Source organism: Narcine bancroftii, chromosome 3, assembly GCF_036971445.1.
Source record: "Narcine bancroftii isolate sNarBan1 chromosome 3, sNarBan1.hap1, whole genome shotgun sequence".
Lineage (NCBI taxonomy): Eukaryota > Metazoa > Chordata > Chondrichthyes > Torpediniformes > Narcinidae > Narcine > Narcine bancroftii.
This window is the reverse complement of record NC_091471.1, coordinates 205,215,039-205,458,831: the sequence shown is the minus strand read 5'-3', so window position 1 is coordinate 205,458,831 and position 243,793 is coordinate 205,215,039. Positions and strand designations below refer to the sequence as shown.

Genomic DNA, 243,793 nt, shown 5'->3' with positions numbered 1-243,793 from the left:
TCCAATCAGCTGGTCTTTGAGGGTGGTGTACTTGCCCGTAGCCGGCGGGTGGAGGATGATGTCATCCATGCTCGTTGTCGTATCTTGTTCCAGAGCGCTCACGACATGATAGAACATCGTGGCGTCTGAGAAGATGTTGCGGAGTTGAAATTGTGCTTCTGCCTGCCAGAACCACGTTCTCGGTTGGTGGGTCCAAAAGGTGGGGGAGGCTTGATGGAGACAGTGTTAACCTCTGCTGAATCCATGGTGTTTTGAGCCCAGAAAAATGTCTGGGTTCGTCGGGGTCACCATTGTGGCTGTGTGAGTAGTGGAAGAAACACAGCCACCACGCTGAGGGTCGTTAACGACTGTTTTTATTCAGATTCAGCCCGGCCCTTTAAGGGCAACATGAGCTCAGTCACCTGGTGCATTGTGACATCATAATTGATGCCCAGGGTGGGCGCTGGAAGGGATGCTGGGGTCAAACCTCTGACGATGCCATTTCCCCATGGCTGCCCCGCCACAGTGGATAGAAGTCCTGGCAAAAACATGAACAGGTGAACTTATTTCTGTCTACAATCTCTGAAATGAAATAATCAGTTTATTAATTCATTTTAGCTATCTTGGTTCTTATTTTCGAATTTCATGGCTCTATTGACAGATTAACTGAAAAATCCTCAAACTGTCAATCCTGTTCAGAGATCTTTAACCACCAGAGGGATAGGGTGAAGTACATGGAAATAGCTGTGCCTTGGATTTTAGATAGAGAGAGAGAGCATTCAGAGGACCACACACAAACCTGCACATTTAATTCCAAAACCTGACTTTAATCACAGTTAGAGAAAAGGAAGTCAGCACAGAGGCATAATTTCTTGAGCCATTCTCACACCACTATTTAGATCTATTAATTTAGAAGTCAGTATCACACTCTTGTACTGACACTTGGCTTTAGTATTTGTCAAGATTTGCTGCAACTAATAACTCTTTTTCTTCCTTTCTGATCTTCACTGCATTGCAGTGTCAGTTCAGTCTTTTTGTTCAAGTCACTGGGATGGGATTGGAAACCACAACCTTTTGGCGCCAGAAACTAGACTGCTACCAATTAAGTTCACAGTGACCTAATGGTTTGGATAGTGTGGGTTCACAGAGTATGTTTCCATTTGGAGGAGAATCTAACCAATGGTCAGATTTTCCCAATAGTCACTCATAAATCCAACAAGGAATTAAGAAATTGTTTTTACTCGGAGTAGTTAGAATGCTGATCTTGATTCCACAGGAAATGGTTGATGTAAATAGTTTAGATGTTAGAGAAACGAAGATTAGATAAATAGATGAGACAAAAGAATGAAGAGCTGTAAAGCTCAGATGAAGCAAGTACAGGGTTAATGGTTGGTTGTTTAAGAGCGTGGATGAACAGAGGGATCTTGGGGTTCAAGTCCATACACCCCTCAAGGTTGTGTCTCAGGTTGATAGGATAGTTAAAAAAGCCTGTGGGATTCTGGGCTTCATTAACAGGGGGATTGTGTATAAGAGTAGAGAAGTCATTTTGCAGCTTTATTAGTCTCTGGTGAGACCACATTTGGAGTATTGTGTCCAGTTCTGGCCGCCTCATTATCGGAAGGATGTGGAGGCTATGGAAAGGGTGCAGAGGAGATTTAATAGGATGTTGCCTGGATTGGAGGGTATGTCTTATGAGGAAAAGCTGGGACTATTCTCTTTGGAGCATAGAAGGATGATAATGGATTTGATCGAGGTCTACAAAATTATAAGAGGCATAGATAAGTTGGCCAGCCAATACCCGTTTCCTAGGATGGGAACAACACTGACTAGAGGACATATGTATAAGATTAAGCGAGGGAAGTATAGGGGAGACATCAGGGGTAAGTATTTTTTTAAACAGATTTGTGGAGGCCTGGAATGCCTTGCCAGGAGTGGCGGTAGAACCTGGAACATTAGGAGCTTTTAAAAGACTATTAGATAGGCACATGGACGAAAGGAAAGTAGAGGGTTATAGGGTAAGGAGGGTTTAGCACTTTTATACATTTGGCACAACATGGAGGGCCAAAGGGCCTGTACAGTGCTTTAATGTTTAAATGGGAGCAGATGTATGGCACACTGGTTGGTCCCAAAGGCCAATCTTAATGAAAAATAGATCATGCAAGGCAGTTCCAGATATAAAGTGATAACAGTGCAAACCAGAGGGAAATTACCCAAACAGTGCAGGTATCAGTTACACATCCTCTTGTGGAGGACAAGATGATGCAGAATTAGATTATCAATCATCTTGTGGGTAATAAGCATGGTCACATGTAGGGGACAATGCTGGCCATCAGTGAGGTGCCTTGTAATAGCTCTGATTAGCAGTGGGTATTGTTATTCAAAGATGATAGTAAATGTTTCAACTCACTTGCAACTCTGTTCTTGCTCAGATCTAACTCTTCTCTAACTCACACTCTCTGATTTACAAACTGCAAATGATAGAAACATGCACCACTTACTTCCACCTTCTCTGCAGTACAAACCATCCTTCTCCATTTCATGTTTCAGATGCCAAAAACTCCACTAGGGCCAGTCAGTGGAGGATATTTGGAAGACAGTTGTGGTAAAGACATATTCTGGTCAAGCTCATGTTCAGCCACCCACTCATGTACTCCACATATGCTGACATAGAACCCAGAGCCGTAGTTAGGTTTGAGCAATGAACTCGAAGGAGAATATGTTTGATAAAGTGGGTGGCAAATATGACAAGTTACATTTCGGTACAAAGAATGAGAAGAGGCAGCATAAACCTGAGGGCACAGTTAGGAAAAGCATACAAGACAAAGACAACTGGGGCATTCAGTATTTGCAGAGAGAGTATTTATCAGAAAAATTTCTGGGTGATCTCTTTTGAACAAGAGATTACAAAGGGATTCAATAAAGAGATTTAAAAGAATGAAAGCTACAACCAAAGAGAGAAACATTGGTGAAGGTGGGATGGGATTTACCCAAATTGTCATGTGGAAAATGTTTCTGCAGCGGGAGATTATGGTCCATTTTGAACTATTGGGATTGTGCTGGAGATAGATTCTGTGCCAAATTGGCATTGGACTCCATGCTCTGATCATATCTGCAGGATTATTTCTTTGTCAAGTAATTAGAATCTGTAGAACTTGTATGATCTCACCCCCTGCAAGCTAGTATCTGTGCTGTTTTTTTTCCCCAGCCCTGGCTATGGAATCCAGTGTCTTCAACATCTAATTTAACCAGTTTGTTGTCATAATTACAATAAGTAATTCAGCTCACAAACATATACTGACTTCATGTGCGAACAACACATCTCCTTCCACTCCCTCCCTTCCCCTTCATACATCTTTTCAGGTGCAGCCAATTCCCTGTTCAGTGCTACAATTGGATTATCGTAGTGTGAAAAGGATGGATAACTTGTGAAATGCATCTTCCCATGTCACAGCTTCTACTGCTATACAGGCAGCAAAGTGATGCAAAGGAAGCCCAGTCAGCTGCTGTACCACATCAGACCGTGGTGCTGGTTATTGTGAGCAGCAAACACTCCAGTAATGTGGAAAACTGCAGAGTGAGTGTCTTGATAGGGCATAACATGCTCTATCCTTGCCCCTGATGTTGCCACCTCGGCTGGATGGTGCAACTCACTGCCAGAGTGAGAATGAGGCGAGCTGCAGTCTTCCACAGAGCACTCAGCTTGCCCCATGGCTCCCTTTGGTTTCCTATAATTGGGCATATCTTCCACCGTGATGTAAAAAATATTTTCTAAACAGGCATTTCTAATATTCTAAGGTAAAGAGCAGAATAACATAGTGAGCTGGCTGACAAAGAATATGTTCCAAGTAAGTTGAAGGAGAGGAATGAAATTGGAATACTGGTATAACTGAACCTTTGCTGATCCTTGACCAATCATTTTATTCCTTTACCCGTCTCCCACTATCTACCACCTTACCTGATGGAGTTGGATCTGGTGATGCAGTCATGGGTCAGTAGCATGAATAAGAGCAAGCTGAGGACACATCTCTGAGGTGTGCTTGGACTCAGCGTGATGATGCTTGACGTTCTGCTTACCAACCTGAACAGACTGTGGTCTTTCCATTAGGATCTCCAGAATCCTGTTACTGAGAGGGGTATTGATTCCCAGCAAGGTCAGCTTCTCCACCAGGCTCTGAGGAATGATGGTATTAAACACCAAGCTGAAATCGATGAACAGCAGTCTGGTGTACGAGGTGTCTTTCTCAGTTGGGTCAGGACAGAGTGGAGGGACAAGGTTAAGGCATCAACAGTGGAACAGTTCCATCTGTAGTTGAATTGAAAAAGGTCGTGTCTCTGGAAGTTGCACTTTAATGTGTTCCATCATTAGACACTTGAAGAATTTCATAATGGTGGAGGTCAGTACCATGGGACAGTAGACATTGAGGCCTGTTACTGTTACCCTCTTTAGTAGTGGGACAATGAAACCTGTGGGGATGATGGACTGGTGCAGAGATGTGTTGAAGATCTCCATAAACACCTCCACCAGTTGGTCTGCAAAGTCCATCAGTACCTGACCAGGTATGTTGTCTGCTCCCTCTGCCTTGTGTGGTTCACCTTGGAAAGGGCTCTCTTCACCTATGCTGCAGCTATATAAGGAGCCCATTCATCAGGGGGAGGTGGAGCCTTCTTCGTTATTAGCCTTTTCTTCTCATCAAACCATGCATAGAAGCTATTCAGTATATCTAGAAGGGAGACATAGTTACCTTCAACTTGCAAAGTTGCCACACACACCTCATGTAACTGGTGTCACACAGCTATCTATGGATCTTCTGTGTGTACCCACACTTTGCCTTCGGATTGAACAGGAGAGTTCAATCCTGGCTTCAATCTTAGTGCCATCTTGTGTCCTGTCCTGAGGCAACATTACAAGGTCTGAGAAGTGCACAGATTAGCCCTGGATGTGTAGTATTTTATCTCTGTGACATTCACGATGCATTTGTTAATATATCCAATTTCTGAGCCTGTGTACTCCTCTAGGTTTACATGGCCATTGTAGGTATCCACCTCCCTGAAACAGCTGCAGTCCATGGTCTCAAAGCAGTCTTGTAGTGCCTACCCTTCCCTGGCTATGTCCTGATTTCCCTGTGAACTAGCTTTGTTCGTTTGCCAGTGATCTGAATGCTGGACAGATGTGTGATTCAAATAACAAAGGTGGGGGGGGGGGGGGGGGGTGGTGAGGTGCAGCCTTTTATACACCAGGAATGTTGGTGTACACATGATCTAGGGTGTTCTTTCCTCTGGTGGCCAAGTGGACATGCAATTGAAACTAGTAGAACAGTTTTCAGGTTGGCATGGTTTAAGCCACCAACTACAATCATGGCACGTCAGGGTAAGATGGCAGCATAAAGCTCCTTCATTGCTTCCCCCTCACTTACTGAAGGCAGAATGTAAACAGTGGCAATCAGCATTGTACTCTATCTCTGCTGAGCAGGTGTTTACAACAAAGACATTTATTCACTAGTTTTAACTGATGTAAATGCACAATTTTACCCCCTCCCCCACAAGTTTTGCCAGAAGCCGCAATGTCTCTATCTACCCTTGTGACAGGTCCAGAGGACCCCAAAACTCAGCAGCAATAGAAATTCACCAAGACAAATGGTTACTTAAACAAAAGTTGCTTTTAATTTTCTTTAAACATAAAACAGGATCAAACTTTAACTTATTGCTATTAACTTAATCCCCTTCTAATTCTAAGCTCGTGTATGTAATGTGTGTGTAAGTTCAGAAAATTTTTTTGATTCACAGTCCAATCTCACTTCTCACTCCTCCAAGTTCACCGGTATCAGGCAATTCTTAAACTGTGCACAGAGTTTAACATTTGTGAATCTTCACCAGGCTTTGGAAGTTGAAAGGTAAATGGTTACCACTCAGGAAGGTTCTTGTTGGTTTTCAGAGAGAGATTTGTTGCTCATTGGACATATATAAACTGATTCCTTTTGATCAGACACTTCAGTGTCTTGCCGAAGAAACTTGACCCATCAGGATTTTCCAGGTGATAACCTCTTTCTTTCAGGTCACCACAGAATACCTTTTCTATTTCCCTTCTCTCAGGTGAAACATTATACATTAACAGTATTGGCCACAAGGGCTTTGAACAGACTGAAGTCAGAGCTCACAATCCGTCTTCAAAATTGGGTTTCAAACAAGCTTCCAAAAGCCACTGCAGAAAGCCAGTAGTCTCTCCCTCTCTCTTCGAGAAAATCTGTTTGGTGTTCTCCCTCTCTCCCTCCTTGCAAAACTACCTGACCTTCCTAAAACAGCAAACTACCCTCAGACAGATTGGTGCACTGGACCCAATCTTCTGAGTTTGTTCATCTGTTGCTTTCCAAAACAATAATCCATTACTCCCCAGCGCGTCCAATTAACACCAACTTCTGAAGTCCTTATAGGCATTTTTCAAAGGCACTGGGGACCTAGACTGTCTGGCTTGAGCAGAGCTCTGGCATTTTAAATGAGATCAGTTTTTAAGTGTTTTTATGTGTGTGACCTAACTAACCCCACAATCTATCTTCCAAAAACATATCTATACATACTATCAAATATAACATAATCTTCACACCCTGATAAGGCCATAAAATTGGATCGCTGAATCTGGAATGGAGTCCTGGAATCACATTTCTGTAATCACCAGAGCACAGCAGCCCTGCAGTTCTCTCTCTTTCAGATGCATCTTCAGGCAACCCATTTTCTTCAGCGATATTACATTTGTGAGTAAGATCATCAGGATTGCAGGTCTGAATGGGTTAACTCTCAGTCTAACCTGATACCAGTCCATTTGCCCCACTTCAAAATTCTTGCACAGCACTTCCAACGGCCTCCTACACATCTCCAGTGATCCACTTCGTGGTTTGTGGCAGTCTGGCTCCCTTCCTGCAGTAGGTTAAAACTGCTCAGTAACTTGCCAATCTGATCCTCCAGTTTGTATTCCTTAATTTTCTAGGTTTACATGATAATACACAAAATGTAATTGGTTGGGGATTTTACCATCATACAGAGCTAAAGTGGCCGCAGAAGCCCTCGTGCGCTGCCATTTTTTTTCTTCAAAGTTACCCATCGCACTTTAACATTAATAACCACTGTAAGGGTCCCAGGACCAACTATATCTATACGTCAAATAGGATCTCCCCTCATGAAACCATGAATAATCCCCACCTTTCTAGCTGTTCCTTCACTGATGTTCGACTGACATATTTCTGTTCACCTTCTTGAATAAATAAATGGTACTGAAGTGCCAGTTGATGAAGTAGACAAAGACGATGTGGTCAAACAATAATCATGGCTTTTATGAGCAGAAACTCATGGTACAATAATCAAAGACAATAGGTGCATACACAGTTATACCCAAGGGGAGTGTCCTTAACAGTAGAGATAATGCACAGCCAATGTTAGTACAGCAAGGCTCGCCAGAGTGGAGACAGGCAGCTTGGCAGACATGCACCACAGGTACCAAGCTTGCTCAGATGAACTCAGTACATTCATGAAACACTTCAAATATTTTCCCTATTTGACCAGCAGTAACTTTCAATTTCCTTTTTTTTTTAAAACAAAAGCACATGAATATTTCTATTTAATAACCATTAAACCATTTCAAGGACAGGAATGTTTCTTTAAACACTTCTCTCTTGCTTCACAAACTCTATTACCAAGCAGATAGGAGTGATTCAAGCAAATACAAACCATTACTCATCCAGCTTGTACAATCAGCTGCAGCAATATTCACACCTCCCTCTTCAAAGATCAGTAAGTTTTCCAACACGCGTGCTCTGCAAAGACAAACGAGAATGCAGAAAAAAAAAAGCAGGAAAAACAAAGATTTTGCAGCAAAATCAAGCAGCTTCCTTAAGAAATGGAGCCAAACCTCAGGATGTCAAACTTTCATGAGAGTTGAAAAAAATGGAAAACAAGCAGATCTCAGAACTAACAGCAAAAGGCAGAAGAAAACAAATAGAATGTCTATGAAAGGCAGAGGAGACTGAAGGCTCGTAGGCTACAAGTGAAAAGTAAATACAGCCATAAACTGCAAATTGGTGAGCAGATTTATTTTTAAAATTTTATTTATAACATGGAAGAAGCCAATTCCACTTATTTAAGGCAATTACACCTAATGAACCTTCAACTGCCTAAGTTTTGGATGGTGGGAGGAAACTGGCACACCCAATGAAAACCGACGCAGGTCATGAGGAGAACGTACAAACTTGGGGCCACATTTGAACCCAAATCACTAATGATGCATTAACATCATTGTTAAGTGTGCCACTTGACAGCTGTTGATGATGCCTTCCAACACGTGCTTACGATTGAGAGTGGATTATTTGAGTAGTGATTTATTTGATTGGATTTGCCATATTTTTTGTAATCAGGACAAAACTGGGCATTTTTTTAATATTGAAAGGTAGGTTCCAGAATCATGAATATACTGGAACAACATCACTGAGGTTCTGTTCTGAAGCCTCCATGTTGATGCAATCACAAAGAAGGCTCGCCAGTGGCTACATTTTGTGAAGTGTCTGAGGAGATTCTATACATCACCAAAAACCTCTCGAAAACTTCTACAGGTGAACCATGGAGAGCATTCTGGCTGGTTGCATCTCTGTCTGGTGTGGAAGAGCCAACTCTCAGGACAAGAATAAACTGAGGATTGTTAACTAAGCCTGCAACATCACAGGCACCAGACTTCACTCCATCGAGGACAACTGCAAGAGGCAGTGTCTAAAAAAGCAGCTTCTATCCTCAAAGACCCCTACCATCTAAGCCATGCCCTCTTCACTCTGCTACCATCAGAAAAAAGGTTCAGGAGAATAAAAATGAGCACTCAGCGGCACAAGGACAGCTTCTTCCCCACTGCCATCAGATTCCTGAATGATCAATGACCCAAAGACACTGCCTTACTTTTTTGTGCATTTTTTAATAGTAATGTGGTAAGATGAATTTTTGCACTGAATTTCATGGCAATAAATTCTGATTCCTTGGGTAAATGCAGTTAACTTCAGTCTGAGATCCTCAGCATCACAGCCCGGATGTTGTTTTATTCTATAGCTTTTACTGGCCAGTGCTCAGCATTTCTTAGAATCACATGGAATGAACAGATTTACCCAAACCCACACTTCTATGAGGTGAGAGATCTCAGGAGAGAGCAGAGAAGGCTCATCCACTCCGCATTTAAAGATGAACAGGTTTCTGATTTAGCCCTTTTTAGCATTCAGATGTTGTGAATGGGAAATTTCTTGGTTAGTTGCTTAATTGTCCACCATCAATCACAATTGGATATGCCAAACCATGGAATTTTGATCTGATCATTTATGAGATTGCTTATCTGTCTATTGCATATGGTTTAGCACATAAACAATCATGTGTTGAAGCTTCATTGGATTAATGACTTTAATGTACTCCTCGTTGAACTAAGATGGATCCCCTGGCTTGATGATAGTAAGGGTGAAGGATGCCTCAGGCCTTGAAGTTACAGATTGCAAACATTTCTGCTGCTACTGCTAATCAAGTTCTAAGCTGCCAGATCTGTTGCCTCCATCTCAAGTCATATTTTAGTTGTGGGATTGGAAGAGCTGCCCTTTTCTGCCCATACAATCGCTGTCTCAACCAAATGATGCTCTCTCCCATCAGTGGAATGGTTCTAGTTTCCAGTACAGGATGACATATCAAAGGGAATGTGAAATATTTGATAAGTTGTAGAAACTTCCTGATGAAACCACATTTGGGACACTGTATATCTGAAGTTATGATTAGCGATCAGTAATTCCAGACTCAGATATTTACATTTTTCTCAAGAGCCAAAACACATTTGGCAAAATGCGACCTTTATGGATCTAGATGGGGAATATTCTCTCTAAAATTCTAACTCCTCATTCATAAGCATTTCATTCACGGAAACCTATTTCTTTCAGCAATCTTTTGGAAACCCTCTGCATATCCCTTCTGGTATAAATTTCAGTTTACATTTTTGTAAAGTGACAAGAAACTTACTCAAGGCATCAAATAGAAATGCTAATTTCTTCATGTTAACTTTAATGTCGCACATTTCATTTACTTTGGTTATTTCTGTTCTGCAAGATATAAGCTTGCTCAATGTAGAATCCAGGATCCATTGTGGATCCATTTCACACTCTACCTCAGCTAGTTTAATGGCCCCCGCCTTCCTAGGTGAAATGCTTGTGTAGCCTTGTCTTTCAAAACACGTTAAAAAAAATCATGTTCCTTATGAGATTAGTTGGCTAGTGTGTCATGCTTTGCTGTCCCCACCCTGTATTTACCCATACAAGAATTTTAGAGAGAGCATGGAAAGCCATTTAAGAAATGACAATCCTCAAATTTGACTAATTTGAAAATGTTTTAATTATATGAGAAAATAAGTATCAGACATTTAATTGTCATCAACTGGAAGATTTCTATTTGAATGTTAACAAAAACATTTACCAAAAAAACAAGTTCTCGTAAAACTTTATGAAACATAGGCTTCAATAATAAAATCTCAAAACTATTAGTGGCAGTGATTTTTATTTTTTCATCATAACAGAACATTCTTCGGACTTTTTAAACCTTTACGTCTGTGACAAGGCTGACTATTCATGGCTACAACTATTAAAGCTGGAACAATCTCAAGTATAACAAAATCTTAAACAAAATATAGTTCACGTTTTCTCAAGATTTACAGAAATATACAAACAAGGTATTTGTAACTACTTGTTATAATTTGATGGAATTATCTCATTAATAAAAGCTCAAATGACATCCACTAACATCTTGCACGCAGATGTCAGCAGATCTGTTGGTTTTGAAGATTCCTATTTATCTAATTACTTTAAAAGCTTCACAAATATACATCAATATATTAAAAATACATTTTCACTGTTTCGTAAAATTGAAACATTCTAACGTTAGACATGATTGGCAAGGCAAAATCCAAAGTGCATAGAAATAATTTCCCTGCCTCCTCGCCCAACTTTTGTTGCAAGTTCTTTTATTTATATGCACAAAGCATAATGAAAATATGAAGTATGTAGAATCAAATTATGACAGCAAAATAGATATTAGAACTAGTGTCTGCAAAGATATCACATGTTATTTCATTTTATTACTATACCACTTCTAAATGCTGCTCTTGGCTGTTGAATCCGATGATTAAAAAAGTCTACGATAATTAAAATAGCTTGCCAAAGTAGCACTTCAGCCAATATTTAATTTAAAAACACAAACGTTACTGATGCTCAAGGATACCTATATCAATATGCAAATCAGTTTTTGTCTTTGTTCCAATTCTGAGGTGTCCGGTGTGGAACTGCAGAAGGACCAATGGTGATTCAGTCTTATCAAGGTTGGCCATGGATACCATGAAAAAAAATTTCTTACAAATTTCAAACGCTCGGTGCTACAGGAATTCAACATAATTTTGTGGAATGAGTCCTGTCTTGCCATTGAGGGTTCCTTCCAACCAGCCGGGTTCCCGTGAAGAGTGAACTAGGAAATAGACAAACAAAACACAATGTATTTTCCACCATAAGCTCACCTTTTTTTTCCAGCATACTGCCAGATCTAAACAAAAGATATGATCTCAGTTTTTAGATTGTGAATTTAGCAGTTGTGACCCCACAGTGGGCTACCACAGATAGGAGGAAGGGTTTGTATTTAAATGCATGCAGCATAAGAAATAAAGTGGATGACCCTGTAGTACAGCTACAGATTGAAGTAGTGGCCATCACTGAGTTGTGGCCAAAGGATGGATGATATCAAGAGCTGAATATCCAAGGACGCACAGTCCATGAAAAGGATATGCAGGTAAGCAGAGGAGCAGTGTGGCTCTGTTGGGAAGAAACAATATTAAATCATTAGAAAGAAATGACATATAAGATATAGAATCATTGTTTGATTGAGTTAAGAAACGGCAAGGGTAAAAAGACACTGCAGGTTGTTATATTCAGACCTCCAAACAGTAGCCGCGATGTGAATAACAAATTGGAACAGCAGATAGAAAAGGCGCAGCAGAATGGCAATGTTATTATGGTAGTCAGGATTTTAACATGCAAGTAGATTGTGAAAACAAGGTTGGGAATGGTTCTCAAGAGAGATTTTGTGGAAAATTTACGAGATTAGCTTTTAGAGCAGCTTGTTGATGACCCCACGATGGGAATTGGCTGTACTGGATTTGGTGCTGTGTTGGAGATTAGAGCACTTAGAGAAAACAATTAGGGGGCAGTGATCACACTATGATTAATTTCAATTTGAGATTTAACAAGGAGAAAATAAAGTCAGATGTGTTGCTATTTCAGTGGAGTAAAGGGAATTACAGTGGTTTGAGAGAGGAAATGGCCAAAGTAGACTGGAAGGAGGTATTGCAGGTGCCCATCCTTTTAATAGACAGTTTCTGGAAGAAATGGGGAGGGGGAATGATAAGTACATACCAAAAGAAGAGAAAATATTTGAATGGAAAAATGTCACAACTGTGGCTGACAAGGGAAGTCAAAGACAGCGTGAAAGCAAAAAAGGCATTCAAGGAAGGAAATATTAGTGGGACATAGAAGGTAGAAGTTTTTAAAACTTACAGAAGGAAACTAAAAATATGAAGTATGAATATAGGTTAGCAAACAATATCAAAGAAATCCTGAAGTGGTGCCCTCTTATCCTAACAACCTTTTTAAATCTACTCTGTCCATGTCTTTCAACATTTGAAATGTTTCAATGAGATTCTCCAAAATTCCAATGAGAGTTGTCAGGAAACATATTGGCGTGGTAGTGCATTGGCTGATTGGCAGGAAGCAGAGAGTTGGAAAACGAGGATCATATTCTGATTGGCTGCTAGTTGCTGGTGTTCCACAGGGGTCGGTGTATGTTGTACATTAATGATTTGGATTATGGAATGAATGACTTTGTGGCCAAGTCTGCAAATGATACAAAGGTAGGTGGAGGAGCAAGGAGTATCGAGGAAACAGGGAGGCTGCAGGAGGACTTAAACAGATTAAGAGAATGGGCAGAAAAGTGGCAAATTAAATGTAATGTTGGAAAGCGCACAGTCATCCAATTTTATCCAAAAAAAAAATGGGAAAACTATTTTTAAATGGGGAGAAAATTGAAAATACCCAGATGCAAAGGGACGTGGGAGTCCTTGTGCAGGATAGTGTGAAGGTAAACTTCATGTTGGATCAAGGCAAATGCAATGCTGGCATTAATTTCAGGAGGAATGGAATATATGAGCAGGGATGTGATGTTGAGGCTTTATAAGGCACTGGTGAGGCCTCACTTGGAGTATCATGAGCAGTTTTGGGCCCCTCATTTATGAAAGGATCTGTTGACGTTGGAGAGTGTTCAGAGGAGGTTCACAAGGATGATTCTGGGAATGAAAGAGTTATCATATGAGGAGCATTTGACAACTCTCATTGGAATTTTGAAGAATCTCATTGAAACATTTCAAATGTTGAAAGACATGGACAGAGTAGATTTAAAAAGGTTGTTAGGATAAGAGGGCACCACTTCAGGATTGAATAACATCTGCTTAGAACAGAAATGTGTTTGAATTTCTACAGCCAGAAGGTGGTAACTCTGTGCAATTTATTGCCACAAATAGTTGTGGAGGCTGGGTCATTGAGTGTACTTAAGATAGGGATTGATAGGTTCTTGATTAGCCAAGGCATCATTGGTTATGGGGAGAAGGCCGGGGAGTGGGGCTGAGTAGGAATATGGATTAGCTCATGATTAGATGGTGAGGCAGTCTCGATGGGCTGAATAGCCTATTTCTGCTCCTATAACTTATGACTACATTGCCACCAGCAATCAATGGAGACAGTTCTATGTATTAAGTACATGATTAATCCATGTCACCATCAGACCACTGTGAAATGGAGCCCAGGATTAAACCATGGAACAGGTATGATTACTTCAATTGAATCTTTGGCTTTCTTCTGTAAATTGATGGTAGTAGGTAATTAATGCAGATTCACTAGACTAATCTTTAATTGTTATATGAATGCTTGTACAATAAAAAGGGAATTGTGTTCAGAAAACCTAACTATCTGAATCTAAACACCATACATCACTTAAATGAGCTAAAACCAGACTAGAATTGAAATTACTACAAAGTAAAGCAGAATAGACAGACTCCAATCTACACCAATTTTAAACAAATACTACAATTTGAGCGACCCCAAAGCAACCCCAGCAAAAAAAAAGTGTGTTCCATTGTTAAAGGTCTTATTATTGTACAAATTTGCTCAAAATTTATAGCAAGAAACCACAAGCTATGCTCTCACGTCACATTCACCATTTTCAAATATTATTCACACTTTGAAAATACCACACTGATGACTGATTGATTAGCTAATATGTTTCAATATTGGTGAGTGAATTGGAATACTGCGATAAGATGCAATACTGAATACACCCAGTCCCGACTAAATACATCAAAGATAAAGTCTAAGATGGAGTTGCATTTGGATGACCAAATGCTTGGTTTACAAAATCAATTAAGGGCTTTTTGCAGATAATTACCGCAGTTCATTAGTGGGACCAGCCTCTAAGTGGAAATGACCTCCATACCATACCTATGTGAGCCATGGACTATCAAAAGAGCTCAAAATCTACTGCCCTGAATATCGAAATAATTCTGAATATACAGTAAAATCCCCAGCATCTGGCACTCAATCAACCGGCAACTCAAATGACTGGCAAAAATAAAAAGGGAGAGTAAATAAATACATTAAAAAATAGGAATAAATAAGGTGTTACGGTGCCAATGATCGGGGTTCGAATTTAAAGAAAGGTGCAGCATGGGACACTTGCATGGAGGTGAGTTGAGATGTGCTGAGGGTCTGACCAAGACACTGGCATGGAGGTGAGTCAGGCTGTCAGAACGAAGAAGCTGCCCCGAGGGCCTGACTGGGACCCTTTGTGTGGAGGTGAGTTGGGTTGTCAGCATGAGGGAAGGGTGTTAATTATGATGGTGGCACGATTAGCATAGAGTCTAACGCAACGCTGTTACTGCACTAGCAAGTGTGGTTCAAATTTAAATTTTGTAAGTTACAAGAATTAGCTGATTAAAGTGAACTCTACATAATTAAAGACTACAATATTCATTTTATTTTCAAATAACTTTACATTTTGCCCCATCTTTTGATTTTTAAACAGTGTATTCTTAATGGAGGTGTATTAGTTGGGCAATGTAAGAGTGAGTCTCAGTCAACCAGAAAATCTGCATATCCAACACCCGTGATCCTGGTAGGTGCTAGATAATGGGGATTTTACTGTACCCAGAATTATCAAAAGATAGGTTGTACAGTAATTGAGTTAAACAAGAAAGTCTGCAGATGCTGGGGTCAAGTGCAATTAGGGTGGTCATTCCAAAGCAGGACATGGTCATAGGTTACTATATATATAGGTATTATATACATACAACGCTGCTGAAGATCCAGCTGCGCTGGATGGGTCACGTCTCCAGAATGGAGGACCATCGCCTTCCCAAGATCCTGTTATATGGCGAGCTCTCCACTGGCCACCGTGACAGAGGTGCACCAAAGAAAAGGTACAAGGACTGCCTAAAGAAATCTCTTGGTGCCTGCCACATTGACCACTGCCAGTGGGCTGATAACGCCTCAAACCGTGCAACTTGGCGCCTCACAGTTTGGCGGGCAGCAACCTCCTTTGAAGAAGACCGCAGAGCCCACCTCACGAACAAAAGGCAAAGGAGGAAAAACCCAACACCCAACCCCAACCCCAACCAACCAATTTTCCCTTGCAACCGCTGCAATCGTGTCTGCCTGTCCCGCATCGGACTTGTCAGCCACAAACGAGCCTGCAGCTGACGTGGACTTTTTACCCCCTCCATAAATCTTCGTCCGCGAAGCCAAGCCAAAGAAGAGATATACATACACACACATACATACAGTGTGTTTGCATTTGTTGTTTTTGCAATACCATTAAAATGGAATGGCCACCCTAAGTGCAATACACAAACGTGCTGGAGAAACTCAGCAGGTTGCACAGAATCCTTAGGAAGTGAAGGGTAACCAAACTTTTGAACCTGGGCCTTTCATCAGGTAAAAGCAGAAACAGACAGGTGCCTGAATGACAAGGTGGGGGAGGAGGAGAGGAGGGACAGTTTTCCAGAGCTGTGACATCAAGAGAGTAAGGCTCCACTGATATCTGCTGGAGCTGTGGTAGCTATATTTTTTATTACATAATTTATGTTGCTCATCAAGGAAAGCATTGTAGGCAGCTGTTGCTATGGCTGTTCTACTCCTGCTGCAATCGTCCTGCAGCCTCCGTATTTACAGTGGTGTTCTGCACATGTACGGGGTACCTAGTTAATTAGTAAGGAGTATATGGAAGGCTGTGGATGCAAGCTCTTCTCTCCCCCCCCCCCCCCCCCCCCCGCCCCCAGTAATGTGAATGCGCTTATCTCGTTAGTAAAGTATTTGTTTTGGTTCACTGCATCTGCCAACTCGACTCATCATTTAAAGCACAATAAATGTACAGGCATTACATCTCAGTGATGCATTAACCAATGGTGCTCCTGTACCCAGCATGAATACTTAAGAAGAAAATGTGGCCGGTCAAAACTTACCAATAACCAAATAAAACTATTTAAGTTCATCGACATTGAGGGGAGGCCAAATATTCTTCAACAACATAAATGAGAGAGCCAAGATCTTAATTTGGTTGGGAAAAGAAGAGTCTATAATATTCCAACTATAATATCCCTTCTATAATATCACAACAGTTTACGTGTGTGCTAAAGGTGTAGGTTCCTCGGGACCTCTTACAATAGGCTTGTCTTTTAGTGTGAAAGATGTTTAACCAAGAAAATAATTGTAAGTCCATTGAATAAGGAATACATTGTGATTTACTGCAAGAATTCACAAGCCAAGGTCTAAGATCACACTCACCATTTTCAAATATTTCTCCCACTTTGAAGGATAACTCAGAGAAATGTTCAGCTTCACAAGAATAAACAGCCTTAGCTTTAAGGTTTGGAACTCTGAAAACAAAATAAATTAGGTCATAGCTGCGCTATAGAGAATTCTAGCATAAAACTATTAGATGACCTATGAATAATAAAATGCAAAAATGCCAATTCAGATCTAATCACTGAGGTTAAAAGCAAACAAAAAAGCAGAGTAAATTCAAAACAAGTTATTATCATGAATTTTGACTGCCAGCTAGAAACATTTATCAGATCTAATTTATCGGCACTAAATACAGTACAAAGACTTATTACATGGGTTAAGTTACTCGGCAGAGCCTTGTTCATGATCAGAAATTGATCAACATGCTATATTCCCTTGGTTGCATGATTCAACCTTTGCACAATGTAAGACTAACAATCATCCAATAAATGCACTTCCCTAAAAGAAAGGTGATGTTAATAGAATAAATCTAAAAGTCAAATACTGGAACCATTTGACAAATCAGACAGCAATTGCTGTGAGAAACAGATTCGAATTGGATAATTCTGAAGCATGGAAATTCAAAAGTTAAATGCCTTACAATATCAATGGACTTTCCTTTTAAAAAAAAATCAAAGAAATGGTACAAATCTTGCCCTGTGTAAGAAGTTCTGAGCTTTGATCAAAACTCCCATTTCTTGCCCTTCAATATATTCTGAGAAATAAGAACCAATCCATTGAGCTATGATCAGGGGTGAAGAGCAGCTTCAATATTAACACTGGTCTGCAAAGGACTGCAAAAATCTTTGAATTCCTACATGCCATTCTCACCTACCACACTCCAACCTCAACTGAGGAATCTGCATTTCCATCCTGAACTCTACTTGGGGAACTGAGCACAAAGCATACCCGTGGGATGGAGGCTTAATGACCACCAAGAACTCTGACACAGAGACAGGGTCTTCTTCAGGTGACGAATGAACTAATACTAAGATTAGACAAAATGACCAATAACCATGCTATTAGCATGAATAATCACAGTCTTAGTGGATGTAACTTCACATTGAGTGTAGTGAGTTACTACTACTGTGTTAACACATGGATTGGGACAGATTTAATTTTCTAAAGAGGCACCATCAATAATTATAACAAACAGTTTGGAAAACACCTCCATTTTTGATGATTTGAAGTCAAGAGATTATAGCTATATGTGAGATGCATAAAGATATGCTGCAGATGATACCAGGGAATCTTTTTTCCTGAGTTAATGAAAAGACACTGGTGATTCTGTTGCAAATCCTATAGTGTACAAGAACAATTTAAAAAAAACTAGTGTACAAGAACAATTTTAAAAAAACTAGTGTACAAGAACAATTTTACACAAAATTAATTAGCTCAGTTCTGAAACACAACAACTCACAAACATACCAATTTTTAAAAAGTTGAGTATCAAATGCATCCCCATGCCTTTGGTTCTTCGATAAATAGACTTCAGATTTGAGAACGACAAGTTGTACCCAGGTTCTACACTCTATCAATATTGTTTCAATGATCCTGCCTTTTCTGGTGCAAAGGACCAAGTGCTATAGAAAAACTTGTAGCATGTGTAACCAAAGAAATTTGATGCATTCAGCAGTGTAATTTTCTAATTTGGTTTTAATTATTCTTGAACTGTCTTAACAAAACGAGTAAACCAAAATCATTGGGCTCGATCCACTGAATTCAATGTAATCTGGTTCATTAACCCCAAAGAGCTTGTAAATTCAACTTGTCATTTATACAAGTGACAGCAAGCAATCGTTTTCCCCCACCACCAATCACTTTACAAAAAAACAGTGCTTTTCATACCCATGTGGAGATTCTTCACTTGTGGGAGTCACACTTGTAGTTTGAAAAGATGGCATTGATTGTGATGTTGATGAGTGATTAAACCAGGAAACCATTGGCGTAGACGAGCTGGTGAGACAAAACATAGAATCAGCATATTAATTTGGTCAAACAAATTGATAAAGCATTGTTAACGTTCACATTAATCTCCACATATACTTCAGAATTTAATAACTGCAGCTAGTGCTACTTGAGAAGGTTGATATTAGATTGCTAGGGGCTTGGCGCAGAGCAGAGATAAGGAAGATGGTAAGTTGGGGCCATATACAATACTTTTAGAAGGCAAGTTTAATAGACAGGACAGGCAGGAATGCAGCAGAGAGAGGAAAGAACCATTGACACAACAGGAGTAGCAATGTGAAAAGGTCAAAATTGTCAGCATAATGTTCTAAAGTATAGATGTTCCTGAGGAGCAGGGGAGGGGATTTGTCTTTTGGATGAAGGAAGACACAACAACAGCAATTTGAGAGGATATTGTTTAGGGATTGTCCAGTGAAGCTATATGGGTTAGAACTTGGAAAGGACTTTGATGGAGGTGCAATATCGGTCCCCCAGTAGTCAACGGGAATCAGAGAAACAGATGTACTGGGAAATTAGACAGCAGTAAGAATAATAGGGTAGTATTACTGGGAGATTTTAACTTCCCTAACATTGACTGGGATATCATAGAACAAAGAGCTTGAAAAGGATGGCCTTTGTTAACGAAGTCCACGACAATTTCCTCGGTTGATTATTGAGGACAAGACACAAAAGTGCTGAAGAAACTCAGCAGGTCACCCAACATCAATAGGATGTAGAGGACAATCAAAGTTTTGGGCCTGAATCCTTCACCAGATTCAAATAATTGGTAACCATTTGGGTATTGCACTTGACTCCAGCATCTGCAGACTTCCCTGTTTAACAGATATATTGAGGGTCCTACTTGAGATATTTGCAATACTGGTCCTTCCCTTGGGAAAAAGCAAGGTAAGTGATTGAAGTGATGGGGGGAGCACTTTGAGACCAGTGATCATAATTCAATTTGTTTTAAAATAGTTATGGGAAAAGACACAACTGGGCCACATTAAAATCCCCAAACTGGGACAAGGACGATTGTGGAGCAATCAGGCAGGAATTTGTAAAAGTTGATTTTGAGAGGATGTTTGCAGGTGTGGGGATGGCTGGGAAGTGGAATGCGTTAAAAGGTAAGGTAGCAAGATTTCAGGCATTGCATGTTACTGCTTGGGTGAAGGGCAAGGCTGATAAATTTAAAGAATATTGTTTGACAAGAGATATTGAAGCTCTGGTCAGCAAAAAGGACGCACATGTTAGATTTAAGTAGTCTGGATCAAACAAATCCCTTGATCAGTACAAGAAGTGTAGGGGTAGGCTTGAGAGGGAAATCAGAAGGACAGGAGGAGGGTATGTGATAGAGCCAGGATGCATTAAGAATAAAAGAGTGGCTACAGAGAGAATTGGTCCCATTAAATATCAACATGGTTGTCTTTGTGTGGAGCTATAGGAGAAGGGTGAGATTTTAAATGAATATTTCTCATCGATCTCTACTGTGGAGAAGATCATGGAAACAAAGAAATGAAGGAAACAAGATACAAGGTCTAGGCCATACAAAAAGTACCAGGGACCAGGTATTGGGCGCAGAGTGTATTAGACAAATCTTTAGGAAATGCATCTTGCACCTTGTGGAAAGCTGGAGAAGAAATTGTAGAGCCCTTTCTGAGACATTTAGATTATCTTTGGCTTTGGGTGATGGCTAATGTGCTGCTATTTAAAAAGGACAGCAAGGACAAGCCAAGGAACTATAGGGCAGAGAGCTTGATGTCAGTGGTTAGAAAACTGCTGGAGGAGATTCTTAGGGACAGGATCTAGCAGCACTTGGATGGGCAGGGACTTATTGGAGGTAGTCAACATGGCCTCGGGCTCAGCAGATCAAGTCTCACAAATCTGATCTTTTTTTAAAAAAGATGACCAAGATGATTGATGAGGCAGGACTGTGGACATTATATATGTGAACTTTGACGAGGTCCCATATGGCAAATTACTCTGGAAGGTTAGATCGTGGAATCCAAGAGGGCTGGTCCATTAGATTCAAAAGTTGCTTAGTGGAAAGTGTCAGAGCATTGGAATGGAGGGATGCTTTTCAGGTTAGAGGCCTGGGAACACTGGTGGGCCGCATAACCAGTCCACTGTTGCTCGTGATCTATTTTAACAACTTGAATGGAAATGTTGTTAATGTGATTAGTACATTTTCAGATGACACCAACTTTGGTTGTGCAGTGGACAATGAGGAAGGAGATCTACATTTACAAAAGGATTGAAAATAGCTGGGAAGGAGAGCCAAGAAGTGGCAATTGGAATTTACCTGACCAGTGTCAGGTGTTGCACTTTTGTAAATCAAACCAGGGTTGGACTATCACAGGGGCCTGGAGAGTGTTGTTGAACAGAGAGGCCTAGGGATACAGATGCATAGTTCCCTGAAAGTGGCAATCCAGGTGGATAAGGTGGTGAAGGCAGCTTTTGAGCAGAGTAGTGAGAAAAGAAGTTGAGACCTCATGATTCATCTGTACAAGGAATTGGTGAAACCCCTCTTAGAATACTGTATGCAGTACTGGACACCCAGCTATAGGAAGGACATCAATAAATTGGAGCAGGCCCAGAGGAGATCCACCAGGATGTTCCTGGAACTCGAAGGCTAGGTTTTTATTTCTAAGAGCATAGGGAGCTGAAGGATAATCTTATATAGGTTTATAAATTCATGAGAGGCATGGATAAAGTGAATGCTCAGTTTTTCAAGTTCAAGTTTATTTAGCATTCAATTGTAATCAGTACAACCTGACAAAACAGTGTACTCCGATCCACAATGCAAAACACCACAAACACACATACTGACATAACAGACAAATATAGTAGAAAGTTGACAGGATAGCAGCCAGTAGCCATGCTGGCCTCAGCCTTCTAAGAAAGTTCACCTCAGGGTAGATGAATCTAGAACTAGAGGTCATACAATACTCCAGGGGTGGCCTCACCACAATTGCACCTCTCAGCTCTGAAATTCAATCTCTCTATCAATGAAGGCCAATATTACATTTGTCTTCTTGATTACCTGTAATTAAGGATCTGCACAGCAACCTCAAACAGATCCAAGTCCCTTTGCACAATAACACATTGCAATCTTTCACCATTTAAATAATAATCTCATCTACTTTTTTTCTACCAAAAGTGGATGGTGTCACACTTACCAATGTTACACACCGTCAGTCAGACCCTTGCGCACTCACTTAACTTATCTATACCTCACTGCAGACTCTAGATCAGTGGTTCTCAACTTTTTTCTTTCCACTTTTTTCCTTTCCGCTTCAAGTAATCCCTATGCCATCTGTGCCATCTTGTTTTTATATTTCATAATCTAGCTTCCCTTTCTTTATTTCTTGTTTATTGCTTTTTTTTCTTTGTCCTTTTCCTCACAGACTTTGTACAGTACACATAAGCTTTTAGTTAAAGTACTGCCATTATTTCCTTAGTTTGCCAAGGTGGTTCTTCTCCCTTCCCTTTCTAGTTCTCCTCCCTCCCTTCACCCAGCCATCCCTCCTCCCCTTGAATGCCGCTGTCCCCTCCCTCCCTTCTCCACCTATCACCTCCTGCCTTTGCGACCACACTTCCCCTCCTTACTTTTTTGCTCAGATGCCTGCCGACATTTTTCCATACCTTGATGAAGGGCTCAAGCCCAAACATTGGTTATTATTTTAACCTTTCCTATATAAGGGGCACTGAGCTGCTGAGTTATTCCAGCAATGTATGTGTTTTACTTCAACCACAGTCTCTTCAGATTTTCGTGTTTTACTTCTGGCCCTCGCAACTCTCGCTGTCCTTGTTTTTATCTGGAATATACTTTTGTTGAGCACTGTGCAAAATCGCTTTGAAAGTCTTCCACTGTTGCTCAACTGTCCCACCATTTAGCCTGTGTTTCCAGTCTATGTTCCTTATCCCATGTACTCTCCTTGTTTAAGCATAATACTTTGGCTTTAGATCAAACTATTGCACCCTCCATTTGTCTGAGAAATTCAATCATACAGTATTCATTCTTTCTGAGAAGATCTCTAACTACAAGATCATTAATTTTACCTGTCTTATTGCACATCTAAGATAGCAGGTCCCTCTAGAAGGTTTGGCTTGATGACTTGATTCAACAATTTATGTGTAAGTTAAACTTTCCCATGACAACTGCCATTCTATGTTACAAGCATTCATCCAATATTTGGCTTATTGTCTGCACTAGTGTATTATCATTATTTGGGGCCCTAAAGACCACTCCCGCCAGTGATATTTTCCCCTTACTATTTTTAATCTCTACCTAGGTGGATTCAACATTCTGCTCTTTAAACTTAAATTATCTATCACTATTGCCCAGTCCAAAATGTATCATGGAGACAGATCAACTGGATGGGAGTAGCTTATGATGAGGGCTTAGGTTAATATGGGGATGTTAAAGAGCCTGACAACTATTGGAAAAATTTGTTCTTGAATTTAAAGGTGCTGGACTTCAGGCTTCTATACCTTCTGTCTAAAGTTAGTGGCAAGAAGAGGTTGTGTCCAAGATAATGAGGATCCTTTATGATGTTGACAGAGGCAGTCTCATGTAGAGATCTTCAATAGACAGGAAGGCAGTGCCCCTCCTGCATTTTGCTAGGTTTGCCACTTCCTGCAGCCTTCTGCATTTCTGAACACTCGAGTTTTCAAACCAGGCCATAGTGCAATTAGTCAGTATTCTTTCACAATGCACCTGTACAAGACATGCCAAATCTTGTACAAAACTCCGAGAAATTAAAGCCATTGGTGTGTCCCCCGCTGGCTCCAGGAGAGGTCTTCTGTCAAGTAGACTCCCGGGAACGGGAGGCTACTAACCCTCTTCACTGCTGTCCCACCAATAAAGATGTAGTCCCTTCACTTCCCCTGCCTTAAGTCCACAATTAGTTCTTAAGATTTGTAGACGTTGAGAGCAAGATTGTTGTGATACCACACAAACAGATTCTTAATCTCCACCCTCTATTCTGACTCTATTATTCAAAAAATGTTGACATTCAAAAGAAATCTGGGCTGATATATGGATATATGAATAGCTTGGAAGAAGCAAATGCAGGCAAATGGAACTTTCCCAGAATACCAACTTGTTCAGCATGGGTAAGAGCCTGTTCTGTGTGGTATGTCTCTATAATACTAAAATCAGATCCATCTACATTGCCTAGGGTGTTTTGGAAGCTGGTATACACGAAGTGTTGCATGGTAACCTGATGCCCATTGGATGAAAGGGGCAGTGGCAGTACAAATATTAAATTGCTTTGGAAATGGATAATTGTGGGAAATGATTGTTTTTCAAGATGGAGACTAATTTACAGTGTTGGCACTTTGTATCTTTCATAGTACAGTCATAGAATGAACCTGGATGTACAAACAATTTCAAAATTTTCAAATCTGCAAGTGTAGTCAGAATTTGAAAATAATCATAGACTTCAGGAGGGCATAATGTAAACTGGTAGAATGGGCAGATACGTGATCAAATGAAATTTAATATAAAATAAACTAGTGCTACATTTTAGTAGAAAGAATAAAAGACGTTACAAAACAGAGACAAAGTGTACAGATGCATGAAGATGGCAGAGAAGGATAAGGAACTAGTGAATAAAGCAAACACACTAAATTCTGGGCTTTTTAAATAGAAGTACAGGAGTTTTATATCGAGAAGGCCTTGTTGAAACCTGCACAAAACATTGGTCATGCCACAATTGAAGTAATGAAACTAATTGAGGGCACTACATTTCAGGGAGATGAAAACCCTGGAAAAGGAGTAGAAAAGATTTAAGTTTAAATTTAGACATACAGCAGGGTAACAGGCCATTTCGGCCCACAAGCCCATGCCACCCAATTAACATGCAATTAACCTACACCCCCAGTACATTTTGAACAATGGGAGGAAACCGGAGCCCCTAGGTTAAACCCATGCAGACACGGGGAGAACATACAAACTCCTTACAGACAGCACAGGATTCGAACCCAAGTCCTGATTGATGGTGTTATAACAGTGTTTCGCTAACCGTGCCACCTGGAGGACTGGGGAAAAAACTATCAATATTTCCTAAAGGCAGTGAAAACCAATAGAAAATTTGGTGAAACCATTCAATAGTCACACAGTATCATAATGAAGAGAATAGAGAGAAATATTTTGCATGGTGACAGTCAACAGAAATGACCACTCTGATCTTCACGAGATCTTAATATATCTGGAGAAGCCCTTGGGATTTTCCTTCACTTTTTTTGCCAGAGCAATCTCATGCCTTCCTAATTTCCTTCTTAATTGTTTTCCTGCATTTCTTATGGTCAAGTATCTTGCTAGGCACCACAGAGAACGTGACTTGGCAAAAAAAACCTGAAAGAACACTTGTCTGCAGACACCGTGATTGAAGTAAATACACAATGCTGGAGAAACACAGCAGGTCAAACAATGTACTTTAGAGAGCAAAGATAAAGATAAATAACCAACATTTTAGGCTTGAGCCCATCATCAAGGTACAGGTACACAATCCTTTATCTGGACATCTAAAATCCGGAAAGCTCCAAAATCCAGCAAGTGGGGAGAGAGGTGGCAGTGCAACTCAGGCGGGCGAGGGGCAGAGACCGGCAGCGCAAGTCGGGCGGGCGGGAGACCGGTAGTGCGAGTCAGGTGGGCTTAAATCTGGCTTTCCAAAATCCAAAATTCAGAACACACTGTCCCCCAAGGGTTCCGGATAAAGGATCCTGTACCTGTATATGCAAAATGTTGGCAGGCACCTGAACAAAATGATGGGGGAGGAGCGGAGTCCCAAAGGCAGGAGATAACAGGTAGGGAAGGCACACCAGCAACCAGAGGGTGAGAGGGGTTGGCTCTGTGAATGGAGAGGGAAGGGGATGGAGAGTTGAAGGAGAATGAGGTGTAGACTAGCAAATCCTGAGGAGTCTCTTTTTCAATGACTATTTGTGACCTGGTAAGTAGCTCTGAATCGGAGGTGAAACTAAATTGAATCGTTGCTTTCATAGTTGGAAAAGTATTAAAAAGAATTATTTTGCAGGTCTAAAGGGATGGGAGAACTACAGCGCTTTTTCTAAAAGGTGATATGGCTCAATGAGCCTCCTTTTGTTCTGTCACAATCTAATGATTGAAGATTTTTCTAGTTACATTGAACATTCAAGAGACAGAGAACTCTCTCAGAAGTTATGCTCAGGAACATCAGAGTAAGAAATAACAAACAGCAGCATGAACAGATCACTGGAAGAAACAGATCTTTATTGTTCCAAACCTGAATCCGACTTCATTAAAATAACTGAAACAATGTTCCAAAAATCCCAACTAAATCTGGTTTAAATAAAAGTGCACATTACTGTGACACCAGCAATTACCAGAAGATATTACCACTCAAAACTTCATCGATAACAGTTGAATCAATTACTTTATCATTCATTCTTTTCTCCTCACCTTCCCTGCTAACACCTTCTCTGCCTCTTAAATTTGTTTAATCTCCCACTGCCCAGAAATGGGCAGCAAGAGTCTGAGACTTCCATGCTGTAACAGGGCTGAATGGGTTAGAGTTTGTCAAATGTGTTCAGGAAAGTTTCTTTAATCAATATTTAGCTCCTGCATCTTTATTAGGGAACAAGATAGGGCAGATAAGTGAAGTGTGTGTAAGGGGACCTCTTTAGATCTAATGACCATAATGCCGTTAGTTTGAAGATAATTAAGGAAATCCTTGGGTTGAGATATTAAATTGGTGAAAGGCCAATTTTGATGGAATCAGAAAGGATCTGGCAAGTGTAAATTGGAACAGACTGTTTTCTGGGAAATGTGTGTTTGGTAAGTGGGAGTCTTCAAACGTGGTATTTTGAGAGTACAAAGTTTGTACGTTCTTGTCAGAATCAAAGTCAAGACTAACAGCTGTAAGAAACCTTTGTTTTCTAGACATATTGAGGTCCTGTTTAAGAGATAAAGGAGGTGCCTAGCAAGATACTTGACCATAAGAAATGCAGGAAAACAATTAGGAAGGAAATTAAGAAGGCATGAGATTGCTCTGGCAAAAAAAGTGAAGGAAAATCCCAAGGGCTTCTCCAGATATATTAAGATCTCGTGAAGATCAGAGTGGTCATCTCTGTGTGGAGCCAAAAGAGTTGAAGCAGATCTTATTTTGCATCTGTATTTACTCATGAGATAGATAAAAAAGTATATAGGTAAAACTGCAAAGAGGTCATGGATTACAGAGGAGAAGGTGCTTGTCATTTGAGGTAAGTAAAAGTGGATAAATCCCCAAGGCCTGACAAGATATCCCCTTGGTTCTTGAGGCAGAAATTGTAAGGACTCTAGTAAAGGAATATCTTAGCCATGCGTGAGGTGCCAGAAGACTGGAGGATAACTTATGTTGTTCCTTTATTTAAGGAAGTCTCTAAGAATTATGTGGACTATTTTTGGTCAGTAAGCTCAACTTCAGTAGTGTGTAAGCCATTGGAAGATATTCCAAGAGACTGGGTATAAATATACTGGGCTAGACAGAGGCTGATCAACATGGCTTTGTACATGGTAGATCATTTAACAATCTTATGGAGTTTTTCCAAGGTTACCAGGAAAATTGAAGAAGGAAAGGCAGTGGATGTTGCCTTCATAGTGAGGCTTTTGACAAGGTCCAGTAAGGGAGGTTGGTCAAGGTTCAGTCATTTGGTATCCAGGATCAAGTAAATTGGATTAGACATGGAGGTAGAGGACTGCCGCTTTGACTGGAGGCTTATGTCTAGTGATACACCTCTGGGATTGATGCTGGATCTGCTGTCAATTATATCAGCCATCTGGATAATAATGTGGTAAATTTGATTTGCAAATTTGCAGATGAGGGTACAGAGGACTCCCAAAGCTTGCAGCGGGATCTAGACCAGCAGGAAAAATGGGCTGCAAAATGGCAGATTGAATTTAATGCAGATAATTGTGAGGTGTTGCACTTAGGGACGACAAACCAAGGTAGGAGATACATGGTAAACAGTAAGGAACTGCAGAGTTACGCAGAACAGAAGGATCTGGGATTAAGATACATAATTCCTTGAAAGTGGTGACACAGGTAGATTAGGTCCTAAAGAAAGCTTTTGGCACATTGGGCTTCATAAAACAAAGTAGTAAGGACAGGATTTGGATGTTATGTTAAAGTTGAATAAAACATTAGTGAGATCACATCTGAAATATTTTTTGCAGGTTTGGTCACATACATACAGGAAAAATATCAATAAGATTGAAAGAATGCAGGGAAAATTTACAAGGATACTTTTGGGACTTGAAGAGCTGAGTTATAGAGGAAAGGCTGGATAGGTTATGACTTTATTCCCTGGAATGTCTGAGAATGAGAGTAGATTTGATAGAGGTATACAAATAGATAGAGCTAATGAAAACAGGCTTTTTCCACTGAGGTTTGATTAGACAAGAACCAGAGGGAAAGGATTAAGGATAAAAATTGAAATACTTCAGAGGATCATAAGGGAGAGACAGAGAGTGGTGAGAGGGTGGATGCAGGTTCAATTCGACCTTAAAAGAAGATTGGATAGGTACAGGGAGGACTATGGTCTTGATGCAAGACATTGGGACAAGGTGGAATAAAAAAATTGGCATGGATAGATGGGCCAAAGAGCCTCTTTCAGTGCTATAGCATTCTATGGTTCTGATGAAAGGTTTTCATCTTAAAAAGGTTACTCTATTTCTCTCATTGCTCTAATGAGTATTTCCTGCATTTTGTTTTTTAAATTCCAGAACTTGTGACATTTACTGAAGATTACATTGTTCAAATCCGTTTGTAATATTTCCACCTGTAATAATGGCAGAACTACATTCAAGCATGAGCCCTTAGGTGGCAGATAATATTCATGTCACAGAATTTCTATTTCAATCAGTAAAATTGATCATTGTATCAACTTTCATTTGACAAAATTAAAATGCAACTTACTGAGGTGTGCTATCTGTGGTATTGACATTGCCTGCATGAACATGATTCCTGGCTTGCTCTGGAGGGCTGTTGGAGTTGGAGGACGTTGTGGTTATTGAGGAATGGGAAGAAATAGATTCCATGCTACCACTTGGAGTGTCATCTGCTGCACTGATGGGATTTTCACCTAAGGAAAACAGATTTATGAAAACAGTGATGAGCCTCACAAAAAATTGGAAGAATCATAAAGCCCTTTGATCCTGTTCTGGCATTTAACAAGACCAGCGTTGTTCCTGAATCTCAGCACAATTTTCCTGAACTATCCCCTTTTCCATTAACTTCCTTAAAATCCTGAAATCTATCAGTCTCTGCTTTGAATTAACACAAAGGCTGAGCGTCCAGTCCTTTAGGGAAGAGAATTCAAAGGATTCACTATCATCTAACTGAAGACATATCTCCTCATCTCGGACCTACATGTTCTATCTTGCATTCTGAGACTCTAACCTGTTTTCAATTCCTCACCCAGGGAAAATGTCCACTTGGATTCTGGAGCCCTTTAAGAATTGTGAATTTTCAATGTTCTCCTATTAATATACTCAATGTCATACTGGCCCTAGTCTATCCACTCAGTCCTTACTTTATGCTGATTTCCCATAAAAGAAGGGATTGGGTATCTGTCCTCATTGACAAATGTAGCTTTATTTAATACAAAAAGGAAAGGTTGAAATTCTGAGCATAATATTCTAAGTGCAGTCTTGCCATCGTGCTTAAAAATTGCATCAGGGTATTTTTACTCCTACAGTCAAAATTTTTTATTATAAAGGCCAGCTTAATATTTGACTTCCTAACTGAACTTCAACTTGATCAACCTCTCACCTTAAAAAAAAAGATTTTTTTTCCTCTTTGGCAAAGTTTATAACTTCACATCTTTCCACATTATATTCAAGCTGCAATGCTCTTATTCTTAATTCAGCTTGAACGTACACCTTTGAAGGTCCTTTGCATTATCCCCTCATTACTTCCCATCCCACCTTGTTTTGTCTGGTCACCAAACTTGGAAATGATACATGTGATACCCTCAGACAAGCCATGGTTAAAGACCATGAAGAACTGGACAGTCACAGCCAAAATGAGAAAGGTCTATTTTTTCCCCATGTTTTGCTTTCTGCTCAAAAACCAATTCTCTGTGCATGTCAATATAATAGCCCCAGTCCATGTGCTCTAACTTTGTCTTTATCTAAACAGAGACATGACACTGCAGATGTTGAAATCTTGAGAAAAAAACTGGACAAACTCATGGGTTAGGCAATGCCCATGGCGGGAAGTGGACAGATGACATTTCAGGTTAAAACCCTCTCTCTCTCCTTTTTATCCACTGAGGCCTTTTCACCCACCCTCTGTTCTATCCTGTTCTCTAGTTACCCAGTTCCTTTCCCCATCTCAACCTGCAATGGAATTTCAAGTTCTTTATTTACATAGCACATTTTTTTCAACTTACATTGACTAAAGTGCTGTACAAATAAAGGCAATCGATCAAAACTAATACAACTATTTACAGAACAATGAATTAAGATTTCATTTTACAAAAGAATTTGGTCAGGACAAGCAGGTTACTTTCAGTACAACAGGAAATTATAAAAAGCAAGAAACAACAAAAAAAAATTAGGCTGCCCCGAGAGCTTCATTTAATTCCATGCACCAAAGTAAATGAATTGATTACAAAGCTTTATCCAAAACTTTGTCCTTAAGTGGGCATTTAGAATTACTCTTCTGGGATTTCATTTCAAATTAAGGAATGCAATTTAACATCCATGAATTCCATGGCTATCCATAACTCCAGATGCATCTAAATGTTCTTCCCCTCTTCCTGTCATATTTCTCCCATGAACTCCCAAAAACCAAACGTTTCTGGCTCAGTGACCACTGAACACACTATAGAATCTAATTTGATTGATTAAATTGAGGCTCATTAAGTTTCACAGAGTTCGGAGGTCACGTGATGGTGAGTGTCTAGGAGGTTGCAGATCCTAAGAGCTCCCAGACCTAGACCAAAAACTGCATTAAAAATCCAAAACCCAAAGAGAAAAAATCCTGTCTGAACACAAGCTGAGGATGAGGAAGCTTTAATCAACAAAAAAAGGAAAAATACAGCGAGGAAATGGGTGACCCGACAAGGATCCGAGGCAAGTGGAGGTGCCTTGTGTTGGGAGTAATGGCGGTGCTGACCCAAGAGCCATCGAGGTGGACAGAACCCCCCAGACCTCAGCTCCGAGGGGAGTCCCACAAACAGGCTGTGCCCGGAGCGGAGGAACAGTTCCGAGTGGCAGAAAAGGAGGAAAGAGCCTTGCAGCAGGTGAATAGGAGCGAGGGAGGTCAGCTGCCTCTCCCTCGCAGCTCGCAAGTTCACACGCCATGCAGTGGTGTCCCCGATAGCCGGGGTCCGCTAGCAGCACGTCGAGTCAGGGAGCAGCAGGCTCTAGTGGAGCCAGCATGAGCTCGAGACTAACGAGCTCTGACAAGGATGCGGAGGAAGTTGAACAGGACAACAATCACGGCAATCGTGAGGGCTGTCGAGTCAGAGACGAGGGTCAGCGGGGTGATAGTAATGGCAGCAGTCGAGTGTGCGAGGGACCTAGCCACGAGGCCAGGAGAAGTTGGAAGGCCGGGCTGCTACAGAAAGGGAGGAGGAGGGCCTAGAGGCCTCCTTAAGAGACATTTTACAGATTCTCGCCCAAATGCAAGGCAGGTTGGAGATGGTAGTAGATAGAAGGGCCAGAGACTTGTCAGAAAAATTAGACAGGATGGAGTGGATCCTAGTGAATATAACAGGCAGGGTGACAGAGGTAGAGGAGAGATTGGGGGCAGGGGAGGATCGAATTGCCACCATGTAACAAGAAATTAAAGGTCTCCTTAAAGAAAGAGATGAGGTATGGGGGAAGTTGGATTTCCTGGAGAACTTCACAAAATACTGCAACATTAAAATAGTTGGACTGAAAGAAGACTCCGGTGGGGGAGGGGAGGGGGGGAAATCTTCGAGTTCCTAACTAAATGGATCCTCGAAGTACTTGGAAAGGAGGTACTGGGAACCCCCATTAAAATAGAAGGAGCCTTTAGACCCCAATACCTAAGCCAGGACTGGGACAAAGGCCTCGGTCAATCCTTAAAAAATATTTTCAAGATCGTGAAAAAAATTAGGGGTGGCAGCAAAAGGGACAATTCTGAGGGGAGCTCCCTTGGAGTACAGGGGGTAGAAAATGTTCTTTTTTCCAGATATTAATGCAGTTCTGTTCAAGAAGCAGAAAGATTTTGAACCAGTCAAGTGATCGGCAAACAAAAGAGCTATGATTGTGTTCTGCGCCATCCCACTACCTTGAAAATTATGTTGCTGGGTGGGGGGGGGGGAGGAAATTTTTTACAGAAAAAGAGAAAGCGTGTCAATTTATAAATACTCTGCCGGCAGTAAACGGAGGACCAAGTGGAAAATAAAAAGAGCAATAAGATTTATAATTATTAAAACTGGTTGATTGGGAGGACTTGGATTTCTGTGTTATATAAAGAATTGGCTTTTGGCTGTTTTCTGATTTTAAAAAAATTATGATAAAAGATGTTTTATGTAAGGGTCTGGGGGGTTCTGGGACTGGATGGGTGGAGTGTGCTGAGGGTGAGAATGGAGAGTCATGGTGACTGCATGGTAAGAGTTAATGGCAGTGAGAGGAGGAGAGTGACCGCCAGAGATGTGAGCGGGGGGCAGCTGAGACTTATGTATGGTGTGTGTGTGTGGGGGGTATGCGTTCCCTTTTATTATTTGGAGGGGTATGGTTGTGAGTGAGTATGTATGTTATGGTGTTGTGGGAGAATGGATGTGTTGTGTTTTTTTTAAACCCCGGGCCTGTCACGGCTTGGATGGAGTGGAGCAACAGGCAGATGGTAAGAGATTGGGTCTGCGGGGGGTGGGGAGATGGAGATGTAGGGAAAACATTTAGGGAGGATGCCCTGGTGTAATGGCTAAAAGTGTAAAGTATGCTACTTTCAATGTTAACGGCTTAAATGGACGGGTGAAATTAAAAAAGGGTCTTGGCACACATTAAAGAGATGGGGATAGATTAGGCCTTCCTCCAAGAGATGCATTTAACAGAGCAGCAACATCAGAAGCTAAAAAGGGGATGGGTGAGTCAAGTCATATCCTCCTCGTTTGGCACAAAGGCAAGGGGGGGAGGGGTAGCAATTCTAGTAGGGACGAGTATTCTAGTGCAAGTGCAGGTGATTACAGGCAAAATGGAAAATTCATTATGGTGCTCTGTCAGATATATTCAGAACCCTGGACCCTAGTGAATGTGTACACCCCCAATTATGATGAAAAATTTATACAGGATATTTCCCCATGATTGGCATACGCAATTTAAAATATCCTAATGGGGGGTGACTTTAATCTATGTCTGGATCTGGTGCTGGATAAATCCACAAAATGATTAACTAGGACTAGAGTGGCCACCATTGACTGCATGAGAGAGTTGAATTTGATAGATGTGTGGCGGAAAAAGCATCCAAGAGAGAGAAGGGATTGGCTGTTTACCTGGATGCAGAGAAGGCTTTTGATAGACTGAAGTGGGAATTTTTATTTAAAGTGCCGGAGAAGGTGGGGGTAGGGCCAACTTCTAAAAATTGGATTAGGACGCTATACCATGCGCCCAAGGCAAAGGTTACGACCAATGGATAAATCTCTTTAGCTTTCCCACTTTCCAGATCTAGTAGACAAGGGTGCCTGCTATCACCGGCTCTCTTTGTGCTAGCGATGGAACCACTGGCTGAGGCCATTCGCCAGGATCAGACATTAAAGGCTCCAGGAGGAGCACAAAGTCAAATTATTTGCTATATGCGATAATCCTTTTAGCCAATATCCAACTCCCTTTTGAACATAGCCAATAAACTGCCCTCAACTGTCCATGGTAAGGAATCCCACAACTTTGTAAGTAAAAGGTTTCTCCTCTTCTCAGCCTGATACAGCTTACCTCTTTATCCTTAGACTGTGAAAAGTTTTTTTCTGAGCATTGCAGGCTAAGGGTAGATCTGATAGAAGATTATAACATAATGAGGGACCTTGATAGGGTAATCTTTTTGCCAGGGTAAAAAATATCATGTTCCAGAGCATATGTATTTAATGTGAGTGGGTATGGGGCTAGGGTTTAGCAGAAACGTGTGGGGAAATCGACATGCAATCAATTAGTAGACTTCATCCAATGAATCCAGAGAGAACAATTACTTTACCATTCATTCCCTGGAGAACATTAGAAATGAGATTCTAAAAAGGAACACTTTGTTCCTGACTAGGATGTTCCCATTAAGTGGTTTAGAATACATTTTGAACAGCTCTAAAAAAACACTCCAGTTTTAGGAACACACAAAGTCAACCTCACAAGTACAATTATTATTGCCTTGGACAAAAGTTTGGAATTTGACAAATAAATATGATTTATTTTAATTGTTGAGTTTAGACCAGTGTGTGTACCTCATGACCGAACAATAACAAAAATTGCTGTTTTGCCATTTTTTGTTTAATGGCTGTTTTGCATCTTTAATAGGTTTTAATGGATCATAAATCAAGGTCTCATTTACAATAACCTTTAGGTTAATTCAGTAATCTTCAGGTTAAGGCTTCAATCCCAAAACTTCCCAACTATTGGTCTTCTTGTTGCCAAGGGCTACAACTTTATTGAGGACAAAGAAACTGTAAAACTGCAGGGTGATGCATGAAACATTAACATAACACCACCTTGCTGATAAAACAAAGAAAAATATTCTCACAAACAGGCCAACTCATAAATAATTTTAGCTCATTGCTGTCCATGTAGAATTTGTGGGCAAAATGCCTGCTATGCCTTCTTAGTTGCAATCCAGAAACAAGGCTGAGATAGTATTAAAATAGAATAGTATCCACAGGCATTGACAAATAATCCAGAAAACACAAGTTCCAATTTCACTCTCAGATTGATTAAAAATCTGGAACCACAAAGCTCGGCCCTGTAAAGGCAACCATGACTTTTATTAAAATCCAACTCATCAATATTGTACTTAATTGAAATAAATTCTTATTGGGACTGACCTATCGATTCCACCCGCAGTGATGGTAACTTTTAATTACCCTCTGAAATAATTCATTATCCTATTTTATTGGCTGCAAGGTATAGCATAGGAACTGTAGTGGTTGAAGATGAACCACTGCTATCTCTGAGAAGAACTAAAGATGGACCAAAAAAAATGCCTACTAGAATTCTAAATTACCAAGAATATCTTACAAAATCAATGGCTATTAAGTAAATCTTTATTTTTTTTAAATTGAGACATTGACTGTCTATTGCATGGCCCGCTAAGTACCTCCAGCACTCTTGTGTATTGTCAAAGGTTGAAAGATCCTTATGAATTGATTCCTACCTTTTTCCAAGTTCGCAGAAAAATGATATACAGCTATGGGCCTTGAATGACGTGGGCCATGTGTTTGCCTTCTGCTCAGTCTATTTGAGGAAGGCGTTGAAGAAGAGTCTGCCTGTCCCACACTGTCATCTGGAATTGTCCCAAATATCTGAAATTAACAAGATGCAGATTTTGCTTTAAAGCCCTCTTCAAAATCAGCATCAAACCATTATCAGGATAATAAAACTAAAATTACCCACAAAAATAATGTATAAATGAATAATAACATTGATGTTTCTGAGTAAATCAAGACTGAAATTCTGGAGCTACAAAAATAATGTATCCACGTGTCAGAATAAGGAAGAGTAATGTGTGGTATAATCTGAAACAGATCTTGCACATTTAAGCTTCTGCACCTAGCACTGTTGGCTCACTGTGTTATTTTGCATATTAAATCTTGAAAGATTTAAACTGAACATTGATAAATCCAAAAAATTATTGTTTTTAAATAGACTTCCTTCTGAATGATATTCTAACTTGAACTATAAATCTGAATACAGTCAGTTTTAATACTTAATATCATTAGGACTTCCTAATCCTATTTTAATACAAGTTGATAATTCAAGTCAACTATGATTCAACATACTTAAATATTCACACAAATAAAAAAAATACTAAATAAACTCCTCTGGTCATGCTTCTTGTGACCTCAATCCTCCGTACAAAACAATGCCATGTAAATGCATAACAGATATAAACCAAATGAGGGGCTATAATCATAAAGTTATTAAGCTTATTATTTTGCATTAACTGAAAGTACATGTTTGGATTTCTGAAATTGTTATTAATTTAAACCCTGAGGAGTCAGAGTAGGGAAAAAAATGCAATTTACTAAGCATAACAGACTAAGATTTTACATGACTGCATTTAAACTCAAAGACAATTCACTGTGAATTACTAAGATAAGCTGCTGGTATTCAATCACATATGCTATGGGGATCAACGTGCTCTGATGATGGATCTACTTAGAATGCTTACATCAACATGCATTGAAAGAAATCAAAAGGATGATTAACTATAATTCATTTACTAACGTTTCAGTTTTGACTCACGTGGAAATAAAGCAGTCCTGTCATTGTTATAATAAGCAGTTCATTCTATAAAGTTAAAAATTCAGTCAACTTCCCAATATTTAATTTTACTTAAGGGAGACACCTACTGGTATAAAGATGAAACTACATAAAGCTGAATGAAAGCATTTATGCCCAAAAGACATTAAAAACATCAACCATTATTTTTCTGCCACTGATGCCGTTTGATCTGCTCCAAATTCCGGCATCTGCAGACTCCCGTATGTCTCTATTATTAATTTGTGACCCACCAAATTTACTGTATGAGCATACTTCACTACCAAAAGTTTAGTGCTTTTGTTTTTACTTTTCTTGATCATTTACGCACGTTACTAAAACGCAGTGCAGATTTTGTTTCCCCCCCCACAGCTGCACTTGCACTTGTGTGCATCACACAGATATCATAAAGGAGGTGGATGGACTTAGCAGGTGAAGCAGCATCCTTAGAGGGAAATGGGCAGTCAATATTTCAGGTGAGGGCCTCCTTTTAAGATTGAGGTGGGAAATAGAGATAGCAAACTTAAAAAGGGGGCAGGGAGGAGGGCAAACCAGGGAGGGGTGAAGAAGTAAAAGGATACAGGACAAAGATGGATTGGGGAGTAGAATGCCTGGGGTGGGGTGAGGGGGAGGGTTATATGAAAAGTAAGTACTGGAATGGGCCGACAAGCCAGGAACAGGAAAAGGATATGTGGTCGAGCGGAAACAGGCCATGTTGGTCTTTCGAGTCCGCACCGGTTCACTGATTTTGTGCGCCCTCTTCAGGCATTGGTCCCGGTAGATCTTCATTCAATAACGATGAGCGAATTCAATACAGGTGGAATCAGTTGTAGAAATGTTTGTGTGCATAATAAAATTCTATGGTTATATGGTTATGCAACCAGACTGAGCAAAACATAATATGTTAAGCATTGCTCTTGTGAGTGGAGGATTAAAAATGAGATCCAATTGAGAACCATGATTTACATAAAACCGTAAATGTTATCATGTTATCATAGCATGTTGCTCACAAGCCTATGAGCAAGAAAAATGATGCTTGGTTTCAAAATTAGGTAATTACTCTAATTAGAGCAACACAGGCATTTGGGTTCATATTTTAAATGATAAATTCTACAAATTTAATGTAATGCTATTTCTTCCTCAATGAGCATTTACTATTTTAAAAACTTTTCTCGATTAGAGGAATAAATGGAATAACTAACTGCTTTGAACAACATTACTATTTCCCAAAAATTAAGGCTTGATAATGCCGTGTTATATTTTTCCATAACTGTGTTGGAGTTTACTGCGTAAATGCTAGAACAGAGTTTATTGATCTGGAAGAAATATGATTTTTTCCTAAACTAATAAAAATAGAGGGTATTGCAATAAGGAAATTGTTACAGAAGGTTATTAGGTCAGCACAATGCTGTGGGTTGAAGGGCCTGTATTGTGCTTTAGATTTCTTTGCTCTTGGTCCAAAAGCACTGCTCTGAATGTATTTAGCTGTTATATTCAAGCCTTATTCTTGTATAAAAATTAAATTAAAAATAAAGCAAAGGCAGGTAACCTCATATACAAAAGAACTTTGCATCCTACACTTTTGTCTCACCCTCTAAACAAAACGAGAGTAGACATAAGGAGGTAAACAAGGAGTCTGCAGATGCTGGGAATCAAGCACATTACTCAAAAGTTCTGGAGGAATTCAACAGGTCATTGCAGCATCCAGGGAAAGCAATCGGCAGTCAACATTCTCCCAGTGGCCAGCATTTCAATTCCACACCCAATTCTCACCGCCTCATGCACTGATGGGCAGAAAATTTGACTCCTCACTGACCAGCGATCGGTGACATTCATGTTCAACAATATAAAACGGGGTAAAATAAAAAATTATAAAATCGCTCGGTGGAGAATCGAACTCTCCACCTACAACTATGAAGATACACACAAATTGAAGGAACAACACATTATGTTTCTTCTTGGCAGTCTGCAACCAGATGTCATCAATATCAACTTCTCCAATTTCTAGGACATTACATTTTGATGTTGTATGTGAACCTTAATCTATTTATAATCAAATTCTTAAAAGAGAAAACGAGCACCAAAGAAGTGTTTCTGACAAACTTTTAATCACCAAATCAATATGAATCTAGAACCAATTCATGTCTCATGGAATATTTTAAAGCCAAGGGAGCTATTCGTAAGTGAAGTCTTAAGCAAGGCTGAAAATCACTTGTGAAATTGCGAGGTTTGATTAAATCACTGACGAGGGGAATGACAACATGTTAATTTCATGTTGTCAACAATGAAATTGCACTTGCACATTCAATTTGAACAAAGATCAACAAATTATAACACACAGACTTTACAACTGTGACACTACTAAAGAGGATATTGGAACAGTGCCACAGTACTCAACGATGCTGTTTCACAGTCCTAGGCATCCAGTTCGATCCTGACCTCGGATGCTATCTACATGGAATTTGCACATTCTCCGAGATCACATGGATTTTCACATGGTGCTCTAGTTTCCCTCCAAATCCAAAAACATGCTGTTGGGTGGATTAATTGTTTACTATAAATTACCTTAACTCGGTGGCAGGGGAACCAGCAGGGAGTTGATGAATATGTAAGAGAAAAGAATAACAGAGAAATGAAGGAGTGGAACTGAAGGGAGAGCTCTGAGGGGGTCAAATGGCTTCCTTCACGACAGGAGATCCTGTGAGAAATGAGAGCTCACCTTTTTGTAGTTTTCAATTAGAATTTCCATAACGATGTTCTGAAACTTGAGATCCATGATGGCGGCAACACTTTCTTGTCGAGCTCTCATCAAAGTCGGGCCAAAAACAACTCCAAGGTTTGCAATGGTCATCAGGTTCTGTTTTGCATTATTAGATACACTACAGAAAAGGAAACAACCACCAACCCAATTTTTCCATCTGATGTAAATTAAGACACAAATTACTGATCATTTTGCCCATTTTCAATTGTTCTGCTTTAACAGCATTAACCAAGTAACAGCACCAAATGATACAATTTTGTGAAGCAAAATTTGCAGGGAATTCCTAAAACAGATAATGAACCACAGACCTCACATTCTCTTCTTTTGCACTAATTAATTTATTTTTAAATGTAATTTATAGCAATACCCTGTATTTGACTTGTAACGCTGTCGCAGAACAATGGATTTCTGATTCATCACTCATCTCACCCTGGGAGTGAGGGCAGTGGAAGAAGAGAACACAGGAATATTAGTTAAATGGTGGCAGTGGGGGAGGGGGGAGAAGAAGGTTCACAAAAGCACAAGGAGTGGAGGAACACGAAGACAACGGAAGGGAGGACAAGAGCACAAGGAGAGGAAGAAGAGAGCACAAGAGTGAGAGTAATAAAGAAAATATGGAGGGGAACAACTGATCATACAAGAGCAAGGGGAAGGGAGAAAGGGAGCACGTGAAAGGACGGGAGAGGAGATGGAAGACTGAGAATTTTAAATATTATTCAGAGGTTACTGAGGCAATCATCCCTTTGGATCATTGGAGATTTTATTTTGGTAAAGACTGCTGTTCTATTTTTGCTCAACAAATTTAAATACACAATTAACATGCATTTCATAAATCATGAAATTCATTAAACAAATAATTCTACAGGCCTATTTGCAAAATTCAGCTGTTTACAAAGAAATTAACTGAACACATCCATTAGAGAATTATGTAGTTTTCTTTCCCAATTATCTTTGATAATCAGCTTTTTGTTTTTAAACTATTCCCTGTTCATGTTATTTTTCTTTAATATTTTATTTAATTTTTTTTTGTTCCATACATGTAGTTAATAAATGACTGATATATAACAATATATTTTTTAAAGTTGCAATCACTACATGATAGTTACAGTCTCTTCCTCTATACCCTCCTCTAACCCCCCCCCACCCCCAAATAAATTAATATACAAGAAAAATATAATATATTAATATAAAGAAAAAGAAAAAAACTTCAAGGATTGCTTGGAGAATTATCCAACATACAGGATTACAACAGAATTTCTATATAATTAATTTGGAGAAGATTGACACAGGTCTTAAGGAACAGGAATAACACTGCTATCGATTTATCCCTAAAATTTGCATATATGAGTGCTAAATTTACAAAGATAATTTATCAAATTACATGTAAAATTCTCCAAGGGAATACAACTTTGAATTTCTGCATTCCATCTTCCCATACCCAAATGTGAATCTGATTTCCAAGTGACTACAATACAATTCCTTGCCACCTCTAATGTAATTTTAACAAATTCCATTTGGTATGTTCATAACTTTAACTTGGGTTTTGTTCCTTTCATGTATTCCAATAAAAATAAATCTTGATTTTGTGGAAACACAACACCTGTAACCTGTTCTAAAATCATCCCCAAATCCACCCAAAAGTCTTACCTTGGGACATGACCAAGTTGAATGTAAGTAAGTTCCCATTTTCTCACCACACCTAAAACATTAATCTGAAAGAACTGATATCATTCTATTCGATTTTTTTTTGTGCTGCAAGGTATAATTGATGTAAAAAATTATATTGAACTAGTCTATATCATACATTAATAGTATTGGTCATACAATCTCGACAGAGATCTAGCCATCTTTGCTCATCAATTATATTATTCAAATCTAACACCCACCTCCATCTAGATTTATGAACTCAGTGCTTAGGAGTTCCTCATTGTAATAAAATATACATTGCAGAAGTAAATTTCTTAATATTTCCCCTCCTAATGAGAGTTTCCACCTCACTAGCTGGACTTAACTTTTCACTTAAATATCTCTCAATTGAAAATAACAAAAAAAGTGTTACTAATTATTCCATATTTATTCCTTAATTTTTCAAATGATATCAATTGGCCCCATTCATAACAGTCTTCAATATTTAAAAAATTGGTTATCCTTTAAAAAAGGTATAAGGTAATTTTGAATCAGATGCTTCTTAGATGATATACCTCCTCTTGTTCCAATTTTGTCATTTATCTTATTTCAAACATTAATCATGTGGTGTTTTCTTTAACACCAGCTATTAATTTTGAATCCCATATATCTCTGAATTCCTCTCCTAATCTCTCACCTATTTTATCCAATTCTATTTTAACCCATTCTGGCTTTTCTTACCCATCAAAAAAATTAAAAAATCTTGTTTGGGTTGCTTGATAGTAATTATTAAAATTAGGAAGCTGCAGGCCTCCCAACTCATATTTCCACATTAACCTTTCTATAGAGACTCTTGACATCTTACCTTTTTAAAGGAATTTCCTCACATTTATTTAATTCCTGAAAAAAAACTTTTGAAGCAGTAATATAGGTAAAGTTTGAAAAAGATATTGTATTCTTGGGAATATATTAATCTTAATACAGTTAACCTTTCCTAGTAATGTTATAGGTGAAATCATCCATTTTTAAAAAATCTTCTTCAAACTTTTTAAATACTGGTATATAATTCAATTTATAGAAGTTATTTAAATTATTGTCTATATGAATCCCTGGACATTTAATCCAATTTTTTTTTGCCATTTGTATTGGGTGTTTCTTTGACATTGGCATAAGGGGCATTATTTCAGTTTTGTCCCATCTTATATTATAACTGAAATCCTTCCATATTCTTCCAATTTAAAATGTAATTTTTGCAAGGGTCTCAGGTTCTGTCAAACATATTAAAACATTGCCTGCAAATAAACTAATTTTGTGCTCTTCTAACCAACGCCAAGTCCCTTAATTTCCAAATCACTCCCAATTGCATCTGCAATGGCTCCACTGCTGATATAAACAGAGCTGGAGATGGGGGATATCCTTGTTTACTAGATCTTGTCAGTTGGAATGGAGCATATATCTGTCCAATAGTCACTACTTTTGTATTAGGATCATTATATAATGCCTTAATCCAGTTTATAAAGTTTGTCCAAATCCAAATTTATCCAACAACTTAAACAAAAAGTCCCACTCAAATCTATCAAATGTTTTTTCTGCATTTAAAGCCACTGCAACACTTGTGTCTTCTTTTTTTGAGCTAAATATATAATATTAAATAGTCTAATCACATTGTCAGCTGATTGTCTCTTTTATACAAATCCTATCTGATCGATATTTATTAGTTTAAGTAATAATTTAGTCATCTTATAACCTGCATTTAATAATGAAATAGGTCTATAGAATTAAGGTTTTAAAGGACCTCTATCTTTTTTTGGTATTCCAGTAATTATTCTTATTGAAAATTATTCTGGGAGAGTGCAATCTATATATGCCTGATCTAACATTTCCATAAAAATAGGAATAAATCTTTATAAAATTTATGCAGAAACCCATCTTCTTCCAGAGATTCATTACTTTGTAATTATCTCATTACTTCCCTCACCTCTACCTGTTTGAGGTGGGCACTGAATTCTGTCTATATTTCCATACTCAATATTTGTAAACTTATCTGAGATAAATACCCATCTCTTTTACTATCATCCTTTAAAGAATATGAAGTGGCAGGGCACTCTCTCATGGCGAACCGGCCCAACGTGTAATGCCATGTAACGGGGTAGCCATGGGAAGATGGTGCCATCAGGGTTTATCCCTGCCTCAAGTTTCCTGCCCAGTGCACTCCTGGGGCAGCAACTGTGATGTCACCACGCACGTGGTGACTGAGCTAATGCTGCCCTTAAAGGGGCGTGCGCTGAATTTGAATAAAACAGTCTAATGACATTCAATGTGGTGGCTGTGTCCAGCTCCACATTGGTGACTCCGACAAGCCCAAACACCTCTCTGGTCTCAAGAACATAGATCCAGCTAAGATCAATGCCGATGCCATCAAACTGACCCCCTTCTGGTCCCATTGCCCGCGTATGTGGTTTGGGCAGGTGGAGGCACAGTTTCAACTGAGGAACATTTCAGCAGATGCCACAATGTTCTACCACGTTGTGAGCGTGCTGGACGAAGAAACGGCAGCCAGGGTGGACAATCTAATACACAATCCACCAGCCGAGGGTATATATCCTGCCCGCAAGATCCCACTTCTAGGCACTTTTGGGCTCTTCCCTCAGCAGTGTGCCTCAAGACTCCTGCACTTGGACGGGCTGGGGGACCGCACACCATCGGCCCTAATGGACGAGATTCTGGCGCTGGCGGAGGATCACAAGCCTTATTTCCTATTCTATCAGATCTTCCTCGAGCAGATGCCCGAGAACATCCAACTACTCCTGAAGGATGAGGACTTCATGGAGCCACGTCAAGTCACAGCCCGACCGGACACCCTCTGGCTCACCAAAAGGGAGAATGAAGCAGCCCTCAGTCAGGTTACATGACCAGGAGCCAGTCGGCCGCAACATTTCCCCAGGCACAAGCTGGAGGAGCACCATCCCACCTGGTGCTTTTTTCATCAGTGCTGAGGAGCGGCTCATAAGTGCCGACAACCGTGTAACTACCAGGGAAATGACCCGGTCAGCTGCCATTGATGGCTGTGACGGCTGACCACGTGAACAGCCTCCTTCGCGTTACTGACAAGTCCACCGGCCGGCGTTTCCTGGTGGACACAGGAGCAGAGCTGAGCGTCCTGTCCCCCACCGCCCTCGAGACACCCCCCCCCCGATCTCATGCTCCCACCCTGCGGGCAGCCAACTGTTCCGCCATCAAGACCTTCGGTATCCGCAGGGTGCAGATCCAAATCGGGAAAGAGAAATTCCGCTGGAAGTTCGTGTTAGCCTCAGTGGGTACTGAGTTGTTGGGGGCTGACTTCCTGAGGGCTCATGGCCTGTTGGTCGACATGAAGGGCAAGAGTCTGGTCAATGCTCACACTTTCAATTTGGTGTACCTGGACGCCACGGATGCCTACAAGCCCGAGATCGCCGCCATCACCACTTCAAGCATACTCCACGAGTTCCCCGCCATCCTACAAAAACAATTCAGCACCACCTTACCCCAGCACGGGGTATACCACCATAACTCCACCCAGGGCCCCCCACTGCACACCAAGCCCAGACGACTTTTGCCCGAAAAGCTGCAGCTGGAAAAGGAGGAGTTTTCCCAACTGCAGGAATTGGGAATTGTCCATTTCCTGGGCATCCCCCCTCCACATGGTCCCCAAACCCTCCAGGGGCTGGAGACCCTGTGGGCATTACCAGCGTTTGAACGATGCAACCACACCGGACAGGTATCCGGTTCCCCACATTCAAGACTTCTTGGCCAGTCTCCACGGCACGCAAGTCTTCTCCAAAATCGATCTGGTGCAGGGCTATCATCAGATTCTGGTCCACCCCGAGGACATCAGCAAGATGGCGATCATCACCAACTTTGGCCTCTTTGAATTCCTGCGTATGCACTTCAGGCTCAAGAACGTGGCCCAGACTTTTCAGCGCCTCATGGATGCAGTGGGTAGGGACTTCGACTTTGTGTTTATTTATCTGGACGATATCCTTATCGCCAGCCGCAAACACGCAGAGCACAAGGCCCACCTCTGTACCCTGTTTAACCGACTGGCGGTGTTCGGCTTTACGGTCAACGTGGCCAAGTGCCAGTTCGGCAAGCAGACGCTGCAATTCCTAGGGCACAACATCTCGGCAGCAGATTCTGCCCTGGCGCCAGAGAAGGTCGCAGCCGTCCAGTGGTTCCCCAAGCCAACCACCCTCAAAGGCCTGCAGAAGTTTGTGGGGATGGTGAATTTTTATCATCGGTTCATCCCTGGTGCCGCCCGCACCATACGACCGCTGATCGCATTGATCGCCATAAGGAGAAAGTCCTGGGCTGGTCAGAGGAGGCAGAGACCGCTTTTGCTGCAACAAAGGAGGCCTTCGCCAACGCAACTCTATTAGTGTACCCACGCCCGGAGGCACATACGGCGTTCGCGGTGGACGCCTCAGTCATGGTGGTATGGAGCGTACTCAAGCAGTGGCTCAATGGACAGTGGCGCCTGCTGGCCTTCAAGAGCAAACAGCTGTGCCCACCAGAGCTCAAGTACAGTGCTTTCGACCGGGAGTTCCTGGCGCTGTACCTGGCCATCCAGCACTTTCGATACTTTCTAGAGGGCAGGCCCTTCACAGTGTTCACGGACCACAAGCCCCTCACACAGGCACTCGCGATGGCCAAAGATCCGAGGTCGGCTCGTCAGCAACGCCACCTCTCCTATGTTTCGGAGTTCACCGCCGACATCTGGCAGAGGGCAGGTAAAGACAACATCGTGGCGGATGCGCTCTCTCGTCCGGCGATCAATGCCCTCATCCCCGGCCTTGACGACACACAATTGGCACAGGCCCAGAAGCAGGAGACGAGACGCAGGCTCTCTGGACCACCATCTCTGGCCTCGATCTCCAGGATATTCAGTTTCCCAACAGGATGGACACGCTGCTCTGCAACGTCTCCACCAGCTCGCTGCACCCAGTAGTCTGACCGCACTGTTGGTTGATGGTTTTCAACTTAGTCCATGAACTAGCCCACCCCTCAGTGAAGACTTCAGTACAAATGGTGGCAGAGTGGTTTGTGTGGCACGGGCTCAAAAAGGAGGTGGCTGAGATGGCAAGGAACTGTACCAGGTGCCAGGCCTCCAAGGTCCACCGACATATGCAGGCCCCAATCCAGCAATTCGACCCGACGGTGTGGAGATTTCAGCACATCCACGTTGATGGCGTAGGCCCCCTGCCGGTGTCCAGAGAAGCGCGTTACCTTCTCACAATAGTCGACCGAACCACGAGATGGCCGGAGGCCATTCGCATCAAAGAAGCTTCCACAGAGACGTGTGCCAAGAACCTAGTCAGTCATTGGATCGCCAGGTTCAGGGTTCCGGCGCAAGCCACCAGTGACAGAGGCGCCAAGTTCACCTCCGCGTTCTGGGCTCAGCTGGTGAATCTCCCAGGGGTTAAACTCCACCACACCACAACCTACCACCTGCAAGAAAATGGTTTGGTGGAGAGATTTCATCATCATCTGAAATCCACCCTCATGGCTCGCCTCACCAGCCCAGGCTGGGTAGATGAACTGCCCTGGGTCCTCCTCAGCATCAGAACAGGACCCAAGGAGGACCTACAGGGGTCTTCTGTGGAACTGGTATACGGCGCGCCACTCTCACTGCCCAGTGAGTTCTTTGGCCCAGAGCTAAATGCCACGCCCAAGCATGCGAACCTGTTGGTGGATCTCCGTAAGAAGCTGTCCTCGCTATCCCCCCGCCTCCCTCGCATCCTGGTGCCCACCCGACACATCATCCCAAAGAGCTGACTCGGCAGAATTCGTGTTTGTTCAGCGCTGCCCACATACGGCACCTTTGCAACGCGCGTATGAAGGTCTGTACAAAGTCCTCCAGCGGTCCAGCAGGACTTTCACTTTGGACATAGGAGGGAAAAAATGAACTTTTCACCATGGACTGTTTGAAGGCGGTGCACTTGGACCTATCACAGCCGATGCAAACGGCCATGCCCAAACTCTGGGGCCGCCCACCTAAGCAGCAGGACGTGTAGCTGGTTCTGGAGGGGGTGACAGCACACTATCTCATGGCGAACCGGCTGTGCATGTAATGCCACATGGTAGGGCAGCCATGGGAAGATTGTGCCATCACGGTTTCTCCCTGCCTCAAGTCTCCTGCCCAGCGTGCACCTGGGGCAGTGATTATGATGTCACCATGCATGAGATGACTGAGATCACATTGCCCTTAATGGATTTCGCGCTGAATTTGAATAAAACAGTCGTTAACGACATTCAACGTGGTGGCTGTGTCTTTCTTGGCTGTGGCCAGCTCCACACTGACCTATATAATTTAGAATAACACTCTTAAAAGATTCTTTTTTTTAAATTTTTCACACTATGAACCATATTGACCAAAATACACATAAACATTTTCCTTTTCTTGATGTTTAGAATAACATTATAGTCATTCTTAATTACATTAATCATTCTCGAAACCTGCTCCACTTTTAATTGCCATTCAAGTACTCTGTGATCGTTTGCCTAATTCATAATATCTCTTGTGATTCCTTTCTCTATTCTTTTTAATGTATTTATACTAAAGACTGTTATTAATTAGTTGTCTACATTTATCTACAAAACTTCTCTTTTGAAGATCCTTTTCCAAACCATTATTTCTTTTTCTAAATGATCTCTTTCATATACTCCTTTTTGATTTTAGAATTAAAACATAATTTGCCTTCTCAGATAGGCTTTCAAAGTATCCCATATTACAAACTTATCATTCACAGAGATCAAGTTTGTTTCACAAAATGTCTGAATTTGTTTTCTAATAAAAATAAATCATAAAAATCCATTCTTTTTAGAAATAATGGATTCAGTCTCCATCTACAAACTGATTTCTCTTTATCAGGGATTGCAATTGTCATAAATCAAACAATCAGACAAAATTCTCATTTATATTTTGCTTCAAGAATCCTACCGTGCATCTGTGCTGAAATTAGAAGTAAATCAAATCTAGAATAAGAATCATGCCTACTCTAATAAAAAGAGTAATCCTTTTCTCTAGGATGAATTCTCTTCCATGCATCTATTTAATTCAAATCTCTCATTAATACCAATGTAACGTTTGCTGCTTTAGCTCTCGTCCCTCCTCTAATAGATCTATCTAAAAATGGATCCAAACAAAAATTAAAATATCCTCCTATTAAAATATTTTCATGTGCATCTGCTAGATTAAGAAATGTTTTTTGAATAAATTTCTCATCTTCAACATTAGGGGCATACAAATTCAAAAGAGTCCATAATTCCAAACATATTTGACAGTGTACCATCATATCTCTCTCTGCAGGGTCAGTCACACATTTTGACTTTTAATTGGAAGATTCTTTTTTATCAAAATCACCACACCTCTTGCCTTAGAATTGAATGAAGAAGCCACTACATTCCCAATCCAATCTCTTTTTAATTTCAAATGTTCCTTTTCAATTAAATGGGTTCTTGCAGAAAAGCCAAGTCAACTCCCAGTTTCTTAATATATGTTAATACTCTCTCTTCACCGGCCTGTTTAACCCATTAACACTAAAATTTACAAATTTTACTGTACTATTCATCTTAATAAACCATATTCAGTCCCTTTAGTATTAATTCCTGCACCTTCACCTGCGAATCTCCTCCCCTTAACTCCATTACTCAATGTCCAATGTGTCGATTCGCACTTCCTCCAGCAATCCAAATAAAGAAGACAGGTATACAATTAAATGATATATATTCCAACATTTATAACTCTAACACACACACGCACACATTATATGCGTCGTGGCGTACCAGCCCCGCTTGTACCGCTGCGCCGGCGGGGCAGCCGCGAGAAGATGGCACCGTCGGGGAACCTCCATGCCATGTGGGTTTGAACAAAGCATGCGCCTCGGGCGAGCATGGTGATGTCACCGATGACGCGGGACGGAGCTTACACCGCCCTTAAAGTGGCGCACATGAAGTTTCAAATAAACAGTTCGTTGAAACCCCCGTGGTGGTAGTGAGTTTCAATTCGTGTAGCAGCCGCTATATATATATATCTATATAAATAAATATCTCTATCTCTATATATCTATCTCTATCTCTAGAGATAGATATATATATATAACTATATCTATCTCTAGAGATATAGATATATATATCTATATATAAATAGATATATATCTATATATATCTATATATATATAGATATATATATATAAATAAACTATATCTCTAGATATATATATTTATATATAGATATATATATATATATATATATAGAGAGAGAGAGAGAGATATATAGAGATATAGATATAGAAAGACAAAGTAAGAACCCCTCCGCCACCCAACAAGTATTGTTTAAGTAATACACAATACTACCTCCCTCAATTTTCAGGCTGCAACTAGGGTCACAAAAACACACATGATCCAGTAGCAGTTAGTACCTCATCTCCATCTCCCCTCTCCTCCAACCCCACTGGCACATTTATCATAAGATCTTTAATCATTTAATACATAAATGAAAAACTTTCCAAAAATCAGCAAAGAGAGAATAACTATTCTGAATGATTTAGTCTTACAGAGCTGTTATAAAAAGATTAGTACATCAAGGACACAGTAGCAACAACAGAGTTTTTATTTCTTCATTCCACCTGTGCTCTTGGAAGACCTTGCTCAAATTCTTCTTCTGCTTGTACAAAATTCAAAGAGAATTTATTTTGACCTGCAGGCAGGAAAATCTTCAAGGCTGCAGGATGACACAGCACAATTCAACATCCTTTTTCCCAAAGAGCCTTCTTGACTGGATTAAATTCTCTTCTTCTCTTTAATAGCTCTGCACTTAAATCAGGGTAGAACAAAACCCTTAATACTCAAGTGGGCCTTTCCTTGCTCTTGCCCCTTCTGCCCTTCTCTCTATCTTGATATCGAAGGAAGTTAATTAACACAGAACGCGGGTCCTAATTTGGAAATGGCTTTCCTCTCAGAGCTCTATGGGCTTTTTCAATCTCAATCGGGTATTCAAAATTCTGTGCTCCCAAAACATCAGGAATCCATTTTTTGAAAATAAAACAGTTGGGTCTCGCTCTGCTTCCCCTTCTTTAAGGCCCACTATTTTAAATATTATTTCTTACTCTGAAATTTTCCAATACGTCTACTTTCCGTTGAAGCTTTTGATTTTCCATAATCAAAGCAGTATAATGTCTTTCACTCTTGTCACTCTATCATGCTTGCATTTCTTCCTGCACCTTCTTTATTTTCCCATCCAATTTATCTAACTTTCTCTTCATTTTATTCACTGCATCCAAAACAGTTTGTTTCCCCTTTCATTCCTTGAAGGTCTCTTAATAATTCAACGTTGGCTACAACATCTACTTTTACTTTTTAAAATCTTAGCTTCTTTCAATACCTCATCATCATGTTGCTGTTCTTCATCTTCTTCTTCACTACCAGACGCTTGTGAGCCTGATTTCTCTTCTTCCAATGCTGTAGCTGAAGGCCCGACTTTTTGTGCATGCGCAGTTTTTCCTTGACACCATCTCTCCGCTGCTGTGGGCGAGTGACGTCAGTAGGTGGCAATTCCATAGATTAATTCGCCCAGAGAACAGCTTGAATGCTGGCTCCTTCCTTCAAACTCAATGCAGGCCTCTAGTATCCTCTTATTGTCGGGCTCCAGGTAGGGCTGTAGCAGTTTTTTCTTTTTCCAGAGGCATTTTTAAAGTATTGTTTTTTATACTTCAAAAAACTTAATTACTCTAAAACATTACTTATTTAGTATGTTTTTACTAATTTACCAGGAGGGTCAGATTTCTACATCCTAACCTTACAGCATCACTTGATTCCCCCACCCCCCCCCAACCCCGTTAATTTTCTTAAATTAGTGAACGATAAATGTTATTGCAGCAGCTTCTTACTTAGCCAAATGCTTGATGAGAATCTCCAATATTTCTCTGTTCTTTTCTGGAAGTTTATGAATAAGGGAATGAAGTAGCTTGATTCTTGATTCAGGACAACTGTTTTCTATAAAAAAGAGAAGACAACAGAACTCCCACATTAGATAATATCCTATTCATTTCCCTCCACTTAACATCATTCACAAGTTTTACAGAACCACTCTTTCAACAGATGAAACTCAACCTCTCTTACTTCTCAACATCTGACATCGTGCTGTTCCATGTCTCTCATTTTGCCTCTACCAGCCTGACACTGAGTTAAAAATAAAAGCTGTACATCTCAAACCTTTAAGCTTATCTATTTAGTTTACAGTCAATCAGCAATGACCCTAATCCACATTTGTTCCACAAACCTTCAAATCCCTAACATAACAAAAATCTAATACTCAATTTTTAATGTTAACTCCCCATATCAACAAAGCTTTTCATGGAGCAAGTTCCACATTGTCACCTTCTGTGTGAGGAGGTAATTCCTGATTTCTTCTTAAAAGCTCAATCTTTGATTTTAATTCAGCAGTCTTATTAATGTCTGAGCTCAAAGCAATAAAAGCTAATGTTATTCAATCTGTTACAATAATTTCCCCCTGGAGACAACTATCTCTTTCAAATGATTCAATACCAGCATTACCAGATTTCTTGATTAATATCCAGTCATGGATCGGCCTCAAACATGTCACTTCCATATTGAAAAGATTGAAGATGTCATCTATTGTTGCCATCACACACTTGAACTCTTCACTTCATTTCTAACCACTTAACATCATCCCATCAGGCTGAACCAGATGATTTTGTAACCACAGCAACTAATATGATCTTGTATGAACTTTCAAATCTATTTCCTTTCCACCACATATAAAAAACAACTATTGTAGCATTTCCTGGACCAGTCAATCTGCTGCTAAAATCTCATGCCCCATGTTTTTAAACATGTTAAAATTCATTTGCTTCAGCGCTCATTTGATGAACTCCCTGTTCACATGCACCATAAACCTCATGTCTAAAACTCTGGTTATTTTACTTGTATCTTAATCTGCCTCATTCATAATTCTGCCTGGGCCAAGTTGCAATGGCTAATGACTGCAAAGCTTCCAAATGATGATTATCACTTTATCATAAAATTCATTGATCCCTTCCACTTATAATATCCTTAACACAAGATCTGACTTAATCTCACCCCCTAACTGGTATAGATAAGGGTGCAGCAACATTACAACACCAGATTCCATTCATTTTATTTGAATAAATTGCATCACACCCCATATTTGTTTAATTTAAAACTGAATTGACAACTATGGTACACATGACTACTTACTGGTTAGAGAGATGAAATCCAAATGCAACTTGTATGTCATGATGGGCTCTGGGAGATTCCTTTTACATTAACAAAACAATAAATTAATTGAAAATCTGAATTAACCATTTGCTGTCTTGAATAACTAAAGTTCTCCATGCTGTATTTCTTTCTTTTTAAAATATTTTCATTGAGTTTAACACACAAATCCTACACACAAAGTATTTTAATAAAAAAAATAACAAGTCCTATCATAATCTTATGGATAGAAACAACTAAAATTACATTATATTTAAACAAAGGGTAAATTCTGTTTAACGATGTGACAACTATATTAAACAAGTTAATTTTTTTAAAAAACCAAAAACCTCAAACTAAATCTAATTGGTCCCCTCCCTCTAATCAAGGATACCTTGTAGAAAAAGATGTAAAGATATGAATCAAATATCCATGGAGTATTTATTTCTAAACTGAAGTATTTGATTTTCAAATTGTTTTTTTTTAAACTTTATTTAAAGATTTTATCACATGAATAAAACAAAAAAATTACATTTAAAGAAAAATAAAAATAAAGTAATTATTACAACACAGCATTAATGACCTAACTTAAATCAGTCTAACACCCCCCCCCCCATATATACGGCCACTAAAAAAAATCTATATACATAAAAAAAACCCACCCTTCCCCCCCAAAATAAAGAGTGAAGAATTAATAAAGTTAATAATATTATATATAAAAAAAACACTCACAAACAAAAAAAATAAGTAAAAATACTATAAAAAAGTTATCAAATCTAAAATATCACACATAAAACATATTTAAGTCAAACTTAATTGCATGTACTTAACAAATAGAGTCCACTTCAGCTTATAAAAAGACATCTTATCTTGAATTGAAAAAGATATATTTTCCATAATTAAACAAGACTTCATCTCTAAATACCACCTATGATTTTCAAATTGTATTTCTATTCCTTTAAGTAAAGTTTGACAATCTCCTTAACACTTTAATTGATTGAATGAAAACTAAATAAACATTTGAATTTAACTATTACATTTATATCTGAAGAAGGAATTTGACATGTAAAAGGATAAAATAATCAGCTTAATTTATGCAATTAACTCTGCTTTCAAATGTATATAATATTCCTCATCGATTTCATGCATTTACTCACTGGATTTGGATGACCCAGACAAGACCAGCACATATTGACTATCCCCAATGTACTTGCTGCAGTTCGATGATTGCAGACTGTGTCATAAAAGCAATCCCACATGACTGTTGATGGAGTTTTGGGAATTTGATCCTGTGACAATAAAGTCTGGATGGGAACCTGAATATCTTGGATATGTTGGTATTTCCATTTGCCTGATGCCTTCTCCCTTCAGGCATTATATAGAACAGTACAGCACAAGAACTATAATCCCTGCACTGACCAAGATGTCAGATTATAGTCCATGCTGCCTGCACAGGATCCATAACTCTCCATTTCTCTGCACATTTGTGTGTCTATCTATAAGCCTCTTAAACACCACTACTACTACAAATACTTCTGCTTCCACTATTATCCCTGGCAGCACATTCCAGGCACCTACTTCTTTTTCCTTTCTTTGGCTTGGCTTCACAGATGAAGATTTATGGAGGGGTATGTCCACGTCTGCTGCAGGCTCGTTGGTGACTGACAAGTCCGATGCGGGACAGGCAGGCATGGTTGCAGCGGTTGCAAGGGAAAATTGGTTGGTTGGGGTTGGGTGTTGGGTTTTTCCTCCTTTATCTTTTGTCAGTGAGGTGGGCTCTGCGGTCTTCTTCAAAGGAGGTTGCAGCCCGCCGAACTGTGAGGCGCCAAGATGCACGGTTTGAGGCGATATCAGCCCACTGGCGGTGGTCAATGTGGCAGGCACCAAGAGATTTCTTTAGGCAGTCCTTGTACCTTTTCTTTGGTGCACCTCTGTCACGGTGGCCAGTGGAGAGCTCGCCATATAACACGATCTTGGGAAGGCGATGGTCCTCCATTCTGGAGACGTGACCCATCCAGCGCAGCTGGATCTTCAGCAGCGTGGACTCGATGCTGTCGACCTCTGCCATCTCGAGTACTTCGACGTTAGGGATGAAAGCGCTCCAATGAATGTTGAGGATGGAGCGGAGACAACACTGGTGGAAGCGTTCTAGGAGCCGTAGGTGATGCCGGTTGAGGACCCATGATTCGGAGCCGAACAGGAGTGTGGGTATGACAACGGCTCTGTATACGCTTATCTTTGTGAGGTTTTTCAGTTGGTTGTTTTTCCAGACTCTTTTGTGTAGTCTTCCAAAGGCGCTATTTGCCTTGGCCAGTCTGTTGTCTATCTCGTTGTCGATCCTTGCATCTGATGAAATGGTGCAGCCGAGATAGGTAAACTGGTTGACCGTTTTGAGTTTTGTGTGCCCGATGGAGATGTGGGGGGGCTGGTAGTCATGGTGGGGAGCTGGCTGATGGAGGACCTCACTTTTCTTCAGGCTGACTTCCAGGCCAAACATTTTGGCAGTTTCCGCAAAGCAGGACGTCAAGCGCTGAAGAGCTGGCTCTGAATGGGCAACTAAAGCGGCATCGTCTGCAAAGAGTAGTTCACGGACAAGTTTCTCTTGTGTCTTGGTGTGAGCTTGCAGGCGCCTCAGATTGAAGAGACTGCCATCCGTGCGGTAGCGGATGTAAACAGCTTCTTCATTGTTGAGGTCTTTCATGGCTTGGTTCAGCATCATGCTGAAGAAGATTGAGAAGAGGGTTGGTGCGAGAACACAGTCTTGCTTCACCTACTACTCTGTAGAAAAACCCCCCATGCACATCCTTGAAACTCCCCCTAATGCACCTTACACATACTCCAATGTGACCCTAGGGAAAAAATGATTCTAACTTTCTACTCAAACTATGGCTCTCAAAATTTCATAAATTTCTATCATCCTGTCTCAGCCTCCAACACTCCAAAACTATCCTACTTCGTCCAACCTTTCCTTCTACCTCATACACTATAACCCAGGCAGCATCCAGGTAAATGGAATGACCAGAATTCCACACAATACTCCAAGTGCAGCCAAATGCACATTTCATACACCTGCAACATGACTTCCTTATTTTGCTACTCAATACTTCAACCAGGGAAGGCAAGACGTCAAATGCTTTCTCTATCAGAGTATCTACTTACACAACCAGTGGTAGTTGAGGATTCGGGTGTATCTGATGAAAGATCATAGCAAGTCATACTGATACTGCACACTGTGATAATGCTGCAATTAGATGAAGTGAATTAATATTTGCAATGGCAGATGGGACTCCGGTTAAACAACCAGTTTGTCATGAATGGTGTTGATTTTCTCAAGCAGATGTAATTGTCCAGGTAAGCAGTCCACCTTTTCTCCTGTTCTTTCAGATACAAAGTTTATAGCTGGTCCAATTCCCCACCAATCATCCTCTTGGTACCTACCCCTATGAACACAGAAAATGCTCCACTTGTGCCCACACCTCCTCACTCACCATTATTCGGGGCCCCAAACAGTCATTCCAAGTGAAGCAACATTTCACTTGTGAATCTGCAGGGGTCATCAACTACATCTGGTGCTCCCATTGTGGTCTCCTCTACATCAGAGGGACCAGGCGCAGATTGGGAGACCATTTTGTTGAGCACCTTGGTTCCATCCAACACAATAGCGTGGATCTCCCAGAGGCTACCCATTTCAATTCCCCATCCCATTCCCTTGCTGACATGCCTGCCTGTGGTTTCATGTACTGCCAGACTGAGACCACTCCAGATTGGAGGAAGAACACCTCATCTTCCAACTGGGCACCCTCCAACCAAATGGCATTAACATTGACTTCCCTGGCTTTCATTAAACACTCTTCCCCTTATTTCTCCCCCGCCGCCTTCCCCCCAACTCTGTCTCTCCCTTTTTGGTCTCCTTTCGAACAGACATGATAAATTATCACCTCCCCTTATCAAATCCAATTAACAGCTTTTATTGGTTTGGATTCCTCCTCTACCCAACATTGTCTGAATTCTGAGATTTCCTGTTCCTGGTTCATTCTGCTTAGTCTTTGAAGAAGGGTTCAGGCCTGAAATGTCAGCAATTTATCTTTGCTTTTTATAGATACTGAAAAACTGGCTGAGTTTCTCCAGCATTTTGGAGTGTTTACTGCAATAACAGCATCTGCAGACTTTTGTGTTTCACACAGTTATGGTCAATAAAATCCCCAGATTGATGTTGGATAATTTCATAATGGCCATTTCATTTGGTATCGAGAAGATTAGGCTCATTCTTGTGGGAGAGCATGGCATGATATACATATCAGTTGTCATTCAGCACCTCAGGCACCGACTCCTGTACCTGGGAACAGGAAGCTACATTAGCTGACAAATGGCAAATGGCATTAAACCTGTGCAATATACATCTTCACATCTTACATTATGGAAGGGTTATCAATGATAAGCTTAAGTTAAGTGCGTCTGAGAGAAACTCCTGCATAATATAAGATGAAAAAATGTCAAGTTACACTACACAATTTCTTTTATTTTCCTTTGTGCAAGGTAAAATGGAGAATTTGCTCTAATTTGGAGGCTTGGAGCGAGAGTCCTTAAAAGCATTTGTTAAGGTAAGTGCTTGTTTGGCTAATTAAATGTAGCCAATAAAAGGGAAGGAAGAGAGTGATCACTGAAGCTTAGCGGATTCAATGGCCCCATAAGAAAAATGCTTGCATGAGAAAGCACAGGTAAGAGCAAGTACGGTTAGGTAAGGTCTTTTCTTATTGTATCATCTGAGCACTGGCAATAGCTCTAATTGCAGGATGTGGGAAATCTGGGACAGCACAAGTATCCCCAATGATTACAAATGTGAGAAATGAATCCAGCTGCAGCATCTTACAGACCACATTAAGAAACTGGAGTTGAATGAATTCCAGATCACTCAGGAGGCAGAGGAGGTGATAGACAAGAATTGCTTTGCGGAAACTGCCAAAATGTTTGGCCTGGAAGTCAGCCTGAAGAAAACTGAGGTCCTCCATCAGCCAGCTCCCCACCATGACTACCAGCCCCCCCACATCTCCATCGGGCACACAAAACTCAAAACGGTCAACCAGTTTACCTATCTCGGCTGCACCATTTCATCAGATGCAAGGATCGACAATGAGATAGACAACAGACTCGCCAAGGCAAATAGCGCCTTTGGAAGACTACACAAAAGAGTCTGGAAAAACAACCAACTGAAAAACCTCACAAAGATAAGCGTATACAGAGCCGTTGTCATACCCACACTCCTGTTCGGCTCCGAATCATGGGTCCTCTACCGGCACCACCTACGGCTCCTAGAACGCTTCCACCAGCGTTGTCTCCGCTCCATCCTCAACATCCATTGGAGCGCTCACACCCCTAACGTCGAGGTACTCGAGATGGCAGAGGTCGACAGCATCGAGTCCACGCTGCTGAAGATCCAGCTGCGCTGGATGGGTCACGTCTCCAGAATGGAGGACCATCGCCTTCCCAAGATCGTATTATATGGCGAGCTCTCCACTGGCCACCGTGACAGAGGTGCACCAAAGAAAAGGTACAAGGACTGCCTAAAGAAATCTCTTGGTGCCTGCCACATTGACCACCGCCAGTGGGCTGATAACGCCTCAAACCGTGCATCTTGGCGCCTCACAGTTTGGCGGGCAGCAGCCTCCTTTGAAGAAGACCGCAGAGCCCACCTCACTGACAAAAGGCAAAGGAGGAAAAACCCAACACCCAACCCCAACCAACCAATTTTCCCTTGCAACCGCTGCAATCGTGTCTGCCTGTCCCGCATCGGACTGGTCAGCCACAAACGAGCCTGCAGCTGACGTGGACTTTTTTACCCCCTCCATAAATCTTCGTCCGCGAAGCCAAGCCAAAGAAGAAAGAAAGAAGACAGGGAAGCACTCATACCTAGGAGGCAGGTAGCTGGGTGACCGTCAGGAGAGGGAAAAGGTTACCCCTGTAGCTGTTCCCCTTAATAAAAGCAGAAATGCACTGGATGTTTGGGGACCACTTGTGCAGGATCCTCGATAGGTTTATCCCACTGAGACAGGGAAAAGATGGTCGGGCATTGAAGCTATGGTTGACAAGAGAGGTGGGTCAGCTACTCAAGAGAACAAAAGAAGCATACACAAGGTTTAAGAAGCAAGGTCAGGAAGGGCTTGTAAGAATTATATGGTAGCCAGGAAAGAACTCAAGGAGAGCTAGAGTGGAGCACAAGAAGACCTTGACAAGTAGGATTTCAGAAAACCCCAAGGTGTTCTACACAGACAGGAAGAATAGAAGGATGGATGGCTAGAGTGAGAATAAAAATGATTAAGGATAAAAGGTGGGGAAATGTGTCTGGAGGTACAGGAGCATAGATTTCTCTGGGATAGTCAGCATGGCATTGTGTGGGCAAGGCCAAGCCTCATGAGCCTTTTTTTTTAATACTTTAATTTAAAATTTTAAAACCTCAATAATATCAATTAATAATAAAATTTGTATACAGAAAAATATATCTGGATAACAAAAAAACCCCAACCTTCCTCTCCCTTCCCACTAATACCCACCCTCCTCCCCTATATCTACTCACTAAAAGAAAGAAGAAAAGGAGATCATCAATTATAATTCAACTACAGTTGAGTTTTTCAAGGAAGTGACAAACTAAATCAATGAAGGGAAGGCAGTATATAAGGCATTTGTCAAGATTCCCTGTGGTGGGCCCATTCAGAAAGTCACAAAGCACGGGATGCAATGAAGCTTGGCTGCTTGCATTCAGATTTGACTTGCCTGCAGAAAACAGAAGGTAGTAGTAGATAGAATACATTCTGTCTAGAAGATGGTGATTAGTGGCATTCCACAGGGATCTGTAGGAACTGCTAAACTCTCACCATACTATTCCTTTCAGCAAACAACCTTGTGTCCTTTATTCTCCAATTTTCATTATAACCATCTCACTCCCAGTCTGCCCTTCGCTGCCACACTCCTGCGCTGCCTGATGTGTTGCACGCCGGCAGGTGACCACAACGCTGCCCTTGCTCCCATTGTCAGCCCACACATGTGCATTTTCTCACTCGAGCATCGCCTCCATAGCTTCACCAGCAGCAAGTGGCCCTAAGCAAAGCCCATGTAGGCATGCGGCTGCGACAGCCCCCAAGTAATGCAAGGTGGCGACTGGATCTGGGTCTGCCTGCCACATAATGTTCTGGTGCATTGATTGTCCAGCCTGATGTGGTCTGGTACTGAAGCACTGGTAGTGGTTGACAGGAAGGGCTGGGATCTTGTGCCTTCACTGGTTTAGTGGGTGTCATGGCCAGCTGATTTTCGACATATGCTGGTTTTAAACAGTCAACAGATAGTGTTAATCTTTCCGTCCTGATAGATCACAAAAAGTTTGGGCTGGTTGGATGACTGCTGAAGCCCACGGCAAATGGTGTTGTGTCAAACCAAGACGTGTGTGCAGCATACTAAGTCGGCTGGCACGTAGACTGCAGTAGCTGCGTGTTGTCCTGAGTGACTGCATGATTGCCATAGACCTTTGGCAAAATTGGCAGGGTTAAGTGGTCTAGTTGTACGAGTAGAGTCGAAAAATTCCCTGGGAAGTGTCAGAGTGGTGCCATAGGCCCTTTCCACCACTGAATAAACTAGATCTACTTTTATGAATGATAAGCAGGACCAAGGGCAACTGTTCACTCCACTGGGATGCGTCACCCCCAGCTGTCAATGGCAGCGGAAGTGATCAATGAGGCCATTTGCCTGTGAGTGGTAAGCTGTCATTTGAATCTGGATGGTGCCTAAAAGGTCGATGAGAAGTTAGAAGAGGGCTGACTCAAACTATAATCCTCTGCCCGTTGTTATCGTGCCTGGATCACTGAAGGCCAGAACCCATTGGTCAATGAAAGCCCAGGCAAATGTCTCTGCAGAGATGTTGGTGATGGGGTTGGCCTCTTTCCATCTTGTCGTCCAATCTTCAGATGTGATTAATGGCTATACCCTCTCGATAGTGGAAGCAAACTGAGCAGATCCAGGTTTACATGTTTGAAACTGAAATTTGGGGCAGGAAAATCACCATGTGGTCTTAGTATTTCTGCATGGCAGTTTCACCAGATCAGCACATCACCCGCAGATGCAATTGTTTACATCTGCTGACATGCACTCTCATCAAACTCAAACTGGGATGGTGGATTGGTTTGACAGTATTGGCTGAGGACTGAAATGCCAGGCCATAACACATTAGGTTATGGCATAATGAAATTCTGCACCTGATTGTTCATACCTCATGGTTATCCAGTTCTGAACTTAACCCATTTTCCACAGCAACATAAACTTGATAGGATTTCTGCAGCCCACCTTTGTAAACACTGTCTCATGCAAGTGCAACTCTTAAATTGAGGAGGACAAGGGCAATTAAATTTTTCCATCGTATCGGTTAAAATAGTAATCACCATAGCCTCATTATTGCAGCTGGGTCCTTCAGGACCTGACCACTTCTTCAGAGTGGTGCCTCTATGCCAATCCCACTAAAGATACCACCTACATTAAAATAGACCCTTAATACTATTTTAAAATAATATTCAACAAGGGAGATTACTGCCTCATCAGAGATGGTATTGAAAAGGAACATTCCTTCCACAACTTTGTCTTGATTCCATGAGAATGTAAAGGGGTATTAACCCCATGCTGGGGTCTTGTTGCCCTACCCTTCTGACTAGTGTAACTCTTTGCTGTAGTTTTGCTCAAACTCTGGTTCCAGTTGAAGAGTTTACACTATAATTCTACAATGCAAGATTGAGTGATGTAATTTTCCTTCAATTCTGAAGCTTGAAACAGGTACTTATTTTTTTTTCTTTAAAGTTCATTTCTGAATCCTGAGATTTGTATATTTTGATAGAGTTTAATAGAAATAAGAACATGACAGTTTGAAAACAGCACAATGGAGGCACACAGCTCACCGCAAATACTGTTTCAGTGCACTGGTGATGGTCTTTGTTTCCCATTCCAGCCAGTTATTCAGATCCACTTCAGCACAGGTCTTTGAATCTGGAAAACATTATATTGATCAGCATAAAGATCTTAGCTTTCAATGCATAAGAAAATTGTAGGATTGGAATCCATATGGAGGACAAGATAGCCATACATTCTGAAACTTTTCAAACTTTGTTGAATGCTGGTGCACTTCTGCATTCTTTGCAAGAGTTTTATAGGAGCAGATGAAAGCAGCTCACTATCACTTTCCCAAGGAAAACTACAGATGGACAATAAACACTGGCCTTTACCTGTGTTTGTTGAGTCCTGAAAATTATTTTCAAAAATTTAATGTATGGATATTGCCTATGTGCTAAAATATTCAATTTTGATGTTCATTTATTGAAATCTGAATTTGTAGCAGTATAAATAACCTCCACTTTTAAACTTTCCATTAATATTAAGTGCCCGTTAGATTCCTCTTGAATATCTTTATATTGTAGCGGCCCGCTCATCGGGACAAGATGGGCAACAAATGCGGCATCCATGCAGAACCCACAGGGGCCAATGACCTTCATCACAGGTGACAACTCCCACGGTGGGAAACGATGAACAACGGCAGGAATACTAGCCAATCAGAGGCCAGCGCTATGGTGACATTACTCCTGTCGTTAGGAGCTGGGAGAGAATATAAGCAGAGCAGCCAATGCAATAAACTAGTCTTCAACTTCTTGGGTACTTGTCATTCTTTTCACGCTACAATAACAACATTAAACTCAGTCACGCCACTGAATCATACCTTCAGTAAACCATTGTTCCAGGTTCCAGGAAGTGTGAACTGTTTGCTAATTGTGGATATTCCAAAATCCATTGCAAAATTAACAAGCTCCATATTTGGGAAAAGCTTAAACAAAAAATCTTCAACTATTTTAAATTCACAACCACTGTTAACTTCTGGAATTCATTTTCATTACAAGATTTAGTTTCTAATTAACATGAATGCTCAAGAGAGTTTCATTTTGATGCCAACTGTAGCTGGACTCTTCTACATTAATATTATAATTAGCCTCAATGTAAAGAAAATGTAAACACCACTTTTGCCTACACTTATCTACAATGGTTAAAATATTGCACATTATTTCAATTTTGTATTAATTATTTTGCAGTTTATTTCCATTGTTTAACTATAAAATATTTTTATATTCATTGAAACACCTGATAAAAGTTCATGGTTCATCTAATTCATCTTTAATGACCTTGTGCTCTCACAATAAAGGAGTGACTGACTAAATAAGGCAATCAATCCTTATTAATTACAACAGATTCTAACACTAGGCAAGGATCACTTTGGACACCAGAAATCTAAAATTGCTGTGCCCAGGCGGCACACGATGTGTCAAACCGTACACACATTGAAATGCAAGCATAATGTGCTAAGAGTCCTCTCGAGTTCTTCCCCTTTCTCAAATGTTATGCACTAGATCAGCAACAATGGAAATATATCAAGAGAATGGTATCTTCATAAAATAATTTTTATTAATAACATAACGCTTCTTACTTAACTCTAAACTTTACTCTAACTTAAAACCATTATGTGCAAATGTATACATGTCTGTGAGTCACAAAACAATTTCTGTTCAGGTATAATTCTGAAGAAATGATTTTCAAGTTCAATCAGTTTGTTTTGAAACTCATATTCTTTAAATTGTTGCTCAAATTCACCAATTTCTTGTCGAGTAGTTTTCAAAGAATTGTTTCTTCACGTGACTGATTTCCCCATCCTGCATGGAGGTTTCACTACTTGTTTTACTTCCACAAACCCCGGTAAGGGTTTCATGAAGTGCCATGCAGAAATGGACACAGGACTACTCTCTCTCTCTCTTTCTCTTAAAGAGACAGTTGGAAGTGGACATTCTCTTTCAAAAGCCACTTATCCTGTGTTCTCCTTTGACCAGGACTAACATGTAACAGTACCTGTCTGGTTATTGCATCTTCAATCCTGTCTTATTTACAGTACAGACAAGCAACTGCTTCTGGTCTCAAAATGTCTGATTTCAGAAATACAATATGTTCTCTCAAAATGTCTTTAATCATGCGACATGATATTATTGCTGTCTTTGAAGTTTACATTCCAAACGTTTATGAGTGGATATGACACTGGATGATCTGTTGACCAGCCAGCAGATGGCTTCCTTGTATCCACAGCTGAATTTCCATTCCAACAACATAGGTAAACAAGCAAAGAGTCTTCTGTTTCATTAGCTATCCTTCTTGAGCAACCCCAATGTCCTAGATATTCCAATGAACAAACATTCTAGTTTTATTGCTTACCAGTCTTTGCAACTCCAAAAATGGCTTCTCTCTCTCTCTGAGTATATTTGTATGTATCTAAACCCATAAAATAACTTTACTAAAAATATACATTTTATCACTAAAGATTAATAATATTAATTCTATCACACAAATAATAGTGCAACTAGGAAATTGTTTCTAATCAGTATTTATTTAATGGAAAAATATTACACACCAGTTTCACTTAAATAAAATTAAAATTCTGCAGATTCAAAAAATCAAAAATAAAAGCAGAAAACATTTAACATACTCATGAGCTCAGTGGAGTAATTAGAGTTAATGTTTCAACTGATGACTGAAATGTTATTAACCTGAAACTATAACTTTTTCCAGCTCCACTATTACATTATGATAAAGATAGAACATAGTACATAACAGCACAGTGCAGGCCCTTTGGCTATGAAGTTGTGCCAATTAATACAAGCCTATTCAACAAACTAATCCTTCCCTGTCTCACACCCTTAACCCTGTATTTTTCTTGCATCCATATGCCCAAGGGTCTTTTTAAATGTCTCTATTGTACCAGTCTCCAGCACCACTCCTGACAACACATTCCAGGTACCATTCTCTCTCTACATCAGGTACCCCAGTGGTCGTGAGGATGCTGTCTCAACCAGGGATCTAGCATCAGCAGGGCCCCACCCACCAGCATCACGACTACCTGGCCCAACCTCCCCACCATGGGTACCCTTGGCCCATCCAGGATCTGGGGGCCGATCTCCTCCCTATGCCCCTCCATACAGCCCCAATCCTAGACCACACCCACCCAGCTACTCCCCACCGCGGACAGACGTACAGATTGATACCGCGCTGTCCACACTGACGCCCGCCACAGCTATGCTGGACCCAGCCAACCCTCAGGCAGCAACCGCACCCTCGCCGACTTTTGACCAGGAGCCAACCCTGTGATGGTCCCAGATGCTCCGACAGGCACCGGACTGCCTGAACCTGTAAATACCACCTGCCATTGTTTACACAGCCCCCTGGGACAATTTTAAGAAGGGGGTGAATGTGGTAATACTGTTACGGAGTCCAGAGGACCCCAAAAACCAGCAGCAATAGACATGCACCACAACACAGGGGTACTTAAACAAAAGGAGTTTTGAATTATATTTGAACAAGAAAACAGAATTGAACTTTAACATTACTTAACCTACCTAACTACTTAATCCCCCCTCCCCCCCCCTCCCCAATACTAAGTGTGTAATGTATATTTAAGGTTAGAAAAGTTCTTTGGATCACAATCCAATCTGACTGGTTGCAGGCAATTCTTGTACTGTGCACAGAAGTTAGCATTTACAAAGTTCACCAGTCTTTGGTACTTAACAGGCAAATGGTTACCACTCAGGAGGGTTCTTGCTGGATTTCAGAGAGAGATTCCTTTCCCAGGACATCCGCAACTGACTCTTTCTCAATCAGTCTTGCTGATGGAATTTGCCACCTTCAGGGTTCTCCAGATGATCTTCTTTCTTTCAGGTCACCTTTCAGATCACCAGTCTTCTCCTTTGACCAGACAGCCTTCCAAGGTTTGCCAGCTTTGTCCTTCTGGAAATAATTTCTGTGACTCCTCTCTCTCTGTTTCACATCCTCCCTCTCTGAGAGCAAAACAGTTCTCTCCTGCCTGCAAAGATCACATGTTCTCCCAGGCAAGCTGCTGCCGATACTTTGTTGCCTCCTGCAAAAGTTCTGCAAATATTCTGTGTTTTAAAATGTGTGTGTGCAAGCTGCTCTAACAATTCCTCCCAAACCACCTCCGCAGGGGCGATCTCTGTACCTGCAGGAAGATCACCTTGGGGGCTGACTCCACCTGGCCGGCTGTCAATCAGCCAACCTGAATATAAACCTGAGCCGGTTCCTCCTGAGCCAGTCAGATGGGGAGCCATCAAGGCTTGAACTGGTGTTTAGACATTTACTGGAATAAAGTCTGTTGTACAGTCTTTTGAGATTTGTGCTTGCTTGTTGCTACCTCAGCGCACCACACATCTCCCCTAACTTTCCTCCCCTTACCCTGTACAGATGTCCTCTGGTGTTTGCTACTCTTGCGCCAAGGCTGGCTGTGGACCCTATCTATGCCACTCACAATCTTGTAGACCTCTATTAAGTCATCTGTCATACTTTAAAGAGAAAATCCATAGCTCTGTTAATCTTACGTCATAAGACATGTTCTCCAAGATGTATAATTTATCTTGAATTCTTCCATAATATTCACCGGAAACTTTAGAATAGGATTTTGATGGAAATACTACCAAATGCTTAGGCAGACTGATGTATTAAAATTCAGTATTAAAATAAGTTGCTTGATTTGGTAGTGGTAGATTGCTATGTGCTATGTGGTAGATTGCTCTGCCTTCAATAAAGTATGCAATTCAGTCCCATTTATTTTTCTTGTAGCCTTTCCAAATATCAAACAATGCATCAGCAAAACAGATTTAGCAACAACATGTCCTAAAAAAGGGTTAAGTAGGGCATCAGTGGAAACTATTCATGACCAATTTTACACATCAATGAACATTCAGTAATAAAACTTCAACAGTGAGCGTGAGAACAGACCGTTCCCATGCAATTCTTCCTAAATTATTCGAGAAGCCTATATACTGTTGTACACACAAAACAATGATCCAACTGCCTCTAAGGTATAAACCTGCTTTGAGCCAGGAAAATTGAACATATGTTTTAAAATAATGTTTTAGTCAAATAAGGGAACAAATTGAAAAATGATTTTTAAAGTATGCTTGGTAGAATTCTAAAAAGCTTCCAACTAAAAATGTTGCTGTGATTTTCTCCAATTGTTTTCAATTTGTTTATCTGTAAAAGTATAATTAGGAAGAACTTTTTATGCCAGTCTTTCTGTCAAGCAGCAAACTTTGTTCATTTAAAAGGAATCCAAATCCATGATCTCCTTCATTAATAGCAAAGGAAACTAATAATAGCTGGAAAGTTAGCTGAGAATGGCTATCTTTATAAAAAATTATTTCCTGCCACTGAATAGGCTGAACCAGTGTTTCAACTAACGTACCCAATTTAAATATCCTTTCTACTGGGTGCTCGTGTCTAGCCTTTTATCTGGGATTCCAAACACCGGCAACTCCAAAAACCGGCACTTTATTCGGTAATGACTTTATACATAAGTAATGTTAATTTCCTGTAATAAATTCTCCATTTTCAGAGGGAGGACCCCCCTCCCCCCCCACTCAGTTCCCATTGACTTCACCTCCTTCCCCATGGGCACCTCTTTTACCTTCGGTGGAAAGGTGACTCTCGGCCCCCAGCAGCCAGTGAAGGAGAAGCAGGCGGTGTCTGACTAAATGCAGGAGCAATGGCTATCTTCCTTACCCATAATCTCCCACTCAGCTAGAACTGCTCTGGCTGAGTTTTGTTACTGAATGTTCATTGGTGTATAGAATTGGTCATGAATAGTTTCCACTGCTACCCTATTTAACCCTTTTTTAGGACATAATGCTGTTAAATCTGCTTTGCTGATGCATTGTTTGACATTTGGAAAGGCTACAAGAAAAATAAATGGGAATGGATTGCATACTTTATTGAAGGCGCGATCCAATGCAGCGCTCCATAAACTCCGAGCTCGGCACTGCACCCCTGCTATTGCATACGGAGTTAGATGGGCCCCACTCCCGGGCGACAGACAGTGCTGCACTGACAAAGTGTACCTGACGGGTGGCTTGGTGGAGTTCCTGAAAGCTGCCAATGCTCAGCTCCACTGCCTTGACAGCTCACTCACCCTGCAGCTCTGCACCTCGTGTCCAGCCTTTTGCCCTGCTTGGCCGCTGGCTCAGAGTAGACGACACTGGCTGCCTTTTTGACTGAGCTCCCAGGCCACCCCATCACTTCCGACCTCCAATTGACTGATGCACTGGTCAAGAGCCTCCTATATGGTGCATGTCGAACCATTGCTCAGCCCAGTCAGCAACAACCCCCCCCACGATCAGCCCAACAGATAGCCAGGGGGGGTGGGGAAAGGGACGGTGGGGGCTAGGAGTGAGGCATTTGCTTAAAGAGACCAAAATCAAAAGGATTCCAAAATATGGAAGATTCTGAAAATGGCAAGTGTCCAGTCCCGACGATCCCTGATAAAAGGTTAGACACTTGTGCTAGGTAGGTAAAGGCTAATCGGGGTGTTGGGGGGAGCGTGGGGAGGTTTGTTTGTCCTAACTGATGCAACTTTGTGAAATACCATATTTGATAGCATATAGGACATGCCCATTTTTAGCATGAGATTTTAGGAAAAGTTTTAGTGTATTTACCTCATTCAATTTTCTCGGGGGTCCTGTCGCTTGCACCCTCGCTCCCATCACTTGCACCCTCCCTCCCGTCGCTCGCACCATTGCTCCTTCCCTCCCACAGTGCTTTGAGGAGAGCACTGGGCCTCGATGGTCAGCTTGTCGAACAAAGACTGATCTTCAAGTCCCAGCGCCCTCCTCAAAGCACTGTGGGAGAGACAGAGCGACAGAAGAGAGAGAGAGAGAGAGAGAGAGAGAGAGAGAGAGAGAGAGAGAGAAGAGAGAAAGTGCTGGCAGGCAGGAAGGAGAGAGAGCATGAGAGTGAGCCTTCTTACCAGGGGAAGTGAGCGGCGACAATTCTGGAAAACACAGGTGAGCTGTTTGAGCACTTTCCTCCTGCTGCAATCTTGCAAAATGATGGCACGAAAATGTGGTTTTTGAGGCAATTTTTTTGGAATAAAAAGGGGGTCCTATATGCCATCAAATTTGGTAGATGTAAGCAGCTGGGACAAAACTACAGTTGTTTGAACCCACCATGTTACAATTACCTGCCAAATGAAAACACTGGCACTATTTGTTAGAATTCCTGAGCCTAGTTCACTGGTGAACTGCCTGTCTCAGACTCAGGCCTTACAACAACATTGCTCCATTCCTTTTCTGAAACACCTACTGGTACTTATGCCACAGTATTGCAGCAATCATTTATTACATCCAGTGTATGGAACACTGCTTATAGAGTACACCAATGCATAAATCCAGAATATTTTGTCTCAAAAAGTAGTGGAATTTTCACAGGGAATTTGATATCTATTTTGAGAGGAAAAATTTGCAAGATTATGGGTAAAAAGTTCATATCTGAGTGGACAGCTTTTTTAAGGGGTGACATCAGTGATCCCAATGCACTTTTATTTTATAAATCTGTAATTTATTGAACCAAACCATGCTATAAATAACACAACCATATTTATTTCAACAAAATCACTGAGCTTGATTTTAAAATTGTAAGTGTTTTTCTTTAGCCTCACTCTGCCTTTGTTAACACATATTAGAAATGTTTCAAAACCCGTGACAGCATCAAATTACCAAAAGGCCATAAAAGATGTTTTGAGCTATTGGATATTGCCATAGTAGAAGCTTAGAGCAGCACTTCGACTGATGGAGTCAATTTAGCTTCTGAATGGAAGTAATGGAGGGGTTGATGGGATATTATGCTCTGGAGTTAGATGGAGTTAGATGGGGAACAGTATGCCATGGATGCTTTGAAGAATGGTTACATCAGCCTGACTTCAACATCAATGCTGCTTCAGTGCCTCAAATGCCAAGATCAGCCATGGGAAGAGTGAGGTGGCTAGTGAAGGCAGTGGGTCATATCGATCCGAATTGGCATCATTGAAGACAGCTTCAATGAGTTGTGTACTCGGAAAAACACTGACCATTCAATAAATTCATCAGCCGCTGGACTTTTGAACTGACTCCAACCACTCGATATAAACCTTGATCATTAAGTCCTAAAATAAAACAAAAAAAATTAATATAAATCAGAATGATCAAGAAATGCCTTAATATGCATTGTCCTTTCTGCTTGCAGGGTAAATTATTTTATACAGCAACAAAAAACAATCTGTTGGAAGAACTCAGCAGGTCAAGTAGCATCAGTGCAGGGAAAGAGAATTTTTGATGTTTCAGGTTGAAATTTTTTGTAATGTTTTGGCCTAATTAGCATTTTTTTGGCCTCCAATCCCAGCATCACCCATCCCTTATGTTATCTTCATACAGCAGTACTTCTTCACCTTTCAGAAAACAGACAAATGGCAATCAAAAATGAGCCCGACATCAGCAGTAGGTAAATTATTGGAAGGTGTTTTAAGAAATTGAATATACAATTATTTGGATAGCCAGAAACTGATTAGGGGTAGTCTGCATGGCTTTGTGTGTAGTAGGTTATGTTTAACTAATCTTATAGAGCTTTTCAAGGAGGTTACCAGGAAAGTTGATGAAGGAAAGGCTGTGGATATTGTCTACATGGACTTTAGTAAGGCCCTTGACAAGGTCCCACATGGGAGGTTAGTTAGGAAGATTCAGACACTCAGTAGTCATGGTGAAGTAGTGAACTGGATCCAACAATAGCTGGATGGGAGATGCCAGAGAGTAGTGGTAGATAACTGCTTCTCAGATTGGAGGCCTGTGACTAGTGGCGTGTCTCAGGGTTCAGTGCTGGGACCATTGTTGTTTGTCATCAATATCAATAATCTGGATGATAATGAGGTAAATTGGATCAGTCAGTTTACACAAAACACTAGGAATGGAGGTGTTGTAGACAGCAAAGAAGGTTTTTAAAAGTGGCAGAGGGATCTGAAGCAGCTGGAAAAATTGGCTGAAAAATGGCAGTTGGAATTTAATGCAGACAAGTGTGAGGTGTTGCATTTTGGAAGGACAAACCAAGAAAGGACGTGCACAGAAATGGTAGGCCACTGAGGACAAAGGGACCTGGGAATACAGATACATAATTCCCTGAGAGAGGTGTCACAGATGGATAGGGTTGTAATGAAAGCCTTCATAAATCAAAGTATTGAGTACAGGAGTTGGGATGTTATGTTAAAAGTTGAATAAGACATTAGTGTGGCCATATCTGGAGTATTGTGTGGAGTTTTGGTCACCTAACAACAGGAAGGATAGCAATAAGATAGAAAGATTGCAGAGAAGATTTACTAGAATGTTGCCTGGACTTCAGAAACTGAGTTACAGGGAAAGGTTAAACAGGTTAGAACTTTATTTTCTGGAGTGTAGAAGGAGGGTGATTTGATAAAGGTATCTAAAATTATGAGGATAGACAGAAGAAATGTCAAGGCTTTTTCCCCCCACTGAGGATAGGTAAGATACAAACCAGAGGACATGGGTTAAGAATGAAAGGGGAAAAGTTTAGGGGAAACATAAGGAGGAACTTCTTAACACAGAGAGTGGTGGGGGTGTGGAACGAGGTGGTGAATATGGGCTCAATTTTAACATTTAAGAAGAATTTAGACAGTTACATGAACGGGAGAGAAATGGAAGGCTATGGACTGGGTGCAAATCAGTGGGTCTGGGCAAAAAAGAAAGTTCGGCACAGACTTGAAGGGCCAAAAGGGCCTTTATCTGTGTTGTAGTGTTCTATGGTTCTGATAACATCTCCCCCCCCTCCTTATTTTGTGAGTGCAAAAGAATTTATCAATAATTTCCAACAGCAATTTGGTTTAATTGAAACACGTCTGGAATTTAATTCAATTGAGCATTTTTAAGTAGGTTCCTTGCTGATATATATGATTCAAATAGTTTTTCCTTCCATCATTTCCCCCTACAGCAGTGGTTTTCAAACTGCCCCCCTAAACTCACATTCCACCTTAAGCCATAAATACTGTGATTAGTAAGGGATTATTTAAGGTGGGAAGATCTTCTTCTTTGGCTTGGCTTCGCGGACGAAGATTTATGGAGGGGGTAAAAAGTCCACGTCAGCTGCAGGCTCGTTTGTGGCTGACAAGTCCGATGCGGGACAGGCAGACACGATTGCAGCGGTTGCAAGGGAAAATTGGTTGGTTGGGGAAGATAAAGGTTTGAAAACCACTGTTTTAATCCTACCTAATTGAGTCATTATGTGCAGTTTCATGGGGCAATGACAAAATATTTCCGTAACAATTGGGTCTAGAGCTGTGTTTCTCAACTTTCCCTTCCCACTCGTGTACCACCTTAAGCAATCCCTTACTAATCACAGAGCACCGATGGCATAGGGATTGCTTAAGATAAAATACGAGTTTAGAGGGGCAGTTAGAAAACCACTGGCTTACGACCTTATTCCTATGCAATCAGCCTCAATAATCAAGTCAACAAATAAATATTAATCATTCATTTATATGCATCTTTTATGAAGAACAATTTTTTTGCTCTGGTATCATCACAAATTGGTGTGTTTAGTTTGGACATCTCAACTCTATCACTTAAGCAGCTTGACGTAAAGATAAAACATTCCAGATGCTAGAAATCTGAAATAAATGCAGATGGTATTTGAGACACTCTGCAAGCAAGGAAGAATGTAAGAGTGGATAAATAAAACTCATCAGAACTCAACAAGTTAAAAGAAGACACAATGTGCTTCTCTCTGTCAAAAAATAGTCTGGGTCTTACAGTGAACATAAATTTTGTTTTGTTTGATAACCTAACCAATTTAATTAGGGCTTTCAGAGGCTCAAAGAGGAAAAGCACAATTCAATAACAGGCATTTTGCAGGTTAACTTTAACTAAATTTACTCTCAGAGTTTTGAGGTTATTCTGCAGTGCAACACATCAACCAGGATCACAACCCTCATCTTAAAAAAAAATCAAGGCAAGTCTGATGCCATAATGTGTTTGTAACACAACTCTTCTACATTATGCACAAAATCTATATCATCTCACATCAAGTGAATAAAATATCTTTTCACTACATGAAATGAGAGAGCTTTTTAAGCATTAATTCTCTGACATCTGTGGAATTGAACCTTTATTTTGTCTTTGAAACTACCGTACTTTGCATTACCACTTACTTTCATGCTGTTTTAAAGCCAGACACAGACAGATGATGCTGTACTTAGTTTGGCTTGATGATCATTCTACTGAAATCAATGGAAAAGCAATAAAATACAGGAACCATCATTCAACTTGGTGGCCCAATCTAGATTTGTACAGGATATATTTAACAAATTTCTGCTCAAAGTATTTTTTTTTAATCTCAATTTACCAACAGCCAACAAACCACATAGAAATGTCAAGTTTTTGCTGCCAAATGAATATAATAATGGTGTACATAATGAGAGGAAATGGCAGACCAATTAAATTCTTACTTTAGTTCTGTTTTTACAAGAGAGGATACAAATAACCTCCCAAGGATGTTGGGAAACATAGAGACTAATGCAAGGGAGGAACTGAAAGAAATCAGTATCTCTAAGGACATGGTCTTGGGGAAATTGATGGGATTGAAGGCAGATAAATCCCAAGGGCCTGATAATCTACATCCTAGGGTACTCAAGGAAGTGGCCATTCAGATAGCAGATGCTTTAAGAATTATTTTCCAGAACTCGATAGACTCAGGATCAGTACCCACGGATTGGAGGGTAGCTAATGTTACCCCACTATTTAAAAAGGGGGGTAGAGAAAAAGTGGGGAATTATCGGCCGGTGAGCCTTACATCAGTAGTGGGCAAAATGATGGAATGCATTATTAAGGATGTAATAGCGGAGCATATGACTAGCAGAGAAGGGATCGGACAGAGTCAACATGGATTTACAAAAGGTAAATCGTGCTTGACAAATCTATTGGAATTCTTTGAGATGGTGACAGGTAAAATAGATGGGGGAGAGCCAGTGGTTGTGGTGTACCTGGACTTACAAAAGGCCTTCGATAAGGTCCCGCATAAATGACTGGCTTCCAAAATCAAGGCTCATGGATTGGGGGCAAAGTATTGATGTGGATTGAGAACTGGCTGGCAGGTAGAAGACAGAGAGTTGGGATAAATGGCTCATTTTCTGAGTGGCAGGCGGTGACCAGTGGGGTACCACAGGGATCTGTACTGGGACCCCAGCTGTTCACAATTTACATTAATGATCTGGATGAGGGGATTGGATGTAATATCTCCAAATTTGCAGATGACACTAAGCTAGGAGGGGTTGTGTGCACAGAAGAGGGGGTCAGGAAGCTCCAGTGTGATTTGGATAAATTGAGGGACTGGGCAGATACATGGCAAATGCACTACAATGTGGATAAATGTGAGGTTATCCACTTTGGTAATACAAACCAGAGGGCAGATTACTATTTGAATGGCAATATATTAAGAGATGGGGAAGTGCAGAGAGACCTAGGGGTACTTGTACATCAGTCTCTGAAGGCGAGCATACAGGTACAGCAGGCGGTTAAAAGGCAAATGGTATGTTGGCCTTCATATCAAGAGGGTTTGAGTATAGGAACAAGGATACCTTACTGCAGCTGTACAGGGCCTTAGTGAGACCCCACCTGGAGTATTGTGTGCAGTTTTGGTCACCTTATCTAAGGAAGGATGTTCTTGCAATGGAGGGAGTGCAGAGGCGATTCACCAGGCTGATACCTGGAATGGCAGGAATGACTTATGAGGAAAGATTGCGCAAATTGGGATTGTACTCACTGGAGTTTAGAAGATTGAGAGGGGATCTCATAGAGACATATAAAATTCTGGCAGGACTGGACAGAGTGGATGCAGATGGGATGTTTCCAATGATGGGAAAATCCATAACCCAGGGCCATGTTTTCAGGATAATAGGCACACCATTTAGGACTGAGATGAGGAGGAATTTCTATACCCAGAGGGTGGTGAATCTGTGGAATTCTTTGCCACAGAGGGCAGTAGAGGCAGGTTCATTAAATATATTTAAGAGGGAATTGGATATATTTCTTCAGTATAAGGGTATTAAAGGTTACGGAGAGAAGGCGGGGACGGGGTACTGAACTTTAAGATCAGCCATGATCTCGTTGAATGACGGAGCAGGCTCGAAGGGTCGAATGACCTACTCCTGCTCCTATCTTCTATGTTTTTTTTCTATGTTTCTATCCAGCAAGTTTTTTTTCCCCTACTTCCACAGGTCTCGTTCACCTGCTTCTATTTACATTATTCCAAATAGATTAGCTATAATGACCAAGCATTCATCCCTCCTGCAAATGGTAGTTAAAACAATTCATATTACCTGGACAAACTACCTCCACAGCCATTCCCTTTATTCACTTGACCCGCCTTTCTATCTGGAACTTAAAAGATACTTTTTATCTATTTTTTCCAGTTCTGAATTGAAATGTTTACTCTGTTTCTACCTCCCAATACTGCATATACCAGCAGTTTCTGTTTTTATTTCAAATTCCCACCATCTGCAGTTTTTTTTTGCTGTTAATTAACTATGAAAGATTATACAAGCCTTTAGAACAAAATATACTGTATAAGAAATCTTGTATTCATGGATTGGTGCTGTGTCCACGAGCATTCCAAACAACAACAAATGCCATACATATAAAAAAATGAGTATTGCAATATTCTCAATGACGTAAAATATATGATTATCATACACGAAATGACGTTATCCCTTCTCTTTATAGATTAGATCATAATTCTATTTTAAGGCACAAATCCATCCACTAAATACTCCTTAATTTATTAGAATTGATTAGAAAAACAGAATAAAATTACCACGTGTCTCAAGTACTTGGATGCATTTCTTTATTATGTTGAAATCCATTTCATTCAGTTGTGTATCTTTAAAGAAAAGTTACAAATTCACGATGTCAAGCATTAATGACACAAATTAAATTAAATCCAATTTTTTTTTCAATCAATTCTGATTATACAATATATTTACATTAATGAAAAATATAAAAATTATATACATCATCTAGTGCTTTAATTAAAGATTCCAATAGACTTACAAATATGTTGAAAATCTAAGCTCAAGGTCTGAATGAAGCACCAAGAGAAGTCAGTTACAACAGTTTAATAATTAAACTTTTATGCATATACACTGACTGTACTTACTTCCTTCTTTCCTTGAATTACTCCTGGTAATTAAATATACCTGCCATCAAAATAAAAATTGTTACGGCAAATTATCAAGGTTTCATCAACAGGATTTTCCTGACCCAAAACTCAAACCACAATGGGAACAGCACCATAGAATATCTAGGCCCTTTTATGAAGCAAAAAAAAAAACAAACGTAAAGGAGAAGATTCGCTGCCCTTACATTGCAAACCTTACCTTCGTAAATGGTCCATGAGTGCTCTAAGGTGTTGACTCCTATCCACCTCACTACATAAATGTCCAGCCACTGCAAGCGGTTGGCTAGGGGCAGACTGATGATGTCACGATGACTCCGTCAACCCATGACCCAGGACTGTTTAGTGAACATATTATTCCAGGGTACTGCGGAATAGTCATCACTGGAGTGCCCTCTGCCACACCTTTGGGACCCCCGGACTTGCTGCTCCACTCCCTTGTCCTTCTCAATCTCTCAGACGTGGTGAGTCAGGATCACGAAGCCGGGCCCCAAAGGTGCAGCACCCACGCTGATGATGACTACTTTCACTAATCTCCAGAACCAAGAACTCACAGTGAGTGAGAGTGAAATATAAACACTGTGAAAATGATCAATGGCTAACTTCTTTACCCAGAGTTGTTCCAGCTGTGTGGGGGATTATGGGTCACAAATTGGCCATTGCTTGCTGCATATTTATGAAGGGCGGTGCCACGACAACAGTTGCCATGCCTCCTGTGGCACATCTTCAAATTGTTAACATTTTCCTGAGACTGGCCTTGTATATACTGTACTTTAATTTGGATTTGAATGGAGGGCAATTTTGAGATAATTTGCTATATGGTCTGGGGTCTAGAATATCCATAAACAGATGTGGCAAGTCAGCAATTGTGATCAGACATATTAATGACTGGTGCATAATGATAGGGAAAGTGTGTAATTGCATTAACCAAAAGTAAATCCCTAGTTTCTCAGTTGATGCAACATATGTGTCCTACTTCCCAGCTGATGATCTCTACTAAGCAGCTGCCAAATATTCAGAACGAACTCTCTCTGCTTAGGGTGCCCCCTTTAGCTTCCATTCAAATTAGGAGGGAACATAATGAATCTAAATGTCAGTGCTCAAATGCTGAACCATTGACCATCTGGATGTGAAAATAAGTTTCTCAACCAGCATTATTCCTTAGTTTAATCTTTCTAGACCAATTATTCGGTTTAACCAAACTCTTGCCACTGCAAACATTTCTCATGTTTTTGAACCAATTCTAAGACTGAAAGGTATTCTATTGTCTTGACTGGCCTCAAAGGTTATGAGGCCATATCTCAGTCTATGGTTGTTTGTGAATTAGGCACACTCTTTCAATTTATGTGGCTACGCGCTCTCATTTTAACTTCTAGGCTTTGGACGCTGGGCCTGTTCTATGATGTAAATATTGGCATATTGTCACTTCATTCTGCCTCTTGTCGTGAATAGAAAACATTGAGAAATTTCACTCAAGCTTCCACTCCACTTTCCCCAGGATTTATGAACTTTAAGAAACATGCGTCTTCACTGTGAACTATTTATTCTAGTTATAGCTGTTAGCTAACAAGCCAGCATTATTCTACGTCTTTAGCATGGCTAAACAATAATTCACTATTTTTCCCTATAGCATAATGCATCAAAGCTGCCACAGAGCACTGTAAAGACCGTGTATTTTTAGCAGTATAGTTTTTTAAAATCTCACAGAACAGATTGCATGCTAATTCCAGTGTTACCATTTGTAGTTTTGTATGTTACTAATCAACAAATTATTAATCAGTCCTCAATAGTAACTCATTCACACATGCAGCAATAATTCACTAAATATTCATTTTAACTTACCGGTTCTTTTCCATCCAAAGCTTCCATCCAATGTCTACGATCTTCTTCTGTAATAGCTTGCAGGGTAATGACTGCTTGCCTGCAAAATATGCCAACATGAAAATATATTGCTTGAAATATACGTCCATAAAATACACCACAATTTCAAGGCTGCAAAGTTCCTTCAATTGGATGTGAAATTTCCTCAAGTTTGGTTTGTGACTAATAGTAACAATTTATTTTATGCTGGATGAAATAAAATAGCTTACTTGAAGAACACGATAAGCATTCAGAGAAAGACACATTGGGGTCCAAAAAAAAGCATCGGATCGCAAAAAAAATAAACACATGTACAATACCTGTATTTGCAATAATCTTTCTATTTCTTACAATCATCATTTTATTTCTTTAAAAAGTGATTGAGTGTTCATTGCCTGAACGCAGCATGTCACTAATGGCGAATGAAATCCAAAATGCTTCTGAGCTGGAGAATTTTTATGTGGTCCAAATCCTGGGTCTCCAGATCAATGTAGGCTAGCCTTGAGGTACACTTGAGAAATCCCGTGATAGTGTTTAAAGTGGTCTAGCCATCCATTGCTAGCTTTGAACTGTGAGGTTTCTCAGTTGATCAGCTGGTCAAACATCTTGCCTTGAGCTTTGAGAATAGGCCGGGAAATTAGAAGGTCTTCTGAGCACGCTTGAATGAACCACTCATACAGGAAGTCATCAAGGCTGACCCCTTCAGCTGTCTTCATGCATTTGGCCTTTAGTCCCTTCCTTTTCCTCAACTTTCCAAAGCGATGCACGTAACTTATCTTCCTGAGATTTCCAGCCACACAGTGCTGATTCAGGTATGCTGAGGTCACGTGCAGGTTTGACATGTTCTTAATCGCGTCAAGTGCATGAAGCTTATCTTTCACAGAAAAAGTTTTCGTTGTCTAATAGTGTTCCATTTTGAAAAAAAATTCACTTCCAGAAAGAGCAAAAAAAAGTCCACTGGCTCATTGTTCATCCAGATTCGTGTTAAATCAGGGTTTCGCTGTAACAACAACCTCTCACTCAATATCACCAAAACCGAGCCGATTGTGGACTTTTAGAAGGGAAAAACCAAAGGGTACAATCCAGTAATCAATGGAGGTGGCGAGGGTGAGCAATTTAAATTCCTGAGAGTCACTATGTTGGAGGACCTTTCCTGGTCCTAACTTACTAATGGCATTGTTAAAAAGCTCGTCAGGGCCTCTACTTCCTCACGAGTTTGCAGAGGTTTGGTATGACATTGGAAAACTTGGCAAACATCTACAGATGTGCAGTGGAAAGTGTGATGACCGGCTGCATCGTGGACTGGTGTTGGGGAACCAATAACTCTGAGATGAAAGCCTGGTAAAAAAGTAGTTGACACAGCCTAGTACATCACAAGGAAAACTCTTCCTACCATCAAGAAAATGGCTAATGTGATTTATGGTGTGAAAAATAAAAAAATTAAAAAAAAAGGAAAATCTACAAGAACATTACTGTCAGAAAGCAGCAGCAATCATCAAGAATCTACACCACCCAGGATAGGCTCTGTACTCGTGCTACCATCAGGAAGGAAGTATAGATGCCACAAGGCTTGTACCTCCAGATTCAGGAACAGTTGTTACCCCTCCACCATCAGACTTCTAAACAATGCTCACTGAGAGACTTATTGAAGGACTCTTACTTTTGCACATTATATATTACTGATTTCTTTTTAGCTATTGCACAGTCTGCTTGTTTACATTTCTCTCTTTTGTATGTGTATCTTTCCTCATGCAGTTTTACCTGGCCTGCAGGTAAAAGAATCTCAGGGTTGTATGTGGTGTCATGTATGTACTCTGACATAACTCTGAACTTTAAGTACAAGTGAATACACTTTGTTTAAAGGTCTGCAGAAACATTGCTCCTTTGCAGTTAAAATCAGTTTAAAACAGCTCAAAAACAAATGCCAGACGGTTTTCCCTTTCATTATATGCTTGGGTTTTTTCAAACTTATTTATTCTCAGTGATTTTGGCTCTCATTTTTTTAGATAATTCTCAACAGTACTCGCACTTAGTAATGGGAATCTCCCATGTTTAACAAAGATTCCTTTCTTTAAGAGAATTCTGAATGTAGATCGAGCTATACTCTTGGCTACATGCCTGGAAAATGAGTGGCGAACTGTAGCTACGTAAATTATCTTATTGTTTTCACTTCAGTGTGAAAATGACATTCACAAGACTTTTTCTATGATTTTATTTTTAAAAACCATCAAACCAAAATTAGACAGCTATCTTCTTTTAAAAAAATTGAAACTTTCATTAATCTAGGTAGCAATTCCACAGACAAGAGTCAACATCTAGCTGATTACCCTTTACATTTTGCTAACTATTTGCAGATTGTGGTACAGCTATTCACTCTGCTTCCTGAAAGGATTATAGTCCATTCTCCTATACTCATTACGTCTATTGCTTTTGCACTAATGAGAAATTTCATACAGGTGTCTCTAAAATTGCTTCATTCATCTTGAACCAGGACTTCCACTCTACCACAAGGACTGAACTTTATTTATTTCCAGCACATATGCTATCTTCCCCTCTCTTCCTGGACAAATCCTTGCCTTTCATACCACCAGCTGAACTGTGAACAAATGCAAATGTTTCTTCCGATAAAGGAATCAGCACAGAGGACAAAGCATAGTGTTTAGTAAAAGCTTTAAAAGAGAACAGATTGGATTCTGTGACCAGTTTAGTAACCCACGAAGACCTACATTTTGTCCTGTAATTTCTTGATGAAATATAGGCAAAAACACAATACTGGAGAAGCTCACCAGGTCAAACAGTGTCCTTTATGTAGCAAAGGGAAAGATACAGAACCGACGTATGAAAAAATGCTAGCAGTCATCTGGTCACTTGCTGGTATACTTTGATGAAGGGATCAAGCCCGAAACGTCAATTATGTATTTTTACCTTTGGACATTGTTTAACCTGCTGAGTTTCTCCAGCTTTTTGTGCTTCTACTTCAACCACGGTGTCTACAGATTTTTGTGATTTGCTTATTTATTTACTTGATTTACTTATGAAATATAGATGTCACATCCCCAATGTCCTACCACATTGCTAATCTAGTGTTTCTTGGCTCTGGATAAAGGAGTCAGAAAAGAGAATACGAGCAACATGCCCTACCTGTGGGAAATCCAAATCAGGTTAGTGCAGAGAATGGGGTGAAAATATACTCATGACCTTATTCAGTGGCAAAGGAAGGACAAGGGGATAAATGGCCTACTCCTGTATTTACAAAGGAACCAGAGGCCTAAGCAATTACACAAATAGCAAAGTATGATTCTACTTAAACAAAAATCAGGCTGATCATGATCTTTGTTCCCTTGTGTTGGTTTCCTGTTTCATGACTGTGCCTTACTCTGTTTTGTTCCAAAGTATTTACCGGTAATTCTCATCAGAGTCATTTTTCCTATTTGTTCTGCAAAAAGGCAAAGTAACATGTGTGGTCATTTAAATATAGCAGGCTGCAGGTTCCACAGAACATTTACAGCTGAACTTTCAACTACACTGCGTTCATGCTCTCCATAGGGGAATCAAGGTCAGTGTTTTTTGTGACTCCATATGGAATATTTATAAGTTGGTGGATGTGGCCAAGAAAGTCTGTTGTATGATGAATTGGGTATGAAGCACAAGCTCTGAAACGTAACTGTTAACAGTTTGGTCAAATTATTTGAGTTAGGCGGGTGTGAGTGGTCTGAATTTCCCAGTCATGTTCATTTTGCCCAACTTGTCCAGATCCAAAAGACTAATCAATTGGTCCAAATGGCCCAGGAACCAATCACAAGGTGCTAAACATTGCAATGTGATTCAGCCGTATAAAAGTGGTCAGAACCAACAGACTCTTAATCGACACTCAATGAGAGTAAAAACACACAATACTGGAGAAACACAGTAGGTCAAGCAGTGTCCTTTATATACCAAAGATAAAAATACATAACCAACATTTTGGGCTTCAACCCTTCATCACGGTAGGCGACTGAACAAATGAGTTAGGGGTGAAGGAGTGGTCACAAGGCAGGAGGTGATAGATAGAGAAGGGAGGGAGGAGAGGGACAGCAGAGATCAAGGGGAGAAGGGATGGCTAGGTGAAGGGAGGGGGAAGGGAGAAAGGAGAACTGGAAAGGGGAAGCAGGTTAGCAGAAAACCAGAGAAGTCAATGTTAATGCCATCTGGCTGGAGAGTACCCAGATGGAAAATAATGTGTTGTTTCTCCAATTTGTGGGTGGTCTTGGTGGGACAGTGCACAAGGCCACAGACAGACATGGGTGTAGGAGTGTACACAGAACTGAAATGCTTTGCTACTGGGAGGTCTCTGTTACTGTAGCAGATGGAGCGAAGGAGCTTAGCATAGCAATCTCCCAATTGCGCCCAGTCTCTCTGATGTAGAAAAGGCCTCAAAGGGAGCACCGGGTGCTATAAATAAGTCCTGTGGATGTATGTGAAGTGTTACTTCACTTTGTAAAAAATATTTTAGTTAAAATTTAAAAACCATGAAACATATAATCAAAAAAGACAAACATTACAAACAATAATAAAAATAAATGGTATAAATAAATCCCTCACGACTCACACTAACCCCATACCTCCCCCAAACCCATCCCCCTCCATCTTTTTTTCTTTGGCTTGGCTTCGTGGATGAAGATTTATGGAGGGGTAAATGTCCACGTCAGCTGCAGACTCGTTTGTGGCTGACAAGTCCGATGCGGGTCAGGCAGACACGGTTGCAGCGGTTGCAAAGGAAAATTGGTTGGTTGGGGTTGGGTGTTGGGTTTTTCCTCCTTTGTCTTTTGTCAGTGAGATGGGCTCTGCGGTCTTCTTCAAAGGAGGTTGCTGCACGCCAAACTGTGAGGCGCTGTTAGGTCTGCTTTGTTCATGAATGAGTGAGACAAACACCAGACTGAGTCGAAATCAGGGTTCTTTGTTCTTTATTACCGGATTGTAACACTTGCAACTAACAATGTTAGTCGGAGAATGCATTCTGCCGTTATCAGCAAAATGGTGATTTTTTATACCCTTGGATACGTGCTTAGAACATCATCATATCATTACTTGTCCAATGACTAAAACTGTTGCTATCCTTTCCCTGCTAGCTTCCTGCCTCTCAATCCATCAATGTCTCTCTTATCTTGTAAGTACAAGGATGCATTCACATCTTGTTACAGCCCTGCACAGGGTAACTCCTTACACATTCCCATCTCATGATGTTTTACCTTACAGCGCCAAGATGCACAGTTTGAGGCGATATCAGCCCACTGGCGGTGGTCAATGTGGCAGGCACCAAGAGATTTCTTTAGGCAGTCCTTGTACCTCTTCTTTGGTGCACCTCTGTCATGGTGGCCAGTGGAGAGCTCGCCATATAACACGATCTTGGGAAGGCGATGGTCCTCCATTCTGGAGACGTGACCTACCCAGCGCAGTTGGATCTTCAGCAGCATGGATTCGATGTTGTCGGCCTCTGCCATCTCGAGTACTTCGATGTTAGGGATGAAGTCGCTCCAATGAATGTTGAGGATGGAGCGGAGACAACGCTGGTGGAAGCGTTCTAGGAGCCGTAGGTGATGCTGGTAGAGGACCCATGATTCGGAGCCGAACAGGAGTGTGGGTATGACAACGGCTCTGTATACGCTAATCTTTGTGAGGTTTTTCAGTTGGTTGTTTTTCCAGACTCTTTTGTGTGGTCTTCCAAAGGCGCTATTTGCCTTGGCAAGTCTGTTGTCTATCTTGTTGTCGATCCTTGCATCCGATGAAATGGTGCAGCCGAGATAGGTAAACTGGTTGACCGTTTTGAGTTTTGTGTGCCCGATGGAGATGTGGGTGAGGAGTCATGGTAGTCATGGTGAGGAGCTGGCTGATGGAGGACCTCAGTTTTCTTCAGGCTGACTTCCAGGCCAAACATTTTAGCAGTTTCCGCAAAACAGGGCGTCAAACGCTGAAGAGCTGGCTCTGAATGGGCAACTAAAGCGGCATCGTCTGCAAAGAGTAGTTCACGGACAAGTTGCTGTTGTGTCTTGGTGTGAGCGTGCAGGCGCCTCTGATTGAAGAGATTGCCATCCGTGCGGTACCAGATGTAAACAGCGTCTTCATTGTTGAGGTCCTTCATGGCTTGGTTCAGCATCATGCTGAAGAAGATTGAAAAGAGGGTTGGTGCGAGAACGCAGCCTTGCTTCATGCCATTGTTAATGGAGAAGGGTTCAGAGAGCTCATTGCTGTATCTGACCCAACCTTGTTGGTTTTCGTGCAGTTCGATAACCATGCTGAGGAACTTGGGGGGGCATCCGAGGCGCTCTAGTATTTGCCAAAGCCAATTCCTGCTCACGGTGTCGAAGGCTTTGGTGAGGTCAATAAAGGTGATGTAGAGTCCTTTGTTTTGTTCTCTGCACTTTTCTTGGACCTTTCTGAGGGCAAAGACCATGTCAGTAGTTCCTCTGTTTGCGCAAAAGCCGCACTGTGATTCTGGGAGAACATTCTCGGCGACACTAGGTATTATTCTATTTAGGAGAATCCTAGCGAAGATTTTGCCTGCAATAGAGAGCAACGTGATTCCCCTGTAGTTTGAGCTTCTGATTTCTCACCTTTGTTCTTGTACAGGGTGATGATGATGGCATCACGAAGGTCCTGAGGCAGCTTTCCTTGGTCCCAGCAGAGCTTGAAAAACTCATGCAGTTTGGCATGCAGAGTTTTGCCACCAGCCTTCCAGACCTCTGGGGGGATTCCATCCATACCTGCTGCTTTGCCACTTTTCAGTTTTTCAATTGCCTGATATGTCTCTTCCCGGGTGAGGACCTTATCCAGCTCTAGCCTTAGGGGCTGTTGAGGGAGCTGGAGCAGGGCGGAATCTTGGATGAGCGGTTGGCACTGAAAAGAGATTGGAAGTGTTCTGACCATTGGTTGAGGATGGAGATCTTGTCGCTGAGGAGGACTTTGCCATCTGAGCTGCGCAGCAGGCTTTGGACTTGGGGTGAGGGGCCGTACACAGCCTTTAGAGCCTCGTAAAAACCCCTGAAGTCGCCAATGTCCGCGCTGAGCTGGGTTCGTTTGGCGAGGCTAGTCCACCACTCATTTTGGATCTCCCGGAGTTTGCGCTGAATATGGCTGCATGCGCGATGGAAGGCTTTTTTCTTCTCTGGCCAGGACGGCTTTTTAAGGTGAGCCTGGTGGGCAGCTCGCTTCTTTGCCAGCAGCTCCTGGATTTCCTGGCTGTTTTCGTCAAACCAGTCCTTGTTTTTCCTGGAGGAGAAGCCCAGTACCCCTTCAGTGGATTGCAGTATGGTAGTCTTCAGCTGATCCCAGAGGGTTTCAGGGGACGAGTCCGTGAGGCGGATTGCATCCTCGAGCTTTGCTTTGAGGTTTGCCTAGAAGTTTCCTCTCACTTCGTCTGACTGCAGGTTTGCAACATTGAACCTCTTTCTGGGGGCTTTACTGTTCCTGGACTTTGGCTCAAAAGCATCACATCACCCTCATCAGTGTCTATGCTCCAACCCTCCAGGCGGAACAAGCAGAAAAGGACAAGTTCTACACTGATCTGCGCAACCTCATTCAACGCACCCCTACAGCCGACAAGGTTGTCATCCTTGGTGACTTCAACGCTCGCGTCAGCAAAGACTCAGAAACCTGGCCAGGAATGCTGGGCAAGCATGGCGTCGGCAAGTGCAACGACAATGGACGCCTCCTGTTGGAGCTCTGCGCAGAACAGCAGCTTGTCATTACAAACACCCTTTTTCAGCAGAGGGACAGCCTTAAGACCACCTGGATGCATCCCCGATCCAAACACTGGCACCTCCTGGACTACATCCTGATGCGAGAAAGAGACAAACGAGATATGCTCCACACCAAGGTCATGCCCAGCACGGAATGCCACACTGACCACCGGCTGGTTCGCTGCAATCCCCCTCCATACCTATCCCATATCCTCCCACCCATACCTAACCAAAAAAAGTAAAAGAAAGGAAATATAAACCACAATAACGTCTTTAGGTACCACGGATTATAACAACACCACCACAGCATGGCCGGAGGATTCACAATCTTAAACGCATATAATCCAAATAAGGGCTCCAAACTTTCTGATTTTAAAAAAATAATTATCACGAAAGTTATTCGTTGTTTTTTCCAATGGAATACAAGATCTCAATTCCATATGCTATCTATGTAAACTCAAATCAATTTCATTTTTCCATGTAATCGCTATACATTTTCTACCAACAGCTAATGCCAATTTCAAAATAAAATGCTACTTGAAATCTATTCAACCTCAACTCCAAACTCAATTTTTTAATATTACTTAACAAAAATAATAATGGAATTTTAACCTTAAAAATATGCTCTAATAACTCCTTAAGTTGCACCCAAAAAGACTTGATCATTTCACATGACCAAGTCGAATGTAAAAAAAGAACCTATTTCCTTCCAACATCTAAAACATAAATCTGAACAAGATAAATTATATCTCTTTAATTTTTCCAGAGTTAAAATTATAATGAACTAATCTGTACATCACATTAATAATCTTAGTCATACTATCTCGACACAAATTCCTCCAATCATCTTGAATAATCACAATCCCAAAATCTTTTTCCCATTTTAACCTAGACTTTTGCAAATCTAACTTAAGCATTTTATTCTGCAATAACAAATACATTTCAGATATAAATCTCTTCTTCCTGCCTTCTATAAGTAAAGTTTCAAAATGTGATTGTCGAGGTAACCTCAAAATATAAACAAGACTATCTAATAATAAAACTAATAACAAAAAAAAGAGTATTTGATGGCATTTTATATTTCTCTTTCATTTTTTGAAAAGAAAAATATAGCCCATTTCAAAACAATCTTGTATATTTTTAATTCCTTTTTGGTCCCATAATTTCAAAAACTGATTAGTAAGTGTAAAAGGAAAATGTTTATTCTGCTATAAAGGTGTCTTACCTGAAATTTTCCATTTTGTACCTATTTCTTCATTTACCACATTCCTTAATTCCATCAAATGTATTAAAATAGGCGACTTATAATGACATAACCATTTAGAATTCCATTTATAAACAAATTGATCCATCTTCTCACCAATTTGAGATAATTCAATATTTGCCCATACCAATTATTTTTTTTCCAATTCAAACATCTATTAATAAATTTTAATTGTGCCACTTTATAATAATTATGAAATTTCAGAAGCTGTAAACCCCCAACTCATATTTCCAAGTTAATTTTTGTAAAGACACCCTTGCCATCTTATCTTTTCACAAAAAATTTCCTTATTCAAATCTTAAAAAATCTTTTAGGAACTTTACAAGGAATAGACTAAAAAAATTGTAATCTAGGAAAAACATTAATAATAATAAAATTTACTCTACCTATTAATGTTATTGATTAATCCTTCCATCAATTTAAATCATTTTTAATTTTATAAAACAAAGATAAATAATTTAATTCATACATATGATTAAAATTATTGTCTTCTTTAACACCTAAATACATAATTTGATCTGACCAACCATCTAAATTTAACAATATAATTACAAGTATAATCCACCTCAGACAGTGACATAATCTCACTTTTTTCCAAGTTAATTTTATAACCCAATATTTCTCTATATTGTTCCAGCCTATCATATATCTGTTTTAAAGATTTCTGAGCTTCTGTTAAATATATGAAAACATCAACAGGAAACAAATTAATTTTAAACTCATCAGATTTCACTTCAATACCCTTAATATTATTATCTTGCCTTATCATTTGTGCCAAAGGTTCAATAGCTAATGCAGAAAGAGCCGATAACAATGGGCAGCCTTGTCTGGTAGATCTTTCCAGTACAAATGGCAAAGACATTGGTCCATTCGTCACAACTCTAGTGATAGGATTTTTATATAAAGCCCTGATCCAACCAATAAATACAGGTCCAAATTTAAACTTTTCCAAAACTTTAAATAAAAAACTCCATTCTACTCTATCAAATACTTTTTTCAGCATTTAATGATATAACCATGGGTAGGTTGGATTCCTCCCAAGAAATATGAATCAAATAAATAAATTTAATAACATTATCTTCAGGATAACGATTTTAATGAATCCAGCTTGATCTAAATGAATCAAAATTGATAAATATTTCACCAATCTATTTGTTAAAACCTTCATTACAATCTTATAATTAACATTTAATAATGAAATAGGTCCATAAGATTCAACTTTCAAAGGATCTCTATCTTTTTTTAAGAATAACTGTAATAATTACCCAAGAAAAAGAATCCAGAAATGAATGAACGTCAGCTGCCCGTTTCAATACTTCTATTAACAAATTCTGAATTTTTTAAATAAAATTCAACAGTAAATCCATCTTGACCAGATTTTCCATTAGACATGGATTGATGTGCTTCTATTATCTTTCTATAAATAAATGGAGCTTCTAAATTATTAATATCCCAATTATTCAAAAAAGAGAGATTAAAATTAGATTTAAAAATATCAATTTTAGTTTCATCTTTCTCTAATTCAAGTATACAATTTTGCATAAAATTCCTTATCTCTTGGGGTTTATACGTAATCTTAGAGTCTTTTCTAACCACATTAATCATTCTAGAAGCCTGTTCTGACTTCAACTGCCAAGCTAAAACTTTATGTTCCCTTTTCCCTAATTCATAATATCTTTGATTAATTCTCTGTAATAATTTTTCAAACATAAGTTTGTAATGAATTATACTGTAATTTCTTATTAATCAATTCTATCTTTTTAATCTCAGCTGGATTCTGCTGTACATATTTTTCTAATAACTATCTCCTCCTCCAATTTATTAACTTCAGAAGAATTCTGTTTCTTAATTTTTTATGAGAAACTAATAATTTGTCCTCTTAAGTATGCCTTCAAGCATCCCATAAGACAAACTTAATCCATAATTATTTTCAAAAATTACAATATTCAACATTTTTAACAATAAAGAATTGAATCTCCATTGATACACAGTATCTACCTTTTCCAAACCTATACATGTTATTAACAGAAGAGAATGATCTGATAGCATTCTACTTTTATATTCCTCAGATATAACATGATTTTGCAACTGTGCCGATATTAAAAATAAATCTATTCTAGAATAACAATCATATCAAAACAAATAAAACAAAAATTATTTATCCTTAGAGTTTAATCTCTTCCATATCAACTAAATCTATTTCCTTCATTAACATTGACAGTTGCTTTGCCATTTTAATCTTAATTACAGTTTTTGGGGATTTATCTAATAATGGATCCAAACAGCAATTAAAGTCACCTCTAATCATAATTTTCTCATACGCCTTTGTCAAATTAAAAAACATAATCTTAACAAAAAATTCTCATCATCTACATTAGGGGCATAAACATTCATCAATGTTCAAGACTCTGAATAAATTTTACAATTAACAACCAAAAATCTACCCACTGACTCAATTACTGTTTTGAAAATTAAATAGTAATCTCTTATTAATCAAAATAGCTACCCCTCTTGCCTTAGAGTTCAAAGAAGAAACTATAACCTGGTCAAGCCAATCTCTTTTTAAATTTCTGATGTTCCTTTTCAGTCACATACATATCTTGCAAAAAAGCAATATCAACCTTCATTTTTTTAATACTAGTCAAAACTCTCTTCCTCTTAATTGGGTAACTGAGCCAGTTAACATTAAATGTTGGAAAATTTAAATTAGGCAACATTTTAATCTATACCGTTAAACCTCCATGCCCGATAATGGTGGGGTTCCAATCCATGTTCAATCTGAAATAAATATTTCTAAATATTACTAAAGAAAAAAGATAAGACTTAGAAAAGAAAAAAAATCATAAAAAGAGAGAAAAAAAAACAGAAAAAAGAAAAAAAGTTTTGTAAACAGTACTACCCCCACTACTATGCAGGGAGTTACCAATGCCACAAAGCGGCCAATGGCTTCGAAAGGAGAAATGAACAATACCACCTTCCCCAAACAGAACAATAAAGGAATCATCAAAAGTAAAAGTATGATAAACCTCTTCCAAATCTCTATTAACTTGATCATCATCAATATCAATTTCAACCAATTAGCAACGTTCCTTCTCTTGCAAACCATTTTTCTTCTCTTCTTGAGCTGATTTCAATTGGTAAGAAGAATGTTCTGGACTTTTCTTCTGCTTATTATCCGGCAGAGAATTAGTAAATGTAAGAGCTTCAGCAACATCAGTAAAAATTTGAGATTGAAAATCTCCATAAAATACTTTAACAACAGCAGGGTATCTAAAAACAAATTTGTATCCTTTCTTCCACAATACAGTTTTGGCAGAATTAAACTCTTAATGGCATTTAATAATAGATTGAATCAAATCCGCATTTAAAAAAACTTTATTATTCTTAACCACCAACAGGCCCTGATGTTTCCTTGCATTTTGAACTCCTACACGTAAAATCATCTCTCTAACTTGGTAACACAAACATGTGATCAGAATAGAGCATGGCGCCTGTCCAAGAGGTTTTTTTCTAATGGCTCTATGAGCTCTATTCAATTCCAAACCATTTGGGAAATTTTCTTCCCCTAAAACTTCAGGAATCCATTTCTGGAAAAATTGAACCTGATCTGGACCCTCAAAATCTTCTGGTGAACCAACAATTTTATTTCTTTGACTTTGATTCTCCAAAGCATCAATATTCTTCAGTAAATCATTTCATTGAATTTCTTATCCAGTAAATGAATCCTTCATCTGTCCCATCCTTTCTTGACATTGCTCAACATCATCCTGAAAATCACAAAAATCCTCTTCAATCTTCTTAAATTTATCTTGCACTTTATTCACCAGCTTCACACACTTTGCCTCATCAGACGTAATTGGTCATTTCTTCTTTCATAGCAGTAAATTTTTATTTCAAAGATGAAAAGCCTTGATTTATCTGATTTGCCATAGTCTCTCTTTGTTTAGATAACATATCAAATTGACTTGTTGAATCTGAATAATAAGAATCAGATTTAAAAGTCATCTATATTAGTTTCTTCTTCTTCTGTACCTGGGTAGATATCCTCCTCTTCCAGTCCCCCCATGATGTCTCCTTCTTCCTCCTCCATCGATACTGATGGTATTTTGACCTGCCCGTGGGTTCTGGTCCCCCCTCCTGATGGTCCAGGTTCACTGGGCCGTGAGAAGTCTGGTCCCCTTGCTACATGGGCAAACTCAAAGTCTCTCGCATGTGCGATTGTTCCTCATACACAGGAGGAGGACATCTTCGGGCTCTGGCACTATCTTCCCCGATGTCGGCGCCGGAGTCAGCTGAGGCTTACCCAGGGACTGTTGTTGCAGTCTCAGATGAACTGGAATTGACTTCCCAGGCTCCATCTTGAAGGTAGGCCCAAGTTCTTCAGTACTTGAAAGTTGCTTCTGTGTTTTTTTTTAGTTTGTGCTTTTGTCTTCCTCATTATTACATTCAAAAATACGTTAGCTTTGTACTCAATTTTTTTTTATTTCAAAAACTTTAAAATCGGGTTTTTAATAGTTCTGTTGGGAGAGGTATCTTCCCACATCTCCCACCTATGCCATCAAGCCAAACTCACTGTGTTGCTTCACTTGAAAGGCCTGTTTGGGGCCCTGGACGTGGTGAGTGCTGCACCTCCTGCGGCCACAGTAGAAGGTGCTAGGGAGGACGATAGGTGGGGAGGGATGAGTGCACAAGGGAATCACGGAGGTAGCGGTCCCTGTGGAAGGCCAAGAGGGGAGGAGGAAAAATGTGTCTGGTGGTGAGATCCTGCAGTAACTACCAGAAATTCTGGCAGATAATGTGTTGGTTGAGGAGGCTGGTGGGTTAGTAGGTGAGGATGAGGGGAATTCTATATTTGTTGGATCTGGGCATCTTGGGAGTAGACATGGCAGAGATGGAGAAATTGAGAGAAGGGAATAGAATACTTACATGGGACAGGGTGTGAGGAAGTGTAGTTAAGGTAGTTGTGGGAGTTAGTGCGTTTGTAATATTTATCTGTGGAAAACTTGTCTCCCGACATGGAGACACAGAGATCTAGGAAGGGAAGAGCTTTGTCGGAGATTGACCAGGTGTTTGAGATTGGGTTAGAAATTGGCCACGAAGTGGATGAATTGGACAAGCACATTGTGGCTGCATAAGTCATCAATATACTGAGGAAGAGTTGAGGGGTCTTGCCTGTGTAGGCTTGTAGCATGGATTGCTCCATAAAGCCCATGCAGGTACCCATGGTTCCTCCTTTGATTTGGAGGAAATGGGTTGAGTTGAAGGAGAAGTTGTTTTAAGTGAGGAGAATGGTGGTAGAGGGTGACTGGTCGGGTATCTAGTCCATAAAGAAGCAAAGTTCTTTAAGACCATCTGTATGTGGGATGGAGGTATAAAGGGATTGGACATCCATCGTGAAGAATCTGATGTCATTGGAGGACATGTGAGGTATCACAGATATAGGTGGGGAGGGATTGTACCAGGGGAGAAAAGAGTCAAGATGAAAGGAGTTCAGTGGGACAAGAGCAGGCAGAAACAATGGGTCTACCCAGGTGGTTGGGCTTGTGTATCTTGACTAGGAGGTGAAAACGAGCAGTATGGGGATGGGGGACAATGAGGCTGGCAGCTGTGGCAGGAAGGTGACCAGAGGTAAAGAGGTTGGAGATGGTGTTGGAGACAGTGGCTTGATGTGCTGAGGGGGGTGGGGGGGGTAGAACATAGGTGGGGTCCTGTGGGAGGGGTAGGAAGGAGGAGGTGTCTGAGAGTTGTCGTGTGGCCTCAGCAAGGTACAGGTCAGCGCGCCAGTCCACAACAGCACCACCCTTGTCTGCGGATTTGATGGTGAGGTTGGATTGTGGTAGAGAGTCGAGAGAACAGCATTGGGAGGAAGTAGATTAAAATATGAGAGGGGATGCTGGTTGAAATGATTCATGTCTCAGTGGCAACTAGAAATAAAAAGGTCCAAAGTGGGCAGGTGGCCAGGACAAGGTGTCCAGGTGAAGGAAGAAGGCTTAAAGCGGGAGAAGGGGTCTTGGGTGGGGGGGGGGGGGTGGAGAGTAATGGTCATGGAATTGAGCCCCGAGGCAACATAAGAAGAGTTCGGCATTGTGGCATTAAACTCAACAAGGTAGGGGTAGAGCAGGACGAAGGTGAGGCCTCTGCTGAGGTCCGAGCGCTTCATCTGAGAGGGGAAGGTCAGCAGGTATAGTAATGTCCAAGCAGGGGTCAGAGTGGGAATCGTTCTTGTGGAGGGTATTGTAAGGGTTGGGGAGGTCAGAGGGTAGAGATGGAAAGTGGAGGAGGTTGCAGTGGAGAGGTGGAGGATAGAGGAGTTGGCAGGGGGGGAGATTGGGGAGATCAGGGGAAGGTAGGAAAGGAGGTGGGGGGGTAGAACATAGGAAGTAGGAACAGGAGTAGGCCAAAAATGGCCCATCGAGCCTGCTCTGCCATTCAATATGATCATGGCTGATCTAATTTATGACCTAACTTCACCTACCTGCCTTCTCCCCATATCCCCTAATTCCTCTATCATGAAAAAATTTATCTAACCGAATTTTAAATATGTTTAATGAGGCAGCCTCAACCACTTCCTTGCTTAGAGAATTCCAAACATTCATTGCTCTCTGGGAAAAACTATTTTTCCTCATCTCTGTCCTAAATCTACTCCCCCGAATCTTGAGACTGTGTCCTCTCGTTTTAGTTTCCCCGGCCAGCTCAAAAAAACCTTCCTACATCTATCCTATCCATACCCTTCATAATCCTATATGTTTGTATATCCTTCCTCAAATATGGAGACCAGAACTGGATACAGTACTCCAGGTGCAGTCTCACCAGTACCTTATACAGTTGCAACATTACCTCCCTACTCCTGAATTCAATTCCTCTAGCGATGAAGGCCAACATTCCATTTGCCTTCTTAATAACCTGCTGCACCTGCAACCTAACTTTTTGCGATTCATAATCAGAGAGAGGGGTGAGACAAGTCCGAGGGGTTAGGGGAGAAGTGATGGGGAGAAGGAAGTGGAGTTTTAATAGGAGGAGGTGTCTGAGAGTTGTCATCTGGCTTCCGCAAGGTCGAGGTCAGTGTGCCAGACAACAACAGCACCACCCTTAAAAATTCAATGAGAGATTCATTTTATAACTCCTACTTTGTAATGAAACTTTCTTGCATCAATGAAACTCCTTGAAACGTTTGATGGATGACATACTACAATAATGTATTAAAGCTAGCAACAATTTTGCAATAGTCTGCTGAATTTTTTTTTAATTATTTTTTTAACAAATGAACGAATTCAAAATATATTTTAAAGAGAGAAAATCAACTAAAATATTCAATGCACTTAAATAATTCAAAACTTAAAAAAGCCAAATAATTAAAATTGATACAATTTAGTTCATTCTTCCTTTTCTTTTCTGTTGCTCCATAATCCCTTCAAAAGAAAGGGTTAAGCAAGGTCAAATCTTGTTCAACATCTGAGTACCTCGTGGAACATCTGAGTACTTTGTGGAACTTCTGAGTACCTTGTGGAACTTCTGAGTACCGATTCCCAAGCACGAATCCTGGGGAATCTCAGCAAGCTCCTACTCATTAGTGGACTTTCCATTGAGCTCATGCAGCAGGTGATACCCACAGGAGTTCCAAAATTTATTGGTACACACCGAGAAATGCTGACTCACTTTACTTTAGGCTAGATTCAGAGTCGACTTTGGAGGTTTGTAAAATAATTATAATTGAAGGACCAGACAGAATCCCTGGTGATAATTATCCCAGTTTACAAATCAGAGCTAGGCTAGCGAGCAGAGCTATCCAAGAACAGTGCTCTGGGTGTTAGTTCAATCTATGAATAGAGAATTGTGAGTCTTTGCAATTCATTGCTAGCTGGAATTTTGGTGTTGATTCCATCTAAGACTGCAAAAAAAATCCAGATCATTTCCTGACCTTGGCATCAAACGTGTCATTATAGGTAATACAAGTACACAATCTTTTATCCAGAAAGCTCCAAATTCCGGCAAGTGGGGCGAGAGACAGGCCGCGTAAGTCGGGCAGGCGGGAGACCGGCAGTGCGAGTTGGGCAGGCGAGGGGGGAGACCGGCAGCACGTCGGGCGGGCGAGGGGGGGAGACTGGCAGCGCGAGTCGGGCGGGTGAGGGGAGGCGGAGAGACTGGCAGCGCAAGTCAGGCAGGCGAGGGGGGACAGACTGGCAGCATGAGTCGGGCGGGCGAGGGGGAGCAGAGTGGCAGTGCGAGTCAGGCGGAAAGGGGGGGCAGACCGGCAGTGTGAGACTGGCGTGCGAGGATGGGGGGGAAGACGGCAGCGCGACTGGAAGGAGGTGGGGGTGGATACAAAAGCATGACTGGAAGGGGGTGGGGGTGGATATGGCAGCGCGACTGGAAGTGGGTGGGGGTGGATATGGCAGCACAATTGGATTGGTCTTAAATCTGGCTTTCCAAAATCCGGAAAAATCCGAAATTCAGAACACACTGCCCACCAAGGGTTCTGGATAAAGGATCGTGTACATGTAATTGATCCAAATGATGACCTTCACCACCACCAATTGCTTGAAATAGATAGGAAGGAAAATTGATCGACTTTCCCTTATTGGCCCTGGGTTTTGTCTCTCATTTTGCATCTGCCAGGAGATTACATATGTGATGTGAAAAATTGGAAAGGGTTATTTAACAATGAGAACCAGTCATCATCATGTGAACAGCTTTAATGGGCCCATTCATAGATGTTCATGTTTGCTCAATGTATTCTTATTTTCATCATGAAGTTGATGCCAGGATGAAATGTCACTCACTTGAACCACAGGACTTCAAAATCAAACAAACTGGAGCAGTGCAAAAAATCATTTCCAGACACGTAGCAATTACTTACGAAGCATAAAGAATTATGTTTACCTGTCCATTGCTTCGATGTCAAAACAAAACCGCTTATCTATGGAGTCAGACTTTTTCCTCGTACATGATTTAAGAATAAATGCATCTTCTTCACCCTGAATTCAAAATTTAAAGAAACATATCAAGGAAATATTTCAGAAAGTACTTTTTATGGCAGAAAACAAAGATTGGTAGCATAACATTTAATAGCATCTGTCCACATCATTCAGGTATAATATACAGCATCCAGTGCACTGTCACCTGGTTTTCCTCCTCCTATTTCTATACACTTGAGGTCATCCAAGATGTTGCTATTCATCTCCTAACTAAAACTAATTTCTGTTCATCTATCGTGCATTCTTGCTGACCTACTCCAGTTTCCAATTAAGCAGCTAACATTTATAAATTCTCCTAATTTTCCAATTCTTCCTTGATTTTGCTCCAATCCAATTCCAACTGTCTGAGAACTCGAGTAAACAAGAACTCCGCAGTACATTGAGTGCTGGAGAAATTCAGCAGGCCATGCAGCATCCATGGAAAGCAAAATGCAGGCATGTCCTAGACTCAGTTTACTGCTATCACCTTGATTTTAATCACTCCATGTAATGAGGTTATGTCTTGATCTGCCCAGGCCCCAACCTTTAGAGTTCCTTCTTAACCCTTTTCCATCCTGAAAGACACTTAAAATTCAATCCTTCAAATGAATTTTTCCTCGTTTATCCTAGCATTCTTTCAGTTGCATAGTGAAAAGCTGTGTTTGCCATTTATTTTGTGAAATGGTTTTGACATTTTCCTGTGATTATTTTTCTTGTTAACCAACAGCAGAATGACAAATTCAATGGTTAACTGTTTTTATACTGATGCAGCAATTCAAAATTAACCAAGACTACCAGCAAAGTACCAAGCCTAAGTTTTTCTGAAAAAATAACAATGTTGTTAATGTGCAAATGAGTTGGCAGTTCATGGAATTAGGATTTATAGATCCTACAACTTCCTAATCTATTTACATTGTTTGCCTTGCACCAACCGATTCGAGGTAGCATTTCATCGAGGAGAATTTTATATAGAAACATAAAATATAGGAGAAGAAGCCTGCTCCACCATTCCATACCATCATGGCTGATCATCTATCTCATATCCATTTTCCTGCTCTCTCCCCATATCCCTTGATGCCTTTTGGGTCCAGAAATGTATCATTCTCCTCTTTAAATATATTCAGCTGAAGAAAGAGAGAGAGGTGTAGACAGAGATTCAAGAAGGGAATGTCAGACCACAAAGACCTTTGCTACCACTTCCAAGTAAGACATTAATAACTTAACAGTGAATATCAGACCAGTAGCATACATCACCATCCCTCAAGGATATGCACTCAAGTTCCTAACCTCAGTAGGTCAGTCAGGGAGGCAAAAGGATATTGTGATTGCAGTGGGATGAGAGGTTGGTTGGAAAGATGATGACCAATGTGGAACAAGTGCATTTTCTACAAAAAAGGTTAAACCATGAAATAAAATCAAATACTTTCTAATTTTCTACGAAAAGTGCAGTTTGGCAAATTGCATTGACTGCTCATTGACATAAATTGGAAAAGCAACTTCAGTGAGAAAATGTACAGGTAAAGTGAATAGCTGACAAATGTTGCCCAAGTTTGCATATCCCAATATTAGCTTCCCAATAAAGTAATTAAGTGTTGCCTCAAACTTGTTAAGTATTTGATTTTACACAGTAGATATGCTAAAATTTGCATTTAAAGAAAAGTTGTAATCATATGTCTTTTTAACAATATAATGTATTAATTCATACCAGGGAACCTTGATTAATTTGAATTATAGGGCACAGCCTCAGGTTGAGGGGGAAGTTACCACTGAGATGGGGAAAATATCTTTCCTCAATCATATTTAGAATTCTCCATTCAAGTGAGTTGATAGATTTTTATGCATTAAATAAATCAAGGGAGGCAGGAATAGGACAAGAATGTAGTCTTGAGGTACAGCACCATTTGTTAATAAATGATGAAGCAGACCTTAAAAGTCAAATGGCCTACTTTTGCTACTGTATCTCTTGTTCTTAATCATTCCTGGTACTGTCTAATCTCCCCACTTCCTAAAACTATTTCACAAAGCCACAGCAAATTTCTTTATTGTCACAGGTTAGAGGTCTTTGTATGACATTTTACAAATGGACAATTCCTGTTAAGTATGCATGGTCAATATATTATTTCTCCAGAAACCAAAGTAGCCCACATACCTTCAGACACCATACAAAGAAAGTAATCTGTGATCTGTGCAGCATTTATAATTTAGTTCGCAGTGTGACATTTCAAACTAAAGTTTTATAAATTTAATGCATTCCAGAAATACCAAACTAAGAATACTGAAGGATTCCTCTGTGGTGCGCAAGAGATTTCCAAACAAGTTTAAAGACTTACAATTTTTCCACCTGATCTCTGATCAAACTGTGACATGGTAAACCTCTTTGTCTCCTTTTTATAAGTGCAATAATGTTTCACCCAACTTGAGCCAAAGGGGCCTGTTCCTAGAAAATGCAGAGGAATTAGATGTGTTATGGCAATAACTAAAATGTTAATTACACTACAGTAATTTAACATCAATCAGTGGCTTTATACCAACTTTAGGAATGTTTATTCTACTCATTTCAGGTTATGATAATCATGTAAAGCTATATAAATTTTTGGTTGGGTAGCACTTGGAATATAGCAGGCAATTCTGGCTGCACAATTACAATAAAGATGTGGAAGCTTTGGAAAGGGTTCAGAAGGGATATTCAGGTGAAACCTGCCAAGTTCCTCCAGCATTTCTGTGTTTCTACTCCAATTACAGCATCCGTAGACCTCATGGGATAGTTCCTGGGTTAGATCCTAATAATTTATGGGAAGAGATTGGACAAACTTGGGTTACTTGCTCAGGAGCATAGGAGGCTGAGGGATGACCTGACAAGAGGTTTATAAAATGATGAGCGCCATTGATGGGGTGGACATTTAGATCTTTTCCCCCCAAGGGTAAAATTGTCAAGTGCTAGAGAACTTGCATTTAAGAGGATGGGGAGGAAGTTCAAGGGAGATGTGCAGAGCAAATATTTTTGTGGTAGGAGCATGGAATGGCCTGCCAGGTGTAGAGGTATCACATTTTCAGATACACTAGTAGCATTTAAGGCTTCTAGATGGACACATGAACGTGGCCAGGATTATCTATTAAGTGCAAGCAGCTGAGTTTTAGTTTGTTTTAGACATCATTTCCATGTTGAATTTTTTTTTTAAAACAGAGCATGATTGATATCTGCAACTCACTTCTAGAGGAGATGGTGGAGTTGGAGACATTCAATATATCTATGAGAGCATTTTGACAGGCACCTAAATAGGCAACACATAAAAGGACATGACCTACTGCAGTCAAATGATATTACTGTAGTTGAGCAAAAAAGTCAAACAAGGATGTTATGGGCTAAATGGGCCATTTCTATGCTGATCAACTCTAGGACTCTAAAAATTGAGAGTATGAAAAGGGACAACTCTGAACCTCTAGAGGTACCACTGAGTACATCTTACTCTTTATAGTGCAACAAATCTCAGTTATTTTATTCCTGATTAGTTACAAGAATTATGAAATACTGATCAATTTACCACATTAACTATTCTGGGGGACAGGCACAGCTAGTGGTGAGCCATCAATCCATGTTCAATGCAATGTGGACTTTGCTCACAGGTTCCCTTTGACCACATGGGTTTCCTCCTATATCCCAAAGATGTGTGGTTTGGTCAGAAAATTGGCCCTTGTAAATTGCTTCTGCAAAAATTGAGGGAAATGTGGCGAGATAAAATGGGATTAGTGGGGAATTAGAGCAGAAGGTTGAACAGTGGATGGCACAGACTCATTGGACCCAGCGATTTCGTTCTGTGCTGACTATAAAAAATTAAGCCTTAATTCTAACGCGAAGGTCGCACACAAGGCACGATTTAGAAGCAAAATTGTAGTGGCTTCTCTATATATAAACTCAAACAATGTTATTATTCCATCAAACGAGCCTGCAGCTGACGTGGACTTTTATCCCCTCCATAAATCTTCGTCCGCGAAGCCAAGCCAAAGAAAGAAACAGTGGCAAGTATGTGATTTCATTGACAAAAATACACCTTGGCTCATTCATTTTTAGAAAGAAACTCATGAGGGATTAAAATAATTATGACTAAGCTTCATTAAAAAGATGACTGCAAATATTGTAGTTATTGTAACTTAGACATTTTAAAAATTTTGGATTGTTTTCTTTTATTCTTTCTAACGTTGCCATTAATCTTTTGCCCCATTGATCATCTTTTATAACTTGCAATACTTAAATAATACAGCCAATTTCAACTAAAAACTTTCTAATTATGGGTTGTACCATTTCATCTTGTGTGCCAGACACACTAACAGATGAAACAGCCGCAAAATCAAAGATCTTTGGAAGTGTTTAATTGCTTCTACAATTTTAAAAAAGCATCTGATAAGAGGCCATTTTTACAAATGTAAATACTTTTTTCTTGTAGATAAAGGTATCCTTCTGTGGTAAATGGAGTTGTTCGAGTGTGTTCATGAGGATTTTTCTTCATCTTTTTCATGAGTTCCTCCACTTCTGACCTTGCACCCTCAAATCGATTCCTTGCCTGTGGAACAGAATTTTAAAAAAAACACACAAATTTCAGTTATTTTAACCTGGAACATTAACTCTGTTCCACCCTCCCCCACCCACAGATGCTGCCCAGTCTGCTCTTTTTACCCCAAAACATATTTTCTTTTGCAGTCATTCACAGGCTGGAGGCATCACTGGTATTTAATACTCACTCTTCGTTGCCCTTGATTTTCTGGCTTGCTAGCCCATTTCAGAGTGCTGTCAAGAGACAGGCATATTGCTTCTTCAGGTGAGCAACAACTTCCCCTGCCCCAGCACACACCAGTCAGAATCACAGCAATCAGTATTGCCTTCTGCATCCTCCTCAAATGTGAAGAAAAACTCCACACTACACTCAGAGTTCTCTATCTATGAGACATGCATCATAAGAAATATAAGCAGTAAATGGCTATTCTTCCCCTCACATTCACAATGGACAATGCTTTTTTTTAAAAAAATAAGCACAATTTTTTTGCAATAATCCCTTTTCCCTTGATTCCTTTAATGTACAAATATCTATCAATCTCTCTGTTGAATATATTTAGTCATTTAGTCTCTACTGCTCCATTTTGGATGGAGATTTTTTTTTAAATCATTACCCAGTAAAGAAATTCCTTCTCTTCTCAGTCCTAAACTAAAAATGTAATCCCCTGGTAAAGCCCTGCAAGAATTTTGTACATTTAAATGAGATCACTTTCCATTCTTATCAAAGGCCCAATCTACATAATTTCACCACATCGGATGACCCGCCCCCCCCAACCCCTGCCATCTGCCCCACCCTACCTTAATCGATCTGGTGAGACTTTTTTTTTTGCACTCCCTCTTTTGTAAGTACATCTTTTCTTAATCGGGGGAGAAAACCTATATACAATATTCCAAGTGCAATCTCACCAGGGGTTTCCAGTAAGATATACACAAATTACAATAAATCCCTGGTATCCAGCACCTATGGGGTCTGTAGATGCCAGATAAGTGTATTTTCCAGTTGCTTGAGACTTACTCTTACAATGTCTAACTAATACACCTGCATTAAGAATAAACAGTTTAAAAGACAGAAATACTACACTGTATTTACACTGAACAAACTTATATGAATATATAAACCTTAAAGCATTTTGCATTATTTTCAGTCACATTCTTTGAAAACATTTAACCGTCACTACATTTGCAGGTTCCTCCTCCTCCTCCTCCTCCTCCTCCTCCTCCTCCTCCTCCATGGAAATGCTCGAAAGACAGACAATAATATTTTGGAAAATGACCCCCCCCCCCCGCACAAGTTTACTGATAAAGCCTCTGACCAGAGTGACTTTTACTAAGCAGGGATAAGGAGACACCAAGAGAGTCACCCCAATAGCGAGCAGCATCATCAACCAGATCTTCACCCTGGACAACACTGTTGCTGTTTCACACAACTTTATTTAACAAGAAGTACAAAGAGAGGTGCAGCGGGTCCAAATTACGCTGCAGAAAGTTGTGCCAAAGCAGATTGTATGCTGTAAAAAGGAGTCTCAGTTGGAGCCAGAAACTCAGATGGAAACGTCTTTAATTGATGATGATCAAGTTAATGTGGACTTTGAAGCGGCAGACGATTTATTATTTCCTAATGTGTAATTAATTAATATTTCCACAGGGGGGGGTGAGGTTGGATGTTCATCCTTGCTTGCCCAAACCATTATGTCCCATATCGTGGCAGAAGCCATGACGCATTTGATGGAGGGAAATAGTGCTGATATTTGTTTTACTCAGCATTTTTTGGGGGGTTTTTTAAAGTATTTTTAAGTAATATCTTTTTTTGTTTCACTATTAATGAATTTTTCCTTTTTAATTCTTTTTCTATTTTCTTCTTAAGGGACAGAGATGCACATGGGTTTTGGTTAGAGTTGATGAAAAGACTTGGGAAAACGCGATTGCAAGAGATTTTGATTTGGGATAATGGATAATAAGAATATTTTTTTTTGTTTTAATGTTAATGGGTTAAATGGTGAAATTAAAAGGAAAATAATATTAAGTTATATGAAAAAGATAAAGGCTGATATTGCATTTTTACAAGAAACATTCTAAATTCAAAAGGGATTGGGTGGGCAACTCTAAAGCAACAGGAGTGGCTATATTATTTTTTAAAAATTACCACTGAAAGTTTTTGATACTATAATTGATCCTGTAGATATATTTCAATTGCCAGATTAATTCTGAAATGTGAACACTTATGAATATTTATGCACCAAATGTAGATTAAGATTTTATAAGGAATACTATTTTACTTTTGGCGGAAGTGCAAGAAAAGGTTTTAATAAGAAGTGATATCAATTGCTGTCTTGATCCATTATTGGATAAATCAACTAAAACAGTAATAAGAGCTGAAGCATTAAAGGCTATATTAAGTTTTATGAAGCAATTAAATTTAGTTGATATTTGGCAAAAGTTGAACACTAGAGAAAGAGATTATTCTTTTTACTTTCATCGACATGACTCTTATTCGAGAATAGCTTTTTTTACTATCAGCAGTTACAAGGAAGGATTAATAAAGTTGAGTATAAAGCAAGAATACTTTCTGATTATTTGCCACTTTATTAATATGTTCAATTTTAGAGGAAGAAAATATACCTTATAGATGGAGATTTAATACTGCATTATTAAAAAAATTAGATTTTTATGATTTCATAAGAAAAAAAATTCAATTATTGTTAAAAGTCCATTTTAATTCAATAGATAATAAGTGTACTATTTGGGATGAGTTAAAAGCATAAGAGGTTAAATAATAAATGACTCAGCTAAAATTAAAAAGGAATACATAAAAAAACAAATCAATTAGAGCAAGACATATATAAATTAGAAAAAGATCTACAAAATTATCCTTCTGAAGAAAAAAATTAATTAATTGAAAACTTCTATATAACACTATTCAGACATGCAAAACAAAAATTAATCCAAAAAAATTAAACAGAGATATTATGAATTAGGAGAAAGAACTCAAAGTTTTAGCATGGCAATTGAAAGCAGAATAAATATCTAGAGTCATTAATGTAGTTAAAAAAAAATCTTCAGGGACTATTACATATAAATTACAAATTAATGATGTATTTAGGGAATTTTATTCTGAATTATATCATTCAGAATCAGTACATGATGAAAACAAGATTGACAAATTTTTATCTCAAATTACCTAGTCTGAACTATAGGGAGCAGAAAGATTTGAATATAGTATTTACAGCAAGGGAATGAGTTCAATGCAAAATGATAAATCACCAGAAGATATATTTCCTGTAAAATTTTATAAGAAATTTAAAGATCTCTAAATACCTCAATTTATGGAGGTGTTAAATTATGCTATGAAGGTACATTCATTGCCAGAATCCTTTTTAATTGCTATTATAACAGTAATTCTGAAAAAAGATAGAGGTCCAATGAAGCCAGCATCTTATAGATCAATTTAATTATTAAATGTTGATTATAAAATATTAGCTAAAATATGATCAGATAGATTGGCAAAATATTTACCAAAATTAATACATATGGATCAAACTGGATTTGTTATGAGTCAGAAATTTGCAGATAATGTATCAAGGCTTCTTAGTTTGGTACATTTGGTTCAAAAAAAGGGAGACCTGAGTATGGCAGAGACTTTAAATGTGGAAAAGGCATTCAATAGATTAGTTCTAGAAAAATGTAAATAGGATTAAATGTTTATACATAGGTTTAGAATTTTATATTAAAAAAAACCTATTGCAAAGGTAGTGAGAAATGGACAGATTTTAATGCCTTTTGAATTAACGAGATCAAGTAGATAAGGTTGTCCATCATCACCAGCATTATTTTAGCAATAGAACTGTTAGCTGAATTAATAAGACAAGATTCAAAGATTGTGGGTATTAAGGTGAAGCAAGAATACAAAATAAATTTATTTGCAGATGATGTCTTAATTTATTTAACCGATCCTTTAAATTCTTTGCAACAATTTAAAATTAGAATAAAAGAATATGGAGATATATTGGGATATAAAATTAATTGGAAGAAAAGTGAAATTATGTTTTAGTTAATGGAGATTATCAGAAATGTAAGGATGGCCAGATCTTGGAATAAAATATTTAGGTAGAATTTGACAAAATTATTAAAATTAAATTATTTATATTTATTAAAGAAAATTAAAGAAGATTTAGAAAAATTGAATATGTTATCTATTACTTTGATAGGTAGAGTAAATTGTGTTAAGATGAATGTTTTTCCTTGAATACAATATTTATTTCCAATCGATTCAAATTTCAATTCCTCAAAAATATTTTTAAGGAATGAAATGTTTGTGCAGAAAAATTTTTATGGAAAGGAAGAACGGCTAGGGTGTTTTGTTTGCAGAAAATGATGTGGAAATACGATTCATGAGGTTTATAGCTCCCAATTTTATGAATTATTATAAAGCAGCACAGTTGAGATGTATTAATATAATGTATGAGTTAAATAATGTTCCAGCATGGGAGAAAATGGGACTTGACAAAATAGGAGAAACAGATCCGCATTTTATTTGTAAATTGAATGCAAGATTGTTCATAGCAAATAGAATTGAACTTTGGAATAAAATTAATAAAGAAATTGGAGGAAGAGATTTAATGACTGGAAGAATACTTTTATTTCAAAACAGACGTTGCATTTTCTATGAAAATAAATATCTAAAAATCTGGCAAAATTATGGTATTAGGAAAATTAAAGATTGTTTTGAAGTCGGGAAATGTATTACTTTTAGCAAAATGAAGGGCAAGCTTAAGATATTGGAAAATACAAAATTTTGTTATTGTCAAGAGATTCTTTTGTGAAATATTTTGGTAGGGAAAGTTTGGAGGGTATTCTTAGAGATATAAATATCTAGATATTTAGGTTTGTGAAGGGGAGTCATGTTTGACGAACCTTGCTGAGTTTTTTGAAGAAGTGACAAGAAAGGTGGATGAAGGTAGGGCAGTTGATGTAGTCTATCTGGACTTTAGCAAAGCTTTTGATAAGGTTCCACATGAAAGGTTAGTAAGGAAGGTTCAATCACTAGGGATTAATAGAGAAATAGTAAGATGGGTTCAGAAGTGGCTAGAGGAGAGACAGCAGAGGGTCATGGTGGACAACTGTCTGTCAGGATGGAAGCCCATGACGAGCAGTGTACCTCAAGGATCGGTGCTAGGTCCCCTGTTGTTCATAATTTATATTAATGATTTGGATGATGGGTGGTTAATTGGATAAGTAAATACGTAGACGATATGAAAATAGGGGGAGTGGTGAATAGTGAGGATGATTTTCAGGGATTACAGAGGGATTTGGTTTGTCTGGAGAGTTGGGCTGAAAGTTGGCAGATGGAAGTGTGAGGTGCTTCATTTCTGAAAAAATAATCAAACCAGCACATATGTAGTAAAGGGGAGGACATTGGGGAATGAACAAAAACAAAGAGATCTTGGAGTTATGGAGCATCGTTCCTTGAAGGTGGATTCCCATGTTGACAGGGCGGTTAAGAAGGCATTTGGTATGTTAGCCTTCATAAATCATAGCATAGACTATAGGAGCTGGGAAGTGATGCTACGACTGTTTAAGGCGTTGGTGAGGCCAGGTTTAGAGTATTGTGTTCAATTCCAGTCTCCAAATTATAGGAAGGATATAAATAAGATGGAGAGGGTACAGAGAAGATTTACAAGGATGTTGCCTGGTTTAAAATATCTAGAGTACAGAGAAAGATTGAAGAGGTTAGGACTTTATTCACTGGAACGTAGACGGTTGAGAGGGGATTTGATAGAGGTGTTTAAAATTATGAAGGGAATAGATAGACTAGATGCAAGTAGACTCTTCCCCCTGAGAGCAGGGGAGGTTGAAACAAGAGGACACAAGTTGATGGTAAGGGGGAAAAATTTGAGGAGAAACATTAGACGATGCTTTTTCACTCAGAGAGTGGTGGCTGAATGGAATAATCTTACAGAGGAAATAGTTGAGGTAGAGTCAATTCTATCATTTAAGAGGAGGCTGGATATATACATGGATAAGAGAGGGTTGGAGGGTTATGGGCGGATAGGCTGGGGGGGGATTTAGCGGAGTTGTTTGAGTGAACCAGTGTGGCCTGTTTCCATGCCATAAACTGTTAATAAACTGTTATATGTTATATGGTTAAGTCAGCCTGAAGAAAACTGAGGTCCTCCATCAGCCAGCTCCCCACCATGACTACCAGCCCCCCCACATCTCCATCGGGCACACAAAACTCAAAACGGTCAACCAGTTTACCTATCTCGGCTGCACCATTTCATCAGATGCAAGGATCGACAATGAGATAGACAACAGACTCGCCAAGGCAAATAGCGCCTTTGGAAGACTACACAAAAGAGTCTGGAAAAACAACCAACTGAAAAACCTCACAAAGATAAGCGTATACAGAGCCGTTGTCATACCCACACTCCTGTTCGGCTCCGAATCATGGGTCCTCTACCGGCACCACCTACGGCTCCTAGAACGCTTCCACCAGCGTTGTCTCCGCTCCATCCTCAACATCCATTGGAGCGCTCACACCCCTAACGTCGAGGTACTCGAGATGGCAGAGGTCGACAGCATCGAGTCCACGCTGCTGAAGATCCAGCTGCGCTGGATGGGTCACGTCTCCAGAATGGAGGACCATCGCCTTCCCAAGATCGTATTATATGGCGAGCTCTCCACTGGCCACCGTGACAGAGGTGCACCAAAGAAAAGGTACAAGGACTGCCTAAAGAAATCTCTTGGTGCCTGCCACATTGACCACCGCCAGTGGGCTGATAACGCCTCAAACCGTGCATCTTGGCGCCTCACAGTTTGGCTGGCAGCAGCCTCCTTTGAAGAAGACCGCAGAGCCCACCTCACTGACAAAAGGCAAAGGAGGAAAAACCCAACACCCAACCCCAACCAACCAATTTTCCCTTGCAACCGCTGCAATCGTGTCTGCCTGTCCCGCATCGGACTGGTCAGCCACAAACGAGCCTGCAGCTGACGTGGACTTTTTACCCCCTCCATAAATCTTCGTCCGCGAAGCCAAGCCAAAGAAAGAAAAATTTAGTATTACTACAGAGATAGAAGTAGAATTATTATTAACTACTAGGGATGTAAAGAAATTCATTTCAGAGATGTATAAATTTTTACAAAAGGCAGCTCGAAAGAAGGACTTCATAAATCAAGGCATAAATGGGAGGTAGATTTAAAAAGGTAAATAGATGAATGTAGTTGGATTCAGACATACAGAGTATGAAAAGTACAATAAATGTAAGCTATCAGATAGTTCAATATAATTTTATTCATCAGTTATATTTAACACCATAAAAGTTACATAATATGAATTATATTTATTCAGATTTATGTTTTAGATGTAGACAAGAAGTTGGTACTTTTCTGCATTCGACTTGGCAGTGTTCCACAATTAAACCTATTTGGCTTGATTTGGGTAATTTATTAGAACGAATCACTGGAGTAAGATTCCCGCAGGATCCAATGTTACTTTTACTGGGAGATGTTAAAGGAATTAAACCTAAATTAAAATTGACTATATTTCCCAATATAAGCAATTCTGGTATCTTTATAAATCAAATCTTAGTGATTTGTTCTAGAAGATTTCCCAAATCTTCCCAGAAAGGCCTCACCTTGGAACATGACCAGGTTGAATGCAAAAAGGTTCCTGTTTCTTCACCACATCTAAAACATTGTTTTGATATTTCTGATTTTAATTTGTGTAATTTTTGCAGCATAAGATACAGTTGGTGCAAAAAATTGTATTGCACCAATCTATACCTTACATTAATAGTACTGGTCCTACTGTCCTGACTTAAGTCGGACCAGCTTTTTTCATCAATCAGTATACCCAAAATCTGTCTCCCATGTTTGTTTAGATTTATGTAACCCCTGTTTTAGGGTAACTATTTGAAGTTGGAAATATGCTTTTGACATAAATTTTTTTTTAGTCCCCTCTCAAACCAGTCTCTACTTCACTGCACTGCGGTAAGGACCCAATTTGTCCCTTAAATAAGATCTTAATTGAAAATAGCAGAAGATAGTATTATTGGTTATGCCATATTTGGTTTTTAATTGGTCAAATGACATTAATTTTGCATGCTCATAACAATCCTCATAAAATATTGTTTTTTTCCTACTGAATTGTACAATTTTATATTTTCAATCTTGTATTCCATCTCCAAAGTTCTTGCCCATTCACCTTGGCACTCTACACCTTTCTAAAGCCTCTTTGCAACCTACACTGCCACTCAGTTCAATGCCAACAGCAAACTTGGATTCATTACACCTCGTCCATTCATCCAGATCACCGATATGGATTGGAAATGGTTGGAGCCCAAGATTTCTGCTCATACAATTAATCATTGTGTGGCAACCAGAAAATAGCCTGTTTGCTCCTAACATCTTCTGCCCATATTATCATTAACCCCAAATGTTTGGCCTGGATTGAAGATAGGAACACCCAAGTTACCTGTATCAGGAGTGTCCATTTTATTTTAGAACATGAGCCTGACTAATTGTTTGCTTCCACACCAGACAATTGAATATATAAGCATATCAATCAAACCTAATCATTTTGACCTCAACTAATTATACCACTCAGTAGAGAGCATTGAAAATGGCCCTATGTTACTTAACTTTCTCAAAACCTGTTAAAGAAACAATGCAAATGAGAAAAATAAATCCCAATGCAACCAAGCAGAGTTTTTTTTTGAAAGCAGGTATCAAACTGACTTAACCTGCCACAAAACCAAATCCAGTACAATAAAGACATCAGAGCTTCACTCCCAGGTGAGCTCAATGGAATAACAACTGTACACACTACACCCTCTAATGATCCCTTACTGGCAGTATCCAAAGATAATGTGTGGGCATCCCATCCCATCCGAACAGAATACCCAGCTGCGTAATGAAAACTTGTGCTGACCATGGATATCTTCAATATCTCACTCCAACAGGGAGTGGTATCCACCTGTTTCAAACAGGCCTCATTCATACCAGTGCCCAAGAAGAGTGTGGTAACGTGCCTAAATGACGACTGACAATTGGCACACATCCACAGTGATGAAACGTTTTGAGAGGCTGGTGTTGAAATCAAAATGGCAGCACTGCCACAAGTGCAGATCCAAGGAAAGCAGGGAGCAAAGACACAGCACTGCTCTGAAGGGTTCAACCACTTGGTCCTAATGCCAGCAGCTCCATACAGGCTTTGAAAGGCCTGTTAAAGGATCTTGCAAAGGCAGAGGTCTGTGCCCAAGATGGCGGCATCTATGCTCGGCAGCAGCCACAAAGGGTTGCAAACTGTGGTGGACCAGCGCAGGGCATCAGAAACAGAAAGAACACACTCCCTCCCCCTCCCCCCCCCCCCCACCTGTTGAGAATAAGAAGCAGAGCAGATTATCCTACAGGACGATAACCACAGCAATGTATCAGTGAGGGGCTCAATGGCTGATGAACCCACATAGCTGTGGGTGACTTGTATGGGTTATAAGCTCCTGAAGACTTGCTCATGGAAACCAGGTACCTGAGCCAGGATTCGAGAAGTTGCTGAGGAGCAAGAAGGACTTCCCAAGGGCTTCAGGCACTGAAGGTTTCCTGATTGAGTTGAAGATTTGGATTTGGAGTGAGGGTTGCCAATTAATTGAACAGGAGTCTGTGGGGCTGCAGAATGTGTGGGACCGCAGGACACTTTGACTCCAAAGGGACTCTCTTTTGCTTGTCTTTCTCTCTTGCTGTAAGGGGTTCTGGGACATTATAGCAGACAGAAAGCAATTTTGTGTAATATTACATGTTCTGTTCTATTACATGCCAATATAGGAATCTTGAAGCATATGAGCAGCAACAGCTCTGTACAAAACTCCAGAACACTTGGACAACAAAGGTGCAGACATTAGGACGCTCTTTATCAACTACAGTTCAGCATTAAACGCCATCATCCCTTCAAAATTGATCAGCAAACTCCATGACTTGGACCTCAATACCCGACTGTGTAACTGGATCCTGGATTTCCTCACCTCCAGGACCCAATTATGCAGATTTACAAGAACATCTCCACAATCTCCATCTTCACCGAAGCTCCACAGGGCTGCATCCTTAGCTCCCTGCTCAACTCGCTTTATACCTATGACTGCGTGGCTTGGTAGAACAACAAAACAATTTACAAATTTCCTGACAATACCACAGCAGTGGGATGTATAAAAGGGGGTGATGAGTCAGCATTCAGGAGGAAGATTGAAAACTTAGCTTTATGGTGTAAGAATACAAACCTCTTACACAATGTTTTTGAGGGATATTGGGGATCTGGATAAGAGGAAGAGAGAGGTGTATAGCAGATATAGGCAACAAGGAGCAAATGGGGTACTTGAAGTAAAAACAAGAGGGAAATCAGGTGGGTTAAGAGAGACATGAGGCACTTCAGCAGACAAAGCGAAGGAAAATCCTAAGGGTTTCCACAGGTATATTAAGAGCAAAAGGACAAAATTGGTCCTCTTAAGGATCACAGTGCTTGCCTATGTATGGAACGAGAAGAGATGGGGAAGATCTTAAATGGATTTTTTAAATCTGTATTTACTCAGTAAACTGGCACAGAGTCTAAGGAAGTGGGGAAAACAAACAGTAAAGTCATAAAGCCTATGCAGATTAAAGAGGAAGTTCTTAAAGCAAATAAGGGCGGATAGATTCCCAGGCCCTGACAAGGTATTCTCTCAGACCTTGAGATAAGCTGGTACAGAAATTGCAGGTCCCTGGCAGATGTATTTAAAATGTGAAGTCCCAGAGGATTGGAGGGTAGCTCATATTATTCTGTTGTTTACAAAAGGCTGCAAAAACTACCCTGGGCATTAAAGGCCGGTGAGCTTGACATCAGTAGAAGGTAAGTTATTGGAAGGTGTTCTGAAAGGCAACATATAAAGCATTTGAATAATCAAGGAATGATTAGGGATAGTCAACATGGCTTCACGTGTGGTAGGTAGTGTTTAGGTAGAGTTTCTTGAGGACTTTATCAACAAAGTTGAAAAGCCTATTGGAGTTGTCTACATGGACTTCAGTAAGGCCTCTAACAGGGTCCCACATGGGAGGTTAGTAAGGAAGGTTCAGTCATTCAGTATTCATGGTGAGGTAATAACTGGTTTCAACATTGGCTTTATGGATGACTATCTCTCTGAGGCTTGTTACTAGTGGAGTGCCTCAAGGATTGGTGCTGGGCCCACAACATCTCTATCAATAATCAAGATGATAGTGCGGTAAATTGAATCAACAAGTTTGCAGAGGAAACAAAAATTGGATGGGTAGTGGACAGTGAGGAAGGATTTGAAAGCTTGCAGAGGGATCTGGGCCAGCTGGAAAAATGGGCTGCAAATTGGCAGATAGAATTTATGGCAGACATGTGTGAGGTATTACATTTTCGAAGGCCAAACCAAGGTAGGCCAAACCAAGGTAGGCCAAACCAAGGTAGGCCAAACCAAGGTAGGCCAAACCAAGGTAGGCCAAACCAAGGTAGGCCAAACCAAGGTAGGCCAAACCAAGGTAGGACCTGCATAGTAAATGGAAAGGTACTGAGGAGTGTGGTAGAAAAGAAATATCTGGAAATACAGATACAGGAAGTGGTGTTATAGATAGATAGATCATAAAGAGAGTTTTTAGAACAATGGTCTTAATAAATCAAAATACTGAATATATATGTATTGGAATTTTATGGTAAAATTATATAAGACATTGGTGAGGCAGTTTTGGACACCTAACAACTGGAAAGATCAATTGAAAGTGTGCAGAGATTTACTCAGACGTTGCCAGGATTTGAGCTGAGTTATAGGGAAAGGTTAAACAGGTTAGGACAAAGTCAGATTTGATGGGTGCATAAAATTTATGAAGGGGACAGATGGAGTAAATGCAAGTAGGCTTTTTCCATTGAGGGTAGATGAGACACAAACCAGACGACACAGGTTAAAGGAAGAAGGGGAGAACTTTAGGGGGAATTTCTTCACACAAAGAATGGTGGGAGTAGAGAACAAGTTGTCAGCTAAAGTGGTGAATGTGGGCTCAGTTTAAATATTCAAGAAAATATTGGGACAGGAACATGGTTGGGATGTATGTATGGTCATCAAATGGGTGCAGGTCAGTGGGACAAGGCAGAGTAATGGTTTGGCACAGAGTAGAAGGGCCAAAGGGCTGTAATTTTTTGTGCTGTAACGTTCTATGGTTTTAATGTCACCAAAACCAAGGAACTGACCGTAGACTTTAGGAAGGGAAAAACAGAGGTGTACAATCCAGTGATCACTGGGAGATCAGAGGTGGAGAGGATGAACAAAGTTAAATTTTTGGAAGTCACGATCTCTGAGAACCTTTCCTGGATCCCACATACTAATGCCATCATGAAAAAAGCATATAAGCACCTCTACTTCCTCAGGAGTTTGTGGAGTTTTGGTATGACATTAGAAACCTTGGCAAACTTCTACATACAAATGTGCAGTGGATGTTGTTGACTGGCTGCATCACATCCTGGTATGGGGGCACGAATGCCTCAGAGTGGAAAGTCCAGCTGAAGGTAATGAACACAGCCCAGTGCATCACAGGCAAAACTATCCCCACTGAAAACATCTACAGGGAACACAACCGCCGAAGAATAGCAGCAATCATCTAGGATCCCCAGCATCCAGCACATGCTCTGTTCTTACTGCTACCTTCAGGAAAAAAGTATCGGTGCCACTAGACTTCCACCATCGGGTTCAGGAACAGTTGCTACCCCTCCACCATCAGATTCTAAAACAACACTCAATCATTTAAGGACGATTTTGCACATTATTTATTACTGATTTTTTTCCATATTGCACAATTTGTTTACATTTCTTTTGTTATATACATATCTTTCTTCTTGTGTAGTTTACAGTTACTGATAAGTAGAAATTCTGCTTGGCCACAGGAAAATGATTCTCAGGGATCTATGTGATGTCATGTATATACTCTGACAATAAGTCTGAACTTGTACTTAAAATTTAACTTGAACAGTGATCAAAACAGAAAGTACGTAGACCAAGTTATATACAACTTTCTAGAAAACCATGCTTACGTTTTGTATATGGAGATGGAGGTCAGTTTTGTAGTGATCAAAATCTTTGGCAAGTTCATAACCTTGATGATAAAATGTGAAAAGCATCTGGAAAAAAGACAGCATCTGAAATAGAAAACAAAAGTTCACATGATTTTGCACATTGTTTCCAATTCAGGAAGGAAGGAAGGAGGAAGGGAGGCAGCAGAAGATGGACAACTTAAAATTAACATAATTTTGTCTTACACATGTTTTAGTACAGATAACATTTTCCATAATTTACAGTTTATACTAAGTATAAAGAAAAATCTGATGAGCATAGAATTACAGTAAAGCAGATCTCTTAATTAAATTGATAGGAAAACAACAATTGTTTGACCATTTGAACTTGTAAAAATGGTCTAAGTGAACACTGACCGACCTGAGCCTTGTGTCATCAGGGAAATCCCAAACAATGTACATTCTTTGCCCAAGTAGGAAGTCACCAAGAAATGCAAAGTGAGACATTTCCAGGGAATCAATAGCTGGTGCCATGTGGGAAATCTTAAGCAAAACACCTCCAAGTATTGCATAGGAAATCCTAAGTATTGCAAATTGTAAAATTTCCATGTGATTCATTGGAAATCCAGGATGTTTTCTCCTTTCCTGAACATCCACATATAGAACATGTTAACTATTGGAAAACTTCGAGGTCCAGATTTCAGAGCTTGAACAAGAGCCCACATCGTTCCAGTGAATTGGTAAGGTTGATCATTACATGATAACATAGGCACCCTTCAATACAATGAAGGATTAGGTGACTACTCGACAGACCAGGTAATACAAGAGTTCACCGAATGCCACCCACTCTTCCTGGTATTCACTTCTGAATATGCCAAAAGATAATTACACTTCAAGGGAATACAGTCAATGTCCATGGCACTAGGGTTAATGCAGTGGTGATAACTGACAGCTGAAAAAGTGATTAAATATAATAGGTAAAAGGGGAAATAAAATATTTCTGTGGCTATAAAATAACTTGAGGATGAGATTTGCCTCCCTGCTATCAGGGCAAGGATGTCAAGTTGGGTTGATTTGTAGAACTCAGTGTTACAATCCCTGACGTTTAAGCACTGGTTAGATTGAGTGAGTACAGTCAGTTACCTCAATTACAATAATAGAGGATGGCCACAAGGGAATATTAACTAATATCAGACACATCTTCAGTTGTATTCACTGGTATCACTTGGTGTTTTTGCCTTTCAAATACAAGACACCCTCTGCCAAGGCAGGTCCACCACAGACTGACCAGACTTGGGTATGTGCCCCATATCCATTTCTCTTAGTGGTCATTTGAAGCCCAGATAGGATCCCTCCTTTTCAGCCAGTGCCAGTGACTGCTCATTTCAGCTGTCAGAGAGGGATTTAATTGCCTTTCTGAGGACCTGCTCAGTTATTCCTACTTCCTTCAAACAAATCCTCTGCAACCAACTTCAACCAGGCGCACCCTCACTTTCCAGTCTCTCTCTTCTGCTTCTGCAAGATTAGTATAGCACACTGTCTTCCATTCTTATCTCTCCAAAGGAACAGTCAGCTCAATAATGAAGATAACCTGTTGAGAGCTGGATCAGAGTACCAGATCTAGGCTCGGGTTGATGCTGGCAATTTCCGATGGAAAGATGAGTCACTGCCAGGGGTCTACAAGCAATTTCCATTTCTGGCCGTGTTCAGTTGGCCTTTGTCTCTGAGTAAGAAGGAGTGGGTCTGTGACTTATTCCCACCCAAAAGAAAAGTATTAGGCATAGGTAGGTGTCTGGGTTCTGGGTGTTTGTCGGCAGGGCATCCAAAGTTATTTTATCTTCAAATTCAACTGCTAGACATCTCAGAACTTGTGTCACCAGGAATATTGGCCTTGGGTGAGACTGACATTGAACCCAATCAAAATGTGCTTGAGGGTAACAGGAACTGTGCAGAGGGTACATGCTGGGTCCTCTCCCAACCAGAGATATAGGTTGGGTGGACAGGACAAGACATTATTTACAGCTCTGATGATAGTTCTATTTGACTCTATTTCACAGGTCCTTCAGATTAGTCTCCTCCTATCAATGCCCTTCCATCTTGTCCATTGCCCTTGTTTTAGTTGAGATACGGCTTTAGCAAACCTGGCTGCTTCTTATTGGTGCACTTCCTTCACTGCCAGTTGCTGATGTTCAGATGGTCTTGCTTTCTGCCAGGTGGGTTTCTTTGTTTTTAAGCCAAAGCCCTCTCTGCCTTGTTGCACATAACCCACTATGTCCCGGTGTTGGAGTGCTGATTTTGCATTCTGTATGGCTGCAGAAGGCATCCAAAATCTGCCTGATGATAAGGCTGGGGCAGCTCCTCTTATGCACAGGTCCCGTGGTTCTCTGAACGTCATCTCCAGCCTCACTTTGGTACATTTGCATTTCTCCTCAAAGCTAGATAATGGCACGACAGGATTCCATCCCCATGAAACCCTACTCTACTAAGACATTTGGGTAGTCCAAACCACTTCCTCATCTGTGAGCGAATCAGTCTCTTCATTTTCTCAATGTTTGATAGAGATACATCTTATATGGCTAATGGCCACACGGGTCGTGGTAGCAGGCTGAACTGGAGATACCACAGCTTTAGCTTCCCTTGGGGAGCAGTGTTGTTGATTTGCTTAAGGCCGCTGAGTATATCCCATCTGAATTGTTCAACCTGCTCAGTGTCCTTTAGGGTTGCATTATACCAATGTCCGAGACTTTTGACAGTGGAAATACTGTAAGATTTGCTTGGTTTAATTTCCATTTGTTCCCATTTGATATTGCTAATGAAGCTTATTGTGGAGCTGGTTAGTACAGGCCTTTGTTGTTAATGTGATCATGTCATCCATGCATATTCTAATTGGAGTAAGATGTACCCCATACTTCAGGGGCTCCCCTCCTTCCACCCAACATGCTGCACGGATGCTGAGCTCCATTGCCATGGTGAAAGCAAGGGGAGAGATGGTGCAACCTGACATTACGCCCTATTTCCAGGTGCTGCCAAGCAGCTGGAATATTCCTATGATGTAATGGAGAAGTGGAGATCCTGAAAATACACTTGGATGAAATGCATAATGGCCTTTGGAACCTTCAAGAAGTTTAAAAGTTGAAGACTGTCCCAAAGCATCTTATGAGGGACTGATCCAAAGGCATTGGCTTTGTATCTCTTCGCATATATAATGATTAATGCAACAAGGAAGAATGTCAGACATTTAACATAATAAATATACAAAATACATAGAGGAGTTTTGCCTTTTAAAAGTGGTTAACAATTTTTTAAAAAGATATTCTAGGCTCTTAAAGAATTAAGGGAGGACATGACGGAGCTTCTGACAATAATTTGGATGTGCAGTGGATGTTAAGCCTTTGATCATCAGATGCTACCTCATGATTGGGTTTGTAAACGTGCTAAGTGAATTCGACAACTACCTTCAGTACAAATTTCTCTGTAAGACTGGAGCTCAATTCTTCCAAATCATTGAGATTTTACCCAGGTTTCAGGTATCTTGAATTGCTGAAATGATGATGCTTTCCAGAGATGCTGCCTAATCTGCTAAGAATTCCCAGCATTTTCTCTCATTATTTTACTGCAGCTGCTTTTGCACTGCTTTTCTTTGCACAAAAGGTATCTGCATTGGAAACATATCCTGGTTGCTGCAATCATTGTCAAGGTGCCAACAAATTTAGCTTCATTTGTTTTTCCAAGTGATTGAGAAAGCCACATATCAAAATCTTTTGCAGAAATCACTCTGCTCCCCTGCCCTCATCCTCTTGACCTTATTTTAATCTTCCTGAAATGTATTCCTAAGCACCAGCTCAAATTTTAGAGGAGACGACAAAAGAGGAAACTATTGACAAATGATGGAATGAAAGGGCTGAAAAATAGCAAGAAAAAAAGTGAAAGGAGAAGAGTGTAAAGATGATATGCAAAGTTGGAGGAAGAGAATGAGTGAAAATAGAAGAGAGCAAGAAACTATTATATCAGGAGTGTGGTGCAGAAATGCAAGCTCAGACTTTGGAAAAGAAGGTAGATGCAGCAGTGTAGGATAGGTAAGTCACAACCAGTTTGAGAGACTAGGACAGAAATTTCAGGGCCCTGGCAGACATATTTAAAATTTTCTGAGCCACAGGAGAGGTGGCAGAGGATTGGAAGGTAGTTCATATTATTCCGTTGTTTAAAAAAGGCTCCAAAAATAATCATGGAAATTATAGGCCAGTGACAGTAGTAGTAGTTAAGTTATTGGAAGGTGTACTGAAATATTGGATATAAAGCACTTAGATAATCAGGAAATGACCAAGGATAGTCAACATGGTTTTGCATGTGGTAGGTAGTGTTTAACAAACCTTACAAAGGAAAGGCTATTGGTGGACTTCACAAGGACCTACATGGGAGGTTAGTTAAGAAGGTTCAGTCATTCAGTATTCATGGTGAGGTAGTAATTGGTTTTGACATTGGCTTGATGTATGATTGCCTCTTGGATGCTTGTAGTGGAGTACCTCAAGGATTGGTGCTGGGTCCACATCATCAATATCAAGATAATATGGCAGTAAATTGGATCAACAAGTTTGCAGAGGAAACAAAGATTGGAGGGGTAGTAGACAGCAAAGAAGGCTTTCAAAGCTTGCAGTAGAATCTGGGCCAGCTGGAAAAATGGGCTGTAATGCGGCAGATAGAACTTATAGCAGACATGTGTGAGGTACTGCATTTTTGAAGGACAAACCAAGGTAGACTTGCACAGTGTACTGATTGCTTTGGGCGGCCCTGGTTTCATCAAAAATCAAAACATTAAAATAGGTAATCCTGTTAAAACATCAGAAAGCTTCAGTCAGCCTGAGCGAAGGCAAATGAGTGATCTTAAAATCCTCCTCACCATCACTTGTTTTGTATTGGTAATTTTCCACCTTTCAGTTAAGGAAAATTCATTCTTGTTTGGATCATGAACATAATTGGGATTAAGCATGAATGTTTTTCCAGACTGAAAGTGGATCATGTTGACTGTTTCCGGGAACTGGTATAAATTATGAATGTGTGAAAATTTACTTTGTAGGTTAAAGAAATGTAAAAATAAGTCGACTTACAGGCTCCACAAATTCAAACTTCTTGCGTTCTTGAATTTCTTGTACTTTACACACATACTCCAGTGATAATTCATAGTAGTGTTGCCGAATTTGCCCCAATTGACTATCAGCCTAGAAGGACAAAGATATTGAAATGTTATTTTAATGTAAATTTGAAATTGAAAAGATAAATTGTTTTTAAAAATTACTGTTAAATGTCTGTTCACACTGGAATAGCCTTTAGCTATGCTACATAATTGAAAAAGGTGGCAATAATGGAAACAGAATAGAAGCATTATACACCTCTTGGTAATTGAAAATTGAATAGCATCATAAAAAAACAAGCCAATATGGTCCCTGGCTTGTTGAAGTGTCTGAAAAATGGATTTCCTGATGTCCATCATGCCTTTTGGGTTTTTTTTTTAAAACACAACGCTGTTAACCAGTTTTGAATTCCCTGAAGTCCATTCTATAACTTCACCCAATTGCTTATTAAATCTTAAATCTGTGCATTCTTCCTTCTCAGTGTACAGACCATTTTCTCTTGCAAAATTTGTGACAGGTTACATAATTTTAGTTTAATGTTCATGCTGTAAAGAATCTTGAATATTTCCAGTGCTAAGACTTAAATATTTTCTTCTCCAGGGAAATGCTCCCAACATTTGCAATTTTTCTCATGAAACATAACTAATCCCAGTAATTTAACTGTCCTTCATGAAATATTTTCCATTGTTGGAATAATGGTTAACAGAATGAAAAAAATTGAACAAGTATCCCATTGGGTGGTTGGAATGTTCATAGTATGGAAGAATATTTGCTCTTTCTGCACGTCCAAAAGTAACCTGGTATTCGCCCTGTCCCACTGGATATACAGCCCTATATAGCAAGATGCACAGCAACCAGCACTGGATATAACATTTGAGTCTATCACATTTTGGCACGTTTAACAATCAGAAACAACCACTTTCTAAATATATTGCAAGAGGATGCTATCCCAACAAGCAAATATAATCTGATCTTGAACATCCTTTAAGCCACACAACCAATAAGAATGCTTTCATCCGCACAAAACATTTATAAGTGTGAACTCTCATTTTCTCCCTTTTTCCAGTTTGCACATTCCTCAAATAGGATTCAAGACACCCACCCCTGTCCACAGAAAGAAAGGGTCTTGAGTATGAAGACTTACTTTTGGTTAGTCCATTTATACATTAGAGGCCAAAATTCTCAATCAAGCATTACAAGGAGAAGAACTTGGGCAGCAAACCAGATCCAGCCAGTTGTATTGTCACCTGTATTTCCTGTTACTCTACAACATGTGATTTGAATGATGGCAAATTAATCCAAAACTTCCAATTGTATTTCTCCTATTTACCAACAACAGACCATAGAAAATGTGAAATAAGAATACATCAAATTAATGAAATGAGGTGACGTGAAAATGTTAGCAGGCTTAAAGTCATCACACTTTATTGATATAATTTCAAATTTATTGCCAGAGTATAAACATGATTACATACACACACCATGAGATTCTTTTTTCCTTCAGATGAGGCAGAATTTCCACTTAGTGGTAGGGCAGAAAAAAACCAGACTCAACATACACATGTAAGTAAATAGAGAAATGTAAACAAGCTGACTGTGCAATACAGAGAGAGAAAAAAAATCAATAAAGTAAAAGCCCTTAAGTGAGTCCCTGGTTGAGTTTGTTGTTGAGGAGTCTGATGGTAGAGGGGTAGCAGCTGTTCCTGAACCTGGAGGTGTAAGTCTTGTGGCACCGATACCTCATTCCTGATGGCAACAGAACATGTGCTGGGTGGTGTAGATCCTTGATGATTGCTGCTGCTATCCAATGGCAGCATTCCTTGTATATGCTCTCGATGGTGGGAAGAGTTTTAACTGTAATGTTCTGGTCTGAATCCACTACCTTTTGCAGGGCTTTATGCTCAGAGGTACTGGTGTCCCTGTGATGCAGCCAGTCAGCACATTTTCCATCTCATATCTGTAGAAATTTGCCAGGGTTTCCAACATCATACCAAACCTCTACAAACTCCTGAGGAAGTAGAGGCACTGACGTGCTTTCTTCACGATGCCATTGGTGTGTTGAGCCAAGAATTTAAATTTGCTCATCCACTCCACCTCTGAGCCCCCAATAATCACTACATCGAACACCTCTGGTTTTCCTCTTCCTGAAATCAACAATCAGATCCTTGGTTTTGGTGACATTGAGTACAATGTTGTTGTTGGTGCACCATTCCGCCAAGTTTTCAATCTCCCTCATGTATGACTCATCACCTCTTTTGATATATTGTGGTAACATTGGCAAATCTGTTGATGGTATTGTTGTCATACAAAGCAACATAGTCATAGGTGTACAACAAGTAGATCGGGGGCTAAGACTGATGGTTGCTGATGGTTTGGACTGTACCTGTGTGGCTGCGGAAGCAATGGAGGAAAATCTATGGACCCTCGATTACGCTGTGGGGACTCTCTTTTGCTTTTCTTTCTCTGACTGTACTTTCTGTCGACGGCAAATGTGTCTGCCTTATAATAGACAAAAGCAATTTTGTGTAATATGACATTGCCTTTATTACATGGCAATAAATTGAATCCTGATTGTGGTCTGGAGGTGAGTAAATCCAGGATCCAATTACACAGTCATGTGTTGAGTCTCAGGTCTTGGCGTTTGCTGATCAATTATGAGGGGATGATGGTGTTAAATGCCAAACTGTAGTCGATAAAGAGGATCTTTGCTGTCCAGCGCTTTGTGTAGAGCCAGTAAGATGGCATCCGCCATAGACCTGTTGCTATGATAGAGGAATTGGAACAGATCCATGTCGCCCCTCAGACAGGAGCTGATATGCTTCAACACCAGCCTTTCAAAACACTTAATCACTGTTGATGTGAGTGTCACTCTTGGTCAGTCATTTATGCAGGTTATCAAACTCTTCTTGGGCACTGATGATTGAGGCCTTTTTGAAACAGGTGGTTACCATGCCATTCCAGAGTGAGATGTTGAAGATATTCATGAATACATTGGTTGCTTGGCCAGAACATAGTTCATCGCCCAGAATGGTACTAACTGAGCATTTCACTGCCAAATATTGAGGAATCCCAATAAAAGAGAAAGAATAGGTAGTAAAAAAAAGTTATAACAATTATAACTAAAGTATTTGACCAATAAAAATTTAACAACCAGTTTGAATAGATGGGAAGGTATAAATAGGGTGCACTTAGATTGGCAAAGGATACAACAAAAGATTGCACAGGGTACTGCAAACCTAAATATAGGTGACAGGTAAGAAAGGCTGTAAGTACTGAGACAGAAAGAACATTTATGATCAAGACTATGCCTTAATCAAAGTAAAACATAACCATCTCGCATCTGGTTTCTTCGAATTTTAATAATCCAATGAACAGAGAATTTTGATGTTATAAATAAGAATCAAATTGAGCATTACTTGAGCCTCCAAATAGAATATTTATGGTCACATAACATTCATTGTATAATTAAGTGTTCCTCTGCAATAAATGAGCATAACTTGCTCATTGATTAAAACAAGAGGACATGAGTTAAGAATTAAGGGGCAGAGGTTTAGAGGTAACATGAGGGGGAACTTCTTTACTCAGAGAGTGGTAGCTGTGTGGAATGAGCTTCCGGGAGAAATAGTGGCGGCGGAGTCAATTGTATTATTTAAGAAAAGGTTGAACAGGTATATGGATGAGAAGAAGATGGAGGGTTATGGGCATTGTGCAGGGAGGTGGGACTAGAAAGGGGTGTTTGGTTCAGTGTGGACTAGAAGGGCCTAATGGCCTGTTTCCGTGCTGTAATTGTTATGTTATGTTATGTTAACTAAAGATTTTAATAAATTCATGCTACATGTAATTGCAGTGCAAGTGCCATCTGAAAATACCTCAATTTATATGCAAACTAAGCACATGGCAGAAGCCAAGTCATTAGGCATACAGTGCAAACATATTATTAGAAAAGTTCAGAAGTTAAGTAAAAGACTGGCAACTAACTAAAAAGAGAATCGAAAAAATATTCTGGATGCAAATGAATAAAGAGAATTGTAGAAGTACACGGAACTGGAGAGAACAACATGCAAAACAGCTTATGGAGATGGAGATCATGGGTGAGGTAGTAAATAAGTGTTTAAGAAAATAGAAACTAAGGCATTAGGCTCTTCTCCACTATCTATCTTGCATGATTATTGCTTCAGTTAAATGTTCCTGCCATTTCCCCAAGTATTGTCAGTCTTTGGCTAGGAATATGCTGGTGTTGGATTCCCAACACGAAGATATGGATGGGATACGAGATGAGGTACAAATTGATAAAGAGGAAGTATTAGAAAGAATTGTTGCCATCTGTCCAGAATATTGGCATTCAAGATTGTGATGAAAGAAAGAAGAAAATTGAAAAGGCGCTGGCCATAATCTTCTAAGCATATACAGTATAGGTTCATGAGTTCTGTCTGGGACTGAAAAAATTCAAATATTCTAAAAAAAACAATAAGGTTAAAAATAGGACAGTTTAACTTCAGTGATTGTGAAAGATTTTGAAACAAAAAAAAAATCAGGAACTGAATTGGTAATCATTCTGTCACTTAGATTGTTTAGAAAAAGTCAAAGTTAAAGGCAAATTGCATCCAACTTGAAGATTTTTTATGAAATACTAGAGAAAGTCAATGATAAAAATGGTGCTGATGCAGTACATTTAATAAGGTTTTATTAAAACTGTTCCATTCACATCTTCACCTCAATGTTGAAGGTCATGAAATTGGTTAAAAAACAAGAAACAGAGAAAGTGCTTTTATTCAACTGAAAGGAAACATAATGAGGTTCTCCTTTGGGGATGGTACTAGGTCCCTGCTTTTCTTGATACATTTCGATGATTTAGACATTCCCACTTTGTTGATAACACAAAATTTGGATGCATCAATGGGGATGAAAGTCATTGACTTCAGAAGATGGAGACAAGCTCGTCAAACAGCCAGATTAAAACTCAACGCCTAAAATGTGAAATATGATTTTCGGAGGAAGAATGAGAAAACTTCTGGTGCGCTGACTTCAGAAGATGGAGACAAGCTCGTCAAACAGCCAGATTAAAACTCAACGCCTAAAACATGAAATATGATTTTCGGAGGAAGAATGAGAAAACTTCTGGTGCGCTGACTTTGGAAGATGGAGACAAGCTCGTCAAACAGCCAGATTAAAACTCAACACCTAAAACGTGAAATATGATTTTCGGAGGAAGAATGAGAAAACTTCTGGTGCGCTGACTTCAGAAGATGGAGACAAGCTTGTCAAACAGCCAGATTAAAACTCAATGCCCAAAATGGGAAATTTGATTTTCGGAGGAAGAATGAGAAAACTTCTGGTGCGTCGCCACAATCCTGTGCACTACACTTTGGGAAACATGTAAAAGCTTCATAGAGCTGATGGAAGAGATTTACCAAATTAATTCCAGAAACTGGGGACTTGTGTTTCATGAATAGACTGGCAGAGCTGGTCTAATGCAAATATTAGAGGCAGGTGCAGGAGTAAGTCAGTCAGCTCATCATGTTTATTTTGTATTCAATTAGATCATAGCTGATCTAATCTTAGCCTTAACACCAATTTTCTGTTCCCTTTCCATGTTCCTTGAATTCTATGTAATTTAACCAAACTTTGCTCTGAATAAATTTGATGACTTCATCTCCTCATCTCACTGGGTTAAAGACTCATTAACCCCAGAAACATTCCTCCCCGTGACCATCTGTGCTATATATTTTTTGAAACCATGCCCCCTAGTTCAAGATACTCTCACACTCCTCCCAGCATCATTCCCATTAACCCTCTTCCTTCATTTTCTATTGAGCACAGGCTCAACTCACTCAACTTGTTCATTCAAGAAATCAACTCTAGTGAAATTTTGCACTGCCTCCAATGCAAGTAAATATGAATATCAAAACTACGTGGAGTACAAGGACATGGTCCCATTATCAACTTATCCTTCTATTACCCTTGAATTGCTCAAAGAGATTGGTTATGAAGCAAATAAACTCCTGTCTCAGCAAGAACCTGGACCCACTTCAATTCACTTACCGCCACAAAGGGCAATAGTAGATGCCATCTCACTGACCCTTCACTCTGGATTATATCACCTAGACCACAAGAATACCCACGTCAGGATATTGATCAATGACTACACCTTGGCATTAAACACCAGGATCAAAACTAATTATCAAACTCAGTGGTCTGTTAGTCTGTGCCTCTTTTTGCAACTGGATCCTTGTCTTCTTCAGTGGAAAAACCCAATCACTGTGGATTGGCAACATCACTTCCTCCTTGCTGACCATTAACATCAAGGCTACGTACTTAATCCCATGCTCAATTCCTTCTATACCCAAGATTTTGTCACCAAATTCAGCACCAATTAATGCTATAAATTCACTGACAGCACCATCACTGTAGGGTGAATAATGAGCAATGGTGAGTCACAATATAGGATGGGGTCATTAATTTGGTTGTGTGGTGCCAGAACAATGTAGTTTTTAATGTCAGCAAGACCCAGGATCTTACTGTAGACTCTAGGAAGAGGATGCTGAAGACCATGCACCTATCCTTAATGGTGGGATAATGATGAAGATGGCTTGCAGGTTGAAGTTCCTGAGTATCTATATATCCAAGGATCTCTCCTGGCACCAGCATATATGATAAAGAGTTTATTGTCACAGATGCATGCATCAAAATTCTTACTTGCAGCAGTCAAACAAGTATTGAAGATACACCAACTACATTAAGTTACTCCAGTACTGAACAAAATAATAAATATATAATAAACAGGTAAACAAATAAATATCCACAGTAACAGTTAGTACAAGAAAAAAGTAGTGTTTCAACAGAGCAGATAGATCTTTTTGGGGTCTTGGTGAAGTATACGGTTAGGGTAATTCAGAGAGGTTCAAGAGCCTTTTGAATAAATCTGTTCTTGAACCTAGAGATGGGCAAGGCAACTGTGAAGAAGTCGCATCAATACCTCTACTTTCTAATGAGTCTGAGGAGATTTGACATGTAATCAAATACTTTATTGAACTTCTACAGGTGTTCAGTGGGAAGTATACTGCCTGGTTTGAAAACTCAAGTGCCCAAAACAACAGGTGCCTGCAGAGAGTGATAAATCTAGACAATTCAATCACTAGCAATGACCTCCTCCCTAATGAAGATTATCCATGTTAACCCCTTCTCTTCATCCAAGTCAACAATACGTATGATCAATAATCGAGGCCCCAACTCTGATTCCTCTGCCATACTACATTAGGGATTCAAAAATGACCTATTTATCCTAACACTAATGTTTGGCCTGGAAGTCAGCCTGAAGAAAACTGAAGTCCTCCATCAGCCAGCCCCCCACATCTCCATCGGGAACACAGAACTCAAAACGGTCAACCAGTTTACCTACCTCGGCTGCACCATTTCATCTGATGCAAGGATCGACAAAGAGATAGACAACACTCGCCAAGGCAAATAGCGCCTTTGGAAGACCTCACAAGAGTCTGGAAAAACAACCACCTGAAGAAACACACAAAGATCAGCGTGTACAGAGCCGTTGTCATACCCACGCTCCTGTTCGGCTCCGAATCATGGGTCCTCTACCGGCATCACCTACGACTCCTAGAACGCTTCCACCAGCGCTGTCTCCGCTCCATCCTCAACATTCATTGGAATGACTTCATCACCAACATCGAAGTACTCGAGCTGGCAGAGTCTGCAAGCATCAAATCCATGCTACTGAAGACCCAACTGCGCTGGGTGGGTCACGTCTCCAGAATGGAGGACCATCGCCTTCCCAAGATCGTGTTCTATGGCGAGCTCTCCACTGTCCACCGAGACAGAGGTGCACCAAAGAAGAGGTACAAGGACTGCTTAAGGAAATCTCTTGGTGCATGCCACATTGACCACCGCCAGTGGGCTGATGTCGCCTCCAACCATGCATCTTTGCGCCTCACAGTTCAGTGGGCAGCAACCTCATTTGAAGAAGACCACAGAGCCCACCTCACTGACAAAAGACAATGGAGAAAAAACCCAACACCCAACCCCAACCAACCAATTTTCCCTTGCAACCGTGCCTGCCTGTCCCGCATCAGACTTGTCAGTCACCAATGAGCCTGCAGCAGACGTGGATATATCCCTCCATAAATCTTCGTCCGCGAAGCCAAGCCAAAGAAGAAAAGAAAAATTTTACTATCACTCACCTATCAATGACAATGTACAGATAGGATCCAGATTACACAAGGGTATAGTAGTGAACAGTCCATAAACCAAATTCTCCAAGTCAGAAACATTTGTTTTCTAAAACTATGTACACGAGGCAGACTACCCTGTCTTACTGCCATCTGACATGTCCTTAGCCTGTGTGTTGTCATTTAATATGGCAGCTTATCAAATCCTTTTCTGAAATCTAACTTTGTTATTTCAACTAATTCTGCTTTATTCAGCTTATTAACATCCTCATCAAACTCTAGCGAATGTAAAACTACATTTCCCTTTCATAAAACAATCTTAACAAGCTTGGCCATCTTATGATTTGCTCAATATCCTGCCATTATGTCCTTCTTAATGGTTTCCAGGAATTTCCCAATGACTGATGTTTGGCTAAATGGTCTATAGTTTCCTGCTTTGTGGCTCCCTACTTTCTTGTATTACATTCAGGTTACTTGCAATTTTTAAGGGTTTAGACAAAGCAGATAGAGGCCAGCAGTCCAAATGGCAGAGAGATCAAGAAAGAAATTAAAAGCATCTATTTTGGGTTTTTTTTGTTTAAAAAGGCAACATGTGATTAGGGTCTGGAATCCACTGCCATTATTAGCGCGCAGGGGCAGATGGAACTGAGGCATTCCAAAGGAATCTAGACAAATTTATAAAAGGAAAATAACTACCGAGCTATGCAGGGCAGGGAAGTGGTACCAATTGACCGAGAGGCAGCCCATGCCTTATGACCAAATTACCTCTTCTATGTTGTCATTATTTTTTGGTTTTAAATCACAGGTGTACCACTAAAAGAGTTAATTCCATGAACACCTATGCAAAAAAAAAATCAAAAACATTTAAAAACATTTCATCCTGGAAATATTTCCAAATTGAAATTATTTTTTTAAATCAACAAATTTAATTTGAGATTGGCTCAACAATTATTGTACATTTCGGCATATAAGTCGAGTCGTGAAACCCTAAACAAAATTCTCAAAGGGTGGGGGGGGGGGGGGTCGAATTACACACAGGGATATACTTTTAAGACCTTAAATTCACTGAGAAAAACAGATTGACATCGATTCGGCGTATAAGTCGATGCTGGAAACACCTCCCCAGGATCGCTGCCATAAACTGCTCCTGCCTGGGACCCTGAGATCATCATCACCCACCACTCCAGCTCTGTGGGCCGTCGCTGCCCCTGCCTAGTAGGCCGAGGTTTCTGCTACCGCCAGAAGCATCTCCATGGGTTGTTGCTCTTCCTGCCTGGTAGGCTGAGGTTTTTTTTTAAAAAAAACTTACTTAATTTACAGCTTTGTTACTTGCGATTGGGGTGTTTTAAAAAATTTTGGGTTGTTCCTGGGAGACCTGGACAGCCCAAAAAATGGGGGTCGACTTATCCGCCAGATATAACATAAAACCATTAAAATTAAGCTTAAAAAAAATTGGGTGGGGTCGACCTATCTGCTAGTTGACTTATATGCCAAAATATATGGAATTTTGTGCCTTTAATGAGGATCAAATATACATATTACAAGAGCATTATTCAGAAAAATATGACTTCAAGTAATACCAACAGGTGAAAGAGGCAGATTTTTTAAAAAAAGACAAAAAAAAGAGGAAGTGTTCCGAAGCTTTAGTTTTAAGTGATATTGTTACCAGCAATGAAGCCAATTGAAGAATAGCATAGACGAAGGTTCACCAATAATCACACTGAGTCAGGAAAAACAGAAAAGAAGTGTTTGAGACTGGAAGTCTTACTTCCAAAAGTGATGCTTCCTTCTTTTTTGATGACAAATTGACATGTTTTTCCAGTGTACTGTAGTATTTTTCAGTTTCTTTATCATACTTTTTCTTTTCTTCCTACAAATAAATGCATGGATCACATTAAAACATTTTATCAATCACTGAAAACAGTTAGATAAAGATGAAGAGTTAATGTAATAAATCACCTTGGGTTATTTCCAAATGACCTAGAACAAACTGAATACTAATATTATTTTTCAAATAATAATCATGTTTTAGCTTCACTCAGTGTAACATTCTGGTACACAGGGAAGGCACTCATATCTTACACTTAAGCATATGAACAAACATTTTTCCTCTCCTAACGTTCATAGAAAGATTTGTGTTTTAATGGATATTCCTCTTTTCCACAAAAAAGATGACTATATGACAGCAATTTCTGTGTTAAAATTGTTTAAAATTAGAAACCTTCTCTTTTGCTTATATGTAGGGAATTAATTTTGTGTAAATACTAAAAATGAATTTAAAAATTTGTAAAATACACCCTACTTAAAACTTAAGCAATTATCAAGCTTATCAAGTGCAACAGCATAACAAAAAAAAAGTGTGAATTTTGTTCATTCTTTAAAATAGAACAAACCAAGTGTTAGACAATATTCATAAAATCTCACAAGCCCTACAATCCCAACTAGTGGTATCTTGTTGTGTGTCCAAACCTAATTCTGAGGTTGGCTGCACCATCATTGACCCTTGGCTGACTGGAAAAACAAAATAATTTTAAGGGCCTATTATCATAAACAAATCTATGAGATAACTATTAAAACACAACTTAGCAGTTTATGTATAACTAATATATATATATATATATATGTATTAGTTATAGATATTATTTATATAAACACATGTTTATATAATGGCACAAATTAAATTTGAAACACTTCGAATTATTTAAATACTTAATGTAACTGCACAATGTCATTTATGTAAACTTCAGCATAGCTGTTCCAGAAGTAATGATTTTAAATTCCAAGACTCACTTGACCAGCCTCTCACTAATCTTCATCTGATCCAAACCTATCCTCTCCCCATTTATACTACTTTAAACTATGACCATTGATCACAGATTACAGTGGCTAATAAATATTCTCCCAAAATCACAGTGCGGCTTTCGCGCTAACAGAGGAACCACTGACATGGTCTTTGCCCTCAGACAGCTCCAAGAAAAGTGTAGAGAACAAAACAAAGGACTCTACATCACCTTTGTTGACCTCACCAAAGCCTTCGACACCGTGAGCAGGAAAGGGCTTTGGCAAATACTAGAGCGCATCGGATGTCCCCCAAAGTTCCTCAACATGATTATCCAACTGCACGAAAACCAACAAGGTCGGGTCAGATACAGCAATGAGCTCTCTGAACCCTTCTCCATTAACAATGGCGTGAAGCAAGGCTGTGTTCTCGCACCAACCCTCTTTTCAATCTTCTTCAGCATGATGCTGAACCAAGCCATGAAAGACCCCAACAATGAAGACGCTGTTTACATCCGGTACCGCACGGATGGCAGTCTCTTCAATCTGAGGCGCCTGCAAGCTCACACCAAGACACAAGAGAAACTTGTCCGTGAACTACTCTTTGCAGATGATGCCGCTTTAGTTGCCCATTCAGAGCCAGCTCTTCAGCGCTTGACGTCCTGCTTTGCGGAAACTGCCAAAATGTTTGGCCTGGAAGTCAGCCTGAAGAAAACTGAGGTCCTCCATCAGCCAGCTCCCCACCATGACTACCAGCCCCCCCACATCTCCATCGGGCACACAAAACTCAAAACGGTCAACCAGTTTACCTATCTCGGCTGCACCATTTCATCAGATGCAAGGATCGACAATGAGATAGACAACAGACTCGCCAAGGCAAATAGCGCCTTTGGAAGACTACACAAAAGAGTCTGGAAAAACAACCAACTGAAAAACCTCACAAAGATAAGCGTATACAGAACCGTTGTCATACCCACACTCCTGTTCGGCTCCGAATCATGGGTCCTCTACCGGCACCACCTACGGCTCCTAGAACGCTTCCACCAGCGTTGTCTCCGCTCCATCCTCAACATCCATTGGAGCGCTCACACCCCTAACGTCGAGGTACTCGAGATGGCAGAGGTCGACAGCATCGAGTCCACGCTGCTGAAGATCCAGCTGCGCTGGATGGGTCACGTCTCCAGAATGGAGGACCATCGCCTTCCCAAGATCGTATTATATGGCGAGCTCTCCACTGGCCACCGTGACAGAGGTGCACCAAAGAAAAGGTACAAGGACTGCCTAAAGAAATCTCTTGGAGCCTGCCACATTGACCACCGCCAGTGGGCTGATAACGCCTCAAACCGTGCATCTTGGCGCCTCACAGTTTGGCGGGCAGCAGCCTCCTTTGAAGAAGACCGCAGAGCCCACCTCACTGACAAAAGGCAAAGGAGGAAAAACCCAACACCCAACCCCAACCAACCAATTTTCCCTTGCAACCGCTGCAATCGTGTCTGCCTGTCCCGCATCGGACTGGTCAGCCACAAACGAGCCTGCAGCTGACGTGGACTTTTTACCCCCTCCATAAATCTTCGTCCGCGAAGCCAAGCCAAAGAAAAAGACAGTGGCTAATGTAAACCACAATCAATCTAATTCTTTATCTGTAATCACCCCCAAGATAACTGCATTTTTTAAGTTCCAGAACACGGTCCCTAAATCACCTGGTTCTCTTGCCTCCTTTACAACACCCAAAACTTCCCACCATATCAGACTTGGATCATATTCAGATTTCAGAATTATTGTCAAAGTGCATACATGAATCACATACAACTAAGATTCTTTTTCTGTGGGAGAGGCAAAATTATCACTTATTGGTAGTGCAAAAAATGCTGTACAGAGTAAATATGTAAACAAATAAAGAACTCTAAACAGATTACAAATATAAACAAACTGACTGGGCAATACAGAGAATTTTTAAAAATTAATAAAGTACACAAATACCATAAATATTTGTGTAGAATGCAAAAAAAACTGTACCAAAATTCGAGCTCAAAGTGGGGGGGTGTGTCGCATTATACATGAGGTTATTATTTTAACAAATTTTTCTGCCAGGTTTAACGGTAAGTCAGATTATCAGCAGCTGCCAACATTGACGGCAGCGTGACTAGGTTGTGGGGGAGAGATGCCAGCGCAACTCGGACAGGCAAGGGGGGAGAGACACCATCATGATTCAGGCGGGTGATGGGGAAGAGATGGCAGCGCAAATCAGGCTGGCGAGGGGGAAGAAACACGCCGGCACGACTCAGGTGGGTGAGGAGGGTGAGACGCCAGCGCGACTCAGGCAGGTGAGGGGGGAGAGACAGCAGCGCGACTCGGGTGGGAGAGGGGAGGGGGATCATATTATACATAAAATTTTTCTCCCTTATCCCCCTCAAAAATTGAGGGGGGGGGGGGCGGTCGCATTATACACAGATATTTACGGTAAGTGTCTTTAAATGAGTCCCTGATTCAGTTTGTTGTTGAGGAGTCTGATGGTGGAGGGGTGCCAGCTGTTCCTGAACCTAGTGGTGTGAGCTTTGTGGCACCTATACCTCTTTCCTGACGGCAGCATCAAGAACAGAGAGTGTGTTGGGTGGTGCGGAACCTTGATGATCGCTGCTGTTCTCCGACAGCACATTCCCTGCAGATATACTCAACAATGGGGAAGGTTTTGCCTGTAATATCCTGGGTTGTGCCCACTACCTTCTGGAGGGCTTTATGCTCAGGGGTATGGTATCCCCATACCAGACAGTGATGAAGCCGGTCAGCACACTTTCCACCACAAATCTGTAGAAATTTGCTGGAATCTTTGTTGAAATACCAAACCTATGCAAACTTCTGAGGAAGTAGAGGCGCTGTTGTGCTTTCTTCACAATGTCATTAATGTGTTGGGTCCAGGAAAGATCCTCAGAGATAGTAACTCCCAAGAACTTAAATTTGATCACCTTCTGATCCCCCAATGATCACGGAATCGTATACCTCTGGCTTTCCCTTCCGAAGTCAACTATCAGCTCCTTAGTTTTGGTGACACTGAGTGCAATGCAAGGTTTTTTTTCAATCTCCATCCTATACGCTGACTCATCCCTTTTTTTTAATACAACCCCCTACCCTGGTATCATCAGCAAGTCTGTAGATGGTGTTATTATTGTCGTTACGAACCACACAGTCGTAGGTGTAAAGTGAATAGTGCAGGGGGCTGAGAACATAGCCCTGCGGTGCTCCGGTGCTGAAGGAGATTGTGGAGGAGACGTTCTTACTAATCCTCACTGATTATGCTCTTTGAATGGCTCAATATATTTGAATGGATTACTCCATTAGGCCATCTATTTTGAAAAGGATCATTAATTCAAATTTTTTGTTGTGCACATTCAGTTCAACCAATTACCAATACTTGATGTTCCCTTATATCACCACACAATATGGAAATGCCATCTGTAAATTTGCCAATAACACAACAGTTGTCAGAAGAATCACAGATGGCAATGTGGAAACGTAAAGGAGTGAGATGAATCAGCTAGTTGAGTGGTGTCGCAACAACAACCTTGAGTTCAACGTCACTAAGGAATTGACTGGACTTCACGAAGGGAAAGCCAGGAGAACACAATCCCATCCTCATCAAAGAGTCAGCAGAGAGGATACAAAACATGAAATTTCTGGGTATCAACATCTCTGAAGACATATCCTTGGGCCACCATGTCAATGCAACCATGAAGGCAGCATGGCAACAGCTATATTTTGTTAGTAATTTGAGGAGATTTGGTATACAACCAAAGACTTTTGCAAAATTCTACAGGTGTTTCGTGGAGAGCATTCTGACTGTTTGCATTGCTCTCTGGTGTGGAGGTGCCAATGCACAGGACAGGAAGAGGCTCCAGAAAGTTGTAAACTCAGCCAACGCCATCACAGGCATTAGTTTTCACTCCATTAAGGACATCTTTAATAGGTGGTGCCTCAAGAAAGGAGCTTCTATCATCAAGGACTCTTACAACCCAGGCCATGCCATTTTCTCACTGATACCATCAGGAAAGGAGGCACAAAAGCCTGAAGACACACACACAATGATACAAAAACAGCTTCTTCCCTTCAACCATCAGATTTGTGAGAAGTCACTGAATCTATTGACACTACCTCACTTTTAATTATTTTTTTGCAGTAGTTTTTTTTAAATCTTGTTATATAGATTTGTAACTCTGCATCTTGTTCTGCTATCGCAAAACAACAAATTTTGTGACACATGTTGATGACAATAAACCTGATTCTAAATACAAATTAATGTGAAGCTTTCAGAACAGGGTTTTTTTTTAAATCTACATTTGTATGACTTCTTACCTTTGCTGCTCCAATCTGGTCCTTTCTGAATCTTTCCAGTGGCTTGATAAATGTTTCATTGAGGTTATGAGCCTGAGTGAAAATGGAAATGTTTTGTAACAAAAACAATTACAATCAAGTTCCATTGTGTTCACAAAATATTTATATAAATTGGAGAATTACGATAATCATATCACAATTTGTGAATTTGGCTACATCCCTGTTCAGTTTTCTTCCAAAGAACAAAGAAGAAAATTTGAATGGTATTAAGTTAACTTTTTTTTGTTAATTTATTTGTGGAGGGTGGGCCTTTCTGGCAAAGCTAGTATTTCGGGTCCAATCTTAGTTACCCTATGAATATGTCAGCAAGAAATGTTTGTAAGTCATTGCAGTTCTACCACTAATGGGAATTCTGTCATGCTGGTGGGGCAAGAGTTCCAAAATTCAGGACCAATCATAATAAAAATATTTCTTTCTTTTATAAATTTTATTTTTCATTTGTATCAATACAAGTACAGTATTTATCCATATCATAGAGAATAAAAAAAGATGCAAAAATAATACATATTTTCATATTTTCCTCCCCAAAAAATTAGGAAAGATAGGTAAGCCTGCCTAATAATCATATATATCTTTCATTAATTAGTTAAATTTCAAATTTACATCATGATCTTGAACCTTTTTTTGTATATTTTATTTATTATTCAGAATAAAACATGCAAGTAAAAAATGCAAATACACAAAATTTTCTCCCCTAATTCCCTCCCTCCCCTCCCACTCCCCTCCCCCCCCCCACTTATAACTACCCCAAAAAAAAGAGTAGAAAAGAAAAGAAAGGAGTTAACTTATACATATAACCATCAAATCATTGCCATGGAGGATACCATCTCAATCCGGGAAGAGAGAAAAAATAAATCTACTATATTTCTAAACCTGTATACTTCATGATCTTGAACCTTGAATTAACTAAGGTGAGTTGGGCCGAGAGTGGTGGACACTGTAGATGAAGTCATAGCAATAAAGTCCATATAAGGTTTCCAAATCTTATCAAATTTTTCTGGTTGATACTGTAAATTATACATTATTTTCTCTAATGGTATACAATTTAGTCGTTCTGTTTGCCATTTATTCAACCCCACATTATTGTCTAATTTCCACATTACAGCTATACCTTTCTTTGCTATTGCTACACTTAAAAGCTTCTGATAAGTATGTAACATCAAATCAAAAATATCTGCTAATAAAAATATTTTGAAATCTTTCAAAACTTGCACCTTCCTAACTCATCCCAATAGAATGCTTACATCTTCCCAAAATTTTCCTATTTTTTCACATTGCTAAACTGCATGGAAAAAACATTCCTACTGCTTTATTACATCTAAAACATTGATCAGAACAATTTGAATTAATTCCATGTAATTTATATGGAGTATAATATAATTGATGCAAAAATTAAATTGTACCATTTTGTATCTGAGATTAATTGTATTATTACATTTTCAAAACACAATTTTGACCATACTTCTTGAATTTGATTATTTAAATCTCTTTCCCATCTCAATTTAGATTGAAATAGATCTTTTCTTGTATAGTCTTTTGCAATTTTATATACATATTAGTAATAAATCTTTTGATAAACTTATCAGTTATTAAGTAGTCATATTGACTTTGTTCAGGTAATCCAAAATTCATCCCCAACTTCCTTTTTAAATATGATTTAATTATGATTTAAGCTGCTGATAAAAATATTTCTGATACATTTTGAAGTTGGGATGGTCTGCAAGTGATGATGTCCCATGTTCCTACACATTTTATCTTTATTAATGGTAGCAATCATGGGTTTGGAAGTCGCTGTAACCCAGGTAATTAGCTGCCATGTCTCAACTATACCCCATCCCTTCTACACTGCGAAGACTCAGTCACAGGAGATTAAAGTGAAATTGTAATGGCCACGGAAGTTTGTCTCTCATCATTCCTCCACATTTTGTACCAGCCCACATTGTCATTCCTGCTCCAAATTAATTTTAATTTCTGAGAAGCACACTACTAATTAATAAAATCATTTTTTTAGCTCAGCATATGAATTAACCCTGGCACGTGGCTAAAAACAGCACAGAGAAATACCAGTAATTTCATCCAAAATATCTTGCATTTTTTTCCATAATGACACATTAACTACTTAGTTTTTAAAATAGTTTGTTCACTTATGAAACTGGGAGCTTTGGTGCAACTAACTAGCAATGAATGACTGTACAGCCTCTGCAACAAAGCTATATAGTTTGTTAGAGAAATATGTTTTCTCACTGGAAACAGTTGTTCTTCTGTTCCAATAAAAACACAAAATGATAACGCTCATCCTCATTGGCCATGACCAAGAACATTACATAATGCTATTTTCACATGGGAACATCTGTTGCACTCAGAGGTTAAAAACACACTGAAACCAGTTCTCATGTTTGGTCAAGGCAGTTATTTTGATAGTTTCAAAATAGTAATGCTGCAAATATTTAGTATTAAGCATATTTAGACAAATTCCCATAGAATCTTTGCTCAAATACACAAAGTTCAATCAGCAGCAGGACATTATAGTTTGACTCGATATTGGCTCAGAATGTATTGAAGTATACCACGTTAGTTCTGTTTCTCCTTTACCCTTCTGCATAAAGAAACATTTAAGATGTCAGAATGTGTGAAAGCAACAGAGTATAAAATTTAGTACAAGACAGTGGCCAAAAAGTTGTATTTCATCCATTTTTGGTTTAATTAATCACAAAAACAAAAAACCTGGCTAAAATCCAGCTTTTTAAAATGAAATTTGGCTTACATCCAAAAACAACCCCAAGTTGGGATTTGCTCATATCAAAATAGGTTCTCAACACATTTACAGACACACCAGCACTGCTATAGTCCATAAAGATACTCTCATCACATAGCCTTACACAGAGGAAATGGGCCACAGGAGGAGATCATTCCCATTTTCACTCAAAGCTGTAAGCATGCAGGCCTTGCTCAGAGATACAGGGAAGTCCAAGCACTGAATGACAGAGTGACAAGATGCCTACCAGGCCACTACCATGAAAGATTATCTTCTCCAGAGCAAGTACCCTCAATGCTGAAGGAAAGCTCAAGGTTTCACAAGTTAGTGATCTACACATTACAGTACCTGGAAAATTAAAAAGCTATATATACACACATACACATGTATGTATGTATGAGTGTACACATATATACACACACATAAATATATACACACACATATATATTTTGTATATATTATATATTACATACATATATATTCTTGTATATTACAGTATAGATCGATATATATATATATATATATATATATAAAAACATATTTATTTATGGGTTATATTAAGTGCAGATGCTGCAGTCTGTAAGGAGATGTTATGCATCATCTGATTTCCCTCTGAAGGTAACCAGCATGTTATATTAGATGTTTAGGATTGAAATATGGTAAGACCCAGTCATTTGCATTGGAAAATTTTATTTTGCTGGTTGTTTATGGAAGTCTTATGTCAAAGATCCCCTTGTATTCCATGCTATCAATGTCTGCTTCCTCTGTTCGACTAGGAAATGACTATGTGGATGCTTAGAGGGACTTCCCTTTCACATCCACCACATTCCTCTTTCTTCCAATAGTCTTCAGGCTCCACCTCATGGCCAGCAGCTTCTGGGTTTCCTTCCCGGTCTTCTCTGCACAGGCTGTTGACTGTGGTTTGCTAAATTGTGCCTTGTAGACTCCACAACTGCATAACTTGGATTTCAAAACAACTCTGGACTATAACAGACCACAAAACCTCATTTTCAGTCAATCCATGACATTTTCAACTCAATTTTGGTACTTGTGTGGATTACATTTTATCCCTGCTCAATAGCTGTGACATGAAGAACAGGGAAGTGAAAGGTGGTCTTTATTCCCCAACATCTGAAAATATATGGAATCAGAGACTGCTTCAGGGTGAATGCCACATTTACAAGAAATGTAGAACTCCTCATGAAGAGGTAGTTGTTGATCACAATTTTCTATAGATTAAGGTAATAGAAAACATTCATGTTCATTTAAAAAAAACCCAGAGTAATTATAAAACATAGTCTGACATTGTTAGACATCAATAAATGTTGCAATTCCCAAAGCCCAAGGTGCTATTTTCTCCTGGATGAATTCAAATGCAGTATCTAGTTATCTTTCAAATGCAACCTTACATTACATAGCAGAGATCTTCCGTTACAGTTCGGAAACATCCTGTTGCACAGAAATTAACCGTCAACGTGCCTTTGTTTTCTGAATCAAAACAAAGTTAATATTTCAGGCTGATGACCTTTTGGGGCTTTGATGAAAGGTCATTGACCTGAAGCATTAACTCTATTTTTCTCTCCATTGATGTTTCCTGATCTGCTTTAACTTCAATGATTCTTACGGTTCCAAAGGGATTAGAAGGGAATTTCAATGGATGAATTAGTGACCATTCAGTTACAAAAATTAAAATAAAGGCACAAAAAAATGCTGAAGAGAATGAGTGGGGAAAAGATGTAAAAAAAAATTTAATATAATCACTTGAAATTTACTACTTTTGCATATGAAACTCTGATGGTTTAACTTATCACAGAAGTTCATTGATATTGAATAAATGCAAAAATTCCCAGTAATATAGGTATTATTTCCCAGATCTAATTTATTAATTACCAGTTAATCTTATCATAATATGCAAGTGCATTGAAACTCAAGCACCATTGAAATTTAATGAATATCGTTGAATTTTAAACACCCATTAATCTGTCGACGTCTTTTGACCATCTTGCATTCATCTTTCCTTTGGCACTACTCATCACCTATAGGCTGATTTGAGCCTTAGTTGAAACCGCTTATGTAATGTGCTGCACAGGATAATCCTATTTCAACATTCTTCACTAATGCCAGCCATATTTCTAGTGTTCCAATTGACAGTAACCTTATCAATATCTAGCATAAGAGAGTGCAAGGACAATCTTTGCACACAAAATGATTTTAAAATTAAGATATTAAACAAGTGTGAATGCAGTCTTTAAAATTCACCAAAAAATTCTTACATTATGCATTTGTGAATTATAAAGGAGTATTTGAATGTTAAATTGTTTATTGTCGCATGTACCAAGGTACAACGAAAATCTGGTTTTGAATGTTATCCGTGATAATCAGCCCATACTCAAGTATAAAAAGTAGTCCAATAATAAAACAGTGCAGGTTATAATGTTAAAAATAAAGTTAAAAAGTGTAGGGCATAGTGTTACCAAAACAAAGTGCAGGAAACAGAGAAAAGCACAGTTAAACAATGCAGAGTCATCATATTTTTCCAATGATAGCTCTATTCAAGACACTGATAACAGTAGTAAAGAAAGTGTCCTTGAATCTGGAGGTTTATCTTTTCAAACTCATGCATCTTCTGCCCCATGGACGAGGGGAGAAATCAGTGTGTTATGAGCCCAAAGGACCCCAAAACTCAACAGTAATAGATATTCACCAAGACAAGTAGTTACTTCAACAAAAGTTGTTTTTAATTATCTTTAAACATGAAAACAGAATCAAACTTTGACTTATCTCTATTAACTTAACTAACCCAAATTAACCCCCTTCTAATTCTAAGCGCACGTGTATGGTGTGTGTGTAAATTTAAGAAAAGTTCTTTAGTTAACAGTTCAATCTCATTTCTCATTCTTCCAAGTTCTCTGGTTGCAGGCAATTCTTATACTGTGCAGAGAATTTAACTTGTATAAAGTTCACCAGGCTTTGGTGCTCGAAAGGTAAATGTTTACCACTCAGGAAGGTTCTTTGTAGGTTTGCAGAGAAAGATTTGTTGTTCCAGGATTTCCACAACTGAGATACCACCATTAGTCACCTCAATTTCTTGCTGATGAAACTTGCCCCAACAGGGTTCTCCAGATGATAACCTCTTTCTTTCAGGCTATCACAGAGTTCCTTTCTGTTCCACTTATTCCAAGAGTAACATCAGGCAGATAGCACTTCCAGCCATCTGCCACTCTGAAGTTTTCTGTTTCAGTTCCAACAAGCTTCCTGGCTTGCACTATTCAGCTGTCTTTCAGAGTCACACACACATTGGCTGAAATAACTTGTTGCACCCTTCTTTCTCTCTCTCTCTCTCCAACTGCTAGACAGCCCATGTGACTCTCTCATTTGCCACAAAACCCCCATCTTCTCCAAAAAACAATAGCAGTTAGTCTTTTGCTCCCATCTATTGTCTTAGGTAAACAAAACTTCTCATTGACCTTTGAGTGAGCCCTTTGCAGAAAGGTCAGAAGCCTTGTAAAAATGTTCAACATAGATGACCTGTCTCCAGTCGATTCATTTGATGACATCATTTCAATTAGCACCTACTTATGAAATGTGCATAGTATTCTCCATAGTTCCTGTAAAGTTCACTGAATATGAATTCTTCAGTATTTCAAATAAGATCTGTTTAAAAATGTGTGTATATATGTAACCTACTCTAATTTTACCTAATTTTACCAATATTTGTCTATATTACAAATGTGACAGGGGTGGAATGAGTCCCTTAATATATTGACAGTTTTCCAGAGACAGCAGGAGATATAAATGAAGTAGGTTATTTTGTGCAATGGCCTGAGAAGCTTTTGCAGCTCTCTGCAGTTTCTTCTGGTCTTGGGAGAGCAGTTGCCATTTCAAGCTGCAACACATTTAGTTACCTACGATTTCTTTCCATGGTTCACCAGTAAAAATTGGCAAGGGACATTGGGGACATGTCCAAATTCCTCAGGCTTCGGAGGAAATAGAGCTGCTGACGTGCTTTCTTGCCTTCAATATGGTTGGATAAGGAAAGAATGTTAACAAAAATGGGCTTATCATGGTTCACTTCATAAGTGTACTAACCTGAAAAGATAATCTATTCTAACCAACTTATGTTCGATTTAAAATGTCAGTTGATCTCAGTCAGTAAAAGAGAGATAGCACCTCAAAGTGAGGAATAAGGACAGTAATAGAAATCACCCAATGCACTTTCACAGAAGGACAAGCAGATGAGGCTAATGAAATATACTTCTGTTATATAATTTATCCTTACTGAAACAGTTTGAAAACACTCAGTTGCAATATTAAAGCAGATACGAGGTTGGGAAGAGTGATGAGGGGAGCCTGAGTGAGTCCCAACATCTCCTTGTCAAGTCCGGAAAAACATTCAAGCTCATCCTGATCCCTTATGAAAATCAAAACCTACTTTTAATAATTATCTCCATGGGTCTCTTTCATCTTTGCCACCCTGTACCAATATATCTGGCCTCACAGCATTGTTCACTCTACCTCAAATCTCCAACTTTCAAAACTGCTGTAATGTGTATGCTCCAATTCCAAAGACTTGTGGGATGGTAGGTCAATTGGTCATTGTAGATGGTCCCTTCTGTGTTGGTGAGTGTAGAGTCTGTGGAAAACTGTCAGAATGTAAGGAGAATGGCGTAATTGAAGGATTTGTGTAAATGAAATGGTTAATTTGTACAGATTTGGTGGGCCTAAGTGCCTGTTCCCATGGTGCATCCTTCTATGACTCAGGTCCAAGCCCCTTAACTCCATATTAAAGTATGATCCAGAAACCTACTGCTCAGTTCATCTGATCTGCAAAGGTTTAATTGCAGGAAAACAGTGGATTAGTTGTGATACGTGGCTTCTTGTTTTTCAACAGCCTCACCTGGCCAATTACTGTCATATGGGAAATAACACTGCAATGTCCCTGCAATAGTTAATGGAAGTGATAAACACTTTCATGTGATGTAACTTAATAAAAGTTTTAAAACAAGTAATCAGAAGAAATAAACAATTAACCAATTAAGAGAACTACCATAAAAGTATTGCACAAATTTTTAGGTAATGTCCAAAATTCATGGTAATCTGATCTGGTAATTCAACATTTACTAAAATGCTGGTTAAGCAGGTCATGACATTTTAGATGAACTTGAAAGCTATAGCTATACATAACAGCCACTTTATGGAAAACTCACACCAACAATGCATAGCCATAGGAATGTTTTTCAGCATGGACGATGCTGAGACATCGTATCCCTGAGGCATTGTTCCCTGAATATCCAATGCTATTAATCTCAATTAAAATGCTTAGCACCATACAAAATGACATTATCTGAAGTTGCTCTGGAAAGCGTATAGATTTTCCATTCTGTACATATCCTATTGCAGATACAGTAAAACCCTGCACTATTCTGAACATGACTGAATAGAATTATTCCCATTACCAAACACTTAGACCAGAAAGGCAAACCTGTTGTGTGGGCAATTGTCTAAAAATAAATCTGACTTTTTTTTTTACTTCTACCCAGAAACTTTTAAATTACCAATCTATGAAAAATTTTAATCAACAAAAAAATTACACTGGATAAACAGCATTGCTAATATATGGAAAGCCACAAAACAACTTGAAATTCACATTGAAGTCAAACGTAACTAAATTAAAAACTGAGCTGAAATTATTCAACTGCTGGTCTACTGAAAGTGAAAGTAAATACTAAAGAAACTACTGTCAAAAGTAAATACTTTTTTTTAAATTCCAACAAATGAAAAGAAATTGAGCAGCAAAGATCTTAGGTTTGGGCCTGACCACAACAACAAAATATAATAATGCATTTGAAAAAGGGTAAAAAGTAAATTAAATTGTGGGAATCATAAAATTGGAATGAAGCCAATCATCTGCTCTTGGGGATTTAGAGGGTAGAAATAGATTACATTGATACTATTCTGCCAATAGTGGGGCGCTCCAATCAAATTCCTGAAATTTGTTTACGGTGAATTGATTCCAAATACACAGAGAGTGGTAGGAGTGTGCAATGAGCTGCCAGCTGAAATGGTGAATGTGGGTTCAATTTTTGACATTCAAGAAAATTTTGGACAGGTACATGGATGGAAGAGGTAAGGAGAGATATGTATTGACTGTAGGTCAATATGACTAGGCAGAACAATAGTTTGGCACAGACTGGAAGGGTCGTAGAGCTATAATGTTCTCTGATCCTGAGATTAAAAAAAATAAGGAACTCAATGCCTGTGAAAGGGGCCAGCAGTATTTTTAAAAAGCATCATGAAAACCACAAGGTCTGTGCCCGAGATGGCAGCACCCTGCTTGGCAAAGGAACATAAAGGGTTGTGGGCTCTGGGGGATCTGCGGACCAGCACAGGGCACCAGAGTGGGAGAATACAATGCTCCCAACACCCCTCTTCACCCACCCCCTCTCCTGCTTAGGTTAAAGCCTGGGAGATGACCCTACAGGGAAGGAGAGCTCAATGGGTGACAACCCACAGAAGCTATGGGGCGCTGGAGACTGGGGGATGAAGGATTCAAAGCAGACTGTTAGCTGCTGGAGGCTGGCTTATGGAAACCAGATATCAGGATCAGGATTGAAGAGAATGCAGAGAGCAAGAAGGGCTCCATTAGGGGACCTTGGGCACGGACAGCTTCCTGATTTTATTGGAGGTATGGATCTGGAACCTCAGAATTGCCAGTGGTTCAGACCGGAGATGGTTTGATTGCTGGAGCTAAATCAATAGACACCTGGTGTCTCTGAAGGAACTAGGAATACACATGAATGACACAGAGTGTCAGCAAAACAAATGAAAATTACGACTTCATGATTCTTCACATGACAGGCAGTAGCTATTTGGCCCATTGAGACTATGCTGGCTCTTGGAGCATTCTGGTCAGCCATTTCCCTACAACTGATTCCCCATCACCTCCATATCAACTCCCTCCCCCATCCTGATTTTTCTGCCTCTCACCTTCAGTAGGATCAATTTCTAGATGCCAGTTAATCTGCCAGCATCTGTGAGATGTGGGAGGAAACCCACTGGAACTCAAGAATATGCAAATTCCACACAAATGCCACTCCGTGACACTATCAATCTTGGGTCGTTTATGCTGCTCTTCACAGCAACAAGAAGGGATTGGGAGTGCAGATTGCCAAATGATAAAGTTACATTAAACTTGTAAAGGACTTAGCTCTGAACATAGTCCTCATACCATTAAAGGAGCATGGATACATAAGACAAAATGCATAAAAAATTTATAAGACAAGTACCAGAACAGAGATTACAGCTAGTGAAGTGTCGGGCTTTTTTATTTAGAAAAGGGAAAAGTTGAAGACCTGAAAGGTTATGATAAATGTAAGGCGAATGTCTCTATGGATGAAACTCTGGGATGAAAGGCATTGCTAACTAACAGCGATTAGAAACCGAAACCTGCCACTGCAGGAAATAATTAAAGCACATTGTTCAGATGATTTCCAAAGGGAACTTGAACTCATACCTGATCAAATTGATAGTAGAAAGGTGTACTCAAAGGCAGAGATTTGATAAATTGAGGTGGGATAAGACTGGACACCACATCAATGTGGACTTGTTAGAACAAATGGCCTGTTTCTACATTGTATATTCCATGTAATTTGTTGAACTGTTTCTAACTTGTATTATATTTGCACGTGAATAATTTTTCCCAAAGAGTGGTGGAATTCTTTGAATTTATTACAAATGCAATGCTACACAGATAGTAGTCCTTAATATCATCCACAGGCACAGATATGTTGGAAGAATTTGCTTATCTTAGAATTACAGAAGGTGATAAAATTCACCTTGAACTGTTACCAAATCAAGGGATTCTCATAAAATGAGTTCTTGGCTGTAAGTCTGTTTCTGACTGAAACACTGAAATTTCAGTGTGATTGTTTGTAATGCTGATTGATATGGTTCCTTGGTTTGTTGCAGCATGTACCGAGTGATATATGCATAGGCTAATCAAAAAAGGTGCTGAAAATAATTAACCCCCTACAAAACTTGATAATAATTTCAGTCATCTGGAAAGATACGATTTTTTTCTTAGTTTTTATCTTGTTAATTCTTAATTTCTAATGGATTTTGTTGATAAATCATATAATTTTTTTTTTCTTGTTTTAGTGCCAGTCTCATTATTTCCCCAAGTGAATAATTGGGCTTATTCATTAAATCTCGACTAGTCTAGTGTATGAAATCCCATATTGTGTAGCGTTAGATGTGTCATAGTTGGTCTCTATGCCTTAGGTCAGGTTGCTAAATTAAGGTTGCTCTTCTCAATCACACCCATGGATTTAGAGGAAGTGCACAACTGATGTCATTGTACATTACAAGATTTAGTTGTGATACTTCCAAAGATGATTCACCAACTGATAGAGTTGATTATCACCTGTAGTCAAAAGCAGAATTGAGAAAATAATGAAGAACTGTTAGTGTTTCCTTACATATTTCCATAAGGCATCAATAGTCCATAAGGCATCAATAGTCAGGGCAAGAGGTGGGGAAGAAATGGACTGTTTTTTTATCATTGCCCCGACGTCCCCAGTACTCAGATAGAACACTGGTTAAGAAACATGGAAGTGTATGTATGCAAGTGCTGACATGTGCACATCTGTCTCAAAGTGGATTCTTGGATCCAACCAACTTTGGAATTCCAGACAAGGTTCGTCTTTTTTTCATGACTAGTACATTGTTCTTTCTTCCAAGAGTTTCAGTTATTTCAAATAAATTCAGTTGAGAAATTCATCAGTTGAGAATTTATTTTTAAATCAGTAGAAACTGAAGAAGTTCTCTTGTTTGGGAGAAAATTATCTTATTGAAATAATTTTTCTGTGTGTTGACTCACTGTTTCATTTTTACATTTGGGTAGCTCATATAGTGGACCTGAATAGAGTAAAAATTAACTGTGTCGAGGAGTTGGAATAAATCTACATTGTTAATGCAAATGCTGTTGATGTTTTTAAAATTATGAATTATTAAATAGGGCAAAATAGTTTTGGAGAAATGATTGAAGAGGTAAAATAATTTTACAGAAAGATTTGATACTTGAAAGAAGGAGTTTAAAGATATTTGGGTCTTAAATGAAACAGAAACTTGTGTGCTGCTTTACATATACTCTAACCAGTTTTCATAATTGTACTCCTTAACCTAATGTTACAAATTCCTCTGATTTTATTTAAAATTGTTGACTAGGAATGGGAAAAGAAATGGTGAAAAATGGTTTCTGTAGACCTCTCTAAAATGGACGTAGTGTTGACGTGACTAATATGACAATCAAGTCTTTTACAGTTCCTTGATGTTGACATGTAAGCAGTCTTTCCCAATAAATTAATATGGGGTTGATGGACATAGGTATTAAAGGTATGCAGATTTCATATCATACTGCTATATATTTGAATTTGACACCCTTGCTTGTCATTTTGACCGTTGTGGGAACAAGTACCTGCTGATGTTACACCTAACCATTATTAAACACTAGAAAAAATTGTATTACAGCTTTGGATGAAAGATGGCATAATCAACACAAAACTCCTTAAGTCTGATGTGATCACATTTGTGTTCAAAATCCAGTTATAAGCTGAAGAGTCATGCACCCTCCTAAGTTTCCTTGATATCTTTTCCTGCAGTGATGAAACATTTAGTGAGCTGCACTGAGATGCAAATGAAAATTCATAATAGCAGCAAATGAAATGAAAATTGATGATAGAAAAATGTTGGTGAAAATGAAATTTAAGAAGAATTTGGACAGGTACATGGATGGGAGAAGTATGGAGGTCTATGGACTGAGTGCGGGTCAGTGGGACTAGGCAGAAAAATAGTTTGGTACTGACTAGAAGGGCCGAAGGTGCTGTTTCTGTGCTGTAATGTTCCATGGTTCTAAATGCTCTTATCCATAATTATGAAGAAAATAAAGAAGCCACTTCCTAGAATACATGGCCAAAACATATAGATTTTATTTCTACTTATTCATCAACAGTGTTTCTGCTTACCATCATTTCCCTCTGTTCCTCGAGAGTATTTAAAAATTCTGCAAATTCATGAACTGACTCATCTGCAATACAATGACAAAATAAGTTAAGACACTTTTGTAATGATTTTCAAAAGTTGGTGTGTCCATTATAAAGATCATATAGAATAATTGGAATAGAAATAGGTTGTTCAGTCTCTTGAGCCTGTCCTGCCATTTATGGTCATTGAGGCTAATAGCGATTTCAGGAACCCTTCAGTTCCTTGTTTTCCGTAAAACTTTTGACTAATAATAACTTTCCATTTCAGATTTTAATAAGTTACAAAGCTCTAAGTTTCATTTACATTGGCAAATTCTTGTCATCCTTTTCTGCAGGGATTGTTTTTTGTCCCAGAAAGGCTGAGTTCTAACTTAAGTTGTATTTACTTCAAATTAAGCTACCAATTCGCAAAAATAGTTTCTCCATTTCCACCCCAAGTGTTGTCCTTAATATCTTGGTAGTAAACATCTAATTCTCCAGTCAGAAGTCTTGCTGATACATTTTGATGAGATATTTCAGTGCCACATGTTGAGGAAATTGTAGTGTAATCAGCGTTGGAAAAGCAAAGAAAAAGACAAAAATCTGAAATAAAACAGAGTGCTGTAAATGGCAGCAGATCATGCATCATTTGTGATGAAAAACAAAATTGGTATTTTGTCAAAGCAGCAGGTATTCAACACAAGACAATAGCTGACTAAAAATTGAGCATCTTCAAACTGAAGCATTGGAAGATCTCTTCCAAGCCTTATCTGATCTGCTGAGCGGTTACAACATTTTGTTTTTATTTCAGATTTTCTTAAAAATTCACCCAGGTAAATTTTATGAACAATTTACAGCAAATGAATTTATTTAAAAGATACACTGAGTGAAAAGTTGTCTCTAAAGATTTACTACAGTACCAGGTTCCAGTCTTTTCATGAGAATTCTCTTGTTTTTAAGACTTAAGATAATCAGAAAGTTTGCAGATTATATAAAAAAATTGTATGGTTGATTGCAAATATAAAAGCTCTAGTCTGACTGTGTCAATGAATATTGGCTGAGTAGAACTTAATCTGGAAAAGTCCAAGATCAATATATTTTAGCTTGAGGGAGACTCAAGATATAATAGCAGGACCATTATGTAAGAACTGTAGAAATCACACCCTAGTAATAACTGATGGAATTATGGTCACTGCATTTCAAAAAGGACTGAACTAAATTAGATAAGGTAACAGGTGATGTACGAGGGTGAGCTCAGAGGAGGAAAAAAATGGGCTAGGAGAAAAGATGGAAAAAAAGATAGTTGAAAAAAAATATCAATTTAAAAAGGTGGATTCTTCAAGATTTTTTTTACTGTCATTGAATAAAACAGGTGTAATATTACACAAAAATTTGCTTTAGTCTGCTGTAAATCAGACAGATTAGCCATCAGCTTAAATGGCTGTGCACCTCTTACAGTAAGAGAAAGAGCAGCTAAAGACAGTCTCTCTCCCCCCCCCCCCCCCATATAAACCTAGTGTCTGTGGATTCCCCTCCAGTGCTCCCACAGCCTCCGCAGCCACACGGGACTTCAGTCCAAACCATCAGCAACCCGAGCTTCAGATCTGAACCTCCAACACAATCAGGAAGCTTTCAGCATCCTGGTTCCGCTAGCTGGTACCCCTTCAGCCAGTTACAAGCCAGTCTCCAGCAGTCTGCAGCCAGGTGTAAGTGCTTTGAACATCCCTGGCAAATGGGGATGGTCCTTCCATTTTCTGGTGCTCTGCGCCATTTCTGTGCTGCTGATCACAGGTGCCGCCATCTTGGGGCCAGTCCCCACAGTTGCAAGATTTTAAAATAAACCACAGTTGGCTCCTTTAACAGGCTGATTAAAGTCTCTGCGGAGCTGTCGGTAACTGGACTGGACGGTGAAGTTCTGCAGAGGAACGCTGTGTCTCCTCTCCTCAGGTCCACACCGGCAGCAATGCTGCCAGTTCTTTTTGAAGGTTTGATTATTCCAATTAAAATAACTTTTAGTTACAACTTCCGTAGATGCCAATGTCAGTTCTTGATGCAATCTATTAAGCCCAATAAAAATAAAACTAATTCGACATGCAGCACTTGATGCCTTCTAATAATTGTCAACCCTGCTAGGCCACTCTGGATTATTCATCTCAATGGTGCTGCTGCCAGAAACCTAGATAGAAATGTGAAAGTAGGTTTGCAACATCTACCGGGGCTTCATGTGAAAAAGCTGAAAAAAAAACGCCAAACCTTATGGCCAGCAGACCCTAAGAATTCATGAAAGGCTGTGGGCAGCAGAACGGGATCAGCATAGGTAACGCTGGAGATATCAATACATTCAATCTTTGGACAGGAGAAAGATGCTCAAATGTGATGGATGAAATGAAACCCATTTATACTAATATTAATGAGAGAATTAATTTGATAAAATGCCACCTAAAAGTACAAATGAAATGCAAATATGCATCATCACCAAGACTGCAATTCTTTTGTCAAAATCAAAGGTTGGCATCCTTGTTTCTCAATAGATATTATGCTTTTGAATCTAACCATAAAGAAAAACTGAACAAACTCAGATTTAACATGCTGAATAAACAGCACCTCGCTCAAAATACAACTTGGGAAAATTACTGACTGATGAACTACTTTTTCTAAAGTGGAAAACCTAGAAACAAGTTGACGTGACAATTTTTGCTTTGGCAATGAACCTTTTAACTATTCTTGAATTTATTCAGTAGTTTTCTGTTCAAAAACACTCTGCTAGTGGAACCCAATCTTTCCAAGTACATTTACAAATTACAGGAAAATATCAAATGGCCAAATCCCATTTGATAAACTCTCTCCAGCTTCTCAGCTGAAGTTGGTAACCTAAGTTATACAGATTTTTTAAAAATGGTTAGATCAGGTAGTTGTAACAAAACAAAATGAAACTCTTGCAAACTTGGAAAGAAAAAAAAAATCAAAAATAATTTCTTCATAGAACAATACAGTACAGTACAGAATGTTGAGTCAATCTACAATAACCTACTGCATAATCAATCAAACCCTTTCCTCCTTCAGTCCCCAACTCCCCATTTGATCCATATGATTTCAGAGTCTCTTAAATGTCCCTACTGTATCAAACTCAACTAATCCAAGGCAGTAAATTCCAGGTACCCATCATTCTATTCAAAAAACCCTACTTCTGACATCTCCTCTAAACTTTCCTCCACTCACCTTAAGCGGATTTTCTCTGATATTAGCGGTTGCCACCCTTAGAAAAAGGTGTGGACTGTCCAACCTATCTATGCCCTTCACAATCTTATACACTTCTGATTAGTCACCTCTCATCATCTCTCCAAAGAGAAAACCCTTAGCTCACTCACCTTTCCTCTTACGGCATGTTCTCTAATCTAGCCAGTATTCTGGTAAATTTCCTCTGCACCCTCCCTAAAGCTTCCATGTCCATCCTGAGGCAACCAGAACTAAATAAATTATTATATTACAATTATTTTGGAGCCTAACTTCATCATTAATCCAACTATAAAGTGTGACCCCAAGAACAATTGCATTGGACTAGCGTGTTCTGTCATTATCAACGTTAAAACCTTAAGTTCAGAGGTGCTTCCTCACAGCACAGGAATTATCATTATTACTCAAGTGTACATTTGATGGCTTGTGGTCTCAGGCAAGACTGGCTGACAAGCAGGGAGGTCAGCATCAGGATGAAAGAGCCAAAGTAAACTGGCCAATCAGGAAGCCCTAAGGCCCTTCATATTCAAATCAGTGGGTTGAGATTAACATGGTGAAATGCAGGTTGCAATAAAAAAAATATGCTGCAGCAAGAGGCAGACTATCCAATGGCTTTGGGTTTTTTCATTGTTTTATACTGGCTCATAACACTAGACAAAGAAGATCTTGCTTCCTGAAAACTTTTGGGTGTATTTTATAGATTTTGGGCTGCTGATCATGAAAGTTACCATAAATTCTCTTATCATGTACCTTTTTCTTTTAAGATGTAACCTATTTTTGTGATTTCCTGTCATATTTTACTTGTATATTGCCCACAAATTAAGCTGTTTTGGTCAGTCCAAGCATGCCTGGGCATGCACTCAGTGCAGGTGCTATGCAATTGTAGTCTTAGGCCTGGGCACACTTAGTTAGGATAGATGCAGACAGGCTATAAAAGCACCTCACTTATACAGATGCTATGCATTACACTGATATAGATTGAATGCATTTTGATGCACATGTTCTTTAGACAATAGCATAGTGAGTGTACTTAAAAATAGCATTTACAGGTAAACCCTGCTTTACAAATACTCAAATTGTGAAAATTGGCTTATACGAAGAAACCAATGTTCATTTTTACAAAAATTGCCTCCAATAGTAGTCAATGGGTCTTCGCTTTACAGATTTTCGGTTTACAAATGGCTTCTCAGGAACGCTCTACCTTCGTAAAACAGGCTATGCCTGTGTTATCTTTAGAAAGATTCATTACAAAAGAAATATCTTGTCAATGTTGCCACAGCTCTGATACATTCTGTTACATTTGTGGTGAGTATATGCTTAATGCTAAATTCAATGAAGTTAATTTAATGTTTCTCCAACTTCCTATGTGATACAGCAAATCTGAAATTACCTGTGTTCAGCTTGAAGTGGTCTATCCCAATCCCTTTTTTTTTAAGGAGGTGGACCTTATTAAAAAAAAATTGTTGTTCACTGTCTACCAGAGGCCATCCCTCAGCCTTTGCACTGTGCAATTACCGTAATAGAATAATTTTAGTGTACTTGTGGGAGAAGAAGAATTTTTTTTTAATGGTAACAAGAATTGTGGATTAAGTTTTTGCTGCAAAATTCTGAATTATAATGATAACCACATTTTGGGCTGGATATGTTGATATGACAACAATGCTAATGCCTGAGCTCATCAACATTTCTCTGCAGACATCCAGGTTTCCAGTATTGGTATGAATCTATACCAGAAGTGACATCTTTCATTCCAGCCATCCCTTAGGCCTTGCTCTGCACCTGTGTACTCATCATAGGACCCAATGAATCAGTACAAACTCCCACGGACTTCCAATCCTCAAACTGGGAAAATTGCCTGCTGGCTTTGCGCCATGTGGAGTGGCTCCACGCCAATGACTTCTAGGAGAAACTATTTGGAGATTTTTTTTAATCTACTTGAAAGCAACTGAAAAACAATGAACTACTTTAAAAGTGTGTGTGGGTGTTTGCTTTAATATATTAGAAATTCAAGTTAATATACATTTTCAACCTTCTTTGAATTTACTGTTTTATTTTTGATGGCTTCCATGTGTTACTAAAAACCTGTGAATATTAGAGACAATTCTAAACATTTAATAGGATTGATAGCTTTGAGTGAGTCTGCAGAAGGATCTCATCATTTGTCAGTGCAGCAATTTACCACTAGAGGCATCTCCAATAGTGTATTCTATGAAGAGCATTGGAAGAAAAAGCCTTGGATAGGCAGCCAGCACTTCTCCAGGGTAACACAAGATCCACCACTTTGCTTTGTTCTTAGTCTGTATGGCTAATATAACTGATGTAAGTATATACATCCTTAGCATCAGAAACACATTCCTCAGTTATAAAGGAAATGCGAGTGAAAGATGTGGACTATTGAAACATATTGGAAAAGGTTGGAATTCTATTTACATATACGAAAATATTCTTGGGAATTAAACTGAAATATTTTCTGATTTAAATGTTTAAGTACGCAGAACATTTTATTGGGATCTTTAATAGACAATTTGAGGACTAGATATTTAAAAAAATGACAGTACAATATTCAGTAAATTACATTAGTTTCTCCAGAAATTTGATGATAAGACTCTGGACAATTTTTTGAATCCACAATGCAATGTATAAACCCATAGAAAAGAAAGTGCAGGTCACTTTAGAAATGACACCTACTCACCTATACATCGTTCGTCATCTGTCTCGGCATCCCCAATGAACTCAAAGGAAAACTCTCCAAGAGACCGAGCAAACTTTTGCTGTGCTTCTGAAAGGGCTGCAAGGACAAAACAACTCATAAAAATCTAAATATATTTGAGAATTCTTTTTGAGCAATTATAAAATGCAATTAAAGAAATCATCATCCACCCTCCCCACCCCCCCCCCCAACCTCCCCAACAATGTTTTAAAAGACAACTGTACAAATAGACAACCATTTGGAAATACCAAAAAAAAACTACTCTTGGACAACACATCAAGAAATTATTTTTACCACTTCTTCATTGCACAGCTGTTTTCTGTTTGCTTTGAAACAAATTAAACAGTATGCCTACATCCAGTTAAAATAATTCTATTCATTTGTGATAGTACAGATCTATCACCAATGTACATAGTGTATATAGTTACTGTATCTAGACTGTGCTTACAGCGATTGGCTGAGAGCTAAGCCACACCTATTGTTTGGGCCTTAAAGGGTTGTGTCCCTAGCCAGGTCAGATCATTCCGGACTGGTCGGCCACCTGTGAAGAGCTCCGGTCTTTTGCTAATAAAAGCCTTGGTTTGGATCAACAAGTCTTTGGTTCTTTCGACGAGCTCTACATCATTATAGATTACCATTCCACGAGCAACACTGCTGCCATGAAATAAAGCTGGTTATAGTTATAAACAGAACATGAGGGTCCTGAAAAAATATATTAATGGATTTGATTTTGGCAGAGTTGATCTTAATTCTAGAAATTTAACAAAAAAATGTCTAATTTGCTTACCAATGAATTACTCATGTTAAAAATGCTTTAAAAAATGCTTAAATATCCTTGGAAACACTAATTTCTTTGTAAACCAATATCAACGTTGAGATGCTTTTTACATTCATTTTGTTTTATTCCAAAGAAGCAGAGCCACTCAAAATATTCACACACCTGTTCAAGTAAAACATTCAGATACAATTCTGATCTAGTGTAACACAAAATAATTACTTCTATAAATGATGCTTAATTATTTGAAATCAATAAACTATAAAATTAACTTTTGGTTCATTGTCTTGGGTTCCAGCTCATAAATATGGCAAAATAAAATTGGCCACAGCTGACATCTGAAGCTATACACAGGAAGCTTGAATACAATGAAAAGCATTTAATCTTGTTACTGCAAGATATAAATGTTGGAATGCAGCCATTTTCTCTCTCAGCACTACATCTGAAGCAATATTTTCCCTTTGGAAAAATCAGTACAACTGTGTTGGGTTATTTAAAACTGAAAGCAAAACATTAAATAAGAAAAAGAGGATGCAAGGAAGATGAGCTGAAGAGGTGGATAAAGGGCAACAGGCCATGGTGAGAGGAAAGAGAACAAAGAAAAAAAGTACAGGAGGAAATTTAGTCAGACTGAAGCACTCCAAAGGTTCACATAGTAGCTAAGTTGTCAGAGTTGCTACCCTGCAGCTTCATGGACTTAGATTTAATCCTGACTTTGGTTTGCTTTCTCTGCAGATCGCCCATTCTCCACATGACCCCAAGGTTGCTTGGACTACCTCCCACATGCCAAAATGTGATGGTAAATTGAATAGCTTATAGGCTACCATAAACTACACCTTAGAATCAAAGGGTAGGTGAATCCCACCTGCAATGAATCATCCTCTTCCATTTCTGCCAGTTTAGCATGATATCACCATTAAACATGTTTCAAGACTCCAATACCCATTGCCAACCCATGCAACTGCAGGAGATACAACAGCTGCCATTTCTTTTCTTTTCTCCATGTCATGCACTAAGACTCACAAAGGGTAGCAAATTTCTGGCATTCTCAACTACAGAAATGTGGAGTTCAGCTCACGATTGATATTACTAACTTGAAAATGGTTTCAAAGTGTCTGAAATAATTTGCACAAGGTCAGATTTCCATTAGTCAGGTCATATGTAAACCTGGAACCCCTGTATTGTTTACATGCTCTTCATTAAAGATTGCAATTGTAATGGGAGAAATTGGCTTATCTAGTGAATAATATGAATGGTATCGTGAAGAAAGCACATCAGTACCTCTACTTTCTCGGGTGCTTGCAGAGATCTGGTATGACACCAGAAAGCCTGGCAAATTTCTACAGATGTGTGGTGAAAAGTGTGTTGACAGGCTGCATCATGGTCTGGTATGGGGAATCCAATACCCCTGAGCGTAAAGCCCTCCAAAAGGTAGTGGACACAGCCCAGGACATCAGAGGCAAAATCAAGAACATCATTCTACAGGAAACGGTCCTGTTAGAGAGCAGCAGCAATCATCAAGGATCCACACCACCCAGCTCATGCTCTGTTCTCGCTGCTGTCATCAGGAAAGAGGTAGAGGTACCACAAGACTCGCACCACCAGGTTCAGGAACAGCTGCTACACCTTCACCATCAGACTCCTCAACAACAAACTCAATGAGGGGCTCATTTAAGGACTCTTACTTGTGCATTTTATTGAATTGTTTTATTCTCTCTATATTTCAGTTTGTTTACATTAGTTACAGGTTTACTTTTCTTTATATGTTCACGTGTACATTGTGTATAGTATTTTTTTGCACTACCAAAAAGTGGCAATTCTGCCTCACCTACAGGAAAAAGAATCTCAGGGTTGTATGTGATTTCATGCATGTTCTCTAATAAATCTGAAAACTGAATGAAACCTCCCAACTTCATCTTAGAAGGAATTGAAATTCATGAAGAACTTCATTTAAAAGGTAATTGGAATATTTGTTGGTGACATTCTTAACCAAATTGGCACATGGGTTATTGAATTAGTATTCTGTGATTTAATATATAATTATAATGCAGTGACAGGAATCTGCTTCCTTTACCTTTAAAATGTTATGATATACTTCCAAGGATTCTACAACAGTGAGGCTATCTATAACAGTGAGGCTATCTATCTATAAAAGGATCACAACCAGGACTATTACTAATCATTAAGTTTCACAAGAGGAGGCCAGTTTGCAAAAATGGAAATGTCACCAAATCCAAATGAAGTCCATCCATCATCAGTTCTTAACAATATGCAAGGATGATCATCAATGATGCTCTGCTCAAAATCTATAAAACCTTCTTGGATGTGCAGACTGAAAATGGTGCACACCTGCTTTGGGAAAAGGATCAAACAGAAAACCTGACAACTACTGACAAACTAAATGTGGGTGGAGTGAAACTTTCCAGAGATCATAATCTCACAGAAAAGTGGAAACACAATATGATACGTTAAAGACAAATTTTGTTGAATTAATAACTGAAACAGATCAGTAAACTCCAAGACCTGGATCTCAATAACCTGCTGTGTAATTGGATCCGGGATTTTCTCACCTCTCGACCACAATCAGTGAGGATTGTTATGAACATCTCCTCCACAATCTCCATCAGAATCCAGGAGCACCACGGTGCTGCATTCTCAGCCCCCTGCTCTGCTCTCCTTACACCTATGACTGTGTGGCTCAGTACAACAATAACATCATCTGCAAATTTGCTGATGAAATATGGTAGTCAGTTGTGTAAAAGGAGACAAAAACATAGCAAAATGCTGGAGGAACTCAACCAGTGTTTTTAGTGTCTATAAGAGACAAAGATATATTGCTCATGTTTTGGCCCTGAGCCCTTCAGGGAATAAACCTGAAGCAGGAAATCTCAGAATCAAACAATGGGGGAGGAATCTAGACCAACAAAAGGTGTTAATTGGATATGATGAGGGTCGAGGCAAGAATTAAACAGGTTTGTGAGAAAGGAGATGGAATGGAGAGACAGACAGGCAAAGGTGATGGGGTGATAATGAAAGCCAGAGAAGTTGATATTAATGCCATTCAATTGGAGGGAGCCCAGTCAGAAGATGAGATGTTGGTCCTCCAATTTACAGGTGGTCTCAGACTGGCAGTGCACGTCAGCAAGGGAATGGGATGGGGAATTGAAATGGGGAACCTCTGGGAGATCCACACTCTTGCAGCAGACAGAGACAAGGCATCCAAAGCGATCTCCCAGTCTGCATCCAGTCTCTCCAATGCAGAGGAGACTACAACGGGAGCAATGGATGCAGTTGATGACCCCTGCAGATTCACAAGTTAAATGATGCTTCACTTGGAAGGACTGTTTGAGGGAGGAGATGTGGGTGCAAGTGGGACATCTCCTGAGCTCACAGGGGTAGGTCTCACGTGAAGGGAGGAGTAGACAAAGCAGTTACAGAGGGAGCAGTCCCTGCAAAAGGCAGAGAGGGGAGGAAAGGGGAATATGTCTAATGGTGGGATCACGTGGTGGATATGGCAGAGGATGATGTGTTGCATGCGGGGGCTGGTGGGGTGGTAGGTGAGGACAAGAGGGATCCTGTCTTTGTTGCATGTGGGGGCAGAGAGGGCCAGGGCAGATACGTGGGTATTAAACATTGGATTGAATAATGGGAACCAGTACCCACAAGCAGGAAATTGGAGAAGTCTACATGGCATCTGGTTAGATAATGCCTTAGTCTTTCCTTTTCCTTCATCCCTCTATCTCCCTTCCTCTAGCTCCCCAAACCCTTTCCTTCCTTCTTCTATCAGAGACATCTTTCTTTGCCTCTGCTGCTATCATTTCTGCACTTCCTTGTCTTCTACCCTCTCACCTGCATCCACCCATTACCTCTAATTTTTTTTTAGCCTGTGTTCCTCCCCCTTCTTCTATCCCTCCCCACCATCAATCTTTATTCAGGCCTGAAAATGCCTTTTATTTTCCATGGACACCACATGACCTGCTGAGTTTCTCCAGCACTTTTGTGTACTGTACTTTACCTGACCCCAGCATCTGCATTTTTTTTGCTAATCTTCATGGTCTTTGTCCTCTCCAGGAAATGGCATTTAATTATGGAAATATGCCAAATCTGTCATTTTGTTTTAGTTCGCTGTTTGATTTCCTCATTCATTGCCATCTCAAGATGCCCTAGCATTGAAAGTTGTCCTCATCCTGAGATCTGCTCGAGTGGTAGCCTGCAATGGGTAGATTGGCTGCTCGAGACTCAGAGCATTCAGGTGAATTAGAGAGTGGAGGGGGTTACACTTGTGTTCTGCAGGTCCTTACGTGGACCACCAGTACGCTGCACACATTAGTAATTGAAGTGCTAGAAAGGACTTGACAACTCTTTGCAGCTCATCGCCATAAAATGTCCTGATGGAGCTAGGTTGTAATGTGGCAACAATAGTCATAATTATTTTTGAACTCGAGCATCCTTTACCCAGCACTCACATTGGCAGGAAACTGAGATCATCCTTGCGGATTAAACTATGCACATATGTAGCCCCACAAAAAGAGTACTTTTCTTGCTGCTAGTGACATTAAATATAGAGCTCATCAAAGTGGCCTTTATTCTATCTGCTGCCGCTCATGCTGGCCTGTTTTAAATGCCAAATGAAGTCAGTACTTTGAACTTAACAGTTTTTTTTAAATATGTAAATGTTCATTGCTTCAAGGTACATCCAGGATCTCCTAAAATTTAAGGTGTGTGGGATTATCAATGACTATTCTTTTGATATGCTGATCCTCCTTTGTATATATATTTTAAAAAATCACTATGCCAATTCAACCCAAAGGCCATTGCTTCATTTCATTATCTAAATCTAAAGTGGAATAGAAAAAGTGAGAAAATGTTCCACCAACATGTCTGTAACTCTTGTAAATTAGACTTTCTTGGTCAAGCATGGAAGCAAAATATTTTAAGGCAACACTCACATCCATTTTCACAAGTCAAATTGGAAAAAAATTAAATCAACGGAGAAAAACAAACTGGAAAGATAATCCTGCGAAGCTAATTTGAACACAAGTGCAATATCAGAGTGGATGTTTATGTATAGTCTGTAAGTAAATGCAGTTCAATTTTCATACATTACAGTGTAGCTACTGTGCCTACAGATGGAGATAATCAAGTCTTCGGATGTCCCCCAAAGTTCCTCAACATGATTATCCAACTGCACGAAAACCAATAAGGTCGGGTCAGATACAGCAATGAGCTCTCTGAACCCTTCTCCATTAACAATGGCGTGAAGCAAGGCTGTGTTCTCGCACCAACCCTCTTTTCAATCTTCTTCAGCATGATGCTGAACCAAGCCATGAAAGACCCCAACAATGAAGACGCTGTTTACATCCGGTACCGCACGGATGGCAGTCTCTTCAATCTGAGGCGCCTGCAAGCTCACACCAAGACACAAGAGAAACTTGTCCGTGAACTATTCTTTGCAGACGATGCCGCTTTAGTTGCCCATTCAGAGCCAGCTCTTCAGCGCTTGACGTCCTGCTTTGCGGAAACTGCCAAAATGTTTGGCCTGGAAGTCAGCCTGAAGAAAACTGAGGTCCTCCATCAGCCAGCTCCCCACCATGACTACCAGCCCCCCCACATCTCCATCGGGCACACAAAACTCAAAACGGTCAACCAGTTTACCTATCTCGGCTGCACCATTTCATCAGATGCAAGGATCGACAATGAGATAGACAACAGACACGCCAAGGCAAATAGCGCCTTTGGAAGACTACACAAAAGAGTCTGGAAAAACAACCAACTGAAAAACCTCACAAAGATAAGCGTATACAGAGCCGTTGTCATACCCACACTCCTGTTCGGCTCCGAATCATGGGTCCTCTACCGGCACCACCTACGGCTCCTAGAACGCTTCCACCAGCGTTGTCTCCGCTCCATCCTCAACATCCATTGGAGCGCTTACATCCCTAACGTCGAAGTACTCGAGATGGCAGAGGTCGATAGCATCGAGTCCACGCTGCTGAAGATCCAGCTGCGCTGGATGGGTCACGTCTCCAGAATGGAGGACCATCGCCTTCCCAAGATCGTGTTATATGGCGAGATCTCCACTGGCCACCGTGACAGAGGTGCACCAAAGAAAAGGTACAAGGACTGCCTAAAGAAATCTCTTGGTGCCTGCCACATTGACCACCGCCAGTGGGCTGATAACGCCTCAAACCGTGCATCTTGGCGCCTCACAGTTTGGCGGGCAGCAACCTCCTTTGAAGAAGACCGCAGAGCCCACCTCACTGACAAAAGGCAAAGAAGGAAAAACCCAACACCCAACCCCAACCAACCAATTTTCCCCTGCAACCGCTGCAATCGTGTCTGCCTGTCCCGCATCGGACTTGTCAGCCACAAACGAGCCTGCAGCTGACGTGGACTTTTTACCCCCTCCATAAATCTTCGTCCGCGAAGCCAAGCCAAAGAAAAAACAGTGATTCATGAAGAGGTAATCAAGTGGGATACTTTCTGTTGGAGGTGGTCCAACTTCTTGTATCGATAACTTTTCTCACCTAGGCAAGTGGCAGTTATTCCATCATGGTCCTGATTTAACATAACATATCATAACAATTACAGCACGGAAACAGGCCATTAGGCCCTTCTAGTCCGCACCGAACCAAACACCCCTTTCTAGTCCCACCTCCCTGCACAATGCCCATAACCCTCCATCTTCTTCTCATCCATATACCTGTCCAACCTTTTCTTAAATAATACAATTGACTCTGCCGCCACTATTTCTCCCGGAAGCTCATTCCACACGGCTACCACTCTCTGAGTAAAGAAGTTCCCCCTCATGTTACCTCTAAACCTCTGCCCCTTAATTCTTAACTCATGTCCTCTTGTTTTAATCTTTCCTCCTCTTAATGGAAATAGTCTATCCACATCCACTCTGTCTATCCCTTTCATAATCTTAAATACTTCTATCAAATCCCCTCTCAACCTTCTACGCTCCAAAGAATAAAGACCTAATCTGTCCAATCTCTCCCTATACTCTAGATGCTTAAACCCAGGTAACATTCTGGTAAACCTTCTCTGCATTCTCTCCACTCTGTTTATATCCTTCCTATAATTATGCGACCAGAACTGCACACAGAACTCCAAATTAGGCCGCACCAACGTCTTATACAATCTCAACATCACCTCCCAACTCCTATATTCCATGCAATGATTGATAAAGGCCAGCATACTAAAAGCCTTCTGCAGATGACTGGGGTATCAGGAGGCAAGTGATCTACGGAAGGATACTTGGCCTATGATCTGATGTAGAAGGTCCAGTTGAGTTTCTGTTGGAAACACTTGGAATATTGATGACCTAACAGGATCCATGCTATTGAATGTTAAAGGTAGGTGGTCGATATTATGCTGCTGGACAAGTTTTTGTACTCTATTACTCTTCACCTAAAAAATTACATATTATTAAAGCTAGAATATTATCGGACCATTCACCCTTGATATTGACAATAGAGTTAGAGGACATCCCTCCAAGAATGTATAGATGGAGATTAAACTCCATGCTACTTAAAAGGCAGGATTTTAGAGAATTCATTGAAAGACAAATTAAAATGTATTTTGAAATAAATACGGAATCAGTGAGAGATAAGTTTATACTATGGGATGCAATGAAAGCGTTCATTAGAGGGCAAATAATAAGTTATGTAACCAAGATGAAGAAGGACTATAATCAGGAAACAGAGCAGTTGGAAAGGGAAATAGTAAATATAGAAAAAGAATTAGCAATGAAGGAAGATACAACTAAAAGAAGAGAATTGGCAGATAAAAAAAATAAAATATGAAACACTACAAAATATAAGGTGGAGAAGAACATAATGAAGACAAAACAGAAATATTATGAACTAGGGGAAAAAACGCATAAAATTCTAGCATGGCAGCTTAAGACAGAACAAGCTAAGAAAATGGTATTGGCATCAAGGAAAAAAGACAAACAAATCACATATAATCCAACGGAGATCAATGAAAACTTTAGAGAATTCTATGAACAATTATACCAAACTGAAAACGAAGGGAAAGAAGGGAAAATAGATGAATTTTTAACTAAAATTGAACTACCAAAATTACAAATAGAGGAACAAAATAAATTAACAGAACCATTTGAAATAGTAGAAATACAAGAGATAATAAAAAAATTACCAAATAATAAAACACCTGGAGAGGATGGATTCCCAATAGAATTCTATAAAACATTTAAAGATTTATTAATTCCTCCCCTCCTGGAAGTAATCAACCAGACTGACAAAACACAAAGCTTACCAGATTCATGTAAAACAGCAATAATTACAGTAATACTAAAGCAAGGGAAAGATCCACTCGCACCAGCGTCATATAGACCAATATCATTACTTAACACAGATTATAAGATAATAGCTAAACTATTAGCAAACAGATTAGCAGAGTATGTACCTAAAATGGTAAATCTAGACCAAACTGGATTTATTAAAAAAAGACGCACAACAGACAATATTTGTAAATTTATTAACTTAATTCATGCAGTAGAAGGGAGTAAAGCGCCAACAGTAGCAGTTGCTTTAGACGCAGAGAAGGCCTTTGACAGAGTAGAATGGAATTATTTATTCAAAGTATTGCAAAAATTCAGTTTACCAGAGAAGTATATTAATTGGATTAAAGCATTATATAAGGGGCCATTGGCGAAAGTGACAGTAAATGGATATATATCAAAGCAATTTAACTTAAGCAGGTCAACACGGCAGGGATGCCCACTATCACCCTTATTGTTCGCGTTAGCTATAGAACCACTAGCAGAATTGATAAGAACAGAAAATAATATAAAAGGGATAAAAATAAAAGACAAAGAATATAAAATCAGTTTATTTGCGGATGATGTTATAGTATACTTAACAGAATCAGAACTATCAATAAAAGAATTATATAAGAAATTGAAGGAATATGGAGAAGAGTCGGGTTACAAGATTAACGTAAATAAAAGTGAAGCAATGCCAATGAATAATGCGGATTTCTCAAAATTTAAGAAGGAATCACCATTCAGATGGCAAATGCAAGCAATAAGATACCTAGGTTTACAAATAAATAAAAATCTCGGCCATCTATATAAACTCAATTATTATCCACTAATGAAAAAATTACAGGACGATTTAGAGCATTGGAAAGATTTACCATTAACACTAATAGGAAGGATAAACTGTATTAAAATGAACATTTTCCCAAGGATATTATACCTATTTCAGGCATTGCCAATACACTTGACAGAGAAATTCTTCAAGGAGTTAAAGAAAATAATAAGGAAATTTTTATGGAAAGGGGGGAAACCGAGGATAGCACTAGATAAATTAACAGAATGGTATAAACAAGGAGGCTTACAACTGCCAAACTTTAAAAATTATTATAGAGCCGCACAATTAAGATACCTATCAGATTTTTATCAAATAAGGGAAAAGCCAGATTGGACTAGATTAGAATTAGATAAAATAGGGAAAAGATACCTGAACACATATTATATAAATGGGATGAAAAATTGGTACAACGTAGGAGTTCTCCAGTATTACATCATCTACTCAATATTTGGAAAAAGATTCATGTAGAAAAGAATAAAACAAATTACCAATTACCAAAACTAATATTGACGCAGAATAAGTTACTCGCTTTTACAATAGATAACCTTTCCTTTAGAGAATGGGAGAAAAAAGGGATTAAAAGAATAGAAAATTGTTTTTCAGGAAATAGATTATTATCCTTTGAACAAATGAAAGATAAATACAATATAACTCAAGAAACAGTGCTGGCATATTACCAATTGAGATCCTACTTGAAGGACAAATTAGGAAGCAGTCTGAGGTTACCAGAAGGAAGTAACTTTGAATATGTGATTACAGATACAATGATAATCAAATGATTTATAACAAATATGTATATTAAACTGCAAGAAAAGGAGAATGAGGAAACAAATGGTAAAACTAAACAAAAATGGGAACAAGATTTAAATATAAAGATAAAAAAGGAAACATGGGAGAAGTTATGTTCTGGAACGATGAGAAATACAATAAATACGAGCTTACGTATGATACAATATAACTGGATACACAGGCTATACATTACACCTCAAAAGTTAAATAAATGGGACCCAACAGTATCTGACAGATGTTTTCGATGTAAAAAAGAAATGAGAACAACAATTCATGCAATCTGGACATGTGAGAAAGTAGAAAAATTTTGGGAAGATCTAAACCAAATATTAAATAAAATTACAGAAAACAATATACCAAAAAATCCAGAGATCTTCCTCCTAAGTAACATAAAAAACAAAGAATTTGGAATTGATTTGGATGGTGCACAAAAAAGATTTGTTAAGATAGCTCTAGCCATAGCAAAAAAATGTATTATGACAACCTGGAAATTGGAAGATTATTTGAAAATACAACAATGGTATATAGAAATGAATAAATGTATTCCATTAGAAAAAATAACATATAGTTTAAGAAATAATATTGAAATATTTGAACAAATATGGGAACCTTGCATGAAACACAATAGAGAAAACCTACCGGGGACATTCACTACCTAAATTAACGAAAGGAGAAGGAAATGAAAAGAATTGACTCAGTGGAATTTCTTGTTTATTTTTATTGAATGACAACGTTGTTTGACTGGTTTAATGTATCTCAGATTTTGTACTTTAAATGGATGGGGGGGAGGTAGGGAGGGTGGGATGGGAGGAGGGAGGGTGGGGAGAAAATGGCACTGTATATATTTGAAAAGGAAAATGTATGTATCATGGTCAATGTGGTTTATGGTGTGAAAAATTAAAAAAATTTTTTTAAAAAGAATTACATATTATATTATATAGTTGTCATCAAAGTCCTTTAGATTTCTGATTTTGACTTGCTTCATCAGTTCTTAATCTATCCTACTTAGTGTAAAAATAGTAAATGTAAAATACTTTATTAAAAAATTAATTTCTCAGTGGAATCCCATCAAATTCATTCTTGCTCTTGCCTTAAATATATAGTCCACTTCAAGTACAAATTCTATACTGCAAGTTCAAAAAATGCAGAGCTTTGAAAAGGAAAGTCAGGTGAGCTATAATTATTGTAAATCCATGTTAGGAATGCACTTAAGACTTCTCAGACAAGGTTATACCTTCCTCAGATCCCAACTTATTTACCTGTTTTCCAAATGATGCCAATTAATGAAAGACGATGCTGGTGGACCTTCTCATGAACTGCTGCACCATTTTGGAAATGCGCTCATAACGATGTTACATCAGAAAAATAATTCAAGTACAAATGAAGCAATGAGCTCAAACATGTCAAAAGTCCAATTGGTGCATTCTTTCATGAAACATCGTACAAGCACTGCACCCCAAGATGTTTGCACTGAAAATTATGCCCAAATTAACTCAAATCTTTGTTGTTTGCATGATACCTATTCATGTGCAAATCTACAGTACCCCTGTCAGTGTGTTCTAGCAACAACCACTCTCTGCATAAAAACTTTTCACAGTTCATCTCCTTTAAAATCCCACTACACACTTTAAACACGTCTTCTAGTATACGTCATTCTCACCCTGGGAGATTCTAACTGTCAAACTTATCTATGCCTCAATTCTATAAACATTCATCAGCCTCCAATGTTCCAGAGTTTGTTCAACACCTCCGCATAGCTCGTACCCTCTAATCCAGGTAGCATCCTGGCAAGATTTTTCTGAACCCTTTCCAAAGCTTACATGTTCTTCCTGAAATACAGAAACCAAAATTGCCCAAAATACTCAAAGTATTTGTTTATTTGTTAGCTACATTAATAATTTGGACAGAAATATTATTTTTTTAATATTTTATTTATGTTTTAATAAAATGCAGAATATAATACTCAATATAATAATAATACAATGAATATAAAATCATAGAAAAACATTCATAAGGTTTGAAAAGAACAAAAAGGAGAGTCTCTCTTCTCCCAGCACCCCTTTTGTCAACACTTCCCTCTAATTCTATCCAAAAGGGTTTTAAGGAATGTAAAAAGGTACTAACATTGATACCACACCTAAAACTCCTATCAGAGAATTCTGGTTTATTTTTATTAATCTTTTGAAGTGTCAGAAATAATTGTGCAGAAAATTATAATGAATCAGTCTATATCTAGAATTAATTAAGGTGGTCATACTATCTACACATAGATCTGACCAGCTTTGTGGATCGATTACAATGTCCAAATCCAATTCCCATCTCTCCCTCAATCTATGTAGCCCACTTTCCTCTTGGATCAGAACATATATAGAGATAAATTTGGTTGCATTCCCCTTGAATTAGAATTTCCATGCCTGGCCATTAATGGTCCCCACTTTTCCCCTCAAAAAAGATCACAATTGGAGATAACAGAAGAATGTGTTGTTCGGTAAATTATATTTATTTTTAAGTCACTCAAAAGACATAAATTGCTTCTGTTAATCACAACAGTCTTCAATGCACCTGATAACATGTGGGTACCAGGTAGCCAAGATTCTATTACCCAAAGGCATGAGTATTAAACTGTTTTGAGATAGAGTTGTCTTTGAAGATAATTCCTCTTTTAATCACACAAATTGTAATTTATATTTGGGATAAATTTAAACATGTTTCAATAATAGGTTATTTGTTTTCATTTTAATTAATTTAAAATTCAATTTATAAATAAGTTCTTCTGCCATATCCTCTCCTACCATGTACAAGCCAATTATAGCCCAGGAAGGAATCGCCTCATTAAAAAAAGCAGCAACAAAATGTGCATTTAAATACTATTTGTTAAAATCCAGTAATTTTAACCCTCCCAATTTATAATCTCAGGGTGATTTATCCATGGAAATTCTAGAAACTTTACCCAACCAAAGGAATGGATGAATATGATCATTAAGAATTTTTAATAATTATTAGGTAGTGGGATAGGTAAGAATTTGAAAAAAGCATAGAAATCTCGGCATTATCTTCATTTTTACACAATTTACTTTGCCCAATAATGTAATGGCAGATTTACCCACCTATGTAGGTCCTCCTCAATTTTCTGCAGCAGGGGGAAATAATTAAGTTTATATAGATTGTTACTATTAAATTTAATCCCCAAATACTTCATATTGGATTGGCCCAATGAAACTGACTGCAATATTGATATGGGGTATCATCTCCTTTGCCTAAAGGTAAAATCTCACACTTGTCTTAGTTTAGTTTATATCCGGAGACTTTCCAATGATTATCCAGTATGGTCTTAAGTTGAAACAGAGAGCAGGCTGGATCAGTCAAATATATCATGAGAAAATAAATATTATATTCTTCCTGGTCCACTTTAAGTCTACATCCTGCCTGACAGCTTCGCCTGATTGCTCTATTGGCAATAACAAATAGAGATGGAGATAGAGGACAACATTGTCTATTCAATCTATGCAATGAAAATACATAAAATATGTCCATTATTAATTATTTTAGCCTTTGACTGATGATAAAGTGCTCTTACCCAATTAATAAATATTTGGCCCAAAACCCAATTTCTCCATTATTTTAAATTTAAAAACCCATTCGAGCCTTTCAAAAGCTTTTTCAGCATCCAAAGTCACTGCTATGCTCAGGTCCACCTTAGTCTTTGCTAAATGTAATATAGTAAATAATCTGCCTCTTTTGGCGGATTATTTTTGGCAAAAGAGTCTGGAAAAACAACCAACTGAAAAACCTCACAAAGATAAGCGTATACAGAGCCGTTGTCATACCCACACTCCTGTTCGGCTCCGAATCATGGGTCCTCTACCGGCATCACCTATGGCTCCTAGAACGCTTCCACCAGCGTTGTCTCCGCTCCATCCTCAACATCCATTGGAGCGCTTACATCCCTAACGTTGAAGTACTCGAGATGGCAGAGGTCGACAGCATCGAGTCCACGCTGCTGAAGATCCAGCTGCGCTGGGTGGGTCACGTCTCCAGAATGGAGGACCATCGCCTTCCCAAGATCGTGTTATATGGCGAGCTCTCCACTGGCCACCGTGACAGAGGTGCACCAAAGAAAAGGTACAAGGACTGCCTAAAGAAATCTCTTGGTGCCTGCCACATTGACCACCGCCAGTGGGCTGATATCGCCTCAAACCGTGCATCTTGGCGCCTCACAGTTTGGCGGGCAGCAACCTCCTTTGAAGAAGACCGCAGAGCCCACCTCACTGACAAAAGGCAAAGGAGGAAAAACCCAACACCCAACCCCAACCAACCAATTTTCCCCTGCAGCCGCTGCAACCGTGTCTGCCTGTCCCGCATCGGACTTGTCAGCCACAAACGAGCCTGCAGCTGACGTGGACTTTTACCCCCTCCATAAATCTTCGTCCGCGAAGCCAAGCCAAAGAAGAAATAATCTGCCAATATTATCTGATGATTAACTATTTTTAATAAATCCTGATTGATTAAATTTAACCAATTTTGACAAATGTTGAGCCAATCTGTTAGCTAAATGCTTACGCTATTTTTTATAGTGCACATTTAAAGCAATATTGGTCTTTAAGATGCTGGTTTTAACAGATCTTTTTTGAAATTAATGTAATAATTGCTGTTGATTCTGGGAAAGTATGGATCTCCCCAGCTTTAATCAGTTCTCTCATAAAAATGGGTATTAATTTATCCTTAAATTCTTTATAAAATTCAAGGGGAAATCTATCATCTCCCACTAATTTTTTTAGCCTGTAGATAACTTAAGAGCTTTCTCAATTCCATCCCAAGTAAAAGGGGGCATTCAATTTCCCTTGATTTTGATGATTCAACTTCAGAAATTGTAAATTAAAGAAGAAATCGTCTATTTTGAGTGGATCACAAAGTTCAGAATTATTTTTTTTTAAATCTCATTGAATTCATCTGGTTTATATGAAATCTTGCCTTCCCTTGTATGAATTGCATTTATAGTCCTGGAGGTTTCCTCTGCCCCCTACTATCAAGATAATACTTCAAGAGATCACAGATGGTAACTCATCTAGAAGAGGGAAAGCTCTGATTTCAAACCTCCGCTGCCTTGTGGCTATACCCACTCACATGAAAGGCTTTGGGAGTAAACCCTGAGGAAAAATCCTAAGTTGGAGTGCAGAATGCGGCTGACTGCTGTAAAGCATATCTGGGGAAAAAAATCATATTCTTCTCACTGACCATCAACACAGGTACATCACATCTACATGCTTAGTCCACTGCACTATAATCATGAACACAGGAAGGTGAGAAACAATCTTGTCATCTCAGTCTTGCTCTCAATGTCAGCAAGACGAGGGGGGAGTCACGTGATGGAGTACTGACTGGTCGAGTGGAACTGGCCCTCTCCAGAGAAAAGAAAAAAAAAGTGGGAAAAAACAGAGCTCAACAAACATAAAATACAGGAAGAGAAATATAAAGTTACAGAGAAGAGACAGAAGATGACACTCAAAAGAGAAAAAGTAAGAATAACAGAGAAAAGGAAAAGGAAATTCACTGGAGAAGAAAGAAGACCTTACCTGCATGTCGGAGCAGAGAGCCACTGTGAAGAGGAGCGGCGAATCTCCGGTGTTGGTGAGTCCCCAGAAAAGCGTTGTCCTCCCAACCGGCGGACTTCAAAAATGGCTCTCAGAGCCAAGAAGAGGTGTGTAACTGCGCTTGCGCGAAGAGTTGCGCATGCGCAATGCGCAAGTAAAAGAAAAGGTTAATGCCGGCGGGAGGGGGACTCAGCTGGGAAGCGGCCAGCTGAGAGATGCCCAGTATCCGGACGTTTGGCTGGGGGAAGTAAGCAAGAAAGAAGAAAAGAAGAGCGGTGAGAAAGAGAATGAAGGGCTGGAAGAGGGTAAGTGGCAATGGGACGACCAGCAGGGGGGCCAGCAGCGGGTCAGCCTGTGGCAGAGGGCCCAACAACAGGAGACACAGCAGCTGGAGGCCCAGCAAGGATACAGAAGCAACTCACCAGAGAAGGATGAAGATACACAAATACAAAGAGAAGAAAATGAGACAGAAGAAGACCAAGAATTTCAAAGGAAAGAAGAAGGTAAAATATCGAAGAACAAATGAGGTCATTAAAAGAATGGCTATCATTAGAATTTAGTTCAATCAAAAGAAAAATGAAAAGAGCTGAAGACAGAATGCAAAGCTTAGAGTTGGTCATGACTGAAATAGGGAAAAGAGTAGAAAATGTGGAGGAACGAGAAGCTGCTGTAGAAATGGAGATAAATGATTTAAGAGGGAAGTTCGAAAAGAGCAAAAAAAAATTAAAGAGACACAAGATTTATTGTCACAAAAAACTGACATATTGGAAAACTACAGTAGGCGAAACACCATAAAAATAGTGGTCCTGAAAGAAGGCAAAGAAGGGTCAGATATGCAGGTATTTATAAAAGGATAGATCCCGAAGGTGCTGGGAACAACAGATTTACATAATGAAATAGAAATTGAAAGAGGCATAGAGCGCTAGTACCGAAACCACCACCACATCAAAAACCGAGATCCATATTGGTAAAATTTCTAAGATATACGACAAGAGAAAACATATGGGAGCAGGCAAGAAAGAAGATTAGAGAAGACAATAAGCCATTGGAATATAAGGGACCAAAAATATTTTTTTTACCCGGACACAAGCTTCGAACGTTTAAAAGAAGAGGAAGGAATTCAACATGGTGAAAACAATCTTATGGAAGAAAGGGTATAACTTTATATTAAGACATCCAGCAGTACTTAAAGTATTTATTCCTGGGGAACGGAATAGACCGTTCGTGGACCCAAAGAAAGCCCAAGAATTTGCTAAACATTTGCAGGACAAGAGAAGAGAGGAGGAGGAGGAGTGACAAGAAGGATGACCAGCAAGAAAATATACAAAAATATGTAAAAATATAAAGTAAAGATAATGTATATATAAAGATTTAAAGATGGATAAGAGAGGAGGAAGAAGGGGAAAAAAGAGAGAGCTTTGTTATAAGTATAGGAAAATAGTGTTCACTGGGGTGGGCTGGGGGTAGGAGAATAATAGTCACTGAGAAATCGGTTGACGCTTACGAGTAAGTTCACAAACCAAATGGAAAGGGGAGTTGTGGTTGCCGTCAAGGGAAAAGGGCAATCCAAGGAGAGGAGGTTCATTTGGGGTTAAAGGGTTATTGCTTGTGGGGATTGTTGAGGAATTTCATGTCTTAAGTGCGTTGTCATATATTGAGATTAAAAAGGAAAACTTAAAAAAACAGTAATGGAAAAAAGGGAAGGAGGTGGTGAAGAGGCGGAAAATAAATGAAAATAAAGATATAAGATGGCCACGTTGGACTATATGACTATAAACATTAATGGATTATATAACCAAGTTTAATGTGTATCCCATTGGACAAAAAAAAATCACATATAATTTAAAAGACAAAGTTACAATGTTTGAAAAAACCTGGGAACCATATATGGAACATAACAGAAAGAGTAGGCCTCAGACCACCACCACCTAAAATGATAAGATAAACATGATCAGATTTAATGTGAATAAGTAGATGATACGTCTTTTTTGTTTGTATTTCTTTTGTATAAAGATATTATTTTATTGTACTTTATATGTTCAATATTTACAGTTTTTGGAGGGGGGTGGGAAGGGGGAAGGGAGGGATGGGGAAAAAAAAGAAAATGTCACTGTGAATATTGGTTGATATGGTTCATGGTGCGATAAATAAAGAATTACAAAAAAAATGTCAGCAAGATCAAATAATTTATTGTGGTCTTTAGCAAGGAAAGGCCGAGACACCATGCATGTCTTAACTGCCAGGATGGCAGCAGAGAGAGTAGCGGTAGAGAGAGTTAGTTCTTTAAAGTTCTTATGAAAGTGCTGTTACGAGCGCAAACCACTCTGGTTTGGTAATTTAAATGCTCAGGAATGGAGAAAATAGCAAACATTCCTGTGTATATCACAGACCTCAACCTCCCATCCACTGAAGAAACCTATGTGAGGCTATGTATCAAGAAGGCAGCCAACATCACTAAGGAGTCCCCATTACACAGCAGTTGGTGTTAAAGACTGCAAGTTTGCAGACCTGCTGCAGGACCCCATTTTCAAGACAGGCTTTGAGTTCAGAGTTCAGCCTATTATAAATCTCTGCAGTCAATTGCAGAGGATGTGGCTGATTATTGTATTTCTCCTGAAATCGGGGAAAAAGAAGAAATCTTTATGGTAACCTGGAAGAAGAGGTTATCTTTTAGAAAAATCCAGGGGGCGGGGGGGGGGGGGGTAGTTTCTTCGCAAGACACCAAGACACTTCAGGGGCTGATTGAAAGAGATCAGTTTGTATGTGTCTCTCTGAAACCAACAAAGACCTTCCGGAACAGTATTAATTTAAGTTAAAGCACCAGAGCCTGGTGAAGAGAATAAATGTGTAATTCTGTGCACAGATGGCCTGATACCAGTGAATTTGGAGAAGTGAAAAGTGAATGATTGGACCACGAAAAATAACTTCCCTGAACACATAAACATTACATACACATGCACTTAGAATGAGAAGGGGGTTATGTTAATTTAATAGTAATAAGTTAAATATTGATCTTATTATTCTGTATTAAGAAAATAAAACCATTTTTGTTCAAGTAGCCATTGTCTTGGTGAATTTCTGTTGCTGCCGGTTTTTGAGTCTTTTGCGCTCGTAACAGCACTTTCTAGCAGAAGGTACAGAAACCTGAAATCCAGCATCCCCAAGTTCAAGAACAGTTTTATCCAACAACTATCTGCCTCTTAGACCTATCATTAGTACCTTTTCACTAACTACAAACTAGTTCAGAACCACCAAAAGATCTGTTTCATGAATGATACATCACCTTTTTCTTTCACTTGCTCCAACTGTATTTATCTATCCTTTATATATTTATTATCCTTATTTCTGTTTTGGCATATTGTGGTAATACAATGAATACTATTGTAGTCGGTGTATCTGTTGGCTGCAGCTAGAATTTCATTACACCTGTACATGTATTTCGGTATATGAAAATAAACTCGTATTATGCATTATCTGCTGTACCACAGCAAGAAATTTAACAAGTCACATCAGGTTAAATAAACAGCAAATAATAAATCTTATTAAAATACTATTAGATTAAATTTACTAAACCAACAGTAAAACTAGAGGTGTTGCTGGACACCTTAGACCCAAGGAGCATAGGGACTCGAGGCATTCTGGACAGGTTGTGATCCAGTAGAAGAGTTCAGGTGCCAGGTTTTGGACCTTGAGCAGCAGATAATGTTACAAAAATCCATCTTTGAGGCAGAACATTTCAAAGTGAGCATATTTCAGGTGACACAAAAAAAAAGACAGCTGTTTCAGGAAACTTCAGACAGTGCCTTAACAGAGCAGACAGACAGATTTTGACAGGTGTCAGAGCATAGAAATAGAATGGCAACATGATAAATTACTATGGAAATGGCAGTGCCAGTGAGAGAGGTCGGAATCTTGTAACAAGGGGGCGTGCCACATGATGACGTGGGGTTACGGTGAATCCTTTCTCTCTCCGAAAAAGTTTTATAAAAAAATTAATAAAAGTTGAAGAAGTAAAAAAAAGTAGAATAAAAAGTTGTCAGAAGGTCAAATAAATATCACAAAATGTCACCAAAGAAAAAGACAGCTGTTTTTTTGTAACTGTACAAGAAACTGAACAAATAAAAGAGGCAGGTAAGAAAGCGAGGCCGACCTTGAAGGAGGACCCTGGAGCTGTCCGGAAATTAGGAGCCTGTGGAGATAAGCCTGGAGCTTAGGAGACCTTGGACATTGCTGTAGAACATCTCCCCTGACAATGGCCGCCCATTACAGGAGAAGTGACTGCTCATGCGCAGAGCACAGAAAGAAATGGGGACAATTTTTTTAAAATCCAAGAAGCTTTCGGCTCCAGCTATCAGGATGAAGTCCAGGAATTACATCTAAAACAAGGAGATATGACTAAAAAGATAAAAATGAGAGAGACATATATTTACAGCTGAAATGAAGAACTATATGGAAAACTTCCAACAATCTTTGGTCCAATTAACAGCATAAGTTAAAAAGTACAGTGAGAGTATGATTGAAAATAAAAACTTTACAAAGAAGGTGGAAAGAATAATGCTGCAAGTGGGTAAAAAAATTTGAAGTTGTGGAAGAGAAAATTAAAGGAAATTAATTCAAAATTTAAAATGTTAAAGAAGAGATGAAAAACATCCAAGCAGAAGTGGCTGCAACAAAAGATCAACTAACTAAAAAAAAATGTCATTTTCGAAAAATTTTAGTGGAAGAAATAATATAAAATTTGTTGTGCTTAAAGAAGGCGATGAAGGTCAGGAAATGAAGACGTTTATGAAGCATTGGATTCCGCAATCGTTGGAGGTAATTTAATTTCAAGGAGATATTGAGATTGAAAGAACTAAAAGAGCGTTGCGACCAAAACCACAACCAGAAGTGAGAGAAAAAGATCTTGGAACTGGCAGTGAAACAAGCAAAAGAAAGAAAATTACCATTAATTTAAAATGGAAATAAGATCTTTTACCCTGATACAACTTTTGATTTTTTGAAAAAGAGAAAAGAATTCAATGCTGTTAAAAATGTATTGTGGAAGAAACATTTGTCTTAAGGTATCCAGCAGTACTGAACATTTTTCTACCAGACTCATTGGCTGAGAAAGAGAGACAAGCAGTGGGTGACGCTTGAAATGAGAGATAAACTGAATAATTATAGCTGATAATACAGAGAGGGGAAAAGGGAAAATTTTTTTTTGAGACAGATTATTGGGGAGGAAAGTTTTAACCTGAGGGATCTATAAATAAGTAAACATTCATAAATGGTTAAGATTGTTTAGATATAATGCAACAAAAGACAGTAACAGTAATTTAGGAGAGTTAGTTGGAAGTGAAGGACTAACTTCCAGGGATCATGAGTCCTGCTGTGGTTTCGTCCGCAACTTGGATAGATCAGGATTTTAAAGAGATAATTTTAATAATGTACGACTTTGGGGAGGGGGGGGTTCTATATTTTTCTGGTTTCCTTTCTTTTCTTTTTCTCAATATACTTAAATATATCAAAAACATTAAGAAATATATTATTATTGATAAAAATGAGAGGGATGGGAGTAGAGAGATGGATGGATAGTAGATTTAGTAAAAAGATCTGATGGCTGGAAAACAGAATTTTATTAGTATTTATTTTATTATTTAATTTTATTAGCATTAATATTAATGGGAGATAGAATCAAATAAAGTGGAAAAAATTATTAATGTATAAGAAAAAAGCAAAAATAGACATTGCGTTTTTAGAAGAAACATGTTTGACATGAAAAATTAAAAATAGATTGGGCAGGAACTCTATTGGCATTTTTATTTAATTCAAAAGCTAGAAGTACAGCTATATTGATAAATAAAAATTTACCAGTGAAAATATTGGACACAATTGTACATACAGCAGGATGGTAAATTGTCAGATTTATTTGGAACAGGGGGGCGTGGCAAGATGGCGTCAGGATCAGACGTGCCTTCCAGTCCTCTCCTGACTCTATCTTATTGTTTTGTCTAGAAATACCCGTTAAAATTCTTTAAAAGTTTAGATAATTTCAGTGATATTAATTTAACTTATGATGGTACAATTGGTGGAAAAGAGCAAAAAAAAAACGACAACAGATCATCAAAAAACTACATTTTCCAAAAGTTCAAGTTTTGGAGCCTACCTACAGGAAAGACACCGGGACTCAGCGTGAAATGGATCCCAGGAGAGAGGTACAGTGGTCGGATGTAGAGCTCTATGTTACATCGGTAGAGCCCCCTAAAGAGGGCGCCAAACAGCCTTTAGAACAAAGAGTTATTCAAAGGCATTTGTCAACTGTAGAGGTGGCGCTGCAAACTGCATCTTTTGAGATACAAGAACCTATACAACTTGATGTACTGGGAGAATTTAATACATTATGGACTGTGGAAAACCCCGGCCAGCGTCCTCCAGTCATTGCTGGAGAGGCTGTGGCTGGGGTTTCCACACGCAGTCATACTACAAGGAAGGCAACCAGAATGAAGGAAGGAATAGAAGATCCTTTGGAGAAGAAGCAGGAATCTGTTGAGCCAAAATCTCTTCCAATTGAAAAGATTTTTGTGAATCTTGAATCTAAATTATCTTATACAATGCAGGGATTATTCAAGATTATGACTGAACTTGGTACTAGGTTTAATACTTTGGTGAAAATACATTCTCAACAGATGGCTGAGTTTGGAGCTTTTAAGCTTGAAGTTAGAGATAAATTTAATTTGTGTGAAGAAGATAAAGATGAAATACGGGATCAAGTTTTTGATGTGACCAAAATGGTCGAAGACTTACAAACTCAAAATAAAAATTTGGTGAAAAAGATTGATTGTTTGGAAAACCAATCCAGACGGAACAATATAAAGATTATTGGTTTGCCGGAAGGTATGGAGGGATCAGACCCAAGAAAATTTTTTACTGAATGGATTCCGCAGGTGTTGGGTCAAGAACATTTCCCGAAAGGTATAATACTGGAACATGCTCACAGTGCCTTGCGTAGAAGACCTATTTCAGGTCAAAGTCCAAGACCTGTTTTGGTTCGTTGCTTGAATTATTACGACAGAGAAGTAATTTTACGAGTGGCTATTAGAAATGCACAACAGAGAAAATCACCCTTGATGATTCAAAGTAATCGAGTTTTCTTCTATGCGGATTTGAGTCAAGAAGTTATGTTCCAACGACGGGAATTCAATCCTGCTAAAGAGTTGTTGTGGAAGAAAGGTTACAAGGCAACCTTTAGATATCCAGCTGTTTTGAAGTTTTTTCAAGATGGTTGCCAACCAAAGTTCTTTGATTCTCCAAAGGAAGCTATAGCATTTGCTCAAGAGCTGCCAATTATTCAGTTTCAACAGAGACATAGTCTGCCGCGATCTCTAAGGAGACAAGAGATGGAAGAAAAGAGCCGTGCTCCAAGAAGGAATGGTTGTAATGGTGACTCGGCAGTTGGAGTTAATTAAAAGAAGAGTTGTTCTTTTTTTTTCTAATTTTTTTTTAAAAAAGGGATATTAAATAATGATGATGTTAGTTTAAGATGAAGTGAGAGTTGGGGTAGAGAACTGGATAGGCACAATTTCCTGAAAGTCATCTGCTATGTGTGAGTTTTCTCACACCCATTTTTTTTTGGGGAGTTACCGCATTGCGCGGTTTAGACGGGAGGGGGTATTTTTAACCTCCTACCCGTTTTTTTTCCTTTTTGTTTGTATTATTAGATTAAAGAGTGAAGAGGTTTTTTTTTGTTTAAATATTTAAAAAAGCATAAGAAAGTATTTGATTGTTTAAAAAACAAAAATTGATGTGTTTTTTTTTGTAAAGTTTATTCAGTAGATAAGGAATATCTGAAATTTAAATGTGAATGGGATGGATAAGTTTTTTTAATATTTTTTCTTTAACTTTAAGGTGAAAGGAGTGGTAATTCTGGTGTATATTATTTTGCTATTTTAGTTATAGAACGAAGGGAATAATGGTGAAAGTTATAAATTGAATTGTACAATTCTTAATGAGGCTTGAATTTTGTTTGTGGTTTATGCTCCATTTGTTGAAGATATAGATTTCGTTGTAGATGTGTTTTTATTATTTGGATATCTGAATTTTAACATAATGATTGGGGATATTTAAATGTGGTATTGGAGCTTTTATTGGATAAGTATTCAAGAGTGAAAGGGAAAAATGGTGGAAGAGTACTAAAATTGAATTGTACAATGCTTAATGAGGTTTGAATTTTGTTTTAAGATGGTGGTTTATGTGACTAATATGATGATAGATGTGAAGTTAGTTGATATTTGGTGAAGGTTTATCTCTATAGAGAAAGTTTTTTTTCATCTTTTTTCATGCTACAATTTTTTTTTAAGAATTGATTATTGTTTAAGAATCTTTGATAGATAATGTTACTAATTTTTTTATATTAAGTTTGAGTTAAATATATGTTTCAACTTAACTCCATTTGTTAAATATATGCATTTAATTTTGATTTAAATGTTTTTTAAGTCTGATATCTTAGTATTAATTACTTTTCTTTTTGTTAGTATTTTAATCGGTTATGTTTTTGTTTTTTTTGTAAGTGGGTTTTTTTCTCACATATATTATTAACTTTATTAATTCTTCACTCTTTATTTTGGGGGGAAAGGGGGGGTTGGACTAATTTGAGTTGGGTTATTAATGTGTAATAATTATTGGGAAGGGTATAGTTTATTTAGATTACTGGTATTGTATTGTAATTTTATTATTTTATTCTTAATTTTTTTTAATGTAATCCTATGTTATTCATGTTATAAAATCTTAAATAAAGTTTAAAAAAAAAGATTTATTTGGAACAATGGACTTTAATGAAGATATACGCATCTAACGTAGATGATGGTAAATTTGTACAAAATATTTCTATGCAATTATTAAATGTTAAGTGAAAAATTATATTAGGAGGAGATTTTAATTTTACTTTGTACCCTAAACTGGATAGGTCAGGTGATAAAATAAAGCAGCTAAAATAGCAATAGATTTAACGAAAGATAAGGGGTTAGTGAATATATGGTGAAGAACTCACCCAAGTGAAAGAGATTATTCTTTTTATTCTCTTCGGCATAAAACATATGCACGGATAGACGTTTTTAATTTCTGCACTATTTCAATCTAGAGTTCAAAAGGTTGAATATCAAGCACGAACTCTATCCATTAAACCACCTTTAATTTTGTCAATTTTATTAGAGGAAGAACAAAAGATAGGTTATAGGTGGAGATTAAATACAACATTGCTGAAGAAAAAAGAATTTTGCGTCTTTGAGAAAACAAAATATTTTCTTGAAACTAACAATGATTCAGTAACAAGTTTATAACATGGGATTCTATGAAGGCATATCTAAGACGTCAAATAATAAGTTATACTTCAAAAGTAAAGAAGGAATATATGAAAGAGGTGGATCAGTTGAAAAAAGAAATAATGAAATTAGAGAAGGAACTGCAAGTGCAAAAAATTAGGTGAAAAGAATATTGTTAGAATTTTTTTTAAGTTTAATACAATACAAACTTTCAGAATGGAGAAATATATAATGAGGTAGCGACGAAAATATTATGAACTGGGTGAAAGAGCTCATAAATTACTAGCATGGCAATTAAAAACAAAGCAAGTTTCTCGAACCATAATTGCCTCTAAGAAAAAACACTGGTCAAGTTACTTATAAAACACAGGAAACAAATATAAATTTAAGGAATTTTATGCCAAACTTTATCAAACAGAATCTTTGAAAGATGATAAACCAGAAGAATATTTATGACAAGTTAAAATGCCTATGTTAAATGTAGATGAAAAATTAGAATTATCTAATACTTTTTCTGAAATAGTTTTATGAGATCTTAATGTCATTACAGAATAATAAAGCACCAAGTGAAGATGGTTTCCCACTGGAATTTTATAAAGAATTTAAGTAATTATTAGTTCCTGTATTAATGGGGGTACTGGACCAAATAAAGAGGTACATGTCACATTTGTGGCCCGAAATGTGAAGTTAATAAAACATCAAACACAAGTTTTATCAGGAAAACTTCTCCGAGTCTTTATTTTCCAGTTTCCTTTGTTCTCCTGCTTGTGCTCTTAGCTCTCTCTCATACCACGTGACTTACGGTACATCTCATACATATTCATTATCATGACATCCCTCCTTTAATCAGAAATAAACTATACCTTCACTTACCAATATCCCTCGGAAACATACAATCATCGTAACTAATGGTAATACTATAACTCAACTACATAAAGTTTACTTCCTACAGCACTCATACATGCACTTTATGATATAAGATTAAAATACCGTCCCAAAGTTCTTATTAAAACTATGGCACAAAGTCTTCGTATCGTTTGGGCGCTTTCCGGTTTCGTTTCGGCCTGCCTGCGATATTGTCGTCGCTTCTCGGTTGTTCACTCTCAGCGTCGGAAATACTGCTCGCCACGGCTTCGGGTGTTTCTGGCGCTCTAGTCACTTCAGGAGTGCTGGTAACTGCCTCTGGAACATCATCAGGTCTCTCAGTTTCAGCATCTCGTATTGGCCTTTCAACCTCTTCGCTCGATGTATCTCTGGACTGGTATCTTTTTACACCTGATACATTTCTCTTATACAGGACTCCAGTCGGAGACTTGACTGTCACCATACTGCCACTTCAGGATACGACAGTATAGGGTTGATGGTAATAAGGTGTGTCTAGCTTACCACCAGTTTCATGCCTCACTAGAACATTATCTCCTGGCATGACGTCTGAGTACTTGGCTCCACGTTTCGAATCTGTGTACAGCTTTGCTGCACCTTTCTTTTCAGCATCGTGGTCCCTCATCTCCTGGTCGTCTCGGATTTCCTTTATTTCTGGCATTTTTGTGTGGATTTTTCTCCCAAAAAAATGCTTCTGCAGGACTTTTTCCAGTGGTTGCATGAGGCGTTGCTCGATAGACAGCCATATAAGATAGCAATGCTTCTCGCCAATTTTGTCCTTCTGTGTGAGCAATCCTCAATCGTTTTTCAATGGACTGATTTTGTCTCTCTACTTCTCCGTTGGCTTGCGGCCATTTCGGAGTTACTTTATGATGGTGGATACCTGTGGTCCTCATGTATTCCACAAATGTCTCTGAAATGAATTGTGGACCATTGTCAGAGTATAATGTAACAGGTAATCCATATCTTGCGAATATCTCTGCTAACGCTTGTATTGTTTTTTCAGTGGTTGTGGACTTCAACACCACGTAGTCATAGTATTTGCTGTAGCAATATATCACTACCATAATTGATTCACCCGTCGGTAAAGGTCCAAGAAAATCAACAACTACGTCGATCCATGGTCCTGTCGGGAGTTGCGTACTCCGGATCGGTTCTGGCGGATTACTCCTACTTGTGATTTGACATCCGTGACAAGTTTTAACAAATTTCTCTGCGTCCTTATCATAACCTGGCCACCATACCTTGGTCCTGAGGTTTTGCTTGGTACCAACAATACCTAGGTGTCCTTCATGCGCTAAGGATACGATCTTCGGTCTCAATCTTTGCGGTATCACCAATCTGCAACCTCTCAATACACACTGTCCGATGCAACAAAGTTCGTCTCTAATGGGAATGTAAGCCTTGTGAGTACACTTGTCCCATTGTCCACTCTGTATGCATTCTCTTACTTCCATGAGTTCTGGATCATGTTCGGATTCTCTCTCGACCTCCTTCGTAGTCACAGCTTTCGGTGTCGACTGAATAGCTACGAAGCGTACAAAGCTCTCTGTTTCTGTTCCCAATTCTGACTTGGATTGTGGACCACCATCCTTCACCAATCTGGACAGTGGATCTGCAATGTTTGTTTTCCCTGCAATGTGGATTACTTTATATTTGTAGGGTTGCAGTCTGAGTACCCATCTCTCTATTCTGGCACATGGTTTGGATCTAGGTGCATAGATCACCTCTAATGGCTTATGATCTGAGATGAGTTCAAATTCAATGCCGTATAAATATGCATGGAACCTCTCACAGGCCCATACAAGTCCGAGTGCTTCTTTCTCTGTCTGAGAGTATCTTCTTTCCACATCTGATAACGATTTGCTGGCATAGGCAATGATTCTTGGTCCTCCATCATGCATCTGGACCAACACAGCTCCTAAACCAATCGGGCTGGCATCCGCTATGACTTTGGTTGATGCCGCCGGATCGTAATATCCAAGAGTTTTTGCATCTGTCAGGCTTTGCTTCAGCGCTGTGAACGCTTTCTTCTGCTCAGATCCAAAATGAAATGGTACACCTTTCCTGGTTAGTTTCCTTAGTGGTTCTGCCACTGTAGCGAAATTAGGAATGAACTTTCCACAAAAATTGACCAATCCCAGGAAACTCCTCACCTCTGTTGCGTTCTGAGGTGCACGTGCCTCTGCAATAGCTTTCACCTTGGCCTCTGCAGGGTTTAGTCCTTTCCGTGCAAGTCTGTGTCCCATGAAGTCCATTTCTGACACACCGAACTGGCACTTGTTTCCATTCACGGTAAGGCCTGCCTCCTGTAGTCTAGATAGTACACGCCTCAACCGTTTGTCATGCTCTTCCTTTTTGGTGCATGGACTATGATGTCGTCAGAAATGTTGGCAACTCCAGGAATGCCTTGAATCACTCGATGGATTTCATACTGGTAGATCTCCGAAGCTGCATTAATTCCAAATGATAGTCTCTTATAACGATACAATCCACAGTGAGTCACAAATGTTGTTACATCTCGGGAACCTGGATCCAGCTCTAATTGATGATAGCCCCATTTCAGATCAATTTTTGAGAATACCTTGCTGGTAGTTAGTTCTTGAAGTATTTCCTCCACTGTTGGTATAGGGTGTCGTTCTCTAATTATAGCTTCATTGGCCATTCTCATGTCAACACATAGTCTTATGTCACCCTTTGGTTTGGGCACAATCACTACAGGACTGACCCATTGTGTCGAATGTTCCACCGGTTCAATAATGTCTTGTTCGATCAATTCTTTAATTTTGGCTTCGACTTTCCCATGAAGTCCAAACGGAGTTCTGCGCACTGGTTGCGCCTTGGGTTTGACCATTTGGTTCACCGCTAGCTTAAGTTGTCGACCTTTCAGCTTTCCTACTCCTTGGAAGACTGCGCGGAATTCTTGCTTCATATCCTCGTATGACTGAATTGAATTGACACAAGCTCCAATATGAAGTATTGCCAGGTCTTGCGCTGTGCTTCTACTCAGCAATGGTTCTCCCCTCTCTTCTATGACCATAAACTCTGCTTCGGTGTACTTATCTCCAGCTTCAACAGTTGCAGCAAAACATCCAATGGTCTGCAATGGTTTTGTTGCTGTGTATGGATACAGTTTCTTGGAATACTTCTTTGAGGTACAGATGATCTTTTTCCTTTTCAACTTCTCCCATAAATGTCGATCAATCACATTACTGTCACTGCCTGAGTCTACAATGACCTGCACTGTCACTCCACCAATGATCACTGGGACCTTCTCATGACGTACATCATTCAACGTAAATTGGTAACAACTCTGTTCCTCCTGGGTATCATCATCATCACCGTCTATCTGGCGAATGGTGTCTTTCTTTCCAGGATACTTTCCTTTCCTCCAGGCTTTGCCTTTGGAAGTTGTACTCTTCCTCTTCTGGTCTGCATTGGACTTGCTTTTGCACTTCTTTGCAAAGTGGTCTTTACCTCCACACTTTCTGCAAACTTTGCCTTTGGCCGGGCAATATGGGTCTTTTCCAAAGTGACCTCGGTTTCCACATCGATAACACTCCACGTCCTGTGTCGACGTATATCTTGGCTGATTATGGCGATGTGAGAGCCTCTTAATTTGCTGGCTTGAGTTGTCTTTCAGGGTCATGGTATGAAATTGCCCTTCAACAGCCTCTAATGCAGCAGCAATGGTTAAACATCGGTGAGTTCCAACTCACTCCCTCTTTCCAGTAGACGTCTTCTGAGTTTATCTGATCTGCAGTGCTGTACGACTTGATCCAATAATTGGTTGTCCAAATCAGCTGGCATGTAATTGCATCCAACAGCCAGCTGGCGTAGTCTCGTCACGTACTAAGCAATTGTCTGGCCATCTTCTTGTCTCGTTGTCCGAAACAAATGGCGTTGAAATGTAGCATTCGGTGTCACTACATAGTGTGCATTTAATGCATCTACCGCTTTCCGGTACTCATCCTTCCTTCCAGTATTCAAAAGTGTCTTAAATGTTTCCCGAACTGCAGGTCCCGCAGTGAAAAGAAGTAACGCCCTTCTCTGCGCTTTTTGTTCAACTGTACCGGTATCTAGAAATAGGCCACGACTGTCGGCGTAGGATTCAAATTCTTCCAGCCATGCCTTCCACTTCACACTTACAGTGCTTGCTTCACCTGTTGGGTCAAAATGAGCAATTCCACTATGTGTTAGAAAGTCACCGTCTGCCCCAGCCATGAGGAAATATTCCAGCCCCAAAAGTACTAAGCAAAGAGAAAATTCTTATCACCTTGAAGTTCTCTGTAATCCTCTGTAATCTTATTTAGTCTTTAATTTTCTTCAAGCTTCTTTCATCCTCGTCACCAATGTCACATTTGTGGCCCGAAATGTGAAGTTAATAAAACATCAAACACAAGTTTTATCAGGTAAACTTCTCAGGGTCTTTATTTTCCAGTTTCCTTTGTTCTCCTGCTTGTGCTCTTATCTCTCTCTCATACCACGTGACTTCCGGTACATCTCATACATATTCATTATCATGACAGTACATGACCTACCAGAATCATTCAAAACAGTGTTTATAACAGTAATTTCAAAGAAAGAGAAAGACTGTCTACAACCTTCTTCATACAGACCTATATCACTACTGGATTGTATCAAATTTTTGATACTATTGTATCAAAATTATTAATCACTTAGCTAAATTGTTACCAAAATTAATAAATATGGATCAAACTTGTTTTATTAAAAATAGAAGAGTGGCAGATAGTATAGTTAAATTTTTAAGTTTGATAAATGTAGCACAACATAGAAAGATACCAGTAGTATCGGTCAAATTAGATGCAGAGAAAGCATTTGATAGATTGAAGTGGGACTTTTTGTTTCAACTACTTAATACATTTGGAATTCCAAATACTTTTGTAAATTGGATAAAAGCATTAAATAATCAGCCAAAAGTAAAAGTAGTTACGAATAGACAAATAGAAAAAGCTTTTTTGTTAGAAAGTTAATCTAGACAAGGTTGTCCATTGTCACCTTTTTTATTTGCATTGGCAATAGAATCATTGGCAGAAGTAATTGGAAGTGATGAAGAAATTAAGGGATTTGAGATAGGCAATAAAGAGAACAAAATTAGTTTGTTTGCGGATGATGTTATAGTATATTTAACAAGACCAGAAATATTGTTAAATAAATTGAATATGAGATTAATAGAATATGGATTAGTATCAGGTTATAAAGTTAATGTTGGTAAAAGTCAGGTGATGCCTATGGTTGATATAATTTATTCACAATGTAAGAGAATGGCAAAATTCAAGTGGCAAAAAGAAGAAATTAAATATTTAGGAATAAAAATTGATAGAAATAGAAATCATTTAAGTTAAATCATTCACTGCTATTAAAAAAAATAGAAGAATATCTGAGAAGATGGAAAGACCAACCAATAACATTAATAGGATGGGTGAATTGTATTAAGATGAATATTTTTCCAAGAATACAATATTCATTTCAATCATTATCCATTCATGTGCCAGAAATGTTTTTTTTGGACTTTGAATAAAATTGTACAAGAATACATTTGGAAAAGTAAAATGCCAAGAATTGGTCTTGAAAAATTAACATGGAAATTTGATCAGGGAGGACTAAGATTATTGAATTTTTAAAATTATTATAAAGCAGCTAACTTAAGATTTTTACCTCCCACTATCAAATGGGTAAGAAAACAGCTTCATTTCAGACTGAGTTCTGTGTTGTGTATTGGCCTATGTGTTGTGTGGTTTTGTGTTGGAAAGTGACAGTTTGCCTTTAAGAGCCAAGGTGAAGGTGGACTGCTGAGAGAGTGGGAGATGGACTGGGCATGTGCAGAAGATTATCTAGAAATTTCTGGACTTGGAAGACAAACCACCACTGGTTGTGTTGTGGAGTGGAAGGAGGCCCCAGCAAAGTCATTGTCTGGGAGGCAGTTTGGAATGTTGGGCATTTTAAAAGGAAGGAACATTCCGAAGGCAGCCAGAAGGATCTGGACCAAGCCATTGTTCCTCTCTCTGCAACACAAGAAGACCACTTTGAATTTTGTGCTCTCTCTCTCTCTCAAAGATCTTTTGGCTTTAGTTTACCAAACAAACTGAATTTTGTTTATGATCTTTACTTCGATTGAAGTTGAAGTTTTGTGAGTCTTATGTGTTTTGTGTTTGTTTTGTGTCTAAGTTTTTTTTTCTGTGGGCTGGTTAGACTTAGACTTTGATTACATATGTTATATTTAGGCTGGGGAATTTATTAGTTTTACACTGTGATAGAAATTTGTATGTTAACCAGTGGGCATTGTTATAAAGTGGGGATTTGAATTAAAGTTTGAAGGTGAATTATTGTCAATAAAGTAATTGTTTATCTTTACCCCTGTGTGATATGCCTTCTTTGTGGTTGCTGGTTTGATCTTGTAACACTATCCCAGAACAAATTGTGTATAAATGGAATAGTAAATTGTTAAAGGAAAAATGGAAGTATCAATGTTAAATCATATATTGAAAATATGGAATGGTATTCATATGGAGAGGGATTAAAAATTATCAATTACCTAAAATGTTGTTAAAACAAAATCAACTTATTTCTTTCATTTTGAATAATTCTTTATTTGATCATTGGTATAGTAAAGGTGTACAAAGGATAAAAGATTGTTTTTAGCATTTTTTAACTTTTCAGCAATTAAAAAATATATAATATACAAAATAATACAATTTTTGTATATTATCAGCTAAAATCATATTTAAAAAAGAAATTAGGAACAATTTTAGACTCCCTAAATAAAGTCCATTGGAATGTATAATACAGATACATTTATTATCAAGAAATTTATTGCTAATATGTAAATAAAAGTACAAGAAACTAAAAGAAAAAGGATTTATATAAATCCAAATTATGATGGGAGAAAGATTTAAATATACAAATTCAAGAGGAAATATGGTCAAAATTGTGTCAAGAGAGTGTTACAAATACAGTTAATGCTAGATATCAATTGGTTCAATATAAATCTCCTGTAAGATACTCTGTATCTTCATACTCCATTAGTTGGGAGTTGGACTTCCATGTGACCGCTATACACTTCCTGGCTACCAACAAAGCGACCTTCACAAACTGAATTTGGAAACTGGACAGTTTAAAACTCATGTCCATAATATTTCCCAGAAGGTACAATTCTGGATCCTGTTGAAAATCAACTCTCGTTTTTCAGAATATCCCCCAGATCCTCCCAAAAGTATCTCATCTTTGTACTCAGCCAGGTTGAGTAGATAAATGTCCCAATCTCCACTCCACTCGAAAAGCACATTTCTGAAATTTCTGTAGTTCTTGTGGTGTGAAGTACAATTGATGCAGAAAATTGTATTGCACCAACCTGTACCTGGTATTAATAACAGCTGCCATGCTGTCCAGACAGTGCCCTGTCGACTTTTACATGGCCACTTCATGTAAACTTTGGCAGGATTTGTGAAATCATCATGGAAGAAAACATTAGTTCAGAAACCTCTATGCCAGAGAGGGAAATCATTCGTATTTAGAAACAATTCTCTGAAAACAATCCTTGAGTTTGAGAACTTTTGAACAGCAACAGTTTTTGAGTTTCAACACAAAAGCTTTCTGAGACTAAACTTTAAAATCATCTCATCAGAATTATGCCTAAACTGTAATGGTTTGGGTTTTACCATACACACTTGCACATTAAGTTTGGAGATAAGCAAGAAGTGTTATGTTATTAATAAAAAATATAGTTTTGAACATACCATTGTCTGGTGAATTTCTATTACTGCAGGTCTAGGTCATAACAACATGGATCTACATTTGAAAATCTTAAATCTTAATGGAAATGATTAACACATTTCTGCAGTTAGTCTGTCATTTTAGATTATGAAGGCACTGGGAGATTATCTTCCACTTTAATTCTTAAAGAACACCAATCTTTTAACTATTTAGTGCTATTTCAAAGAAGTGAGGATGTAGCGGGCTGGGTCAACCCCGCACACGACAGGCCAAATTGCCATAGTGAACAGCCAGCGCGGCAGGGCACAGTGGCTTTCCCCCCACCACGCCGTAAGCGTCAACACAGCCATTCTGGGCAAACCAGCCACATAGCTGGCTGCAACTTGCAAAATCTCAGTTTGCCCTGCAAGGACCAACAGCCGAGGACAGGAAATCTGACACGTGATCAGCTGGACCCTGCCTGGACCCCGCCACAGCAGTGAAAGTCACTTTGTTTGTCAACAACCCTCCTGTGGACAGCAAGTACACGATGTTTAAATGGTTTTTGCGCAAGTCATTTGAACTTCGCTGGCATGAAAAGGTAATTCGCATGCTTAACATGCAGGGCCGAGGTGATTGCAACCACTCAGAACTGATGCAAGAGCTAGTGGCCCTTGCAGACGAACTCCCAAAGTGGTTTCCTGTTTGAGGTCTTGTTCCTTTCCAAGTTGCCAGTCCACGTTGCGTCCGCCATCTCCAATGTGGACTTTGCTGAACTGCACCTCGTGGATGAAGAAGTAGACCGGCTCTTCCCCACACCGCAATCTGACTCCATCCACGTTCAGCCCATTTGAGCAGCGCGAGCAACAGCACAAACCTCAGCCACCTCGTGCTAACCCTAACCCTAATGTGGCAGCCATTGCAGCAACCCAACCACAATGCGGCAACCACAGTGACAAAACAGCAAGGTACTGCTACTACCTCCGAAAGTGGGGCCTTAATGCCCGGTGGTGCATACAGCACTGAACCTTTTCAGGCAGCAAACACAGTCCGATGCAGAGAAACGAGCAAATCATCTCCCGCTAATGGCCTCAGTGGTTGGCACCAGAAAAGGCCTGCTTTACCTTTGTGACCAGAAAGCTCAGTGGTAATTCCTGATAGACACCGGCACAGAAGTCAGCCTACTTCTGCCCATGGTCTTTGAGCAGAAGAACAATGCTAGAGGCCTACCCCTGCAGTTTGCCAATGGCTCAACCATCCCCAACTATGGGACACATTGTGTGACCATGCACGCCGGGAAGCTGTTTTCAGGTGGGACTGTACCGTCGCCTCAGTAGACCAGGCTCTCCTAGGAGCAGATTTTCTCCAGGCGAACAAAATCCTGGTCAACCTCATCCGATACCAGCTGGTTAATGCCATCACCTTCCAGGTTTTCCCCCTCACACTTTCCAGCTTTTGGGAGTCTACACTCTCAAAATAAGTGAGTGCACCGCACTGCTCGCCTGGTCTCCAACTTCCACAATAAGGAACCAGTACTTGGGGTACAACTCCTCACTGAGACCACCTGACCACCTGTGTACACGGAAAATTCCCCATCGCAGGCTCAATGGTACCAGACAGACAGATACCCCATCACACACATACAGGTCTTTGCCACATGACTCCAAGGTGCCCAGATTTATTCCAAAGTCAATCTGGCGAAGAGCCACCTCCAGATCCCAGAGCACCAGGATGATGTCCAGAAGATGGCCATAATCACCCTGTTTGGCCTCTGAGTTCCTGAGAATGGCATTTGGGCTGAAAAAAGTGGCCCAACCCTTCCAGCACCTCATGGATGTTATGGCAAGAGACTTGGAGGGGATTTTTGTGTACCTGGATGACATTCTCATTGCCAGCCCAGACGTCAGGACCCACAAAGAATATTTAAAACACCTGTTTTCCCAGCTGCAGATGTTTGGGCTAACCATCAACCAGTTCAAGTGCCAGTTCAGTTTGTCTACCATCGACTTCCTTGGGCACTGCATCTCCAGCAAAGGAGCAACACCTTTGCCCGACAAGGTTGAGGCCATTCGGAACTTTCCCAAGCCCAAAACCCTCAAAAGCCTGCAGGAATTCCTTAGGATGGTGAATTTCTATCGTCCATTCCTCACAGGAGCAGCAGCCACCATGTGCCTTCTCTTCAACCTTGTTAAGGCAGGTATAACAAGGAGCCCAACACCAGGCATTTGAGGACACTACAACAGCACTTTCCAAAGCCATGTTCCTGGCACACCCAGATCCAGACTTGCCAGTTGTTAACGACAGATACCTCAGACTGGTCAGTGGGCGCAGTGCTGCAACAGTGGGTGGTTCACCAGTGACGGCCACTCACTTTCTTCAGCAAACACCTCAGACTACTCTGAAGTACAGCACTTTTGATTGAGAACTGCTGGCAAAGTACCTGGCCATATACCATTTCTGGTACATCCTCGAAGGCTTGGTGCAGGTGCTGGGCAAAGTCTCAGACCACTGGTCAGCGAGGTAACAACAGTACCTTTCGTATATCTCCGAATATACAACAGACATTAGCCACATAGTGGGGAAGACCAATGTGGTTGCTGACATACTGTCCAGGCTAACGATCTTCGAGGTGATGATTGGCATCGACATAGTTCAGCTCACCAGGGACCAGGCTAAAGATGCCACCACACAGGCATACTTCACCGCCATCACCAGCTTACAAATTGAGGAGTTTGTGCTGGACCCGGGAAGCCCCACACTCCTGTGCGATATATCTACAGGCCATCCCAAGCCAATCCTGCCCACGACCTGGAGACAGCGGGTATTCAATCAAGTGCATGGACTCTCCATTCCGCCTCATCTCAGACAGGTTTGTATAGCACGGGCTTCAGCGTGAAGTTTCACTTTGGGCAAAAACCTATGTACAATCCCAGTGGGCCAAAATTCATTGGCACACTTAAGGCCCAGTGCAACATTTCCCACCCGCAGCAGACAGATTCAACCACATGCACTTAGACATTGTAGGGCTCCTTCCCATCAGCTCGGGGATGAGGTATCTTTTTCCCGTGATTGACCACTTGACATGCTAGCCAGAAGTGCTGCCCATGCCAGCTTGTGACACGGAGACCCGTGCAAGGGCCTTTACCTCACAGTGGGCCGCCGGTTTTGGTGTCCCTTCCCACATGGGAGCCCAGTTTACTTCTTCCTTCTGGGCGACCATGGCCAAATTCTGCTGCAGCCAGCTACAACACACAACCGCCTACCATCCCCAATCCAATGGGCTGGTAGATCCCTTTTACCACCATCTAAAAGCAGCCCTAAAATCACGGCTGCATGGTCCATCTGGATGGATGAACTCCCATGGGTCCTGCTGGGCATCTGCACTGCACCTAAAGAGGGTCTTCCCACCTCAGCGGTGGAGATGGTCTACGGTGCACCGGTCTCCATCCTAGGTGACGTCCATTTCAACTCCACGGAACCACCACCGAATGCCCTACAGCGGCTGAGGAACCACGCCACCTACCCACATCCACATCCTACCACCATCCACGGGAAACCAACCAGCCATGTCCTACAAGAACTCAAAGCTGCTGATTTTGTCTTTGTAAGATGGGGAAAATCAGGTAACCCCCAGCAGTGCCCTTACGAAGGGCCTTTCAAGGTACTGAGAAGGGAGGAGGTTGTACATACCCTAGGCATTGGAGGCAGGCACGACATGTTTATAGTCAACTGCTTCAAGAAAGCCCACTTGGACTGCTCAGCCTTTTATACTACAGCGCTGGAGGCGCCCACCCAAAGACAATCTCCCAAATCTCCCAAATCTCCCAAATCTCACCCAGAGTGACTGCGATTCTGGGGGTGGGAGGGTTTGGTGTAGTGGGCCAGGTCAACCCCACACGATGGGTCGAATTGCCGAAATGGACAGCAAGCACGGCAGGGCACAGTGGATTCCCGCACCGCACAGAAGTTCCAGGCTGCAGGAGCGCATTGCCAGGGGAACAGCCAGGCCTCACAGCAACATTATGACATCACTCCCGTGAGCCCATTACCTCCCCTAAAAAGGAACACGCGTAGTTTGAATAAACAGCAGTTACTGGTTTACTTGCTTGGTGTGGAAAGTATTTATTTCAGCAGCTCTGCCTTTAGCAGGGCTACAAGGAACTAAATGGTTGAAGAGCTTTGATCACTCACTTTGAACACTAAATTTCAGCCAAAATTCTTTCAAAGGCTTATTTAAAAATTTAACCTCCAGGGTTATATTTTGAAAGTTGAATATAGGCCATTGCCTCAATTATCAAAATTAGATAATTTTTCAGAAAGACAGTCATTTAATAATGACTTAAAGAAAATAACTCTTGCAATTATTGTCAAAAATTAGATGGGGCAGCTCAGCCTGAATAAATGTTGTAAACATGGGACGCCAGTTGGTGGATCCATCAACCTGCCTGATTCCACACTAACATTTTAGCTAACAGTTTTAAAACGAGTCACAAGTGTCTTATCAATGTATTTGCAAGTTTTAACAGCATTAATCGCAATATTGGTCAAGTTTCAGGCAAAAAATCTAAAGATCTGGAAGCAGAACTTGGAATCCCACCACACAGTTGAGGAATTTCAATTCAAATAATAGAACAAATCAGAAATAAAAATTCTTAACAGTTAACATAAATGCAACTCTAAACCCATTAATGTGTTTGACCTGCTGAGTCTCTCCAGCACACTTGTGTTTTAGCATGTTTGGTTAACCAATGAACCATTCATTTGAGATTGCAAAGCCAACACAAGTCATATTTAACCTGATTAAACATTACTCAATTCAATTATTATTGAATGGATTTCCAGATAGGGGTTTATCCAATCCACACCAACGCCTAGAACACTACACAAAAAAAGACAAACAAATTACAGAATTGGTCAACATTAATCTCCAAGTAAATTTAAAGACCAAAACAAGCTGCCATGACTCTTTCCTTAAGCACCACACCCACCACTCTGCTAAACATTGAATTTAACCAAATTGCTAGTTTACAACCCAGATGTAATACTTGACCAGGTGAAGCATAAGACTACCTACTAAAAACAACATCCAGCTCTACCTGGGTCAACATATTTACTTTTAAAATCACCCATACCTTCATGCTTTCTTGGGCAGCCTCACATCAACCAAAACTCAATATATAATCCACACTACAAATCCTGCTTTAAGAGTACTGCTGATCTATAAACAAAATTAGACTTTGATCTGGGTAGTTTGGAGTAACTAATAATGTTGAAGCAACTGATGAAAACTTCAGGGATATGATCAACTCTGTTCATGCAACTCCATTCAGTCTCTGTGTTCCTGATTTACATGTCATTTCAATTCATGTTCCCTTTGTTCAATCTTTTGCTTTGCACTGCTTAAATCAAACTCAATGCAAATTTCAGGAACTGCATCTTAAGTTCTCTTTGGTGCCCTGTTGCTCGATGATCCAAATACTGATTTTTGCCATATTCCTGCTTTTCATTACCATTCCTCCTATTTGTTTCTGCTTGAGTGTTGTATAATTACATAACAACGTTCTTGTCTTTTCAATCAATCAATATTCTTGATAACATCCAGTTTTCAGTTTCTCTCTGCTAATAAATAGAAAATTTTAAAAAATAACATATTGGTAATTGAGTCCATTTCCTCTTCTCTCAGGATTAGAGTCTTTGATTGAAATACCACAAAGAATAAAGCTATTTAGGCTATTTGGCCCATGCAGCCGAACAGAACTAATCCATTATCACTATTGCTCCCCTGCTTGTTGTCTGGATTTCTGCAACTTGTGCTCTCTTATATGCCCATCAACTCTACTCAGTTTTAAGAAACATTGGGAGGAATTCTGCAGGTTCAGCAGCATCTGTGAAAGGAAGGAAATTCACAATGTTTCAGGACTGAGGTAGGATGGGAAGGTAGATCATATAAAGCAGTGGTTCTCAACTTTTTCTTTCCACTCACATACCACTTTAAGTAATCCTTATGCCATCGGTGCTCTGTGATTAGTAAGGGATTGCTCAAGGTGGTATGTGAATGGGAAGGGAAGGTTGAGAATCACTGCTCTAGGCTCAATTGTTACTGAAATATTTTGCTTGAGAAAAATTGTCATTGGCCCATTTCCTTTGGAGTTATGGAACCAAGCACATAACGAGTCAATTAGGTACGATTGAAACAATGGTTTTCAACCTTTAAGCAATCCCTTTCTAATCACAGAGCACCGATGGAATAGGGATTACTTAAAGTGGTATGTGAGTGGAAAGAAAAAGGTTGAGAACCACTGATATAAAGAGAGGGGGAGGCAAAAAAACAAAGGCCAGTAGATAATAGGTAGACTCCGAAAGGGCAAAATATGGACCTAGATGAGGGAGGGAAATGAATGGAGGGATATAAAGAGAGGGGGAGGCAAAAAAACAAAGGCCAGTAGATAATAGGTAGACTCCGAAAGGGCAAAATATGGACCTAGATGAGGGAGGGAAATGAATGGAGGGATATAAAGAGAGGGGGAGGCAAAAAAAACAAAGGCCAGTAGATAATAGGTAGACTCCGAAAGGGCAAAATATGGACCTAGATGAGGGAGGGAAATGAATGGAGTTGAAAGCTAGAGACAGGTGGGTGATAGGTAGAACAGACAAAGAGAAAATGCCAGATGGTGCAATGGGGAAAAGGAGATAAGTGGGAGCACCAAGGCTAACAGTGCTAGAATCTGATAAGTAAGATGATAAGGGAATTAGGGGAAAGGGTGAAGAGCAGATGGAACCAGATGAGAGAGGAAATCCACTGGATTAAATGTGTGGATTGTAAATGAATAGAAACATAGAAAAAAGGTGTAGGAGTAGGCCATTTTGGCCCTTCAAGCCTACACTGCCATTCATTATGATCATGGCTGATCAGTACCCGGTTCCTGCCTTCTCCCCATAACCCCTAATCCCCTAATCCCACAAGGGCCAAATCTAACCTACAAATATTGACAGGGAACCAGCCTCAACTACTTCCTGTGGCAAAGAATTCCACACATTTACCACTCTCTGAGAGAAGACATTTTTCCTCATCTCAGTCCTAAAAAAATTCCCCCTCATCCTTAAACCATGGCCCCGGTTCTGGTTTTTCCCAGCATTGGAAACAACCTTCCTGCGTCTAGTCTGTCTAAACCCTTAAGAATTTTATGCTTCTATAAGATCCCCCCTCAATCTTCTAAATTCCAGGGAATACAAGACTAGTCTATCCAACCTTTCTTCATATGTGAATGCTTCCATCCCCGGTACCAGCCTAGTGAACCTTCTCTGCACCCCCTCCAAGGCAAGGATATCCTTCCTCAGATAAGGTGACCAAAACTGCATACAGTACTCCAGGTGTGGTCTCACCAAGGCCCTGTACAGCTGCATGTGGAGGGTGAGGGAAAAGAGGGATTAAAATAGGCATTTAGGTGATGAAAGGATTGAAAGAGAATAAAAAATAGGACTAGAGTGAATTTTAAGTTGAAAAGTGGTAAGTGTTTCTTGAAATTGGAAAAGTCAATGTTCATACCAGTATGTAATAGACTACGCAGATGAAATGCAAGGTGATTTTTTTCTTCTAGTTTATGTTGAGTCTAAACCCAGCAGTGGAGAAGGCTGATGATGGGCAGGTCAGTGTGAGAATGGCATGGGAAGTTGGCCTGGCATGCAACTGGGACCTCCGGTTGGCTATTATGGACAGAATGCAGATGCTCTGCAAATCCCAGCAAACTAAAGTAAATGCAAAGGAGGACTCTATCAGTCACAGTACAAGGGAAGCCACAGTTTTCCTGCAAAAGAAGGACATTTCAGATATTAAGGAATGAAAGGCCTCATCCTCAGAGAGATTGAAAAACTGGAAGAAAGGGATGTCATCCTTACAAGAGACAAGCATTCACCTACAGATGCTGATTGACCCTCTAAGATCTTGCAGCAGATTGTATTTTTGCTCCAGGTTCCAGCACCTTCAGTCTCATGTTTCCAAGTCATCTCAATTCTTCAGCCACTTACAAATTGTACATGAATTAGCCTATCAGCTCATCTTTAGAATGTGGTTTTAAAAAAACTGTCACTTGGAGACCATGCAAACAGAGAGTATCTGAACTAATTATCATAACCAAATCAAAACTCAAACTCTGGTTCATGGAGATGCGAGATGGCAGCCATGTTGCAGTTTTGTAAATAACTTTGTCTGATCTCTTTCCACCAACCCTTTAATTTGCCCAGACTTTACAAAAAGTTGTTGAAAGATATATGGCAAAATATGAACATTGCTTTTTTGTGAAAATACAGAAATGATGGAGGAATTCTTGCAGTGTTCATAGGAGGTAAAGGTATATGACTGACATTTCCGGCCCGAACCCTTTTTCACAGCTTTACCCTCACATGGACACTGCAAGACCTGCTGAGTTCCTCCAGCATTTCTGTGCTTCCACTACAATCACAGCAACTGCAGACTTTCCTCTTCACCACATTTTTTTTTTACCCCTCTCTAGATGCTGGCAAACTTGTTCTATGTTGCCACTTTTTGGCGTTTCTCTTTCATCAGCAAAGATGCAAGAGATCTAGATTTCAGTGCAGCTACAACAGTTGTTAAACCATCATAGTCAGATTGTTACATCTACTACCAAAATACAATTGTATTTATGGGCTCTGCACTTGAAATTACTACAGTACAACTCTGATTATCCAAAATCAGATTGTCCAAAATCCTCGGTTATCCAAATTTTTTCAGAGCGGAACTGACCGGAGACGTAGGGATCCCAGTGGCGGCAGCAGCAGACCTCGGGTTCCCGGTTGCGACGTGGACTTCAGGCTCCCAGACAGGAGTGGGCCCACTGTGGGGAAGTGTCAATGATCTGCAGTGGCCAGCATTTTTTTTTGTGAGAATTAATCATTGTTTTAATGCTTAAAAAGCTTTGCCTTCCAGTTTGTTGTTATTTAAACACTGTTACAAGTGATTTGCTGTTGCTACAGGGAGTTTTTTTTAAATTACCAGTTATCTGAAAATATCGTTGATCCGAAATGCGCCCACTCCCAACCACTTTAGATAATGCAAGTTGTCCTGTCTGGCAGCTCTGCCAGAACAAAACATTACAATTATTTTAAAATGTCATGTCAAGTTTCTACACTTGGTTTTCAAGTTTTAACCAATGTAAATCTAGTGCTTTCATAATAATCTGCATTTAATTGTCAAAAGATTGGACAGCTATAATGGAATAACTCGGCCTATAGAAAAAAGACAAATTAAAATACAAAATAAAGGTTGACATTTTCCTTAATATGAATTATAGTCATTCCCAAATGGCTAGCTGAAATTCTTAATCAAAACAGTGGTGTCACTAGGGTTGGTGCCACCCAGCGCATTAACTCATAATGTTACCACCCTCCTCGCCCAATAAGCCTCCTCCCATACCAGACCAGACCAAATCCTGAGTAATGTTTTTTGTATTAAAAGGTTACTCATAAATCGTAATTCCCGTAATGGCAATAGAAGTGAGATAAACAACTAGCAAAATTTAAATTGAACACAGCAGCAATAAAAGCAGCAGCGCGTGCAGACGAAGCCACAGGATTCAAAGTGGTCAGTGTAATTGAGTAATAGAGCGCATTGGAAGGTTCAAAGAGTAATTAGCATGGAGTTTTAGCATTGCAGGCTGATTGATACATGTAAGCTGGACTTCCGAAAAATGTTTTTGTTATAACTAACTATAGGGATAATTTTATTTCAAAAATTCTGCTGAAACACTGCACAAAGAATTTTTATACAGACCCTGTAGAGCTCGTCGAAAGAATCAAAGACTTGTTGATCCAAACCAAGGCTTTTATTAGCAAAAGACAGGAGCTCTTCACAGGTGGCCGAACAGTCCGGAATGATCCAACCTGGCTAGGGACACAACCCTTTAAGGCCCAGACAATAGGCATGGCTTAGCTCTCAGCCAATCGCTGTAAGCACAGTCTAGATACAGTAACTATATACACTATGTACATTGATGATAGATTTGTACTATCACATTCACCCCTTCTTGGAGAACTGACCCTGGAAAAAAAACAAAAAAACGAGGGAGAGAATGAAAGGAAGGGGTAGGTTAAGGACTGTAATGGTCAAGGGGTCTGACCATCCGGCGTAACCGCCACGGTGCCGGGATTGGGGTCGCTGGAGTGGGTCGCCAGCGGGCTCGTCGGGTGTGACCGCTCCTTCGCTCAATTCCCCAGTCGTGTTGTCAGCAGGGTGGCCCGGGTCGTTGGGGTGCTGTTGGTCCTTCTGTTGCGGCATGGGGCCTGGGGAATAAAGAATTGGGGGAGGTAGGGTTGGGGGGTTTGCTGGGTCTACCGCACCCTGAGCTAGGTCCCGCACCGAAACAGTGTCCTCCCGCCCGTCTGGGAACTCAACTTAGGCGTAATGTGGGTTCGCGTGGAGTAGAGTCACTCGGTCGACCAAGGGGTCGTTCTTTGAGTGCCGGACATGGCGTCACAAAAGGACGGGGCCAGGGACGGTGAGCCATGCCGGTACAGTGGTTCCTGATTCGGATTTCCTCGGGAAAAGGAACATCCTTTCATGGGGGGTGGCATTTGTTGCAGTACATAGGAGGGAGCGGATGGAGTGTAAGGCACTAGTGAGAACCTCCTGTCAGTGAGAGGTGGGGAGACCTTTAGACAGGAGAGCCAGTGTAACCGCTCTCCATATGGTGGCATTCTCCCTCTTGACCTGGCCGTTACCGCGTGGGTTATAGCTCGTGGTCCTGCTTGAAGCGATACCACACTCCAGAAGGTACTGTTGCAGCTCTGCGCTCATGAATGAGGACCCCCTATCACTGTGGATGGAATTGGGGTACGCGAAGATGGCGAAAATACTGTGAAGGGCCTGTATCACTGAGGTGGCAGTGGTGTCTGGGCAGGGCACAGCGAACAGGAAGCGGGAGTACTCGTCGATGGCCGTAAGGATGTAGTTATTACGGTTGGTCGACGGTAGGGGCCCCTTAAAGTCTATGCTAAGACGTTCGAAGGGACGGGTGGCTTTGATAACGTGGGAGTTATCCGGATGGAAGAAGTGGGGCTTGCATTCAGCGCACACCGAACAGGCTCGGGTCATGGAGCGGATCTCCTCGACTGTGTAGGGTAGGTTGCGCGCCTTCACAAAGTGGGCAAACCTAGTGACCACTGGATGACAGAGCGCCTCATGGAGTTTCTGTAGTCTGTCCATCTGTATGCTGGCGCATGTCCCCCTGGAGAGCGCGTCAGGTGGGTCGTTGAGCTTACCAGGCCGGTACAGGATGTCATAGTTAAAGGTGGAGAGTTCGATTGTCCATCTGGCGATTTTGTCGTTTTTTTATCTTACCACGCTGGGTTTTGCTGAACATGAAGGAGACCGCGCGTTGATCAGTCAACAGAGTAAAGCACCTCCCAGCAAGGTAATGTCTACAACAACGCACCGCTTCAACTATGGCCTGGGCCTCCTTCTCGATCAAGGAGTGTCTGGAGAAGAAGGCTACAGGCCGACCGGCCTGGTTCAAGGTGGCTGCCAGGGCGAAGTCGGAAGCATCGCTCTCGACTTGAAACGGGACAGACTCATCGATCGTGTGCAGCATCGATGTCGGATTTGATTCAATCGAAAGACGCTCTGGCTTCGGTCGAGAGGGGAAAGGAGCTGGTCTTGATAAGGGGACGCGCCTTGTCGGCGTAGTGTGGAACCCATTGGGCGTAATACAAGAAAAGGCCCAGGCAGCGTTTGAGCGCTTTCTAGGTATGGGGTGGGGGGGTAAGTCCATTAGGGGACGCATGCGGTCAGGATCTGGCATGACTATCCTGTTCTCCACCACGCAACCTAGAATAGTGAGTCGTGTGGTCTGGAAGACACACTTGTCCAAATTGTAAGTCAGGTTCAGCCGACGGGCAGTTTGAAGAAATTTGTCTAGGTTGGCGTCGTGGTCCTTCCTGCGTGTCGTGGCCGCAGATGGTGATATTGTCCAGATACGGGAAGGTAGCGGTTAGCCCGTTCTGGTCCACCATCCGGTCTATTTCCCGCTGGAAGACCGCGACACCATTCGTGACCCCGAATGGTACTCTGAGAAATTGATATAGCCACCCATTCGCTTCAAAGGCCGTGAATGGTCAGTCCTCACAGCGGATTGGGAGCTGGTGGTAGCCGAACGTAGGTCAATGGTGGAGAATATGCGGTATTGGGCGATCTGGTTCACCACATCCATGATGCATGGCAGGGAGTACGCATCCAGGAGCGTGAAGCATTTAATGGTCTGGCTATAGTCGACCACCATCCATAGTTTTTCCCCGTTCTTGACAACCACCACCTGGGCTCTCCAGGGGCTTGAACTGGGTTCGATGATGCCCTCATCCAGCAATCTACGCACCTCACTCCTAATGAATTGCCTGTTTTCGTAACTATATTGCCGACCTTTGGTGGCCACAGGCTTCCAGCCAGGGGTGAGATGTGCGAAGAGTGCTGGCGGGGCAATCCGGAGTGTGGAAAAGTCGCAGGATTGGCCCTGGGGCACGGGGGCGGGTTGCTCAGGTGCTTCGGGGGTGGGGCGATGGGAGACCGAGAGGGGGGCGTGGGGTCCCCCAAAGTGTAGGGACACCGTTCGGAACTGACACTGAAAGTCTAATCCCAGCAATACTGGGGCGCACAATTGGGGAAGGATGAATAATTTGAAGTGGGTGACCACTTTCATCGGGGGATGAAAGGTAAGTAGTGGGGTTTGTAGTTGCTCGCGGTTGGCGGTGGGTAGGTATTCGGTTGCGGCGGTCGGGCCCCGGCGGTCGTCAGCGATGGACGCTAGGGTGAGTACCTGGTTGGCCGCGGGGGTGGCTGTGGCGGCGGCAGCAGCGGCGGTAGCGTCGGCCCCGGGGGTGTCTGTGGCGGCGGCAGCAGCAGCGGTTGCCACAGTCGGGACCGAGGCCGGGTTGAGTGTTCCGCACGGGGGTGAGAGGCGGGCCAACACCATGGTTGCGAGGGTGGGCTGCCCCTTCCATGTTCGGAGTCTCCGTGACGTCAGGCGTTGCCGTGCAGTGGAGCCCTCGCTCTCATTGGTCGAGAGCTCTGGGGAAGAAGAGTTTGAATGGGATAGTGGCGATTGTGCTTCACACGAGGCACTATGTTTGCCGGCGGCCATTTTAGACCTACAGACTGCAGCAAAGTGGCCCTTTTTAAGGCACGTGTGGCACCTGGCTTTTCTTGCTGGGCACTGGGACCTGCTGTGCTTGTTCCTCTCGCAAAAATAACATTTTGGGTTCGCACGGGGCCAGTGTAGCAGCAGCCGACAGGCCATCAGTATATCGGGGGGTGGTAGGGTAGAAGGGCACTCTACTCACATCAGAACGTAGGGTCCAGTCCCGAGAGAACTCGTTGGACTTTAAGGCTGCATCCTCCATTGTGATTGCAATCCAGGCCACATCCTCTAGTTTTTCTACCCCTTGCTCGAGCAAGCGCAGCCTCACTTCGTTCGATCGGAACCCAGCCACATAGGCATCCCAGATGAGATCTTTTGTGATCTCGGCAGCAGTTTTGTCCACAGTTACAGTCCTTGCCCAATGCCTTTAATATTTGTAAATATGCCCTGCTGGACTCGCCGGGCTGTTGCTTCCTCGACGCAAGCACGAGCCGGGCATGAACTCGGTTCACCGGTTGATCTTACAGTTCTTTCAGTACCTTTATGGCTGTGGTGTAAGTGGTCTCATCCTGGATGTTCTCGTAGACTCTCGAGGACACCATAGACAGCAATGCTGTTAGACGCTGGTTATCCTCCTCCACCTCAATGAATCTCAGGAAGTTTTCAAAGTTCAGCAGCCAGAAGTCTTAAGGCCCTTTTCATAGAGTCAAGAAAATCCAACTGCTGCAAAAGGTGGCGATTCTGCACCCTCATGTCGCTGACCCGACCTTCGTAAATGTTCTGGGAGCAGCTCCGAGATGCCAATTCCAATCCTTCCCCAGGGATAGCCCCAGCAGTGGGGTAGAGAGTTCCACCTCGCTTCAGGAATGTGCAGCCGACGAGGAGAGGTCGCGATGACGGGGTCACCCTGCAACCCAGGACCTAACTGATCTGTTTAGTGAATCTACGCTAAACAATTAATGTCAGGCAGGGCCATGGGTAATTCCTGCAGACGTTTATCTGATGAGCCTCCCTTGAGGTCGTTGCTCCCATGACTGCATGCGCTAGTTCTCTCTCCCCCCCCCACCCCCCACAATGCATAAGGGGGAGTTCACCTCCTCTCAGGGATACACGCCAGTTTGGAGCTGACTTCGTGTGATGGTCCTGGTCTCTAACGATCACCCTCCCCCACCAGTCACCCCAAGAGAGAACTCTGCAGGCGGGGGAAGGGGAGTTGGAGGAGAAAATGGAAGGCAAGCCCGAGGTGGGGCATCCTATCAGCTTCACGCGCTGGAGAGGTGGTGCTGAGGGGGTGCGCTTGACACAGGGTAGAGAGGAACACATTCCCAGGGACCGCAGGCACTCCACTCTCTTCTTCTGGTTGGTGATGCTTGAACAATTAATCTACTTCTCCCCTTCCCTCCAACCAGCCTAAATCTTGTTGGGGCTGCCTCCCTCCCACACCAGTCAGCCTGTCCCCAAGAGAGAGCTCTGCAGTCGGGGGTCAGTGAGAGGGTACGTTAGCTTGCTAGTTCTCCTTTCCCGGCCTCTAAGAATGATCAATGGCCAACTTTGTTAATCATAATCCCACATGCAGCTGGAACCGCTCTCCATTTCCAAGAGCTGCATGGTGGTTTATGGATAACTAAGACTGGCATTGCTTACTGTGTATTAATGTCAAGTTGATGGGTAGAACCACCGCAAAGGTCAACAGTGGCTCCAGGGGACATACTGAGGGGCCGCTCCACGTTCAAGCGATGCTGGAGCAGCCTTTTAGGGCTACTCTATATAAAGGTCCATTCAGATTTTTCTCTGCAGATGGAGCCGGTTTCAAAACGGATGCCCTCCAGACAAAGACCTTTAATGCTAAAAGCCATTTTCAGACTGGCTAACCAGTCAATTGGGTGTTCAGTGAACCAGTTGAGTTAACAACTCATAGCAAGCAATCAATCCTCATAGCAAGCAATCCTATTGCAAAGCATAAAGATGGCCCAGCACCAAATCAGGCATTATGGGGTGGAAAAAACCCCTATTAACTTTGCAAATTTCACTTCAAAATAGTTGGGGATCATGCTAAAACTGAAAAACAATCAAAAACAACACTACATAACTTTAATTGTGTGAAAGCACCTGTCGAATTCTTCCAACAAGATTCTTTCACATTAGATTCTTAGAGCCAGCACAATATTTAAGCCATAGCAAGGGCTCTTAACGAATCAAATTCACAGCCAAACCCTCACAGCATGACAATCATTACCTATTATTCCAATAGTACAACTTGGAAGAAATACTGAAGAAAATGCGTTCAGGGTGCAATCCATTTTCAAAGATCTATATTACTGTAGTAACCAACTAAGCTTTCAGACTAAGCAAGAGCCAGCAGGAATCTATTTTTTTAGTTTAATTTTTTTTTATTATTCAAGGTGCAAGACAAAATAACAAATTCACATCGAACGACATAGCACTGTCAGTACTTTTCAAAACTTCTGCATAACCAAATATAAATGACTAAATCTCTCCCATTCACTTGATGAAGTGTTCACATAGCCACTAAAGAGAGCAGCAGACTTTCTGCTGAGAAACACTCACAATAACAAGTGGATCGAAACTTAAAACTTACCTTTCAGACAGCAGCCCTAAAAGGCTGCTCCTGCACTGCATTCATATCCAAAGCACCCTCCGGAGCTGGGGGCGACTTGTGATGTAGCGCCACTCATCATAAATACATGGCAGAGCAAGGAATACATGGAACCGCTGTTTTTCCCAGAACAGTTCCAACTGCGTGGGGGATTATAGGTAGGGAAGACAGCCATTGCTGTGCCGCATTTTGAGCTACTGACGAGTCGCCCCAAAGAAGCCTGGTGAGGTGCTGGAGCAGCCGGCAAGGCTATCACAACCTGCACCACCTGCCTCTGATGGCTCCCGCTGACCGCCCTCGCCCTGACGGCCCCTGCTGGCCGCCCCCGCCCTGACGGCCCCAGCCTGCCACCCCTGCACTGAGGGAGACGTGTAGGGAGATGGGCGAGTGGATGAGAGAGAGAGAGAGAGAGAGAGAGAGAGAACACTGAGAGCATCATCAGAATGTCATTACACCACCCCTAGCCAGCCGCTTGCAGTGGCATTACATTCATGTTAGGCGGCGGAGCTCTGTGCTCTGTCAATCCTCCTTCCCCAAGAGGGATTGCAGTTGGCCACGGCGCATTCATAGAAGTAAGTCTCCGACAATCACGCTTTTTCACTGATGAAAGGGCCTACAGTCTGGTATGGAGGTGCCAATGCACAGGAATTTGCTACAGGACATCTCCAAGAGGTGGTGTCTCAAGAAAACAGCCTCATGAAGGACCTCACCACCCTTATCACTGCTACCATCAGGAAAGAGGCTGAAGATGAAAAGCAAACAGCACAAGAAAAAATTATTTCCCTCTACTATCAGATTTCTGAATCAACAATGAACCACAGACACTAGCTCACTTCTTCTCTTCTTCTGCACTAATTTATTTTGGTTTTAAAAATGTAATTTGTAGAAAATTTGGCACCTGTAATACTGCCACAAAACAACAAATTTTGTGACAGGTGTTCACGTCAATAAATTCTGATAGAGTTAGAATTGATCTGGACATCCAAAATGATGCTATGGGTCATCAGCAGGAGATGAACTAGGTTTCACATAATCCACAATATCACTTCAGTACATTCTTCCCAATCATTGTCAAGATCCACCGGTTCAATGAGGAATGAAGAGTTTTGTTGGATAAATGTGAAGCTATACCAAAATAATTTTGCTGGAGGTGTGGCTAATTCTGGAGTGTACCAGGTCACCATTAGAATTTTTTAAATAAATATATTGATACCATGCAGAGTAAATTAGATTGGACTGGGATCGAAGATTGGGGCACAGTAGGGCAGCAATGCACTCCTAGGGCAAACAGGATAGGTCTTGCTGCTTTAGGCTGAAGCTGACTGTACACTATACTATTGAGATGCAAGAAGAGTCCCGAGGTAGCAGCTGAGGACACCTACACAGCAACAGGTATCAATTCTACACAGATAACGACACAGGTTAGGATTGAACCAGGATTGCTGGAGATGTGAGGCAGTAATCGCACTAGCTGCACCACTGTGTTGCGTCTGTGGCTGGGCTTCATGACCTCAAGCCAAAGAATCAAATCAGTTTAATAGAAATACAAGACAACATCTGAAATTAAATAGCTGAAATGAAATTACCAGCCATGAAGTGGTATTAAGCCAAGGGTAAGAGTTAAGCAAGCCAAAGACAATGATCAGATCAAAGCATCAGTGACTTTTTACTGAAGGAGAACAAATTACTTCTACCAAACCCACCAATGGACATTTGCTTCCCATTTAAAATGTTTTTTTCATCATGATCCAAGTTCGAGCATCAATGAGGATCTGATAATTATCAACCCTTCCTTAACTCCCAAATTGGCCTACTGCCCCTAGAACTCCAACAATCCAAGTTCCATTCTGAACTCCTGTTGCTTGTGTGGAATCTGTGCTTTTGCACTGTGACTGTGTGAATTTCGTCCAGGTGTTTCCATTCCTTCCCTATCCCCAAGACTTGAGTTGGTAGGATAATTGCTTGCTGTAAACTGCCCCTCTTCTATACAGAAGAGATTGAATCTGAAGGGGTGTGGGTGGGGTGGAAGGATGGTTGCAACGAAGAGAATAAAGTGGGAATGATGCAGGATTAGTGAAAATACCTACTTGATAGTTGGCACAGACTCGATAGGCCGAGGAATTTGTTTCTGTGTTTGATACTCTTCACACTAAAAGAATTATAGATTACTCAGCCATAGAGTTCCGATGTCAAAAGTACACAACTCCTTAAATTTCTGATTTTGACTTGCTACATCAATTCTTAATTAATCACACTTAGTGTAAAAGCAGTATACATAACTCATAATTCTTGAACAGGATATAGACCCTGTGATACAAGTGAAGGATACAAGATTGTGATTTGGAGAACCCACAGATGGTGGTGTTCTTATAAGGCATTACAGAATGCATCAAAGCACACCTCGCAGGAAATGCTGGACCCATTTCAATTTGCCTATAGAAGAAACAGTTCCACTGACAATGCTATAGCCTTGAGCCTTCACTCAGTTCTGACCCACCTGAAGAATGGCAGCTTATACCCCAGGCTGCTGGGGTTTTTTTTATACAAATTTTATTTATTAATCAAAATAAGTCATACAGTAAGAATACAAATAAATACATAATATTTTATCCCATATAATCCCCCACCCCCAACCCTAAGCCACACCTTTAAAATAAAGGAGTTTTAGCTGAAATTTTACCTTCTGTACCTATAATTCCATTCTTCTTAGTCCATAACTCCAATAAATGTTTCAACACCGGTAAATTATATCACTGTAAAAGCTGAGAATTCCATTTATAAATAAAATGATCCATCTTCTTCTCATCAATCTGAGATAATTCAATCTTGGCCCAAACCAAAGGTTTATCCACTTCAAACATCCTATTAATAAATTTCAACTGTGCCGATTCATAGTAATTCTGAAAATGAGAAAGTTGCAAGCCTCCTAACGCATATTTCCAAGTCAATTTCTGCAAAAAAATTTCCATAAAAATTTCCTCACCAAAGCTTTCAAATCTTTGAATATTTTGGAGGAATTCTACAAGCTTTTCCAGCCTCATTTTAAGGGTTTAATGGTATGCCTGGCATACAAGAAAGCTCGCAATGCCTGAGATGGGTCATTGACCAACATATACGTCGACCCCCATTGATCGTGCGGATTGATCTGATGGGTGTTGGCTGGAGGTGATTGCTATCATGGAGGCTCCATCAACACAACGCAGTACACGACGAAAATATGAAGTGAGCTTTAAGTTGGAAGTGATAGAAATGGCCAATAAAAACAAACAACCACGCTGCTGCAAGAACATTGATGCGCATGAAAAGTTGGTAAAAGAATGGAGGAAGAAAGAACAGACCAAAGAGGCAATGTTCTTTGAGAAAAAGAATCACTCATTGGCCAGAGTTGGAAAATCACTTTGCAGAATGGGTACGTGAACAGAGGGAAGATTACTACATAGTGAACCAAAATAAAATAAGAACATTTGCACTGTAGTGGGGCAAGTCGTACCCAGACCGCAGTGATGATTTTGAGGCTACAGTCAGCTGCTGCATTCATTTCATGAATAGAAAAAATCTGTAATTATGCCAAAAAACAAAAATTGCACATAAACTACCAAAAAATCTTGATCATAAAGTTTTAAGCCTTTACCAGCTTATCACATAACTGTCAGAAACTACCAGTTTGCATTGGCAAATATCAGAAACATGGACAAAACCCCCATGAATTCCAACATGACAGGCCATAGAACAGTGGAATTGAAAAGTGTGAAAACTGTACAAACCAGAAGTACAGGCCACGAAAGGACCAGGTTTACTGTGGTGTCATTGTGCGAGGCTGACGGGACAAAGACCTATGGTAATCTTCAAACGCAAAATTAAACAGAAAATGAAATTCCCTTCAGGTATTTTTGTACATTTTCATGAAAAAGGGTGGATGGATTAAAATGGTATAAAACTATGTATGGGGAATGTGTGGAAAGAGGTGGCCAGGCAGTTTACGCGAAGAACAGAATTGGCTGGTCTGGGATATGTTTCGTAGCCACTTAACTGAGAACATTAAAAAGTAGATTAGCACTACATGATGCTCACATGGCAGTTATCCTGGGAAATTTGACGTCTATATTGCAACCTCTCAATGTCTGCTGGAACAAGCTATTCAAAGACCATGTGCATGAGGAATGGAATACATGGATATGGGGATAAGGCTGGAAAGGGGTACTGATAGTAGTGATCAGCCATGATCTGTAAAATGGCAATGCTGGCTCGACGGGCCGAAGGGCCTACTCCAGCTCCTATTGTCTATTGTCTATTTACAAAAGGCAATGCATGCTGCATCACTTGATGTGCTGTGTAACCTTGTGTTCAAGGCATGGGACAAAGTTAAAGTAGAGATTGTGATAAAATCATTCAAAAAGTGCGGTGTCTCTTGTGCAATTGATGGCATGAAAGATGATTTATTGTGGGACACTGACGACAAAGCTGAAACTCCTTGTCAGAAACAGACTGTGACCTATAGGATGACTGTTTAAACAGTGAGAATATAGATGTGCTTTGCCTCAGATGATGACAGCGAGAGAGATTTTGAAGGCTTCTAAATGTGCTGTTGTTTTCAGACAATGATAGAGATTTTGAAGAGTGCTAATTGTGTTTTTTTCAATAAAAATATGTTGCAGTTAGGTTTTTTTTGTTTTTCAAGGGTCAACTTATACACTGGATCAGAGCGGATTGGATTTTGAAATGAATTTAAGGTCTCAAAAGTATATCCGCCAAATAAGTCAACCCCCACTTTTTGAGAGATTTTTTTTGAGTTTCACGATTTGACTTATATGCTGAAATATACAATATACTGTTCTCTTTACAAATGCTGCAGTATTTCCAGTATACAAGAAATTCCAGCATTTTCTTTTTTTCTTTCTACTCTTTTAAATAACCTGTCTCACATTAATTTTATTATCATGTACTGTTTTCTGGAATTTGGTCATCTTCCTTATTGCTGTCTATGGACATACAGGATGGCTCAGGTTGATAATCAGTGAGGAAGAGACGTTGTTTCCAATTGGTACTGACTGCGGACTTCCAGAGTTTGTAGCTTCTTGACCAGCACTGAGGGAACAATGGTGTTGTAGTCAATGAAGAGCAACCAAATGCATGAGTTGCCGTTTTCGAGTGACCCAGAGCTGAGTGGAGAGGCAGCAATATTGCGTCTGCTGTGGAGCGATTATGACGATAGGCGAATTGCAGTGGGTCCAGATGTTTGCTAAGGTACATGTTAATTCTGGTCTTGACCAGCCTCTCAATGTATTTCATCACAGTAGAAGTTAGTGGTATCATCGGACCTCCAACTCCTCACCCTTCCTTCCTCCAATCAGAGAGCATCTTTCTCAGCCCTCTGTCCCCTCCCACCAGCATCTCCAAGCTTCATTCTTTTCTTTCCTCTTCCCACCAGCATTCACCTATAAACATGTGATCCTCCCCCCACCATACACCATCTTATTCAGGCATTTGTCCGATCTTGGCATGCACATCTGATGAAAGGCTTAGACACAAAATTACTTTTCATGGGCACTGCATGATTTGCCAAGTTCCTCCAACACTTTTGTATATTGTCCCTATTCTCCAGCATCTGCAGACCTCTTCTTTAACTACTCACTCTAGTTTGTATCATTTGGATCTTGCCAAAATTACTCTGCTTCAAATCTCATTATACCTTCAATTAAAAAATCAGAAATATGACCTGACTATCCAAAGGACACCACCTGCCCTCGTCAGGTTAGCATTTAATAAAGTTTGACCTTATGGAATCCAAACACGTTAAAGGTCAATAAAAATCACTTGCACCCAGGATACAGGTCTGTGGCTACTGAAAATCAGCAATCCAAATTTGGCGTAATTTCTGAAGAACTTCTCTCAGGCAGATTTTCAATCTAATCATTTTTTACTCCTTCAGTGATCTCTGCTCCAATGTAAAAAGTTTAGCTCCATTCACAAACTTGCCAATATATAAAGAAATAAAGCTAATATTTGTTCTAAAACTTGGAATATTGTACAGTGACCATCTCCAGCGACATCGTCCCTCTCACAAAGCCTGCCATTTAAAACGCCATTACAGTCAAGGTCAGACAGGGGCTTGTGATGGGCCCAATAGAAGATTTGTGTGACTGATTAGGAAGCTAGCATCTACCATAATCAAAAGTCCAAACAGGTTTTACTTGCTTGGTGGCATAGTCATAATCTTTGTTGAACATACATGGTGGGAAAGGGATGATCAATGTTTCGAAAAATGCTGCTTCACCCTTGAGTTTCCCAAGCTGTTTGCTTTTTGTTCTAGATTCCAGCATCTGTAGTCTCTGTGTTACCAGAAATATTACTTCTTTGATCTAATCTTAAAGTTTAAAAATAACATCGGAGATTCATGAGAAAAATGTAAAAACATCAGTAGAGATGATTGTTAATTATTTGTCACATTATAGTAATATATTGATAGCATGAGATAAAGTTACAGATATTGTTTTGCAATGATTTGTACAAAATAAGACACAAAATCCAGTTTTTGTAAAGACTTTCATGAATATTTTACTCTCTGGACTTCAAAACAGCATTTTGTTTTGGACTTGTGAAACATACTTCTTTGAAGATTTTAAATACACATCTTGTAGATTAAGTACAATTAGCTTGATTCTTTACAACTGATAAGAACAATTTCAGACAGGAGAAACTCACAATCTGTTTGGCTCAACTAGCCACTGCATTTCCTCTGGAACTTCTGTAGTGGGCCGAGCAACCGCACAGTTAGATGGGCCAAATTGCTGCCCAAGTCGGTTGTTACAAGATGGCGCGGGCCCCCATTTCCCTTCTCAGGAGAAATCCGCGTTTGGCGACGCGTGTTGCCTGGGAGATGTTGCCATTTCCTGGTTGGACGTCACTGGGCAGGCAGTGACTACGCAACACGCTGACGTCACTCCCTTAGACCAGAGCACCCATACGGGAATGGGTCGTCCCCTTAAAGCAGCGCAAGAGATTCAAATAAAGTTCAGTTACTGGTTCACGCTCGAGATGTATGGACTTGCTTCATTTCAGTAACGCTGCCATTAGCAGCTGCTACACTTCTCTATTTATTGATTCTTAGAATTTGAATCATCCATCCCTAATTACCGTGAACTTATTAGCTTGCTACAGCAATCTAGAATGCATTTAAAAATCAATCACATTGGTGTATTTGGAACAAAATTAAGCTCAAGTTCCTACCTGAAATCAGATGGCTATAACTATTTCATATTATTAACTAAATGTAAATTGAAGAGGAATAATGGTTAGATTTAAATGCTGATTTCAGGATGATTAGGTCAGAACTCTGGATACTAATAAATAACTACTGTGCAAAAACCATACACTGCAAAGACCATACTTCCTCCAGCTTATTCCCAGAGGCCATAAAGTTCTTTAAAACCCATTACAATTTCAAATTCCATCCTTAGTGCCGATAACCTTTGTATTTTGGCACAAAATTTGTGGTACAAGTTTCTCATATTTATTATTCTAAGGCTTAAAATCTGCAACTTGAACAGATTTCTCAATTATAGAATGCAGATCAAAACCATGTCTTTGAAGGGCAAGTAAGGGTAGGCATTAAATGTTGGTTTTCTGGCAATATTTTTGTTTCAAATGCAAGTAGGTAATTAGTCCATAAATCTGACAACTTCTTGAACTAACCAAAGGAATCAATCTTTGCTCATGTGAAATTCCCTCAACTTTTAGAATTAGTCACAAATCAGTTTTCAAAATTGCTTCCAATCCAGTGAAATTAAAATTGAATGCATTGCTCCAGATATTGTCTCAAATACAAATTACAAATAATCTTCCCATTTTTGTTACATCATGTAAATAAAAGATTTCTGTCACATCCACAAAAGCAGAGGGGCGTGGCAAGATGGCGTAGAAGAAACGTGTATTCCACCTTTCCCAGCTGGATCACTAAATACCCGGTTTTTAAAAAGCATAAAAGTGACTAAAATTAATATTTAAAGTTGTTTAAATAACAGTGATTTATGATGGCATCTAATGCGAAAAAATTTAAACCTCAACTTCAGAAAAAATTACCATACAAAAGTGCGAAAGAATTGAGGCCTACCTGCATAGTTGAATCCACGGAGTCGTCGTTGGGAGTCTCCAAGCCAAAGAGGACTCCAGCCCATTCGAGTTTGATTCCGGCGCCGATCCTGCCTCTGCAAGATGGCGCCGACACCTTAGTGAGCTCGGCAGTTGCCGACCCGCGTTCACATGAAGCCGTGCACGCGGACGGCACAGCCGACAAGGGGACCCGCGAACCCGCAACCTCGCTGGGCGGCCCGGTGGCGTGCAGTGTAACGTTAGAGGACACTCCTGCGCATCCAACGGCTTTGCCTGGCCTGTGTGGGGCATCCTGGGTCCAAGAATTGCTAGATAAAAGTATGGGCTGTGTGGAAGCCTGAACGCCGGCGTCCCGAAGAGGTCGGGGTGCCAGCGTTAGGTGTCCAGACCCGCAGCCATTCAGCCAAAGGACCTACGATGACTGAGGAAGAGGAACTTACCTTATTGGAATTTGTCCAGGAGGAGGAGCCTGTAGTTACAGGAGGTAGATCTCAAAAAGTGGAAGTAGAATCTGGAATAGATTCAGTGTTTACTGTTTTGGAAGGGATTGCTTGTCAAATGCATAATATGTCAAAACAAATATCAACTCAAGTGAATCAAGGATTTATGGAGATGAAAATAAAAATGAATACCCTGTGTGATGAAATGTCAACTGTGAAACAGGAAATGACTGTAATTAAGAGTGATATTAATAGATGTATAAAATCAGTTGATACTGTGCAAGATAATTTTAAGAAAATTGAAATAGCTTTTTCTGAGTGTCAAAATCAAGTAGAATGTAATAGAGAAAAAATGGAAAAAGTGGAAGGTTCTTTTGTAGATTAGGGGATTCAAAAAAAGGATTTAATGAAGAAGATTGATTTGTTGGAAAATCAAAGCCGAAGGAAATAGTTGGTCTTCCAAAGGACATTGAAGGTGCTGATCCGATAAAAAAAAATTTAAGCACTGGATCCCAGAGGTGCTGGGTAAAGAGCTTTGTCCTGAAGGCTTGGAACTAGATAGGGCTCACAGAGCTCTGAGAAAAAAAACATTTCCAGGACAAACACCAAGAGTAGTCTTGGTTCGTTGTTTAAAATACCAAGATAGAGAAATGATTTTACGTATGGCAGTACAGAAAGCATGGCAGAATCAGTCTCCATTAATAGTTCAAAATAATAGTGTTCTTTTATGCCGATTTGAGCCAAGAGGTTATTAGAAGATGACGAGAATTTAATATGGCCAAAGATGTTTTGTGGCGAAAAGGCTACAAATTTGCTTTTCGTTATTCTGCAATTTTGAAGGTTTTTTATGGAAATTTTCAATCTCAATTCTTTGAGAATGATCATGATGCTTTGGTTTTAGCTAATTCTTTGCCGGAATTGCAAAGAAATGGGCGTTCTCCTCCGTTGTCTCATAAGAGGAGGGTAAATGGAAATGGACATGGGAATGGAAAGAACAGAAAGTATGGAAAGAAAGAAGAGTTGACACAAAGTCTTCTTGATGTTGAAGATCTGGAGCAGTCGTTGGGCTTGGAATCATTAGGCTGAATATATGGACTATATTTTATTGTTTGATTAAATAATAAATATGCATCTGACTGGGGGGGTGGATGACACTGAAAACTTTGATAGTCATCTGCCATTAGTGGGTTTACCACACCCAGATTTTTAGGGTATTATTTACTACCTTTGGGTGGCTTTTTTTTGTATTTTTCTTGTTTTGTTTTTTTTAATTTATTTTTGATGGGGGTTTTTTTGAAGAATTATAGCGGGGAGCATTATTTTATAGTGTGTAAATATATTAGTAGTTAAAAAGATGTCTAAATTGAATTTTGCAACTTTTAATGTTCAGGGATTAAATAATTCAATTAAGAGAAAGAGAATATTGGCTTATATTAAAAAATGAAAATTGATATTGTTTTTTTATAAGAAACTCATTTGACTGAAAAAGAACATTTGAAATTGAAAAAAGATTGGGTTGGTCATGTTTTATTTCTTCTTTTAATTCTAAGGGAAGAGGAGTAACGATTTTGACTCAAAAATTTACCATTTGAATTGGAATCTTCAGAGGGGTATGCTGGCAGAGTATTAAGAGTGAACTGTAAAATTTTTGCTGAATCTTTATGCCCCTAATATAGATGATGAGTGGTTTATTTCAGAAGCTTTTCTATTGTTAACTCAAGCCAATGAAAATGTCTCAGTTGGTGATGATTTTAATTGTGTTTTGGACCCTTTATTGGATAGAAATCCAAAAAGTATAAGGAAATCAAAGATGGCAACACAAATTAATATGTTAATGAAAGATTTAAATTCGGTGGATATTTGGAGAAAAGTTAATCCTACAGAGAAAGATTTTTCTTTTTATTCTTCACAACATGATTCATTTTCTAGAATTGATTTATTTTTGGTATCAGCCCATTTACAAGGTAGAGTATTAAGAGCTGAATATAAAAGTAGAGTTATATCAGATCATTCATTATTACTTTTTTCTTGTGAAAGTTCGGAGGTAGTACGTCCGTCGTTTAGATGGAGGTTTAATGCAATGTTATTGAAAAAAAACAGAGTTTGTTACTTATGTTAAAGAACATATCTCTTTATTTTTGACCAAGAATGTTAATTCTGTGGATAGTTATTTTGTAATATGGGATGCTTTAAAAGCTTAGAGGGGGCAGATTATTAGTTATTTACGAAAGTTAAGAAACAATATATTGTCAGATAGTTAGAAAATAAGATTGCTGAGTTAGAGAAAGATTTTCAGAAAGATGCAACAGAAGATTTAAAAAGTCGCATTAGTGAGGTTGAAATTACGTTATAATACTTTACAAAGTTATCAGTTTGAGCGCTTAATTAATCAATCTAAACAACATTATTATGAGTTGGGGGAAAGAGCTCATAAGGTACTTGGTTGGAAATTGAAAGCTGAACAGACATCTCGGATTATTAATGCTGTTAAGAAGGATTCAAAAGTTTATAAACCTCAGGAAATTAACGACCAGTTTTATTCATTTTATTTTAAATTATATACTTCTGAGGGGAAACAGAATAATGGTTCTATTGACTCTTACTTATCTAAATTAAAGTTACCGGTATTAGATGGAAATGAGGTTCAGAAATTGGAATCTTCATTTATGGATTTTAAAATTAATGAAGCTATTCAGGAAATGCCAAATGGAAAGTCCCCAGGGGATGATGAATTCCCTGTGGAATTTTATACAGTTTTTTATGATGATTTCTCTAATGTATTTGGAGAAGTGTTGAATCAAGTTACTGAAGATCAGAAGTTACCAGAATCATGTTGCTTTAATAACTGCCATTCCAAAAATAATAGAGGTCCATTAAAAGTGTCTTCATATGTCTATGTCTTTATTAAATGTAGATTATAAAATTATAGCAAAAGTATTAGCTAATAGACTTGCTAAATATTTACCTAAACTGGTACATATTGATCAAATAGGTTTTATTAAGAATAGAAATGCAACAGACAATATATTTTGATTAATTACTTTGGTCAACGCATATTGAAAGCAACCTAACCATGGTTGCATTAGATGCAGAAAAAGCTTTTGATAGGGTTGAGTGGGATTTTTTATTTAAAGTGTTAGAGAAATTTAAATTTAGCCCTTCTTTTATTGGTTGGGTTAAGGCTTTATATACAAACCCGATTGCTAGGGTGGTGATAAATGGACAGATTTCTTTACCATTTAAATTGTCTCGTTCAACTCAACAGGGCTGCCCGTTGTAACCAGCCTTATTTGCGTTGGTTATTGAACCGTCAGTTCAGGCTATTAGACAAAATGAAGAAATTAGAGGGATGAGGGATAAGAATGAAGAATATAAAATTAACTTATTTGTGGATAATGTGTTGGTATATTTGACGGAACCGGAACGGTTGTTGAAACATTTGCAAGAGTGTTTGCTGAAATTTGGAGAATTATCAGGATATAAAGTTAATTGAGATAAAAGTGAAATTTTACCAGTTGGAGTGGGAGATTATTCTGAATTTAAAACAATTGCAAAATTAAGGTGGACAAGTAAAATTAAATATTTAGGTGTGTTGATAAATACGAATTATCAATCATTATATCAATTAAATTATGTACCTATATTAAGACAGATTAAAGCAGATTTGATTAAGTGGAAAGATCTTCCATTAACTTTGATTGGTCGGGTTAATTGTATTAAAATGAATATTTTTCCTCGAATTCAATATTTATTTCAGTCATTACCTTGTTTATTTTCTAAGGGCTTTTTTAAGATTTGAATAAAGCAGTGCGAGAGTTTTTATGGAAAGGTAAATTAGCTCGAGTGGCGTTGCATAGACTTACATGGAAGTATACATTGGGCGAACTACAATTACCACATTTTCAAAACTATTATGAAGCCCAGTTGAAGTTTATAAGTAGATTGATGGATTTAGATCAGCCTCCCAGCTGGGCTAAAGTGGAGATGGCGTATATTTCTAGGGTTGAAATACATTAATTTATATTTCATTGGAATTTGATTTTGTTACAGCAATATGATATGCCGATATTGAAACATTTGTTAAAGATTTGGTTTAAAAAAAAGTGTGTTAGGGTTGAAAGATAAATTATCAATTTTAACTCCATTGTATAATAATCAGCTTATTCCTTTTTCAATGTTTAATAATTATTTAAAGATTTGGGATTCTAAAGGAATAAAGACAACACATGATTGTTTTTTAGAGGGGAAATTCTTTCTTTTAATCAATTGAGAGAAAGATTTGATATACCTGTAAATTCTTTGTTTGCGTATTATCAACTTCGAGCTTTGATAAAAGATAATTATGGTAAAGAGATGATTTTACCTACTTTGTCGAAATTTGAATCTTTGATTTCCTCTATACCAACAAAGGGTTATATTTCAGTTATGTATAATTTGTTACAAGATAGTATGGAAAAGACAGATTGGGAGAAATCTAAACTTAAATGGGAGAGTAATTTAGTATTTATTTTTCCCGAAGATGATTGGGTGAATATGTGTCAGGACAATTTAATTAAATTGACTAATGTAAGATATGGAATGGTTAATTATAATTTTTTACATCAATTATATTTGACCCCGGAAAAGTTAAAAAAATATATGGGTTTAGTAATTCGGATTCTTGTTTTAGATGTGGCTCATGAATTGGAACTTTCCTACATGCTGTTTAGACTTGTGTTAAAGTTCAATCATTTTGGCAAGGAATTAATGTAGTTTTGGAGAAATTATATAATTTTATATTACCGTTATATCCAACGATTTTTTTGTTGGGAAATTTGTATTCATTAAGGGGAATGGGATTGGATAAAATTCAAATTGCTTTTGAATGTTTGGTGTTATCAGTAGTGCGTAAATGTGTTGCTAATACTTGGAAAGATGATACTGAGATTAATATAACACATTGGCATAATGAATTGAAAGCATGTATTGTTATGGAAAAAAATTACATAATTTACATGATAATCATTCTTCTTTTGTTAGTAAATGGTCTCCGTATTTGAAATATATGCATTTAGATATACTTTGAAATGATATTAACATTTATAATATTTTCTTTTTATATATATAAAACCGTTTTTTTGCTCCCCTTAAGGGAGTTGTCTGTAGGGGTGGGAGGGTGGGATGGGTGTTAATGCAAAAAAAAAATTTAATTATTTCTATACTGTGTTATGTTTATATTATCTTTTAAATTTTGGAAAAAAAAATCCACAAAAGCACCCAAGATCCACTCCTTCATTGATTAATTCTTTAGAATCTGAGCAATAAATGTTGGTGTTGCTAGTGTGACAGAGTACATAGAAATGTTTTGGGGAGATAAATTGGGAAAGGTTTGTTAGAGTAGGTCACATACAAACTCTTTAAAACAGATCTTATTTGAAATACCGGAGCTCTGCTCGTGCTGGACATATCAGGGCCTCCGAGCGTTTGCAAGAACTTTCAAGAGACTTCACTAATGGATTGTTGTTTAGAAAAGGCAACTGATGAAAGAGCTTGTTGGAGCCGCATATTGCCTGGAAGAGAACTTGCTGTTCTAAGAGGGTCATGTGGTTTTGCAAACTGAGAATCAAACAGGCTTTTCTCTGAGAGAGAGCGAGCAAGCGAGCGAGAGAGCGCACGCGAGAGCGAGCGCGAGAGTGAGCGCGAGAGCGAGCGCGAGAGAGAGCGCGAGAGAGAGCGCGAGAGAGAGCGCGAGAGAGAGCGCGAGAGAGAGCGCGAGAGAGAGCGCGAGAGAGAGCGCGAGAGAGAGAGATCAGTTCTGCAGTTTTACAGTCAGCAGCAGCAACTGGGACTGGAACAGGACAAGCTTGTGGAAAATTCCTTTTGGAAGATGGGATGTGAGTTCTTAGTTCAGCCTGGTCAAAGCCCTTTTGGTTCATGTGAGAGGAGAGGACTGGCTGCCTAATGTTTCACTTGAAATAAGTGAAATGAAAAGAAACTCTGTGGTGACCTGAAAGAAAGAGGTTATCATCTGCAAAAGCCTGATAGGTCAAGTTTCTTCAGCAAGACACTGGCATGGTTGATTAAAAAGGAATTAGTTGTGGGTGTCCAGCATACAAAAAATCTCTCTCTGAAAATCAAGAAGAACCTTCCTGAGCAGTAACCATTTACAATTCAAGCACCAAAGCCTGGTGAACTTTATAAATATTAAATTCTGTGCACAGTATAAGAATTGCCTGCAACCAGTGAACTTGAAGGAATGAGAAGAGAGAGTCGACTGTGAACCAAAGAACTTTTCTTCACTTACACACACATTACATATATGTGCACTTAGAATTAGAAGGGAGTTAAGTAAGTTAATAGTGATAAGTTAAAGTTTGATTCTATTTTCATGTTTAAAGATAATTAAAAGCAACTTTTGTTTAAGTAACCATTTGTCTTGGTGAATATCTATTGCTGCTGGGTTTTGGGGTTCTCTGGGCTCGTAACACTAATTATGCCCAACCCCAATTACCCTAAATTTATTGGCTTGCTATTGCCTTCCATAATTGATTATTATGGAGATCTTTAGTCAACAGAATAATGTCCAAACCATTGGACTAAAGGAAGGAATCAAGGGAACAGACCTGATGAACCATTTTTCAAAAATAGATCACACAAGTGTTGGGAGAAGTCAAATTCGGAGAAAAACAGAAGGTATTTAAGAGTCAATTACATTGGTGTGTTTGGGATCAGATTTATGCTGGACTTCCTACCCTAAATGCTTTCTATATTCAATTTCAAAATTAAAATAATGATGCTCAATCACAAGCCCACACAGCCTCCAGCGTCTATGCTCCTAGTTTCTGAGGCGGTCATGAAAGAATCCTCAGAATCCAGTCAGGCCAAGCATGTATGTGGTGATAAAATTAAAATCTGCACAAACCAACTGGCTGAAGTTTTTGCAGACAGTTTCATCCTCTCATTCTTATGCACAAAGGTCGCCAAGAGCATCAAAAAGATATCCATCATACTGGTGCCCAAAAACAACATGGTGACCTGCCTCAACAACTAACAGGCAGTGGCATTTAAATCGACCATGATGAAATGCTTTAGGTGTTAGTTTATAGAGCAAATAAACTCCAAACTCAGGAAGGACCTAAACCCCCTTCAATTCACCTATTGATACAACAGGTCAACATTGGACACCATCTATTTGGCCTTCCATTCTGCGTTTGATCACTTGGACCACAAGAACACCTTGACTACAACTCAGCATTTCATATCATTATACCAGCAAAACTATCAATCAAACTTGGAGATCTTGGAGGGGTGAGGGGGGTGGGCGTGGAGGAAAGCGAGGCCATGTGAAGGACTTAGAAATATTCTGGTTGAACTCTCTGTGAAGAGTACGGTCAAAACTTGAAAATCAAGATCTATTTCATCAAAAATGGATAAAACTAGCATGAAGAAACCAAGGCAGCCGAGAACAAAGATCGAAGCAGCTCCAATTCAACCAGGTACATCAGGTGAAAGTCCAAAAAGGAGCGGTGTAAAAATGGCAATGAGACCAACAGAACCAGGTAAAACTAAGGAGTTGGGTCAAGAATTGAGCATCATCCTGGAATAAAATGAAGAATTTGAGTAACCGATTCATAAATGTTGAAACGATGGTGAGAGATCTAATGGAGAAAATGACAGAAATAAAAGAGATTGTTGAAGATCTGATGGAGAGAATGGGTCCAGCAGAGATTGAATTGATAAAATCACAAGAAAAACAAAGCTTTGGAAAAAAAAGCCAAAGAATGGGAGTTGGATAAACAAGGACTGCTGGACAAAATTGATTATTATGGAGAAGAAACCGGGTAAGAAACCTGCATAGGAGAAGGCCACTCCGATATAAAACCTACGACCCAAGGACCTCGCTGCCACGTCCCAGCTTGCTCGGCCACGGCACACGAACCATGGGTGTAAAGGGTGGGGCCAGTACTGCGCGCACTGCACTCCACCTAAAAGCTCCTTTGTGCAGGCCCGAGGACAGGTCCACGTCCTCCCCCTCCACGTCCTCCCCCTCCATGTCCTCCCCCTCAAAAGATGCTCACAAACTCAAGCTAGCATGCTGGAACATCAGAACCATGCTAGACAAGGCTGACAGCCACCGACCTGAACGTCGGTCTGCCCTCATTGCACATGAACTCCTCAGACTTGACATCGACATAGCAGCTCTCAGTGAAGTCCGCCTGGCAGATGTAGGCAGCCTCCAAGAACGCGGCGCGGGCTACACACTCTACTGGTCTGGCAAGCCTTCGGATGAACGACGCCTATCTGGTGTAGGCTTCATGGTCAAGAGCTTCATTGCCTCCAAACTCGAAAACCTTCCGACAGGCCTCTCGGACCGAATCATGTCCATGCGACTCCCACTTCAAAACAAGCGTCACATCACCCTCATCAGTGTCTATGCTCCAACCCTCCAGGCAGAACCAGCAGAAAAGAACAAGTTCTACACCGACCTGCGCAACCTCATCCAACGTACCCCTACAGCCGACAAGGTTGTCATCCTGGGCGACTTCAACGCTCGTGTCGGCAAAGACTCAGAAACCTGGCCAGGAATCCTGGGCAAGCATGGCGTCGGCAAGTGCAACGACAATGGGCGCCTCCTGTTGGAGCTCTGCGCAGAACAGCGACTTGTCATTACAAACACACTTTTTCAGCAGAGGGACAGCCTTAAGACCACCTGGATGCATCCCCGATCCAAACACTGGCACCTCCTGGACTACATCCTGGTGCGAGAAAGTGACAAACAAGATGTGCTCCACACCAGGGTCATGCCTAGCGCGGAATGCCACATTGACCACCGGCTGGTTCGCTGCAAGCTCAACCTTCACTTCAAGCCAAAGCCCAGGAACAATAAAGCCCCCAGAAAGAGGTTCAATGTTGGAAACCTGCAGTCAGACGAAGCGAGAGGAAACTTCCAGGCAAACCTCAAAGCAAAGCTCGACGTTGCAACCCGCCTCACGGACCCGTCCCCTGAAACCCTCTGGGATCAGTTGAAGACTACCATACTGCAATGCACTGAAGAGGTACTGGGCTTCTCCTCCAGGAAAAACAAGGACTGGTTTGACGAAAACAGCCAGGAAATCCAGGAGCTGCTGGCAAAGAAGCGAGCTGCCCACCAGGCTCACCTTACAAAGCCGTCCTGTCCAGAGAAGAAACAAGCCTTCCGTCGCGCATGCAGCCATCTTCAGCGCAAACTCCGGGAGATCCAAAATGAGTGGTGGACTAGCCTCGCCAAACGAACCCAGCTCAGCGCGGACATTGGCGACTTCAGGGGTTTCTACGAGGCTCTTAAGGCTGTGTACGGCCCCTCACCCCAAGTCCAAAGCCCGCTGCGCAGCTCAGACGGCAAAGTCCTCCTCAGCGACAAGATCTCCATCCTCAACCGATGGTCAGAACACTTCCAATCTCTTTTCAGTGCCAACCGCTCAGTCCAAGATTCCGCCCTGCTCCAGCTCCCTCAACAGCCCCTAAGGCTAGAGCTGGATGAGGTTCCCACCCTGGATGAGACATATAAGGCAATCGAACAACTGAAAAGTGGCAAAGCAGCAGGTATGGATGGAATCCCCCCAGAAGTCTGGAAGGCTGGCGGCAAAACTCTGCATGCCAAACTGCATGAGTTTTTCAAGCTTTGTTGGGACCAAGGTAAACTGCCTCAGGATCTTCGTGATGCCACCATCATCACCCTGTATGGAGAACTTTAGTCAACAGAATAAAGTCCAAACCATTGGACTGAAGGAAGGAATCAAGGGAACAGACCCAATGAACCGTTTTTCAAGAATAGATCACACAAGTGTTGGGAAAAGTGAAATTCAGAGAAAAACTTCACATCAAGAGAGCTCACCAAACACTTGGACCCAGAAAAGCCGGTGACCAGAGACCAAGACCAGTTCTGGTGAGAATTTTAAGATACCAAGAATGGGAGATAATTCTGGGAGCTGCAGAATAATGCCCCACCCGAGGTTCATCATGAAAAGGTATTATTTTTTCAAGACTTCAGTCTGACCTTGATTAAAGAAAGAAAAGAATTTGAAGATGTGCAATAACTTCAAATACTCAATGATATATCCCACGACTTTGAGAGTCGAAGCAGCAGAAGGGAACTGATGATCATTGAAGACTTCCTGCAAAGTTTATAAATAAAAAAAAATTAACGTTGCTGAGAGTGAAGATTGTTAAAATATTTATAATGGAACTAAGTAGTAAAAGTTGCATGTTTTAAATTTTTACTGAACTATCTTGTATTTATTGTTTAAAAGTGTATAGAAATCATCACAGAGACCTCAGAAAATGGAAAAAGAAATCTGGGAAAAGTGGCTGCAGGGTGGGAACTCCAGTCTAAGGGGAGGGGGGGAGAAATGGTTTCTGGAAAGGAGTAGCAAAAAAAATGGGGTAAAAAGGAGTGGTTCTTCTTCCTCAAGAGTTTTCAAGGGCTTTTTAAGTGGGATTTTGGGGCTCTATGTATATGTCACCATCAGGGCAGAGACACTGTGTGTTTTTCTGAAGGAGAAGAATCACTTTATTATTTAAAGAGTCAAAGAGATTTTACTGTTAAAAAAATTGTTTTAAAGAAGAACATGGATAGAACTTTAAAATGTATTAGTTTTAATGTTAATGGAATTAATGGGTGGGTGAAGAGAAAATGGGTCTTGGCATACCTAAAAAAATAAAAGGGAGATATTGTCTTTTCACAAGAAACACATCTGACCATGAAACATGCAAAATTAAAAAGTGGATGGTGAGGAAAGTAATATCATTCTCATTTTAATCAAAAGCAAAAGGTGGAGTGATTTTAATGACCAGTAATAAAAATATACCAATAATAATAGAAGAGTCTTTAACCAATCAAGCTGGAAGATTTGTAATGGCACACTGTAAAATCTATGTAGAATCATGGACGTTTATGAATATTTATACCCCAAATTACAAGGATGAAGTCTTTATGAAGGATACCTTTTTAAAAACTGCAGGGAAAAGAAAATACATTGATTGGAGATTTCAATTTTTGTTTAGATCCAATATTGGACAAATCAGCGAGAACACTACCAAGGGTGGTAGTTCCAAAAATGACATCATCATTTATTAAGAATTTAAATTTAATTGATATATGGAGGCAACTCAACCCTTTAGAAAAAGACTATTTGTTCTCTTCAAGGGTATATGATACACATCCAAGGATTGACTTAATTTTAATGTCTGCCAAGCTACAAAGTAGTGGTAAAAACAGTATTTGGCAAGACTTTTATCAAACCGCTCACTGTTAACATTAACTATTACGATCATGGAAAAGTAAGTTAGTATGTATAGCTGGTGTCTTAATGCTACATTGTTAAAGAGGAAGGATTTTTATGAATTTATTAAGACAGAAATATTTTTTGAAAACAATGTTCCTTCCACTGACAACAGTTTTCTAATATCAGAGGGGACAAATTATTTCTTATACTAAAACTTTTAAGAGATAACATGTAAGATACTTAGAAGGTTTAGAGAAGGATATAACAAAATTGGAAAAAGAATATCAGAAACACAAAATATAGAATATTAATGAACAAAAATTACAATGTAACAAACTATGATATTAAAAATTAAACAAAAATATTATGAACTCCGAGAACAGGCACACAAAGTGTTATCTTTGGCAGTTGCAATGCAATAGAAACAGAAACTGATACTATAACATATAATCAAAAAGAAATAAATAGCACGTGTAGACAATACTATATGAAACTATACAAATCAGAATTAGTAGATAAAAACAAAATGGAAGAATTTTTAACAAATGTTGAACTTCCTAACTAGAAGAAAGAAAAAGATGACTTTTACCAAGGGAAGAAATAGAGAAAGCTCTGGGTACTTTCTAAGCCAATAAGTCCCTGGAGGAAGAGGGGTTCCCTCCTGAGTTTTATAGACAATTTAGAGATTTGTTGACGCCTCTGTTGATGGATGTGTTAGATCAGGGGGTGGAGACCCAAACCTCCTGATAACTTTATCAACTGCTGCAATTAAAGTTCTACTGAAGAAAGGTAGAAACCCATTAAAAGCCTCATCATACAGACCAATATCACTCTGAATGCAGATTATAAAATTCTAGCAAATGCTCTAGTTCAGTGGAACCTTTTTTGCCCTAGGCCCTACTTTAATTTTTCAAAGAAATGTACACCCCACCATTAGCCAAAAAGTTATATATTCAAAATAAGTTTTAATTAAATAATTTATTACAAGTGTATTTCAAAGCAATTAAGGTCAGGAATACACTGGAACATATATTTCATATTCATCTACTACTTCAATATATCAACCATCTCAAACACACATTCAACAATTGTCGTCACTTCAGTGGGAACCTGGCCCCTGACACTGGTTGCAGATTTCTTTGATTCGAGGGACTAGTTTTGTTTGTTTCAACCTTAAATCTCCACACTTTGTAATTTCCACTCAGTTTCTTTTAGCTTGTAGCAAATCACTAACAGCACTGAAACCACACTTTACTAAATAAGATGATGGAAAATGCATCAATAATTCCCTTGCTAAAGTAGTCGAGTTTGGTTATTTCTTTTTGATCTCGTTAGACAGCCACATCAAGGTTCCTTTCACTTTGAACAGAGTTTTCACAGATTCTTCATGTTGCAACTCAGATAACTCCTCTTGGTATTGCACTGGAACTTCAGACAAGTCCACCAGCAATGGCTGAGTTAACCAAGAGGGAAAATCCATTGCCTTTAAATGACAAAATTTATCATTTAAGTCAGTAACCAACATTTTCAAATGGTCAACAATGACCATTAGTTACCTTACACTTATTCAACCAATAGAATTGACTGAAATTTCTTGCAGAAATATTCCATTGGCATAATTCTAGAAGTGTCATGAATCAAAATATTTTTGTTTTTGCATCAAAACTGCGCTAGCCTTGTACTTTACTTTCTGGGGTCCCTATTTTGGCGCCCCCCTCAGGCTGGCACCTGGGGTGGAACCCACCCCCCCACCCCCATCAATATGCTAGTGCACAAAGATACATACAGATACAGGTGTCACTCATGACTGAACTGAAAAAGTAAATGGGTACTGACAAAGACATGATTGTTGATATAATTTGGAATCCTCGTCGCCAATGAGACAATTTGGAATGGATGATAATAATAGCGGTCAGAAAAAAATATAATTATAATGTTAACCAAGGATAACAACAGTTAAAATAATAAAAACAATGGAGAAACATCGGAAGAGCAAAAACACGTTATGAAAATAAAAAGAGCAAAGTGATTTTACTTGGAAGTTACCACAATTGTGTTCTACTGACAGTGTTGCCCAAGTTATATCTTTCACACCAACGTAACGAGTTTATTTTTTCAAACCAACTTTTTAATTATTTCCCAAAATATTCCTATGCCCCACTAAAATATTCTCAAGCCCCACGCCCCACCAAAATATTCTCATGCTCCACTGGGGGGGGTGGTGGGGGGGCCTTCAGATCGATGCTCGAGCTAATATATTGAATAAGTATATATCAAAATTAATGTATCCAGATCAGGTGGGATTTGTTAAAGGAAGTCACTCTTCAAATAGACTAGGTAGATTATTCAATATAATACATAAGGCGAAATCAAGGTTGAATCCAAACATAACTATTTCTTTTGATGCAGAAAAGATATTTGATCAACTAGAATGGTCTTTCTTGTATAAAACTTTGGAAATATTTGGTATAGGTAGAAAATATATAAATTGGATAAAAACTCTTTATTATAAGCCACAAGCTAAAATTATAACTAATAACCAAATGTCATTTATTTTCCTCTTGAATATATTGAGTAGACAGGGGTGTCCCCTATCACCAGCATTATTTATTCTAGCAACTGAACCTCTGGTGGAGATTAGAAGAGATCCGAATATTAAGAGCTTCAAAGTTGGACAGGAAGAACATAAAGTCAGTTTATTTCCTGATGATGTGCTATTATACATATCTGACCCAGCTGAATCACTGATATGGAAGAATATCAGGATATAGAATAAATGTGGACAAAGGTGAGATAATGCCATTGCAGAACTTTGATTATGAAAGATACCAAAAAGGTAGTCAATTTAAATGGAAGAAAAATGGAATTAAATACTTAGAAATAATAACAGATTTTACAGAATTTATACAAGATTAATTATACCCCTCTATTAGAAAAAAATAGAAAAAGATTTATCAAAATGGAAAGATCTGTCCATTACATTAATAGGAAGAGCAAAATGTATAAAATGAAGGTAAAGCCAAGACTACAGTATTTATTTCAATCGTTGCCTATTGCAGAAACTAAAATTTTCTTTAAATTATCACACAATTGTATAAGACAATTCCTATGGAATAATAAAGTACCAGGAATTGCATTGGAAAGTTAACATGGAATTACAAATTGGGAGGACTTATAGACTCCCAGATTTGAAGAAGTGCTATCTATCAGCACAAACAAGATTTTTATCATCTTTCTTTGAAGAAAACAGTCCCCCTTTGTGGATTCGAATGGGACTGAATTCAATAAGAGGAGGCAATTAAATATTTTATTTAGAAGTGGAATGTTAAGTTAACAACAAAAAAAAACGGACAATCCTATATTAATGTACATGATCAGAATATGGCAATAAATAAATGAATGTATCAGGAAAAAGCAGGTATATCACTGAAGACACCATTATGTAAAAATGCCTATGAATCTGGTTAGCAAAATATTGAATTCATGGTATGACAAAGGAATAAGATATGTTGATGATTTTTATATGGAAGATGACCTCATGTCTTTGCAACAATTAAGAAATAAGTATGGAGTAGTTAATGGGAAATTCTTTTTCTTTCTCCAGTTAAGATCGTTCTTAAAAGAAAGATGGTGACCAAACTTGGCCCCACCTGAAATTAGTGAGATGGAATGAACATCTTGGCTGGAGAACACATCTAAATTTATATCTAAAATGTACTTTGATCTCCAAAATGAAAATGCAAAACCAGGTTTACAGAGATCAAGAGAGAGATGGGAGTTGGATTTAGGATTACAATAATGGAAAGATGCTGGTTTGATTGGTGTTTGGATAGCATGACATCAATTATAAATGCAAGATATGGATTGGCACGATCTAATTTTCTACACCAATTATACCTCACACGACAGAAATTTCATAAATCAAATCAGAAATATCGGAGATGGGGGGCGTGGCAAGATGGCGTAAGGAACAGACGTGCCTTCCAGTCCTCTCCTGACTCTTTGTTATTGTTTTGTCTATAAGAGCCCGTTAAAACTTTTTTAAAAGTCTAGAAATAGTTAGAGGTGTTGAATCAGTTTCTAATGGTACAACTGCTGAAAAGAAGTTAAAAAAAACAGCAACAGATCGTTAAGAAACTGCATTTCCCGAGGTTATCTGAGCCTACAAGAAGCCAGGACTCAGTGTGGAATGGATCCAGGAAGAGAGGTACAAGATTCGGTAACGGAGCTCCGCTCTTCATCGGTAGGGCTCTTTAAAGATGGCGCCCGGCAGCCCTTGGAACAAAGGGCTAGCCAGGCGCGTGCATGTGAATCAACGCCCGCTGTGAGCGCTGTCAGTGAATCCTTGACAGTTAGAACAGCTGGGACGCTGCCAGCTGAAGACACGACTTTGAAAAGACGTTCACCGATTGATGTAGCGGTGGCGCTGCGAAATGCACCACCAGTAATGAAGACTTCAACAGACATCGATGTAATGAAGGCATTTGATATAATATGGGTTAAGGATAAACCTGGCCATCAGCCTCCAGATACTGCTGAGGAGGTTGTGGCAGGGGTTTTCACATGCAGTCATACTGTAAGAATAGCAGTTAAACCAAGGGAAGGAATAGAAGACCCTTTGGCTACACAGAAACAGCAGGATCCTACTATGCCTGAATCTATTCTAGTAGATATGCTTATTAAGAATCTTGAATCTAAGTTATCCTCTTCAATAAAATAAATAGGTAAGGCTTTAGTTCAAGTTAATACTAAGCTTAATACTTTGGTGGACATTAATACCCAACAGATGGTTGATTATGGAGCTTTCAAGCTTGAAACGAGCGAAAGACTTGATGTTTGTGACCAAGGCATAGACGAGGTACGAGATCAAATACAAGATGTAAATAAAACAATTGAAACTTTACAAATTCAGAATAAACATTTAGCGAAAAAGGTTGATTATTTGGAGAATCAATCTAGACGGAATAATATAAAAATTGTTGGTTTGCCAGAAGACATGGAAGGATCAGATCCAAGAAAGTTTTTCACTGAATGGATTCCACAAGTGTTAGGACAAGATAAGTTTCCGGAAGGCTTAATATTGGAACGTGCCCATAGAGCTTTGAGAAGAAAGCCTTTTCCAGGACAAAAATCCAAGACCTGTTCTGGTTCGTTGTTTAAATTATTATGATAGAGAGACAATTCTGCGTGTGGCTATAAGAAATGCACAACAAAGAAGATCTCCCTTGATGGTTCAGAACAATCGTGTTTTTTTTTATCCGGATTTGAGTCAAGAAGTTATGTCTCAACGACGTGAATTTAATCCTGTGAAAGAAGTGTTGTGGAAAAAAGGATATAAAGCAACATTTAGATACCCTGCAGTATTGAAAATTTTTCAAGATGGCTATCAACCAAAATTTTTCGATAACCCTAAGGAAGCTATGGACTTTGCTCAATTGTTGTCAATTATGCAATTTCAGGAAAGACGTAGTCCACCACGGTCTCCAAGGAGAGTGGAGACGCAAGATGGGAACCGAATTCCAAGAAGAAATGGAGACAATGGTGGTCGGAGTGATAAAGCTGATTTTTTTTTTATTTCTGAGAAGATTTTAGATAATGATGATAGTTTAATGTGAAACGGGAGTTGGGAGAGGGAGCTGGGCGGGCATCATTTTCCAGAAGTCATCAGCTACGTGTGAGTTATCTCACACCCAATACCTTGTGGGAGTTACCGCATTGAGCGGTTGAGACAGGAGGAGGTGGTTGCAACCTCCTACCTGTTTTTTTCATTAATTTTTGCATTAAGGAGAGAAGCTTTTTTTTATTATTATCTTTAATTTTTTTTTCTTTTCTCTTTTTGTAGTTTTAGGAGGGGATAAGGGGAGGGGGTGTTTTTCTTTTTTTTCCCTTTTTTCTTTTCTTTTTTTTCTCCTTCTCTTTTTCTCTGTGTTATTGTAAGTAATGTCTAAACTTAAGTTTGCCTCTCTTAATGTTCAGAGTTTAAATAATCCTATTAAGTGTAAGAAAGTACTTGCTTACTTAAAAAAATTAAAAGTTGATGTGGCTTTTTTGCAGGAAACTCATTTAACAGATAAGGAACATTTGAAACTTAAACGTGAGTGGGTAGGACAAGTTTTTTATTCTTCATTTAATTCAAAGGCGAAAGGAGTGGCAATTCTGATGCATAAGAATTTACCATTTCAGTTACAGAATGAAGAGAAAAATGGAGGAAGATTATTAAAATTGAATTGTACAATTTTTAATGAGGCTTGGACTCTGCTTGATGTTGCTCCAAATGTTGAAGATACAGCTTTTATTGTAGATGTGTCTTTATTACTTGGACAAGCAAACTCTAATGTGATGATTGGGGGAGATTTAAATGTGGTATTGGAGCCTTTATTGGACAAGTATCCAAGAGTAATTAAGAAATCTAAGATGGCAGTACAAGTGACTAATATGATGAAAGATTTGAATTTAGTTGACATCTGGCGAAGACTTAATCCTACAGAGAAAGATTTTTCTTTTTATTCTTCACATCATAATTCCTTTTCAAGAATTGATTATTTTTTAATCTCAACACATTTGCAGGATAAGGTTATATCTGTGGATTATAAGGCAAGGTTGGTCTCAGATCATTCATTATTATTATTAGAATATCAGAGTTCACAAGATGTTCAGAGAACTTCAAGATGGAGATTTATAATCGTAGATTATAAAATTGTAGCTAAAGTTATGGCTAATAGATTGGCTCAATATTTACCTAAAATAATACATAAAGATCAAACAGGATTTATAAAAAACAGATATGCGTCTGATAATATTTTACGACTAATTACTTTGATAAATAAATTTAAATCTCAAATGAATTATCCAATAGTGGTTTCATTAGATGCAGAAAAGGCTTTTGATAGAGTGGAATGGAAGTTTTTATTTAAAGTACTTGAGAAATTTTGTTTTGGTTCTTCGTTTATTGGATTGATAAAGGCTTTATATAATAGTCCGAAGGCTAGAGTTGCTACCAATGGACAGATCTCAGAATCTTTTGATTTAACAAGGTCTACTAGACAAGGATGTCCATTGTCACCTGTTTTATTTGCTATACTTATTGAACCTTTGGCACAGTTAATACGTCAAAATGAAAATGTTAAGGGTATGAGAGTTTTGAATGAGGAACATAAGATTAATTTATTTGCAGATGATGTTTTATTATACCTGGTGGACCCTGATATTTCTTTACCAGCAATTCAAGAATCTTTAGAAAATTATGGTCAATTATCTGGTTATAAGGTAAATTGGGCTAAAAGTGAAATTTTGTCAATTTGTAAAGATGATTATTCGATATATAAAAATATTATGAAATTGAAGTGGACAAAACAAATTAAATATTTGGGAATTAATGTCAATACAGAATATCAAGATTTATATTCAATTAATTACCTTCCCTTAATAAAAAAGATTAAACTAAACTTGATTAGGTGGAAGGACTTACCTTTAGGTTTATTAGGAAGGATTAATACTATAAAAATGAATATTTTTCCTCAGATGCAATATTTATTTCAATCAATTCCTTATTTTTTTTAAAAAAAGTTTTTTTAAGGATTTATATAAAGCAGTTAGAGAATTTTTATGGAAGGGAAAATTTCCGAGGGTAGCAATGAAAAAATTGATGTGGTACTTTCAATTTGGAGGTTTGAAATTACCTAATTTTCAATATTATTATGAGGCAGCTCAATTTAAATTTCTTAGTACACTAATGAATATGGAGGATTCACCCAGTTGGGCAAAGATAGAACTGGCAGTTATTTTAGAAAAATCTCCTCATGAAATTTTGTTTCGATGGAATAAAAATTTGTTACGAACTTATGATGTACCAATATTGAAACATTTATTGAATCTATGGACGAATAAACTTGATAAAATGGGGCTCAAAAATAAATGGTCTGGGCGATTGCCATTATATAATAATCAACTTGTTCCTTTTACAGTCTCCAATATCACTTTGAAACAATGGGAAAGGAAAGGAATAAAAAACTTATCTGATTGTTTTTTTTGAAGGACATTTTTGTTCTTTTGAGGAATTACAAAGGAAATTTGGTATTAGTGGAAATTCTGTATTTGTGTACTATCAGTTAAGATCATTTGTAAAACAGATATGTGGTCGGCAAATGACTTTATTGGTCGAAACTAGCTTTGAGAAATATGTACTTTCAATAACAAAAAAGGGGTATATATCTGATTTGTATTATATTCTACAAGAAAATGAAAGTAAGAAAGATTGGGATAAGGATAAGTTAAAATGGGAAAAAGATTTAGGTTCTACAATAGCTGAAGAAGCTTGGATGGAAATTTGTCAAAACAGTATTCAGAAATTGATTAATGCTAGATTAGCAATGATTAATTATAATTTTATACATCAATTATACTTAACACCAGAAAAATTTTAAAAATTTGGTCTTAGTAAGTCAGATTGTTGTTTTCATTGTGACCAGACAGCCAGTACTTTTTTACATGCTGTCTGGTCCTGTGACCAATTGCAACAGTTTTGGAAAGGTATTCAATCTATATTTAATAGATTATATAATATTTGTGTTGCATTAGATCCTGATACATTTTTATTAGGGAATATGCAATCATTAATTGATTTAGGATTAAATAATTATCAGATTTCTTTTATCTATTTAGCTTTAGTAGTGGTCAAGAAATGTATAGCGTTTACTTGGAAAGATAGAAATATACTAACTTTGGACAGGTGGTATTTAGAGATGAAGTCTTGTTTAATTATGGAAAGGATATCTTTTTCAATCCAAGATAAGATGCCTTTTTATAAGTTGAAATGGACTCCATTTGTTAAGTATATGCAATTAAGTTTGATTTAAGTATGCTCTTAGATGTGATATTTTAGATCTGATAAATTTGTTTTAATTATTTTTATTTGTCATATTTTTCTTTTTTTTGTGTGTGTTTTTTTAATACATAATATTATTAATTTTACTAATTCTTTACTCTTTATTTTGGGGAGGGGAAGGGTGGTTTTTTTTTTATATATATAGATTTTTAGTTGTATATGTAGGGGGGGTTAGATTGAATTAAGTTAGGTTATTAATGTTGTATTGTAATTATATTATTTTATTTTATATCTTTTCTTTAAATGTAATCTTTTTTTTAATTCCTGTGATAAAACCTTTAAATAAAGTTTAAAAAAAAAGAAATATCGGAGATGTGATTTAGATGTGGAATAGAAATAGGACATTTCTACATCCTACCTGGTCATGTGTGAAGGTGAGACCTTTCTGGAGGACACTATTGAAATACTAACAAGGATAACAGGGGTGGCCTATGCGGATGACCCAGAGCTTTATCTTTTGGGCAATTTTATTGAAATAAGTAATAAACTAACTAAATTCCAAATTTCATTTGTTAAAATAGCTTTATCTGTGGCTAAGAAATGTATTGCGATAACTTGGAAATCTGACTCCCCTCTACAGTTAGCACAATGGAAAACAGAGATGAATAGTTGTATTCCTATGGAGGGAAAAAAAATCACATATAATCTAAAGAACAAAAATGACATTTCTATATATATATGGCAACCAAATTTGGACTATATAGGGTTCCAAATATAAAAATAAGGTGCTACCATTACTAAAATAGAAGTGATCTCCTCAATGAAAACTTGCTTATTTAAACCCAATTGCAAGCCCTATTGATGTATGGAATTTTATTGTGAAGGGTTTTTTTTGGGGGGAGGGAGAAGAGGGAAGGGGTTGTTTTTTTTAAATATATATCCTTTCTCTCTTGAAAATAGAAAATTTTGATATGTTTATTTATGGGAAAAAGAACAAAAATAAAATATTCAAAAAAAAACTTGGGGATTTTGAATTCCATTCAACTATCTGCAATTTCCTCCTCGGTGCAGCTTGGCATCATCACCTCCTGCTTGCTGACCACAAACACAAGGGCAGTTCAAGATTCCCTTTATTCCCTTTACATTCATGATTGTATGGTCAAGTTTGGCTCCAATGTAGTCTATAAATTAATTGATGACACCACTGTCGCTGACCAAATTATTATAAATAATAAGTCACAGTGGCTAGAAAATGAGACTCTCAGCTAAACATAACACGATGAAATAGGGAGATGCGGACCTATGTTCCCTTGGAGAAAATTACTGACAACTTGAGAGGGAGACATGAAACATTCATTAAGGTGTGGCAGCTGTACTTGCAATACATTTAGGCACAAGTGTGATTAACCCTCCCAATGTCTCTCTCACAAGGAAATGGTGGACAACAGGTCCACACAATATGCTCATTCAAGCCCAGGAGTGTCAAGAATGAGGAAATAAATCTAAGGTATGGCTGGCACCCCAACCCCCACCCCCCTACTTTTTTTTTAAAAAAAGTGTATTTACATCGTCATCTTTAGTAATTGATATATGTCTTTCTTTGTTAAGGTTGGGGTGGAAGGAGGGATGGGAAGGAGGGAAAATAAGTGCGTGATATAAACTGATCTGTAAAATGGTAGGAATGATCCCCTATGATGTTTGTAAAATTTGAGCCTGTAAAATTACAAACAAATTTTTCAAAAAAAAGGAATGACAAATCAGAATACAGGATGGAGATTGAGAATTTGGGTTGTGTGATACCCAGAACAACAATCTTGCACTCAATGTCAGCAAAATCAAGGACCACATTTTATAGATTTTAAGCAGGGGAGGCCTAGTGACCACTCACCTGCCTTCAGGATGATGGTGGAAAGTATTAGTTCCTTCATGTTCCTGGGAGGCCATACATTGGAGGATGTCTCCTAGAACCAGCAATATCAGGCAACTGTGAAAAGGCACTCCAAACACCTGAGAAATCTGAGGAGAACATCAGATACTCTTCTGCAGGTGCACTGTGCAAAGTTTGACTGGTTGCATCACAGCTTGATTTGGAATTCAAGCATCCATGAATGTGGAAGGCTGCAGAAAGTAGTAATCATTGCCATGTCCATCACTGGTACAATCTTCTGCCCATTGAAAGCATTTACACAAGAAAGCACCCAGCATCATAAAGGACCATCACCCTGGTCACCTCATCTCTTCTGTCTGCTCCCTTCAGGCTAAAGTATAGCACCTCCAAGTTCAGGCTATCAGGCTTGTGAACCTCCCTGCCCATCCCTAACCACAAACAACCCCCCGGGCCACTAAAAGACCTGTTTGAACTACTTAAACATCCCCCCTCCCCCCCAACTGCCACTGTGAATATTAATCAATGTGTTTTTTTTTGGCTGCATCAAGAACTTTGCTGCAACTGTACATGTTACATGACAAACTCACATTGAACAATGATCATAAGAACCTCAGACACTGTGACTATATTCCTATTTAGCACAAGGTCTACATTTGCCTCCCTGTTGTTCAGTCTCAACACCCAGCATTTTTCCCATCATTTCTTCACCCACTTTTTGAGCTTGTCAAACTAGTATGCATGTGCCATTTGCCATTACTCTAAATATAATGCATCATAAAAACCCACACACTTCCTGTCTATAACACAAGCATTTATATTTCACTCTGCTGCATTAACCCATACTACACTTGATCAGACAACACAGCATTCAAAATAACTGCTTTCATACAACATTCACACCCACTTTTAATCTCTGCTACTAATCTGCTGCCAAATGTGTCAGCCTCAGAACACACCTACTGCACAGAGACTTTGAGCATTTTTCAAAATAAACTTGCACAATAACCCAACTCTATGGGTAAGTGATCATTATTTGAAAGTACAAGGTAAAGTTTGCCTCAACTATTCAAAACGAATCTTGCAGACAGCTCAGTGGGGAGAACTTGTGCATGTCAGTCAAAGTGTTTGCAGTGGTTCTCAATGTTTTTCTTTCCATTCACATACCACTTTAAATATTCCCTATTCCATCAGAGCTCTGTGATTAATAAGAGGTTGCTTAAGGTGGTATGTAGGTGGAAAGAAAAAGTTTGAAAATCACTGTTTTAATCGTACCTAATCAACCATTATGCACCCAGTTTCATAGCTCCAAAGGAAATGGGCCAATGACAATTTTCTCAAGCAAAATATTTCAGTAACAATTGGGTCTAGAGCAGTGATTCTCAACCTTCCCACTCACATACCACCTTAAGCATTCCCTCACTAATCACAGACCACTGATGGCATAGGAATTACTTAAGGTGATATGTGAGTGGGAAGGGAAGGTTGAGAATCACTGCTCTAGACCCAATTGTTAATGAAATACTTTGCTTGAGAAAAATTGTCAATGGCCCATTTCCTTTGGAGTTATGAAACTGTGCACATAACGAGTCAATTAGGTACAATTAAAACAGTGGTTTTCAAACCTTTTCTTTCCACCCACATACCACCTTAGCAATCCCTTACTAATCACAGAGCACCAATGGCATAGGGAATAATTATGGTGGTATGTGAGTGGAAAGGAAAAGGTTGAGAACCACTGTGTTAGAGGTTCAAGTCCAACTGAAGAAAACAGAGCTCAAAAGTCTCCAATAGGAAATCAATGGTCTACTGCAGAATGAGATGTGTTGCTTTTAAATGAGATAATAAATTATTAGATGATGATGGAAATGCTTTCAGAAGAGCAACCCAAAATATCTAGCAGCTGACTGGTCTTGCATTATGCCATTTTTTTTAAATGTTGTACACAGAATGGAAAAAGGCCCTTCAATCCAACTTCCCCTCAATGTCCAAAATGTCCCACGCACACTCGTCCCACCTGTCTACAGTTGCTCAAATCCCTCTAAACCAGTGGTTCACAACCTTTTCTCCCCCACTCACATACCACCTTAAATAATGCCTTTCTATCCACAGAGCATCTATGGCATAGGTGCTCTGTGGTTAGTAAGGGAGTACTTAAGGTGGTATGTGAGTGGGGAAAAAAGGTTGAGAACAACAGCTCTACACCTATCCTTTCCATGGATGTTTTCTTTTTTCTTAAGCGATACAATAGAACCTACCTCAACCACTTCCTCTGACAGCCTATTCCATGTGCTCACCACCCTCTGTGCAAAAAGAAAAAGTGTTACCTCTCAGGTTCTTATTAAATCTCTCCCCCTCACATTAAACCTATGTGCTCCGATTACCAATTCCTCCTACTCTGGGGAACAGACTTTGCATTCACTCAATCTATTCCCCTCATGATTTTGTATACCTCTATGAGATCATTTATCCAATTGATTCAGTTCATTTTCTGGTCAATGGGAACCAGTGTTGATGGTGGGGCAAATTTTGTACTGAGGATTATTATTCACATTCAAATAATATTATCCTTGTCAGTGATAACTATATTCCATAAATGAACAATTTAATCACCAAATGGCATTCCCACTGAAGGTTGAGGGGAGGTGATTAGTCCACTTCATAATCGAGATGGATACAGCCTAGCAATTGTTCGACACAAATCTTAATTGCCACATCACGTTGGCCCATAATTGAATATTGTCAAGGTCTTAATGAAAGCCTGGATGTCCAATTTTGGTCTATTGATTGTAAAGTATTTTTTGCCAAAAAAAAGACTGTGGTGATTACAGACATCACATAATGTATCTCTAATAAGTATGTTGTTGGACTGCAAGTGAGACAGGTTTTCTCTAATGTTGGTTCCCTCATCACCTGCTGCTTGGCAGCTATATACTTTGGGGAATTAAAGGCTCATCAGGAGTGAGTTATCAAATCATTGCTGATAATGAATATCTAACTCCCTCAAGAATGTTTAATGTCCTTGCTCCTTCATTAAAATGAAGAGGTATCAATTTATCAGCAGAGAAGGGTGGTAGGTGCTAGTCACGAGGTTTCCTTGATCAGATGTCATTGGACTTTCCTTCGCGAAACATCATCGGTTTTCTCTTACTATTTGATAACCCCCACTTCTAATACTAACTTTTTATTACTGAATATTTGATTAACTAAAACTAAAATTTTTAATCTTCCAGCAGGCATAGTGGGATATGGGTCAGAATCAAAGCAGTATTATTTTCTCTATAAATTATATAATTTTATAATGACAAAAATATTGTTAGTGATCATGTTGTTTATTTCCAGATTTTGTAATATGTTATTTTAAAACACATTACAAATTGGACAGTGCTTCTGCTAGAAGAAACAACTTAGAATTCTGAAAAGCAAGTTACCTAAAGAAAAGTTTGATACCAGTTCTTCCCAATTTATTCAAAGCTGCACATCATTATGCCAATTTTTCAAGAGTCCAGCAATGTTCTTCTGCACCCAAAGTGTCTTCACACATGGTAATTTCCTCGGTGATCTCTCACCTTTACTGAAATGAGGACACAAGACACATAGTCCTCCTTTTTCAGCATTCCAAAGATATAATCCCTTCACAAATGCCTCATCTACTCTTCCATCTCCAATATCTACTCCCCTCCTCATACCACTGCCTCCTGCAATCACAAAAAATGCACCATCTTTTTTTAAAAAGCTTCATGATTACTAACGATTTCCCACCTAGCAGTCCTTCCAGGTGAAGCAGTGATTTACTTGCAATTCTTCCTATGTAATGTACAAACAACCCTCACATTACAGCCATTCAATTATATGGAACTTCACCCTTAAGTATTCGTAAATCACCACCTAAAAATTTTAACGACAGAATAAAATTTGCTCTTATGGAAATTAAGTCAAAAAATAAATAAACAAAATGCCAAAGAATCCACAAAATTTGTTAATTTTTATTTTTTGTCATTCAATACTATGGGTCAGTAAGTTATAGATGTGGCATCATGGTGTCGATTGAGTTGGCAGTCACAGCCAAGTTCCCCTTTTCCACACCCTCTGCAGTCAGAAGATGTGAAGAAATGTCTCAGTGCAATGATGCCCCATTCTTCACCCGAGACATTTTCTCTAATTTGCTACATTACTATGGGGAACTGCAGTAGCCACAGCCAACCCTTACATTGGCCCATTGAAGAACCCTCTTAGCCTTTATGCCACTTCCATTACATCACCACTCTTTAACCCCTTCCCCTTTCTGAACTCCTTCAACTCCACCTTTCTCCCATTAACTCCACTCTTGAATCCCATCTCCCTCCCCAATATCCCCATTTCCTAAACCCTTTCTTAGTCCACATGCTCCTGCCCCCCCATCTGTAGTCTTCCTTCACTCTCACCCCGAGAGAGCCTAACATTGGCCTCAGTTGATAAACAATGGGTGTGAATCACTTTGTCATTTCTGATAAAGTGGCTAATTCAGACAAGGGAACACATCTCATTTAATAATATGGGACTCAAGGCAAAGAGGATGTGCATTATGGAAAAAGCAATGCAAATTATTTTCTCGGAATGCAAGCATGTCTTAATATGGGAGTGCTGTGTGTGAAGGAGAAGTGGCCTCCCTGCCTGTTTGGAATATGTGTATTGTGGGTGGTAACATATCCTCCCCACCTGAAACTTATTCGGAAGTCACATCATCTGTCAATCAAGATTGGACTCCGGCCAGCCATCAGTGCACACCTTGCCATTGGCTAATTTAAAACACCTCAGGTCATTATAGAAGCACAGAGAAGCACTGTATACACCACCAGCGCACAACACGTTCTTTCTCTTTGCATCGTGGTCCAAGCCTCGGACATCATTCCACGTCAGGTTGCTGCTGTGGACATCGCTGGAAGTGTTGCGGGTAAGGTGTGCACTAAACTGAAGCTGAGCTAAAGTATTGTGATAGGTCAATACATTCATAGAGCCACAACCTTGTTGGTCAAGGAACCAAGTGTGTGTGTGTGTGTGTGTGTGTGTGTGTGTGTGTGTGTGTGTGTGTGTGTGTGTGTGTGTGTGTGTGTGTGTGTGTGTGTAAAAAAGAGTCCCTGTTCGTAGTGTGTAAGCAGGTTGAGTATAGTTTTTTACAATTGTTGGAGTCCAACTGAAGTCCAAGATGAATGTCTATATTATCGCTTAAGTGAAATAGTGATAAAGTACCATTTAACGTTCTCTGTTTGTTTCCAGTGTGTTAATAAAAGTTATGTGAGATTGTAACACTGTGTTCAGACATGTCTCTCTGCAAACCCACCGAATCTGATATTCTTCCCAACACATCTGTATTACATGACTGCTCACATTATGGACTCCTCTGCACTGGAGAAACCAATCAGCTTTGTTTAGCATCTCCATTCAGTCCTTAAGAGTGACCCTGAGCCTCTAGCTACTTTTCAGTCTCTATCCTACTACCTTTCTGACCTATCTCTGAGGCTTCCTGCACTCTTCCATCAAGAACCAGCATAAATATGAGAAACAGTACTTTATCATCCATGTGGAAACACAGTACCCTCCACCACACAGTGACTTCCAATAACATGTTAATTTAATCAGTAGCATAAGATTTTGCAGTGCAAGCTCACCCTGGCCAGAACAGTAATTAGGACATTGCAAAGTTTTTCAGCAGTTGTTAGAACAATTCAATTGGTTGCACTGATTAATGCCTACATGAGATATCAAGATTGAAGCAGCAGTTGAAAGGTCAAACAACACATGAATAACATCTGAAGTTTATAATGGATCAAGTATCCGATACAAACCTATGCCCTGGTGTAATAGACTGATGCTGAAGATAAACTTTAGGCCAATAAAGTAACTTATTCCTATTCGTGAACCCATCTTGCCAGTGAATGTCACTCATATCCTATACTTCCATTTCTCTGCTAATGAAATGTTCCACATGTGTTCAACATTCGTCACAGAGGTGGGCAGAGGATCTCTGTTTCACAGAAGTGCAAGGTTCATTCTCTTCTAAGATCCAGTGAAAGATCAACTTGTAGCTCAGTCACCAAATGTGCACATTGAGCAACTTCAGGAAGGCAGAGAGGAGTTACTTCAGTTCTGGAGTGGAGACAATGTAGATTGTCTCCTGCAGATTGCAAGTTGGAGATGAGAAGCACCTTTGCAATGAGAAAGTTGAGGAAAGTTCTTTGAGAATGATTCAGCCTTGCTCGACATTAATCTGTGTTAAGGTGGATCTGCTGGTCAGGACCACAGTTCACATGCCATTGAGAAGCAAACAAATGTTAGAGATTAATTTCAGCAGATGGCCAGTGATAATGAGTTTGCTCCCCAATCCTGCTCAGTTGACAGAGTTGTTCTTTGCTTTTCTCTATTAGAATTTTTTACTCAGTATCAATCATGTCCACTTTGTCTCCACGGTGGATATAAGGAGCAGCTCTGCAACCACCATGAGGGACAGATGAAGAAATCCCTGCCAGCCTCCAAGAAAATCCTCGGTTCCTACCAGAATTGGATTTGAGCATATTTCTTGAAGATAGTTACAAATAATGCATCTGAGTTTACCAGCACTTCTTCCCCTTCTCTGACATAGGAAGTAAGTTTGTAAATTTATGACAAAATTCCCACTCTAGTTATCAGCAGATCCATGGAACATCAGTCAGAGGTGACAGCAAGGCTTTACCAGATACCTTGCTGTAAAATGATTCACATCAAGGATTAACACATTGTTAAGAAGCTACTTGAAATGTTCTTTCCAAGGATAAGCTCTTTTATCCTTGATATGGTTATGTCCTGCCAAGCAGTCGGAGGGTGGATGTCTATGCTTGGGCCATATATTTGGTCCGAAGAGCATTGAAGAAACTGATCATGTCAAAAATGTCATGTGCTCTTTCAACCCACCTAAATTAATTTTCTTTTAGACCTCAACCTTCAGGTGCTGATAGAGTTGTTTCGTTGCCCTGAGACATGACAGATCATCCAACCTTGTGATTAATTAGTTCCTGGATCTCCTGATCATTCTCATCAAACCAGTCATTTTTTTTTCTGGTAAAGAAATTAAAAGTCTCTTTGCAGTTGTTTAATTATCATTAAAATCATGGAAATGGAGTTGATGTCAGTCTAACTCAGGGGTCCCCAAACTTTTTAGACCATCGATCCCGTCACGGAATATTTGATCCCGCATCCACCCCTGAGCATGGAATCCCGGCGCTGCATTGAGGGGGAAGGGTATGTCGTGGTGCTGGATTAGGGGGTAGGGGTTATGGCAGCACTGGACAGGGGGGGATGTGGCAATGCTGGATGGGGAGGGGCACTAACGTATGTACCATATATATTTGAGTATCAATCAATCCCATGTTAAAGTTAACCCCTCTTTATTTTTGGCCTAAGCCAAAGGCCCATCTGTTCTCCCAGTGCTCTGACCGCAGATCCTCACTACCACTGTCCAGACCATCCAAACTCCCAACCGTGGACCCTCACCATGACACCTCCCCATCGTACCTACCAACCACGGATCCTTGCATGACGCCCACCCATCCGAATTTCCAACTGTGGATTCTCGCTATGATGCCAGCCCATCTGAACTTCTGACCACAGATCCTCGCCCCAACGTCCACCCATACGAACTCCCAACCATGGATCCTCCCCCTGTTGCCATCTGAGCTACACCCCAAGCATGAACATACCACCTATTCCTGGCCATCCAATCTCCCAACGCCTTGAACAATGCAGGTACTCAGGAGGTCAAAAGTTTGACCCACGTAAAAGTCTACCCCACCCCCCCCCCCCACTTTTTCTCAAAAAAACTGGTCCAAAAAATTCAACAATTCCACATGTATAAACAAAGAATACATATACCTTCCGTCCTCCCATTCACTCTAAATTGATTCAAAGCCCAGAATCAAATACAACAGTGGCCAACAAAGCCTGGTCTCACGAGTGGTTGGGCAGCACTGCCATTGGTGCTATTTTCAGTTGACACCCACCCCCCACCGGCATTATCAACCCCTCAATGGTGTTATCGACCCCCTTTCGACTCACTGGCATTTATTGACCCCTTGGATGGTACCACTGACCCGCCCCCCCCCCCCAGGGGTCTACATCGATCACTTTGGAGACTCCTCTGCTGTGGCAAAGGTCAACCCATGAATATGGTGTATTGCTATTGCAGTTTGCCCTTCTGGAAGGTGTTGATGTCACATTGGCACATTTTAGGTTTGATTTTTCTTAATTTAAGTACTTGCCTTGAGCTCACTGCTACTATGTGACGTTTCCTGATAGCCCATGGAAGAAAGCACTTCCTCTTTCTAGGAAACTAATGACCCATCAAACCTCGTTTTGGGTTCTACCAAAATCAGAAGATCAACTAAAAAAAAATCAGGGAAAAACATTTTACAGCGTGCACCAACACCAAAAGCTGGAAAATTTGGGCTCCTGCTCCTTCACATAACTTGCTTTCCTTTTCAAAATTCCTGGAAATATTCATCAGCCTCCAAGATAAAAACAAAAACACATTTTACTATTTGTCTCGAGTCCAGCCAGAGTTTTGGAAGGACAACGTGCAGCTCAGCTCTCTTCATAAAATTTTAATGAACTTTGTTCCAATCATAAAACATTACAATGGTCATTGACAATAAATGCCTCTGAGGAATCACCTTGCACATTTTCATTTCATGTCATATTACAGTAAAACAAATGCTAACACAGAAGGTTCTTAGTGCTTCTCATTCAACCATTGCATTTATGAGATTAGTAATAATTAAAATGAGCCTGAAATTAAGTTTGAGGGAATTAACAGCTTTAGGACATCTGAAAATTGAGAAAAATGCTAAAGGATGTGATCCTTTCCTTTAACTGCTTACTCCAAAAAAAAGTGGTGCTGCTCACTATGTTTGTACTCATAGCCACGTTTAACAGATGTGAAAGTCATCCTAAGCTACTTCATGAGCTAAAATAAAAATTAACATCAATGGAAGAGCAATGAATAACTTAGATCCCAAGGATCAAAACAAAACACTTTATTTTTGCAGTGAGATCTGAGAAGAAATTAAGAACATTCTGCTCACAGGGTTTCGGAGAGAAAAATGTTGACCCAACAACTGTATTGCAATTCCTGGTATGAAAAATGTCCTGACCTCAGTACTAAAATGGCAAATGACCAATTCTCCCTTAGTGTCGAAAACAATAATGAGGAACATTTCTGGGAAAAAGAAATCTGCTTCATGAAGACTCGGAAAAAAAATGAAACTGTGAAAACAGTTATTAGAGAGCAAATTATTATTTAAATAGTTTAAAGGCAGGACGGAATGGCAACATACACCTGTAGATGTTTTGGAAGGATCCCAGCGAGTGCTATCAGCGCCTTTGATATGTTTCTACTTGTTGAATGTATTTGGAACTCCTCTCACTTCAGAATGGAGAGTCCCAGTTTCACCATCATTTCCTTCAGATTTTTAACCAGAAAAAAAGATCTCTGATGGGATTCACACGCTTGAGTGAGAAGAGGCTTCACTCTGACCCGTGACTAAAATTAAAGAGAGCACTAAAGATGTTGCCGATATGAAATCAGCATTGCTGGATGCGTTTAATATGATGGGTCTTTCTCCACGCTTGGTTTCAAAATAAGTTGGTGCAACACACTTTAACTGACGGGTTTCAGACAGCTCAACAAGCTCGTTGGGGGTTGGGTGGAAGAGAGAGAGAGATTAAGAGAACTTCATTCAAGAGCGGCGTCTTGACCTTGGGGCTCCCATGAGTTGCCTGCCTCCACCCACGATCAGGCAGCGCAGCGCTCCGAGGCCGTGGGCACCTGGAAGCTGCGCTGCGGCGCCTCTCTTACCTTTCGTGGCTGCCGCCAGCGCCTTCCCATCCTTCAGCAGCTCCTTGATGAACTTGTTCGTCTTTTCCAACTCGGCTTCGTGCGCTCTTAGCCTCTCGCGAAACTGAGGACTCTCCACATAACAGTCACTGAACTCCAGCGGCTGCAGCCCCATCGTTTCCGAGGGGTGGAAGCGAGAAGGGGGGGGGGGGGGGGGGTGGTCTTCACCCAGCAAATCCCAAGCCTCGCGTCCACCCGCGCCAACAGCTTGTCGTTCGGAACACTTCCCTAAAACATCAAGGAGCCAGCCCCCCACTCTCTGAGGGAAGGTGTGATCGAGGAGAGACTGCACTGGTCGGTGTCCGGAACCGGGATGACAGGCGGCGAGTCGCCGTACGTCCCGGGGATTGCAGCTGCCCGCGGTGAGCGAGCGCTACACCCTGGGGCGGAGCCTGTCCTCGCACCACCTCCCTCTCTCCCCTGCACTCAGTCAAAACCACCAAGGCACCAAACAGAAACACATTCCGATAGTGATGAGTTTTTTTGGGGGGGGGTGGGTGGGTGGAGGAACAAGGAAATATTGGGAAATCAGTAAGTGCGGTGCTGACGACTGAAGCAACAAGTTTGGACTTTTATTTTAATTGCACCTCTTGAAGGCTCCGTGACAAAACCATTCTGCTGAGAATAAGATTCAAGAAAAGAATGCGAGATAAGATCCAATTGGTTGCAGTTAAGGGGGCGCTCCCTCACAGAGGGCGGAACCGTAGACCCCGTGTTGAACCTGTCTCCCTAGAGCAGTGGTTCTCAACCGTTTTCTTTTCTCTCACAGACCACTTTAAGTAACCCTTGTGCCATAGATGCTCTAAGGCAAACATGTCAAACTCAGGCCAATTATATTTGGCCCGCAAGATCATATCAAATATGTATTAGAGCTGGCCCGCTGGCCGCCGCACCAGTATAGCGCATGCACAGCTAATATTACAAATCCCAGAATGCTTTGCAAATACATTGGTGTCAGCCCGCTAATCGCCCCCACCTCCTCTCTTTACTTTCATTAGCACCTGCGACCTGTCGCCTAACTCATACGTAATAAACCCCTTATGAAAAATGGCCAAACGAAAGACAGAAAACAGGACCTTTCAAGACAGGTGGGAGGCAAACTCTGACCCCAGAGTTTGATGAACTTGCATCTAAGAAGAGATGCCAAGTATCTGGTTTAGACCCAGGTGCATCAGAGTAAATCACAGTGTAGCAAGCTAAGCTTGGATTAATATTTTCTTTGGTTAACTTTGGACTGTTCATCGTTGAAAGATTGGATTTTCATTGAAGCAAGTTGTTTTTTTTTGGACTTGTTGGCTTGTGAAAAAAAAACATTTAAAAGGAGCTTAAAGGCTAAAGAGAAATATTATTTATTGAATATTTTATTTCTCATTTGTTAATGCTTCTTCTGGAAAGAGTTTAACCAAAACTATTATTAAACATTTATTTTAATAAGAAAAAGTTTAACATTACATATGTTGAAAGAAGAGAAAACATGCAGATGTTGTTGAAAATTTTCAATAAATATTTAGTTTGGCCCACGACTTAGTCCAAGTTTTTAATTTTGGCCCTCTGTGAATTTGAGTTTGACACCCCTGCTCTAAGGGATTGCTTAAAGTAGTCTGTGAGTGGGAAGAAAAAAGACGCTTTTGGTTTATGTTGAATGATGTGACAAAAAGATCTGCCGTCAATCTTCAACAGACTCAAAACTGCAGGCTTATTCCAACACCTTACATTTCGTTGGAGACCCAGAAGTCAGACACCTTGCCCACATCTTGAGGCTGGCCACCAACTCAACATAGTCGATATGAAACCGTTCTCATTATTAGTGTAATAATATGGTTGT

General features: G+C 39.7%; 1 protein-coding gene and 1 long non-coding RNA gene across 9 annotated transcripts; one reads left to right on the top strand and one right to left on the bottom strand.

Moving 5' to 3' along the window:
* Positions 1-423: 423 nt before the first annotated feature.
* Positions 424-97,388, top strand: LOC138758054 (uncharacterized). Of its 6 annotated transcripts, none has more exons than XR_011354102.1 (6): positions 424-536; positions 10,547-10,699; positions 11,294-11,344; positions 56,492-56,556; positions 90,136-90,265; positions 97,111-97,388. It is a non-coding gene; the product is annotated as an uncharacterized lncRNA (long non-coding RNA). The 6 variants fall into 6 exon arrangements; XR_011354098.1 differs by lacking the exons at positions 90,136-90,265; positions 97,111-97,388 and adding exons at positions 60,664-60,763; positions 61,402-61,630; XR_011354100.1 differs by lacking the exons at positions 11,294-11,344; positions 90,136-90,265; positions 97,111-97,388 and adding exons at positions 60,664-60,763; positions 61,402-61,630.
* arhgap10 (Rho GTPase activating protein 10) lies at positions 10,509-242,383 on the bottom strand. Of its 3 annotated transcripts, none has more exons than XM_069926401.1 (23): positions 241,930-242,383; positions 151,619-151,714; positions 145,696-145,757; positions 132,880-132,951; positions 127,523-127,624; positions 117,551-117,661; positions 112,467-112,571; positions 99,284-99,413; positions 97,185-97,291; positions 94,781-94,875; positions 76,904-76,982; positions 75,044-75,083; positions 74,702-74,767; positions 68,922-68,996; positions 60,886-60,973; positions 51,959-52,017; positions 50,608-50,713; positions 39,017-39,176; positions 35,192-35,339; positions 28,784-28,949; positions 18,750-18,857; positions 16,902-16,993; positions 10,509-11,487 (listed from the first exon to the last, which is right to left on the bottom strand). In XM_069926401.1, exons 1-23 carry the CDS (start codon positions 242,081-242,083, stop codon positions 11,399-11,401), a joined length of 2,310 nt encoding a protein of 769 aa, XP_069782502.1. In that variant the 5' UTR covers positions 242,084-242,383; the 3' UTR covers positions 10,509-11,398. The 3 variants fall into 3 exon arrangements, with proteins under 3 accessions (XP_069782502.1, XP_069782504.1, XP_069782503.1); XM_069926403.1 differs by lacking the exon at positions 241,930-242,383 and adding an exon at positions 209,674-209,953; XM_069926402.1 differs by lacking the exon at positions 68,922-68,996.
* Positions 242,384-243,793: the final 1,410 nt, after the last annotated feature.

Coding starts and splice junctions, on each gene's coding strand:
- arhgap10 (XM_069926401.1), bottom strand. CDS start 242,083: ATGGGGCTGCAGCCGCTGGAGTTCAGTGACTGTTATGTGGAGAGTCCT. Junction 145,758..151,618: donor AGATGACGAACGATGTATAG/GTGAGTAGGTGT, acceptor ATTGTATTGCAG/ATGAGTCAGTTCATGAATTT. Junction 132,952..145,695: donor AGGAACAGAGGGAAATGATG/GTAAGCAGAAAC, acceptor ATTTTCACTCAG/GCTCATAACCTCAATGAAAC.